Below are 252773 nucleotides of genomic sequence, written 5' to 3'. Positions count from 1 at the left end.
GGGAGAGTGCTGTTCCATGTATATTCCTCAGTTTCCATGTATGTTGTTATATTTTACTCTGCTGCCACCCAATGGCCTTTTTCTGTATGGCAGCTTGTTTTTCATGTATTTCTTGTGGGCATGTCTTACATCCGGTTCAGGGGTCAAATCTCTTCCTCTGGCAGCCATTTCCAGTTTACTTTCTGTTGTGAGAGGACGTGCTTTTGAACTGGGCTTAGGAAGGCATCAGTCTTTCGACCACTCTCTCATGCTGCTCACACTTGCAGACACATTTGGTGCTACATCTTACTGTACCCTGTCTACCCTGCATTTCTGGAGAAGTTCTGTATTACCAGTTATACGCTGTATGTCCAGATCTACAAAATAAACAAGTCTGGATTACAAAATCCCTGGAGTGCATCATCTCTCTGGACGCTGAGCAGCATTGGTCCTGTCTGCCTCATATCGAGGAAATACGAAGGTACGATTATCTCTCTCACAACTCTTATTAGTCTGCGACACCTTCATTCGCCTCATGTGGGGACAGAACATTCCCTATTATTACATACCCTCTCATCCCTTGGCATCACAGACTTGGCCCTATCCTGGATCTCGTCATACCTAACAGACCGGACATTCAGCGTCTCCCACTCACACCACCACCTCCTCACCTCGCCCCCTATCTGTCGGAGTCCCACAAGGTTCAGTCCTAGGGCCCCTGCTCTTCTCCATTTCTCACCTTTGGCCTGGGACAGCTCATAGAATCTTACGGCTTTCAGTATCATCTCTATGCTGACGACACACAGATCTACATCTCTGGACCGGATATCACCACCCTACTAACCAGAATCCCTCAATGTCTGTCCACTATTTCATCCTTCTTCTCTGCTAGATTTCTAAAACTTAACATGGACAAAACAGAATTCATTATCTTCCCCCCATCTCACGCGACCTCCCCAATGAACCTATCCATTACAGTAAATGGTTGCCCACTCTCCCCTGTCCCACAAGCTCGCTGTCTCGGGGTAATCCTTGACGCTGATCTCTCCTTCAAACCACATATCCAAGCCCTTTCCACTTCCTGCCGACTTCAACTAAAAAATATTTCACGAATCCGTTCATTCCTCAACCAAGAATCTGCAAAAACCCAAGTCCATGCCCTCATCATCTCCCGCCTCGACTACTGCAACCTCCTGCTCTGCGGCCTCCCCTCTAACACTCTCGCACCCCTCCAATCTATTCTAAACTCTGCTGCCCGACTAATCCACCTGTCCCCCCACTATTCCCCAGCTTCTCCGCTCTGCAGAGGCGTAGCTAGAGCTTTTGCCGCCCGGGGCTGTTCCCGAGTTTGGTGCCCCCCCCCCCGGCTCAATACACACAAAGGTTACCAAAAATGGTTTTCCTGTTTTGTCGAACTTAAACTGGGCCTAATGGTGTCACCCCCACATGCCACACCTGTGACTTAATACCACCACACCATGACCAGGCCACATAGTGACCGAATAATACTACATACAAGGGACAAATACCACCGCACCATTTCCAGACCACATATTACCACCACATAGTGACTGAATACTACAATACTGATCAGTAATAAAAAAAACCCCACAATACTATCACCATAAGTGCCAGTATTCACAGGAGATCTGTACTTAGTATGCAGTGTCTGTGTAGAGGTAATACAGAGATCACTGGTGACATTATACACAGGACCTCTATATAGTATACAGTGTATAGTGTCAGTGTATAGGTAACACTGAATCACCAGTGACGTCTCTAGGTGAAGTCCTTCATCTTTCATCCAGCACAGACCGCCATCATTCCTTCCAGCCAGGACTCGTTTCTGCAGGAAATAACACAGTTATCTCGAGCTCCGCTTGCAGAACACATTACTTAATTTTTCACAACTTCTACATTACATCACATGAAGAAAAAAAGGTGATATAGTGTCACTCTGCACAGTAACAGGACCGCCCCCCATTTAAAACAGTATACTCAAAAAATAAAATAAATACATCACTGCAGTAATAATATCCCTTAATTATCCCCTATGGTAACACTATTCCCCACCCTGGCCCCGTTTATCTCATTCCTGGCTCCAGCCATATGTTCTCGCATCCTGCCCTCATGAGTATCCATTCTACCCCATATGATCTCCCCATCCTGCCCCACCAGCCTCCATCATATCCGTCCTGCCCCATGATCCAATCCTGCCCCGTGTCTCCAATCATGCCCCGTATCTACATTCTGCCCATGCCTCAAGTCCTGCCCCCAGTGTGTCCAGCATATTACCCCCATGTTGTCCAGCAATCTGCCCCAGTGTGTCCAGCATATTACCCCCATGTTGTCCAGCAATCTGCCCCAGTGTGTCCAGCATATTACCCCCAGTGTGTCCAGCAATCTGCCCCAGTATGTCCAGCACATCCCCCAGTGTGTCCAGCAATCTGCCCCAGTGTCCAGCCTTTCCCCAGTGTGTCCAGCAGTCTGCCCCAGTGTGTCCAGCATATTACCCCCAGTGTCCAGCATTGCCCCAGTGTGTCCAGCATATTACCCCCAGTGTGTCCAGCAATCTGCCCCAGTGTCCAGAAGTCTGCCCCAGGGTCTCCAGCATTGCCTCAATGTGTCCAGAAATCTGCCCCAGGGTCTCCAGTATTGCCCCAGTGTGTCCAGCAATCTGCCCCATGGTCTCCTGTATTGCCCCAGTGTGTCCAGCATTCTGCCCCATGGTCTCCAGTATTGCCCCGGTGTGTCCAGCAATCTGCCCCATGGTCTCCTGTATTGCCCCAGTGTGTCCAGCATTCTGCCCCATGGTCTCCAGTATTTCCCCGGTGTGTCCAGCAATCTGCCCCATGGTCTCCAGTATTGCCCCGGTGTGTCCAGCAATCTGCCCCATGGTCTCCAGTATTGCCCCAGTATGTCCAGAAGTCTGCCCCAGGGTCTCCAGCATTGCCTCAATGTGTCCTGAAATCTGCCCCATGGTCTCCAGTATTCAGTGTGTCCAGCAATCTGCCCCATAGTCTCCTGTATTGCCCCAGTGTGTCCAGCATTCTGCCCCATGGTCTCCAGTATTGCCCCAGTGTGTCCAGCATTCTGCCCCATGGTCTCCAGTATTGCCCCAGTGTGTCCAGCAATCTGCCCCATGGTCTCCAGTATTGCCCCAGTATGTCCAGAAGTCTGCCCCAGGGTCTCCAGCATTGCCTCAATGTGTCCTAAAAATCTGCCCCATGGTCTCCAGTATTCAGTGTGTCCAGCAATCTGCCCCATGGTCTCCTGTATTGCCCCAGTGTGTCCAGCAATCTACCCCATGGTCTCCTGTATTGCCCCAGTGTGTCCAGCATTCTGCCACATGGTCTCCTGTATTGCCCCAGTGTGTCCAGCATTCTGCCCCATGGTCTCCAGTATTGCCCCAGTGTGTCCAGCAATCTGCCCCATAGTCTCCTGTATTGCCCCAGTGTGTCCAGCAATCTGCCCCATGGTCTCCTGTATTGCCCCAGTGTGTCCATCAATCTGCCCCATAGTCTCCTGTACTGCCCCAGTGTGTCCAGCATTCTGCCCCATGGTCTCCAGTACTGCCCCAGTGTGTCCAGCAATCTGCCCCATGGTCTCCAGTATTGCCCCAGTGTGTCCAGCATTGCCCCAGCCCCAGACAGTCAGACATAAAGAAAAAAAAAAAAAGTAAAATCCTCACCTCTCCCGTTCCTAGCGCAGGTCCGGTGCAGCCAGTCAGCGTCTCTCCGGCTCTGCGACGCTCAGGACAGAGAGGCAGAGCGGCGCGCACAGTAGTGACGTCATCGCGCCCTCTGCTCTGAGACGTCGCAGAGTCAGAGGACGCTGAAGCCGCAGGAACCAGAAGAGGTGAGTATTAGGCCGGCGTCACACTTGCGAGTTTTACGGACGTAAGAGCGCAGAAACTACGTCCGTAAAACTCGCAAAAAATACGGCACAATTACTCTCTATGCCCCTGCTCCTATCTGCCGTATTAAACTGATCAGTATTATACGGCTTTCTATGGCCGTAGAAAATCGCAGCATGCTGCGTTTGTCACCGTATTGCGCAAATAAAACGCCAATGAAAGTCTATGGAAGCCCCAAAAATACGGATTACACACGGACCAGCAGTGTGACTTGCGAGGAATACGCAGCGGTGTTAGAGAGAAAAGCCGGCAATTCAGTGCGGTGTACAGTAAAATCACACTGACAGCTGACATTAGAATAGGTAGAATAAATATGTACACATAGAATAGGTATATATATATATATATATATATATATATGTAAGTGAGACACATATATGTATATATATTCTTACTTCATACAGCCGCGATATAGCAAAAAGCCGATAATTCAATTACCGGCTTTTTCTTTCTCCTTCCTAAAACCCGACATGATTTGAGACATGGTTTACATACAGTAAACCATGTCTTTTCTCCTTTTTTTTGCAGATTCCACACTACTAATGTCAGTAGTGTGTATCTGCAAAATTTGGCCATTCTAGCTCTTAAAATAAAGGGTTAAATGGCGGAAAAAATTGGCGTGGGCTCCCGCGCAATTTTCTCCGCCAGAGTAGTAAAGCCAGTGACTGAGGGCAGATATTAATAGCCTGGAGAGGGTCCATGGTTATTGGCCCCCCCCTGGCTAAAAATATCTGCCCCCAGCCACCCCAGAAAAGGCACATCTGGAAGATGCGCCTATTCTGGCACTTGGCCACTCTCTTCCCATTCCCGTGTAGCGGTGGGATATGGGGTAATGAAGGGTTAATGCCACCTTGCTATTGTAAGGTGACATTAAGCCAGATTAATAATGGAGAGGCGTCAATTATGACACCTATCCATTATTAATCCAATAGTAGTAAAGGGTTAAATAAAACACAAACACATTATTTAAAATTATTTTAATGAAATAAAAACAAAGGTTGTTGGAGTATTTTATTCTACGCCCAATCCAGTCACTGAAGACCCTCGTTCTGTTACAAAAAAAACATAATAAACCAACAATATCCTTACCCTCCGCAGATCTGTAACGTCCAACGATGTAAATCCTTCTGAAGGGGTTAAAACATTTTGCAGCAAGGAGTTCCGCTAATGCAGGCTGCTCCTTGCTGCAAAACCCCGGGGAATGAGGCTAAATATAGATCAATGAGCTATATTTAGCTTCATTTGCGGTGAGGCGCCCTCTGCTGGCTGTTCATAGATCGTGGGAACTTTCCTAGAAAGCCTGGGAGCTTTATAGGTAAGTTCCCACGATCTATGAACAGCCAGCAGAGGGCGCCTCACCGCAAATGAAGCTAAATATAGATCATTGATCTATATTTAGCCTCATTCCCCGGGGTTTTGCAGCAAGGAGCAGCCTGCATTAGCGGAACTCCTTGCTGCAAAATGTTTTAACCCCTTCAGAAGGATTTACATCGTTGGACGTTACAGATCTGCGGAGGGTAAGGATATTGTTGGTTTATTATGTTTTTTTTGTAACAGAACGAGGGTCTTCAGTGACTGGATTGGGCGTAGAATAAAATACTCCAACAACCTTTGTTTTTATTTCATTAAAATAATTTTAAATAATGTGTTTGTGTTTTATTTAACCCTTTACTACTATTGGATTAATAATGGATAGGTGTCATAATTGACGCCTCTCCATTATTAATCTGGCTTAATGTCACCTTACAATAGCAAGGTGGCATTAACCCTTCATTACCCCATATCCCACCGCTACACGGGAATGGGAAGAGAGTGGCCAAGTGCCAGAATAGGCGCATCTTCCAGATGTGCCTTTTCTGGGGTGGCTGGGGGCAGATGTTTTTAGCCAGGGGGGGGGGGCCAATAACCGTGGACCCTCTCCAGGCTATTAATATCTGCCCTCAGTCACTGGCTTTACTACTCTGGCGGAGAAAATTGCGCGGGAGCCCACGCCAATTTTTTCCGCCATTTAACCCTTTATTTTAAGAGCTAGAACGGCCAAATTTTGCAGATACACACTACTGACATTAGTAGTGTGGAACCTGCAAAAAAAAGGGAGAGAAGACATGGTTTACTGTATGTAAACCATGTCTCAAATCATGTCGGGTTTTAGGAAGGAGAAAGAAAAAGCCGGTAATTGAATTACCGGCTTTCAAGCTGTATAGCGCTGGAAAAAATATTAATATATATACATATATGTGTCTACTGACATATATATATATATATACAGTATATATATATATTTTTTTCTTTTTGGGACACATGAATCACTTCTATAGCGGTATGTTGGTTTTGCAAGCCTGCGAGAAAACCACGCAGTACGGATGCCATACGGATTACATACGGAGGATGCCATGCGCAAAAAACGCTGACACACCCTGCCTACGGAGGAGCTACGGACCATTATTTTCGGGACTTTTCAGCGTATTACGGCCGTAATATACGGGCCGTATTGTTTTACGCTGTGTGTGACGCCGGCCTTAGAGCGGGGGGCGGGGGCGGGGCCCGGTGGTGGGGGGAGCTGACCCTGGTCGTGGCGGCGGACGGCGCTGCCCGAAGATTTAAAGGGGCGTCTTTTTTTTTTTTTTTTCTTCTTCTCCTGCAGCGCCGGCCGCCCCCCGCATTGTGCCGCCCGGGGCGGACCGCCCCCCCCCCCGCACCCCCCTTCCTACGCCACTGCCCCTCTGTCAATCCCTTCACTGGCACCCCATTACCCAGAGACTCCACTACAAAAGCCTAACCATGACATACAAAGCCATCCACAACATGTCTCCTCCATACATCTGTGACCTAATCTCCCGGTACTTTCCTGCACGCAACCTCCGATCCTCACAAGATCTCCTTCTCCCCTCTTATCTCATCTTCCCACAATCGCATACAAGATTTCTCTCGCGCATCACCCCTACTCTGGAACTCTCTACCACAACACATCAGACTCTCGCCTACCATCGAAACCTTCAAAAAGAACCTGAAGACCTACCTCTTCCGACAAGCCTACAACCTGCAGTAACCACCGATCGACCAAACCGCTGCATGACCAGCTCTACCCTCACCTACTGTATCCTCACCCATCCCTTGTAGATTGTGAGCCCTCGCGGGCAGGGTCCTCTCTCCTCCTGTACCAGTTATGACTTGTATTGTTTAAGATTATTGTCCCTGTTTTTATTATGTATACCCCTCCTCACATGTAAAGCGCCATGGAATAAATGGCGCTATGACAATAAAAAATAATAATAATAATAATAATAATGCAGTTCTACAAGCAACTACACGATGGTGCAAAAAAGGCATGTCAGTCTTACTGTGGCCACATGAGAGTGCTAAGAAAAAATATAGCATGCCATTCTGCATTTGGCCATAAGACGATGATAAAGGATAATATATAGAATATAATTCTCCATATTAAGGCTATGTGCACACGTCAGGATTTTTTCCTGGCAAAATCCTGAGAATTCTGCCAGAAATCTGCGTGCTTTTTTCGCGCGGATTTCTCACGGAATTTGCGCGTTTTTTTGCGCGTTTTTTGCGCTGATTTTTTGCGTTTTTTATTTTTTTATTTTCCGGAATGTCCTTTTTGATAGGAAATCCTCAGAAAATCCGGAAAAAGATAGAGCATGTCCGGATTTTTTGCGGGATGCGTTTTTTTTGCGGAAAAAAACGCTAACATCTGCACAAAAAATGCGGAATGCATTCTAAATGATAGGATGCATAATGTTAGCGTTTTTTTTACCGGATTTATAGCGTTTTTATGGCGAAATTCCGCAAAAAAACCGCTAAAAATCCTGACGTGTGCACATGCCCTTAGGGCGGTAGAAAATAAATAAGCATGTTATTCCAAATGCGGCCACAAGAGGTCATGAAACACTATTGTGTTATTAATAGTGTGTTATTGTACACGTGCCCACAAGGTGGAGCTAAACAATAAGTAAAAAATATGTATATAGCATGTCATTCTAAATCTGGCCACAAGAGAGTAGTAGAAATATAAAATAGTATTTCATTCTAATTTCAGCCACACGAGGACGCTACAAAAATAAATACAGCATGTCATTCTAATTGCAGCCACTCGATGGCGCTAGAAAAAAATGTAGCCTTTCATTTTATATGCGATCTCACAAGATCACTAAAATAATATATTTTGTCATTCTACACATGGCCACCCGATGGCTCTAAAATAATATAGTTTGTAATTTTTTTAAAGGGAACCTGTCACTCCCAAAATCGAAGGTGAGCTAAGCCCACTGGCATCAGGGGCTTATCTACAGCATTCTGGAATGATGTAGATAAGCCCCCAATGTATCCTGAAAGATGAGAAAAAGAGGTTAGATTATACTCACCTGGGCGGGCGATCCGATCCGGGGTCTCCCATCTTCTTACGATGACGTCCTCTTCTTGTCTTCACGCTGCGGCTCCGGCTCTGGTGTACTTCTATTTCCTGTTGAGGGCAGAGCAAAGTACTGCAGTGCGCAGGTGCCAGGAAAGGTCAGAGAGGCCCAGCGCCTGCGCACTGCAGTACTTTGCTCTGCCCTCAACAGGAAATAGAAGTACACCAGAGCCGGAGCCGCAGCGTGAAGACAAGAAGAGAACGTCATCGTAAGAAGATGGGAGACCCCGGATCGGACCGCCCGCCCAGGTGAATATAATCTAACCTCTTTTTCTCATCTTTCAGGGTATGTCCACACGTCCGGATTTCTTGCAGAAATTTCCTGAAGAAAACCGGAAATTTTCTGCAAGAAATCCGCATTTTTTTTTGGCGTTTTTTTCCCGTTTTTTTTTGCGTTTTTTTTTTAGCATTTTGCAAGCGAAATTAGCTTGCAGAATGCTAAAGTTTTCCAAGCGATCTGTAGCATCGCTTGGAAAACTGACTGACAGGTTGGTCACACTTGTCAAACATAGTGTTTGACAAGTGTGACCAACTTTTTACTATAGATGCTGCCTATGCAGTATCTATAGTAAAAGATAGAATGTTTAAAAATAATAAAAAAAATTAAAAAAATGGTTATACTTACCTGCAGACAGCCGATCTCCTCAGCGGCGTCCGTTCCTATAGATGGTGTGTGTGCAGGACCTTCCATGACGTCGCGGTCACGTGAGCGGTCACGTGACCAATCACAGGATTGCGACGTCATCGCAGGTCTTTCACACACCATCTACAGGAACGAAAGCGGCAGCATGCACCGCTGAGAGGCAGGAAGACATCGAAGGTGAGTATATCACTGTTTTTTATTTTCATTCTTTTTTTTTTACCAATTATATGGTGCCCAGTCCGTGGAGGAGAGTCTCCTCTCCTCCACCCTGGGTACCAACCGCACATAATCTGCTTACTTCCCGCATGGTGTGCACAGCCCCATGCGGAAAGTAAGCAGATCAATGCATTCCTAGGTGTGCGGAATCCCTGCAATTCCGCAAATTTAATGAACATGTTACTTTTTTTTTCCGCAATGCGATTTTTTCGCGGAAAAAAAAGCAACATTTGCACAAGAAATGCGGAATAGACTGTAAATAATAGGAGGCATATGTAAGCGGTTTTTTCCCGTTTTTATCACGTTTTTATAGCGAAAAAAACGAGAAAAATACTGAACGTGTGCACATGGCCTCAGGATACAGCGGGGCTTATGTACAGCATTACAGAATGCTGTAGATAAGCCCCTGATGCTGGTGGGCTTAGCTCACCTTCGATTTTGGGGGTGACAGGTTCCCTTTAAGTAGCTACTCGAGGTCGCTAAAAACATATAGTATGTCCTTCCACATGTAGCCACAAGAAGCCGCATTAATAATTTAGCTTGTCATTCTACATTTCAGCCACACGATGGCGATAGAAAACAAAAAATAAACGCTTCATAGAAATGAGGCTGAGGAGCACCCGTAGTGATGTGCGCATGTGCGGTAGTGTATGGAAGCTGTGGCTCGGCAACATCTGGGGAAGAAGTGGCTGATCTGAGGGCAGCATGAAGAGTAGATTTAGTACTATAGATATCCGGGCGGTGATCTCAGAGCTCAGCGACAGGTGACTGAGGCGGAGGGGGCAGACTTCTTAAAGTGACAGTACCCTTGTGTGTGGCTGTGCCTTATATTCCTGTCTGTTCTTTCCTAGCCTGCTGGGGATGAGAGTGTACAATGTGTATGATGTGGATACCAAGACCTATCTCATCCGCCTGCAGAAGTAAGTGGACAGGACACCATGTCGGCAAACAGAAGTACAATAAAGTTTATTGAAACAAGTGCAGATCCGCTGAGATGAAGGCTGCGCAGGCTGGCGCTGCGAACGTCAGATTACTAATCCGCAATATGGCCGCACTTGTGCCAAATCTGTGTTTGAGGCTGTTTAACCCTTTCAGGATGGGGAAATGTCAGTTTTTGCACTTTTGTTTGTTCCTCCCTTTTTCCGCTTGCCATTACTGTTCCTTCTTCCTTTCTGCAGCTGAGCGGCCTGTGTTATCCGCACCGAGCTGGTGTTGTGGTTCATGGCACTATGGGCACTTACATTGTGTTGATTGCTTGTTATTGCATGTTTAATAAAGGTGCGGCGACCAAAAATGGCGCTTCTGGCCGCGGCATTGGAGGGACTTCTGTGTCACCACAGTAATGCTCCATGTACAGATTGCAGGGAGCTGATGGATTGTTAGTAGCAATGCGCGAGCCTGCCCGGGTGCTAACCGAGTGTCTTTGGCTCCAATAATGTCCAGTCCCCGCTGCTGCTTGTCTCGTGGCTGTTCAACAACCGCAACACATGGAGGGAGGGATTGCTTTTTTGTTAGGCAATCCCAGTATTTGTAGTGACTGTTGAACAGCCGTGAGACATACAGCCGCAGGGACTGGAACATATTATTCGAGCATGCTGAAGTCACTCGGTTAGGACTCGAGCATGCTCAGCTAACACCTTATCCCAGCACGCGCGCTCATCACTAATGGTTATGGCAGCCAGGGCTCTAACAGTGCACAGATATCCAATAGACCTGGCCAAAGTCTCCACGTCTTCTCTACATGTCAAGGAGAAAGTCGTCATTCACTGACAGCAAGCAGAGATCTGTAAAAATGATTACTTGGAACAAAAAGTAACAATGAGATAGAACATTGTTTACCTAAAATGGAAAATCCCTGTAAGTTGATGTTTTCTCCGCAGGCCGGACTGTAAGGCTGTGCTCCTCGTGGAGTCCGGTATCAGAATCCACACCACGGAGTTCGAGTGGCCCAAGAACATGATGCCGTCCGGGTTTGCAATGAAGGTTTGATCCTGTAGAGTAATTTCCTTCTCTCTTTTTCAGGGACGTCTCCCCAATCTGAGCACTTTTCTGTTCCCCAACTTGGTTCTTTATGTGCTTGGATAAAAACCCTTTTGTCGGATATAATGTGTCACCGACACTCAGGATGCGGCTATTTCATTCTGCTAAAACACAAGCTGCTGTGAGGAATATTAGTCCCTGTAGGAGTCCTTATCCCCACAGAAGGCCCCTCCGCCCCGACAGCTCTGCTTCAGGAGATATTTGCATGTAGCATTTAATTACAATTTTGGACCATTTTTTCTTAGATCTCTGCTTTGTGTTTCTCCTCTGTTTTTCCCCGTGTTCTCAGTGAGCCGCCTGGTGCCGTGGTGGCATCGTTGGTGCCTATCTCCCAGTTACATAGTGACTGTGGCAGTGTTCACCCCCCTCTGTCCGCACACTGACACCTTGTCCTCGGCCTCTTTATCATCCAGTGCAGGAAACATCTCAGATCCCGGAGACTGGTCGGCATTACGCAGCTCGGTGTGGACAGGATCGTGGACTTGCAGTTTGGCTCAGACAATGCGGCTTATCATCTTATTGTTGAGCTCTACGACCGGGTGAGATCCATCCCTCTCTCAATCGCTTTCTAATTTAGTTTTTAGCACTCTGGTCCGGCGCTCATATCAGTAGTCTATGGCCCCTGGACGGGACCCAGTAGACCGGCTCTTACTTGTCCGTATCCTCGCCTCCTCTTCAGATGATTAGCCCCTGGAGTGACTTCATCAAGGTGTCACCCCCAACACGGACATTGCACTGGCATAAAAATCCGAAGAGGTGGTGGGAATGATGGAAGGTAGGAGCTTCACAGGATCCTGATCCAGTGGCCATGGACTACTGTTGTGAGCACCGGGCCAAGGTCCTGCGAATATATGGGCTCATGTCGCTCTCCAGCTCGATCTCCATTTCTTCAGCACGATCTCTCCGTCTATATATGTTTAGATATTAATTCACATAAATATTGTGAATTTCTTGAATTTAGGGCGCTTTACCAATCTGAACACTTTGTCGTATTCCATATTTAGCAGAACTACAGCTCCTTGCATGTCCTGACAGAATGTGCATGTTATTCATGCTGTGAGTTGTAGTTTTGAAACAGATGGAAGGCCGCAGGTTGGGGTCACTGATCGGGAGACTGTAAAGCCCCATGGAATCATCATGGCGTTGCCTCAATCCTTATCTAATCTCGAGTCTGTTGCTTCGCTTTTTGTTGGGTTGCCCTTTATTGAAAAAATTATTTTTGCTCAGGCTCGGCCTCATTACCACCATTTTGCTATGAATTGCTTTGTATGTGTATTATACACGCGGTAGGAATCATACATAATCGACAAGTCATCCTTCATGACTCGCTGATAGACCTGAGCTGCAATACCAGCCACTACCTGTGGACAAGAGAGGTGCTGTTTTTTTAAATTAAAGCAAATCTTCTATCTACTTTTGCACAATCCCTTTAATTATTTATTATTATTATACAATTGTATAGCGCCATTTATTGCATGGCACTTTACATGTGAAAAGGGGCAAATATAGACAAGCACAAATGTATTTATTTATTTTCTCTCCCAGGGGAACATCGTCCTCACAGACCACGAGTACCTCATCCTGAACATCCTTAGGTTTCGAACGGATGAGGCCGACGATGTAAAGTTTGCAGTGCGAGAGCGTTACCCTGTGGACAATGCCAAAGCCCGCGAGCCTCTGCTCACTATGGAGAGGTGATACATGGATTGTGTGATATTCCTGCTCTCTGTCGTACAGCCGAGGATTTCCGCTTTAAAATCTCTGACAATCGGGTGGACAGGAATCTGACCTAAAAAAGAACAATGGCCCCATGATGCATCTCCCCGACGTGATAATTTGTCCTATGTCAGGTCCGTGTGTATGGAGCAGTTTCAGGAGCTGAGCCCGCACAATGCCTGCCTGTAACAACAGCGTCCAGAGCTAGCGCCGATTGCTGCTGCTTTTTCACTATTTAATTGCTGCTGTCGAACTTAAAGAGTCTGGTAAACAAGAAAAAAAAAATCAAAACACCAGAATTGTATTTTTGGTTTCCACACCATACTTAAAAAAAAAAAAAAAAATGATCAAAACGTTATATGTACCACAAATTTGTATGACTAAAAATGTCATCTCGCCACGCAAAAAACAAGTCCTCGCACAGCTGCATCTGTGGAACAATGTAAACGTTACGGGGCTCAAAATAACAACATATATCAATTTTCTGGTTTTTTTCTTGCAAAATTTCAAAATTTATTTTCCTCACTTAAATAAAAAAAATAAACAAATTTGGCAGCAGGTTACTTTTATACTACAATAAACACAAAAAAACACTGGCAGAATTGCGTTTTGAATTTTTTTTCCCACCATTTTTACCCAACTTTCACAGTTCTACTGCATTATGTGGTAGAATGGTGTCATTCTACAACTCGCCCCGCAGGACACAAAGGGTTACTACGGGAGCCCCTGCTGCGCTCCTGCTGCTTTGTGACATTTCACATATCTTTACAATTAATCTTCTACTTTCTAATTCTTAAAGGAGCCATCTCTTTATTGACTTTTTTACATCATAAAACTTTTTTTTTTTTCTCTTTTCTGATCAGATTGAAAGAAATTTTAGAAAATTCTCAAAAGAGCGATCAGCTGAAGAAGATCCTCAATCCCCATTTACGTAAGTAGGTCCGAGCCGCTGCTGATGGACAATCCTAGAACCTGACTGTAATGTTTGACTTCTTTTCGGGACAGCATATGGCGCCACCCTCATCGAGCATTGCCTGCTGGAGTCGGGATTGTCCAGCAATGTGAAGGTCGAGCAGCTGACGGCGGACGCAGGTCAGTGACTGATTATAGGTGTGACATTTATCCGACATTATGGCTATGAAATGACAGAGCGCACACTAGTTCTGTATCTAAATGGGAGATATTGAAGGGGTTGTCCAGGATAAAAAAAAAATATGGCTACCTTATTCCAAAAGCTGCACCACTCGTGTCCACAGGTTGTGTCTGGCATTGCAGTTCCGCTCCATTGAAGTGAATGGTGCAGAGCTGCAGCACCACACCCGACCCGGTAGAGAGGTGGCACTGTTTTTAGATGATACACGCCATGAACACGCCATGAACAATCGTTTTAGGCCTGCATGGTAGTCTCTCTCATTTATGTGGCCACTTCTGCATTATATGGAGGTTGATGCTGTCATTTAGGCTCCTTGATACTGAGGATTATGTGGAGTGTTGTTACCTGCACATTTTGGAAATCCGTGCACAGGGCACCACCCAGTATGAGGCCGTGCCCCCCCCCCCCACACCCTAACGCTGCATCTCTGCACTATTTTATGGTTATTTGCAGACTTTATGGGACTTAAATGATAAACTCTATCACCATTGATCGTGTGCTGCTCATTTCTAGATTTGGAGAAGGTGCATTCAGCTTTGAGGAGGGCAGAGGAATACATGGAGGACACATTGCATTTCACAGGAAAGGTAAGACGTCTTATCTCACTCAGTTGCAGGCTGGAGGCGCAGAGGCCGAGCTTTTCTTCCAGGATTGATTTTGTATTATTCATCTAGATGACCTCACATAAGTGTTATAAGATCCCACAAAGTCCATTTCATTTATTGAGAATGATGGGGGGAGTTGTTGAATAGCGATGACCTGCGATTCCACAGTGACTTTGTATTTTCTATATAACACAGGGCTACATTATCCAGAAGAGAGAGAAGAAGCCGAGCCTGGAGCCGCACAACCCCTCCGAGGACATCCTCACGTGAGCGTTCACCGATCATCGCCAATAGTCTGGGCCGCGGCTCATCCCTGATGGGGAAAATACAATTCCCAGCATATTCCGGAGTTGTAGTTTTACTGCAGCTGTAAATACTATAAACCTAACCACTGTCTCCTTATGTGCGAGTAATGGGGGAATATGTATCCCTCATCGTCAAGGTGCTTAAAACGAGTGTCACTCATAGCAAATAGTCAAATTATACGGGGGTATACTATATTAGGTGCAGGGGCTGCAGCCTAAGGGCCTAAAAGGTCCCTGTGGCCCATTTTCAGAAGACCAATACTACTAAAGACCCCCGGAAAGTGAGGGCTCCTATACTAGACTATAGTTACGCCAATGCTCTTATTCTAATATAACACAGAAAATTAAAGTTGCTTTCTGATTGGTTGTTTGGGCGTCTCTACTCCTTTTCTCCTTCGCCTCATTGGGGGACACAGACCATGGGTGTATGCTGCTGCCACCAGGAGGCTGACACTAAGTAATACAAAGAAAAAGTTAGCTCCTCCCCTGCAGTATACACCCTCCTGCTGGCTCCCAGCTAACCAGTTCTTGCTTAGTGTCCGTAGGAGGCACACGGACGGGTCTGCTATTCAGACCCAAAGAACTCTTTTTTTACTGTTTTTTACTTTTTCTACGGTCGAATGGGGCGACGGATTCTTTCATGTTCCGATCTCCTCGAACCATCAACAGGCGAGCACGGGAGTTTTACCTCTCCGTATCCTCTCCTGCGACGTGGGAAGCCACTGCCTGAGCTGATTTTAGGGGCGACGGGCCCCTTCAAGGGCACCGATCTCCCCCCTCCCTTATCAGACGAGCACTGGAGTTTCACCTTCAGTATCCTCTTCTGCAGCCAGGCCTATTGCCGGACATTCAGCCCTGTCCACCAGGTTTTACCCTCGGCTGTACAGAGGCACCTTCCAGCGTGGCGTCCGAGCAGCCCCCACTGCATCACCACTGAAAAAGCGGATGATGGAAGGAGGCTGTTAAGTCCTTCTCAGTCCCTGGCTTACTAGAGGTAGGGATCCTAAGTAAATGACACGCAAACAAGGTATTGTGTGATCATATACAAGGGAAGCCCAGGAGCACATCTCTCTCTCTGGGCTTTGCCCTCCCTTTATATAGAAAAGAATTATTCTTTTACAGACATGCGCACAAGCGCTCATATTTCACTATCTCTTACATAAACAATCTATACCAGTCTTTATCAGTAGAAAGTTACATCATCTGGAAGGTGAATGAAAGGCTGCTATTGAAAGAAGGAATGCACACATGATTACTTCCATAAAAGGAAATGTCAAGTCAGCAGAAATGTATCTTGTTGTAAGCGAGATTTCTCAGGAAGAAGACAAGACGGATTCCTTTAGTTCAGTCTGATCTCCACAATTCCCCCCTTTGACATTTTCTTTTATTTATTTTATTACCACAGGGCCAAAGACAAAGCCTTTATTTGGTATTACACATGTACATGCTTGTATTCAATAAGAGAATCAAATCTAGTATTAATTCTTCCGTTTAACTCTCGCAACCTTTTCTTTGTTTTGCAATAAGTACAGATATTACAAAGGGATAGCAAAATAAGCGCAATAATCAGTATTAGCAAAGGATAACATAAGAGAAGAAGGAAAAAAACTTTATACTCTTGCATCTATTACACAAAGTTTATCTGTGCATACTGAGATACTCTTGAGCACAATCTGGAATAGTACGTATATGACTACAATAATCATAACTATATGTATTATGCTCTGCATAATCCCAGCAACCCACCCACCGATTCCTCTGAACCAGTTGGCTGGGTTAAGAAAAGAAAAGGTATCTGACCACCAGCTATCCTTATTCTGGTCATTGTCTTTGTCATACTGATCTCTGAGTCGTTGTACGTCCTTTAATTTAAATGTCATACTCATAGTACTATTCGGGTCTATATAATGACAGCAGGTGGGTCCGATGATTTGACACATACCCCCTTGTGAGGCAGTTAGGTAATCCAATACCAGGGTATGTTGGTTAGTGACTATTATAAGCTGATTCTGTACAGCTACACTAGTGTTTAGTATATCTAATATATCCCAGATCTGATCATCTAGATAATCCGTGGCTCTAACTAATTTATCCCACATCTGTGTTAACATAGGATAAATAAAAATGGTACTAGCAATTTTGTTAGGAATTCCCATTTGTACTATATGTGGCCTCCCCGAGGGACGTGGTGAGTTATCTGCAGCTCTTTTATACAGTGTGTGCTTGGGCACGGCTTGCATATTCACTTGTTTATTTGAAATTATGAATGTAGCCGGGGTTAGGCGTCCTAATGTACAAGTACCCTTTATAACTACGGGAAGCCATTTATATGCTCCTTCTCCGCATATCCAAAATGTACCTTCAGGCAGATCCCATAGAGCTGAGTGCTGCAATACCAATCTGTGAGCCAAGTCCACAAATCTAGATACATTCTGAAGCATACACCAAGAGGGTTTTTGTCCCAAGGGGCTACAGTACCCGGCTGCGGGATTCCCACATACAGGCATTCCTTTGATATACTCATCGGATTCATTACAAACCAGGTTCCCCGGCTTACTTGTACAACTGTTTGCATCACCTTGGGGGAACAATTTAGAATGTTTCCATTTTCTATTATGTATGTATCTTTCCAATACTACAGGTTTGAAAGCATCAGAGGGGGGGACGGTTGTACTGAAACTAAGCTGTAGATTTTCTGTGGGGACCTGTCCTAAATTAGTTAATCCAGTCTTATTTCTAGGTACCCATTTTCCTCCCCTAAATGCTAAATATTGTAGATGTGTGTTACTCCCTGAGAGATTACCCTGCCACCAAGGAAATTCTACCCATCCCACAATTGGTATGGCGATTGTAGTATTCCACAGCCTAGCATTACCAATTTGGTTGTTGGCCAGGTTGTCTGAACAATTAGGCCAAGCGAATATTTCTTCTGCTAATACGGGAACTGCTAGAAAAGGTATACTTGTGGCTTATACCGGCGAATGGGTACAGATCCAACAATCTGTCAGGGTTTGTGTATTGTTTAACAAGTCATGCACTAATTTTCTATGATGTTGTACGAATCTATTGTTCAAAGGGGCTAGAGAATTCAGTCTATCCCACGCCTCCGTTGAGGTTATCATTATTAACATCAATATCATGAGTTTATACTGCTTTTCTTGCAATGGCTTGCATGTATCCATGATGCCTTTCCTTCAAGCTTGACTGATGTAGGTGTTGTCAACAGGACTTGGAAGGGTCCGTCAAACCTTGGTTCTAGAGCCTTTCTGGTGTGTCTTTTTACATAGACTTGATCACCTGGTTCCAACTTGTGACTTCCTTCTGTGTTGTCAGGATCTGGAAGGGAAGCAAAAACTTGTGCATGCACCTTAGTTAATTGTTTCTGAAGATTTTGCACATAAGAAGTCAATGACTCAATATTTAACACAAGTTGCTGTGGAAAATAACATCCTAAATTGGCAGTCCTGCCAAACAAAATTTCATATGGAGACAGTTTAGTCTTACCCCTTGGGGTATTGCGTATTGAGTAAAGGGCCAGTGAAAGGCATTCTGTCCAAGGCTTTCCTGTTTCAGCCATGGCTTTCTGTATTTTTAATTTTAAAGTTCCATTCATGCGTTCTACCTTACCAGAACTTTGAGGATGATACGGAGTGTGTAACTGACTTTCAACACCCAACATTTTCAGTACATTTTGAAATATTTCTCCAGTGAAATGAGTACCCCTATCTGACTCGATCACTTCAGGGAGACCGTAACGGGGTATCAGTTCGGCAACTAGCTTTACAGCAGTGTTTTTAGCTGAAGCCTTCCGAACTGGATAGGCCTCTGGCCACCCCGAGAACATGTCCACACATACCAACACATACTCATACCCATTACTTTTTGGCAGCTGGATAAAGTCTATTTGTAATCGCTGAAACGGGTAGAGAGGTCGGACGTGGTGCTTCATAGGGGTCTTTGCTGTCTGTCCGGGATTATGTGTCAGGCATATAGCGCATGCAGCACAATAGTCTCTTGCATAGTTGCCAAAACCTGGAGCCAACCAGACTTGCTTTGCCAGTAGTGTCATTGCATTTGCAGACACATGAGTAGGGTGGTGCAGTCCACCAACTACAATCGGATACCAGGCTCTAGGTAGACATATTAGTCCATCTTTCTTCCAAATTCCCGCTTGTTCTTCTGCCCCTTCCTTTTTCCACCTGTCCCTCTCCTCTTCTCCTGCATCTTCCTGTGCTTGTCTCAGTCTATCTTCAGTATTTTCTGTGGGGTTTACAGTATGAACCTGTTGTAAGGGTTTGACAGCTGCTGCTTTGGCTGCTTTATCAGCCCTATCATTTCCCCTAGATTCCCTAGTGTCGAGTCTCACATGTGCAGCTACCTTGATTACTGCTACTTCTTTTGTTTCTTGTGCAGCCTCTAAGATCTGTTTGATCAGAGAAGCATGTTTTACAGGTTGTCCTGACGCTGTCATGTAACCTCTAGCTCTCCAGATTACTCCAAAATCAAACACAATACCATGTGCATACCTAGAATCAGTGTATATATTAGCTGTCTGGTTCTCAGCTATTTTAAGAGCTTCAATCAATGCTGTTAGTTCTGCTTCTTGTGCAGACTGTTTCGGTGGAAGTGGTTCTGCTTTGAGAGTTTCAGATTCTGACACAACTGCATACCCTGTATGGAAGTTACCTGTGTCATCTGCAAACCTACTACCATCTATAAACAGCTCTAAATCTGGATTTTGAAGTGGTGTTTCGGATACATTGGGTAAGCCTACCGTTTCTTGTAAAATGAGCTCTGTACAATCATGTGTGTCTGTAGGGAAAAAATTTGCGTGTGGATCAGTGTCCTTATTCCCCCCTTCAGACTCGAGAGGTAGCAGTGTAGCTATATTGAGAGTCTGAAGCCTAGCAAATGTGATAGTAGAGGGGAGCAACAAAGAACACTGCAGCCGCAAATGTCTGGCCATGGAAATGTGTTTTGGTTGGACCTGGTTTAATATCCCATAAACATCATGTGTAGTTTGAACTGTGAGTGGATACTCTAGGACAATTTCTGATACTTTGTCCAACAATAGTGAGACAGCAACAACTACACGTACACAGGTTGGCGCTGCTCTAGCTACGGGATCTAACCTTGCTGAAAGATATGCAATTGGTCTTTGTTTCCCTGCATGCTTCTGGGTAAGAACTCCTGTAGCATGGGAATCAACTTCTGCAGCCATAAGCTGAAACGGTTTGGTGTAGTCTGGTAGCCCTAACGCTGGAGCTGAAACAAGGGCATCTTTTAATTGTTGGAACGAAATCTGACCTTCTTTTGTCAACAAATAAGGTTCACTTTTTACACAGTCATACAGTGGTTGCATTAGTTGACTGGCATGTATAATCCATTGTCTACAATGAGACACTATTCCTAAAAATGCTCGTAGCTGTTTATGATTTCTAGGCTCATTCATCTGTCTTATTGCTTCAGTTCTTTGTGGTGTAAGATGCTTTTTACCTTGAGAAATGCAATGACCTAGAAAGACCACTTTGGTCTGACAAACTTGTAGCTTTTGTCTATTCACTTTACACCCTTCTTTTTCTAAAAAACATAGTAAACTCACAGTGGACCTTTCTGCAGTTTCTAGATCTGGGCAGCAAAGTAGTAGGTCATCCACATACTGCAAAATTACTACCTGTGGTTCGGGTTCAAACCTCTGAAGGACTGTTTGTAGGGCATTTGAATAAAGAGTAGGGGAGTGTATCATTCCCTGTGGAAGGCGTGTCCACGCCAACTGTTTGCCCTTAAATGTAAATGCAAACAAATGCCAACTATCTTGGTGTAAAGGAACCGAGAAAAATGCATTTGAAAGATCTATTACAGTAAATACTTGAGAACTGGCTGGTATCTGTGATAGTAACGTATTAGGATTGGGTACAACTGGGGTGATTGGATCTAGAACTTTGTTTATTTCTCTTAAATCATGTACCATACGATATTTGGGCATAGAACTCTTATCAAGAGTTCTCTTTTTGACTGGATACAGAGGAGTGTTAGCAGGTGATTGTATCTCTACCAAAACTCCTTTCTCTTTATATCCCTCTATCTGTTTTGTAATCGCTAGTTCCTGCTGGGCCCTCACAGGGTATTGTCTGAGCTGTGGGAGAACAGTTCCTGGTTGCACAGATAGTTTTACAGGAGAGATATGCAATAGTCCCACATCGGTGTCACCCTGTGCCCACAGTGTTTCTGGGACCATTGAGAGGTCTAGATCTGTGGTGTACTCTTTTTCTTCAGCATAATCCTCAAAAGCCTGAATTCTAACATATTGTTCTAATGTTTCTGCATCATCAGGGATAGTCAGTATAACTGTGCCATCTTCCCTAAAATTGATGTTAGCTTCTAATTTCTTTAGGACATCAGTTCCTAACAAACATGTTGGGGCACCTCTGGCATACAAAAATCTGGATGCAAAACATTTAGGTCCTAATGAGACCTCTAGGGGCACAGTATATGGCAGTGTTCGAATTACCCCATCATAACCCTCAGCAAAAGTTGTTTGTTCTGAAATATCTTCCGGATTCGGAAGAAAATCTTGATTCAAAATTGAGGAAGTTGCACCTGTATCTATCAAAAATGGAATCTCTCTCCCCCCCACATTCACCTGTATCATAGGTCTTCTAGCTGGTAGGGAAGTTTGTAACACATCGAGTCAATCTGAATCTGGTATGGGACCATCTATGATGGTAGATTTCTGCTGGTTGTCCGTTTGGGGAGGGTTATTTCTGGGAACAAATTTGCCTGACTTTATATCTGCCAACTTCTTCCTGCACTCTCTTTGGAAATGACCTGGCTTTTTACAGTAGTGGCAAGGAAAGTTGTGTCTCACTCTTCCTCCTGTATTAGCTTGTGCTATTCTAACAGGCTTACGATTCTCTCTCATATCCATGACTATTCCTAAACATCGTTGTTTCACAATATTTGGTTGTTCAATTGTTCTCCAATCTGGAGTAGAGGATTTAAATTTTTCTCTGATTTTCGGATCTAGCCCCTCTATTAATTATTTTGTAAAAAGTCTCCTTACTGAAGCATCAGTCAAATCCAATCCTTCATCCCTAAAGCTATTTTCTAATTCTTGACTATATTCTTCAATACTTTGCCCAAATTTCTGCATAATCACACCCGTAGATCCCCTTTCCCTCTGTTTTTCTCTCATGAAAATTATTAATGCCTCTGTGAACTGGGTACCTGATGCTTCTGTCTGTAAGGCACCCCCTTCTGCCACTGGTCTATTGGGCTGTAGGTGTGTCAATAATTCCTGAAAAAGTCCGGGGGACATTTTCATTCTACATAATTCTTCCCCGTCCGCCCAGACCCCAGCATGAGTCTGCATGATTTGTTGTATGTATTGTGCAAATCGGATGGGATATTGAGTGGGATCAGGCGCATTATGCAGGAGGGACATACCTTCAGCAGGGGACCAAGGAAAATACTGTCGGGTCTGGTGATATCTAGTTCCCATTACCCCGTCAGCACCAGGTTCCCTAAAGGGTCTTGGTACTACCCTAACAGGGGCAAGTACAGCGCCATGTCTAGGTGTACCACAGACTAGGCAATCATTTCTCCAATCTGGATTTTGTTGTCCACAGTGTGAACATACCCATCCTCCTACCCCACCAAGATTGGGATACAAGGCTGGAAATTGTTTTCCTCCTTCTGCTCCTCCAGATGGTACAAATGATTGGGCTTTTGGATCTAGGTAAGGTGGTGGGATTATGTCACAACTTTTTCCCTTCCCCATAATCCATTTGAAAGTGTCTGGATCATACTTCCAATTCTCCTCTTTAGCTGTTTTTGAGACCTCTATCATACAGTGTATGATTTCTTCCCACCCATTGTCTTTGATAATTCCACCTCGTTCTTTACTCAGTCTTTCCCATTCAGTGCTAAACATAAGTGCTTCTGAAATTCCCAATTTTTCTCTTACCCTTCTAATCTGACTTCTGACTGTCTTCCCACATCTTTCCTGTATGATATCTGCTGCTTCCACTTGTCCTAAGACGGTTTTTGTCTGTTTATTTCCCATTTTTCTTTTTTTTTTTTCAATATTAGCTATTTCTACCCCAGGTGACGTTTGGACAATCACTTATCCTAGGTGATGTCTCGTTGCCTTCTCTCCTAGGGAGCTAAAATATTGAAGGGCTGATCTGCTCCATTCTTTCTAATGTGCAGAATGTACTTAAGTGCTATTATGCACGCAAACAGACCCAGCAACACCATACAGATCACAAAACTTTCTGTGTCAGTTAGCATACTTGTCCCAGGCTCATGGACCCGCGTCCTGGGCTCATTCTATCAAACCTTATCCAGAAATGAAGGAGGTTAAGCACTTAAATGAGAGTCAAGCATGGGCGGAGGTCTCCCCGAAAGGACGCAACCACATGACCCAGTTAGGCTGACTTCCGTGTATAAGGCTTATACCCCAACTATTTCGGCTTATTTTTCTACGCACTTTTGCTCTTCTTTCACAACATACCACAACCTTCACTCTGTTCACACACTGCCAGGGACAGGACTCATAAATCTATACAATATAGTAACCCGAGTTTTATAGGTTATGCAAAAAATATAAGCAAAAATATATACATCTGCACTGCTAGATGAGTTGGACCCTGGTGCTTTCCTTACGCTGTGAACATATACCGCATAGAACCTAAAGGAGCCAGATTCTACCACCCGGGGTGCCGCTGTTGCCACAGTTCAATGAAAGTCCAAATAATAGAAAAAAGAAAAAAAGAACAGCGCACTCACCGGTGATGCTTTGGTAGCTTTATTCAGACATCATAACAAACGTTGCAGGGAGGGTAGTGAAACACTACCCTCCCTGCAACGTTTGTTATGATGTCTGAATAAAGCTACCAAAGCATCACCGGTGAGTGCGCTGTTCTTTTTTTCTTTTTTCTATTATTCGAGTTTTATAGGTATCTACTCACTACTAGACTAACCCAGCGTGACACGGCTCATAGAGATCTTTCGGATAATACAAGGCAGATAAAAGAGAACTAATAATGTCTCTTACCTGGCCAGGTTTTTCAGTTCATTTGCCGTCCATTATCCCAGATCTCCATTGTCCGTATCCGCAGGTGAATCTCGAGCAAATACTCTCATCTCGGGTCCCTGTTCGGTGCGCCAAAGAAATGTTAAGTCCTTCTCAGTCCCTGGCTTACTAGAGGTAGGGATCCTAAGTAAATGACACGCAAACAAGGTATTGTGTGATCATATACAGGGGAAGCCCAGGAGCACATCTCTCTCTCTGGGCTTTGCCCTCCCTTTATATAGAAAAGAATTATTCTTTTACAGACATGCGCACAAGCGCTCATATTTCACTATCTCTTACATAAACAATCTATACCAGTCTTTATCAGTAGAAAGTTACATCATCTGGAAGGTGAATGAAAGGCTGCTATTGAAAGAAGGAATGCACACATGATTACTTCCATAAAAGGAAATGTCAAGTCAGCAGAAATGTATCTTGTTGTAAGCGAGATTTCTCAGGAAGAAGACAAGACGGATTCCTTTAGTTCAGTCTGATCTCCACAGAGGCAGACGGTTCCTCTCCACCCCTCTTCTGCAGGGATGGTGGATGGAGGCTCCCCAACCCTGCACCGTCCTATCTACCCGGGCTCAGCTCCTACCTGCAGCATCTGCCACCCCCTCCATATTGGGGTAAGTGCTCCGTGAGATTTGGGTTTTCCGGCGGTCAGAGGAGGGCTCCATAGCGACTGGGTCCCCACAGAGCTTCGCGGCACTTTTCCCCTCAGTCTGCGGGTGCGCGCCGGCCGAAGCCATAAATTTAGTCCCCGGCTTCTGCCCTGTTTAGGCCGCATCCCGGGAAGCCCCGCCCACCGCTTGCTCCCTTCTAGCGGCTCCGCCCCCCTATTCAGGCGCTTCTCGTTCCAGACGAGATCTCGGCGGCCATCTTCTTCCTCCTCCATTGCGGTCACTATTTCTTCTGGAGGGGGCTGCGGCCGGCGGTTTTTCAGCGCTGAAGTCAGCGCTATTCCAGACGGGGGACTCAGAACCTGAGTAAGGTGAATCGCCCCAATATCTCCCCCCCCCCCCCCCCCCCCGGCACGCATCCCGGCAGCATTAAGGGACTAGCTTTCCCTGTTTTTTATATACTTAAGGCTGCAATCTCTGGTGCCCCTGCACACTACAGAATGTATAGTACAGTGTGCAGGCTTGCAAACAGAGAGCTGTGAGTTCCCAGCAATGAAGCTCTCATGACTCGTTCCCTGGTGACTCGTTCCCTGGTGACTCGTTCCCTGGTGACTCGTTCCCTGGTGACTCATTCCCTGGTGACTCGTTCCCTGGTGACTCATTCCCTGGTATTTAATACTCTGCCCGGTAGTCGCTGGGCCCATAGGTGCATCCCCAGCTTTCCATGCCTTTTTATTAAACCCAGGACCAGCATTCCCTGGTCTTAAGGGTCCCCTAGTTTTAAAAGGGTCACATCCCCAGCATTCTCTGCTCTGCCAGAGGCCGGTCTCCTTTTCCTTAGTACTTAATCAGGCCAGTATGCCCTGGTCTTAAAGGCACAGGGCCAGTAGGCACTGGTCTTAAAGGCACATGGCAAGTATGCCCTCGTCTTAAAGGCACATGACCAGCATCCCTGGTCTTAAAGGAGCATGACCAGCATTCTTGTTCTTAAAGGCACATTACCAGCTTTGCTGGTCTTTAAGGCACTTGTTCCAACATTCCTTTCATGACCAGTATTCCTGGTCTTAAAGGCACGTGACCAGCATGCCCTGGTCTTATAGACTCGTGACCAGTATCCCCTGGTCTTAAAGACACGTGTCCAGTATACCCTGGTCTTAAAGGCACATGACCAGTATGCCCTTGTCTTAAAGGCACGTGACCAGTATTTCCTGGTCTTAAAGGCACATGACCAGTATGCCCTGGTCTTAAAGGCACGTGACCAGTATCCCCTGGTCTTAAACACTATAACCAGTAGGCCCTGGTCTTAAAGGCACATGACTAGTACGTCCTGGTTTTTCAAAGCCATGACCAGTATGCCCTGGTCTTAAAGGCACGTGACCAGTATCCCCTGGTCTTAAAAGCAATAACCAGTATGCCCTGGTCTTAAAGGCACATGACTAGTACGTCCTGGTTTTCAAGGCACATGACCAGTATGCCCTGGTCTTAAAGGCACGTGACCAGTATCCCCTGGTCTTAAAAGCAATAACCAGTATGCCCTGGTCTTAAAGGCACATGACTAGTACGTCCTGGTTTTCAAGGCACATGACCAGTATGCCCTGGTCTTAAAGGCTCATGTCCAGTATGCCCTGCCTTTTAAAGGCACACGACCAGTATGCCCTGGTCTTTAAGGCACGTGACCATTATGCCCTGGACTTAAAGGCTCAGGACCAGTACGCCCTGGTCCTAAACGCAAATGACCAGCATACCCTGGTTTTAAGGGCACATGACCATTATCTCCTGGATTTCAGCATGCCCTGCTTTTAAAGGCACATGAACAGTATGTCATCTTACAAAAGGCACAAGACCAGTATTCCCTGGTCTTAAAGGCTCATGGCCAGTAACCCCTAGCATTAAAGGCGCATGACCAGTATTTACTGGTCTTAAGGGCACATCATCTATCCTAAGCTGGTCACCCTAACTGAGCTCTAGAGCACTCACATGCTCCCTCTCCTACAATGGGAGCCGTCGGCTAGCAGGGGCCGCAAGTATTCTAGAAAAACGTACAGGTTCTAGAAAATCTCCATCAACATTTGACGGTGATGCACTGGAAGACCTCTAAGTAGGATACCATACCTGGTCGGAATTTTATGGGCGACGGGTCCCTTAAAGGGCTCCGATTTCCCCCCACACCTTCAACAGACGAGCACACGGAGTGTCGCCTCCATGTATCTTCTTCTGCATCCAGGTCTATCGCCACAACCTGCCCTGTCCACTCGGAAACCTCAATTCTGGGGATGTGGCGTCCACATTTGTGGCGTCCCAACAAGGAGGTTTTCCCCCCTTTGTATCAGATGCAAGAAAGTGGACGATTCCTCTCCACTTCCCTGTTAAGAAGATGGTGGATCGAGGTTTTTCCTTATTTTCTTCTCTGCACGACGATGGCAGAGACCTGCTGGTTACAGTCCCGCATTCTGTCACTTGGCAGACTCGCCGGGCAGAATTTCTTGCGGTATTCCTACCAGTATCCTGGCAGGTGTATCATCAATTAAGATTCCACAGATGGTCGGATAGCAAATCTAGTTCGTTCCGTCTTGTGGTTTCGGGTTCAGCGCTCTACCCTTCCTTAGCCGCCACATGGGTTGCTTGACCAAAGGGAGAGAATGAAAGTCTCCGGGTCCCAGACCTTATCTACTTCGTTCCACAGTATAGCTGGCCAATCAAATCTTCTGAGCGGGAGACTAGCAAGGGATCGTATCTCTTTTTCAGGCTCAACCAGCAGTGGAAGCATTGGCCAGGACAGTCTAGATCTAAGGGATCTTGGTTCCAAAATGGAGGGAATGAAAAGTATCTCCATTCCTGGACCCCAAACTTCTAACAACCTTTGACAGGGCCCTTTCTTTTTTCGGATGGAGTTCCTCCGCTCAGCCACTTCTTCAACAGAGAAACGTGGTTGTTTTCTGGCATCCATCGTCATTCGGGATTCTTACCCTCACATACCTATTTCTCCTCTCTACTATAATCTCTTCGCCTTTCCATTCGCGAACAGTATTTTCACGACCTGGCCCTTCTGCCTGGCTACCACACCAGAGTGGTCGCAAGGGTCATGACGGTTGTCATGTTCTTCTTGCACCTTAGAAGCATGGTCCTCCTGCCCTATTTGGTCGACTTTGTAGCTGCTCTCCTAGGACTACGCTGAGTCGTCCATATCACTTGCAATTACCTCTCTATTGGGCTAGCAGCTAAACTTAGACAAGTTTTTTTTTTTTTTTTCCTCATTCTCAGCCCAGCAGATCCTCTTTGAGGATGATCCTGCCCAAGAAGGATGGTTATTCTCTCTCGGGTCTAGGTCGTGGCCCTTCTACAGGGAGCTTGCGCACTCGATCTCTCATTCCCTCGGTTCTTTCAATTCGCTAGGAGGGTTCTGAGGGAAAGGACGTCTACGGAAGCAGTTTCCTTCGCTGCGCTCGTTTTCTGCAAGTCTATCAGGCTCTCAAAGGGTAGTCTCTGAGCTCCTTTCTCTTCCAGAGCCTTCTCCTGGCCCAAAGGCTATTGGGAGATACCATTGCCAGTTTTCTTCTCCCGATCATCTCTCTGTAGATCCGAACGGTACGGCTATTCCTTCAGCAGGCCCTCTGCCTTCTGGCGGGTCTTCAGTTGGATAATGCCTCGGCTGTGCCCCAAGTTAGCCATCTAGCAAGTACCCTCAGTCAAGCGCCATGGCTAAGGTACCTCGCACTCTCTGATGGGCCGAGTTCTATCTTCGGTGATCTCAACAGTACATTCCCTGGAGTAGAACACTGGGCGGCAGACATATTCAGCCGTCCGGGTTTTTCCTCAAGTGAGTGGGAACTTCACTCGGAAATCTTCCATCGGACCTGCCTTCACTGGAGTACTCCAGAGGTAGTTCGGATGGCGTCCAAACTGAACGCCAATGTACTCCAGTTCATGGTTTGGCCTCGCGATCCAAGACCATTGCAGTGCATGATCTATTCTTCCATGGTACCAATTTCCATAACCCCTCTTCCACTGCGTCTGAAACCTTTTCAGAAGCGGGTAGGGCCCCAGTGATCCCGGGAGACCCGCACTGACCATGTCGGGTTTTTTTCTCGCTTGCGGTACTAGTATTTTTCCGGCTTATTGTCTCAAGCTGGAAATATGGTCTTTCTTGCAGGCCTCAACCTGTAGTTCTTCCCTACCGCGTACCGTTAAATCCGTGGGACCTTAATGGTCCTGGGCATCTTACAGTGGACTCTTTTTCTGATCCGGATAAACTTTTCTATCAGGGAGGGTCTCTCCCCTTCTTTCTCTGCACTCTTGTCCTCCTGATGAGTCTTCAGATCTCGACGCTCTGTTCTTTATCTTTTTTCCTTATTACCTTCAAGGCAAGGTTGCCCTCTAGCCATCTCCTTCCCTCGTTGCCAAGGGGTATTATATCTCCACTGTTGCAGGGGCATCGTCCTCTCATCTCCTTCGGCTCTAGTCCACAAAGCGGAATGGGTTCTCCATAATCTGGAAGAAGCGAGTGCTCCGAGTGGGTACGTATCGAGGACGACGTCCTTCCAAAGGTTGGACATTTTACTCGGGTTTTTCGATGGTAAGTAGGCTTCCTGACTGTCATAGGAAGGGTTTAGCCGTTTTTCTTCGGCCACGTTAGCCTGGTGGATTCTTTTCTCCATCCAGGAGTCCTTTCGCGCTAGATGCCAGCCTATCTCCCTGTCTGAGGGCTCTAGGCGCCAGACGTCGGCAAGCACGACCGCAGGCTTGCGAATTCCTCCAGGCCGCATGCATTCTTGAAGCACTATAATTCACTCACTTCCACAGATGTGAGTCTGGGCAGGTGGACTTTGCAGGCCGCGGTGGCGCACTTGTAAGTAGCGGCTACACGGCCTGAAGTGATGTTGTCCCCACCCAGGGACTGCTTTGGGACGTCCCATGGTCTGTGTCCCCCAATGAGGCGAAGGAGAAATAGGGATTTTTGTGTACTCACCGTAAAATCCTTTTCTCCGAGCCATTCATTGGGGGACACAGCTCCCACCCTGTTATTAGCTTATGCTTTGTTTTTATCTTTTGATATGTTATACTCTTATATATAATGTGACATGCTTTACGCTTATATGTCGTTATTGATCTCCTACTGCTTTTGCACCGAACTGGTTAGCTGGGAGCCAGCAGGAGGGTGTATACTGCAGGGGAGGAGCTAACTTTTTCTTTGTATTACTTAGTGTCAGCCTCCTGGTGGCAGCAGCATACACCCATGGTCTGTGTCCCCCAATGAATGGCTCGGAGAAAAGGATTTTACGGTGAGTACACAAAAATCCCTATTTTCCATGGGCAACATTTTGTAAATCGCTTTTATTGCACAGTGTGGAAAGTTATTGGTGGTTTTCTTTTTTACTTAGGTATGAAGAATTTCACCCATTCCTCTTCACGCAGCACAGAAACTGCCCTTATGTGGAATTTGACACATTTGATAAGGTTTGTCCACAGTCTGCAGACCACAGCTTCATGTAGTAAGGGGTAGGTGGGCACCTCAGCACATGCATTGGATTGGATTTTGGATAGTGGCACAGCACAGGTTGGCCTCCGCTACTTTAGCTTTGGATGGTGAAACCCCCACATACAGAGGCGTAACTATAGTGGGTGGAGGGTTTGCAGTTGCCCCTGACTCTGGAGTGTGCTATATGGCGGGGCACTAGAAGTCCCTTTGGCCCTTATGAAAAGAACAATATTAATAAAGACTTGTGATCGTTCTGTTGGACATTTTTGCTTTGGGGCCCATGAGCTTGGAGTTACGCCTTTGTCCTCAGAGATGCCCTTTCTACAGTCACTGCAGCATGATCATACAAAGGAGTGGGCAATCAAGCCAAAGAGAAGGGGCACAAAGATGCACACATCTTGCTGCTATAGAAGAACACCGTGGTGCATTAATGACATTTTGTGATTTGCACTGGATCTGTCTTCTCTAGATTGATCCCAATTTCAGCAGGGACTGTCTACAGTATTTCACGGACTTATTGCATATATACATGTGCCTCAATTATACATCCGTTTGATTTAAGGCGCAGTCAGACGGACGAATAAATTGGCCTGATATTGGACCGCAGTGCACGGACAGGCCGGCAGCTCTCCCTACCTGAGTGTGACAGCTTCATGTATTTCTATGCAGCTGTCAATCTCGGGTGGGAAAAGCTGCCAGCCTGTCCATGCACTGCGGGCTGATCTTGCTCCAATGTATACGGTCGTCTGACTGCCTCTTTTAAGTGCTATTCCGACATTTGGTGACGTCCCACGTACTGATACCACACGATGGCATACACTATTTACAGATATCATGCTCAGTATAGTCGGCTGCCCTGTTCTAATGAAGACACAAATCAGAAGGTATAAGTAGATGTGAAGTTGTCTGCCTCACTAGTCTCCTGATGTGGGAGTGAGTGGAGCCAGAATATCCCTTTAAGAGATAGTCTATCATTTAAAAAAAGGTATTTTTTTCCTTTTTGTCCTTAAAGGCAGTTGATGAATTTTACTCCAAGCTAGAAGGTCAGAAGATTGATTTGAAAGCTTTACAACAGGTATACATCATTTTTGATTATTTTTTATTCTTACGTGTTGTAAAATGTGTTTACTTGAGAATCTCCAGGCATAGGACTGCACAAGTCTAGTTTTGCTCTTTTGACTTTTCTTCCTCAGGAGAAACAAGCACTAAAAAAATTGGACAACGTCCGTAAAGACCACGAGCAGCGGCTGGAATCTCTGCACTTTGCCCAGGTACGTGTTCCTCCACGTTGCCGGCACGTGGCCACGAGGCATAATGTCTCATCATCATGTCGTTCGTGAACTTGTAGGAAACTGACAAAGCCAAAGGAGAGCTCATCGAAATGAACCTGAACATCGTGGATCGCGCAGTGCAAATTGTACGCAGCGCCTTAGCCAATCAGATCGACTGGACAGAGATTGGGGTCATCGTGAAGGAGGCGCAGGCTCAGGGAGACCCCGTTGCCCTCGCCATCAAGGAGCTAAAGCTGAAGACAAATCACATCACCATGCTGTTGAAGTAAGAAAGCATGCTCCTGTAACTAGAGGGGTCCAAAGGTGGGACTGCCTTCTATGCTGGGTCATTATGTCCTCTTCTATAAGGGACTAGATGGTGGCCCGATTCTAACGCATCGGGTATTTTAGAATATGCATGTCCACGTAGTATATTGCACAGCCCACGTAGGATATTGGCCAGCCACGTATTATATTGCCCAGCCACGTAGTATTCAGCACAGAGCCACGTAGTATTCAGCACAGAGCCACGTAGTATATTGCCCAGTCACGTAGTATATTGCCCAGCCACGTAGTATATTGCCCAGTCACGTAGTATATTGCCCAGTCACGTAGTATATTGCCCAGCCACGTAGTATATTGCCCAGCCACGTAGTATATTGCCCAGCCACGTAGTATATTGCCCAGCCACGTAGTATATTGCCCAGCCACGTAGTATATTGCCCAGCCACGTAGGTATATAACACAGCCCACGCAGTATTTAGCAGTGTGTGCACCATATCCCTGTTAAAAAAAAAAAAAAAAAAAAAAAAGTAATTAAAATAAAAAATAGTTATATACTCACCCCTGGGGCGAAGCTGTGTGATGCGGCCGCCATCTTCCGTTCCCAAGATGCATTGCGAATTTACCCAGATGACTTAGCGGTCTCGCTTCTGGGTAAGTTCGCAATCCATCTCTGGGAACGGAAGATGGCGGCCGGCGCAAGCGGCTCAGCGGACAACGGAGGGTGAGTATAGCAGGTTTTTTGTTTTTTTATTATTTTTAACATTACATCTTTTTACTATTGATGCTGCCTATGCAGCATCAATAGTAAAAACTTGGTCACACAGGGTTAATAGCGTCGGATACTGAGTGCGTTACCGGCGGCATAACGCGGTCCGTTACCGCTGGCATTAACCCTGTGAGCGGTCACTGGAGGGGAGTATGGAGCGGGTACTGACTGCGGGGAGTATGGAGCGGGTGTCGGGGACACTGACTGCGGAGAGTATGGAGTGGAGCGCCGGGGACACTGACTGCAGGAAGTATGGAGCGGAGGAGCGCCGGGGACACTGACTGCAAGGAGCGGGGAGTATGGAGCGGAGCGCCGGGGACACTGACTGCGGGGAGTATGGAGCAGGCGGCGGGCACTGTGACTGTAAGGGAGGGACTAATCGGACTGTACCCGTCGCTGATTGGTCGCGGCAGCCATGACAGGCAGCTGCCTAGACCAATCAGCGACGCGGGGGATTTCCGTTACGGAAGTTGAGGACAAAAAGACGAAAGTACCCCTTAGACAATATATATATATATATATATATATATCCTATAGGTCTAGTGTAAGGCAGAAAATATAGTCGAATGGCCATGCTGATGGTGTTATTGATGCTACTGACCAATATCTATCACCAGGGACTTGTGTATGGCTACAAGGTCAATAAAAAATATATGCTTATAACTTAGTTCTTTTTGCTATATGTAGAAATCCATACACGCTGTCTGAAGAAGAGGATGCGGAGGAAGACGAGAAACAGGAAATCGATGAGCCAAAAGGAAAGAAAAAAAAGGGCAAAAACAAACAGCAACCAAAGAAAACGCAGAAGAACAAACCCACGCTGGTGGATGTGGACCTCAGCTTGTCCGCCTATGCCAACGCCAAAAAGTAAGTCTGACACCCATCCAATAAGAAGGCTGGTGTGCCATACTGCCCCTAGAGGCCACATGTATGGAGCCGGCAGATGTTCCTCTCATGTATGTATCTGCAGGTATTATGATCACAAGCGACACGCAGCCAAGAAAACTCAGAAAACGGTGGAAGCGGCAGAAAAGGTGAAATCTATTAGATTGTAACTGCTCAAGGCTGCAGCATAAGTTAGGATTGAAAAGCTCAAAACCTTCCTCTTTACGTCACAGGCATTCAAGTCGGCAGAAAAGAAAACCAAACAGACACTGAAAGAAGTGCAGACTGTCAGCACCATTCAGAAAGCCCGGAAAGTGTACTGGTAAGACCACCACAAATCAATGTATAGGATTGGGGGTGGTCGTACTGTGGCCAATGTGACTATCCAGCCCCAATGCTAAGGGTATGTGCACACGTTGCAGATTTAGCCCTGGGGATCCGCAGCAGTTTTCCATGCAGTTTACAGTACCATGTAAACCTATGGAAAAACAAATCCGCAGTGCACATGCTGCGGAAAATTCTGCGCAGAAACGTATCGGTTTATTTTCCGCAGCATGTCAATTATTTGTGCAGAATCTGCAGCGTTTTTACACCTATTTCATTGTAGGAATCCACAGGTTTTAAAATTCAGGCGAAATCTGCACAAAATTCCCAGGGAATCTGCAGGTAAAACGCAGGTCATTTTACCTGTGGATTTTGCAAAATCCGCGCAGAAAAATCCACAATGGAATCTGCAACATGTGCACATACCCTAACTGTGCTCCGAGACTTAGGTTGGACTTGATTCCTGGCACTGTCACAGCATGTAAATTAGGATAGGATTGTGGGGGACACAATGGGGGGCACCGTAGTATATGCGCTGTTTGCAATGTTCGTACCTTCAGTTCTTGTTATATTATAGTTATTTGTTCATCATCAGGTTTGAGAAATTCCTCTGGTTTATCAGCTCTGAAAATTACCTGGTCATAGCAGGAAGAGACCAGCAGCAGAATGAGATGATTGTGAAGAGATACCTGCGGCCTGGTGAGCAGCCTCTCTATTCTTCAGCATTGGATTATATGTCTGCTATATACTGTGTGTATATGCAGAATAAGTCCTAACTATGTCTGGGTCACACGAACACTGTGATCACCTTATTGTCTGTTTCCAAATTGTGTATCGCAGAGATTTACATGCACACGAGAAAAACTACTGGTGATTGCCAACACCGTTACGAGGAGAAAATCTGTTTTATTTCCGGGAAGACACATTCTTATATAAGTTATCACTTGCCACACTGATTGTTAGTAAATCCCCCCCAACTTCTCCTCCATCAGGAGGACTTTAATCAATATTCATTAGCTTTTATGATTCTGTTTTCCTCCTAAGCTTTCCTTCATTCTTTATTAATATAAAGTGGACATTCTATCATATCAAAGTCCACATAAGTGTTCTAAAACTACTGACAGGTATGATTTCTAGCACGTAGACACATAATCAGTCTCTTTGATTCATAATGTTCATATAAGCATCCATTTTGTATGTATACATGGATTTTGGATCTCTTCAATCCATTACATATCCTTAACAGCCCTTCAGTGGAGATATCCAAATCAAAACCCTATTCTTGTTGAGCCTATCGATCTGTCATAGTGCATTAATGGTTGTTTCACCACTTACAAGACGACCCATCTTTAGTAGATAGACCCCCTCTTAACGGACTTGTGCAGAAGGAAGTCAGATCCCACTCTTTCCTTCATCAGCATGTCTCAGGCAGGCATATTCTATGGGAGGTGGATATGGCTTTCCTCTCATGGTTTCACAACAGCATCTTTCATCGATAGGATCCTCGAAGTCGGCGTGCATGGGCATCACTGTGGTTTCCATAGTTTTCATCATCATTTTCTTAATGCATGGAGCTACATAACATAGAATTAAGGCTCATACAATCAAAACAGAATAGCTACTCCAAATTTCTCCCTCGCCTCATTGGCAGACACAGATCGTGGGTGTATGCTGCTGCCACTAGGAGGCTGACACTAAGTACTACAAAGAAAGTTAGCTCCTCCCCTGCAGTATACACCCTCCTGCTGGCTCTCAGCTAACCAGTTCTTGCTTAGTGTCCGTAGGAGGCACACGGACGGGTCTGCTATTAATAAAACTCTTTATTTGATTTTTACCTTTTACATTTTTGATTTTACTTTCTACAACGAAGGGGCAACTGATCCTTTCAAGGTTCCGATCTCCCCGAACCATCAACAGGCGAGCACGGAGAGTGTCGCCTCTCCGTATCCTCTCCTGCGACGTGGGATGCCACGCCTGGGCTGATTCTTAGGGGCGATGGGTCCCTTCAAGGATACCGATCTTACCGCAACCTGAACGGACGAGCACATGGAGTGTCGCCTCCACGTACCCTCTTCCCCAGCCAGGCCTAATGTCGGACAACTGGCGCTGTCCACCCGGGGGCTGAACTCCGTGGATGTACAGAGGCCCCTCTGTATGGCATCCGAGCAGCCCCCACTGTCCCACCACTGTTAACCCCTTTCTGACATCGGACGTACTATCCTGTCGAGGTGGGGTGGGCCCCCATGACCACGGACGGGATAGTACGTCCAGCGCGATCGGCGGTGCTCACGGGGGGAGCGCGGCCGATCGCGGCCGGGTGTCAGCTGCCTATCGCAGCTGACATCCGGCACTATGTGCCAGGAGCGGTCACGGACCGCTCCCGGCACATTAACCCCTGGCACACCGCGATCAAAGATGATCGCGATTTGCCGGCGGTGCAGGGAAGCATTGCGCAGGGAGGGGGCTCCCTGCGGGCTTCCCTGAGCCCCCCGCAGCAACGCGATGTGATCGCGTTGCTGCGAGGGTCTTACCTCCCTCCCTGCTTGTTCCAGGCCCGGATCCAAGATGGCCGCGGATCCGGGTCCTGCAGGGAGGGAGGTGGCTTCACAGAGCCTGCTCAGAGCAGGCACTGTGAAGCAGCCTGCACTGCTCTCAGATCTGTGATCTGACAGAGTGCTGTGCACACTGTCAGATCACTGATCTGTGATGTCCCCCCCTGGGACAATGTAAAAAAGTTAAAAAAAATTTTACAAAATGTGTAAAAAAAAAAAAAATAAAAAAAATATTCCTAAATAATGAAAAAAAAAAAAAAATATTATTCCCCTAAATACATTTCTTTATCTAAATTAAAAAAACAAACCAATAAAAGTACACATATTTAGTATCGCCGCATCCGTAACGGCCCGACCTATAAAACTGGCCCACTAGTTAACCCCTTCAGTAAACACCGTAAGAAAAAAAAAAACGAGGCAAAAAACAACGCTTTATTATCATACCGCCGAACAAAAAGTGGAATAACACGCGATCAAAAAGACAGATATAAATAACCATGATACCGCTGAAAGCGTCATCTTGTCCCGCAAAAAACGAGCCGCCATACAGCATCATCAGCAAAAAAAAAAAAAGTTATAGTCCTGAGAATAAAGCGATGCAAAAATAATTATTTTTGCTATAAAATAGTTTTTATCGTATAAAAGCGCCAAAACATAAAAAAATGATATAAATGAGGTGTCGCTGTAATCGTACTGACCCGAAGAATAAAACTGATTTATCAATTTTACCAAACGCGGAACGGTATAAACGCCTCCCCCAAAAGAAATTCATGAATAGCTGGTTTTTGGTCATTCTGCCTCACAAAAATCGGAATAAAAAGCGATCAAAAAATGTAACGTGCCCGAAAATGTTACCAATAAAAACGTCACCTCGTCCTGCAAAAAACAAGACCTCACATGACTCTGTGAACCAAAATATGGAAAAATTATAGCTCTCAAAATGTGGCAACGCAAAAAATATTTTTTGCAATAAAAAGCGTCTTTCAGTGTGTGACGGCTGCCAATCATAAAAATCCGCTAAAAAACCCGCTATAAAAGTAAATCAAACCCCCCTTCATCACCCCCTTAGTTAAGGAAAAATTAAAAAAATGTATTTATTTCCATTAGGGCTAGGGTTAGGGCTACAGTTAGGGTTGGGGCTAAAGTTAGGGTTAGGGTTTGGATTACATTTGCGGTTGGGAATAGGGTTGGGATTAGGGTTAGGGGTGTGTCAGGGTTAGAGGTGTGGTTAGGGTTACTGTTGGGATTAGGGTTAGGGGTGTGTTTGGATTAGGGTTTCAGTTATAATTGGGGGGTTTCCACTGTTTAGGCACATCAGGGGCTCTCCAAACGCGACATGGCGTCCGATCTCAATTCCAGCCAATTCTGCGTTGAAAAAGTAAAACAGTGCTCCTTCCCTTCCGAGCTCTCCCGTGTGCCCAAACAGGGGTTTACCCCAACATATGGGGTATCAGTGTACTCAGGACAAATAGGACAACAACTTTTGGGGTCCAATTTCTCCTGTTACCCTCGGGAAAATACAAAACTGGGGGCTAAAAAATAATTTTGGGGGGAAAGATTTTTGTTTTTAATTTTCACGGCTCTGCGTTACAAACTGTAGTGAAACACTTGGGGGTTCAAAGCTCTCACAACACATCTAGATGAGTTCCTTAGGGCGTCTAGTTTCCAAAATGGTGTCACTTATGGGGGGTTTCTACTGTTTAGGTACATTAGGGGCTCTGCAAACGCAATGTGACACCTGCAGACCATTCCATCTAAGTCTGCATTCAAATGGCACTCCTTCCCTTCCGAACCCTCCCATGCGCCCAAACAGTGGTTCCCCCCACATATGGTGTGTCATCGCACTCAGGACAAATTGGGCAACAAATTTTGGGGTCCACTTTCTCCTGTTACCCTCGGGAAAATACAAAACTGGGGGCTAAAAAAAATAATTTTTGTGGGAAAAATTTTTTGTTTTATTTTTACGGCTCTGCATTATAAACTTCTGTGAAGCACTTGGTGGGTCAAAGTGCTCACCACACCTCTAGATAAGTTCCTTAGGGGGTCTACTTTCCAAAATGGTGTCACATGTGGGGGTTTCAATGTTTAGGCACATCAGGGGCTCTCCAAACGCAACATGGCGTCCCATCTCAATTCCTGTCAATTTTGCATTGAAAAGTCAAACGGCGCTCCTTCCCTTCCAAGCTCTCCCATCCGCCCAAACAGTGGTTTACCCCCACATATCGGGTATCATCGCACTCAGGACAAATTGTACAACAACTTTTGGGGTCCAATTTCTTCTCTTACCCTTGGGACAATAAAAAATTGGGGGCGAAAAGATAATTTTTGTGAAAAAATATGATTTTTTATTTTTACGGTTCTACATTATAAACATCTGTGAAGCACTTGGTGGGTCAAAGTGCTCACCACACCTCTAGATAAGTTCCTTAGGGGTCTACTTTCCAAAATGGTGTCACTTGTGGGGGGTTTCAATGTTTAGGCACATCAGGGGCTCTCCAAACGAAACATGGCGTCCCATCTCAATTCCAGTCAATTTTGCATTGAAAAGTCAAATGGCGCTCCTTCGCTTCCGAGCTCTGCCATGCGCCCAAACAGTGGTTTACCCCCACATGTGGGGTATTGTCGTACTCAGGACAAATTGTACAACAATGTTTGGAGTCCATTTTCTCCTGTTACCCTTGGTAAAATAAAACAAATTGGAGCTGAATTAAATTTTTTGTGAAAAAAAGTTAAATGTTCATTTTTATTTAAACATTCAAAAAATTCCTGTGAAGGACCAGAAGGGTTAATAAACTTCTTGAATATGGTTTTGAGCACCTTGAGTGGTGTCACACTTGGGTATTTTCTATCATATAGACCCCTCAAAATGACTTCAAATGAGATGTGGTCCCTAAAAAAAAATGGTGTTGTAGAATTGAGAAATTGCTGGTCAACTTTTAACCCTTATAACTCCCTAACAAAAAAAATTTGGGTTCCAAAATTGTGCTGATGTAAAGTAGACATGTGGGAAATGTTACTTATTAAGTATTTTGTGTGACATATCTCTGTGATTTAATTGCATAAAAATTCAAAGTTAGAAAATTGCGAAATTTCCGTTTTTTTCACAAATAAACGCAGGTACTATCAAAGAATTTTTACCATTGTCATGAAGTACAATATGTCACGAGAAAACAATGTCAGAATCACTGGGATCCGTTGAAGCGTTCCAGAGTTATAACCTCACAAAGGGACAGTGGTCAGAATTGTAAAAATTGGCCCAGTCATTAACGTGCAAACCACCCTTGGGGGTAAAGGGGTTAAAGTGGATGGCACAAGAAGGCGGATGGTTCCTCTCCACCTCCCTAACAAAGGGACAGTGGATTGAGGGTTATCCCTCTTTCTTTATCGCCTCTCATTGGGGGACACAGGAACCATGGGTGTATGCTGCTGCCACTAGGAGGCTGACACTATGCAAATAAAAAAGTTAGCTCCTCCTCTGCAGTGTACACCCCACCAACTGGCATTATACTCTTCAGTTTAGCTTAGTGTCAGTAGGAGGTGGACACGGGTCTTTCATTAGACCCTTATCTACCTCAATGTGCGTCGTTCCTTTTCAGGTTTTTCCGGAGGGATACAGGGTGAACTGTCACACCTGTACTCCCACAATACGGACTATGAGTACGGTGTGTACTGCCATCCCGTATCCTCATAGATCCCTCACCAGGACCAAGACCCTAGCACACAAGCGTGCTTAGAAGTTCGGTCCTGGCTCTGTCCCCCACCCACTCGCCCACCAGAGCCTGTCGGTTGAGGAGACGAGGACGTCCATCAGCTCCCTGGACGTCTCAACCCTTTTCAAGGTTAGTACCAGCGTGGGATGTTTTAGGTGAGTATATTCTCCCTTCCCATCCCAGATCTTTGATAGGGGGGGTTCTTGTTAGGGGCTCCCTGTCGACTCTTACCCGGTCATCGCCTGTATCCTTCAGCGGCGCGGCCGGTATTTCTCGGTATCATCCACATTTCTTCTCCCCTTTTCTGCTGCTCTCCAGCGCGGGGCCCCTTTTAGGCCGCCGCACTCTTATCCTCTGTGGCCAGCACTTTCTTCCACGACAGCTCTATGGCTGCCGTATGCTCCTTTCCGCGGCGCATTACCGGCACTGCGGTTTTACTCTGGGCACATTCTCAGCGCGGCAGCCCTGCAGGCTGTCGCGCCGCTTCTCGCTGCGGCGCATTGCTCTGGCGCCGCAGGAGGTGGTTATCTGCGGCGCCCTTCAGCGACGCAGGCTGCGGCGCCTGCGCCGCCAGCCTCCCTTTGCGGCGCACCGTTCCGGCGCTCTATACCGGCGCCGCGGCTCTTTTTCCCGGCCGCCGGTTCCTAATTTAGGCCCCGGCTTAGGCCGGGGCCTACTTCCGGTTTTTCGGATACCCACTTCCGCTTCTGCGGGCGGGCTTTTTTCCCGCCCGACATGCTATGTCCTGCCCACCGGCGCCTCTGCGTCTGGCTCCGCCCCTTCCTCGTGAGACACTTGTCTGGTGTGCGCACCGCTTCACACCTACAGCAGCAGCCCTCGCAGCTCCTCACGCAGCGCGCCACGCTCCTTCGCCCGCACCTTCTGTGGGCTCAGCATTGCTGAATACAGGACCTCAGGGGAGTTCTCCACCGAGGACTAGTGGGACATCTTCCAGGACCGGGTCCGTGAGTAGCTGCTCTGCAGACTGACACCTCCCTCTGCCCCACTGTCCCCTAACCCACTGGCATCTTCAGGGTTCTCTCAAAATGTCTACCTCTAAAGGGGGCCACTCTCGCCCCCCTACTTCTTCTTCATCTACTGCCTTAGTCACGTACTTTGCATGTTCGTCCTGTAACAGCAAACTTCCCTCAGGTTAGTCCTCCCCGCTGTGTCAGTCCTGCAGCAACCCGATTGTTCCCACCGCCCAGGATCCCCCGGCTGTTCCGCCCGAGAGTGATCCCCCCCATCCCAGGCTGGGCCGCCTCTCTGTCACAATCGGTGGCCGATTTAACACGGGTGTCTCAAACCCTGGTGTCCACGCTGGATCGGTTACCCCTGCAGACCCCTGCCGTGGGCTGCGGGTCGCAGGAACCGCCGCCCGAGCCCTCCTTGATAAGCCACAAAAGGTCCAGACAGGAACGTCCGTCTGAGTCCTCTTCGCGCTCCATCTCGCCACACGGCCCTCCCCTGCGGTCGGCGTCCCCTCGACCCTCCTCCCCTGAGTCAGGCGAGGCATTCTCTGATGCTCCCTCGGAGGATATTTCGGAGCTGGATTCTAACCAAATCGCCACCATGAGGGAGATGGTCCAGAATCTCATTGGGGCAGTAAACCAATCCTGTGGCATAAAAGATCCCTCTACGGAACCCGCAGATCAGGCGGTTTCGTTTAGACGGGCCAAACCACCTTCCAAATTTTTTGCTCCTCATCCTGAATTTGAGGAAATCATGTCCAGAGAGAGAGAGAATCCCACTAGGCGTTTTCAGAGGGGAAAACGCCTGGGTGTGTTATATCCCTTTTCTCCAGAACTTACCGCCAATTGGACGGTCTCTCCCTCAGTGGATCCCCCTGTTTGCAGGCTGTCCACCAACACGGTGCTTTCTCTGTCCGGCGGAGCATCTCTGAAGGACTCTAATGATAGGGCTATAGAATGCTTTGCGAAGTCAGCTTTTGAAGCGGCTGCAGCGGCTATATGCCCAGCTTTTGCTTCCACTTGGGTTTCTAAATCCATCTCCAAATGGGCCAAAGAGCTCCGTCGAGGTATCCTGGACGGGGCGCCTCCCGTGCAACTAGCGGAGCTTGCCAACCAGATTTCCCACGCCGGTGAATACCTGGTCTCTGCCTCCCTGGATGTCGCTTCTTGTGCGGCTCAGGCTTCCAGCAATGCCGTTGCCATCCGCCGCACCGTTTGGCTCAAGGCCTGGCAGGCGGACTTATCTTCTAAAAAGTCCCTCACTAGTCTGCCCTTCCAGGGCTCTCGTCTCTTTGGTTCCCAGTTGGATCAAATCATTAAGGACGCCACCGGGGGTACAAGTTCTCTTCTCCCCCAGGCTAAGTCTCGTCGCCCTCCTCCTAGACGGCAATTTCGCTCTTTTCGGCCTTTTCGTCGCTTCGCTACGTCAAACTCCTTTTCCCAGCAGCAACAGAGGCCACAGGCACGTCAAGAGAAGAAGGCGGTGTCCTTTAGGCCCACTCCGTCCTGGCGTCCTCGCTATTCCCAGGGTAGATCCTCCAGGCCCAGGACTGGAAGATCCACCTCGGCATGACTCTCGGCACGACTCCATCCCAACTCCCAGGTTGGGCGGCCATCTTCTCCTTTTCAGGGACGTCTGGATTTCCGCAGTAGAGGACGCATGGGTCAGGGAAGTTGTATCCTCGGGATACAAAATAGAGTTCGCCTCCCGACCCAGGGATCGTTTCTTCCAATCCCGTCCTCCAAGAGATCCCGCTCTAGTTCCGGGCTTCTTCGCAGCCATCGCTTCTCTGCTCAAATCCGGGGTAATCGTTCCCGTCCCAGAGAAAGAACGGTTCACGGGTTTCTACTCGAACCTTTTTGTGGTACCGAAAAAAAAGACGGCAAGGTTCGTCCCATCCTGGACCTCAAATTGCTGAACAGGAGAGTTCGCCTGAGACACTTCAGGATGGAATCCCTTCGTTCAGTAATTGCTTCCATGGAGGCCCAGGAATTTCTATGCTCCATAAACATCCAGGATGCCTACCTCCATGTCCCGATATTTCCCGGACATCACCGTTTCCTGCGCTTCGCAGTGCAACGGGAACACTTTCAATTCGTCGCCCTGCCGTTCGGTCTCGCAACCGCTCCAAGGGTGTTCACGAAGATCATGGCAGCGCTGATGGCCATCTTGAGAGTCAGAGGCCTGGTCCTATTTCCATATCTCGACGACATCCTCATCAAGGCACCGTCCTTTTCTCAGGCTCACGAAAGCCTGTCCATTGTTCTCGACACTTTAGCCCGTTTCGGGTGGCTGGTCAACTGGAAGTAGTCCTGCCTTATTCCTTCTCAGTGCATCATCTTTCTGGGCATGCTTTTCGACACTCGTCAGACCAGAGTCTTCCTTCCCAAGGACAAGAGATCCACTCTTTGTCGGGACATACGCTTGCTCCAGGGTCCTCGGTCTCCCTCCCTTCGATCGGCCATGAAGGTTCTGGGAAGGATGGTAGCTACCTTGGAAGCGATTCCCTTCGCCCAATTCCATTCACGACCCCTTCAGCAAGCCATTCTGTCTCAGTGGGACAGGTCTGTCTTCTCCCTGGATCGGCCGCTCAGACTCTCTTCTCGGGTCAAGAGGTCTCTCAACTGGTGGCTGTCGTCACCTCTCATCTCCCAGGGCAGGTCCTTCCTTCCAGTTCACTGGCAGGTGGTGACAACGGACGCCAGCCTGCTCGGCTGGGGTGCGGTTTTCCGTCACCTGACGGTTCAGGGCCGTTGGTCGTCGCAGGAGTCAGCTCTGCCTATCAATGTCCTCGAAATTCGGACCATCTTTCTGTCTCTCCGCCACTGGGAAAGGATTCTCAGGGGCCTGCCAACCCGGATTCAGACGGACAACGTCACGGCTGTGGCACATTTCAACCATCGGGGGGGACCCGGAGCTCCTTGGCCCTTGCCGAGGTATCCAAGATCCTCCTTTGGGCAGAGGCAACGGTGCATATCCCCGGCGTGGACAACTGGGCCGCCGACTTCCTCAGCCGCGAAGGCCTCGCGGCAGGGGAATGGTCCTTGCATCCGGAGGTCTTCCATCAGATTTGTCTTCGATGGGGGACTCCGGACGTGGATCTCACGGCGTCCCGAATGAACAGGAAGGTTCCGCAGTTCGTCTCCAGGTCTTGCGATCCTCTCGCAGTGGGCGTCGATGCTCTGGCCATTCCTTGGTCACAGTTCGGGCTGCCCTACCTGTTCCCACCCCTTCCTTTACTTCCCAAACTGTTGAAAAAGATCAAAGCGGAAGGGGTGCCGGTCATCCTGATCGCCCCGGATTGGCCCAGGAGAGCTTGGTTCGCGGAGCTCGTCAACCTTCTCGCGGACGTTCCCTGACGCCTTCCAGACAGGCCCGATCTGCTATCTCAGGGTCCGATCTGCCACCTGAATTCTCGGTCGCTCAGTTTAACGGCGTGGCTGTTGAAACCGCGGTTCTAAGAGCGTCCGGCCTTTCGGACCGGGTAATTCACACCATGATTCAGGCTCGGAAGCCTTCGTCTTCCAGGATCTACTACCATACCTGGAAGGCTTACTTCCGTTGGTGCGAGTCCAACCGCGTTCCATCCATGTCTTTTTCCCTGCCTTCTCTTTTGGCCTTCCTTCAGGCAGGACTGGATTCGGGCCTAGCACTTAGCTCCCTGAAGGGCCAGGTATCTGCGCTTTCCATCCTCTTTCAGAAGACCTTAGCTTCTCGGCCACAGGTTAAGACCTTCCTTCAAGGAGTAGCCCACGCTGTTCCGCCGTACAGGGCCTCTGTGGACGCATGGGACTTAAACCTGGTACTGGACGTTCTGAGGGTTTCTCCCTTTGAGCCTCTTAGGGAGATTCCTCTATCAGTTCTATCTTGGAAGGTGACCTTTCTTGTAGCCATCACTTCTATTCGCCGCGTTTCTGAGTTGGCCCTGTCTTGCCGTCCTCCGTTTTTGGTCATTCACCAGGACAAGGTGGTCTTCCGGCCCCCACCTTCCTTTCTTCCTAAGGTGGTTTCCACCTTCCACCTCAACGAGGACATCGTTCTACCTTCCTTTTGTCCAGCTCCGACTCATCCTCTGGAGCGATCGTTGAACAAGCTAGACCTCGTCAGGGCAGTGAGGATCTATCTGGATAGAACGTCCTCTTTCCTCTTTCCGGAAGACGGATTCCTTTTTCGTCATTCCTGATGGCACGCGCAGAGGCCAACCGGCTTCTAAAGCGACTATTGCTCGATGGATCAGAATGGCAATTTTGGAGGCTTACCGGGTCAAGAACAGAGTGCCCCCTCCTGGGATTAAGGCAGTCGGCGCCTCCTGGGCGGTGCACCACAGGGCTTCCGCCCTACAGCTTTGCAAAGCGGCAACTTGGTCTTCCATCCACACGTTCGCCAAATTTTACAAGGTCCATACCTACGGAAACACACATTCGCCAGAAGACTCGCTACACTCATCAGGAGGGCGTTAAACTAGAAGAAGAGGGGACGGGAAGAAAAACATTAGACTTGAACAAAGAAGATCCAGGAAAACATGCTCAGAAGGGAGGTAAGAACATTTCTAAAACAATCCACAACGAGGAGATTGGAACAAAACAAAATCCTCTAAACTGCATGCTCGCAAACGCCAGAAGCCTGACAAACAAGATGGAAGAACTAGAAGCAGAAATATCTACAGGTAACTTTGACATAGTGGGAATAACCGAGACATGGTTAGATGAAAGCTATGACTGGGCAGTTAACTTACAGGGTTACAGTCTGTTTAGAAAGGATCGTAAAAATCGGAGAGGAGGAGGTGTTTGTCTCTATGTAAAGTCTTGTCTAAAGTCCACTTTAAGGGAGGATATTAGCGAAGGAAATGAAGATGTCGAGTCCATATGGGTCGAAATTCATGGAGGGAAAAATGGTAACAAAATTCTCATTGGGGTCTGTTACAAACCCCCAAATATAACAGAAACCATGGAAAGTCTACTTCTAAAGCAGATAGATGAAGCTGCAACCCATAATGAGGTCCTGGTTATGGGGGACTTTAACTACCCGGATATTAACTGGGAAACAGAAACCTGTGAAACCCATAAAGGCAACAGGTTTCTGCTAATAACCAAGAAAAATTATCTTTCACAATTGGTGCAGAATCCAACCAGAGGAGCAGCACTTTTAGACCTAATACTATCTAATAGACCTGACAGAATAACAAATCTGCAGGTGGTCGGGCATCTAGGAAATAGCGACCACAATATTGTACAGTTTCACCTGTCTTTCACTAGGGGGACTTGTCAGGGAGTCACAAAAACACTGAACTTTAGGAAGGCAAAGTTTGACCAGCTTAGAGATGCCCTTAATCTGGTAGACTGGGACAATATCCTCAGAAATAAGAATACAGATAATAAATGGGAAATGTTTAAGAACATCCTAAATAGGCAGTGTAAGCGGTTTATACCTTGTGGGAATAAAAGGACTAGAAATAGGAAAAACCCAATGTGGCTAAACAAAGAAGTAAGACAGGCAATTAACAGTAAAAAGAAAGCATTTGCACTACTAAAGCAGGATGGCACCATTGAAGCTCTTAAAAACTATAGAGAGAAAAATACTTTATCTAAAAAACTAATTAAAGCTGCCAAAAAGGAAACAGAGAAGCACATTGCTAAGGAGAGTAAAACTAATCCCAAACTGTTCTTCAACTATATCAATAGTAAAAGAATAAAAACTGAAAATGTAGGCCCCTTAAAAAATAGTGAGGAAAGAATGGTTGTAGATGACGAGGAAAAAGCTAACATATTAAACACCTTCTTCTCCACGGTATTCACGGTGGAAAATGAAATGCTAGGTGAAATCCCAAGAAACAATGAGAACCCTATATTAAGGGTCACCAATCTAACCCAAGAAGAGGTGCGAAACCGGCTAAATAAGATTAAAATAGATAAATCTCCGGGTCCGGATGGCATACACCCACGAGTACTAAGAGAACTAAGTAATGTAATAGATAAACCATTATTTCTTATTTTTAGGGACTCTATAGCGACAGGGTCTGTTCCGCAGGATTGGCGCATAGCAAATGTGGTGCCAATATTCAAAAAGGGCTCTAAAAGTGAACCTGGAAATTATAGGCCAGTAAGTCTAACTTCTATTGTTGGCAAAATATTTGAAGTGTTTCTGAGGGATGTTATTCTGGATTATCTCAATGAGAATAACTGTTTAACTCCATATCAGCATGGGTTTATGAGAAATCGCTCCTGTCAAACCAATCTAATCAGTTTTTATGAAGAGGTAAGCTATAGGCTGGACCACGGTGAGTCATTGGACGTGGTATATCTCGATTTTTCCAAAGCATTTGATACCGTGCCGCACAAGAGGTTGGTACACAAAATGAGAATGCTTGGTCTGGGGGAAAATGTGTGTAAATGGGTTAGTAACTGGCTTAGTGATAGAAAGCAGAGGGTGGTTATAAATGGTATAGTCTCTAACTGGGTCGCTGTGACCAATGGGGTACCGCAGGCAGGGCTGCCACTAGGAATTTCAGGGCCCCATACTGGCAAAATTTTCAGGGCCCCCTTGAGACTCCGCCCAGGCTCCACCCCAGCCCCGCCTCCACCCCTCGAACTGTCCACAGCCCCACCGCTGCCTTTTGGCAAAACTCCACTTCTCACAAATCACACATTAACAGTTCCCATCACCAGATCAAACACATAGCCAGCAGCTTTTGTTTTGGCCAAAAGGTTTTTTTTAATCTGAGATGACAACAAGGTAGACTCTTTTGGCCGGGCCCTACTCTACTCTAACCTATTAAACATTTGTTAAAATATGCAATACAATTTAGATGTATTTTTATTTATTTTTCAATTGGACAAATACCACAACACCATGACCAGACACCATATTATCACCACATAGTGACCTATAATACTATCTACAAGGAACAAATACCGCCACACCATGTGCAGACCACATATTACCACCACAGTGACTGAACAATACCACATACAAGGTACAAATACCACCTCAGCATGTCCAGACCACATATTACCATCACATGGTGACCAGCTACATACAAGGAACAAATACCAACACAACATGAACAGACCACATATTACCACCACACAGTGACCGAATAATAGCACATACAAGGAACAAATACCGCTACACCATGGCTGGACAACATATTACCACCACATTGTGACTGAATAGTACAATACTGATCGTTAATTTAAAAAAAAAAATACTATCACCATAAGTGCCATTATACACAGGAGATCTGTACTTAGTATGCAGTGTGTGTACAGGTAATACAGTGGTCACCGATGCCATTATACACAGGAGCTCTTTATATAGTGTCAGTGTACAGGTAATATAGGGATCACCAGTGACATTATACACAGGAGCTCTGTATATAGTGTATAGTGTACAGATAATATAGTGATCACCAGTGACATTATACACAGGAGCTCTGTATACAGTATACAGTGTATGGTGTCAGTGTACAGGTAACATACTCACCAGTGACGTCTCTAGCTAAAGTCCTTCATCTTTGCGTTTCTTTTTAATCCAGCGCAGACCGCTATCACTTCTTTCTGCCAGGACTCGTCTCTGCATAAAATAACACAGTTATCTAGAGCACCGCTTCCAGAGCACATTCCCCATTTTTTCCCTTTCTTCTACTCTACACATCTGACTACAGACGTTCACCCACCATTAATATATAATTGGTTATTATGCAACCCACCATTCCAAATATAAATTATAATCCACCACTGTGCCCCCACTATCTGTATATAGCCACTTTCCCCATTTAATACATATAAATTAATTAGCACCTGTATTCTTTCTCCCAATTTATAACCAGTCACTTTATCCTCAACGACCCCCACTATTTACCTCCCGCTCTAACACTTACCCCAATTCATTACAGTTACATGACCCTTCTGCCTCAATTCATTGCCATGTCTTCCCTCTCTCCCACCCTCTATTCATTATCAATTGCTCTTCCCCACCCTCAAAATTCATTATTTGCTCTCCCCACCTTCAATACATCATTTGCTCTTCCCACCCCCACCTTCAATTCAATTGCTGTCCACGTCCCTCACACTCACTTCATGTGCAGTCCCCATCACCCCCACTTCCTCATTTAGTCCCCTATCATCATTTAGTCCCCTATCCCCCGTCACTTCATCTGCAGTCCCCCTTACTTCATCATTTGCAGCCCCCTATCATTTCATCATGTGCAGAACCCCCTCAAACACACTTCATCATCTGCAGTCCCTATCACTCCCACATAATTTCCTGTCCCCATCACCCCCACATCATCATTTGCAGTCCCCATCACCCCCACATCATCATTTGCAGTCCCCATCACCCCCACATCATCATTTGCAGTCCCCATCACCCCCACATCATTTGCAGTCCCCATCACCCCCACATCATTTGCAGTCCCCATCACCCCACATCATCATTTGCAGTCCCCCACATCATTTGCAGTCCCCATCACCCCCACATCATCATTTGCAGTCCCCATCACCCCCACATCATTTGCAGTCCCCATCACCCCCACATCATTTGCAGTCCCCATCACCCCCACATCATCATTTGCAGTCCCCCCACATCATTTGCAGTCCCCATCACCCCCACATCATTTGCAGTCCCCATCACCCCCACATCATTTGCAGTCCCCATCACCCCCACATCATTTGCAGTCCCCATCACCCCAACATCATTTGCAGTCCCCATCATCCCCACATCATTTGCAGTCCCCATCACCCCCACATCATTTGCAGTCCCCATCACCCCCACATCATCATTTGCAGTCCCCCCACATCATTTGCAGTCCCCATCACCCCCACATCATCATTTGCAGTCCCCATCACCCCCACATCATTTGCAGTCCCCATCACCCCCACATCATTTGCAGTCCCCATCACCCCAACATCATCATTTGCAGTCCCCATCATCCCCACATCATTTGCAGTCCCCATCACCCCCACATCATTTGCAGTCCCCATCACCCCCACATCATTTGCAGTCCCTCCACATCATTTGCAGTCCCCATCACCCCCACATCATCATTTGCAGTCCCCATCACCCCCACATCATTTGCAGTCCCCATCACCCCCACATCATCATTTGCAGTCCCCATCACCCCCACATCATTTACAGTCCCCATCACCCCCACATCATTTGCAGTCCCCATCACCCCCACATCATCATTTGCAGTCCCCATCACCCCCACATCATCATTTGCATTCCCCATCACCCCCACATCATTTACAGTCCCCATCACCCCCACATCATTTGCAGTCCCCATCACCCCCACATCATTTGCAGTCCCCATCACCCCCACATCATTTGCAGTCCCCATCACCCCCACATCATTTGCAGTCCCCATCACCCCCACATCATTTGCAGTCCCCCGACATCATTTGCAGTCCCATCACCCCCACATCATTTGCAGTCCCCATCACCCCCACATCATTTGCAGTCCCCATCACCCCCACATCATTTGCAGTCCCCATCACCCCCACATCATTTGCAGTTCCCATCACCCCCGCATCATCATTTGCAGTCCCCTATCATTTCATGTGCAGTACCCCCTCAAATACATTTCATCATTTGCAGCCCCCTATTATTTCATCATGTGCAGTACTCCCTAAAACACACTTCATCATCTGCAGTCTCACTCCCCCCCACCTCAACTCACCTATTCAAAAAAAACAAAAATGTTTTTTATACTTACCTGAGTCGTTCCTGGGGCGTCTAGTGTTGTCAGCAGTGAAGCAGCAGCTAGAATGTATGGGCTGCTGAGAGGACCTGAAAGGAGCCCATACATTCTAGCACATTCACTACTGAGACGGCTAGAATGTATGGGTTGTAGTCAGGACCTGCAGGGAGCCCCTACATTCTAGCTACAGCCGAGCAGGAGCTGCGCAGCCGACTAGGTGAGACGCCGTGCACAGCTGCAAAACGGCTCCCGGGCCACAGCGCCGACATGTGCGCCGCAGTGCACAGTATTTTAGTGCATGATGGGGCCCGATCAGTAGAAGCACAACAGTGGGGCCCTGGATCTGCGGGCCCCTCTGTGTACTGCTGCTGACCGGGCCCCATACAGCAGTAACGGCTGTAATGCCCTGATGGCGGCCCTGACCGCAGGGGTCAGTATTGGGACCTGTTCTCTTCAACATATTCATTAATGATCTGGTAGAAGGTTTACACAGTAAAATATCGATATTTGCAGATGATACAAAACTATGTAAAGCAGTTAATACAAGAGAAGATAGTATTCTGCTACAGATGGATCTGGATAAGTTGGAAACTTGGGCTGAAAGGTGGCAGATGAGGTTTAACAATGATAAATGTAAGGTTATACACATGGGAAGAAGGAATCAATATCACCATTACACACTGAACGGGAAACCACTGGGTAAATCTGACAGGGAGAAGGACTTGGGGATCCTAGTTAATGATAAACTTACCTGGAGCAGCCAGTGCCAGGCAGCAGCTGCCAAGGCAAACAGGATCATGGGGTGCATTAAAAGAGGTCTGGATACACATGATGAGAGCATTATACTGCCTCTGTACAAATCCCTAGTTAGACCGCACATGGAGTACTGTGTCCAGTTTTGGGCACCGGTGCTCAGGAAGGATATAATGGAACTAGAGAGAGTACAAAGGAGGGCAACAAAATTAATAAAGGGGATGGGAGAACTACAATACCCAGATAGATTAGCGAAATTAGGATTATTTAGTCTAGAAAAAAGACGACTGAGGGGTGATCTAATAACCATGTATAAGTATATAAGGGGACAATACAAATATCTCGCTGAGGATCTGTTTATACCAAGGAAGGTGACGGGCACAAGGGGGCATTCTTTGCGTCTGGAGGAGAGAAGGTTTTTCCACCAACATAGAAGAGGATTCTTTACTGTTAGGGCAGTGAGAATCTGGAATTGCTTGCCTGAGGAGGTGGTGATGGCGAACTCAGTCGAGGGGTTCAAGAGAGGCCTGGATGTCTTCCTGGAGCAGAACAATATTGTATCATACCATTAGGTTCTGTAGAAGGACGTAGATCTGGGGATTTATTATGATGGAATATAGGCTGAACTGGATGGACAAATGTCTATTTTCGGCCTTACTAACTATGTTACTATGTTACGCATCGGAGGATGCCAGCCTAGGCAGAAGGATCTTGCAGGTGGCAGTGGTGAGTCCTCTGACCTGATGGAAGTCTGGTTTACCCGCCCGTCGGCTTCCAAGGCGACTATTGCTCGCTGGATCAGAACTGCAATTTTGGAGGCTTACCGGGTCAAGAACCGAGTGCCCCCTCCTTGGAAAAAGGCTCACTCTACCTGGGCAGTCGGCGCTTCCTGGGCGGTACCAAAGGGCTTCCGCCCTACAGCTTTGCAAAGCGGCAACCTGGTCTTCCATCCACACGTTCGCCAAATTTTACAAGGTCCATACCTACGCTTCGGCGGACGCCAGCCTAAGCAGAAGGATCTTGCAGGCGGCAGTGGTGAGTTCTGACCTGATGGAAGTATGTTTTTCCCACTCCAGGGACTGCTTTGGGACGTCCCATGGTTCCTGTGTCCCCCAATGAGAGGCGATTAAAGAAAACAGGATTTTTGGTTGCTTACCCTAAAATCTGTTTCTTGGAGCCTCCATTGGGGGACACAGCTCCCTCCCACTGTTTCTGTTGTTATATGTTCTATGACTGTTCTCACGTTTACAGTTCTCAAGTTTGTGGTTATGGTTTTCAACCTTGTTATTTTTCTCCTACTGCTTTCTCACTAACTGAAGAGTATAATGCCAGTCGGTGGGGTGTACACTGCAGAGGAGGAGCTAACTTTTTTATTTGCATAGTGTCAGCCTCCTAGTGGCAGCAGCATACACCCATGGTTCCTGTGTCCCCCAATGGAGGCTCCAAGAAACAGATTTTACGGTAAGCAACCAAAAATCCTGTTATCCCTGCACCTGCAGCAGAACAGCGCTGAAACCCAGTCATCGCAGCGGCTCCATGCCGGGACGCACACCGATGGTGAGTGGATCCAGTCAGCGGTTTGCCTCTGCAGTGGGATATTCACATGCTGACAGGCAGCCTCAGCTTCCCTGTGGCTCACCTCCCTGAGGTAACACTCTGGCCGGCTGCGAAAATTTAGCCCCCGGCTTCGGCCGATGTGTGGGCCGCATCCCAAAAGCCGTGCGCGCTAAGGTGGCCCCTCACCCATCCTTTCTGGCGTTTTCTGTCTGGCATGGGAGCATACCCCTGGTATTGCTCTCGCCGGCTGCAGAAATTTAGCCCCCCGGCTTCGGCCGATGTGTAGGCCGCATCCCAGAAGCCACGCCCGCACTTTGGCGCGCTAAGGTGGCTTTGCAAACCTTTTCTGGCGCTTCTTCCCTGGCACGGGAGCGATCGCTTCTCTCGGCAACGTCCCTCTATTCTACCCCTGGTATTGCTGCAGAAATTTAGGCCCTGGTTCGGGCCTATTTATGGAAGTCACTAGGCCCACATCACGTCTGTGGCTCCGCCCCCCAAATTGGCGCCTCTCACTCTCTGCGAGACTTTACCACCTCTACAACTCCCGGTGGCCATTTTGGTCCACCCTGCTGGCTCACACACACACGGGCTATGGTTTTGCATTAAAGGAGCACAACGACTCTGCAACTGGGTAAGGAAGTACTGCTCTCTTGCCCTGCATCTTCCCCCTGTGCTAAAAGACCAGTATCTCCGGCCTGGTCTTAAAGGTACACGACCAGTATTCCCTGGTCTTGAAGGCACATGACCCATATTCCCTGGTCTTAAAGGCACATGACCAGTATCTCCTGCCTGGTCTTAAAGGTACACAACCAGTATTCCCTGGTCTTAAAGGCACATGACCCGTATTCCCTGGTCTTAAAGGCACAGGACCAGTAAGCCTGGTCTTAGGACGCATGACCAGTATTCCCTGGTCTTAAAGGCACAGGACCAGCATTCCCTGGTCTTAAGGGCACATAACCAGTATTACCTAGTCTTAAAGGCACAGAATCAGTATCCCCTGGTCTTAAAGACTCATGATCAATATTCCCTTGTCTGAAAGGCATATGACCAGTCCGAAGCCGGTCAACCTAAATGAGCTCAGGAGCCCTCCGCCGCCGATCCCAACTCATCCCAGAGTACCTAGTTCCCTGAGTGGGCTTCGTCACTGCCACAACCCATGGATTCTCTGACCAAGAGATTGAATCCCTCCGTGAACCCTCTGTGGCTCGGAGTGCTCGCAGGACCGTTATACATGGTCCCTCTCCTACATGGGAGCCGTCGGCTAGCAGGCGGCAAGTTTTCTAGAAACGTACAGGCGTCTAGAAATGTACACGCGCCAAGAAAATGAAAGTTTCATTTCTTGATCCCTCACCAATGATTTGCTGAGAACAAGTCTCTGAATATGGATCAGATATTGCCTTGGTTCTGGACTCCAGAACTTCAGAAAAGGATGAATTCGCCTATTGATATCATCAACCAATCTCTGTAGATTGACGAGGACTATGGTTCTACTCTAGATCACGCAGTGTCCCTCATGAGGAAACTAAACTTCCTAGCAGAGCCTTTGCCATTCACCCGGACAGGGAGCGTCCGGATAACCGATCACCTGGATAGAAACCTCTGCAAGCGCTGTATCCTTTTTCAGCCAATATGCAAACACGTGGAGTGTCCCCTCCACGTATACCCACCTAAGACGTGAGATGCCATGCCTGGTCTGACTCTCAGGGGCGACGGGTCCTTTTAAAGGGCACCGATCTCCCGACACCATCAATAGACGAGCACATGGAGTGTCGCCTCCATGTATCCTCTTCTGTAGCCAGGCCTAACGCCAGACAACCAGCCCTGTGCACCCGGGGATCTGAACTCCGTGGATGTACAGAGGCACCCTTTTTGGCGTCCGAATATCCCCCTCTGCATCTCCACTATTTAGCAGATGATGCAAGAAGGCAGACGATCCCTCTCCACTTCCCTGTTAAGAAGATGGTGGATCGAGGGTTCATAATTTTAACTCCGCACCATCAAAAGAGAGCGGCGACAGCAAGAGACGGCTTTTTCTGACTTTCTGCATGCAGCTGCGCATTCTGCCACTTGGCATATTAACCGGGTAGAATATCCTGTGGTATACCTACCAGTATCCCTGCCCGATGGGTCATCAACTAAAAATACAACGGACTGTCAGATAGCAAATCTGGTTTGTTCCGTCTTGTGACCCCCGTTTCAGTGCTCTACTCTTCCTTAGCTGCCGCATGTGTTGCTAGAGCAATGGTCTCTTGGTCAGAGACCTTAACTAAGTTGATTTCCAACAGTAACCTTCTCTCGAAGATGGTACAGCAACAAATGCCATTACACTCAGAAGGACATTATAGCTCAGAGAATGGAAGCGTACTCTGCGTTCAAAAGGCCTCTGACTTCACTCCCTTACCAGAGTGATCGGTTATTCGGTGAGAAGTTGGGAGAGTTCCCCACGCAGGAACAAAGGATCGCATGTTTCCTATAGACCCAACCAGTAGTGGATCAGTTGTCCAGGACGGTCTAGATCTAAGGGATCTTGGTTCCAAAAAGGGGACTGAAAAGTAAGACCGTCCCTGAACCTCAAACTTCTACCAAGCTTGACAAGGTCCCCCTTCTTCGGATAGAGTTCCTCCGCTCAGCCATTACTTCAATGAAAAAAGGTGGAGTTTGTGGCATGCACAGACATTCGGGATGCTTACCTTCACATTCCTATGTTTTCCCCTCTACAAAAATTCCTTCGCTTTCCCTTTCGCAAACAGCATTTTCAAATCACGACCTTGTCCTTCGGCCTTGCTACCGCACCCAGAGGGTTATGGCGGCTGTCATGTTCCTCTTGCACCCTAGAGGCGTGGTAGTCCTTCCCTATCTGGTCGACTTTCTAGCCGCTCTTCCAGCCCTGCGCTGAGTCGTCGATATCTCTTGCGATACCCTCTCTCTCCTGGACTGGCAGCTAAACTTAGACAAGTTTTTCCTCATTTCCAGCCCAGCAGATATCCTTTTTGAGGATGATCCTGGAATCTTCCAGAAGGTTGGTGAGTCTCCCTTGAGACAAGGCCGTGGCCCTTCAACAGGGAGCTCGGGCACTTGTTCACTCATCCCCCTCATTCCATTCGATTTGGTAGGAGGGTTCTGAGGAAATTTGGTGACGACAATGGAAGTGGTTTCCTTCGCTCCTCTCATTTTCTGCAGGTCAAACAGGCTTTCAAAGGGTAGTCTCTGAGCTCCTTCCTCATCCAGGAGAGATCCTTTCACCCGGTTCATTGGTTATTAATGACTACCGATGCCAGTCCTCTTCTCCTGAACACTATTCTGGGGATCCGAACGGTACGGCTAGTTCTACAGCAGGTCCACTGCCTTCTGGCGGGTCACCCCATCCGATTCAATCGGACAATCCTACATCTTTGTCATACGTCAGTCACCAAGCAGGTATCCACGGTCAGGCGTCATGGCCGAGGTACCTCACATTCTCTGTTGGGCCACCATCATTCTGTGATCTCGGCACTACACACCTCAGGAGTAGAACTCTGGGAGTTAGACGCCGTCAGGGTCCCGCCTCATGTGAGTGGGAACTTCACCCGGAAGTCCTCCATCAAATCTGTCTTCTCTTGAGCACTCCAGATGTAGGTCAGATGGTGTCCAGACTGAACGCCAATGTACTCTACGTTCATGGTTCGGCCTCCAGATCCAAATGCCATCGCAGTGCATGCTCTGGTTCTTCCATGGTACCAGTTTCCATAACCCCTCTTCCACTACTTCCGAGATCTTTTTGGAAGCAGGAAGGGCCCCAGTGATCCTGGGAGATCCGCACTGACCATGTCAGGTTTTCTCGTTTGCGGAACTAGTATTTTTCCGTCTTATTGCAACAAAACTGCAAATATGGACTTCCTCACAGGGAGTCTTCATATGTGGTTTTTCCCTATCGCATACCGTTAGATCTTTGGGACCTTAGTGGTCCTGGGAGTCTTACAGTAGACTCCTTTTGATCCGGACAGACTTTACTATCAGGGAAGGTCGCCCTTTTTTCTCTGCGATCTCTTCATCCTGACTAGTTTTCGGAGCTAGCCGCTCCATTCTTTCAGACTTTTTTTCCCTTATTACCATCAAGGCAAGGTTGCCCTCAGGCTACCCCCATCCCTTGTTACCAAGGTGTTATTGTATTCCCACAGTTATGAGGGCATCGTTCTTGCCTCATTTTCTTTCGGCACAAGTCAACAAAACGTAATGGGTTCCCCATATTCTGGACGAGGTGAGTGCTCTGAGTAGGTACGTCTCGAGTATGGCATCCTTCAGAAGGCTGGACACTTTATTTGGACTACCTCAAGGTAAGAGGATGGCTTCCTGAAGGTTACAGGAAGGGTTTCGCCGTTTCATCGGCCATGCTAGCCTGGTTGATTCGTTACACCATCCAGGAGTCCTTCCGTGTTAGATGTCCGCCTATCTCCCTGTCTTTCGAGGTTTCTTGGGTTCTAGGCACCAGGCGTCGGCAAAGCACGCCTGCAAGCTTGCGGGTTCTTCCAGTCCGCATGCATTCTTGAAGCACTATAATTCCCAGACCTTCACAGATGTGAGTCTAGGCAGGCGGACTCTGCAGGCCGCGGTGGCGCACTTGTAAGTAGCAGTTTCACAAGGCCTGATCTGATGTTGTCCCCACCCAAGGACTGCTTTGGGACGTCCCACGGTCTGTGTCTCCCAATGAGGCGAAGGAGAAATAGGGATTTTTGTGTACTCACTGTAAAATCCTTTTCTCTGAGCCATTCAATGGGGGGGACAGCTCCCACCCTATTATTAGCTTGTGCTTGTTTTAGAATTTGACATGCTATACTCTCATATATAATGTAACATGCTATACGCTCATATATTGATATTGATCTCCTACTGCTTTTGCACCGAACTGGTTAGCTGAGAGCCAGCAGGAGGGTGTATACTGCAGGGGAGGAGCTAACTTTCTTTGTATCACTTAGTGTCAGTCTCCTAGTGGCAGCAGCATACACCCACGGTCTGTGTCCTGCAATGAATGGCTCAGAGAAAAGGATTTTACGATGAATACACAAAAATCCCTATTTTGTGAGAGCTCTTTGCCTTTCATCCCACCACCCAAACCAGGGGTCTCATTGATCCTTTACCCCCTGAGTTTTAGGCTAGTTCTTCTGATAAGTCAATAAGGCTTTGAACGCCTAGTTGTTGGGTATGTAAGTACAACAGCTAGTGCCTGTCCTCTTGTAGACTCCCCTTTTTTCTTCCAGGATCATATCAAGTGTCATCAGCAAGTTCCTTTATAGCTTTTCTAGTGAAAATCACAACCCATTGTTGATTATAGTATACCACCTTACTTTTTTGTTCTCCCCTATCATGGGGATGATCCAGATGCTACCTCATTTCTGGCCTTGAATTCATCATGTACTCTCTGTGGGACCCCTAGGGCATCTATGTAGACATGGGGGTCAAAGGAACCTTGTAATTCCCTTTTCACTTTTTGTGGTAGTTGGTCATTCAGGAGTACTTGGTCCCAACTGGGCAGATCAAATATATGGAAGGGCATAAGGGCTTTTTACCATGGTGTATTGTCCTTTCCAGGGTGCGTAAAGTCTAATTTTCATGTCACCACAGTAGCCAGTACACATCAGATAATTGGTAAATCTGGGCAACCAACAAGGAGTCATTGAATGGGCTTCCTGCCTGGATGACATGATTGCAATAGTCAGATGGTAAATTATCTACATACACCCCAGGAGCATCACGTTTAAAGCAGGTGTAATTCCCTTGATAGGGGGTGATCCCATGGCCAATTGGTTCCTTATGTTGGTAAGGTGGGTATAGGTGGGATACAGCTTGGAATCTTTGTGAGTTACCTGGGTGGTTGATCATGTATAGATGTAAATCCCTCCTCGTCTATCCTTGGATCTATTGGGAAGGGTACTGTGCCTAAATGAGGTTGGGCAGTGGAACAGGCTATGCATGAAGAGCGATTTGCACTGCTGGCAGTGTATCTTATCCAGTCTAGCCAGATGTTGGAGTCAGAAAATCATGTTTCTATGGCCAGTTTATCTTCAGAGGTCAGAGGTGATAGCAATTTGGCTCCTGGAATTGATGATTATTGTCGGTCGACATTCATGATAATTATTACAGCATTTGTAAGATTTTTTTTTTATGGTTGCTATCGTTAATACTTTTTATGTTAAAAAATGAAAAAAAAACAATGGTGTCAGCCTCCTAGCGACAGCAACATGCACCCATGGTTACCTGTGTGCCCCAATGAAGTGATAAAGAAATCACCATAGATAGCCATAAATTATGTTGTGTGATATATATACATACATACATACATACATACATACATACATACATACATATACTAGATGGTGGCCCGGTTCTAACGCATCGGGTATTCTAGAATATGTATTTATGTATGTATATAGCAGCCACATAGTATATAGCACAGGCCACGTAGTATATAAGAGCCATGTGCGCAGTGGTTAGCACAGCAGCCTTGCAGCACTGGGGTCCTGGGTTCTAATCCCACCTTGGACAACATCTGCAAAGAGTTTGTATGTTCTCTCCGTGTTTGCGTGGGTTTCCTCCGGGCACTCCGGTTTCCTCCCACATTCCAAAGACATACTGATAGGGAATTTAGATTGTGAGCCCCATCGGGGACAGCGATGATAATGTGTGCAAACTGTAAAGCGCTGCGTAATATGTTAGCGCTATATAAAAAAAAAATAAAGATTATTATGTATATAGCAGACAAATACTACGTAGCCTGTGCTATATACTATGTGGCTGCTATATACATACATACATATTGTAGAATACCTGATGCGTTAATACAGGCCACGCAATATATAACAGCGGCCACGCAGTATATAACACAGCCCAAATAGTATATAACAGCCCATGCAGTATGTAGCAGCCACGCAGTATATAACACAGGCGACGTAGTATATAACACAGGCCATGCAGTATATAACAGTGGCCACTGTTACGATAGGCAATTCAGTAACACAATGTACATAGCGATCAGAGCACATACAGTGATCTGACAATAACCCAAAATAATAGAACGAGCTCCGAGACGTGGAAACTCTGTAGACCGCAATTCCTGATCCTCTCCAAACACAACTAGAGGCAGCTGTGGATTGCGCCTAACGCTCCCTATGCAACTCGGCACAGCCTGAGAAACTAACTAGCCTGAAGATAGAAAAATAAGCTTACCTTGCCTCAGAGAAATACCCCAAAGGAAAAGGCAGCCCCCCACATATAATGACTGTGAGTAAGATGAAAAGACAAACGTAGGGATGAAATAGATTCAGCAAAGTGAGGCCCGATATTCTAGACAGAACGAGGATAGGAAAGATAACTTTGCGGTCTACACAAAACCCTAAAGAAAACCACGCAAAGGGGGCAAAAAGACCCCCCGTACCGAACTAACGGCACGGAGGTACACCCTTTGCGTCCCAGAGCTTCCAGCAAAACAAATAGACAAGCTGGACAGAAAAAATAGCAACAAATAGCAAAGAAGCACTTAGCTATGCAGAGCAGCAGGCCACAGGAATGATCCAGAGAAACACAAGTCCAACACTGGAACATTGACAGGAAGCATGGATCAAAGCATCAGGTGGAGTTAAGTAGAGAAGCAGCTAACGACCTCACCAGATCACCTGAGGGAGGAAACTCAGAAGCTGCAGTACCACTTTCCTCCACAAACGGAAGCTCCCAGAGAGAATCAGCCGAAGTACCACTTGTGACCACAGGAGTGAACTCTGCCACAGAATTCACAACAGTACCCCCCCCTTGAGGAGGGGTCACCGAACCCTCACCAGAGCCCCCAGGCCGACCAGGATGAGCCACATGAAAGGCACGAACAAGATCGGGAGCATGGACATCAGAGGCAAAAACCCAGGAATTATCTTCCTGAGCATAACCCTTCCATTTAACCAGATACTGGAGTTTCCGTCTTGAAACACAAGAATCCAAAATCTTCTCCACAATATACTCCAATTCCCCCTCCACCAAAACCGGGGCAGGAGGCTCAACAGATGGGACCATAGGTGCCACGTATCTCCGCAACAATGACCTATGGAATACGTTATGTATGGAAAAAGAATCTGGAAGGGTCAGACGAAAAGACACAGGATTAAGAACCTCAGAAATCCTATATGGACCAATAAAACGAGGTTTAAACTTAGGAGAGGAAACCTTCATAGGAATATGACGAGAAGATAACCAAACCAGATCCCCAACACGAAGTCGGGGACCCACACGGCGTCTGCGATTAGCGAAAAGTTGAGCCTTCTCCTGGGACAAGGTCAAATTGTCCACTACCTGAGTCCAAATCTGCTGCAACCTGTCCACCACAGTATCCACACCAGGACAGTCCGAAGACTCAACCTGTCTTGAAGAGAAACGAGGATGGAACCCAGAATTGCAGAAAAATGGCGAAACCAAGGTAGCCGAGCTGGCCCGATTATTAAGGGCGAACTCAGCCAAAGGCAAAAAGGACACCCAGTCATCCTGATCAGCAGAAACAAAGCATCTCAGATATGTTTCCAAGGTCTGATTGGTTCGTTCGGTCTGGCCATTAGTCTGAGGATGGAAAGCCGAGGAAAAAGACAAGTCAATGCCCATCCTACCACAAAAGGCTCGACAAAACCTCGAAACAAACTGGGAACCTCTGTCAGAAACAATATTCTCTGGAATGCCATGCAAACAAACCACATGCTGGAAGAACAAAGGCACCAAATCAGAGGAGGAAGGCAATTTAGACAAGGGTACCAGATGGACCATCTTAGAAAAGCGATCACAGACCACCCAAATGACTGACATCTTTTGAGAAACGGGAAGGTCAGAAATAAAATCCATAGAGATATGTGTCCAAGGCCTCTTCGGGACCGGCAAGGGCAAAAGCAACCCACTGGCACGAGAACAGCAGGGCTTAGCCCGAGCACAAATCCCACAGGACTGCACAAAAGTACGCACATCCCGCGACAGAGAGGGCCACCAAAAGGATCTAGCCACTAACTCTCTGGTACCAAAGATTCCAGGATGACCAGCCAACACCGTACAATGAAGTTCAGAGATAACTCTATTCGTCCACCTATCAGGGACAAACAGTTTCTCCGCTGGGCAACGATCAGGTTTATTAGCCTGAAATTTTTGCAGCACCCGCCGCAAATCAGGGGAGATGGCAGACACAATTACTCCTTCCTTGAGGATACCCGCCGGCTCAGATAAACCCGGAGAGTCGGGCACAAAACTCCTAGACAGAGCATCCGCCTTCACATTTTTAGAGCCCGAAAGGTACGAAATCACAAAGTCAAAACGGGCAAAAAACAACGACCAACGAGCTTGTCTAGGATTCAAGCGCTTGGCAGACTCGAGATAAGTCAAATTCTTATGATCAGTCAATACCACCACGCGATGCTTAGCTCCTTCAAGCCAATGACGCCACTCCTCGAATGCCCACTTCATGGCCAGCAACTCTCGGTTGCCCACATCATAATTTCGCTCAGCAGGCGAAAACTTCCTGGAAAAGAAAGCGCATGGTTTCATCACTGAGCAGCCAGAACCTCTCTGTGACAAAACAGCCCCTGCTCCAATCTCAGAAGCATCAACCTCGACCTGGAACGGAAGAGAAACATCTGGTTGACACAACACAGGGGCAGAAGAAAATCGACGCTTCAACTCTTGAAAAGCTTCCACAGCAGCAGAAGACCAATTGACCAAATCAGCACCCTTCTTGGTCAAATCGGTCAATGGTTTGGCAACACTAGAAAAATTGCAGATGAAGCGACGATAAAAATTAGCAAAGCCCAGGAACTTTTGCAGACTTTTCAGAGATGTCGGCTGAGTCCAATCATGGATGGCTTGGACCTTAACCGGATCCATCTCGATAGTAGAAGGGGAAAAGATGAACCCCAAAAATTAAACCTTCTGCACACCAAAGAGACACTTTGATCCCTTCACAAACAAAGAATTAGCACGCAGGACCTGAAAAACCGTTCTGACCTGCTTCACATGAGACTCCCAATCATCCGAGAAGATCAAAATGTCATCCAAGTACACAATCAGGAATTTATCCAGGTACTCACGGAAGATGTCATGCATAAAGGATTGAAACACTGATGGAGCATTGGCAAGTCCGAACGGCATCACTAGATACTCAAAATGACCTTCGGGCGTATTAAATGCAGTTTTCCATTCATCGCCTTGCCTGATTCTCACCAGATTATACGCACCACGAAGATCTATCTTAGTGAACCAACTAGCCCCCTTAATCCGAGCAAACAAATCAGATAACAATGGCAAGGGGTACTGAAATTTAACAGTGATCTTATTAAGAAGGCGGTAATCTATACACGGTCTCAGCGAACCATCCTTCTTGGCTACAAAAAAGAACCCTGCTCCTAATGGCGACGATGACGGGCGAATATGCCCCTTCTCCAGGGATTCCTTCACATAACTGCGCATAGCGGTGTGCTCAGGCACGGATAAATTAAACAGTCGACCTTTTGGGAATTTACTACCAGGAATCAAATTGATAGCACAATCACAATCCCTATGCGGAGGCAGGGCATCGGACTTGGGCTCATCAAATACATCCCGGTAATCAGACAAGAACTCTGGAACCTCAGAAGGGGTGGATGACGAAATTGACAGAAATGGGACATCACCATGTACCCCCTGACAACCCCAGCTGGACACCAACATGGAATTCCAATCCAATACTGGATTATGGGCTTGTAGCCATGGCAACCCCAACACGACCACATCATGCAGATTATGCAACACCAGAAAGCGAATAACCTCCTGATGTGCAGGAGCCATGCACATGGTCAGCTGGGTCCAGTATTGAGGCATATTCTTGGCCAAAGGTGTAGCATCAATTCCTCTCAATGGAATAGGACACTGCAAGGGCTCCAATAAAAACCCACAACGTTTAGCATAATCCAAGTCCATCAAATTCAGGGCAGCGCCTGAATCCACAAACGCCATGACAGAATACGACGACAAGGAGCTTATCAAGGTAACGGACAGAAGAAATTTTGACTGTACAGTACCAATGGCGGCAGACCTAGCGAACCGCTTAGTGCGCTTAGGACAATCAGAGATGGCATGAGTGGAATCACCACAGTAGAAACACAGCCCATTCAGACGTCTGTGTTCTTGCCGTTCAACTCTGGTCATAGTCCTATCGCACTGCATAGGTTCAGGTTTAATCTCAGGTAATACCGCCAAATGGTACACAGATTTACGCTCACGCAAGCGTCGACCGATCTGAATGGCCAAAGACATAGACTCATTCAAACCAGCGGGCATAGGAAATCCCACCATGACATCCTTAATGGCTTCAGAGAGACCCTTTCTGAAAATGGCTGCAAGCGCAGATTCATTCCATTGAGTGAGCACGGACCATTTTCTAAATTTCTGGCAATATAGCTCTATCTCATCCTGAGCCTGACAAAGAGCCAGCAAATTTTTTTCTGCCTGATCTACTGAATTAGGCTCATCGTACAGCAATCCAAGCGCCAGGAAAAACGCATCGATATCACTCAATGCAGGATCTCCTGACGCAAGAGAAAATGCCCAGTCCTGAGGGTCGCCACGCAAAAAAGAAATGACGATCCTAACCTGTTGCGCTGGGTCACCAGAGGAGCGAGGTTTCAAAGCCAGAAACAGTTTACAATTATTCTTGAAACTCAAAAATTTAGTTCTATCTCCAAAAAACAAATCTGGAATAGGAATCCTCGGTTCTAACAAAGAATTCTGAACCACAAAATTTTGAATATCTTGAACTCTTGCCGTGAGCTGATCTACACATGAAGACAGACCTTTAATGTCCATTGTAACACCTGTGTCCTGAACCACCCAAATGTCTAGGGGAAAAAAAAGACAAATCACAGTGCAAAGGAAAAAAAATGGTCTCAGAACTTCTTTTTTCCCTCTATTGAGAATCATTAGTACTTTTGGCTTCCTGTACTGTTATGATAGGCAATTCAGTAACACAGTGTACATAGCGATCAGAGCACATACAGTGATCTGACAATAACCCAAAATAATAGAACGAGCTCTGAGACGTGGAAACTCTGTAGACCGCAATTCCTGATCCTCTCCAAACACAACTAGAGGCAGCTGTGGATTGCGCCTAACGCTCCCTATGCAACTCGGCACAGCCTGAGAAACTAACTAGCCTGAAGATAGAAAAATAAGCCTACCTTGCCTCAGAGAAATACCCCAAAGGAAAAGGCAGCCCCCCACATATAATGACTGTGAGTAAGATGAAAAGACAAACGTAGGGATGAAATAGATTCAGCAAAGTGAGGCCCGATATTCTAGACAGAACGAGGATAGGAAAGATAACTTTGCGGTCTACACAAAACCCTAAAGAAAACCACGCAAAGGGGGCAAAAAGACCCTCCGTACCGAACTAACGGCACGGAGGTACACCCTTTGCGTCCCAGAGCTTCCAGCAAAACAAATAGACAAGCTGGACAGAAAAAATAGCAACAAATAGCAAAGAAGCACTTAGCTATGCAGAGCAGCAGGCCACAGGAATGATCCAGAGAAACACAAGTCCAACACTGGAACATTGACAGGAAGCATGGATCAAAGCATCAGGTGGAGTTAAGTAGAGAAGCAGCTAACGACCTCACCAGATCACCTGAGGGAGGAAACTCAGAAGCTGCAGTACCACTTTCCTCCACAAACGGAAGCTCCCAGAGAGAATCAGCCGAAGTACCACTTGTGACCACAGGAGTGAACTCTGCCACAGAATTCACAACAGGCCACGTAATATTGTAGAATACCCGATGCGTTAATACAGGCCACACAATATATAACAGTGGCCACGCAGTATATAACACAGCCACGTACTATATAACACAGCCCACGCAGTATATGGCAGCCACGCGGTATATAACACAGGCGACGTAGTATATAACACAGGCCACACAGTATATAACACTGGCCACGTAATATATAGCACAGCTCACGCAGTATATAGCAGCCACGTAGTATATAACACTGTCCATGCAGTATATAGCAGCCACGTAGTATATAACACTGCCCACGCAGTATATAACAGTGGCCACGTAGTATATAGCACAGCCACGTAGTATATAACACTGCCCACATAGTATATAACACTGCCTATGTAGTATATAGCAGCCACGCGGTATCTAACACAGCCCACGTAGTATACAGCAGTGTGGGCACATATCCCTGTTAAAAAAAATAATTAAAATAAAGAATAGTTATATACTCACCCCTAGGATCCACCGAAGCTCCGGCGATACACGCGTGGCTGCCGCCATCTTCCGTTCCCAGGATGCATTGCGAAATTACCCAGATGACTTAGCGGTCTCACGAGACCGCTAAGTCTTCTGGGTAATTTTGCAATGCATCGCCGGGAACGGAAGATGGCGGCAGGCGCGAGCGGTTCGGCGGACTACGGAGGGTGAGAATAGCAGGTTTTTTATTATTTAACATAGTAACATAGTAACATAATAACATAGTTAGTAAGGCCGAAAAAATACATTTGTCCATCCAGTTCAGCCTATATTCCATCATAATAAATCCCCCGATCTACGTCCTTCTACAGACTGAGTTCGCCATCACCACCTCCTCAGGCAAGCAATTCCAGATTCTCACTGCCCTAACAGTAAAGAATCCTCTTCTATGTTGGTGGAAAAACCTTCTCTCCTCCAGACGCAAAGAATGCCCCCTTGTGCTCGTCACCTTCCTTGGTATAAACAGATCCTCAGCAAGATATTTGTATTGTCCCCTTATATACTTATACATGGTTATTAGATCGCCCCTCAGTCGTCTTTTTTTCTAGACTAAATAATCCTAATTTCGCTAATCTATCTGGGTATTGTAGTTCTCCCATCCCCTTTTTTAATTTTGTTGCCCTCCTTTGTACTCTCTCTAGTTCCATTATATCCTTCCTGAGCACCGCTGCCCAAAACTAATTTTTAACATTACATTTTTTTTACTATTGATGCCGCATAGGCAACATCAATAGTAAAAAGTTGGGGACACACAGGATTAATAGCAGCGGTTACGGAGTGCGTTGCCCGCGGCATAACGCGGTCCGTTACCGCTGGCATTAACCCTGTGTGAGCGGTGACTGGAGGGGAGTATGCGGGCGCCGGGCACTGACTGCGGGGAGTCGTGGCTGTTTTGCCGCGACTAATCAGCGACTTGGATTTCCATGACAGACAGAGGCCGCGACCAATGAATGTCCGTGACAGAAAGAAGATGAATATATGTATATATGTATATGTACAGTGTCTGCAAAAAATTTCTTTACACTTGCGCAGCAAAAAAAAACTTTACATATAAAATCCACATCATAATTTCACTTTTTAAAAGTGTACACAATGGGGGAGATAAAAAACTGTCTAATATTAAAGCTGGCTTTATTGCAAATATCAACCAATTAACGCTCAGTTTTCACTTCATTGGTAAAGCGAAAGCTGCACTCTGATTGGTTGTTATATGCAGCTCAGCCAGTTTTGCTATTAGGCAGTCTATTATTATCTCCCTCAGTTTTTTATTATCTCCTACAATGGGTCGAAAGAAGCTTAAAATGGAAGAGAAATCCCGTGCCTTGACTCTGCTCGAGAAGGGGTATTCGGTGATTGCTGTAGTTAGAGATCTGGGAGTGTCAAGAGAAGCAATTTATCAACTAAGTTGATAATTTGTTGATAAGTTGTTAATAATTAACAGTTGAAAAAATTTCTTCTCTTGACACTCCCAGATCTCTAGCTACAGTAATCACCGATCAACTTTTTACTATTGATGATGCGTATGCGGCATCAATAGTAAAAAGATCTAATGTTACAAATAATAATAATAAAAAAAGGTTATTCTCACCCTCCGCCGTTGTCCTCTCCTCGGCAGTGCAAGCGGCAGGTTCCGGGGCCAAGGATGGTATGCAAGAAGGACCTTCCATGACGTCACCGTCATGTGACCGCGACATCATCACAGGTCCTGCGCTCATCCAACCCTGGGACCGGAAGCTGCCACGTGCACCGCACACAGGCGCCAGGACTACAAGGGCTCCCTCGGAAGGTGAGTATATGTTTATTTTTTATTTTAACTCTTTTTTTAACCTGTTACATACGTGTCTGGGCAATATACTACGTGACTGGGCAGTATACTACGTGGCTCTGTGCTGTATACTACGTGGCTCTGTGCTGTATACTACTTTGCTCTGCAATATACTACGTCGCTGGGCAATATACAACGTGACTGTAATATACTACGTGGCTGGGCAATATACTACGTGGCTCTGTGCTGTATACTACGTGACTGGGCAATATACTACGTGACTGGGCAATATACTATGTGTCCTCATGTGAGCCAATTTCTTTGTAGCGCTTGATGGTTTTTGCCACTGCACTTGGGGACACTTTCAAAGTTTGCCCAATTTTTCGGACTGACTGACCTTAATTTCTTAAAGTAATGATGGCCACTCGTTTTTCTTTATTTAGCTGTTTTTTTCTTGCCATAATACAAATTCTAACAGTCTATTCAGTAGGACTATCAGCTGTGTATCCACCAGACTTCTGCACAACACAACTGATGGTCCCAACCCCATTTATAAGGCAAGAAATCCCACTTATTAAACCTGACCGGGCACACCTGTGAATTGAAAACCATTCCCGTTGACTACCTCTTGAAGCTCATCAAGAGAATGTCAAGAGTGTGCAAAGCAGTCATCAAAGCAAAAGGTGGCTACTTTGAAGAACCTAGAATATAAGACATAATTTCAATTGCTTCACACTTTTTTGTTAAGTATATAATTCCACATATGTTAATTCATATTTTTGATGCCTTCTGTGCGAATGTACAATTTTAAAACAATTTTCATAGTTATGAAAATACAGAAAAATCTTTAAATGAGGTGTGTCCAGACTTTTGGTCTGTACTGTGTATGTATATGTGTGTGTGTGTGTATATATATATATATACACACACACACACACACACACACACACACACACACACACACTACCGTTCCAAAGTTTAGGGTCACTTAGAAATTTCCTCATTTTTGAAAGAAAATCACAGTTTTTTCCAATGAAGCTAACATTAAATGATTCAGAAATACACTCTATACATTGTTAATGTGGTAATGACTATTCTAGCTGCAAACGTCTGGTTTGTAAAGCAATATCTTCATAGGTATATGGAGGCCCATTTCCAACAACCATCACTCCTGTGTTCTTATGGTACTTTGTGTTTGCTAACTATGTAAGAAGGCTAATGGATGGTTAGAATACCCTTGAAAACCCTTGTTCAAGTATGTTAGCACAGCTGAAAACAGTTTGGCTGATTAGAGAACCTATAATAATAATTTTTGTTTATATAGCGCCAACATATTCCGCAGCGCATTACAAATTATAGAGGGGACTTGTACAGACAATAGACATTACAGCATAACAGAAATACAGTTCAAAACAGATACCAGGAGGAATGAGGGCCCTGCTCGCAAGCTTACAAACTATGAGGAAAAGGGGAGACACGAGAGGTGGATGTTAACAATTGCTTTAGTTATTCGGACCAGCCATAGTGTAAGGCTCGGGTGTTCATGTAAAGCTGCATGAACCAGTTAACTGCCTAAGTATGTAGCAGTACAGACACAGAGGGCTATTAATGCATAAAGTGAATGAGAACATAATGCGAGGAACCTGATTTTTTTTTTTTTTTTTAAATAGGCCACACCGGGATCGTTAGGTTAATGCATTGAGGCGGTAGGCCAGTCTGAACAAATGAGTTTTTAGGGTACGCTTAAAACTGTGGGGATTGGGGATTAATCGTATTAACCTAGGTAGTGCATTCCAAAGAATCGGCGCAGCACGTGTAAAGTCTTGGAGACGGGAGTGGGAGGTTCTGATTATTGAGGATGCTAACCTGAGGTCATTAGCGGAGAGGAGGGCACGGGTAGGGTGGTAGACTGAGACCAGAGAGGAGATGTAGGGTGGTGCAGAGCCATGGAGTGCTTTGTGGATGAGGGTAGTAGTTTTGTACTGGATTCTGGAGTGGATGGGTAGCCAGTGTAATGACTGGCACAAGGTAGAGGCATCGGTGTAACGGTTGGTGAGGAATATGATCCTGGCAGCAGCATTCAGGACAGATTGGAGCGGGGAAAGTTTGGTAAGAGGGAGGCCGATTAGTAGAGAGTTGCAATAGTCCAGACGAGAATGAATAAGTGAAACAGTAAAAGTTTTTGCAAAGTCAAAAGTAAGAAAAGGGCGAATTCTAGAAATGTTTTTGAGATGCAGGTAAGAAGAGCGAGCCAGTGATCGGATGTGGGGGATGAATGAAAGGTCAGAATCAAGGATGACCCCAAGGCAGCGGGCATGTGGCTTTGGAGTAATGGTGTAACCGCACACGGAGATGGCAGTGTCAGGCAAAGGTAGGTTAGTAGAGGGAGAGAACATGAGGAGTTCAGTTTTTGACAGGTTTAGTTTCAGATAGAGGGAGGACATGATGTTAGAGACAGCGGTAAACCTGACCTTCCTGGAAGCATTTTATAGGTCATCAGTTGAGCCAGCTGATATTATTTGTCAAGAAGTGGCAGGGTTACTTTCTAATTACTGATAGAGTTGAGGTGGTGTCGTGACATTCCATGGCTTTTTGCACTTCTCCTTCTTCGTGTGTTAAATATTTTTTCCTGTGTCATTATTACACATATCTTAATCTATGAACATATATGGTTTGATTTATTTGCCTGTAAGGATTGGATGGGTTGCTACCAACATCTGGTGAGAATTTCATGTCAATAGCATCTTTACAAATATATTTCCTTAGAACATTGGTGACGTGAAATACTTATTTAACACACTGTATATGTGACCTTTTCTGTGGGGCTCTGTAGTGTGGGATAAATGTGCTGCAGTTCTGGAAACAAGTAACAGACTATATGAACTTTCAGGCTGAATCTATATTTGTACTAGATATGTGTAACATTGGCTGTTTCTATGTCTAGGCGACCTCTACGTGCACGCTGATCTGCATGGGGCCACCAGTTGCGTCATTAAGAATACCACAGGTACCAAACTACCCAGAGATTTCATCCTTTATGACCAGTTATTATAGATGATCTATATTCATATTCCTTACGTTGTAGTGTTTAGGACAGATTAGGGGTCCCCACACATCATCTGTCCCCATATTCACTTCCTCAGTGTGTAGTGTAGAGCATTAGTGGGTGTCCTCCACTTATTTGGACATTTGGCAGCTTTCTAGCATAAGATTTCACCGCCTCAAGCCTATGATTGACTTGAATTCAGACTTTCAGATTCATGATGTAATGTCGTGTTACATGAAGCCAGAAGCGAGTATAGAAATAGACGGCAACACAACGAAAAAAGACCAACTCCCTTCAATCTGTTCCTTATTGCGTTTTCTCCTAGGTGAGCCGGTGCCACCCCGAACCCTAACTGAAGCGGGTACTATGGCTGTGTGCTATAGTGCTGCATGGGATGCCCGGGTTATTACCAGTGCCTGGTGGGTCCATCACAATCAGGTATTGTACTTCTGTTCTCTTGTGTAAACCTAATCAGCTTTTGTCTCTATAGGTAGCCCTGTCCATTTTCCCTCATATGGTATATAGAAATCATAAAGGGTCCAGTGGCCACATTAGTAGTCTGTGGTCAGTGAACTGCCGACATCACCAACACCTGCTCTGATTAGCCGGCCTGGCCCCACGTTACACTGCAATGATGAATTTCCTGTTGGCCAGCTTATCAGAAGTGCAGCCGGGGATACAGATAGGTAGAGGGTGGTTTCACAGGACACGGACTACCGATGTGACCGCTGTACCAGGGGTCTGATAATGCATTCACTTACAGTATCTCTACTCTGTTCAAACCAGCTCGAGTCCTGATGACCATTTCCCAGAATGGCCGCCATGTCCTTTTCCCATGGGGAGATCACCTGGCTGTACCCCCACAAAATCAACTCTTTTTGCGGGGGGTGCAGAGAATGAGATCTAAGCATCAAATTCTGAAAAGGATGACGAGACGACACATCATCTATCCAATTACATTTTTATACTGTCCCTTTCAGGTGTCAAAAACAGCTCCAACAGGAGAGTACCTGACCACCGGAAGCTTCATGATCCGAGGTGAGCACGTCGCCTTCATGCTTTAGTCATTAAATCCGTGATTGCTGCAGCAATTTGTGACACTGGAACCTTTATTTTAGGAAAAAAGAATTTCCTTCCACCCTCTTACTTGATGATGGGATTTGGGTTTCTTTTCAAGGTTTGTACAGCAGAGATTCATTTACATCACAGTCTAATTTGTCTTCTCGTTCCTTTTGTTGTGTACCTCCCGGGTCTATGACATTGCTGTCTGGCCAGCAGAGGGTTAAATGTAACTAGTTCATAGGTTTAGATTTGGGCTATTTTGTGATAATGCTGCTACTTGCGGACATAATTCTTTCTTTTAGGTGGATGAGGCTTGTGTTTGGAGACACAAAGGAGAGCGCAAAGTGAAAGTACAGGATGAGGATCTAGAAAGTGTGACGAGCAGCAATACAGAACTGGCGGCAGAAGAGAATGAGCTGCTGGGTGAGGCGGTCATTAAATAAAAACAAATATAATGAATGGATTGTGTGCCGCCATCTAGTGCTGATAGATGGTATTACACTTTACCTCTGTCATAACCTAATATTAGAAACTAGATGGTGGCCCGATTCTAACGCATCGGGTATTCTAGAATATGTATGTATGTATATAGCAGCCATATAGTATATAGCACAGGCCACGTAGTGTATAGGAGCCATGTAGTATATAGCAGACAAATACTACGTGGCCTGTGCTATATACTATGTGGCTGCTATATATACCGTATATACTCGAGTATAAGCTGACATGAGTATAAGCCGACCCCCCCCCCCTAATTTTGCCACAAAAAACTGGGAAAACTTAATGACTCGAGTATAAGCCTAGTGTGGGAAATGCAGCAGCTCCCGGTAAATGTCAAAAGTAAAAATAGATACCAATAAAAGTAAAATTAATTGAGACATCAGTAGGTTAAGTGTTTTTGAATATCCATATTGAATCAGGAGCCCCATATCATGCTCCATACAGTTTATGATGGGCTCTATAAGATGCTCCATATTAAAATATGCCCCATATAATCCTGCATAAAGGTTAATAATGGCCCCATAAGATGCTCCATAGACATATTTGCCCAATATAATGCACAAATGCTGATTATGGCCCCATAAGATATTCCATAAAGACATTTGTCCCATATAGTGCTGCACAAACCTTGATTATGGCCCTATAAGATGCTCCACACAGACACTTGCTCCATATACCGTAATGCTCCACAAACGTTAATTATCGCCCCATACAGACACTTGCCCCATATAGTGCTGCACAAATGTTATGGCCCCATATAGTGCTGCACAAACGTTATGGCCCCATATAGTGCTGCACAAATGTTATGGCTCCATATAGTGCTGCACAAACGTTATGGCCCCTTATAGTGTTGCACAAATGTTATGGCCCCATATAGTGCTGCACAAATGTTATGGCCCCATATAGTGCTGCACAAATGTTATGGCCCCATATAGTGCTGCACAAATGTTATGGCCCCATATAGTGCTGCACAAATGTTATGGCCCCATATAGTGCTGCACAAATGTTATGGCCCCATATAGTGCTGCACAAATGTTATGGCCCCATATAGTGCTGCACAAATGTTATGGCCCCATATAGTGCTGCACAAATGTTATGGCCCCATATAGTGCTGCACAAATGTTATGGCCCCATATAGTGCTGCACAAATGTTATGGCCCCATATAGTGCTGCACAAACGTTATGGCCCCATAGATGCTCCATACAGACACTTGCCCCATTTGCTGTTGCTGCGATAAAAAATAAATAAATCACATACTCACCTCTCCGTCGCTCAGGCCCCCGGCACTTTCAATAGTTACCTGCTCCTTGTTCCGGGCGTCGCTCTGTCTTCAGGACTGACGTTCATCAGAGGGCGCGCACTAACTATGTCACCGCGCCCTCTGACCTGAGCGTCACTGCTGAAGACAGAGCGACGCCTGGAACGAGGAAAGGTGACTATCGCGCAGCGCTCCCCTCCCCGTATACTCACCTGCTCCTGGCGCTGTGCAGTCCCTACTTCCCCGACGCCACAGCTTCATCCTGTACTGAGCGGTCACCGTTACCGCTCATTACAGTAATGAATATACGGCTCCACCTTTATGGGAGGTGGAGCCGCATATTCATTGCTATAATGAGCGGTATCATGTGACCGCTCAGTACAGGAAGAATCTGCTGCTGACGGCGCCGGGGAAGCCAGGGACCTGCAGGGACCGCACCAGGAGTAGGTAAGTATAATTTCACAGCCCCCGCTCCCCCTCCCCTGCCGACCCCTGCGTATGACTCGAGTATAAGCCGAGAGGGGGACTTTCAGCCCCAAAAATTGGGCTGAAAATCTCGGCTTATACTCGAGTATATACGGTACATACATACATATTGTAGAATACCCGATGCGTTAATACAGGCCACGCAATATATAACAGTGGCCACGCAGTATATAACACAGCCCAAATAGTATATAACACAGCCCATGCAGTATATAGCAGCCACGCAGTATATAACACAGGCGACGTAGTATATAACACAGGCCATGCAGTATATAACGGTGGCAACGTAATATATAGCACAGGCCACGCAGTACATAACACAGCCCACATAGTATCTAACACTGGCCACGTAGTAATATAGCAGCCACGCGGTATATAACACTGCCCACATAGTATATATCACTGGACACGTAGTATATAACGCAGCCCACGCGCTATATAACACTGCACACGTAGTATATAGCAGTGTGGGCACATATCCGTGTTAAAAAAAGATAATTAAAATAAAAAATAGTTATATACTCACCTGCCGGGATCCAGCGAAGCTGTCCCTATGCGTGCGGCTGCCGCCATCTTCCGTTCCCAGGATGCATTGTGAAATTACCCAGATGACTTAGAGGTCTCGCGAGACCGCTAAGTCTTCTGGGTAATTTCGCAAAGCATCTCTGGGAACGGAAGCTAGCGGCCGCCGCGAGCGCATTGTCCGACTACGGAAGGTGAGCATAGCAGGTTTTTTGTTTTTTTATTATTTTTAACATTACATCTTTTTACTATTGATGCTGCATAGGCAGCATCAATAGTAAAAATTTGGGGACACACAGGGTTAATAGCAGCGTCAACGGAGTGCAATACCCGCGGCTCGTTACCACTGGCATTAACCCTGTGTGAGTGGAGGGGAGTATGCGGGCGCCGGGCACTGACTGCAGGGAAGTAGGGACTAATCGGACTGTGCCCGTCAGCGACGCGGGATTTCCGTGACGGAAGTTGCCGACAGAAAGACAGACAGACAGACAGACGGAAGTACCCCTTAGACCATTATATATATAGATTTGGTCTATAAAACCATCCACCTATTAAGAAACTCACCACTGAACAGTCACGAGTGCAGAATCTCACAATTGTGCTTCGACTTACAGACCCTCCTGAAGAAGACACTGACAGCAGCAGTGAAGATGAAGACGAGGCTCACAACAACAAGGATGGTGATGAGCCTAAGTCTGAGAACATCGTTGATCTCCATAATCAAGGACATGCCTCAGAGGAGCGGAGCTCGGATGAAGAAAGTGACACTGGGAGCTCACATTCTACAGAAAATAACACCACAGTCAAAGAACAGGAGGAAGTGGCCTACCCTGATACTGCAATAGACTTGTCCCATCTTCAGGCAAAGAGGTAGCTTCTTATAGGGTCTCATCAACACCCACAGGACATGTGACCCCCTCTAATCCCAGGTCTAACTATTGTAATTCTTTGTAGGACACAGAACAAAGTGGCTGTAGCCCACGATGGAGATGCAGAGGAGGGGGTGAGATCTGATTATTGGTGTATCTGCCTATTCAACAATTAATCAGTTTTTGTTTCACTAATTTTAACTCTTGCCTCCCCCTATTAGAATGACAAGTCTGTTGGTCGGAAACATTTATCAGCTAAAGAAAGACGGTAAGGGATACCTGTGCTGTCAAGATCAATGTGTATATAACAGGCCGGGAAGCATTGGTTGGTGGGCTTATCTTCTCTTCCCTCATGGGTACCATCTTTGTCAGAATAGATATAAGGCAGTATACCATTGCTTGTTCTTATCCTGTCCATCAGTATGGCCAAATAAAAAAGTTGGATAAAGGGAGAGGACACCCCTTCTGAACTGTATCATGGACTTACAAGATTTCAGATTTCCAGATTTTGAGGCTATTTTACTATATTGTTGTTACTAGTAGAGATGGGCGATCCCGAACAGTAAAGTTCGGCGTCCGTACCAAACACCTACTGTTTGGGCACGGACACTGAACATGGACTTCATCAGGAAGTCTGTGTTACTGTTCGGGTTCGGCTACACATCAGGTGTTTGTCAGGTGTTTGTCACGCTGTCATGTGCATGACAGCATGGCAAACACCGCTTCTGATCAGCGGTGAAATCATCCCTGCCGTTGAGAGAGCAGCGGTTCCCACACTGTCAAAAGACAAGCGTGCACCTGCAGCTGTATGAAGTTTACCTCTGGTTACTGGTGTCAGCGGATGGGACTACAGCTCCCATCATCTAACACCTGCTGCTGCTAATAACAGCGAGAGCAGAAGCGGATGATGAGTCTATTCATTAGCAGGCTCCTGTGCTGTAAATAAATAATTAAAAAAAAACCGGTGTGGGTTCTCCTGTATCTTTAATTATCAGCCAGGCAAAACTTGCAGCTGGGGGCTGCATCCCTCAACTGTCAGCTTCGACAAGGCTGGTTATCAAGAATAGAGGGGCCGCCACGGCAGATTTTTAAATTATTTAAATAAATAATTTGAAAAAGCGGCATGGGGTCCCCCCTATTTTTGACAACCAGCCTTGCTAAAGCTGGGAGCTGGTATTCTCAGGCTGGTAAGGGGCCATGGATATTGGCCCCCCAGCCTAAAAAAAGCAGCCCGCAGCCACTCAGAAAAGGCACATCTATTAGATTCGCCAGTTCTGGCGTTATGCCCGACTCTTCCCACTTGCGCTGTAGCGGTGGCAAGTGGGTTTCATATTTGTGGGGTTGATGTTACCTTTGTATTGTCAGGTGACATCAAGCCCACGGCTTAGTAATGGAGAAGCGTCTATAAGACACCTATCCATTACTAATCCTGTAGTTATATGGTAAATACACAGCCAGAATAAAGTCCTTTATTATAGATAAAACAAAACACACATTTTTTATTTAAAAATAACAAACACAGTAAGGCCATGTTCACACGTTCCTGATTTCCCTGCTGTTTTTTCTGCACTAAAAACCGCAGCTCTTGGCAGAAAACGCAGGTGCGTTTTTTGGTGCGTTTTTTGATGCGTTTTTTATGCAGTTTTCTCTGCAGAGTCTGTGTGTTTTCTAGGGTTAGTTCTAACTGTAGTGGGGGAAAAAAAAAATAAATAAATTCTTTATTTTATTATTGTTACTACCTATGGGGGTGATAAAGGGGGGGGGGGGGGGTCATTTACCTTTTTTTTATTTTGATCACTGTGAGGTTATCACAGTGATCAAAATGTGCCTGGAACGAATCTGCCGGCCGGCAGATTCGGCGGGCGCACTGCGCATGCGCCCGCCATTTTGGAAGATGGCGGCGCCCAGGGAGAAGACGGCCGGACGGACACCGGGAGGCCCGGTAAGTATAAGAGGGGGAGACGAGGGCACGGGAGGGGGGCGTCGGAGCACGGGGGGTGGCATCGGAGCATGGGGGGGTGGGATTGGGGCACGGGGGGACAGCCACAATCCGCCCACGCACTTCCTGCTGCAGCGGTTCTGCACCAGAAACCGCAGAAAACCCGCAGATATTTCTCCTTCGCCTCATTGGGGGACACAGACCGTGGGTGTATGCTGCTGCCAATAGGAGGCTGACACTAAGTGATACAAAAAAAGTTAGCTCCTCCCCTGCAGTATACACCCCCCTGCTGGCTCTCAGCTAACCAGTTCTTGCTTAGTGTCTGTAGGAGGCACATGGGTCTGTTTCAGACCCCAACGTTTTTATTTTATTGTTTACTTTTCTGTAAATTTTTATTTTTTAATTAACGGAGTGAAGGGGGCGACGGTTCCTTTCAAGGTTCCGATCTCCCCCGAACCATCAACAGGCGAGCACGGCGAGTATACCTCCCCGTATCCTCTCCTGCGACGTGGGAAGCCATGCCTGAGCTCACTTCAGGGGCGACGGTTCCTTTCACGGTCCCGATCTCCCCACACCAGCAGCAGGCGACCACATGGAGTGTCGCCTCCATGTATCCTCTCCTGGAGCCAGGCCTAATGCCGGACAACTGGCCCTGTCCACCCGGACTGAATTCCGTGGATGTACAGAGGCCCCTCTCTATGGCGTCCGAGCAGCCCCCACTGTCCCACCACTGTGAAAGCGGATGGCACAAGGAGGCGGACGGTTCCTCTCCATTTCCCTAGTAAACGGATGATGGATTGAGGCTTATCCCTGCACCGTCCACGCTGCACAGAACAGCGCTGAAACCCACATCCGCGGCGGCTCCATGCCGGGACGCGCACCATTGGTGAGTGGATCCATCTTCAGTGGGATATTCACATGCTGACAGGCAGCCTCAGCCACTTCCCTGTGGCCCACCTCTCTGAGGTAACGCTCTGGATGGCTGCAAAAATTTAGTCCCCGGCTTCGGCCGATTTGTAGGCCGTATCCTGGAAGTCTTGTCTGGAACGACCCACTGGTGACTTCCGCCGGCTAAAGAAATTTAGGCCCCGGCTTGGGCCTATTCAACATCGTGTCTGTGGCTCCGCCCCCCAAATTGGCGCTTCTCGCTCTCTACGAGATTTTATCAACTCTGCAGCTCCCGGTGGCCATCTTGGTCCACCCGGCCAGCTCACACTGGGGTGACAGTATTTTTTTTTTTTTCTTCTCTGGTCTTAAAGGTGCATGACCAGTATTCTCTGGTCTTAAAGGTGCATGACCAGTATTCTCTGGTCTTAAAGGTGCACGACCAGTATTCTCTGGTCTTAAAGGTGCACGACCAGTATTCTCTGGTCTTAAAGGTGCACGACCAGTATTCTCTGGTCTTAAAGGTGCACGACCAGTATTCTCTGGTATTAAAGGTGCACGACCAGTATTCTCTGGTCTTAAAGGTGCACGACCAGTATTCTCTGGTCTTAAAGGTGCACGACCAGTATTCTCTGGTCTTAAAGGTGCACGACCAGTATTCTCTGGTCTTAAAGGTGCACGACCAGTATTCTCTGGTCTTAAAGGTGCACGACCAGTATTCTCTGGTCTTAAAGGTGCATGACCAGTATTCTCTGGTCTTAAAGGTGCATGACCAGTATTCCCTGGTCTTAAAGGTGCATGACCAGTATTCTCTGGTCTTAAAGGTGCATGACCAGTATTCCCTGGTCTTAAAGGTGCAGGACCAGTATTCCCTGGTCTTAAAGGCGCATGACCAGTATTCTCTGGTCTTAAAGGCGCATGACCAGTATTCTCTGGTCTTAAAGGTGCATGACCAGTATTCTCTGGTCTCAAAGGCGCATGACCAGTATTCCCCAGTCTTAAAGGCGCATGACCAGTATTCCCTGGTCTTAAAGGCGTATGACCAGTATTTCCTGGTCTTAAAGGCGCTTGATCAGTCCGAGGAGCCCTCCGCTGCCGACCCCAGCTTTATCCTCCAGTTCCCCTCAGTGGACTTCTTCACTGACCAATCCATGGTTCTCTGACCAAGAGATTGAATCCCTCTGTGTACCCTCTGTGTTTGGAGTGCTCGCAGGACCAATATACAGGGTCCCTATCCTACATGGGAGCCGTCGGCTAGCAGGGGCCGCAAGTATTCTAGAAACGTGCAGGCATCTAGAAACATACAGGTATCTAGAAACATACAGGTATCTAGAAAACGGAAGTTTTTCGTTTCCTGCTCCCTCACCAATGATTTGATGACAAGGCTCTGACTATGGATTGGATATTGCCTGAGCTTGCCAGAGCTTCAGAGACTAAACTCCCTCGAGAGCATTTGCCATTCAATTCGGATAAGTGATTCACTGGACAGAAGCCTCTACGTGGGATGCCATGCCTGGCCTGTTTTTTAAGGGCGACGGGTCCTTTAAAGGGCACCGATCTCCCCACACCATCAACAGACGAGCACACGGAGTGTCGTCTCCATGTTTCCTCTTCTGCATCCAGGCCTAACGCCAGACAACCTGTCCTGTCCACCTGGAGACCTGAACTCTGTGGACATATAGAGGCACCCTTTTTGGCATATGAGCTCCCCCCTCTGCATCACCACTATTTAGTGGATGATGCAAGAAGGCGGACAATTCCTGTCCACTTCCCTGTTAAGAGGTTGATGGATCGAGGGTTCCTAATTTTCATCTCTGCACCGTGAAAAGAGGAGATGGCAAGAGACTATGACCTGCTGGATGCAGCCGCACATTCTGCCATGGGGCAGATTAACCGGGTAGAATCTCCTGTGGTATACCTACCAGTATCCCTACCTGATGGGTCATCAATTAAAAATACCACGGACTGTCAGATAGCAAATCTGGTTCGTTCCGTCTTGCGGCTTCGGGTCCAGCGCTCTATCCTCCCTAGCGGCCGCATGGATTGCTAGAGTAATGGTCTCCTGGCTGGAGACCTTAACTACCCTGATTCACACCAGCAACAACTGGCCAATCAAATCCTTTGAGCGGGAGACTGACTAAGGATTGTCCAGCACAGTCTAGATCTAAGGGATCTTGGTTCCAAACAGGGGAACGAAAAGTAAGATCGACCCTGGACCTCAAACTTCTAACAACCTTTGACATGGTCCTCCTTCTTTGGATGGAGTTCCTCCGCTCAGCCATTACTTCAACAGAAAAAGGTGCAGTTTCCAGCATCCATCGACATTCGGGTTGCTTGCCCTCTGCAAAAATTCCTTCGCCTTTCCATTCGTCAGTAGCATTTTCAAGTCACAACCTTGTCCTTCGGCCTTGCTTCCTCACCCAGAATGTTTGCACGGGTCATGGTAGATGTCATGTTTCTCTTGCACTCTAGAGGCGTGCTCGTCCTGCCCTGTTTGGTCTGTCTAGCCGCCCTTCCAGGACTACGCTGAGTCGTCTATATCTCTTGCGATACCTTCTCTCCTGGGCTGGCAGCTACACTTGGACAAGTTCTCCTCATTTCCAGCCCAGCAGATATCCTTTTTGAGGATGATCCTGCACACTTCTAGAAGGATGGTAATTCTTCCTTGAGACAAGGTCATGGCCCTTCAACAGGGAGCTCGCGCAAGGAGAGTTCTGAGGACTTGATTACTCACCCCCTCATTTCATTCGATTTGCTAAGAGAGTTCTGAGGAAAAATGGTGACGACAATGGAAGCGGTTTCCTTCGCTCCGCTCGTTTTCAGCAAGTCAAACAGACTTTCAGACAATAGTCTCTGAGCTCCTTCTTCATCCAGGGCCTTTCTCCCGGTTCAATGGTTATTAGTAACTACCAATGCCAGTCTTCTTCTCCCCATCATTGTTCTGGAGATCCGAACGGTAGTTTTTACAGCAGGTCCACTGCCTTCTGGCGGGTCACCCTATCCGAATTCAATTGGATAATGCCACGGCGGTGCCTTACGTCAGTCATCTAGCAGGTACCCACGGTCAGGCGCCATAACCGAGGTACCTCACTTTCTCTGATGGGCCGAAGTCTATTATTCAGTGATCTCGGCAGTATATATCCCAGAAGTAGAACTCTGAACGGCAAACAAATTCAGCCGTCAGGGTTCCGCCTCAAGTCAGTGGGAACTTCACCCCGAAGTCTTCCATCAGATCTGTCCTTACTGGAGCTCTCCAGTTGTAGGTGGGATGACATCCAGACTGAAGGCGAATGTACTCAAGTTCGTGGTTCGGCCTCGAGATCCAAGAGCCATCGCTCTCCATGCTCTGGTTCTGCCGTGGTACCAGTTTCCATAACTCCCCTTCCACTGCTTCCAAAAGCCTTTCGGAAGCAGAAAGGGGCCCCAGTGATCCTCAGAGATCCGCACTGACCATGTCCGTTTTTTGTTTGCGGAGCTAGTATCTTCTCGCCTAATCGCAGCACAACTGCAAGTAGGGACTTTCTCACAGGGAGTTTTCACACGTAGTTCTTCCCTATCGCATACCGTTAGATCATTGGGACCTTATTATTCCTAGGAGCCTTACAGTAGGCTCCTTTTTCATCCGGGCAGACTTTACTATCAGGGAAAGTCGTCCCGTTCTCCTCTGCGATATTCTCACTCTGACGAGTCTTCGGAGCTAGCTTCTCTGCTCTTTCAGACTTTTTTCCCTTATTACCTTCGACGCAAGATTGTCCTCAGGCCATCTCCATCCCTTGTTACCAAGGTGGTACTGTATTACCACTGTTATGAGGGCTTAGTTCTTCCCTCATCTCCTTTGGCTCCAGTCCACAAAATGGAATAAGATCCCCCATATTCTGGACGAAGTGAGTGCTCTGAGTAGGTACGTCTTGAGGACGGCGTCCTTCTGAAGGTTGGACGTTTTATTTGGGCTTCCTGACAGTAGAGGAAGGCTTCCTGACATTTTCAGGAAGGGTTTAGCCGTTTCATCGACCATGATAACATGGTGAATTCTTTTCACCATCCAGGAGTCCTTCCGTGCTAGATTTCAGCGTATCTCCCTGTCTATCAAGTGTCCTAGGCACCAGGCGTCTGCAAGGCACGCCTGCAAGCCTGCGGATTCGTCCAGTCCGCATGCATTCTTGAAGCACTATAATTCCCACACTTCCACAGATGTGAGTCTGGGCAGGCGTACTCTGCAGGCCGCGGTGGCACACTTGTAAGTAGCGGTTACACAGGGCCTGATCTATTGTTGTCCCCACCCAGGGACTGCTTTGGGACGTCCCACGGTCTGTGTCCCCCAATGAGGCGAAGGAGAAATAGGGATTTTTGTGTACTCACCGTAAAATCCTTTTCTCCGAGCCATTCATTGGGGGACACAGATCCCACCCTGTTATTAGCTTATGCTTGTTTTTTTAGAATATGACATGCTATACGCTCATATATTGTTATTGATCTCCTACTGCTTTTGCACCGAACTGGTTAGCTGAGAGCCAGCAGGGGGGTGTATACTGCAGGGGAGGAGCTAACTTTTTTTGTATCACTTAGTGTCAGCCTCCTATTGGCAGCAGCATACACCCACGGTCTGTGTCCCCCAATGAATGGCTCGGAGAAAAGGATTTTACTGTGAGTACACAAAAATCCCTATTTTTCTCCTTCGCCTCATTGGGGGACACAGACCATGGGTGTATGCTGCTGCCACCAGGAGGCTGACACTAAGTAATACAAAGAAAGTTAGCTCCTCCCCTGCAGTATACACCCTCCTGCTGGCCCCCAGCTAACCAGTTCTTGCTTAGTGTCCGTAGGAGGCACACGGACGGGTCTGCCATTCAGACCCAAAGAACTCTTTTTACTTTATCCTTTTACAACGGACGAAGGGGGCGACTGATTCTTTCATGTTCCGATCTCCCCCGAACCAACAACAGGCGAGCACGGGAGTTTCACCTCTCCGTATCCTCTCCTGCGACGTGTGAAGCCACTGCCTGAGCTGATTTTAGGGGCGACGGGCCCCTTCAAGGGCACCGATCTCCCCCCTCCCTTATCAGACGAGCACTGGAGTTTCACCTTCAGTATCCTCTTCTGCAGCCAGGCCTATTGCCGGACATGCAGCCCTACCCGCCAGGTTTTACCCTCGGCTGTACAGAGGCACTTTTCAGCGTGGCGTCCGAGCAGCCCCCACTGCACCACCACTATTAAGAGCGGATGGTACTCGGAGGCGGACGGTTCCTCTCCACCTCCCTGCTAAAGGAACGATGGATTGAGGACTTTTCTTATCCCTGCACCGTCCAAACCGCAGCAACAGCACAGGATCTTTTCTCTACCTCTGACCTGCTGAACAAAGCTGCATACTGGGGTAAGTGCTGGGACTCGAGCGGTTGGAGGGCTCTGCGCATCTGGCGGTTTATTCCCTCGTTCGCCGCCAACTGGCTTCAAAAATTTAGCCCCCGGCTTCGGGTTTGTGTAGGCCGCAACCCGGAACTCTTCAGGCTCCGCCCCCCTATTCAGGCGCCTCTCATTCAGGATGAGAGCTCTATTCTCGGCGGCCATCTTCATCCTCCTGCCATCTTCATCCTCCTGCCATTTCCGGACACGAGTTCATCCGGAAGTGGCTGCTGCATCGCACCGGCGGTACTCAGCGCTGAACACAGCGCTATTCCAGACGGGGGGCTCAGAATCTCGGTGAGGAGAATCCTCCCTCTGCACCCCTCCCCCGCACGCACCCTGGCAGCATAAAGGGACTAGCGTTCCCTCTTTTTTAATACTTAACACCTGCAATCTCTGGTTGTCCAGCAGCCTCTGGTCTTAAAGGCACAGGTCTTAAGGGTACATGACCGCATTCCCTAGCCTTAAAGACACATGCCCCTTATAGGTACATGTCCAGCTTTCCCTGGCTTTAACACATGACCAGCATCCCCTGGTTATTCCCTAGTTTTTAAAAAGGGGCACATTACCAGCATTCTCTGCTCTTCTTTAAGTCATGACCAGCCAGGAGCCGGTCACCTTCCACAGAGTACTTAGTTCAAATGAGCTCAGGAGCCCTCCGCCGCCGCCGATCCCGGTTCTTCCCAGAGTACCTGGTTCCCCTCAAGGGGCTTCACCTCTGTCATAATCTTTGAAAAATGCCCCGGTCTTAAAGGCACATGACCAGTATTCCTGGTCTTAAAGGCGCATGACCAGTATTCCTGGTCTTAAAGGCACGTGACCAGTATTCCCTGGTCTTAAAGGCGCATGACCAGTATTCCTTGGTCTTAAGGGCACATGTCCAGTATTACCTGGTCTTAAAGGCACATGACCAGTATGTCCTGGTCTCAAAGGCACGTGACCAGTAGGCCCTGGTCTTAAAGGCACATGACCAGTATGCCCTGGTTTTAAAGGAACATGACCAGTATGCCCTGGTCTTAAAGGCACATGACCAGTATGCCCTGGTTTTAAAGGAACATGACCAGTATGCCCTGGTCTTAACCCCTTAAGCCCCGAGGGTGGTTTGCACGTTAATGACCGGGCCAATTTTTACAATTCTGACCACTGTCCCTTTATGAGGTTATAACTCTGGAACGCTTCAACGGATCTTGGCGATTCTGACATTGTTTTCTCGTGACATATTGTACTTCATTTTAGTAGTAACATTTATTCGATATAACTTGCGTTTATTTGTGAAAAAAACGGAAATTTGGCGAAAATTTTGAAAATTTCGCAGTTTTCCAACTTTAAATTTTTATGCCCTTAAATCACAGAGATATGTCACGCAAAATACTTAATAAGTAACATTTCCCACATGTCTCCTTTACATCAGCACAATTTTGGAACCAAAATTTTTTTTTGTTAGGGAGTTATAAGGGTTCAAAGTTGACCAGCAATTTCTCATTTTTACAACACCATTTTTTTTTAGGGACCACATCTCATTTGATGTCATTTTGAGGGGTCTATATGATAGAAAATACCCAAGTGTGACACCATTCTAAAAACTGCACCCCTCAAGGTGCTCAAAACCACATTCAAGAAGTTTATTAACCCTTCAGGGGTTTCACAGGAATTTTTGGAATGTTTAAATAAAAATGAATATTTAACTTTTTTTCACACAAAATTTATTTCAGCTCCAATTTGTTTTATTTTACCAAGGGTAACAGGATAAAATGGATGCCAAACATTGTTGTACAATCTGTACTGAGTACGCTGATACCCCATATGTGGGGGTAAACCACTGTTTGGGCGCATGGCAGAGCTCGGAAGGGAAGGAGCGCCATTTGACTTTTAAATGCAAAATTGACAGGAATTGAGATGGGACACCATGTTGCGTTTGGAGAGCCACTGATGTGCCTAAACATTGAAACCCCCCACAAGTGACACCATTTTGGAAAGTAGACACCCTAAGGAACTTATCTAGATGTGTGGTGACCACTTTGACCCACCAATTGCTTCACAGAAGTTTATAATGCAGAGCCGTAAAAATAAAAAATCATATTTTTTCACAAAAATGATCTTTTCGCCCCCAATTTTTTATTTTCCCAAGAGTAAGAGAAGAAATTGAACCTCAAAAATTGTTGGCCAATTTGTCCTGAGTACGCTGATACCCCGTATATGGGTGTAAACCATTGTTTGGGCGTATGGCAGAGCTCGGAAGGGAAGGAGCGCCATTTTACTTTTCAATGCAAAATTGACTGGAATTGAGATGGGATGCCATGTTGCGTTTGGAGAGCCCCTGATGTGCCTAAACATTGAAATCCCCACAAGTGACACCATTTTGGAAAGTAGACCCCTTAAGGAACTTATCTAGAGGTGTGGTGAGCACTTTGACCCAACAAGTGCTTCACAGAAGTTTATAATGCAGAGCCGTAAAAATAAAAAATCATATATTTTCACAAAAATAATCTTTTCGCCACCAATTTTTTATTTTCCCAAGGGTAAGAGAAGAAATTAGACCACAAAAGTTGTTGTGCAATTTGTCCTGAGTGCGACGATACCCCATATGTGGGGGTAAACCACTGTTTGGGCGCATGGCAGAGCTCGGAAGGAAAGGAGCGCCATTTGACTTTTCAATGCAAAATTGACTGGAATTGAGATGGGACGCCATGTTGCGTTTGGAGAGCCCCTGATGTGCCTAAACATTGGAACCCCTCACAAGTGACACCATTTTGAAAAGTAGACCCCTTAAGGAACTTATCTAGATGTGTGGTGAGCACTTTGACCCAACAAGTGCTTCACAGAAGTTTATAATGCAGAGCCGTAAAAATAAAAAATCTTATTTTTTCACAAAAATGATCTTTTCGCCCCCAATTTTTTATTTTCCCAAGGGTAAGAGAAGAAATTAGACCACAAAAGTTGTTGTGCAATTTGTCCTGAGTGCGACGATACCCCATATGTGGGGGTAAACCACTTTTTGGGTGCATAGCAGAGCTCGGAAGGGAAGGAGCGCCATTTGACTTTTCAATGCAAAATTGACTGGAATTAAGATGGGACGCCATGTTGGTTTGGAGAGCCCCTGATGTGCCTAAACATTAAAAACCCCCACAAGTGACACCATTTTGGAAACTAGACCCTCTAAGGAACTTATCTAGATGTGTTTTGAGAGCTTTGAACCCCCAAGTGTTTCACTACAGTTTATAACGCAGAGCCGTTAAAATAAATTTATTTTTTTTTCGCAAAAATTTTTTAGCCCCCAGTTTTGTATTTTCACAAGGGTAACATAATAAATTGGACCCCAAAAGTTGTTGTCCAATTTGTCCTGAGTACGCTGATACCCCATATGTGGGGGGGAACCACTGTTTGGGCGCATGGCAGAGCTCGGAAGGGAAGGAGCGCCATTTGGAATGCAGACTTAGATGGATTGGTCTGCAGGAGTCACGTTGCATTTGCAGAGCCCCTGATGTACCCAAACAGTACAAACCCCCCACAAGTGACCCCATATTAGAAACTAGACCTCCCATGGAACTTATCTAGATGTGTTGTGAGAACTTTGAACCCCTAAGTGTTTCACTACAGTTTATAACGCAGACCCGTGAAAATAAAAATTCTTTTTTTTTTCACAAAAATGATTTTTTAGCCCCCAGCTTTGTATTTTTACAAGGGTAACAGAATAAATTGGACCCCAAAAGTTGTTGTTCAATTTGTCCTGAGTACGCTGATACCCCATATGTGGGGGGGAACCACTGTTTGGGCTCATGGCAGAGCTCGGAAGGGAAGGAGCGCCATTTGGAATGCAGACTTAGATGGATTGGTCTGCAGGCGTCACGTTGCATTTGCAGAGCCCCTGATGTACCCAAACAGTAGAAACCACCCACAAGTGACCCCATATTGGAAACTAGACCTCCCATGGAACTTATCTAGATGTGTTGTGAAAACTTTGAACCCCCAAGTGTTTCACTACAGTTTACAACGCAGAGCCGTGAAAATAAAAATCCTTTTTTTTCCCACAAAAATGATTTTTAGCCCCCCAAATTTTTATTTTCCCAAGGATAACAAGAGAACTTGGACCCAAAAAGTTGTTGTCCAATTTGTCTCGAGTACGCTGATACCCCATATGTTGGGGTAAACCCCTGTTTGGGCGCACGGGAGAGCTCGGAAGTGAAGGAGCACTGTTTTACTTTTTCAATGCAGAATTGGCTGGAATTGAGATCGGACGCCATGTCGCGTTTGGAGAGCCCCTGATGTGTCTAAACAGTGGAAACCCCCCAATTATAAATGAAACCCTAATCCAAACGCACCACTAACCCTAATCCCAACTGTAACCCTAACCACACACCTAACCCAGACACACCCCTAATTCTAATCCCAACCCAACCGTAAATGTAATCCAAACCCTAACCCTAGCCCCAACCCTAGCCCTAACCCTAACCCTAACCGGAAAATGGAAATAAATACATTTTTTTTAATTTTATTATTTTTCCCTAAGGCTAGGTTCACATTGCGTTAGGGAAATCCGTTTAGCACTAGCGGATTGCGCTAACACAATGTCTTTTTAGGTGTCGTGTTTAGTGGTCGCGTTAACGTCCCCGCTCTGGAAGATCGGGGATCGGACCTCGGGCGCGCCGCGGACGCTGCAAGCAGCGTCTGAGGCGCGCCACAAAAGAATGGCACCTTGCTAGCGCGAGCCGAAAATGGCACGCTCTAGCGATGCGCTACACCTGAAAATCACATTGCTGTCAATGGTTGTGCTAACGGACCCGTTGCACGGCGTTAATTGTGACATTTTCGCCGTGCAACGCTGTCCGTTAGCGTTAACCCATTAACGCAATGTGAACCTAGCCTAACTAAGGGGGTGATGAAGGGGGGTTTGATTTACTTTTATAGCGAGTTTTTTAGCGGATTTTTATGATTGGCAGCCGTCACACACTAAAAGACGCTTTTTATAGCAAAAAAGTTTTTGCGTCTCCACATTTTGAGACCTATAATTTTTCCATATTTTGGTCCACAGAGTCATGTGAGGTCTTGTTTTTTGCGGGACGAGTTGACGTTTTTATCGGTTACATTTTCGGACACGTGACAGTTTTTGATCGCTTTTTATTCCGATTTTTTTGTGAGGCAGAATGACCAAAAACCAGCTATTCATGAATTTCTTTTGGGGGAGGCGTTTATACCGTTCCGCGTTTGGTAAAATTGATGAAGCAGTTTTATTCTTCGGGTCAGTACGATTACAGCGACACCTCATTTATATCATTTTTTTTATGTTTTGGCGCTTTTATACGATAAAAGCTATTTTATAGAAAAAATAATTATTTTGGCATCGCTTTATTCAGAGGACTATAACTTTTTTATTTTTTTGGTTATGATGCTATATGGCGGCTCGTTTTTTGCGGGACAAGATGACGTTTTCAGAGGTAACATGGTTATTTATATCCGTCTTTTTGATCGCGTGTTATTCCACTCTTTGTTCAGCGTTATGATAATAAAGCGTTGTTTTTTGGCTCGTTTTTTTTTTTTTTTTCTTACGGTGTTCACTGAAGGGGTTAACTAGTGGGCCAGTTTTATAGGTCGGGTCGTTACGGACGCGGCGATACTAAATATGTGTACTTTTATTGTTTTTTTGTTTTTTTTTTATGTAAAGAAATGTATTTATGGGAATAATATTTTTTTTTTCTGCTTTATTTAGGAATTTTTTTTTTATTTTTTTTTTTACAAGTGTGGAAATTTTTTTTTTTACTTTTTCACTTTGTCCCGGGGGGGACATCACAGATCACCGATCTGACAGTGTGCACAGCACTCTATCAGATCGGTGATCTGACATACAGCCGGGCAGGATTAGAGCTGCAGCTGCAGCCTGATCCTGACCCGGAAGTGCTCCCTGCAGGACCCGGATGCAGCCCGGCGGCCATTTTGGATCCGGGGACTGCAGGGAGAAGACGCTCGGTACACGGTGAGCACATCACCGTGTACCGATCGTCTCAGGGAAGCCCGCAGGGAGCCCCCTCCCTGCGCGATGCTTCCCTGCACCGCCGGCACACCGCGATCATCTTTGATCGCGGTGTGCCGGGGGTTAATGTGCCGGGAGCGGTCCGTGACCGCTCCTGGCACATAGTGCCGGATGTCAGCTGCGATAGGCAGCTGACACCCGGCCGCGATCGGCCGCGCTCCCCCCGTGAGCGCGGCCGATCGCATATGACGTACTATCCCGTCCATGGGAATTAAGTCCCAGGTCACCTGGACGGGATAGTACGTCATATGGGATTAAGGGGTTAAAGGCACGTGACCAATATCACCTGGTCTTAAGGGCACATGACCAGTATGCCCTGGTCGTAAAAGCACATGACCAGTATGGCCTGGTCTTAAATGCACATGACCAGTATGCCCTGGTCTTAAAGGCACATGACCAGTATGCCCCGGTCTTAAAGGCACATGACCAGTATGCCCTGGCTTTAAAGGCACATGACCAGTATGTCCTCGATTTAAAGGTACATGACAAGTATGTCTTGGTTCTTAAAGGCACATGACCAGTAGGCCCTGGTTCTTAAAGGCACATGACCAGTATTCCCTGGTCTTAAAGGCACACGACCAGTATTCCCTAGTCTTAAAGGCGCATGACCAGTATTTACTGGTCTCAAGAGCACATCATCAATCCGAGGCTGGTCACCCTAACTGAGCTCTGGAGCCTTCCGCCGCTCATCCCCTAACCACAACCCATGGTTTCTCTGACAAGAGATGGAATCCCTCTGTGAACCCTCTGTGGCTCGGAGTGCTCGCAGGACCGATATACATGGTCCCTCTCCTACATGGGAGCCGTCGGCTAGCAGGGGCCGCAAGTGTTCTAGGAAATCGTACAGGCGTCTAGAAAACGGAAGTTTTCACTTCCTGATCTCTCCCCTATGATTTGTTGAGAACAACGCTGAATATGGATCGCATATTGCCTTGGATTGCCAGAGCTTCAGCAAAAGAGGGACTCTCCTATTTATACCATCAACAAATTGACGAGTGATTCACTGGACAGAAGCCTCTAAGTAGGTTGCCATACCTGGTCTGTTTTTTTATGGGCGACGGGTCCTTTAAAAGGCACCGATTTCCCCCCCCCCACATCTTCAACACACGAACACATGCAGTGTCGCCTCCATGTATCCTCTTCTGCATCCTGGCCTAGCGCCAGACAACCTGCCCTGTCCACCCGGGGACCTCAACTCTGGGGATGTACAGAGGCACATATTTTTGGCGTCCGAGCACCCCCCTTTGTATCACCACTATTTAGCGGATGATGCAAGAAAGCGGACGATCCCTCTCCACGTCCCTGTTAAGAGGATGATGGATCGAGGGTTCCTAATTTTCTACTCTGCACGACGATGGCAAGAGACCTGCTGGTTGCAGCCCCGCTTTTTGCCACTTGGCAGACTAATCGGGTAGAATTTCTTGTGGTATACCTACCAGTATCTCCGCCCTATGTATCATCAATTAAAATACCACAGACGGTCGGATAGCAAATCTGGTGCGTTCCGTCTTGTGGTTTCGGGTTCAGCGCTCTCCACCACATGAGTTGCCTGACCAATAGTCTCCTGGTCAGAGACCTTAACTACTTCGATTCAAATCAAATCTTCTGAGCGGGAGACTAACAAGGGATCGTGTCTTTTCTACAGACCCATCCAGCAGTGGAAGCGTTGTCCAGGACAGTCTAGATCTAAGGAATCTTGGGTTCAAAAAGGAGGCAACGAAAAGTAAGATCATTCCTGGACCTCAAACTTCTAACAACCTTTCTCAGGGTCCTCCTTTTTCAGATGGAGTTCCTCCGCTCAGCCATCGACATTCGGGATGCTTACCCTCACATGCCTATTTTTTCCCCCCTACAATAATCTCTTCACCTTTCCATTCGCGAACAGCATTTTCAAGTCACGATCTTGCCCTTCGGCCTGGCTACCGCACCAGAGTGGTCGCAAGAGTCATAGCGGTGGTCATGTGCTTCTTGCATCCTAGAAGCATGGTCGTCCTGCCCTACTTGGTCGACTTTCTAGCCGCTCTTCAAGGACTACGCTGAGTCGTCTATATCACTTGCAATACCCTCTCACTTGGGCTAGCAGCTAAACTTAGACAAGTTTTTTCCTCATTCCCAGCCCAGCAGATCCTCTTTGAGGATGATCCTGCACAAGAAGGATGTTGATTCTCTCTCGAGTCAAGGTCGTGGCCCTTCAACAGGGAGCTTGTGCACTTGATCACTCATTCCCTCTGTTCATTCAATTCGCTAGGAGGGTTCTGAGGAAAAAGTCGACAATGGAAGAAGTATCTTTCGCTCCTCTCGTTTTCAGCAAATGAATCAGGCTTTCAAACTTAGTCTCTAAGCTCCATCCTCATCCAGAGCCTTCTCCTGGTCCAATGGTTATTAGGGAATACCGATGCCAGTCTTCTTCTCCCGATCATTCCCTGGACATCCGAACGGTACGGCTAATCCTATAGCAGGTCCACTGTCTTTAGATGGATCATCCATCGGTCTTCAATTGGATAATGCCACGGCTGTACCATACGTCAATCATCTAGCAGGTACCCACAGTCAAGCGCCATGGCCGAGGTACCTCGCACTCTCTGATGGGCCGAGATCTATCATTCGGTGATCTCAACAGTACATATCCCTGGAGTAGAACACTGGGCGGCTGACATATTCAGCCGTCAGGGTTTCTCCTCAAGTGAGTGGGAACTTCACTCGGCAGTCTTCCTTCAGATCTGCCTTCACTGGAGTACTCCAGTTGTAGGTCGGATGGCGTCCAAGCTGAACGCCAATGTACTCCAGTTCATGGGTTGACCTCGAGATCAGAGACCATCGCAGTGCATGCTCGGTTCTTCCATGGTACCAATTTCCATAACCCCTCTTCACTACGTCTAAGGTCCTTTTGGAAGCATAAAGGGCCCCAGTGATCCCGGGAGACCCGCACTGACCTGTCAGGTTTTCTCACTTGCGGTGCTAGTATTTTTCCGTCTTAGTTCGACAAAACTGGAAATATGGTCTTTCTCGCAGGGAGCCTTCACCTGTAGTTCTTCCCTACCGCGTACCTTTAGATCTGTGGGACCTTAATGGTCCTGGAGATCTTACAGTAGACTCCTTTTTCGATCCAGAAAGACTTTAATATCAGGGAAGGTCACTCCCCTTTTTCTCTGCGTTCTTGTCATCCGGATGGGTCTTCAGAGCTCGCCGCTCTGTTTTCTTTCAGTCTCTTTTTCTTATTACCATCAAAGCAAGGTTGCCCTCAAGCAATCCCCTTCCCTCGTTGCCAAGGTGGTTTTGTATTCCCACTGTTGCAGGAGCATCGTCCTCTCATCTCCTTCGGCTTCAGTCCACAAGACGGAAGGGGTTCTCCATAATCTGGAAGAAGTCAGTGCTCCGAGCGGGTACGTATCGAGGACTGCGTCCTTCCGAAGGTTGGACACTTTACTTGGGCTTCTCGATGGTAAGTAGGCTTCCTGACGGTCACAGGAAGTGTTTAACCGTTTCATCGGTCTTGTTAGCCTGGTGGATTCTTTTCACCATCCAGGAGTCCTTCCGTGCTAGATGTCAGCCTATCTCCCTGTCTGAGGGCTCTAGGCTCCAGACGTCGGAAGCACGACCGCAAGTTTACGAATTCCTCCAGTCCGCAGGCATTCTTGCAGCACTATAATTCACACACTTCCACAGATGTGTGTCTGGGCATGTGGACTTTGCAGGCCGCGGTGGCGCACTTGTCAGTAGCGGTTACACGGCCTGATCTGATGTTGTCCCCACCCAGGGACTGCTTTGGGACGTCCCATGGTCTGTGTCCCCCAATGAGGCGAAGGAGAAATAGGGATTTTTGTGTACTCACCGTAAAATCCTTTTCTCCGAGCCATTCATTGGGGGACACAGCTCCCTCCCTATTATTAGTTTGTACTTGTTTTTATCATTTGATATGTTATACTCTCCTATACGCTTATATGTTCTAATTGATCTCCTACTGCTTTTGCACCGAACTGGTTAGCTGGGGGCCAGCAGGAGGGTGTATACTGCAGGGGAGGAGCTAACTTTCTTTGTATTACTTAGTGTCAGCCTCCTGGTGGCAGCAGCATACACCCATGGTCTGTGTCCCCCAATGAATGGCTCGGAGAAAAGGATTTTACGGTGAGTACACAAAAATCCCTATTTTTCGTCTGCGGGTTTTACTGCGGGTTTGACCCTCACAATGGAGGTCTATGTGTGCAGAACCGCTGCAGTTCTGCACAAAGAAGTGACATGGTACTTCTTTTTTACCGCAGCTATTCAGCGCGGCTTTTTTAGTGCATTTCCGCAATGTGGGCACAGTGGTTCCTGTTTTCCATAGGGTACATTGTACTGTACCCTGCATGGAAAACAGCTGCGGACCCGCAGCGGCAAAATCGCGGCGGTTCCGCAGTTAAAAACGCACTGTGTGAACATGGCCTTATACTCACCAAACGCCTATTCCACCAAAGCCCTCGTTCTCCTGTAAGAAAACAAAAAACAACGATATCCTTCACCTCTCCATTGTTCTGTCCCACTCCATAATCTATGTCTGGGGGATAAATAGTTTTCAACCTGGACGGTGCCAAAATGCGACCGTCCTGGCTGAGGAGCAGTGGTGACTGAACTGCTGCGAGCGCGGACTCAGTGACCGGCGGTGACGTCATCGAGGTTACCTCTGGTCGCTGATACACAAAATTACCGTATATACTCGAGTATAAGCCGTCCTGAGTATAAGCCGACCCCCCCTAATTTTGCCACAAAAAACTGGGAAAACTTAATGACTCGAGTATAAGCCTAGGGTGGGAAATGCAGTAGCTACCGGTAAATGTCAAAAGTAAAAATAGATACCAATAAAAGTAAAATTAATTGAGACATCAGTAGGTTAAGTGTTTTTTGAATATCCATATTGAATCAGGAACCCCATATAATGCTCCACACAGTTTATGATGGGCTCCATAAGATGCTCCATATTAAAATACTTGATGGTGGCCCGATTCTAACGCATCGGGTATTCTAGAATATGCATGTCCACGGAGTATATAGCACAGTCACGTAGTATATTGCCCAGCCACGTAGTATATTGCCCAGCCCACGTAGTATATTGCACAGCCGCATAGGCAGCATCAATAGTAAAACGTTGGTCACACAGGGTTAATAGCAGCGTTAACCGAGTGCGTTACACCGCGGCATAGCGCGGTCTTTCCAAGGGTCCTCCTTAAGCCAGAACTCACCTCCGTCGGCTGCGACGGAATCTGGCGACGGTGCCGGGGCGTCCAACCACAGGGGGCGTACCGTTCTATGACTCTCGAGGTGCCAGAAAAAGAATCCTTCCCTCCCCTCCTGTTTATGCTCGAGCTTCAGCATCTGTGAGCTCATCTTCTCGCTCCACCTCCCCTGAGTGTCGCAGCGTACATGACTCAGTATACGAGTCGGAGGAATCTTTAACCCAAAACTCCTCTATCGGTGAGGAGACACTTGACTCCCTTATTGAGGCAGTCAACAAAACACTAATGGTGGATGACGAATCTGTTTCCTCTCAGGAACATGTTGTATCTTTTAAAAAGACTAAACGCGTCCAAAAGATATTTGCTAATCACCCTGAGTTTTAGGACATTATCCAAAAACACAGGGAACACCCGGAGAAGCGTTTTACGGCTCAAAAAGCCACGGAAGCGAAATATCCTTTCTCCAAGGATCTGGTGAAGGAGTGGCTTCTCTCTCCTTCTGTGGATCCTGCCGTATCGCGACTCTCATCCAAAATAGTCTTATCCCTGTCCGACAGTTCATCAGTCAAAAATCCTTCTGACCGTCAAATTGATTATCTGGCTCGCTCAGTCTTTGAGGCCTCAGGAGCAGTTCTCCTTCCATCATTTGCAGCTACCTGGGTGGCTAAGGCAATGGTGGCCTGGGCAGAGGTGTTAACCTCTACCGTCCATGGCAGTAATCTTCCCCCAGAGGCGGCCAGACTAGCTAACCAGATAGCTCAGGCCGGAGATTTCATAGTTAACGCTTCCATTTATGCGGCTAATTGCGCAGCGCAAGCGGCTGCAAACGCAATTTCCATCAGGAGGGCCTTATGGCTGCGCGATTGGCAAGCAGATTCTGCTTCCAAAAAGTCGCTGACTTCTCTGCCTTACCAAGCGGGCCGTTTATTTGGGGAGAAACTAGACCAAATCATTTCTCACGCTACCGGAGGGAAGAGTAAATTTCTACCCCAGCAAAAACCTGCCCGGCCTTTTCGGAATCAGCAGCAGTTTCGATTCCAGTCCTTTCGTAACAACTCCAGTTGGTCCTCCTCTTCCCTTGGTTTGGGACGATGGGAAAACAAATCCCCAGGTCTCATACAGACCAAACCGTTCCTGGAAACCCAGACCGAGACCTTCTGCCCCTAAGCCATTCGCATCCCTTAAACCTTCTACACAATGACTCGTCGACGTGTCTGGCGGACACCGACAAAGTAGGCTGACACCTTCTTTCGTTCCGTCAAAATTGGCTCTCTGTCGTTCATGACGAGTGGGTCAGAGAGCTCGTGTTTTCCGGATGCAAAATCGAGTTCTCTTCCATCCCCCCCCCCCCTCCACGCTTCTTCCAGTCTTCTCCCCCCAAAGGGTGCTTCAAAGGGATGGTGTCATCACTCCGGTCCCTCGAGATCAAAGGTTCAAGGGGTTTTACTCCAACCTTTTTGTGGTCCCAAAGAAGGACGGGGCTCTACGGCCCATACTGGACCTCAAACTGCTGAACAAGTTCGTACGGGTCTGACATTTCAGGATGGACTCCCTCCGTTCCGTTGTCGCGTCCCTGGAAAAAGGAGAGTTCCTTGCATCCATAGACATCAAAGATGCTTATCTACATATTCCAATTTTTCCCTCTCATCAGCAGTTCCTGCGCTTCACAGTCCAAGAAGAACACTTCCAGTTTGTGGCGTTGCCCTTCGGACTTGCCACCACCCCCAGAGTCTTCACGAAGGTCATGGCGGCTGTCATGCTCGGGAAGTGGTAGTTCTGCCCTATCTGGATAACCTATTAATCAAGGGTCTGTCCCAGTCTGCCTGCGAGGAGTCTGTAAGTATCATCGTGGATTCTCTTTCTCGCCTTGGTTGGAAGATCAACTTCGAGAAATCCTCTCCAGTGCCGGCTCAGCAAATCTGCTTCCTGGGCATGATTTTGAGCTCTTCCCGCGGGTTAGTCTTTCTCCCTCCAGAGAAGGTCTTATCCTTACAACAGGGAGCGCGCAAGCTCTCCCGCCCAGTCCCTCACTCGCTTCGCAGTGCGCATCCTCGGGAAAATGGTGGCGGCGATGGAAGCCGTTCCGTTTGCACAGTTCCATCTCCGTCCCCTGCAACAGGCGCTTCTGTTAGCCTGGGACAGGAGCCCGGTTTCCCTCGACCGTCGTTTTCGCCTGCCCCCACAGGTTAGGCAGACCCTCAGGTAGTGGATGCTACAGTCCTCCCTGAACCAAGGGAAGTCCTTTCTCCCAGTGCGCTGGTTAGTGGTGACCACCGATGCCAGCCCTTTTGGGCTGGGGCGCAGTTTTCAATCACCACACGGCTCAGGGTCGTTGGTCCACAAGAGAGTCACGTCTCCCAATCAATATCTTGGAGATTCGAGCGATCACTCTTGCCTTACGCAACTTTCACCACCTTCTCGCAGGCCATCCCATCAGGATCCAATCCGACAACGCCACTGCCGTGGCATATATCAACTGGCAAGGGAGAACCCGCAGCAGGGTAGCCATGCTCGAAGTCTCCCACATCCTGCGCTGGGCCGAGACCAATCACTCGCTCATCTCGGCGATCCACATACCGGGTATGGAAAATTGGGAAGCGGACTTCCTCAGTCGCTAAGGTCTTGTCTCGGGCGAGTGGTCCCTCCATCCGGAAGTCTTCCAGCAGATTTGCCCTCGCTGGGGGACCCGGATGTTGATCTCATGGCCTCGAGGTTCAGCAATCAGGTTCCCCAGTTCATTGCGCGGTCCCGAGATCCTTGCGCCATCGGGGCAGATGCTCTGGTCCTGTCGTGGCATTGGTTCCAGCTGCCATACATATTTCCACCTCTTCCTCTGCTCCCGAGAGACATCAAGAAGATTAGGGCAGAGGGGAGACCGTTGATCTTAGTTGCGCCAGACTGGCCACGCCGAGCATGGTACGCGGAACTCGTCCAAATGGTCGCCGACGTTCCCTGGCGGCTTCCAGATCGCACGGATCTTCTCTCACAGGGCCCTATTTGCCACTAGAACTCCAGGGCCCTGTCTTTGACGGCGTGGCCGTTGAATCCTGGATTTTAGTCCAAGCCGGATTCTCTCCAGGGGTTTCTTCTACCATGATTCGCGCTAGGAAACCCGTATCCATGCGCATTTATCATCGCACCTGGCACATCTTCTTTTCATGGTGCAGTACCCATGGACGTTCTCCTTTTGGTTTTTTCCATTCCGTCCATTCTGGAGTTTCTCCAATCAGGTTTAGAGTCAGGCCTTGCCCTATGCTCGCTCAAGTGACAAGTGTCCGCATTGTCTGTTCTATTCCGTACTTTACACAGCCCCCTCTCTAACCTGAAGCTGGATCCATTGCAGGAGCAGGGGGCTGGGAGGGCTCCTGCTACAGCGCTCCTCCTGGCGCTCCCATGCGCACACCTCTCCCCCTGTATGATCCGGCAGGTCCGTGTTGGCGGGCGCCGGAGATTCAGCTTTCTGCGGGCCTTCCCCGGCTTTTGCTCGTACTAGGCTGCGCCTCCGGAGCGCGTCTACTTCCGATTCCAGCCCTAGGAGCACTCCCACTGGCTGAGCACTCTTTTTTTGAAGATAGGGAGCGTCTGCATCTTAGAGGATCTGCCTTTCCACGTTGTTCCGCAGGATCCAGGGACACAGGACTGGGGTAAGTGTTACTCCCTCCAGTCTGGCAGCTTCTCTCTTTCTCCCTCTCTATTGCTGCATCTAATCCAGATTGGGGATCCTTTCGGCAGCAGGTCCACCATGTCTAGAAGGACCAAGACCCATACGGTTATATATACCTCATGTCTTACTGTTCTGTCTGCTTTTCCGCATGCCCAAAGCAATCGGTTCTGTGAGGCCTGCGATTCCGAACACGCTCAGGAGCCCTCCCCTGCGACTGAGCTCAGTGTGTGCCGGAATGGGCCCTGTCTCTGTCGCAATCTATGGTGTCCCTAACTAGAGCAATCGAGTCCTTTCAGGCCCCAGATAGGAAAACCACTGCCCCTACCCGTCTTGGAAGAATCCTCCATCTCACAGGAACCTCCGGCCTGCAGGAGCTGCTCTCTCTCTCAGCAGACGCTGGGGAAACGAACCCACACAGAGTCCTCTGGTCCGTCTGGTGCCTCGGCATCCATGAGTTCCGTCTCCCACTCTCCCTCTGCAGGAGAGGTTAGTGAGCAAAATTTGGGTTACGATTCCGAAGGGTCCCTCAATTTAGAGGCTCCTAATTACCAGGAGACAATCGACAGCCTCATTGAGGCCATCAACCAAACCCTGAGTATAGACGATGAATCCACCTTGACCTCGGGTCACAAGGTGTCATTTAAACTGATAAAACGGTCTCATAGAGTATTTTGCACTCACCCAGAGTTTGAGGCTATAGTGCAACGTCACAGGGAGCGGCCAGACAAGCGGTTCTCTGGTCAGAGGGCCCTGAACACAAGATATCCTTTCGTTCCTGAACTCAAGTTCAACTTAAGAAATGGGCAGAATTTCTTTCAGTGGATCCTCCCGTGTCACGATTGGCTTCTAAAGCTTTGTTATCCCTCTCTAATGGTTCTTCTATTAAGGATCCAACTGATCGGCTCATTGAGAGCCTGGCTCGCTCAGTGTTTGAAGCTTCAGGTTCAGCCTTTTTTTGCGGCGACTTGGGCAGATATGGCCATGATATCCTGGTCAGAGTCATTGTATAGGGCCCTGCAGGATAGGGACCTGCCATCCGAGGTAGTCAAAATCTCTATAATCAGATCGCTCTAGCGGGAGACTATTTGATTAATGCATCTTTGGATGCGGCGAACTGCGGAGCACTGGCTGGCGCAAACGCGATCTCCGTTAGGAGGGCTCTATGGTTGAGGACATGGCGGGAAGTCTCAACTTCCAAAAAAGTCCCTTACTTCTTTGCCCTTTCAGAGTGGCAGATTATTCGGCAAAAAATTATATCCGCTAATTTCTGACGCCACAGGGGGGAAAAGCAACTTCCTCCCACAGCAAAGGATTCAGCAGCCTTTTCGTCGCTGGTTCCAGACACTGTTTAGGTCTTTTCGAAATCCGGGGTGGACCGCGGCGGCCGATCCCATCAGTTCAGGTCGACCTAATCAGAACAGGGATCGTCAGATCTCATACAGAACCAACCCGTTGGGCAGGATGCGGTCCCACCAGCCAAGATCTAGAGAATCTAGGCCCTCCAGACTTTCATCCAAATGACTGGAGGCAGTCTTCGGTCGTCGCCAGCAAAGTGGCCGGCCGCCTACTCTGGTTTCGTCAAGTCTGGCTCGCCTTCATACACGACAGATGGGTAAGAGAGCTGGTGTCCTCAGGGCACAAGATAGAATTTATCAGCTTCCCCCCAGTCGATTCATTTTCCTCTGTCGCCACATTGGGGGACACAGGACCATGGTGTTATGCTGCTGTCACTAGGAGGCTGACACTAAGCTGAGACAAAAAAAGGTTAGCTCCTCCCCTGCAGTATACACCCTCATGCTGGCTTCCGGAGACCCAGTTCAAGCTTAGTGTCCGTAGGAGGCACACTGGATTTAACTCCCTCTTTTTTACTGGATGAAGGGGTGACGGATCCTTTCAAGGCTCCGATCTCCCCGAACCAACAACAGGCGAGCACGGGAGTTCACCTCTGTATCCTCTCCTGCGACGTGGGATGCCACTGCCTGAGCTGATTTTTGGGGGCAACGGGCCTTTTCTAGGGACCGATCTCCCCCACCCCCCTTACAGACGCGCACATGGAGTGTCCTCCACGTATCCTCCTCTGCAGCCAGGTCTTTTTTGCCGGACATCTGCCACCAGGTTTACCCTTGGCTGCTCAGTCACCTTACTTTGTGGCGTCCGTGCAGCCCCCACTGCATCACCACTGATTTTGCGGTTGATGGAAGGAGGCGGACGGTTCCTCTCCACCCCCCTTCTCAGGGGATGGTGGATGGAGGCTCCCCAATCCCTGCACCGTCCTTTTCTACAGACTCCTGGGCACAGCTCACCTATGTGCAGCAGGAGTCGGCGTTCCCCCTCTTTTTGGGGTAAGTGCCTCAGGGAGGGGGTGGGCAGGGGGGTCGGCTTGCTCTGCGGTCCGGAGGGCTCCCTTTTTACCAGCGGCAACGTTTTTTCTGGGCTCCTTAGCCTCCGGTGCTTAGCGGCTGCGCACCGGGCCAAAGCCGAAAATTTAGTCCCTGGCTTCAGCCTAGCACAGGCCGCATCCCGATAGGCTCCGCCCCCCGTTTCGCGTCATTCTTCGGCGCCGCCCCCTGGTCCTGGCGCTTCTCGCTCTCTGCGAGATCTCCTCTCCCCATTCTCGGCGGCCATCTTGGATTTTTTCCTCTGCACGCTGCAGCTCCAGCTCTCCAGCCGCTGCTTCCCACACGTGCAGTGTTTTCATCGCCAACTGTCGCCAGCACCACCGCCGCCTCTCCTCTCTCTCTGCGGGACACAGGACCACGGGTAAGGAGACCACGTCAGGTTCTCCCCTGCAGCGCCGCCCTCGCTTCCTTAGATTTAGACCCTGGTCTATCTTACATTAGGGTGCACCATGTCCCAGTCAAAGTCTAAAAAGTCCTCTAAGGTGCATACTACCTTCTTTTCTGCGTGTACCACCTGCCAGGCTCCACTTCCTCGGCCTCAGAGTTCCCCCCTCTGCTCATCCTGCGATGCCCCAAGTGCCCAGGAGCCCTCCACCGCCACCGACCCCGGGGTAGCTAGTCCCCCTGCGTGGGTCGCTTCTCTGTCTCAGTCCGTGGATTTTTTAGCCAATGCCATCAAATCCATTCAGAACCACCCTGGGGAGCGGGGCAATCCTTTTCTTCGGTTAAGAGATCCCTCCATAACAGGGGAATCGTCGGCCAGCAGGGGCCGCTCTCTCCGAAAAGAGGCACGGTCATCCAGAAAACGGATCCGCACTACCTCTCCTGAACGTTCATCACACCAGTCAGCCTCGGGCAGCTCCACCTCTCGCTCACCCTCTTTAGGGGCTCGTAGCGTTCACGACTCTGAATATGAGTCTGAAGTATCCTTAGACCCCGATGCTCCGGAGTTTAGATCTACAGTGGACTCCCTCATTGAGGCAGTCAATCACGCCCTCAAGGTGGACGATGACCCTAATTCGGCTCCGGACCACTCAGTCTCCTTTACTAGAGCCAAACGTTCTCATAAGACGTTCGCCTCTCACCCAGATTTCCTGGGTATAGTCAGGCGACACAGGGAGCGTCCGGATAAGTGTTTCACGGGCAAAAAGGCCCTGGAATCTAAGTATCCCTTTTCCGCAGATCTCGTTAAAGACTGGACGGAGTCCCCTTTGGTAGATCCTCCAGTTTCGCGCCTTGCTTCCAAAACTCTCTTTATCTGTTCCAGATGGCGCTTCAATTAAGAACCCCACAGAACGCCAGCTAGATTCCCTAGCTCGCTCAGTGTACGAAGCCTCAGGTTCTTCCCTATCTCCCTCCTTCGCCGCGGCTTGGGTGGCCAAGGCGATGGTTTCCTGGGCAGATGCCCTAGCAAAATCGATTGAGGAGCAGGATCTCCCATCAGAGGTGGCGGACATTGCCAAACAGATTGCCATGGCTGGTGATTACGTGATGTACGCGTCCCTCGATGCAGTGAACTGTGCAGCAACGGCGGCTTCAAACCATCACCATCAGAAGAGCCATTTGGCTCAGAGAGTGGCGCGCAGATTCCTCCTCTAAAAAGTCTCTGATTTCCTTTTCAGAGCGGGCATCTTTTTGGAGAAAAGCTAGACCAGCTTATTTCTGACGCTACAGGGGGAAAGAGCAAGTTCCTTCCCCAACAGAGGCCCAAGGCTGCCTTCCAGCGCCAACCATATTTTCGCTTTCGGCCCTTTCGTAGCAGTCCAGCCTGGTCCAATCCTGCCACCTCTTCCAGATCGGACCGATCCGCTCGCTCAGACAGAGACGTTCGTCCCTCTTTCAGGCCGAATCAGTCCTGGCGAGGAAAGCCTAGGCAACCCAGAACCAGTGGGTCCAGGCCTGCTAGATTCCCTTCGCAATGACTCGGGAACTGTTCCAGTCGATACCACCAAAGTAGGCAGACGTCTACTTCTTTTTCAGCAAGTCTGTCTCCGTCATTCACGACGAATGGGTCAGGGATCTGGTGTCGTCTGGCTACAAAATAGAGTTCTCTGCCTCCCCTCCAGCTCGTTTTTTTCCCTCTCGTCTCCCCAATTCGGGGGGCTCAGTCTCGCGCCCTTTTTTGCGCCATTCGTTCCCTCCGCCAGAGCGGGGTCATTGTTCCGGTCCCGAAACACGAGAGGTTCAGAGGTTTTTACTCAAACCTCTTCGTCATGCCCAAAAAGGATGGGAAAGTGCGCCCCATTTTGGACCTGAAGCTCCTGAACAAGTGCGTAAAAGTTCGGCACTTCAGGATGGAATCGCTCCGGTCGGTCATCTCCTCATTGGAGAGAGGGGAATACCTGGCATCGATAGACATCAAGGATGCCTATCTTCACATTCCAATATTCCCAACACATCAAAAGTTCCTCCGCTTTGCCATCCTAGAGGACCATTTCCAATTCACGGCCTTGCCCTTCGGTCTTGCCACGGCGCCCAGGGTATTCACGAAAGTCATGGCGGCGGTCATGGCCATTCTTCACTCTCGAGGAGTGGTCGTGTTACCTTACTTAGACAACCTCCTCATAAAGGGTCCGTCTTTTCAGGCCTGCGAGGCAAGCGTCCGCATTACCTTGGAATCTCTTTCGCGCCTGGGCTGGTTGATCAACTTGGACAAGTCCTCCCCCGTTCCTGCCCGTCGGATCTCCTTTCTGGGAATGATCCTGGACACCTCAAGGGGTCTGGTCTTGCTTCCTCGGTCCAAGGCCCAAGAGCTTCAGCAAGGAGCCCGGACGCTCTGTCATCCTCGCCCGCGACCCATTCTGTTCGCCATGAAGATCCTGGTCAAAATGGTAGCCGCAATAGAAGCGGTCCCCTTTGCTCAACTTCATCTCCGCCCCCTACAACAGGCTCTGCTGGACAACTGGGACAGGAGTCCCTTCTCCCTCGATCGTCCTTGCCCTTTGTCCCCGCGGATCAGACAATCCCTTGTCTGGTGGACCCTGGGTCCATCTCTCCTCCAGGGGAAGTCTTTTCTCCCGATCCGCTGGTTAGTGGTAACTACCGACGCCAGTCTCCTCGGCTGGGGTGCGGTGTTTCTTCACCACTCTGCTCAGGGTCGTTGGACAGTGCGGGAGTCGAGGCTCCATATAAACATCCTGGAGATTTGTGCGATCAGACTCGCCCTGAGACGCTTTCACTCCCTGCTCGCGGGTCACCCAATCTGAGTCCAATCGGACAATGTCACAGTGGTGGCATACTTAAACCACCAAGGGGGTACCCGCAGCAGGGCGGCAATGCAGGAAGTCTCCCACATTCTTCGCTGGGCCGAAGCCAACCATTCCATCATTTCCGCAGTTCACATTCCGGGCGTCGAAAACTGGGCGGCGGACTTTCTGAGCCGTCAGGGCCTTGCCTCGGGGGAGTGGGAACTCCAGCCAGAGGTTTTTCGGCAGATCTGCCTTCGCTGGGGGACCCCGGACGTGGATCTGATGGCGTCCAGATTGAACGCCAAGGTTCACAATTTCATTGCACGTTCTCGGGATCCCCAGGCTATCGGAGTGGACGCGCTGATATCCCCGTGGCATCAGTTCCAACTCCCATACGTGTTTCCTCCGCTTCCCTTACTGCCGAAGGTGATCCGGAAAATCAGGACAGAGGGGGTTCCGGTCATTCTGGTCGCTCCGGATTGGCCTCGTCGCGCTTGGTACGCGGAGCTCGTTCAGCTCGTAGCCGACGTCCACTGGCGGTTACCAGACCGCCCAGATCTGCTTCGCCAAGGGCCGATCTGCCACCAGAGCTCAGGGGGCCCTACGTTTAACGGCGTGCCTGTTGAAACCTGGATTCTAACTCGAGCTGGTTTCTCTCAGCAGGTCATTCCCACCATGATAAGCGCGCGCAAGGCGTCTTCCGTTTCTATCTACCACCGCACCTGGAAAACCTTCTTCTCGTGGTGCAGACTCCGTGGTCGCCCTCCGCTCGTTTTCTCTATCCCTTGCATTTTGGATTTCCTTCAGTCCGGTTTGGATTCCGGCTTGGCGCTGAGTTCCCTCAAAGGTCAGATCTCAGCTTTATCCGTGTTATTCCAACGTAGGATCGCTGCCAACCTTCAAGTCAAGACTTTCATTCAGGGGGTCTCCCATGTGGTACCCCCCTGCAGAATGCCATTGGAGACCTGGGATCTCAATTTGGTCCTGGGGGTTCTTCAGGAACCTCCGTTTGAGCCTCTTCAGGACGTTCCACTTTCTGTCCTTCTCCTGGAAGGTTGCCTTCCTTGTAGCTGTGACGTCCATCAGACGGGTATCAGAATTGGCCGCTTTATCCTGCCGGGCCCCTTTTCTTGCCTTCCACCAGGACAAGGTGGTCCTTTGCCCATCTCCGGCCTTTCTTCCTAAGGTGGTCTCAACTTTTCACCTTAACGAGGACATCATTCTCCCTTCTTTTTGCCCGCAGCCAAAACACAGGTTTGAAAGAGCCCTTCACACCCTGGACGTGGTATGGGCCCTTAGGAGGTACATTTCCAGAACGGCTCCTTTCAGGAAATCGGATTCCCTCTTTGTTTTCCCGGAGGGTCACAGAAAGGGTTTGGCTGCGTCTAAAGCCACGATAGCCAGATGGATTCGATCTGCTATCCAGGAATCCTGTCGAGTCAGGGGCAGACGTATCCCGGCGGGGATTAGAGCACACTCCACTCGGTCGATGGGTGCTTCCTGGGCCATCCGGCACCAGGCAACAGCGGAGCAGGTTTGCAAGGCCGCAACGTGGTCCAGCCTGCATACTTTCACAAAGCACTACAATGTCCACATTCACTCCTCGGCGGACGCGGCCCTTGGCAGACGTATTCTGCAAGCGGCCGTTGCGCATTTGTAGTCAGATGGTACACGGAGTTATTTGGTTGTATTGTTTCCCTCCCAGGGACTGCTTTTGGATGTCCCATGGTCCTGTGTCCCCCAATTTGGCGAAGGAGAAATAGGGATTTTTGTGTGTACTCACCGTAAAATCCTTTTCTCCGAGCCACTCATTGGGGGACACAGCACCCTCCCTGTTAGCCTGTTCGGCTTGTTACCTTTTTCAGTTTTTGACTGTTTTTTTGGACATGTTATACTCTAATGTTACTTACTATTTTTGGTATTATTCTCCTACTGCTTTTGCACTGAACTGGGTCTCTGGAAGCCAGCATGAGGGTGTATACTGCAGGGGAGGAGCTAACCTTTTTTTGTCTCAGCTTAGTGTCAGCCTCCTAGTGACAGCAGCATAACACCATGGTCCTGTGTCCCCCAATGAGTGGCTCGGAGAAAAGGATTTTACGGTGAGTACACACAAAAATCCCTATTTTTTCTCTCATCTCCCAGTTCAGAATTCCAGGCACGGGCCTTATTCAAGGCTGTCGAGTCTCTTCAGCTCAGCGGAGTTATCATCCCCGTACCGGAAAACAAGAAGTTTAAAGGGATGATCTTTGACACCTCCCGGGGGCTCACAATACTCCCCCGGGACAAGGTCCTAGCACTCCGGCAGGAAGTGCTTGTCCTTCGCAAGCCGTTCCCTCATACAATCCAGTTTTGCATGGGAGTCTTAGGAAGGATGGTGGCAGCGATAGAGGCAGTTCCATTTGCATAGCTCCATCTTCGTCCCCTACAGCATGCCCTCTTGGCAGTTCGGGACAGGAACCCATTCTCTCTCAATCTCCGGTGCTGTCTGTGCACTCAGGTCAGACAGGCGCTTACGTGGTGGACAATGAGTTCCTCCCTTTAGCGGGGGAAACTTTTTCCCCCAGTCCATTGGCTGGTGCTCACGACCGATGCCAGTCTCCTCGAATGGGGAGCGGTGTTTCGCCAACATACAGCCCAGGGTCGCTGGTCTTCGTGGGAGTCAGCCCTCCTCAACCTTCTGGAGATTTGGGCTATTCGGCTAGCTCTACAGCACTTTCATTATCTCCTGGCAGGACGCCCCGTCCGGGTCCAATCGGAAAATGCCACGGACGTGGCGTACATAAATCATCAAGGGGGTACCCGCATCAAGGCGGTTATGCACGAGGTAAAACAGATCCTCTGCTGGGCCGAGAAGTACCACTCTGTGATCTCGGCAGTCCACATTCCGGGCGAAGAGAACTGGGCGGCGGATTTCCTCAGCTGACAGGGTCTGGCGTCCAGGGAGTGGTCGCTTCACCCCGATGTTTTTCAACAGATTTTCCAACGCTGGGGACCCCGGACGTGGACCTGGTGGCCAACAAGGTAAACACCAAAGTGCCCAGGTTTGTCGCCCGATACCGGGATCCACAGGCAATCACCGTAGATCCGTTAGTCCTACCTTGGAACCAGTTTCACCTCCCATACCTGTTTCCTCCGCTACCACTGCTCCCAAGGGTCATCAAAAAGATCAAGATAGAGCGGATTCCAGCAATTCTGGTCGCTCCAGATTGGCATCGGCGGTCTTGGTCCGCAGACGTAGTACAGCTGCTCACCGAGACTCCCTGGTGGTTGTCAGAGCGCACGGACCTTCTTTCCCAGAGCCCGATCTACCACCAGAGCTCAGGGGCCCTGTGTTTAAGAGCCTGGCCGTTGAATCTTGGATTCTAACCCAGGCCGGGTTCTCCCAGAAGGTGGCCGCTACTATGATTAACACTCGGAAGCCCGCCTCAGCACATATCTACCATCACACCTGGAAGATCTTTGCATGGTGCAGAGAGCGCGGTTTTTCCCCGCTTCGTTTCTCTATCCCCCAACATTTTAGCGTTCCTCCAAGCCGGCCTGGATTCGGGTCTAGCTCCAAGTACCCTCAAAAGACAAATATCGGCCTTGTCTGTCCTTTTTCAGCGCAGGATCGCTACCAATTTACAGGTGAAGACCTTCAAACAAGGCGTACTCACATGGTACCGACTTACAAGGCCCCCTGGACTCTTGGGATCTTAACCTGGTCCTAGGGGTCCTGCAGCAATCTCCATTCGAACCTCTTCAGAACATTTCCTTGACATACCTTTCCTGGAAGGTAGTGTTTCTCGTGGCCATAACTTCCATCAGGCGGGTCTCGGAGCTGGAGGCTCTATCCTGCCGAGCTCCGTTTTTGATTTTTCATCACGATAAGGTGGTGCTTTGGCCAGCACCCCCTTTTTTGCCAAATGTTGTTTCCTCATTCCACATGAACGAGGACATTGTCTTGCCTTCGTTTTGCATGGCACCAACGCACCGTGTGGAAAGGGCTCTCCATACGATAGATCTAGTGAGAGCTGTCAGGAGATATGTGTCTCGGATGGCATCCTTCCCGAGGGTCGCAGGAAGGGACTCACGGCCTCAAAATCGACGATAGCCAGGTGGATACGTTTGACTATCCAGGAGTCCTACCACATCAGAGGCACAGTCGTTCCGTTTGGGATCAGGGCACATTCCACTCGGGCAGTCGGCGCTTCCTGGGCTCTTCGGCACAAGGCATCAGCGGAACAGGTTTGCTGGGCAGCAACCTGGTCCAGTCTACACACCTTCTCTAAACACTAATATCCATACTCGGGCTTCAGCGAAGGCAAGTCTGGGTACGAGAATCCTCCAGGCAGCAGTAGCACATCTATAGGTAATAGGTGCTTAGGGCTTATACCGTGGAGTCGGTTTCCCACCCAGGGACTGCTTTAGGACGTCCCACAGTCCTGTGTCCCCCAATGAGACGAAGGAGAAATAAGGCTAGGTTCACACGGCATTAATGGGTGTCCGCTGACGGAATCCGTTGCATAGCAGCACTAAGGCTATGTAACGGATCCGTTAGCGCACCCATTGACCGCAATTATGTAGTGCATCGCTAACACATGCCATTATTGGCATGCGTTAGTGATGTGCCGTTATTTTGTGACGGACCCTCGAACGCTGTCTGCAGCGTTTTTGGGTCCGTTCCCGCTAGCGCAGATAGAGCATCTGCGCTAGCACGATCGCATAACGTGATCCCTTTTCGGCAATTGTGTTAACACAGTCCGTTAGCGTATGTGCTACATGGACTGCACTAACGCAATGTGAACCTAGCCTAAGGATTTTTGTGTTACTCACCGTAAAATCCTTTTCTCCGAGATGCTCATTGGGGGACACAGCACCCACCCTATTAGCCAGATGGCTTCTTTTTTATTATTCGGTGTTTTTGTTTCTAGACATGTTGCAACTGTGTTAGGCTACGTTCAGACTAGCGTTGCGCGCTGCTGCGTCGGCGACGCAACGCACGACGCACACAAAAACGCGGCAAAACGCACGCAAAAACGCTGCGTTTTGCGACGCGTGCGTCGTTTTTTGCCGCAAATTGGACGCAAGAAAAATGCAACTTGTTGCGTTTTCTTGGTCCGACGCTAGCGGCAAAAAAGACGCAAGTGTTGCAAAACGCAACACACAAAAACGCATGCGTCCCCCATGTTAAACATAGGGGCGCATGACGAGTGCGTCGCCGCTGCGTCGCCCGACGCTAAGGCGACGCACACTAGCAGAACGCTAGTGTGAACGTAGCCTTAAAGCTGATTTTTTTTTTTTTTTTTTCTCCTACTGCTTTTCTGCACCAAACTGGATTAGCCTGCGGCCAGTGTCAGGGTGTATACGGCGGAGGAGGAGCTAACTTTTTTTTATGTTTACTTCGTGTCAGCCTCCTGGCGGCAGTAGCATACACACACAGGCCTGTGTCCACCAATGAGCGTCTCAGAGAAAAGGAGTTTACAGTGAGTAACACAAAAATCAATATTTTCGAAAAAATTCTTGCACTCCTTTTTTATAGATGTATCTATGTTTATTAAGGTAGAACAATCCCAATATTTTTTTTTTTTTTATGTTACGGTCTTTATCTCAAACCTTCCTCAGATGGATTGTTATAAGATATAAGATATAGGACCCAAGAGAGCAGTGGTATGAGCTGTGGTAGAGATGCTACCTGTGGGAAGTCCACATAGATGAATCTATAAAAAAGGAGTGCCAGAATTTTTTTTCGAAAACCTCCTGTCACTGAGGCTGCGTTCCCGGCTGGGCTGAACTGTCGTGACCGTGGTGAGATCCCTGCTAGCACCGTGAGAGTTTTTCCCATCCGCTGAAACCAGTGACCGGAGGTAAACTTTATACCTCCAATCACAGCTGAGCACTCACGCTATCTTCTGACAGCGTGGGAACCGCGGTTCTCTGACCAGTGGGGATGATTTCACTGTCATGCACATGACCGCGTGGCAAACACTGGATGTTCAGGGCCCCCATTCAAGTCAATAGGGTTCGGGTACTGTTCTGGTACCCGACCTTTTTGTAACTGTTCGGCTGAACCCGCCGAACCCGAACATTCAGGTGTCCGCCCATCTCTAGTTACTAGTACACAGGTAAATGTAGTGGCATCTAGTTTCACTCCAGTACATATATGGTTAAATATCTAAATTAAAAATCCTTGCATAGCATTAGGTAAAAGGGTTTAGGTATAAAATAATAAAATCATGAAATAATTTACAATAAAGTAATATAATTGCCGATTGGTAAAGATGAGCAAAACATTTGGAGAACTCTCGTCCGGCATCAACGTTGACACTGTGTCCATCAGACCAGAGTCCAGCAAACTTCCTCAGCTGTCACTAAAGTGACATCATGGCATTCGTGTGACAGCCAAGGACGTGCCTAGGACGCTGATTTGGCAGCCAGAAAGTACCGATGTGGACGTTGGGTGCTGTAAATCGTTTTGCTCATCTTTCCCAATATAGAATATTTATTTTATGCATCTCACAAAAAAAATAACTGGAAAAAACAGGTGCATGCAATAACAAAAAAGCAAATTTCATCCATCGATTCTTTGTTCCTCTGCTGTAAATTGGAAGGTAATAATTGAGAGTCGCAGAGCATGTACATTAAAGAAACACTCCTCCGATCAAAATCTTTATCTTCTTAATATATGGCAGACACCATATTATGTATTACTGTGTAATTACAATTGCTCATTTTGCCTTTCTACCCAGCTAATTCTTCTCTTTCTCCTTCGCCTCATTGGGTTACCCAGGACCATGGGTTTATGATGCTGCCACTAGGAGACTGACACTAAGTAGACACAAAAAGATTAGCTCCTCCTCTTCAGTATAAACCACACACACTGGCTCCAGCCAAACCAGTTCAAGCTTAGTGTCAGTAGGAGGCACATGGGTCTGATCTTCAGACCACATCTATAGCTTTTTATTTGTTATCTTCATGAATTACAGGGAACGATGGATCCCTTAAGGGCTCCGCTCTTCCCAAACATGCAACAGGCGGGAACGTGGAGTGTCGCCTACACGTACCCCCTCCTGCAACGTTTTTTCTTCGCCATGCCTGAGGTGATTTTAGGGGCGACTGGGTCTCTTCAGGGCACCGCTCTCCCCACACCTTCAACAGATGGGAACATGGAGTGTCGCCTCCATGTACACCCCCCTGCATCCAGGCTTAGATAGCCAGACCAACAGCCCTGCTCCATCTTGGGGGATTTAACCCCTTGGATGTACAGAGGCTTTTATGGTGTCTGTGCGTCCCCCCTCTGCATCGCCACTGGCTGAACAGCGGCGACAGAAGGAAGGCGGACGGTCCCTCTTCACCTCCCTGTCAAAAGGATGGTGGATTGAGGGTTCCCTGTACAGTCCATGATGCAGCTGACCTTTACTGCAGGATTGCTTCGCAGACCGGGTCCTGCACTGCGGCGGTCTCCAGACCAGGACGCATACTGCCGGTAAGTGTGGGCCAGGGACGTAGTGCGGCGGCACTGGCGGAGGGCTCCGACAATAGCGCGTTAAGCGCTAGTATCCACGGCCTCCTCTCTCCCCTGGGCGTGCTTCGGCTGGCATAAAAAATTTAGGCCCTGGCTTTGGGCCTCTCCTAGAGAAGCTCTGCCCCCTTTTCATGACGTTGCAGCGGATTGCCGCCCATTTCACGAGGTAGCTGCAGCGGCTCCGCCCTCCTCTTTCCGCGTCTCGTTCCTTGCGAGACTTCACTTCAAGTCTCGACTGCTATCTTTTCCTGCTGGCCGCATCTATCGGGTAGCGGTGCTAGCAACGCCCTTCTGTTACCACGTCTCGCACACGGCGAGACTGCTTTGTACAATTCTCGGCAGTCATCTTTTCCCGCCGGCAAATTACTATATGTGCAGCCTGGCACACATGCTGACACTCCCCACGGCTCCTCTGCAAATTTGATGCATGCAGCAGACCCTTTCAACAGGCCGGCTCCCCCACTTGTTCAGCCTGCCTGCACCTCTCCAGGAGGACCACTCACTCTGGGCCATAGGACCAGGGTAAAATCGGGGCTGCGCCATATAAATTAGCCCTTCTCTGCAACTATCCTCCCTATTAGAGCATATCAGCAGCAGTAGGGACATTCTGGGGGTATACCTTGTCACTACCTAAGACATCTGAAAAAGCTAACAAAACAGTGTATTTCTCTTCTTGTACCTCCTGCCATTCTGCGTTACCACTGGGACAGAGTACGCCACCCTGTGATGGCCTGTGATGCCGATTGCACTCAGGAGCCCTCTGCAGCCACTGAACCCAGTGTACCTAGTCCCCCTGAATGGGCGTTGTCACTGTCTGAGTCAATGGCTTCTCTGACTAAAGCAACTGAGTCCCTCCAAGATCCCGCCACGGGTCGGGGCATTTGTCTGCCTGTCTTAAAAGGTTCCTCTATCTCACAGGAGCTGCCTGTCAGCAGGGGCCGTTCTCAGTCAAAAACTCCATGGACATTTAGGAAACTGATCCATAGCATGTCTCCTGGGCCCTCTTGCGCCTCGGCATCTGTGAGCTCCATTTCTTGCTCCCCCTCTCCCGGGGTTTGTAGTAACCAGGACTCTGAGTCCAATACCGATATGCCGCTTGATCTGGATTCTCTAGATTATCAGGCAACTGGATAGTCTCATCGAGGCCGTCAACTAGACTTTGATGATTTACGAGGACTCTAATTCCGTCCCGGATCATGCGGTGTCCTTCAAGAGGGCCAAACTCTCTCCGGACAAACGTTTCGCAGATCAGAAACCACTTGAAGCGAGAACCATTTTCTTCGGATCTACGGAAGGAATGAGCTGAATCTCCTCCGGTTGATCCACCGGTATCACGTCTGTCCACCAAAACCCTTCTAGCCTTGCCAGATGGTTCTTCCATTAAAGGGGTTGTCCACTACTTTCAATTAACCCCCCGGGGCCCCTAATGAATTTTGTAAATACTTGATGTTGGCGTTTTAGCCTGTGATCACCGCCAAACTCTAATGAATAAATTTATAAAACTTTAATCTTTATTATATAAATAGTTAGAAAATGTAAATACAACGAGTGAATATAACCCAACACTAATACATAAAGCATAAAAATCTATAGAGGCACCCAGGGAAGGTGCCTGACCCTATATACAGCCTTTCTCACCCTGCCTGACAGCGGAGGTTGGCACCCTATATCCTGCGCACTGGCGCCCCCACTCGTCGGCAGCTCTCCCTATCTGCCCTGAATGTCTCTATCAATGGCCGGGGAGTGAAAAATATGTAAAATAAGGGTGGAAAGAAAGATAATAAAGGATTAAGATATTTTTACAATCTATATTTAATCAGAGTATAGGGGATTCTAGTGGCTAATTGCTATATAGATGCCTAAATCTGTAACTAGATCTGCAAGAATATATGCTAAAATCTGGGTATAGAGGATTCTAGTGGCTAATTACTATATAGATGCCTAAATCTGTAACTAGGTCTGCAAGGATATGTCCTAAAAAGTTATAGCAAGATATTTATACAGAGATAAATACTAATGATCCACTGCTATCTTCAGAAAATATAGACGTATGGACTAAGATGGGAAAATACTTTTTTATATATGTATTAGGATCAGATTGAGGAAAGGAGCAGAGAATACTAGAGATTATTTTAACTTGATGTTGTAAATTACATCAGTTTCTGCACAACAGATGGATGGATAAGATACATTCTGTGATAGATGTGACACCAACTCTCTATTATAGAGGTGTATCTCAAAAATTAAGAGACCACCCTATATTGTCCTGTCTATGAAGTGCACATAGTACATCACCCAACTTTCCACACAGACTTTCCTCTGCTCCTAGCATTCACATGGTATGCCTTTCAGCTAACCCCAGCTTACCCCAGTGTTATTTATGACGTTGTTTACTCAATGCTTGATTGTATGCATCTGGTCCACCCTTAATTCTCTGACCAAGATGAGCAGAGACCACTCCTCTCTGCTTCACACCTGAATGCACTTAGTTGTACATATATTGCATAGCACAAGTCTGCAATGACTTTAGTCTGCTGTGTGCTTCCTATAAGTGTGTCCTGGAAGTGTGAAGATTAATTTAGAATTAAACCAGAATTGAACCAGAAGGGAACTGAAGGTAACTGGCAAGTCACTGTAAACAATGTTTCTGTTTGTTTTCACTTTCACTTTCTGCAAACTCCCCTAATCCCTACTCCTAGTAAAGAACTGTTCATCTCCTCTTCAACCTCCCCATCCATCTCACCTCCTCCTCAGAACTGTTCCTTAACATACAATCCTCTGTCTCCAAGCACAGACAGCCACCTCATGCCCTCTCCTGCTCCCACCTGCTAACACTTTCTCTGCTCCTTCTCACTGCTGGTGATATCTCTCCAAATCCTGTTCCTTCTTACCACATCCCCACAGTCAGTTCTACCTCCCATCCACGCTCCATCACAAATTTCCGTAACCTCTCTAACCTTATACCCATTTGCCCAGCCCCCACTTCCCCAGTCCCACTAACAGGAGCTCTGTGGAACGCTCGCTCTGTCTGCAACAAGCTTTCCTACATCCACTATCTTTTTGTTACTACCAAACTTTCCTTCTTCGCCATCACTGAAACCTGGCTCACCCCTTCTGACACAGCCTCTCCTGCTGCACTTTCCTATGGTGGCTTCCACCTTTCTCACACACCCCGCCCCAGCAGCAAGCATGGCGGAGGAGTTGGTTTTCTCCTGTCAGGTACCTGCCCCTTCACCCCAACCCGACTGCCACCCTCTGTTACCCTCCTCTCCTTTGAGGTGCACTCTGTGCGCATCTATGCCCCCACCAACTTCCAACTGGCTGTCATTTACCGCCCCTCAGGGCCAGCCACCATCTTCTTTGACCACTTCACCACCTGGCTACTTCATTTCCTTTCTGCGGACATCCCCACTATCATCATGGGCGACTTCAACATACCCATTGACACTTCCCTCTCAGCTGCCACTAAACTTCTATCTCTCAATTTCTCCTTCGGCCTCACTCAATGGTCTTCTCCAGCCACTCACAAAGATGGTCACACATTGGACCTCATCTTCACCCGCCTCTGCTCCCTATCTAACCTCTCTAACTCACCTCTTCCTCTTTCTGACCACAATCTTCTCACATTCTCTAACCTCTCCACTCCTTGTCTACAATCCCCACCCCACAAACTTGAACACTCTGAATCCCTCCTCGCTCTCACAGACATAAGTTCCCTACACAATGCGGATGACACTGCCGCTCTATATAACACCACAATAGCTGCAGCTTTGGAATCTCTTGCCCTTCTCACACATACCAAAGTTCGCAAAATCAACAGGCAGCCCTGGCACACCAGCCTGACCAAAGAACTGAGGCGAGCTTCCAGGGCTGCAGAGCGGAGATGGAAATATCCCACTCCAACGAGCACTTTATCGCATTCAAACATTCCCTCACTACTTTCAAGACCACACTCGCCACAGCTAAACAAACCTACTTCTCATCTCTCATATCCTCCCTGTCTCACAACCCTAAACAGTTATTCAACACCTTCAACTCTCTCCTCCGTCCCCCAGCACCTCCTCCCTCCCCACTCATCTCAGCTGAAGACTTTGCCTCATTTTGCAAGCAGAAGATTGAGAACATCAGAGACAGTATTAGTCGACAACCCCCAGAGCCCTTCCTCCCAACTACCCAGCCCTCCACCTCGAAAACCAACTTCTCCACCATTACAGAAGATCGACTCTCCACTCTACTCTCAAGATCGCATCTCACCACCTGTGCACTTGACCCGATCCCTTCCCACTTCATCCCAAACCTCGCCACAGTCTTCATCCCAACTCTAACCCATCTCTTCAACCTATCACTAACAACTGGTGTTTCCCCCTTAAGCTTTAAACATGCCTCAGTCACACCTATCCTCAAAAGGTCCTCTCTTGACCCATCCTCTGTATCTAGCTATCGCCCTATATCACTTCTCCCCTATGCCTCAAAACTACTGCACCAACACGTCCATCTTGAACTGTCCTCCCATCTATCTTCCTGCTCCCTTTTCGACCGCTTACAATCAGGCTTCCGGTCACACCACTCCACTGAAACTGCCCTAACTAAGGTCACCAATGACCTATTAACCGCCAAGAGCAAGCGACACTACTCTATCCTCCTCCTCCTGGACCTGTCCTCTGCCTTTGACACAGTGGACCATTCCCTATTATTACAGACCCTCTCATCCCTTGGCATCACAGACTTGGCCCTATCCTGGATCTCGTCATACCTAACTGACCGAACATTCAGCGTCTCCCATTCACACACCACCTCCTCACCTCGCCCCCTATCTGACAGAGTCCCGCAAGGTTCAGTTCTAGGGCCCCTGCTCTTCTCCATTTACACTTTTGGCCTGGGACAGCTCATATAATCTCACAGTTTTCAGTATCATCTCTATGCTGATGACACCCAGATCTACATCTCTGGACCAGATATCACCACCCTACTAACCAGAATCCCTCAATGTCTGTCCGCTATTTCATCCTTCTTCTCCACTAGATTTCTAAAACTTAACATGGACAAAACAGAATTCTTTGTCTTTCCCCCATCTCACGCGACCCCCCCCCAACGAATCTATCCATTACAGTAAATGGCTGCCCACTCTCCCCAGTTCCACAAGCTCGCTGTCTTGGGGTAATCCTTGACACTGATCTCTCCTTCAAACAGCATATCCAAGCCCTTTCCACCTCCTGCCACCTTCAACTCAAAAATATTTCACGGATCCATACATTCCTAAACCAAGAATCTGCAAAAACCCTAGTCCATGCCCTCATCATCTCCCGCCTCGACTACTGTAACCTCCTGCTCTGTGGCCTCCCCTCTAACACTCTCGCACCCCTCCAATCTATTCTAAACTCTGCTGCCCGACTAATCCACCTGTCCCCCCACTATTCCCGGCCTCTCCCCTCTGTCAATCCCTTCACTGGCTCCCCATTACCCAGAGACTCCAGTACAAAAGCCTACCTCTTTCGGCAAGCCTACAACCTGCAGTAACCACCGATCGACCAAACCACTGCACGACCAGCTCTATCCTCACCTACTGTATCCTCACCCATCCCTTGTAGATTGTGAGCCCTCGCGGGCAGGGTCCTCTCTCCTCCTGTACCAGTTGTGACTTGTATTGTTCAAGATTATTGTACCTGTTTTTATTATGTATACCCCTCCTCACATGTAAAACGCCATGGAATAAATGGCGCTATAATAATAAATAATAATAATTATCCAGGAAATACCTAAGCCATATAGCACTTTCAACACAATAAATGCTCCAAAACCGCAGCCCTTATAATAAGGGTGGTTGCAATTCAAGAAAAAAATTAATATATTCCCCAATTCAAGAAAATGACATATATCATATATCATCATATATCCATAGTCCACATACTATTGATAATGGCAGATGATATATCATGTCATATACTCGAATGTTCACACACTCAACGCGTTTCCCCTTCACTGAGGTTCATCAGGAGTAGATTAATAAATCATAACCAGGAGTACTTAGCTGATGTTTTCCCTTAATGGATATGGCACAGGCATGATGGCCGGAGCTCCTGAGACAGTCCTCATTCACATATGATGCATGGTGTTTTTCAGCCACCCCCTCCTCCTTACATACGCAATTTAACTAGGAAAGTACCTCCATGTGGTTTCTGGTACACGGAGATTCCATTCATAGCTCCCAACCGGAACATGACTGAGCGCCATATTGACGCCAAAGGATTCGTCTGCGCATGGCCGGATATGCCATGCGGTTCATTACATCCCAGGACAGAATTCACCAAGATTACACAACTGCGCATGTCCGGAAATGTCAAACAAAATGGCGCATTAAAACCTATATTTTGTGTTCCAGGACCTGGCATCAATGTTATACAACTGCGCATGACCGGAAATGCCGTGCGCAGCGGCAATGTGTATGAACTAATAAGCCTCATATTTCTCTGCATATTCAGACAATTGCGCATGTCTAGGCGCGCAATACCGTTGGCCATATCCCAACAATATACAGGCAGGTATATGGTTAGTGACATATAGAGAAACCAGCGCATATATTGTAAGATATTAAACAGACGGTACTGCAGTATCGATATTTTACATTGTAATAGAAGCTATTGGCCATTGTGGCATGCATAAAATAACAAAATAACATAAGATATTATAAATAAAAATTAAAATAAGATATTATAGAGGGGTAGGTTGTTTAAAAATTAGATATTATTATGTCCCCTGGATACGAGGGCATATATTATTATTGATGTATGACCCTATATAGGGATAAAATACATATGTCACACGGACCTATTCTGGTCTGATATGTGTGATCAGATTTTCATTATTGCGGACCAAAGAGGGAATTATGGGGAGGGATGTCAAAGGAAACAACTAAATTGTATTTACTCATTGAGGCCATCTGGAGAAGTAGATTTCAACCAGTAGATCCATTTTTGTTCTTTCTGTAATATTGCCTTATTCCAGTCACCCATTCTAGCTGATGGAGTAATTACCTCAATCACGCTAAAGGTGAACGAATCCAGGCTCCCCTGATGTACTTCCCTGACATGCCTTGATACCGGGGTGTCCCTCGCATGCCGGATATCGCCCAAATGATCTCCAATGCGTCTCCTGAGCTCTCTCTTAGTTTTCCCGACAGTTCAGGGGCAGGAGCACTTGAATAAATATATCACACCCACTGTTTTGCAGTTAGCAAAATGTCTGTTTTGATAGATTTTTCCAGTGGAGGTGCTACTAAATTGTCTACATACAGCAATGTATCTACGAAAAGAGCAGTCCCCACATCTGAAGGTGCCCATTTCTCTTCTATCTATTCACGTGTTTTTCTTTGGTATTGGTGTGTAAAAACTATGGACCAATTGGTCACCAATAGATCTACCCCTTCTAAATGTAATTGCTGGGGTCTCAGGCAAAAAGTCACAGATTTCTTTATCAGCTCTCAAAATGTCCCAATTCTTCAAAATGATGCGTCTCACTTCCAAAGAACATTTATCAAAATTACCTATAATTCGTACTATATTATCATCAGCCTTTTTTTTTTAGAATGTAAAAGACTAGATCTGGTACATGTCTGAGCCTCCTTAAAGGCTTCTTGAAGTATCTTTTTTTTGGATAACCCCTATCTAAGAATCTATCTCTTAGATCCCTGGCTTGGGCATAAAAGGTAGATGGATTAGAGCAGTTTCGCTTTACTCGGAAATATTGTCCTTTGGGGATGCCTTTGCGGAGATTTTGGGGGTGATGGCTAATGCAACTTAGGAGGCTATTGGTGGAAGTAGGCTTCCTACATACAGTTGTGGCCAAAAGTATAGACACCCCTGCAATTCTGTCAGATAATACTCATTTTCTTCCTGAAAATGATTGCAAACACAAATTCTTTGTTATTATTATCTTCATTTAATTTGTCTTAAATGAAAAAACAAAATAATTGTCCTAAAGCCAAATTGGATATAATTCCACACCAAACATAAAAAAGGGGGTGGACAAAAGTATTGGCACTGTTCGAAAAATCATGTGATGCTTCTCTAATTTGTGTAATTAACAGCACATGTAACTTACCTGTGGCACCTAACAGGTGTTGGCAATAACTAAATCACACTTGCAGCCAGTTGCATTGATTAAAGTTGACTCAACCTCTGTCCTGTGTCCTTGTGTGTACCACATTGAGCATGGAGAAAAGAAAGAAGACCAAAGAACTGTCTGAGGACTTGAGAAACCAAACTGTGAAGGAAGCATGAGCAAGCTCAAGGCTACACGTCCATCTCCAAAGACCTGAATGTTCCTGTGTCTACCGTGCGCAGTGTCATCAATAAGTTTAAAGCCCATGGCACTGTGGCTAACCTCCCTAGATGTGGATGGAAAAGAAAAATTGACAAGAGATTTCAACGCAAGATTGTGCAGATGTTGGATAAAGAACCTCGACTAACATCCAAACAAGTTCAAGCTGCCCTGCGGTCTGAGGATACAACAGTGTCAACCCGTACTATCCGTTGGCGTCTGAATGAAAAGGGACTGTATGGTAGGAGACCCAGGAAGACCCCACTTCTTACCCCGAGACATAAAAAAGCCAGGCTGGAGTTTGCCAAAACTTACCTGAAAAAGCCTAAAACGTTTTGGAAGAATGTTCTCTGGTCAGATGAGACAAAAGTAGAGCTTTTTGGGCAAAGGCATCAACATAGAGTTTACAGGAGAAAAAAAAAGGCATTCAAAGAAAAGAACACGGTCCCTACAGTCAAACATGGCGGAGGTTCCCTTATGTTTTGGGGTTGCTTTGCTGCCTCTGGCACTGGACTGTTTGACCGTGTGCATCGATTAGGCTCGGTTCCCATTGCGTTAATGGGAAAGCGCTAACGGACAGCGTTGCACGGCGAAATTAACGCCGTGCAACGCGTCCGTTAGCGCGCCCATTCACGGCAATGGGAACGCGCAGCACTAGCGCGTGCCATGTTCGGCACGCGCTAGCGACGCGCCGGTGTTTCCTGGCGCGCCGCGGACGCTGCTTGCAGCGTCCGAGGCGCTCCCGCGGTCCGTTCCCCGCTCTCGCAGATCGGGGATCTGCGAGAGCGGGGACGTTACCGCGACCCCGGGACGCGGCCCCATTAAAAACATTGCGTTAGCGCAACCCGCTAGCGCTAAACGGATTGCACTAACGCAATGTGACCCTAGCCTAAGTAGTCTGAAGACTACGAACAAATTATGCAGCATAATGTAGGGCCCAGTGTGAGAAAGCTGGATCTCCCTCAGAGGTCATGCGTCTTCCAGCGGACAATGACCCAAAACATACTTCAAAAAGCACTAGAAAATGGTTTGAGAGAAAGCACTGGAGACTTCTAAGGTGGCCAGCAATGAGTCCAGACCTGAATCCCATAGAACACCTGTGGAGAGATCTAAAAATGGCAGTTTGGAGAAGGCACCCTTCAAATATCAGGGACCTGGAGCAGTTTGCCGAAGAAGAATGGTCTAAAATTCCAGCAGAACATTGTAAGAAACTCATTGATGGTTACCGGAAGTGGTTGGTCGCAGTTATTTTGGCTAAAGGTTGTGCAACCAAGTATTAGGCTGAGGGTGCCAATACTTTTGTCTGGCCAATTTTTGGAGTTTTGTGTGAAATGATCAATGTTTTGCTTCATTCTCTTTTGTGTTTTTTCATTTAAGACAAATTAAATGAAGATAATAATACCAAAGAATTTGTGTTTGCAATCATTTTCAGGAAGAAACTGAGTATTGCAGGGGTGTCAATACTTTATTATATAAATAGTTAAAAAATGTAAAGATTAAAGTTTTATAAATTTATTCATTAGAGTTCGGTGGTGATTACTTATATATAAAATACCTCTAAAAATATATCCCAATAAACTGTGACACGTTTTAGCCTGTAAGCGGCGCTATGCCAGCGGCTGAGCCCGGATCTTGTGACCCCCAGGCTGAAGCCTCTGCCAATTTCCGCCGACGTCACGTCAATTTCCAGACTCTGGAAATTGACGTGACGTCATCAGCAGGTGTGACCCAGCCTCCACAGACAGCGGTCACTCATCAAGAGTAACTGAGCTGTGGGCGGTGCTGGGATCTGCGGGCGGGGCGGTTTGCAGGCTGTGACGGGATATGCGGCCGGTGCTACGATCTGCGTACGGGGGGGGGGGGGGGGGGGGGGCGGGGTAGTGGGTCTGCGGACGGTGCTGGGATCTGCTGGCGGCGCTGGGGCGGGCGGGGGGGGGTCTGTGTGGTGGGTCTGCTTTGGGGGGGATCGGGGGGGGTCATTGGTGTGTGTGTGTGCGTGCAGGCATTGTCCCATCTGGCTATGCCTGTTACAGTGACAGTGAGCGACACATTTGCCAATGATGGGACAGTACTAGTCCCATCATCCGGTTAATGTGTTGAATGTAAAAAAAAATAACACATACACATATACAGTACATAGATACAACATACATTACACACATACAGTACATACAACATACATATAGACGTACAACACACATACAACTTACGACATGCAACATGCCACATACAGTACATACAACATACAGGCATACAACATACATACTACATTACACATACAGTACATACAACATACATTACACACATACAGTACATACAACATACATATAGACATGCCACATGCAACATGCCACATTAAGTACATACATACAGTACATACAACATACATATAGACATACAACATACACACAACATACATTACACACATACAGTACATACAACATACAGGGGTTTGACAAAATAATGGAAACACCTGGAAACATCAACAAAAGTTAGTTTAATATGGTGTAGGTCCACCTTTTGCGGCGATTACAGCCTCAATTCTCCAAGGTATGGATTCATACAAGATGTGAATTGTTTCCAAAGGAATTTTAGCCCATTCTGCAGTTAAAACACCCTCCAGTTCTTTGAGCGACGATGGTGGCGGAAATTGGCGTCTAACTTGAATCTCTAAAATCCACCATAAATGCTCAATAATGTTGAGGTCTGGGGATTGTGGGGGCCAGATGAGATGCTCAACTTCATTAGAATGTTCCTTGTGCCATGCTTTAACGATTCTAGCTGTATGACTTGGTGCATTATCATCCTGAAAGATGGCGTTCCCATCCGGGAACAGTGCTTGAACCATTGGATGCACTTGGTCGCCCAAAATGCCTAAATAATCTCGGCTGTTAATTCTTCCATGAAGGGATATCATTGGCCAGGCGGATCTCTACACAATAGCACCCCAGATCACCACAGAACCTCCACCATGTTTTACGGTTGGGAGAACGTACACTCGGCCGGAGGTCGGAAATAGGGTAAACAATGATTCGTCTGAGAATATCACATGTTTCCACTGCTCGAGGGACCAATTCTGGAGGTTTCTACACCACACTAAACGCTTGGAAACCTTTGTCATTGAGAGCCTCGGTTATCTAATTGCAGCTCTTCCGTGGAATCCAGATTTGTGCAGCTCCCGACGAACAGTTTTCGTGGAAACTGGGTTGTGTAGGTGTTCATTGAGCTCAGCAGTGATTTGCGGAGCCGTGGTCTTGCGATCCTCTCTCACAATTCGCTTTAGAGTCCGACGGTCTATCTCAGTCAACTTTGACTTTTGGCCGGACCTGTGCTTTGCTGCAGACATTTTTCCTTCTCTTTCAAACACACTCATTACTTTGGAGACAGTACCTCTTGACACGCCAAGCATTCGGGCACTTTCTGTTACACTAGCACCTGCCATACGAGCACCAACAATTTGGCCTCTTTGAAAATCCAAGAGGTCTGCCATTGTTATCAGGTTCTCATCAATGTTCTTACAATTATGCAAAACAAACAGTTAATTTACATACCCATATCACATAACACAAATCAACTATAAAACATTACCATATGTCACGGTTTGTATGTTTATCACATGTTCGAAGATTATGATGCCAAAACGTTGGGTGTTTCCATTATTTTGTCCAACCCCTGTACATTACACACATACAGTACATACAACATACATATAGACATACAACACACATGTGACATGCACCATGCGACATACAACATGCACCATACAACATGCACCATGCGACATACAACATGCGACATACAGTACATACATACTGTACATACATACAGTACATACATATAGACATACAATACATAAAACATTGAGTACATAATCACCATCACCTCGATCCCCGAAGCCAGTGTCGCCTGTAAAAAGTATTAAAATAATAAACACTATACTCCCTGATCCACAGAAATCCAATTAAAACGAGTGTCCAACGACGATCTTCCGTGGAGAGCAGCAGCATCAGCTGATGCGACCACTCTCCAGGGGCTCCAGGAATACAATGACAGAAGGTATCCTTCCGCACTGTATTCCTCCGCCCCTGTGAAAAATAGTCCCTAGTCTCACTTGTGGCACTGCTGTGTGGGATAATTCTCACGCACCTTTACCATAAAGTGAGACCCTGAACTCAGGTAACCTCTTCAGTGATGCACTGCAGGAGCCATTGTCTCCTGTTAGTGTGTCACTGAAGGTCTATAGAGCAGTGACATCACCCAATGTCAATGTTCTATAGGGGAGATCGCCGTGGGACACTCATTATTAATTGGACTGCGTTGGACAGGGAGTATACGGTTTATTATTTAACATTTTTTTTTGCAGGCGATCGAGTATGGTAAGTATGGTGAAATTAAGATATTAAAATACTTTTTCTGGCTGTGTCTTTAATTTTTTTTTAAACCTTTCACTACTATAGGATTAATAATGCATAGTTATCTTATTGACGCCTCTCAATTATTAACTGGGCTTAATGTCACCTTACAATAGCAAACCCCTTTCAACCCCATATCCCACCGCTCCAGGGGAGCGGGAAGAGATGGGCTAAGTGCATTTCTGGGGCAGCTGCGGGCTGGTATTTGTAGCCAGGGGGGCTAATATCCATGGCCCCTCTCTAGGCTACGAATATCAGCACGCAGCTGTCTGCGTAGCATTTCTGGCTATAAAATATAGGGGGACCCCACGTCATTTTTTTTTTTTTGGGGGGGGGGGGGGGGGGATCGCCCTATTTTAATAGCCAGTAAAGGCTACGCAGACAGCTGCGGGCTGATATTCATGGCCCGGGAGGGGCCATGGGTATTACCCGCTTCCCAGGCTACAAATATTGGCCCCCGGCCATCGGCTTTCCCCCTCTGGCGCAGAAAATTGCGCGGGAGCCCACGCCATTTTTTTTTTCTTAACTGAAACATATTGTTCATTAACCCCTTTCTGCCAGCTGACGGAATAGTACGTCAGCTGGCAGTATCCCCCGCTTTGTGGTGGACTCCGGTGGTGAGCCCACTTCAAAGCCGCAACATGTCAGCTGTTTTCAACTAAAAAAAAAAAAATTACATGATCGCTAAATGGCGTAGCGAGAAAAAAAAATCAAAAGTCAAAATTGTTTTTCTGGTCGCCGCGACATTGCATTAAAATGCAATAACAGCGATCAAAAGAACGTATCTGCACAAAAGTGGTATAATTAAAAACGTCAGCTCGGCGCGCAAAAAATTATCCCTCACCCAACCCCATATCTCAGAATATATAGATGCTACGGGTATCGGAAAATGGCGCAATTTTTTTTTTCTTTTTTTTTAGCAAAATTTGGAATTTTTTTTCACCACTTAGATAAAAAATAACCTAGACATGTTTGGTGTCTATGAACTCATAATGACCTGGAGAATCATAATGGCAGGTCAGTTTTAGGCTGTGTGCACACGTTGCAGATTTGGGTGCAGAATTTTCTGCACAAAATCTGCAGTTCCTGGCAGAAAACGTAGCTGCGTTTTTTATGCGTTTTTAATGCAGTTTTTGGTCCGTTTTTTTGCGCAGATTTGATGAGTTTTTTTGGTCTGGTTTTGATGCAGTTTTTGCACGGATTTGATTCAGTTTTTGGTGCAGTTTTGATGTGTTTTTGGTCCGGTTTTTGCACGTTTTTGATTCAGTTTTTGGTGCAGTTTTGATGCAATTTTTGATGCGTGTTGATCCAGTTTTGGTGCGTTTTTTGCGCAGTTTTGATGCAGTTTTGGTGTGGTTTTGATGCAGATTTGGTGCGGTTTTTATGCGTTTTTGTGCATTTTTTAATGCGTTTTTGAAACCTGAATAAAGATGTATTATTGAACAAGAAGAGATTTGTGATGTCATTGTCTAACCTCCTCTGTTACATTTGTCCAACCCACACTCCATTACACACACAGATAGCTAGACAGACAGATGATAGATGAGATTGATAGATAGATCTATTGATAGATGTATGGATAGTGTAGGGTGCGTGTCCACTGTCTGGATTACATCCGGATTAGCTGCAGATTGGATGCCGTGTACTTGTAGTCCCATCGGATGATGCCTGCACACACACAACCCCCAAAGACCCCCCCCGCAGAGACCTGCACACACCCTGACAGTCCTGCACACATCTGAACAGCCCACAGACCCCGCCCGCACACATCCGAACAGCCCGCAGACCCCGCCCACACACGAACACAGTCACCGCCCACACACGCACACCGTCACCGCCCACATTCCGCCCACACACTTCCCTCCTCCCGAACTGCAGCGTTTCTCGGACCCACATCCGCAGCAAAACTGCAGATCATTTTTACATCTGCGGTTTTGCTGAGGATGTACCCGACTCAATGCACGTATATGGGTGCAGAAACGCTGCAGTTCCGCACAAAAGAAGTGATGTGCATGTGCACAACAAGTCTGCGGCTCCCATAGACTTACATTGGTTGTGCACTACACGGCGGATTTGATGCAATTCCGTGCTGCAAAAAACGCTGCGGATCTGCAATCAAATCTGCAACGTGTGCACACAGCCTTAGCATTACGTGAATCTAGCAAAAAAGCCTAGCAAAAAAGCCAAGCAAAAAACAAGTGTGGGATTGCACTTTGAATTTTTTTCACATTTTCTGTTACACGACATGGTAAAACCAAAGGTTCAAAAATAGAACTTGTCCCGCAAAAGATAAGCCCTCAAATGGCCATATTGACGGAAAAATTATGGCTCTGGAAAGAAGGGGAGCGATAAACGAAAGTGAAAAAGCTCCAGGGGTGAATGGGTTTAGAAACATGGATATGGACATATCTATGGAAATAGATACATACAGAGCTATATTTATATATCTATCTATCCATCCCATATCTATCTGTCTATCTATCTATATGTGTGTGATGGAGTGTGGGTTTGACAAATGTAAAAGAGGAGGTTGGACAGAAATGACATCACAAATCTTTTTGAAGATAGAGGAGGGAGGGGTTTGGGTGTGTTTTGGAGTGGGTGTGCTAGGTTCGGCCTTGGAGGCCAGTGCAATGCATCATGCAGCTTGTAGTATTAGAGCACAATAAGTCAGGAGAAAGGAAGTTGTCGATTAACCCAATGAGAGCTGGACCCAGCACTGAAGATGTGCTGCTACAGCATGATAAAAGGTAATATTGCTAAAATAAACACAGTGGATGTTTTCAGTGGCACATAATAGCAAGATTTATGGAAAAAAAAAGTTATAGTAGTGGACAACTTCTTTAAAGACCCCACGAACCGTTAGAAAATCTTGCCCGTTCAGTTTTTGAAGCGTCAGGCTCGGCTCTTTCTCCCTCTTTCGCCGCAGCGTGGGTAGCTAAGGCTATGGTCTCTTGGGCAGATAGTCTGACCAGAACCATTCAGGATACTAACCTTCCCCTGGAGGCAGCGAATGTGGCAAACCAGATCTCTTTAGCTGGGGACTATTTGGTGCACGCTTCCCTGGACTCAGGTAACTGTGCCGCTGCAAACGCCATCTCCATTAGACGAGCATTGATCTCCATTAGACGAGCATTGTGGCTCGGAATGGCGAGGTTACCCTCTCTGCCTTATCATAGCGGTGGTTTGTTTGGAGAGAAGCTGGATCAGCTTATCTCGGACGCCACAGGAGGGAAAAGTAAATTCCTTCCACAACAGAGAACTAAATGACCATTTCGTCGGCAACAGAAGACATGTTTCCGATCCTTTCGCAACACTCCAGTTTGGTCCAATACAGCTATCTCTTCTGGCTCAGGGCGCTACTCCCGTGGTGACAGGGCCCCCAAGTTTCATATAAGTCCAACCAGTCCTGGAAGAAACGCCCCAACCAATCCAGGTCTAAGGGAGCCAGGTCCCATAGATTCTCAGCTCAATGACTCGTGGCATTACTCGGTCGACAACAACAGAGTAGGCAGCCGTCTACTCCTAGTTCGCCATACCTGGCTCTCTGTCGTTCATGACGAATAGGTCAGGGACCTGGTGTCTCCTGGTTACAAGATAGAATTTTCCTCTGTCCCTCCAGCACGGTTCTTCCCTTCTCGTCCCCCCAAAACAGAGACACAGGCACGGTCCTTCAACGAGCCATTGATTCCTTACACTAAAGCGGAGTCATTATTCTGGTCCCAGAAAATGAAAGGTTCGAGGGGTTCTACTCAAACTTATTTGTAGTTCTGAAGAAAGATGGGACGGTGCGGCCCATTCTGGACCTGAAGATCCTAAACAAGTTTGTTAAGGTCTGGCATTTCAGGATGGAGTCCCTCCGTTCTTTCATCTTTTCACTGGAAAAGGGGGAGTTCCTAGCATCCATCGACATCCGGGATGCTTACCTGCATATCCCCATTTTACCCCCTCACCAAAGGTTCCTGCGCTTTGCCGTCTGCGCGGAACATTTCCAGTTTACAGTTTTGCCCTTCGGCCTTGCCACTGCTCCAAGAGTGTTCACGATGGTCATGGCGGCCGTAATACTTTGGACACGCTTTCTCGCCTGGGCTGGCTGATAGACAAATCTTCCCCTGTCCTAGCTCAGCAAATTTCCTTCTTAGGAATGACCCTGGACTCTTCCCGAGGGTTGGTGATTCTCCCTCAAGACAAAGTCCTAGCCCTTCAACAGGGAGCCCGGGCACTTTGTCGCTCACGTCCTCACTCCATCTGGTTCGGCATAGGGGTCCTGGGCAGGATGGTAGCAGCAATGGAAGCGGTTCCTTTCACCCAGTTACACCTTCGGCCTCTACAGCTTGCGTTTCTAGCAGCCCGGGACAAGAACCCATTCTCACTTGACCGGCTGTGTCATTTGTCTCCGTGGGTCAAGCAGGCGCTCAGGTGGTGAACGTTGCGATTGTCCCTCACCCAGAGATCTTTCCTTCCTGTCCAATGGCTCATAGTCACCACCAACTCCAGTCTTCTGCGCTGGGGGGCTGCCTTTCGACTTCATACTGCCCAGGAACGCTGGTTTCCCCGGGAGGCGCTTCTCCTGATCAACATTCTGGAAATCTGTGCGATTCGATTGACCCTGCGATGGTTCGATCATCTCCTAGCGGGTCGCCCCATCTGAATACAATCGGACAACGCGCAGCTGTGGCATACATCAACCATCAGGGGGGCACCCTCAGCAGGGCGGCAATGTGCAAGTTGAAGCACATTCTCCGTTGGGCCAAGAGGAACCACTCTATCATCTCAGTGGTTCACATCTCAGGTGTGGAAAACTGGGCGGCAGACTTCCTCATCCGCCAGGGTCTTGCTTCGGGGGAGTGGTCACTGCATCCGGAGATCTTCCAGATTTGTCATCGCTGGGGATCTCCGGACGTCGATGTGATGGCATCAAGATTAAACACCAACGTGCCAGAGTTCATGGTCCTGGGATCCAGAGGCCATCGAGGTGGATGCTCTAGTCCTTCCGTGGCGTCACTTCCATCTTCCATATGTGTTTTCCCCCGCTCCCAAGGGTCATCAGGAAGATCAAGACGGAAGGGATCCTAGTGGCCCCGGATTAGCCACGCCAGACGTGGTACGCAGAGTTTCGCTGATGTTCCCTGACGACTACCGGATTGCCCAGATTTGCTCTCTCAGGGCCCGATTTACCACCAGAACTCAGGGGCAATGTGTTTAATGGCATGACCGTTGAATCCTGGGTCCTAACCCAAGCCGGGTTCTCCCAAGAAGTGGTATCCACCATGAGTAACGCTCAGAAACCTGCTTCCGTGTGCATCATCACTGTACCTGGAAATCATTTTTCGCAGGGTGCGTGGTCGTTCTCTCGTTTTCTCTATTCTGGCCATTCTGGAGTTTCTTCAGACTGGTCTGGATTCAGGCCTAGCGTTTAGTTCCCTCAAAGGTCAGATTTATGCCTTATCTGTCTTGTTTCAGTGCAGGATTGCTTCAAAACTGCAGGTGAAGACTTTCAGAGGGTTTCCCATTTGGTAACCCCCTATAGAATGCCCTTGGATCCCTGGGACCTTAACCTTGTCTTGGATGTTCTACAGGGGCCTCCCTTCGAACTGCTGCAGGACGTCTCGCTCATCTACCTTTCTTGGAAGGTCGCCTTTCTTGTCACGGTGACGTCAATCAGGTGGGTATCGGAGTTGGCCGCCCTGTCCTGTCTAGCTCCTATCCTAATTTTTCACCAGGACAAGGTCGTTCTCAGGTCGTCTTTATCTTTCTTGCTCAAGGTGGTCTCTTCCTTCCACCTTAACGAGAACATTGTCCTGCCCTCGTTTTGCCCGTCTCCAATAGACCGTTTTGAGAGGACTCTTCACACTCTGGATCTGGTCAGGGCTCTCGGAAGGTACGTCTCAAGGACGACACCCATCCATAAGACCGACGCCTTATTCTTTTTTCCTGAGGGTCATTCGCCGCTTCTAAGTCCACAATAGCCAGGTGGATCCGCTTGGCTATTCAAGAGTCCTACCGTGTCAGAAACAGGCCTATCCGAGCGGAGATTAAGGCACACTCCACTCGTTCCGTGGGGGCCTCCTGGGCCATTCGACACCAGGCGTCGGCAGAACAGGTTTGCAAGGCTGTGACTTGGTCCAGTCTACAGACCCTCTCAAAGCACTACAACATTCACACTCGGGCCTCAGCAGATGTGAGCCTTGGAAGACTAATCTTACAGGTGGCGGTAACGCATCTCTAGGGGGCTGGTGTGTGAGGTTTGGTCTGTCCTGTCGGTTTCCTACCCAGGGACTGCTTTAGGACGTCCCATGGTCCTGTGTCCCCCAATGAGGCGAAGGAAAAACTGATTTTTGTGTACTCACTGTAAAATCCTTTTCTTTGAGCCACTCATTGGGGGAAATAGCACCCACCCTGTTGGCCTAACGGCTTGGTTATGTTCCTTGGTTTGACATTTGTATACTCTAATATAGTGTTCTTGCTTTCCTACTGCTTTGTTACAGAACTGGTTCGGCTGGAGCCAGTGTGCTTGTGGTTTATGTGCAGAGGAAGAGCTAATCTTTTTGTGTCTAGTGTCTGCCTCCTAGTGGCAACAGCATAAGCCCATGGTCCTGTGTCCCTCAATGAGTGGCTCGGAGAAAAGGATTTACGGTGAGTACACAAAAATCCCTGTTTTCTCTGCTCTATATAATCATACAAGGAAGGATAACCTTTTTATACATAGAGCTTAGAAGAATTCAGGTAGTCTGTTATTGATCACATGATGTTATTGATCTAATGGAAAAGAGAAGAATTAGCTGTGTAGAAAGGCAAAATGAGCAATTGTAATTACACAGTACTATATAATATGAGGACTGCAATATATCAAGAGGATAAAAAGTTTAATGGGAGGAGGAGTTCATTTTTTAATTTACCTTCTTTTCAGTGAAATGAAGAAAAAAAAGAATCCAGATGATTCAGAAGAAACTAAATCATTGGAAAGTGCAGAGAAAGCAGAAGCGTCAGTACCCCAGAATACACCACAAGGGGACGCAGCACAGCAGCCACTGAAAAGAGGGCAAAAGGTATTTATTATCTTTTACTTACAAAGCTGATAATCTACATGTCTTATTCATCCATAGTGATAATAATAATAATAATCTTATATAGCGCCAACATATTCCGCAGAGCTTTACAGTTTAACAGTTTCAAACACAAAAGTCATAAGTAACAACGTTAACAATACAATAATTAAAGCAAAATAAGACGACCCTGCTCGTGAGAGCTTACAATCTACAATGAGGTGGGGGAGATGCAAAGTACAGGTGTGTATTTACAATGATGTATTTACAATCATGGTCCAGCCATCTTCAGGGGTTGGGGAATAGATGGGGATAGTGAATGGGCTACACACACATACAAACATAAAATGACTTTGATTAGTGAACGTGATAGGCCGCTCTGAACAAATGTGTTTTGAGCGAGCGCCTAAAACTATGCAAATTATGGATGGTCCTAATATCTTGGGGTAGAGCATTCCAGAGGATTGGCGCAGCACGGGAGAAGTCTTGGAGTCGGGAGTGGGAGGTACGGATTAGTGCAGAGGTTAATCGAAAGTCATTTGCAGAGCGCAGTGGTCTCTTAGGCTGATAGACAGAAACGAGGGAGGAGATGTAAGGGGGTGCCGCACTGTGGAGAGCTTTGTGGGTGAGGACAAGTACTTTGAATTGTATCCTGTAATGAATGGGTAGCCAGTGTAACGACTGGCGAAGAGCGGACGCGTCCGAGTAACGATTAGCCAGATGGACGACCCTGGCTGCTGCATTAAGGATGGACTGGAGAGGGGAAAGTCGAGTGAGGGGGAGGCCAATTAATAGGGCGTTACAGTAGTCCAGGCGGGAGTGGATCAGGGCGACAGTGAGGGTTTTAGCTGTCTCCATGGTGAGAAAAGGGCGGATTCTAGAGATGTTCTTTAGGTGTAAGCGGCACGAGCCGCTGGCATGACCAGGCTGCTCAGAAATAACCACCACTATGAGACACTGGGGGTCTTCAGCCGCCATAGATTTGACTTGGAAAAAAACAACAAGATGTAGAGGGCCTAGATTGGGGTTATACCAACAGAAAACAAAAACCCATAAAATATAACTTGGCATACAGCAACATCCAATAGCATATATCTTACAAGGCGAGTTTGGTAGTCCAGGTCAAATATTCAATTATTTAATACTCAGAAAAAATTCTAAGGGAGACAGAAACTTTGCCTCAGTATTCCTTCCTACCAGCAGAGGTTGGCACCCTAGGGGATTTGTTATGGCGCCCCTGCTCCACGTATGTGCCTACCTGACCCTAGAAGGGTTTCCCTCACCAAATGCTGATACCACCACCCAAATAAAGTGCTTATGTGCATTACAATGTCCACATCTGGCCAGAAGGCAGTGGACCTGCTGTAGGAGCAGTGGTACCGTTTGGATCCCCAGAAAACTGATCGGGAGACTGGATTCCCGAGATGACCAGCGACCTTGAGCAGTGTGCTGACGCTCCTCAGCCCAGAAGACTGGTAATGGAAGTCACTAGTAACCATTGAACCGGGAGAGAGGATCTCCCCCCAGAAGAGAAAGAAGCTCAGAGACTACCTTCTGGAACCTGTTTGACCTGCAGAAAAACAAGCGGAGCGAAGGTAGCTGCTTCCATTGTCACCATTTATCCTCAGGACCCTCATAGCAAATCAGATGGAATGAGGGCAGGTACGGACTGGGGCTAAAATTCAGCCCTGTGTTGAGAACCCGATTCTTTTAACGATGTAGCAGACAAGGCAGCCCACGACCAGACATGCCCTTCTGGCGTTTGCCAGATGGCCAGTCCGGCCCTGAATGAGAGGATGAGTGACCGAGTGCGGGGGCTCCTTGTTAAAGGGCCACGGCCTTGTCTTAAGGGGGGGATTACCAACCCTCTGGAGGTGTCCAGGATCATCCTTAAAAGGATATTTGCTGGGCTGGAAATGAGGAAGAAATGTCTAAGTCTACCCGCCAGCCCAGGTGAGGAAGTGTATAGCAAAGAATATATAGACGGACTCAGCGCAGTCCTGGAAGAACGGCTGGAAAGTCGACCAGATAGGGCAGGATGGCCATGCACCCAAAGTGTGAGAGGGACATGACAGCCGCCGTGATAATGGTGAATACTGTGGGAGCGGTAGTAAGGCCGAAGGGCAAGGTCGTGACCTGAAAATGCTGTTTGCGAATGGAAAAGCGAAGGAATTTTTGAAGAGAGGAAATTAGGAATGTGAAGGTAAGCATCCCGAATGTCGATGGATGCCAGAAAACTCCACCTTTTTTCCATTGAAGTAATGGTCGAGAGGAGCTTGTTAGAAGTTTGAGGTCCAGGATCGGTCTTACTTTAGGGTCCCTTTTTTTTTTTTTTTTTGGAACCAAGATCCCTTAGATCTAGACTGTCCTGGACAACCCTTCCACTGCTGGTTGGGTCTATAGGACACCTGCGATCCTTTGTTGCTGCGTGGGGAACACCTCCAACTTCTCAGCGATGTGACCACTCTGTAAGGGAGTGAAATTGAGAGGTTTTTGAAAGCGGAGTATGCTTCCGTTCTCTGAGCCATAAAACCCTTCTGAATAAAATGACATTTACTGCTGACATCGCCGCGCAACTAGCCACATTCAAAGAGGCGTGAACCACATAGTCTCCCGCTCAAGAGATGTGATTGGCCAGCTGTACTGTCTCCGGGAAAAGGTTACTGTTCTGAATCAAAGTAGCTAAGGTCTCCGACCCGGAGACCATTGCTCTAGCAACCCGTGCAGCGGTTAAGGAAAGGTAGCGCTGAACTCGAGGCTGCAAGACGGAACAAGTCAGATTGTATGACAGACCGTGGTATTTTTTTTTTTTAAATGATCCATCGGGTAGGGATACTGGTAGGTATACCACAGGAGTTAAGCTTCCAGATGACAAGGTGCGCAGCTGCATCCAGCAGGAAAGGAAAAAAACCTATCTGTTGAGTCAGTGCTGTCTTTGAACGGTGCAGAAATACCTCGATCAACCATCCTCGTAACAGGGAAGTGGAGAGGGATCGTCCGCCTCCTTGCATCATACGCTAGATAGTGGCGATGCAGAGGGGGGCTGCTCGGACGTCAAAAGGAGGGCATCTGTACATCCACGGAGATCAAGTCCCCGGGTGTACCGGGTTGGCATTAGGTCCGACTGTAGAAGAGTATACATGGAGGCGACACTCCATGTGCTCGTTTGATGATGGTGTGAGGAGATCGGTGTCATTTGAAGGACCTGTCGCCTTTAAAAAAAAAAAAAAAATCAGACCAGACATGGCATCTCATGTCGCAGTGTTTGCATATTGCTGAAAAAGGGTACCGCGCTTGAAGAGGCTTCTGCTTCTAGAGCAAGCCCATTTGCAAATGCTCATGGTGGGACTGGAACCCTGGACTCCCATGCTGCAAAACACCAGTGCTTTCCACTGTGCTGCCATGGTGCTCGCCAGTGAATCGCTTATCCGGACGCTCGATGTTCAGGAAAATGGCAAATGCACTACTAGGGAGTTTTAGTCTCCGTTTTGAGGGTCCCTGTGTGATCGAGAGCTGAACCGTAGTCCTTGTCAATCTACAGAGATTGGTTGATGGCCTAAATAGGTGAATCCATCTTGTTCTGAGGCTCTGGCAAGTCCAGACCCAAGGCAACCTCCGATTCATATGCCGAGTCTTGTTCCTTTTCTAGAATACTTGTGGCCCCTGCTAGCCGACGGCTCCCATGTAGGGGAGGATCCATCTATATTGGTCCTGCGAGCACTTGAAACCACAGAGGGTTCACATAGGGATTCAATCTCTTGGTCAAAGAAGCCATGGATTGCGTCAGTGACGAAGCCCCTTCAGGGGAACTAGGTACTCTGGGAAGAAAACAACTGGGATCGGCGGCATCCTCCTGAGTTCATTTGAACTTGGTACTCTGGGAAAGGTGACCAGCTTCGGGCTGGTCATGTGCCTTTAAAGGGCCATTGTCACCCCCCTGCAGCCGTTATAAACTAAAAGAGCCACCTTGTGCAGCAGTAATGCTGCATTCTAACAAGGTGGCTCTTTTAGTTTTGTGTTCAGGTATTATTAAAATAAAGCGTTTTGAAACTCTGCAGAAATACCTGTCTTTGTCCACGGAGGCGGGTCTGAAGCCTCCTCTGTGAAGTGCCCAACAGCCGTCACTCACATCTTCTGGGGCGATGGTTGCCGCCCCCTGCGCGCTGTTTTCTTTTCAAATCCAACTCTCACCCACGTCCCCCGCCCCCCGCCTTCCAGCTAGCTAGCAGGCAAGTTTCGTAGGTTGTTTCTTTCCCGGCGATTGCTATGAGCAGAAGGAGGAGGCGGCAGGATGAGCTCAGCTGAATAGCCAGAGGCTGGAAGGCGGGGACGTGGGTGAGAGTCTGAGACATGCAGTGCGCATTCCCAGGAATCCTAGCCCCGCACTGTGCATAATGCATAACACATTGCGGGGCAGGGATTCCCGAGGTGGGTGGCCGCACTGCCAGCACAGGCGCAGTCTGCAAGCCTGGCTGTGACGTCAGACAGCCAGAGATTACTGCGCCTGCCCCACAAATATTTACATAGCGCCGGCGTTGGATTTGAAAAGAAAACAGCGTGCAGGGGGCGGCGACCATCGCCCCAGAAGATGTGAGTGACGGCTGTTGGGCACTTCACAGAGGAGGCTTCAGACCCGCCTCCGTGGACAAAGACAGGTATTTCTGCAGAGTTTCAAAACGCTTTATTTTAATAATACCTGAACACAAAACTAAAAGAGCCACCTTGTTGGAATGCAGCATTACTGCTGCACAAGGTGGCTCTTTTAGTTTATAACGGCTGCAGGGGGGTGACAGTGGCCCTTTAAGACCAGTGAATGCTGGTCATGTACCTTTAATGCTTGCTGGTCATAGCCTTTATGCTGCCGGAGGAGCGGGGGGAGGAGTACAGGGGGAGGGATGGAGCAGTGTCTCCCTACTCGGACCTGAGTCCCCCGTCAGCGTTGAATACCGCCGTTTTAATGCAGCAGCCGCTTCTGGATGTTTACAGCTCGTGTCCGGAAGCGGCAGGAGGATGAAGATGGCCTCCGAGAATATGCTGCAAGAGTTCTCCTCCTGAAGGAGAAGTGCCTGAATAGGGAGGGCGGAGCCATGAAGCGTGGCCTAGCATGGGCAGAGGCTCCGGGTTGCGGCCTACACAAACCTGAAGCCGGGGGCTAAATTTTTGAAGCCGGCGCAGAGCGGGAAAAAGGAAAAACCGACCCGCCACTGTAAAAAAAGGGTGGAATCCGCCAATTGCGCACAGCCCTCCAGCCGCCGAGTTCCGGTACTTACCAAGGAAGCTGCCAGAAGGCAGAATATGCAGCTCTGTTCAGCAGGTCAGAGAAGTGGAAGAGATCCTCTGCTGTCGCTGCTGTTTGGACGGTGCAGGGATAAAGAGAAGCCCTCAATCCATCATCCCTTTGCTAGGGAGGTGGAGAAGAACCGTCCGCCTCCTTATACCATCCGCTTTCAACAGTGGTGGTGCAGTGGGGGCTGCTCGGATGCCACGAGGTGGGCCTCTGTACATCCAAAGGGTTATCACCTAGTAAGGGACAGGGCTGAATGTCCGGCAATAGGCCTGGTTGGGGAAGAGGGTACATGGAGGCGACACTCCATGTGCTCGTCCGTACAGGTTGAGGGGAGATCGGTGCCCTTGAAGGGACCCGTCGCCCCTAGAATCAGCTCTGGCGTGGCATCCCCCGTTGCAGGAGAGGATACGGAGAGGCGACACTCTCCGTGCTCGCCTGTTCAGGGAGATCGGAGCCTTGAAAGGATCCGTCGCCCCTTCGTCCGTTGTAAAAAGTAAAATCAAAAAATGTAAAAGGTAAAAATAAAATAATAAAGAGTTTTGGGTCTGAATAGCAAACCCGTCCGTGTGCCTCCTACGGACACTAAGCAAGAACTGGTTAGCTGAGAGCCAGCAGGAGGGTGTATACTGCAGGGGAGGAGCTAACTTTCTTTGTATCAGTGTCAGCCTCCTAGTGGCAGCAGCATACACCCACGGTTTGTGTCCCCCCAATGAGGCGAAGGACAAATAGACAGCCATACAATTCTCATTGAATGCTTATAGTAGCTTCTCCAGATGTGGACATTGTAACGCACAAAAGCACTTTATTGGGTGGTGATGTCTGCTTTTGGCCAGGGAAGCCCTTCTAGGGTCAGGTATGGACAGCCTACGTGGAGCAGGGGCGCTATAACTAATCTCCTAGGGTGCCAACCCTTCGCTGGTAGGAAGGGATTCAAAGGCAACGTTTCTGTCTCCCTTAGAATTTTTTCCAAGTATTACTTTAGTATTAACCCCTTTCTGCCATTAGACGTACTATTCCGTCTATGTAAGGTGGGCTTTACTTCCCAAGGACGGAATAGTACGTCATAGGCGATCGGCCGCGCTCACGGGGGTAGCGCGGCCGGGTGTCAGCTGCTTATCGCAGCTGACATCCGGCACTATGTGCCAGGAGCGGTCACGGACCGCCCCCGGCACATTAACCCCCGGCACACCGCGATCAAACATGATCACGATGTGCCAGCGGTGCAGGGAAGCATCGCGCAGGGAGGGGCTCCCTGCGGGCTTCCCTGAGACCCCCGGAGCAGCAAATCCCGGATCCAAGATGGCCGCGGATCCGGGTCCTGCAGGGAGGGAGGTGGCTCTGCTCAGAGCAGGCACTTGGTAACGCTGTACTGCTCTGAGACAGATCAGTGATCTGCCAGAGTGCTATGCAAACTGTCAGATCACCGATCTGTATTGTCCCCCCCGGGACAAAGTAAAAAAGTAAAAAAAATTTTTTACAAGTGTGTAAAAAAAAATCGAAAAAAAAAAAAAATCCTAAATAATGAAAAAAAAAAATTATTATTCCCATAAATACATTTCTTTATCTAAATAAAAAAACAAAACAATAAAAGTACACATATTTAGTATCGCCGCGTCCGTAACGACCCGACCTATAAAACTGTCCCACTAGTTAACCCCTTCAGTAAACACCGTAAGAAGAAAAAAAATAGGCAAAAAACAACGCTTTATTATCATACCGCCGAACAAAAAGTGGAATAACACGCGATCAAAAAGACGGATATAAATAACCATGGTACCGCTGAAAGTGTCATCTTGTCCCACAAAAAACGAGCCGCCATACAGCAACATCTGCAAAAAAATAAAAAAGTTATAGTCCTCAGAATAAAGCGATGCAAAAATAATTATTTTTTCTATAAAATAGTTTTTATCTTATAAAAGCGCCAAAACATTAAAAAAAATGATATAAATGAGGTATCGCTGTAATCGTACTGACCCGAAGAATAAAACTGCTTCATCAATTTTACCAAACCCGGAACGGTATAAACGCCTCCCCCAAAAGAAATTCATGAATAGCTGGTTTTTGGTCATTCTGCCTCACAAAAATCGGAATAAAAAGCGATCAAAAAATGTCACGTGCCCGAAAATGTAACCAATAAAAACGTCAACTCGTCCCGCAAAAAACAAGACCTCACATGACTCTGTGGACTCAAATATGGAAAAATTATAGCTCTCAAAATGTGGTAACGCAAAAAATATTTTTTGCAATAAAAAGCGTCTTTCAGTGTGTGACGGCTGCCAATCATAAAAATCCGCTAAAAAACCAGCTATAAAAGTAAATCAAACCCCCCTTCATCACCCCTTTAGTTAGGGAAAAATAAAAAAATTAAAAAAATGTATTTATTTCCATTTTCCCATTAGGGTTAGGGCTAGGGTTACGGCTAGGGCTAGGGTTGGGGCTAGGGTTGGGGCTAGGGTTATGGTTAGGGTTAAGGCTACAGTTAGGGTTAAATATACAGTTAGGGTTGGGGCTAAAGTTAGGGTTAGGGTTTGGATTACATTTGCGGTTGGGATTAGGATTAGGGGTGTGTCTGGGTTAGAGATGTGGTTAGGGTTACCGTTGGATTTGGGGTTAGGGGTGTGTTTGGATTAGGGTTTCAGTTATAATTGGGGGGTTTCCACTGTTTAGACACATCAGGGGCTCTCCAAACGCGACATGGCGTCCGATCTCAATTCCAGCCAATTCTGCGTTGAAAAAGTAAAACAGTGCTCCTTCCCTTCCGAGCTCTCCCGTGTGCCCAAACAGGAGTTTACCCCAACATATGGGGTATCAGCGTACTCAGGACAAATTGGACAACAACTTTTGGGGTCCAACTTCTCCTGTTACCCTTGGGAAAATACAAAATTGGGGGCTAAAAAATAATTTTTGTGGGAAAAAAAAGATTTTTTATTTTCACGGCTCTGCGTTATAAACTAGTGAAACACTTGGGGGCTCAAAGTTCTCACAACACATCTAGATAAGTTCCTTGGGGGGTCTAGTTTCCAATATGGGGTCACTTGTGGGGGGTTTCTACTGTTTAGGTACATTAGGGGCTCTGCAAACGCAATGTGACGCCTGCAGACCATTCCATCTAAGTCTGTATTCCAAATGGCGCTCCTTCCCTTCCGAGCCCTCCCATGCGCCCAAACGGTGGTTCCCCCCCACATATGGGGTATCCGCGCACTCAGGACAAATTGCACAACAACTTTTGGGGTCCAATTTCTCCTGTTACCCTCGGGAAAATACAAAATTGGGGGCTAAAAAATAATTTTTGTGGGAAAAAATTTTTGTTTTATTTTTACAGCTCTGCATTATAAACTTCTGTGAAGCTCTTGGTGGATCAAAGTGCTCACCACACATCTAGATAAGTTCCTTAGGGGGTCTACTTTCCAAAATGGTGTCACTTGTGGGGGGTTTCAATGTTTAGGCACATCAGTGGCTCTCCAAACGCAACATGGCGTCCCATCTCAATTCCTGTCATTTTTGCATTGAAAGGTCAAACGGCGCTCCTTCCCTTCCGAGCTCTCCCATGTGCCCAAACAGTGGTTTACCCCCACATATGGGGTATCAGAGTACTCAGGACAAATTGTGCAACAACTTTTTGGTTCCAATTTCTTCTCTTACCATTGGGAAAATAAAAAATTGGGGGCGAAAACATTTTTGTGAAAAAAAATGATTTTTTTTTTTTTACGGTTCTGCATTATTAACTTCTGTGAAGCACTTGGTGGGTCAAAGTGCTCACCACACCTCTAAATAAGTTCCTTAGGGGGTCTACTTTCAAAAATGGTGTCACTTGTGGGGGGTTTCAATGTTTAGGCACATCAGTGGCTCTCCAAACGCAACATGGCGTCCCATCTCAATTCCAGTCAATTTTGCATTGAAAAGTCAAATGGCACTCCTTCGCTTCAAAGCTCTGTCATGAGCCCAAACAGTGGTTTACCTCCACATATGGGGTATCGGCGTACTCAAGACAAATTGTACAACAAGGTTTGGGGTCCATTTTCTCCTGTAACCCTTGGTAAAATAAAACAAATTGGAGCTGAAGTAAATTTTTTGTGAAAAAAAGTTAAATGTTAATTTTTATTTAAACATTCCAAAAATTCCTGTGAAACGCCTGAAGGGTTAATAAACTTCGTGAATGTGGTTTTGAGAACCTTGAGGGGTGCAGTTTTTAGAATGGTGTCACACTTGGGTATTTTCTATCATATAGACCCCTCAAAATGACTTCAAATGAGATGTGGTCCCTAAAATAAAATGGTGTTGTAAAAATGAGAAATTGCTGGTCAACTTTTAACCCTTATAACTCCCTAACAAAAAAAAATTTTGGTTCCAAAACGGTGCTGATGTAAAGTAGACATGTGGGAAATGTTACTTATTAAGTATTTTGTGTGACATATCTCTGTGATTTAATTGCATAAAAATTCAAAGTTGGAAAATTGCGAAATTTTCTAAATTTTCGCCATATTTTCGTTTTTTTCACAAATAAACGCAGGTAATATCAAAGAAATTTTACCACTATCATGAAGTACAATATGTCACGAGAAAACAATGTCAGAATCAGTGGGATCCGTTGAAGCGTTCCAGAGTTATAACCTCATAAAGGGACAGTGGTCAGAATTGTAAAAATTGGCCCGGTCCATAACGTGCAAACCACCCTTGGGGGTAAAGGGGTTAAATACTTGAATATTTGACCTGGACTACCTAACTCGCCTTTTAAGATCTATGCTACTGAATGTTGCTTTATGCGAACAATTAAAAGTGATATTTTATATATTTGACCTGCTAATATATTTGCAATACTCCTTCCCCCTGTAGTGGCCATCAGCTGATTGGCAGGAACCAGATGCTCTGTGATCAATGATCAACCAGGCGGCTTTCTGAGAAAATAGATTGTGCTTGAGACCCGCATTGTGCCAACATGGTGGTCTGTGCAGTTTGGTCGTTATTGATGTGTAAAGTGCACTTTGCCACCAGGCCATTAAACTACTTTTAGGTCCAATTAATTTGGTTAGTCTGCCTGCACACTTTCACCTTAGGAGCTGATGTTTCCCAAAGCAGCTCTTTGGGTTGGCGATTGAATTTCCTTTGCCCATTCTGACTGTGGATGATGCCATTTTTACACATCATCGGTGTCTTACTGCTTCCTATCCCTCTATTATACCATCAGAGTAAAATGAAGAAGATGAAGGAAAAGTACAAGGATCAGGACGATGAAGATCGGGAACTTATCATGCAGTTGCTTGGGGTAAGAACCGGCTTGGGACACGGCCCTGTATTGGGGTCTCGTTCCTAAGATGGAAGTCTTAGCATCACTGCTTTGTAGTCTGCAGGGTCCAACAAGGAAGAGAAGGGCAAGAAAGGAAACAAAGGAAAAACAAAGGAAGAACCAGTAAAGAAGCAACCACAGAAGGGGAAAGGTGGCCCAGGGAAGAAGTCGGGGCCTGGATCTGCTGAGGTCTTCTTAACTCAAGACTTACAAGAAGTGACCTTAGAAGAACAGGATGACAAGGTGTGGGCAGTCCTGTCACTAAGGCGGTGGTCACACTGCTGTCCGAGCCTGTCACATGTGACTCGAAGTATAGAAGTGGGATAATCTGACGCCATCTGTGTCTGTTGTGTCATGGATGCAGCTCTGAATTACAATATAGTAGTGTGAACAGTGCCTCACGTGTTCAGAGTTCCTCAGTTTTCCACCATAAGAATATATCCCGCATAATATACTCCCCAGTGTAATGGGAATCATTGCCTTTGTAGTAGATGGAGCGTTCCCATAATCACCCTCATTTGTTTGTTTTTTTTCTCTCCATCAGAGGAACATTATTGAATATTATTTTTATAAAGTCTCATTCTTTATTTTTAGGATGATGTAGATCCAGATGCTCCAGACTCCGAGGTATGTGTCTGCGGACTGCCTAAGTGCATGCAATACACTCGCTGTCACGATTTCCCTGTATTCCCGCATGTCGGTGATTTTTCTAATGGAGTTGTACAGGATCATTCATCACTATGTCTTGTCTTAGGAAGCAGAAAATCTTTTGGATTCCTTGACTGGGCAGCCAGACCAAGAAGACGTCCTGTTATTCTCTGTGCCAGTCTGCGCCCCGTACACTGCCATGACCAGTTATAAGTAAGATCAGTAATCTTTTAGGCGACTCTACCATGACTTTCCATCGGCATCAGACTTGTCTTGTGTGTAAATAATCCTAAATGTAGTTTTAACCCGTAATTGTCAAATTATGCAGCTATCTCACTAACCATGGAAGGAAATGTTTCTTTACATGAAGGTGTTGTCTCATCAGTGACAATCCCTTTCCAAGTGTGACTGCTCACTCCTGGCACAAAGATGGTTTTCCTAAGGAAAGCTGCAACTACCCAAGTATCTTATCACATTTACAGTGTAAATTGTCTCCCAGCCCAACTTTGTATTTTCTTTCTTCAGGTACAAAGTTAAATTAACTCCAGGAACACAAAAGAAAGGAAAAGGTAAAATCTAATTAACTTGTGGCAGTGATGCAGAATGGCAATAGTTATGAAATTAAATATGGATGCAGAGTAAGGGGCATTTACAACAGGCTGTGGTCACAAAACTGCAACTATTGGGACACGTGCCCTTTAGATATCAGAAAGGGGTACCGTGTGATCGCCAGCTCCGCTCAATGGCTGATGCTAAGGGGAGTGGAGATGGCATAGCCCTTTAAGTTGTGCAGTTTCAGTATAGGAGCACGAGACTTTATCAGTCACCGGCAGTTATATCTCGTGATGTTGCTTTCGCTCCATCTTTTAATAACGAGTTATAAAAAGCAATAAGTGCAGCGTTATTATAGAATATAAATACTTGGACTTTTCTGCAGATGTTTTCGCCGTTTTCGGTGGCAAAGGCTTTGACATGTTATGTATTCCACAGCTGCTAAAACCGCCCTGAACAGTTTCATGCATTCCAAGGAAACCTCCAGCCGAGAGAAGGATTTACTGCGAAGTGTTAAGGTATAAACCTACAATGTAGCATCTGTGGCTCCTTTATAGACTTACACGTCCTCCGACAACCAACGCACCACACACATCACTATCCACATATAATAAGCCACGCACTATGTAGTTATTAATGAATCCCCAAAGCATCAGAAGGAGGACATATTTTATCTCTACATAGCAGTAAGATATTACAGATCTACATTCGTAGGAGACCTTTCAGATCTGATAACGATCATGAGAAATGGAGCATAGATGTCACATGCAAATCAAGCAGGAGGTGCACTTGGAAGAAAGTCTTCCGTGCACCCCCAGCCTGATCCACATGTGGCTTCTATGCTAAAGGGTTTCCACCAACATTGGGAGTTAATGATCGTTGGGTTTTTACATTACTCGAACCCTCGTTCTGATCTGGGAGCTTCAGTGATAAATCACCAGCGGGTCTGTGGTCAGTTGCAGTCCCAGCCCAACCCCTTTAAGGTTGAATGTTAAATCAGAAAATGGGCCCAATAACAGGATGGACATTTGGTTACAAAGGCATTTACCGTATATACTCGGGTATAAGCCGACCCCCCTAATTTTGCCACAAGAAACTGGGAAAACTTAATGACTCGAGTATAAGCCTAGGGTGGGAAATGCAGCAGTAAATGTCAAAAGTAAAAATAGATACTAATAAAAGTAAAATTAATTGAGACATCAGTAGGTTGTGTTTTTGAATATCCATATTGAATCAGGAGCCCCATATAATGCTCCATACAGTTTATGATGGGCCCCATAAGATGCTCCATATTAAAATATGCCCCATATAATTCTGCATAAAGGTTAATAATGGCCCCATAAGATGCTCCATAGACACATTTGCCCAATATAATGCTGCACAAATGCTGATTATGGCCCTATAAAGACACTTGCCCCATATAATGCTGCACAAACGTTATGGCCCCATACAGACACTTGCCCCATTTGCTGTTGCTGCGATTAAAAAAAAAAAAAAAAAAATCACATACTCACCTCTCCGGCGCTGAGGCCCCGGAACTTTCAATATTCACCTGACTTCGTTCCGGCGCCGCTCCATCTTCAGCACTGACGTTCAGGCAGAGGGTGCGCACTAACCACGTCACCGTACCCTCTGACCTGAGCGTCACTGCTGAAGACAGAGTGGTGGCGTCTGGAACGAGGAACAGGTGAATATCGTGCAACGCAGCGCTCTCCATTATACTCACCTGCTCCTGGCGCTGTGCAGGCACAGCTTCCTGTAGCGAGCGGTCACCGTTACCACTCATTACAATAATGGCCATGTGACCACTCAGTACAGGAGGAAGCTGCCGGGGAAAAGACGTGCAGGGACCGTGCCAGGAGCAGGTTAGTATAATTAGACAGCTCCCGCTCTCCCTCCCCTGCCGACCCCTGGGTATGCCTCAAGAGAGCAGAGAGGGGGACTTTCAGCCCCAAAAATGGGCTGAAAATCTCGGCTTATACTCGAGTATGTATGGTAATTAAATAGGATATATAAACTTTCATAGTCTTCTGAAAGTGGATTAGTGAGGCACAGCCCCTGGAGACTGTTAATGGTAATAAATACACTATGAATGCATTTTAATAAATATAAAGGGCCAGAAAAATTTTGTGTGTGAAAATGCAGATTACAGCAGCTCACCTGGCTACAGCCTGCACCAGAGAATGCAGTCCAGCTTCATTCACATCTATGGAAATAAGCTGCACTACTAGACAAGACCTGAGGGCAGAAGTGGCGTTCGTTCTGGGTCGAGTTAGTAAATATACCTAAACACTATCAGGACTGGTGTTATGTACAACACTCTGGAGGACTTTTAATAACACAGGTCTGCAAAAAAATAATTTTTTTCAAGAGCTGTTTTGGTTATTCCACATAATTTTTATGTTTTTAAATGCGCTGAATCAGAAAACGACCTCACGTTTTCTGACAATTTAAGTAACTATGTTAAATAAGATAATACCTCAAAATAAATGAAGACTCATAACATTAATTTTTTATTACAAATGTTTCAACTGCAATGAGCTCACTAACACACACGAAAATCAATTCTTCTTCCCTGTGAGGCTTCTCTTGGTACATTGAGTAGCATCTGGAATGTCTCTCTGAAGTGTCCAACAGTAGTCAGCCATCATTGTAATGTTCCATTTTCCCTGGTATCTTCTTTCCATCTCTTTAATGTCCTGGTGGAATCGTTCACCTTGCTCTTCACTCACAGCTCCCAGATTTTCAGGAAAGTTGTCAAGGTGGGAATGGAGGAAATGCACTTTCAAACTCATCAGGCAACCTAAAGCTTGAAATGCTTTCAGCCTTCGTCCGATTTTTTTGTAGTCAGGGTCTTTGTTATTGCCTAAAAATTTCTCTACAACCTCTTTAAATGCAAACCACCCTTCTTTTTGAGGATATTCACCACAAATGTAACAAACTGTCAGGCGAATTAATACACTTTTGCTGAGCCATAATGTTAATTTTGGGAAACACGGTTGAATATGACGAGCTAACACGAACTGAGATGAAAAAGTGTGAACAGGCGAGAACCAAGATAAAACATTTGAATCAAGCCCGGGCATGTCAAAGCCTGCTCGTTCAGCTTGCAACATGTTGAGGCTGGTTTCATTAGCTCACCCTGAAAGTTCTTTTCTTTGAAAGTTATATTTTTTTGGCATTGTATATCTTCAATGCATTGATGTGAATTAGTTACGGCAATAGTAATTTTGACTTTCAAAACCTAAGATAAAAATACCAAAAATTGAGAAAAATATACTAAATTTGAAGACAATTTTGCATTTTGTGGCAAATCCTGACGTCCAGGATTTTTTTCAATATTTTTTTTCGTTTTCAGCACACCAAAATACATGGAATTTAGATGAAAATAATCAAACAGCTTTTTAGTCGCAGACCTGTTTAATCTTTCAGGCTGTGTGCCTGAAACAGAACTCCAGTCATAAGCCGGAGTATACCGATGCTAGAATTTCTACCACTTATGGCTTAACTTATAGTAAAGCTGGCAGACTGACACCATCCGTCCCACTAGTACGCAAGTTGCTGTATTTTGTTTCCTGGCATAAAGTAATATAGAACATTGTGAGCCCCACAGCCACTGGCCAATTTTGCAGCAAGAAAATTGTCCATGTCTGTAGATGCTGTATGATGGCCATATCCACCTTTTTACCATGCAATTGTTTCCATAGGACACCGACCTATCGAGAAACATGCCGGGGAAAGTGAAAGTGTCTGCACCAAATCTGATACATGCAAAGAAGAAATAATCATTTCTACATACTTGTAAATGTGGAGCTATAGATGATTTCCAACCCCACCCAAAATCAATAGGTGCAAATGTTGACTATTTGGGGGTCAGATTCTCAGCAGTCCACGTTTCCACGATGAAGCAAATCCTCAAAAATGTGGCTTGTTGTTGAATTGGGAGATAAAACAAGAGCATTGGTCCAAAACAATGTGCAAAACCTTGGTCTTCGGTAACGGGAATAATCTGTGCCTGTAGGCTGGGATCCGTGAGAACTGCCCATTACTTGACAACATACTTGGCTCTTCTAGTGATTAGCTGATCTCGTCTGATGTTGTGTGTGTCCTGCCGTAATGATAATGTCATGCAAGCTGACGAGTGAAAAGAGCAGCCAATGTTGTCTGGTATGAGACTGTATGGCTCCCGTCCTACAGCCACAGATTACTGCTGTGGCCAGTGGACCAGGTTGTGCTCATCATTTTGCATAACAGCTAGAGTCTTGTACGTCGCTGCTCTCTCAAATTATACCCCAGTTGCCAGCTGAATTCATGATGGCCACATCTGATGCCATTAGTTCAGGATATGAGACCTGTGTTATTGTAAGGTATTGTGGATGTCAGTCACTCATGGTTCGGCTGCGAGGCTCCCGATCCCAACACAAGAGCCTCAGATAGATCTATTGTCTTAAGTTCTGTCTAGTTTGGACGCTGCTGCCCATGAATGTCAGGATATGGAAGAGAAAATCCCACCCCAACATTGTCACATCCATCTGCCTGTAAACAATTTTTGCTTGAAAAGTATTCTAATGTAATTACAATGTAATGTTTCTGTAATTTTAAATGTTGGAAACCTATTCCTGCTTGCAAATTATTTGGCTAGAAATAAAACTGACATTTTAACTCGATGGTTCTTTATTTCCAATAACAGAAGTGGCTCATTTTAATTGGAGTCCAAAATTAAAAAGGGGCAAATTATACATTACAGTAGTAGTGAATGGCGCCCCCTTAAGGCTGCAGGAAATGGAGCAAAAATAACAGCTCCCACATAATGAACAAGAATGTGAATTCTCCACAAGTATTAAACATATTTACACTAAAATAAGATATAACAGGGGAAAAAAAAATTCCTAAAACACAAAACCACTTATAAACAGCGGGGTCTGCTCTTCAGGACCCACATGTGTTCACACTTGCAAACCTTTGATGCACGTAGTGGAGTAAGTGCTTAGGGAGACAATCCAGTGAGTCCGACAAGATGTCTTTAAGAGAAATCACAGTCTCTAGGGAAAGTCTGAGGAAGGAAAGTAGATATGAAGTTAATAGACTACTCCTAGAAGAATACACAAGTCCAAACATAGACCATAAAGGCTGTGGGGTCTCCCACCCCGACCCGACTTCTCTGCCAAGAAGGATCTTAGATTGAGGTTGTCCTGGGAATTGTGTCATTTTTCACAGAAACATAAGTCAGCATTAGCAATGTTCCATTACTTGGCCACTCGCATGTTGCATTTCTCAGCGGTCCTGACCATGCTCAACCTCCACAGGACATGGATGTGCCGAGCACGTGGGGATCCTGTAGGTTGGACTCGCAGTGAGTGCTAAGCAGTTTTTTTTGGGGAGATGTGTTGTAATTTTCAATGCTACCATTTAAATTACCGTGCTCTATATCAGCAAGCATACTCTGCTGCCCAACGTGAGATCAGGCATGGAGACCAACCATTGCAGTGTGGACCGGACAAATACCCAGGAGTACTGTGCCCTGGACTGTTCATGGCCTTGGCACCTATCTCCTCCATGCCAAGTGTCAGATTAGACCGGTCGCCCCATAAACCGCACAGGGACTTACCGAAGTAGAGACCGTGGTTGCACAGAGAACACTAGAACGGCGTTACTATGAGCCTGTAACAGGAGAAAAAAGTTTGATATGATGAGCTCTGAATCCTGGAAAGTTGCAACACACAACGCCACTGGTGCTGTCCTGTATACAGAGTCACATTCTGAGACCACCATAGAGCATCTAATCCAATCGCTTCCCAAATGTTGTGGCTCCCCTCTTAATGTATACCTTCCATTCAAATCAAGAATGTATTATTCAAACACCGCATTATTTTGTCCATCAAGAGAGATTTGCTAATCAGTGTTTGGCTATGGATTTTCTGACTTGGAAAAAATGTTACCATCATACATGACTGCACCACAAGAGAGGGGATCCGCCCTTCAAGGACAGGAAATCTTCAAGATAAAAGGGGCAGCTCCTCTGTCCACATCAGTTGGGTTTTTGTCCTTGATGGGGAACCCTCAAGATGAAGACTTCTGAAGAACAGAAGAAGATGCCTGGGTCGGAAGGGTTGGGGCAGGCGCTAGTCTGCTGCTTCCGTCGCCAGGTACCAGTAGTCGCCTCGGGGGCCATGTATTCCATGTCCCCCCTGAGCGACGCATGGCCACAACCCGTGAGGCAATGCCCGGGTAGAAATTAAGCCTTGGGGAAGCATGTAGCGTTCCCCCTGTTGCCATAAAATCCTGCTGTCCACAGGGGTCACTATTATGGTGCCCCCCTGTTGAAATAAGGTGGCCATGCAGCCCGTAAGGCACATTGGTGCCCAGGCTGGGCAAGTCTCCCCGGAGGTTTGGGGCCTCCCTGTCGAGCATAAAAATGCAGGTTCTCCCCCTCTCCCTGGTCGGTACCTGAGCGCAAGGGAGAAGTATGGGGCGGCCACTTGGTCCTCTCAGTCTACATTTTTTAAACATTATAGGTTAGACCTATCTGCTACCTCTGATCTCACATTTGGGCGAAGAATGTTACAAGCAGTGATCCCTCCCTAAAGAGAATACAAATCTCTGTAACCCTCTCGTGGTGCCGTCATGTATGATGGAAAAACACAGGTATTACATACCTGGTAATGTGTTTTTTCATGAGACATGACAGCACCCTTGTATTCCCACCCTGTTGATCATGTCATTAGTTTGGTGCATTATTAGCGTTATACAATCCCTTGGGTGTTGGTGATTAGAATCATATAGGAAGTATTATTTATGTGTACACTAACCGGCGGAGTTCCTCTCGTACTCTGTAAAACAACTGATGCGGAGAGAGGAGTCACCCCTTTTATCTTGATGGTTTGCTGTCCTTGAAGGGCAGATCCCCTCTCTCGTGGTGCCGTCATGTCTCATGAAAAAAACACATTACCAAGGTATGTATTACCTGTGTTTGGTTATGGCCAGCTTGACTGGATCTAACCCGATCTCATACCCAACCGGACCCAAAATACATGTTTAAGGATTGAGAGAAATTTGAAGGACATAAACTTCCATGATTAATTTTTCAGGATTAACCTACAATTCAGCCAATTTGGAACAGGACCAAAACATGCATCAAGTCCACTCCCCCATGCATCTGACAGACATCTCCTCCTCTAAGGCCTCTCTTACATAAAGCTTTGGGGGGTCCTGTATAATCTGTGCACCCTCGCCTCCATAGAAAGGTTTCCCACATCTTTCTCCCATCTATCGTTAACCGAGGCTATGGCGGTCTCCCAGAACTTTAGCGAGATCAATCCTTTAATAGATTTGGCACAAAATCTAGTACCCCATTAGTAGAGAACAGAGAGTTTCCCCGAGTTCTCATAACATGCCTTAGATGGAAATATTTAAAAAAAACAAAAACTCAGAATTACACAGATTGTTTCAAAGGAACAGCAATCCCCATCTGTACATAATTGGTACATATTTTAGACCTGGTCTTTTCCAGTTCCCAAACCCCCTCCAAGTGACGAAGTTCCTTCAGACAACTGTTATCCCAGATAGGGGTTTATTGGAAAAGTTTGCTAGGAATGAAAACTTGCTCTAAGTCTACCAAATGTTATGTATAAGGACTAGAGTAGGAAGCCATTCCCAACTACCTTTACATTTATGAGCTTCCGAAAGCTGTTACAGGTGCTCGCTTCCCCCCCAGGTATTTCACCACTGATCTCCCTTCTGCGCCCCCAAGGATCATCCTCTGAAGTGTGGGAATTGGGAGAGGCCGAATAATTAATAGTATCATAAAACATCATTTATGCTATAGTAAAGGGCCTCTGTACGAACATGAAGCAGTAACACTTCTGTGCTAAAATTCACCTAAGAAATTAACAGAGGAGTGAGCTGTCAGCAATGGAAGGTTATCTTTGTAACACGCAATTACAGACTTTTTAAAAGCGACATTTCATCAAAGGCCATCAGCTAAAATAGATTTTCCCATTACACCCTCTGGAAAGATGATGGGGGATGCAGAGACCCCCACAATCCTAATCAACATATACCTGTGTGAATGGCGCTGTAGTGAGCATGTCTGGCCACTAGTGCCAGCAACTCATTACCCCTAGTCACACTGGGGACATTCAAAAAAAAAAAAAATAGTCTATCCCATTAAGGAAAAAAAATTCTAAGAAAACCGATCATCTCCTTCAAACCTGGGAATGAATCGAGAATAAAAACATGAATAGTTACCGCTTTGTGATGGGCGAGTAGATTGTTGGCACATCCTCCGAAGACAAATATCTCCCCCTCTTTACTAGCACAGGCCGTATGCCACAACCTGCAAGCATCACACAGGATATTACCAGACAGCTATGGCACGTGCTATATGTCATCGGTGCGGGATTCACCTCCGGAGACCCATGCCCATCACTCATCCATCTCTGTGCAACTCTGGCTATACATTTAACCTGTTCAGGGCCGGGCCACTTACCCCCATGACTAAGCAGCACATTTTGGGGGATTTTTCATACATGTGGTTTAAATATTTCTCATTCAATATTCAAATAAATCTAGCATTTCTTTTTAGCTACGTCGAGCTTCCAGATTTCTTTTTATGACTATTAAAATGCACTTTAAAATGTGAACCCCTGCTGTAAGGATTATATCTATATATTAGACAGTTTTTACCCAACAGTGGGTTGGTAATGATTTGGATTGGCAGAGGCTTTTTTTTTTTAATAACTTATTTTACACAGTGTGGCCTCCATGTCCTAAGACATTAAGGGGGCATTTCAATATTTAAAGGGAACCAGTCACCTTGGAAAGCTCCATTTAGCTACAGATATGGGTTAATCTACAGGAAAATAGCTGTACAATGATGCCCAGGCGCCTGGCAGCGCAGCTACAGGGAGAAAATGAACTACTTTCCTCCTGTAAATCACCAACTTCAGTCATGTGCAGTTCGGTCAGGCCAATTCTAGATCTCAAACAAAATGAACCATTTCAATAGGGTCTGGAGATTTCACACAATATTCTGCAGTCGGTGCTGTCTACAAAGACAAATTTCTGTCATATGTCCACAATCCCATCAGCAATTCCTTAGATTTGATGCAGATTCTTTTCAACTCCAGATTGTCTCCCTACTCCTTGGACTCACATCACAGGGTCTTCTTCAAGGTCCTGGTGCTGCATATTCTCAAAATATCACATACCAGGATGAACTTCTGATGAGAACCTGAACAAGGAGCATGACCTATCCAGCCTTCATATAACCCTAAATTCCCTGGAATATTTCGGATGGATCATTTCATCTCATCACATGGACTTTCTGGGGATGATATTCAACACTTGGGTTAAGGCTAGGTTCACATTGCCTTAGCGTATCCGCTAAACGGATTGCGCTAACGCAATGTCCAAAAAGGGATTGCGTTCAGCAATCCCGCTAGCGCAGATGCCTGATCTGCGCTAGCGAGGAACGGACCCTGAACGCTGCAAGCAGCATTCGATGTCCGTCCGACAAAAATGGCATACGTTTGCGATGCGTTAGGCATCTGTTAGCACATTGCAGTCAATGCAATGCAGTCAGCCAGTTTGTGGGGTATCTCTGGCCCAAACTCCCAGTTTCCTAATGGCCACACCACCCTTTGTTATGCTCCATGTTGGGTCTTACAAGAGGACTGGGCTTCCTCAGTGACATACTTTCACAAGGACAGCCTGTCATATCTGATAGTATGGGTGTGGCCAATAGGCTGTAAGCGGGCATGGTGCACGACATGCATCAGTGTGACTACCACCTTACACAAGTCTTATTAGAGGTCCTGCATAAAGAGTAAAACACTTTCCTATCCACTATAACTACATGTCCTTTGCTCTGCTTCTCACCTTGGTTTACCAGCATGGCAGCTATGGAAGGGTATCCACTCGTTCCTTTTAATACTGTAAATCCAGGTGTCACCTGAAAACAGATCCACATAATACACATCAGATCCACAGCTACCCACAGAGAGACCATTACTGGTGAGGATGGAAGGGTTAGCTGGCAGAGTCTATGCCCACAGCAAAAGCACTCTTGTTGATGATGCTGTCATGCTTCTCAAGGGTTAACTTTTGTAACACTTTATAAGTGTTAGATCAGAATGACCAAAGCAGGAGCTGTGAACTTGTGCAAAAACAGGATTTTTGGTTGCTTACCGTAAAATCTGTTTCTCGGAGCCTCCATTGGGGGACACAGGAACCATGGGTGTATGCTGCTGCCACTAGGAGGCTGACACTATGCACAAAAAAGTTAGCTCCTCCCCTGCAGTGTACACCCCACCGACTGGCGTTATGCACTTCAGTTAGTGAGAAAGCAGTAAAAGAAAAATAAGGGTATGTTTCCACGTTCAGGAAACGCTGCGTTTTTTACGCTGCGTTTTTCCGCAGAGTCAAAAACGCAACGTCCAGATGTTACAGCATAGCGGAGGGGATTTATTGAAATCCTGTCTCCACTATGCAGGAAAAAACGCATGCGTTTTTGCCGCGAAAAACGCACATGCGGCGCATTTTTTCAGAAAGCAGCATGTTACAATGAGCAAAACACGCAAAAACACAGCAGGTGACCTGCCAGTGACCTCAGGTGCAGATTTGGTCAGGATTTTACCTGCATAAAATCCTGAACAAATCCTGAAGCAAGCCTGAACGTGGACACATACCCTAAGGTTGAAACATAACCACAAACATGAGAACTGTAAACGTGAGAACAGTCAGAACAGAAACTGAAAAACATGGGATGGTGCTGTGTCCCCCAATGGAGGCTCCGAGAAACAGATTTTACGGTAAGCAACCAAAAATCCTGTTTTCTCTATCGCCTCTCATTGGGGGACACAGGAACCATGGGACATCCCAAAACAGTCCCTGGAGTGGGAAAAACATACTTCCATCAGGTCAGAACTCACCACTGCCGCCTGCAAGATCCTTCTGCTTAGGCTGGCGTCCGCCGAAGCGTAGGTATGGACCTTGTAAAATTTGGCGAACGTGTGGATGGAAGACCAGGTTGCCGCTTTGCAAAGCTGTAGGGCGGAAGCCCTTTGGTACCGCCCAGGAAGCGCCGACTGCCCAGGTAGAGTGAGCCTTTTTCCAAGGAGGGGGCACTCTGTTCTTGACCCGGTAAGCCTCCAAAATTGCAGTTCTGATCCAGCGAGCAATAGTCGCCTTGGAAGCCGGCAGGCCTCTAAGCGTGCCATCAGGAATGACGAAAAGAGAATCAGTCTTCCGGAAAGCAGCCGTTCTAGCCAGGTAGATCCTCACTGCCCTGACGAGGTCCAGCTTGTTCAACGATCACTCCAGAGGATGAGTTGGAGCTGGACAAAAGGAAGGTAGAACAATATCTTCGTTGAGGTGGAAGGTGGAAACCACCTTTGGAAGGAAGTCGGAGGCCTGAGGACCACCTTGTCCTGGTGGATAACCAAGAAAGGAGGTCGGCAAGAAAGGGCCGCCAACTCGGAAACGCGGCGGATAGAAGTTAAGGCCACAAGAAAGGCCACCTTTCAAGATAGAACCGACAGGGAAACCTCCCTGAGAGGCTCAAAGGGGAACCCCTCAGAGCGTCCAGCACAAAGTTTAAATCCCATGAATCCACAGGGGCCCCGTACGGAGGGACAGCATAAGCTACTCCTTGAAAGAAGGTTTTAACCTGTGGCCGAGAAGATAACGTCTTCTGAAAAAGGATAGAGAGTGCAGAAACCTAGCCCTTTAAGGAATTAAGAGCAAGGCCCAAATCCAGTCCTGCCTTAAGGAAGGCCAAAATGGAAGGCAGGGAAAAGGACAGGTGAAACGTGGTTGGACTCTAATCAAAGGAAGTAAGCCTTCCAGGTCTGATAGTTGATCCTGGAAGACGAAGGCTTCCTAGCCTGGATCATGGTGTGAATCACCCAGTCCGAAAGGCCGGACGCTCTTAGAACTGCGGTCTCAACAGCCACGCCGTTAAACTGAGCGACCGAGAATTCGGGTGGCAAATCGGACCCTGAGACAGCAGGTCAAGCCTGTCTGGAAGGCGCCAGGGGGTGTCTGCAAGAAGATTGACGATCTCCGCAAACCAAGCTCTCCTGGGCCAATCCGGGGTGATCAGAATGACCGCCACCCCTTCCGCTTTGATCTTTTTCAACAGCTTGGGAAGCAAGGGAAGGAGTGGGAACAAATAGGGCAGCACGAACTGCGACCAACGAATGGCCAGAGCGTCAACGCCCACTGCAAGAGGGTCACGAGACCTGGAGACGAACCAAGGAACCTTCCTGTTCATTCGGGACGCCGTGAGGTCCACGTTCGGAGTCCCCCATCGAAGACAAATCTGATGGAAGACCTCCTGATGCAAGGACCATTCCCCTGCCGTGAGACCCTTGTGGCTGAGGAAGTCGGTGGCCCAATTGTCCACGCCGGAGATATGCACAGCGGATATCACCGGAACCGTTGCCTCTGCCTAGAGGAGGATCTTGGATACCTCGGCCAAGGAGCTCCGAGTACCCCCCTGATGGTTGACATATGCCACCGACGTGGCATTGTCCATCTGGATTCGGATAGGTAGACCCGAGAATCCTTTCCCAGTGACGAAGGGAGAGAAAGATGGCCTGAATCTCAAGGACGTTGATTGGCAGAGAAGACTCCTGCGCCGACCAACGACCCTGAACAGTCAGGTGACGAAACACCGCACCCCAGCCGAGCAGGCTGGTGTCCGTCGTCACCACTTGCCAGTGAACTGGAAGGAAGGACCTGCCCTGGGAGAGGAGAGGTGACGTCAGCCACCAGTTGAGTGACCGTTTGACCCAGGGAGAGAGTCGGATCGGACGATCCAGGGAGAAGACAGGCCTGTCCCACTGTGACAGGATGACCTGCTGAAGAGGTCGAGAGGGAAATTGGGCGAAGGGAATCGCCTCTAATGTTGCTACCATCCTCCCCAGAACCTTGATGGACGATCGGAAGGAGGGAAGCAGAGGACCCTGGAGCAAGCGTATGTCCCTTTGAAGGATGGATCTCTTGTCTTCGGGAAGGAAGACTTTGGTCTGACGAGTGTCGAAGAGCATGCCCAGAAAAACGAGGCGCTGAGAAGGAGTAATGCTACGTTCACATTTGCGTTGTAGGGAGCAGCGTCGTCGACGGATACCGACGCATGCGTCATACGCCCCTATCTTTAACATGGGGGGGGGGCGCATGGACATGCGCCGGTATGCGTTGTCAAGCGTTGTATGACGCATGCGTCATTTAGGCGCACCAGACAGGGCACGCCTGACGCTACATATAGCGTTTTCCCTGCACCACATTTCCTGTACTTTCCTATTTTAGGACAACGCATGCGTCAAAACGCTGCGTTGTGTATATGCGTTTTGGGTTGCGTCGACGACGCTGCGCCCAACAGCGCAAATGTGAACGTAGCATAAGGCAGAACTTCTTCCGGTTGACCAGCCACCCGAAATGGGCTAGGGTGTCGAGGACGATGGACAGACTTTCGTGAGCCTGAGAAGAGGACGGAGCCTTGATGAGGATGTCGTCGAGGTACGGAAACAGAACCAGGCATCTGACCCTCAAGATGGCTATCAGCGCCGCCATGATCTTCGTGAAAACCCTGGGAGCGGTTGCGAGACCGAATGGCAGGGCGACGAACTGAAATTGGTCCTGGAGCACCGCAAAGCGTAGGAATCTGTGAAGTCCCGGGAATATCGGGACGTGGAGGTAGGCGTCCTGAATATCTATGGAACACAGAAATTCCTGACCCTCCACGGAAGCAATTACTGAACGAAGGGATTCCATCCTGAAGTGACTCAGACGAACTCTCTTGTTCAGCAATTTGAGATCCAGAATGGGATGAACCTTGCCGTCTTTTCGGTACCACAAAAAGATTTGAATAGATACCTGTGAACCGTTCTTCTGGGACGGGAACGATTACCCCGGCTTTGAGAGAAGCGATGGCTGCAAAGAAACCGGGAACTAGAGCGGGGTCTCTTGGAGGTCGGGATTCGAAGAAACAAACTATTTTGTAACCTGAGGATACAACTTCCCTGACCCATGCGTCCTCTACTGAGGAGATCCAGATGTCCCTGAAGAAGAGGAGACGGCCGCCCAGCCTGGGAAGTGGGCTGGGGTCTTGCCGAGAGTCATGCCGAGGTGGATCCTCCAGTCCTGGACTTGGAGGATCTACCCTGGGAGTAGCGAGAACACCTGGAAGGAGTGGGTCTAAAGGATACCGTCTTCTCTTGACATGCCTGTGGCCTCTGTTGCTGCTGGGAAAAGGAGTTTGACGCCGCGAAGCGCCGAAAATGCCGTCTAGGAGGAGGGCGACGAGGTTTAGCCTGGGGAAGAAGAGAACTTGTGCCCCCGGTGGCGTCATTAATGATTTGGTCCAGCTTAGAACCAAAGAGATGTGAACCTTGAAAAGGCAGGCTGGTAAGAGATTTTTTAGAAGACAAATCTGCCTGCCAGGCCTTGAGCCAAACGGTCCGGCGGATGGCAACAGCATTGCTGGATGCCTGAGCCGCACAAGACGCGGCATTCCAGGGGGCGGATACCAGGTATTCACCAGTGTGAGAAATCTGGTTGGCAAGCTCCGCCAGCTGTCCGGGTGGAGCCCCGTCCAGGATGCACCGACGGAGTTGTTTGGCCCATTTGGATATGGATTTTGAAACCCAAGTGGAAGCAAAAGCCAGGAATAGAGTAGCTGCAGCCCCTTCAAAGGCTGTCTTTGCAAAGGATTCTATGACTATCGTTAGAATCTTTCAGAGATGCTCTGCCGGACAGTGGAAGGACCGTGTTGGTGGACAGCCTGGAAACTGGGGGATCCACCGAGGGAGAAACCGTCCAATTGGCGGTAAATTCTGGAGAAAAAAAAAAGGATATAAACCGCCAAGGAGTTTTCCCCTCTGAAAACTTCTGGTCGGATTCTCTCTCTCTGTTCATGATCTCCTTGAATTCAGGATGAGGAGCGAAGAACTTGTAAGGTGGTTTAGACAGTCTAAACGAAACCGCCTGATCTGCGGGTTCCGTAGAGTTATGCTTGATGCCACAGGTTTGATTTATCGCTCCAATGAGATTATGAACCATATCCTTCATTCTAGCGGTTTGGTTAAAATCCAGCTACGAAATATCCTCCGAGGGTGCATCAGAGAACGCCTCGCCTGACTCAGGGGAGGAAGCCGACCGCAGAGAAGGACCATGTGGCGAGATGGAGCGAGAAGAGGACTCAGACCGGCGTTCCTGTCTGGACCTTTTGCGGCTTAAAATGGAGGGCTCGGACGGAGGCTCCTGCGACCCGCTGGCAACTGCGGGAGCCTGCAGGGGAAAGAAAAAAAAAAAAAAAAATATCGATCAAGCACGGAAACCAGAGTTTGAGACACCAGAGTTAGATCCGCTACCGATTGTGACAGAGGAAGCCCAGCCTGGAGTGGGGGGTATCACTTAAGAAGAGCAGCCGGGGGATCCTGGGCGGTGGGCACAATCGGGTTGCTGCAGGCCTGACTGAGTGGAGAGGACTGACCTGAGGGAAGTTTGCAGTTACAAGACGAACATGCAAAGTATTTGACTAAGGCAGAAGAAGAAGAGGAAGAAGTAGGAGGAGGACGAGAGCGGTATCCCTTAGAGGAAGACATTTTGAAGGGGTCCCTGAAGAAAATGCCAGATGGTTAGGGGACAGGGGGGCAGAGGGGAGTCTCAGTCTGCAGTACAGAGCTACTCATGGCAGGCGAAAACGGATTCCAGGTGGAGGAAGCTGTCCGAAAAGTGGGAAACGCAGATTGACCGCTGAGAGGGACGCCAGAATGCGCGCTCTGGGAGGGGCGGAGCAGCGATGTGTTGAGTCAAGCGGCGGTTGTGGAGTTGGATGTGCGCTCAGGAGCACAAGATGACGCCGGTGGGCAGAGACAGGGAGAGAGATTGTAAGATTGCAAGACGGAAGTGGGCAGAGTCACAGCACCCAAAGTAGGCCCGGGCAGAAGCAGAGGCCTAAATTAGAGGCCGGTGACGAAAAATCGCGGCGCCGGAGCAGTGCGCCGCAGGTAAGAAGCGGCGCGGCAGCCACAGATGGCATCGCAGCCGCTGAGAGCGGCCGGAGCAGTGCGGCCGCAGGGGCAAGAAGCAGGCTGCAGACAGGAAGAAGCGCGGCCGCCGCGCGTCAAAGCGATCCCGACCCGTGCGGCTGCCCGCATGTAACGGGCAACCAGGTATCCCGAGATCCCCTGAATAAAACAAAAAATTTTGAGCCGCGCAGCTCCAGAGGGACCCCTTAATGTAAAGGCAGATCCCCTCAATAAAACCCACTGAAAAAGGCCCCCCTTTGAAGATCTGGGATGGGATAGGATGGGGGAAAATACTCACCTCAAACATCCCACGCAGTTACTAACCTGAGGAGGAATGAGACGTCCAGGGAGCTGTGATGGACGTCCTCGTCTCCACAACCGACAGGCTCTAGTGGGCGAGTGGGTGGGGGACGGAGCCAAGACCGAACTTCTGAGCACGCTTGTGCGCTAGGATCTTGGTCCTGCTGAGGGATCTATGAGGATACGGAGTGGCAGTATACGCCGTACTCATAGTCCGTATTGTGGGAATTACAGGTGTGACTGTTCACCCTGTATCCCTCCGGAAAACGACGCACATTGAGGTAGATAAGGGTCTAATGAAGGACCCGTGTCCACCTCCTACTGACACCAAGCTAAACTGAAGTGCATAATGCCAGTCGGTGGGGTGTACACTGCAGAGGAGGAGCTAACTTTTTGTGCATAGTCTCAGCCTCCTAGTGGCAGCAGCATACACCCATGGATCCTGTGTCCCCCAATGAGAGGCGATAGAGAAATCTCTTAAATACAAGTCTGGTGTTTAAAGGGGTAAATAAATTGTAATTTACCGCTTATTAAAAATCACGGTCTAAGTTACTGTTAACCTCTGTAGGCAAGGAGCTTGGTGCTTACAAGCCCTGTGTTATGGAGCTTGTAAGGGCTGTTGTGAAGATGCACTGATAGCTGGATCCGGGCAGCCCAATGTTCCTTCAATGATAGAGGCAAAGCTGTTATTGCTGCAGCATCAGACAGCAAGGTTTTAGCCACCAGCCGAATCAGGAGCACCCGGACCCCGGTTAGTAAGAAGCCAGAAGGAAGGGGAGAGGTGCACTCTACAACAGTGATGTGAATAACCCTTTAGAGGGAGATAAGTATTTTTTAACGGGGGTGAGTGCAATGATTTCAAAGACTTACTCAATGGTTGTTTGTCAGTGGTAAATCCACCAAAGAGAAACAGAGTGTCTTGGGAGGCTCCTGTTAATGAATGCCAGGATCTGCCCAACGGAATTACCCCCTGAGGAATTCTGCAATCAAGGAATGAAAGGAATTAGATTAAAATTAAACACATCTGTTTAGTTATGCCTATTCTGATAATGGAAATGAGTGAAGGCGGGAAAGCAGCATGGCAGCTGGGGATGGAGGTGGCTAGGCTTCTGTGGACTCCATTTTTTTTTTTTGCATCCGAGTCATTATGTGAAAATTGGTACAAAATCTAACTGTGTGCGGCGGAGCCATTCCTCTGAATTTGCACAGGGCCCGGTGTACTCACACCCAGAGACCATCCGGATTCAGCAGACACCCGTGTGACACTTTGAGCTTGCTGTCAGTCCGGTTTCTGGAGAAGCATGTATGGCCGGCTTCAATGTGCCCCTCGTAATTACAGTCCACATATACTGTAACTACAAGGCCACAGTATTTTTTTTTTTATTGAGAAACATCCGGACTTTTTTTTTTTGCCATTTGTACTACTGGTAGAGTTGACGTATTCCCATACCGTGCTGTTATTAAAGGGCAGCATTGTATGACAGATCAGGAAAGGGCAGATATATACTGCATTACTTACACTTCATGCCATTCCCAGGTGTCAAAATTCAGATAATAAAGATCATTCATTCTGGAGTCCTAGAAAATAAAAGGAAAATGGTTCCCAGGTAACTCTTCTAATAACACAAAGGCCATGTGAGATTCTCCGCTGTATAAAGTGGCACTCACCCTGTATCTACCACCAAACACATAGCCTCTGTTCCCAACACTGGCGCAGGCATGCGCTGCTCGAGGAGAGGGACTTTTACCCTGTAGAGAAGATTGGCGATTGCGCAGTTTTTTTTTTTTGTACGGTTCATACAATTATTTCCTCCTATAGAAGTTGTGGACATAAGTAATTATTACCGTGGTCACAATGCGATGCCAGGTGAAGCTGTCTAGATGAAAAGCGTGGACGTGATTGTTCCAACCTCGGGGAAGTCCTATATTCTGGAGATTACCAGACACAGACTAATTACGGGATCAGTGATGGATTAGTATACAAATCATACAGAGAAGTACATGACTCCTTGTCCACATTGTATTCCATTGTCAAAGAAAAACATCTCATGTGCCAGCAGGAAAGCTGTGGGTGGTCTCACCTCTGCAGGTGCATCACATCCTAATGTTGCTTCATAGGGGTATTCCAAGGACATTTATGGCATATCCTCAGAGCTAAGGGGGATGTATGCTGATGGTCTACCCTTAAACTAATTTATCAATATCGGATTGGTGGAGAGGCCATCCTCATGACCCGAAGAATTTTTTTAGGCTATATGTGCCCCATTCGGCTTATACTCGAGTCATTGTCCCAGGGGGTTGGCAGGGGAAGGGGAGCGGCAGCTGTCACATACTCACCTGGTCCTGCCGCGCTCCCTGCATCTCTGATGGTCTCCGGCAGCTTGTTCCTGTGCTCAGCGGTCACGTGGTACCACTCATTAAAGTAATGAATATGGACTCGACTCCACTCCCATAGGCATGGAGTGCATATTCATTACTGTAATGAGCGGTACCAGTGACCGCTGAACACAGGAACAAGCTGCCGACGCCGAGACCATCTGTGAGTGAGAAGCAGGGACCGTGCCGGGAGCAGGTGAGTATAACGGGGGAGGGCAAGCATTCACCTGTCCCCGTTTCACCGCTGGGCTCGGCCTTCCGCATCCCCTGGCTGTGACCTTCAGGTCAGAGGGCGCGATGACGTGGTTAGTGCACGCCCTCTGCCTGAACAGGCGGTGGAACGGGCACAGGTGAATATCGCAAGTGTTGGGGGCCTGAGCGATGAGAGGTATGTTTTTTTTTTTTTTTTATATCGCAGCAACAGCATATGGGGCTTATTACTCTATGGAGAATCTTATGGGGCATATACAGTTAGGTCCATATATATTTGGACAGAGACAGCATTTTTCTAATTTTGGTTATAGACATTACCACAATGAATTTTAAACAAAACAATTCAGATGCAGTTGAAGTTCAGACTTTCAGCTTTCATTTGAGGGTATCCACATAAAAATTGGATGAAGGGTTTAGGAGTTTCAGCTCCTTAACATGTGCCACCCTGTTTTTAAAGGCACCAAAAGTAATTGGACAGATTCAATAATTTTAAATAAAATGTTCATTTTTAGTACTTGGTTGAAAACCCTTTGTTGGCAATGATTGCCTGAAGTCTTGAACTCATGGACATCACCAGACGCTGGGTTTCCTCCTTTTTGATGCTCTGCCAGGCCTTCACTGCGGTGGTTTTCAGTTGCTGTTTGTTTGTGGGCCTTTCTGTCTGAAGTTTAGTCTTTAACAAGTGAAATGCATGCTCAATTGGGTTGAGATCAGGTGACTGACATGGCCATTCAAGAATATTCCACTTTTTTGCTTTAATAAATTCTGGGTTGCTTTGGCTTTATGTTTTGGGTCATTGTCCATCTGTAGTATGAAACGACGACCAATCAATTTGGCTGCATTTGGCTGGATCTGAGCACACAGTATGTCTCTGAATACCTCAGAATTCATTCGGCTGCTTTTGTCCTGTGTCACTTCATCAATAAACACTAGTGACCCAGTGCCACTGGCAGCCATGCATGCCCATGCCATCACACTGCCTCTGCCGTGTTTTACAGATGATGTGGTATGCTTTGGATCATGAGCTGTACCACGCCTTTGCCATACTTTTCTCTTTCCATCATTCTGGTAGAGGTTGATCTTGGTTTCATCTGTCCAAAGAATGTTCTTCCAGAACTGTGCTGCTTTTTTAGATTTTTTTTAGCAAAGTCCAGTCTAGCCTTTTTATTCTTGATGCTTATGAGTGGCTTGCACCGTGCAGTGAACCCTCTGTATTTACTTTCATGCAGTCTTCTCTTTATGGTAGATTTGGATATTGATACGCCGACCTCCTGAGTGTTGGTCACTTGGTTGGCTGTTGTGAAGGGGTTTCTCTTCACCATGGAGATTATTCTGCGATCATCCACCACTGTTGTCTTCTGTGGGCGCCCAGGTCTTTTTGTATTGATGAGTTCATCAGTGCTTTCTTTCTTTTTCATGATGTACCAAACTGTAGATTTTGCCACTCCTAATATTGTAGCAATTTCTCGGATGGGTTTTTTCTGTTTTCGCAGCTTAAGGATGGCTTGTTTCAATTGTATGGAGAGCTCCTTTGACCGCATGTTTACTTCACAGCAAAAACTTCCAAATGCAAGCACCACACCTCAAATCAACTCCAGGCCTTTTATCTGCTTATTTGAGAATGACATAACGAAGGGATTGCCCACACCTGTCCATGAAATAGCCTTGGAGTCAATTGTCCAATTATTTTTGGTCCCTTTAAAAACAGAGTGGCACATGTTAAGGAGCTGAAACTCCTAAACCCTTCATCCAATTTTAATGTGGATACCCTCAAATGAAAGCTGAAAGTCTGAACTTCAACTGCATCTGAATTGTTTTGTTTAAAATTCATTGTGGTAATGTCTATAACCGAAATTAGAAAAATGTTGTCTGTCCAAATATATATGGACCTAACTGTATATATTTATTTATTCAAGATTCAAAGAAGCTTTATTGGCAGGACCAAATACACATCAGTTTTGCCAAAGCAAGTGTATGAAGGCAATAGGGATAGGGACTGTGGGGATGTTGTGTAGGAGCTGTAGGGAAGGTGGATGGGGGCAGATCCAGGGTGGGGGCTATAGTCTATGGCATAGGGGAGGTGGATGGGGGCAGATCCAGGGTAGGGGCTATAGTCCATGGCATAGGGGAGGTGAATGGGGGCAGGTCCATTGTGGTGGCTATAGTCCATGGCATAGGGGAGGTGGATGGGGGCAGATCCAGGGTGGGGGCTATAGTCCATGGCATAGGGAAGGTGGATGGGGGCAGATCCAGGGTGGGGGGCTATAGTCCATGGCATCATAGTTCTCTTCCTCGCAGTCTATGACATTCGCTCACATACCGTGCTGCTATCTCCACTGCTCTCTCTTCTTCTCCCAGCAGGATAAATGTTTTCTCTTCCTCCTTCATGGTGATGAAGTCCGGGAAGAGATGTGAGTCTCCTGAGGTGAGTGTCCCTCACTGCTGAGTATTTGGAGCAGTGTAGCAGGAAGTGGGTTTCGTCCTCTATGGCCTCCTGATCACAGTGTTGGCACAGTCTTTCCTCCCTGGGCTTGTAGTTCTGCCTGTGTCGGCCACATTCGATGGCCAGACTGTGGCACTGAGTCTATATCGGCTCAGGATCTTGCAATCTCTGGGGTCCGGGAGTTTCTCCAGATATGGGGCCAGTCTGTAGTCTCTCTGTAGACTCCGGTATATGATCAGTTTTTGTGAGTTGATATTCTTCCAGTCACTGACATACGTCTCCTGGCCTTCGTCTGCCATCTTCCCGATTCCGGCTTTTGTCAGGTTGTTGTGATTGGTGTTCTGGTCCGGTTGGTTTTGGCTGGGCTGTTCTGAGGGTTCTGGATTTTCTGTTTCACCTACATGTATCAGGGCTTTAGGCTATGTTCACACATAGCATCCTGTCCCTGCGGGTTCTCCCGCAGCGGGTTTGATAAATCTGCAGGGCAAACCCGCTGCGGTTAGCCCTGCAGGTTTATCGCGGTTTGCCCTGCGGGTTCCGCTGCGGGATTTTACCCCTACTATTGATGCTGCATATGCAGCATCAATAGTAATGTTAAAAATAATAAAATCATGATATACTCACCCTCTGACGTCCCGATCTCCTCGGCGCTGCAGACGGTGGTCCGGTTCCAAAGATGCTGTGCGAGAAGGACCTTCGTGACGTCACGGTCATGTGACCGAGACGTCACCGCAGGTCCTGGTCGCATAGCAAACCTGAGACCGGACGGCCGCGTGCAGCGCTGAGACTTCAGAGGTGAGTATATCATGATTTTTTTATTTTAATTTTTATTTTTTTACTCAAATATGGTTCCCGGGGCCTGGAGGAGAGTCTCCTCTCCTCCACCCCGGGTACCACCCGCACATTATCCGCATGGTGTGCACAGCCCCATGCGGGAAGTAAGCGCATCAATGCATTTCTATGGGTGCAGAATCGCTGCGATTCTGCACAAAAAAGTGACATGCTGCGGGTTGTAAACCGCTGCGTTCCCGCGCGGTTTTTCCCGAAGCATGTGCACAGCGGTTTGCGGTTTCCATAGGGTTTACATGTTACTGTAAACACTATGGAAACTGCTGCGGACCCGCAGCTGCAAAATCACCGCGTTTCCGCGGTAAAAACCGCAATGTGTGAACATAGCCTTATGGTGATGGGAGCTTGGATTGCTCCTATGCAGGTGACCCCCGAAATGACAGCGCCCTCTTTAGAACTGTTAGGTGTAGAGGGAATCTGCCCAGCTCGGCCCGACAAGCACTGTTGGAGGTGCTCCGATGGACCTGGAGAAGGCGCTTGCAGAATTCCAGGTGGAATATTTCTGTTGGACTGGAATCCCACCTTGACCAGTCTGGGTAGGTGTGAGGACCCCAGACTTCACTGCCATACAGGAGGATTGGGGCGATGATGGAGTCGAAGATTTCTAGCCAGACCCTCCCTGGTGGCTTCAGATGGTAGAGTTTCCTTCCGATGGCATAGAAGGTTTTGCAGGCCTTGTCTTTCAGGGTCTCTACGGCTTGTTTGAAGCTCCCTGACCGGTGAATCTCTAGGCACAGGTAGGTATATTTGTCCGTTCCTGTGAGGTCGCAGTTGTTGAGGACAAATGATGGGTGCTGGTCTGATCTTCTCTTTTTCCTCTGGAACACCATGGTGTTGGTTTTCTTTAGGTTGACCGGCAGAGCCCTGGTGGAGCTGAATTTCTCTAGGATTTTCAGGTTGTCCTGGAGGCCTTTCTCGGTTGGTGACAGCAGCAGCAGGTCATCTGCATACAGCAGGAATTTCACCTGAGCGTCGTGGAGGGTGAGACCTGGTGCTGAGGAGGATTCCAGGGCGGTAGCCAGTTCGTTGATGTAGATGTTGAAGAGCGTTGGACTTAGGCTGCAGCCTTGTCTGACTCCGCGGCTCTGCTGGAAATAAGCCGTTCTTCTGCCATTCACACTCACGCTGCAGCGGTTCTCGGTGTAGGAGCTTTGGATGACATCGTAGGTCTTTCCTCCTATTCCACTCTCCAACATTTTTGGGAATAAGCCCAGGTGCCACACTGAATCAAAGGCCTTTTTAAAGTCCACAAAGCAGGCATATATCTTCCCATTCTTTGTATTGTAAACGTGTCTCTGAATGAGGCTGTGCAGAGTATAGATGTGGTCAGTGGTGCGGTGGTTCGGCATGAACCCTGCTTGGCTCTTGCTGAGGACGTTGTGCTCGGTGAGGAAGGTGAGGATCCTCTTGTTCAGGATACTGTTGAACAGTTTTCCCAGGTTGCTGCCGACACATATGCCTCTAGTTGGCTGGGTCATACCTGTCCCCAGTCTTGTGGATGGGTGTGATGAGGCCTTGGTTCCAGGTACGAGGGAAGTAGCTGGCACTCAGCACAATATTGAAGAGTTTAACCATTGCAGCCTGTATTTCTGGTGGGCTGAACTTCAGCATTTCTGGTAGGATTCCATCCAGGCCACCGGCTTTTCTACATCTTATGGAGGAGAGTCTCTCGGCTACTTCCTGTAGTGTTATAGGTGTATCCACCGGGTTTTGGAAGTTTTTGATTTTTTCCTCCATTGCTTTTAGTTTCGCCATTATGTTTTCCTGTTCTTGGCTTAGTCCTTCCTTTGGAATGTCTTTATAGAGATCTCTGAAGTATTGGAGCCAGAGGTTGCCATTTTGGATATGGTTGTTTTTCTTGTCTTTGGTGCCCATGTGGTTCCATAGTTCCCAGAAGGAGTTGTCTTGGAGGGCGTCTTGGAGTTGGTAAAGCTTGGTAGAGATGTAACTCTGCTTCTTCCTCCTGAGGATGGTTTTGTACTGCTTTTGTATGTCATAGGCTTCCCTCAGACCCAGGTGGTTGGGGTCTCTGAGTTTCTTGTTGGAGGCTGTTCTCAGGGTCTTCCGTACAGCTTTACATTCTCTGTCAAACCAGCCATTGACCTATGTTTATTTTGGTCTCTTGTAGTCGACTTTAAGGTCGGACAGTCTGGCCATTGCGTAGAATATATTGTTGAGGTCCTTTGCGGCTTGGCTCACTCCCTCTGGGTTTGGCATGTACTCGAGGTTGTGGAAGTGGTGGAGCATCCGCTGTATTTCAGGTCTGCTGGAAGCTTCTTTATACTTTAGTGCCGACATTTTGGACCATTTATAGGATGGAGGCCGGGTGAAGAGGCCGCTCTGCTGTGGCTTCTGAGTGGATGGTTTCTCTGTAGATTTCATGTACAGAAGAAGTTGGCTGTGGTCTGACAGGTGCATTTGTGGGGTGACTATGAAGGCGCGGACATCTGCCAGGTTCAGATCTGTAATGACGTAATCTACTACACTCCTCACTACATGGGAGTTTAGTGTATACCTTCCTAAGGAGTCGCCCTTGCTTCGTCCATTAAGGATATGAAGTCCTAAACTTTTACATACATAGATATATAGATATATCTATATCTATACCGACCTCCCTAATTTTGCCACAAAAACTTAATGACTTGAGTATAAGCCTAGGGTGGGAAATGCTGCAGCTACCGGTAAATGTCAAAAGTAAAAATAGATACCAGTAAAATTAATTGAGACATCAGTAGGTTAAGGCTATGTGCACACGTTCAGGTTTTTTTCGCGGTAAAAAACGCTATAAAATCTCCTTTAAAAACGCATACATTATGCAGCCTATCATTTAGAATGCATTCTGCATGTTTTGTTCACATGATGCATTTTTTTTTCAGCAAAAAAAAAAAAAAAAAGCATTGCGGTAAAAAAAGCTTCGGATTTTCGGCGTTTTTCCTGCTATTCTATGCATCTGGGAAAAACGCACCAAACACGTCAAACACGCATGAAAAAACGCGAAAAAAAACCGCATGCGGATTTCTGGCAGAAATATCCTTTTTTTGTCAGGAAAGAAATCCTGACGTGTGCACATACCCTCAGTGTTTTTGAATATCCATATTGAATCAGGAGCCCTATATGATGCCCCCATATGATGCTCCATATTAAAATATGCCCCATATAATCCTGCATAAAGGTTAATAATGGCCCCATAAAATGCTCCATAAAGATATTTGCCCCATATAGTGCTGCACAAATGCTGATTATGGCCCCATAGATGCTCCATACAGACACATGCCCCTGTTGCCATGTGTGTGGACGGACTCTCCTGCTTTTCCTCCCCCGAGCAGGCGGCCAGTTCTCCACATCATAAGCCAAATTCAAAAACAGGATTAATATCCAATATAATATACGTACTCCAAAAGAGGTTTCATCATATTCAAATGTCCCAATTGGATCATCTTCATAATAACCGTATCCGCCAAAGTAGATAAGCCTGGAAGAAAGAAGAGCCATGATAGCTGCAGCCTCTTCACATAAGAGGACACTGGGAAAAGATAAGGCTGCATTCACTGGTCCTTGTGACGGCCATTTATTTGTCACACAGCACAAGGACCCAGAGAGTTTCACTAAAAATGGATTTGTGTATCCAGTCCATGAGACTCAGAGCAGGTCCGATCCTCAACCTTTTCCTGCATCAGAGTCGGCCATTAAAGTCAATTGGGATCCATGTAAAACAGAAGACAGTGTATTTCACTTTTCCATCGGTTTCATGTTATTAACCCCTTAGTGACAGAGCCAATTTTATACTTCATGACCAAGCTAATTTTTACAATTCTGACCACTGTCATTTTATGAGGTAATAACCCTGGAATGCTTCAACCTATTGTACTTCATGTGGTAAAATTTCTTCGTTATGACTTGCGTTTATTTATGGAAAAAAAATAAAGGAAATTAGGCGAAAATTTTGCAATTTTCCAACTTTAAATTTTTATGCCCATAAATCAAATCTACTATATAATTGTCTAAGGGCCACTTCAGTCTGTCTGTCTGTCCTTCTGTCACGGATATTCATTGGTCGCGGCCTCTGTGTCATGGAATCCAAGTCGCTGATTGGTCTCGCCAGCTGCCTGTCATGGCTGCCGCAACCAATCAGCGACGGCCACAGTCCGATTAGTCCCTCCCTACTCCCCTGCAGTGAGTGCCCGGCGGCCGCTCCATTCTCCCCGCAGTCACCGCTCACACAGGGTTAATGCCAAAGGTAACGGACCGCGTTATGCCGCGGGTAACTCATTCAGTTACCGCCATTATTAGCCCTGTGTGACCAAGTTTTCACTATTGATGCTGCCTATGCAGCGTCAATAATAAAAAGATCTAATGTTAAAAATAATTTAAAAAAAAATAAATAAAAAAAAAAAAATCATTATAAACTCACCTTTCGCGATGCTCCGGTGACCGCTCCATGCAAGCGGCAGGTTCTGGTGCTAAGGATGGTATGCGACAAGGACCTGCCATGACGTCACGGTCATGTGACCGCAACGTCATCACAGGTCCTGTGCACCTGCGCAAGAAGGACCTGCCATGACGTCACGGTCATGTGACCGCGACGTCATCACACCCTGGGACCGGAAGCTGCCGCGTGCACAGGCGACAGAACTACAGGGGGCCCTCGGATCGGAAGGAGAGTATGTGTTTATTTTTTAATTTTTAACCTGTGACATACGTGGCTGGGCAATATACTACGTGGCTCTGTGCTGTATACTACGTCGCTGTGCAATATACTACATGGCTCTGTGCTGTATACTACATCACTGGGCAATATACTACGTCACTGGGCAATATACTACGCAACTGGGCAATATACTACGTGGCTCTGTGCAATATACTACGTGGACATGCATATTCTAGGATACCCGATGCGTTAGAATCGGGCCACCATCTAGTAGGTAATAAACAACATTTCCCGCATGTCTACTTTACATCAGCACAATTTTGCAACCATTTTTTTTTGTTAGGCCATCATAAATGGTTAAAAGTTGACCAGCAATTTCTTATTTTTCCATCAAAATTAAAAAAATTTTATTTTTTATTTTTTAGGGACCACCTCACATTTGAACGGAGTTTTTTTTCTTTTTTTTTTTTTTTGGGGGGGGGGGGGGGGGGTGTCAATATGACAGAAAATACCCAAAAGTGACACCATTCTAAGAACTGCACCCCTCAAGGTGCACAAAACCACATTCAAGAAGTTTAACCCTTCACGTGCTTCATGAGAACTAAAGCAATGTGGAAGGAAAAAAATGAACGAACATTACTTTTTTCACAAAAAATTTACTTTGGAACCAATTTTTTTTTACTTTCACAATGTTATCAGGAGAAAAACGGACCACAAAATTTGTTATGCAATTTCTCCCGAGTACACAGATACCCACTATTTGGGTGCATGGCGAGCTCAGAAGGGAGGGACCACCGTTTGACTTTTTCAATGCAAAAATCAAATGTGGCGCCATGTCGCGTTTGGAGACCCCCTGATGTACCTAAACAGAGGAAACACCCCAATTCTAACTCCAACCCCATCACAGCCCTACTCATGACCCTAACCTTCAACCCCAGCCCATAAAATAGGGATTTTTGTGTACTCACCGTAAAATCCTTTGGGGGACACAGAACCGTGGGTGTATGCTGCTGCCACTAGGAGGCTGACACTAAAGTAAATACAAAAAGGGTTAGCTCCTCCTCTGCAGTATACACCGCCCACTGGCTCCGGATAATACCAGTTTGTAGCCAAGCAGTAGGAGATTAACAAGATTTAACCGTAGGAACAACAAGTCAGAGACTATAACACTTCTCATAGGCAACAAGCCAAAAAAGGGTGGGTGCTGTGTCCCCGAATGAGTGGCTCGGAGAAAAAGATTTTACGGTGAGTACACAAAAATCCCTATTTCTCCATCGCCACATTGGGGGACACAGGACCGTGGGACATCAAAAAGCCAACAGTGTAAACTTATGGCACCTGATGTCTACAGGTGCGCTACCGCTGCCTGCAGAATACGCCTACCCAGGCTTACATCTGAAGATGCCCGAGTATGGACATTGTAATGCTTTGAAAAGGTGTGCAGGCTAGACCAGGTTGCAGCTTTGCAAACCTGCTCTGCAGACACTTGATTCCGAATGGCCCAGGAAGCACCCACCGACCGAGTGGAGTGTGCCCTGAGGCCCGCAGGGATAGGCTTGCCTATGATGCGGTAAGCCTCTTGAATAGTCGACCGAACTCAACTGGCGATTGTCGACTTAGAAGCGGCCAGTCCCTTCCGGTGCCCCGCCGGGAGCATGAACAGAGCATCAGTCTGTCGAAAAGATGCCGTCCTGGACACGTACTTCCTGAGAGCTCTAACAAGATCCAAGGAGTGAAGAGCCTTCTCCACGCGGTGCGTTGGAGTAGGGCAAAGAGACGGAATTACGATATCCTCATTGAGGTGGAAGGAAGACACCACCTTCGGGAGGAAAGTAGGGGACGGTCTGAGGACCACCTTGTCCCGGTGGAACGTAAGGAACGGCACCCGACAGGAAAGGGCAGCCAACTCCGAGACTTGTCTGATCGAGGTAATGGCGACGAGAAAGGTCACCTTCCATGAAAGAAGAGATAGAGAGATGTCCTGCAACAGCTCAAAGGGAGATTGCTGTAGGACACCTAGGACCAGATTAAGGTCCCAAGCCTCTAGAGGCGCTTTGTAAGGAGGCACCACGTGAGAGACTCCCTGAAAGAACGTTCTGACCTGTGGTTTGGAAGCAATTTTTCGTTGACATAGGACTGACATGGCCGAGACCTGCCTCTTAAGGAACTCGGCGAAAGCCCCAAGACCAGACCAGATTGGAGGAAATCCAGGATGGTAGGGATGTTGAAAACCATCAGAGGGCGACCTCTGCTTCTGCACCATTCAAAGAAAATCCTCCAGGTCCGATGGTAGATGTGTGATGACAACGGCTTTTGGGCACTGATCAAGGTGGAAGCTACCTCACGGGAAAAACCCGCTTGAGTCAGAACCCAGGATTCAACGGCCATGCTGTCAAACACAGGACCCCTGAGTTCTGGTGGTAGTTCGGGCCCTGAGAAAGTAGATCTGGACGATCTGGTAGGCGCCAAGGAACGTTTGCGATGAGCTGGACCAGCTCTGCATACCACGCCCGGCGAGGCCAATCCGGGGCGATGAGAATTACCGGGACACCCTCTGCCCTGATCTTACTGATGACTCTGGGAAGCAGGGGGGGGTGGAACAGGTAAGGGAGGCGAAACCGACTCCAAGGAAGAACTAGCGCGTCCGCCCAGATTGCTCTGGGATCCCAGGACCAGACCACAAACTGAGGTACCTTGGCATTGAACCAGGAAGCCATCAAGTCTACGTCCGGAGTACCCCAACGAAGGCAGATTTGTTGGAATAAGTCCTGATGGAGAGACCACTCTCATGAGGCAAGGCCTTGCCGGCCGAGGAAATCCGCGGCCCAATTCTCAACTCCTGGAATGTGAACGGCCGATATGACCGAGTGGTTGTGTTCGGCCCAGTGAAGGATGTGCTCTACCTTGTGCATTGCAGCTCGGCTGCGGGTGCCCCCCTGATGATTTATATAAGCCACAGCCATGGCATTGTCCGACTGGATACGGATGGGGCGGCCTGCTAGGAGATGGTGCAACCGGTTTAGGGACAGCCGAATCGTATCTCCAGGATATTGATTGGAAGATTAAACTCGTGAGGAGTCCAGGTTCCCTGCGCAGTGTGATGGCGAAAGACCGCTCCCCAGTCTAGGAGGCTGGCGTCGGTAGTGACTACCAGCCAATGTACTGGGAGGAAGGACCTCCCTTGGAGAAGAGAGGATCGGAGCATCCACCATTGGAGTGTCTGCTTGACCCGATGAGAGAGAGAGGACACAGTTGGTCGAGGGAAAATGGGCTCCCGTCCCATGCGTCCAGCAGAGCGTGCTGGTGGGGACGGAGGTGTAGTTGCGCAAATGAAATCGCCTCCATTGCGGCCACCATCTTCCTGAGAATCCTCATGCTGAAACGGATGGAACAGGGGGATGGCTGAAGAAGCTTCTAGACCCCCTGTTGAAGAGCCAGGACCTTGTCCCGAGGACGAAGCACCAACCCTAGGGAGGTTTCCAGGGCCCTGCCCAGGAAGGAGATCCGTTGAGCTTGAACAAGAGATGACTTTTTTAAATTGATCAACCAGCCCAGCCGAGAAAGAGTATCCAAGGAAATGCGGACGCACTCCTCGCAGGCTCGGAAAGATGGGCCTTTGACCAGTAAGTCATCTTGGTAGGGAAGCATGACTAGACCCCGAGAATTCACAATGGCCATGACAGCCGCCATGACCTTTGTGAAAACTCTTTTGGCTGTAGCGAGGCCGAAAGGCAAGGCCGTGAACTGAAAATGGTCCTGTCCGACGGCGAAGCAAAGAAACCATTGATGGAGGTGGGAAGATTGGCATGTGGAGGTACGCATCCCGGATATCGATGGATGCTAAGAATTTGCCGTGTTCCATCGAGGCAATGACGGAATGGAGAGATTCCATCCTGAAATGATGGACTTTGACAAATTTGTTCAAGAGTTTTAGGTCCAGGATGGGCCTTATTGTTCCATCCTTTTTGGGGACCATAAACAGATTTGACTAAAAGCCGCAGAACCTTTAGTCCTCTGGGACAGGGACAATCACTTCGTCCTGTAGGAGCAACTGGATGGCCTGGGAAAAAGCCCAAGCGAAAAACCGGGTTGGAGGAGGGAGGAAAAAAAATCGATTTTGTAACCGGAGGACACCAGATCCCTGACCCACTCGTTGTGAACAACTGCGAGCCAGGCATGACAAAACAAGAGAAGGCTTCTGCCTACTTTGCTGGTGTCGTCCGAACAAGATTGCGAGTCATTTAGAAGAAGATGGTTGGGGTCTGGATCCCCTAGACCTAGACTGTGTGGAGCAGCCCCTCCATGAATGGTTGGGCCTGTATGAAGCCTGAGGGCTTTTGTCTCTGCCGGCGCTGCACCCCGAACCAGGGGAACTGGCTGAGAAATGCCATGCGCAAGTTCCACTTAAGGGCCGAAAACGAGCCTGTGGCTGTCGGAACGTTTGCCTGAATCTCTGCTGGGGAAGGGAAGTACTTTTTTTCCCCCGTAGCGTCTGAAATCAGTTTGTCCAGCTTTTCACCAAACAGATGGCCACTGAGATATGGCAGAGATGTGAGGGACTTTTTAGATACGGAGTCCGCTCACCAGTTCCTCAGGCATAGCGCTCTACTAATCGCCACAGCGTGTGAAGCCGTAAGTGCAGAGCAGTTCGCCGCATCCAGGGAAGCGTTTACTAAGTAATTGCCAGCCAAGGAAATTTGATTTGCTAGCTCCGCTATGTCAGGAGGAAGGTCACTGTTTTGTAAGGCCTTATGCAGAGAGTCTGCCCAACAAGTCACGGCTTTGGCTACCCAGGTAGCAGCGAAGGAAGGAAAGAGTACCGAGCCTGAAGCCTCAAAAGCTGAATGGGCGAGACTCAACTAGGCGATCTGTGGGATCTTTCATAGAAGATCCATCCGGCATGGATAGGATAGTTTTAGAGGACAAACATGAGACAGGAGGATCCACAGGAGGGGATTCTGTCCATTGTTTGCGGAGATCAGGAGAAAAAGGATATTTGGACTCCAGAGATCTCTGACCCTGAAAGCGTTTGTCTGGACGCTCCCTATGTCGCTGGACTATGTCCTGGAACTCCGGGTGATTAGCAAACACCCTGTGAGTACGTTTGGTCCTTTTGAAAGACACCGAATTATCCATACTTGAGGTCGCCGGTTCCTCATCAACCTGAAGGGACTGGTTGACGGCCTCAATGAGACTATCTATAGTGCTCCGATAACCTGGCGACTCCAGATCTAGAGGCCCATCAGACTCAGGTTCAGAGTCCTGGTCGGAAGAGGTGCCTGGGGAGCGAGAGCGGGAAGCGAAGCTAACGGACGCCGAGGCACCAGAGAGCCTGGGAGACGAGCTACGGACACGCTTCCTAGATGGCTGCTTGTGCTTAGAGTGAGAGCGGCCCCTGCAGGCTGAAGATTCTGCAGCCATAGGGGGAGGTTCCTGAACAGGCGGATTAGTGGTCCTGCTCCTGGTTGGATCCTAGCTTTAGTCAAAGAAGCCATAGATTGCGAAAGTGACAAAGCCCACTCAGGGGGACTGGTCACCATGGGCTTGTTTGCGGCGAGGGAACGCGAGTGCATTTAGAGTCACAAGCATTACAGAGCGGAGCAGTATGCCCGCTTGGTAGCGCAGCCTGACAGGAGGTGCAATAAGTGAAGAACACTGTTTTTGCAGACTTTTTGGGTTTAGGCAGAGACATGTCAGTTAACCTCCGTGCAGGGCTGTGGGGCACCTGTGCAGCTAGAAGGTGGAGCACTGTGTGCAGGTGTATGGGGGCCTGTGTCAGGGTGTAGCGCATCCACCCAGGTCCTGTCTTAGTGCTGTGATCGAGAAGGTGCAGCCGGCGTTCAGAAGGTTTCCTCGCATCAAAAATGGCCGCCGAGAGTTTGTAGGGCGCTTCTCGCAGTGTGCAAGAAGCGCTGAAGCGGTGGGCAGGCCATCGCGCCTGAAGCGCGCTGTGGGCGGAACGCGGCCTAGCTGAGGCCGAAGCTGGGGACTAAATTAGCGGTGCCCGAACCGCAAAATGCGGCCGAGCCTGCGGTACGCTCGGGAGCCCCCCCACCCCTGCCAGACTCACCGCTTGTGGTCCTCTTCAGGCGAGGTATGAGGGGGGGGGGATGCAGTCAACCTCGATCCGCCACCCTCTTGATGAGGGGGTGGAGAGGGACTGGGAAGCTCCTTGCAGCACCGCCGTTCTTTAGTGGTGGTGCAGAGGGAGGGTGGCCGGACTGTACCCATGGAAAGTGTCTCTGTGTATCCTAAGGGTTCGCTCCCATAGGATTTCATAAGGCTAGTCACGGCCGAACATCCCACGTCGCAGGAGAGGGTACAGGGAGTAAACTGTCCGTGCTCGCCTGTTGATGTTTCAGGGGAGACCGACCCCCTTAAAAGGGCCCGTCGCCCCCTTCATCCTCTTGCGCAAAGTTAAAAATAAGAACGTCTGGAAAAAAACAGAAGCAGTGTGCCTCCTAGCAAGAACTGGTATTATCTGGAGCCAGTGGGCGGTGTATACTGCAGGAGGAGCTAACCCTTTTTGTATTTACTTAGTGTCAGCCTCCTAGTGGCAGCAGTATACACCCACGGTCCTGTGTCCCCCAATGTGGCGATGGAGAAAAGGCTTATCAGCGGTCATTAAGTGGTTAAAGGGAACTTGTCAGTAAGATTGTGTAGGTTACTGTGCACACAGTGTCAGGTCAGCACCATTCTACTGATTACAATGACACCTGGTGATGAAATTCATGTTGTGGTTGTTGTGTAATCTTTATTTTCAGTTTTTAGTTAATGATATTCTCGTGCACCGGGGCGGCCTTTGGGGAGAAAGGGGGGGGTGGGTCTTCATGTGGTGCTCTGATTAGGTATTCATAATGTAGACTGCTGACAGGTATCTGATCCCTCACTGACCTGCCCCCCTAGTTTAATTGAATATTATATGTACATATTGAAAAAACCTTTTGCAGGCAGGTGGCAGCTGTGGCCCCTGCGTTGCAGCATAATCACAATGTGAATTAACTTTTCCTGAGATTTAAAAAAATAAATATCCATTTGAAAATGTAGTAGCAGCGATCAGTGTATATAAAGGTGATCTGATAGCTGCAACTGTGCAAGGCACGGGCGATGCCATCTTGGAGTAGGATTTTTTTTTTCTCTAGCAAGATGGCAGGGCCTGTGCAACAGCAGCTATAGGATCATCTCTGTGTACACCGATAGCTGCTACTGCACAGGCAAGCGCCATTTTCAAATGGATTTATTTTTTTCTTTTTTGTCAGGATAACCTCAAGCACAATAATTATAAACACAGTAATCATACAATTATGCTGCAGAGCAGGTGCCACGGCCAGCACCGGCTTGCAGAAGGTTTTTTTTTTCCAGTACATACATATATTCATTATGTAAACTAGAGGGAAGGTCGGTGAGAAATCAGATACCTGTCAGCAGTCTGCATTATGAATACCTATAAAACCTACGAAAGAAAAAAAGTGAGCAAAAACCCTGCTGTAACTAAGTAAAAAAGTTTTTTTTTCCTTTATTATCAAGACCCTCCACAGGCCTCCCTGAAGCCTGAGTAATCTTTATTTTCAGTTTTGAGTTAATGATATACCCAACAACCACAAGATAGATTTCATCACCAGGTATCACTGTAATCAGTATAACTGTGCCGACCTGTCTGTGGGTTACTGTGCACAATCCTGCTGACAGGTTCCCATTAAATGATCCATTGCTAAGAGTCAATGAATAAAAAAAAGCCCCAGACAATTTATACTTGCTCCAGTGAATAAAACAGAGGAGAAAAATGGATGTAGCTAGGAAAACAGTCCATTCCTCTAGGATGGCAACACTAACATGTGTGAATGCAAGCCAAGATAGACGAAAAATACCCAAACATTCTAGTTATACGTCTTGTATGGAGAAGGTAAGCCTATGCTAAAAATAAGAGAAAAGAATTCACATACAAAAGGAAAAAAAAAAAAAAAAAAAAAAATAATGATATTTAAAGCAATGCAGACACTCACTTGTACTGATACACCCACACCCCAAGTTTATCCTTGGGAGATGGCGGAGGTCCTTTATACTCTATCATTTCCCAGAAGAGATCACCGTCTCTAGAGTTCAAATTTAACATGAAAAGCTGGAAAAAATAAAAATAAATAAATAATAATAATAATACACAATCATAATCAAGTAAGCTATCCCACAATGGTTTGCAGCACTCCTGACCCGGGTTAAGCACTCACCATGTTGGTGTTCCCATGGGCATGGTGACCTCCGAACAGGTACAGCACACCATCCACGCATGTGGCACAGCTTCCAGACATGGATGGGGGGACTGTTCCCTTGGTTTTCCTTCTTTGCCTGTAATATCATGGCACATTATAGAAGAACTACAGATAAATATAAATTTCATTCAGGTAAAAAAAAAAAAAAAAATTAAAAATGCAGACATTAAGTACAACACTGACTTGTTCCTGCAGGATGAGGTGTCATTTTGAACTGCACCATTAATTTTACAATATAATCTACAGAAAAACGGGTAGAGGGTGGGGAGATTGCAGTGCGATAAAATAGTGACACAAAACACCAAAACTCTGCCTCTGATTTTTACAGGAATTTGTGTTTAAGTTAATAAAGACCTGGTAATAAGATCCAACAGGTCCATACGATTAAGGAAATATCAAATTTTGATCTGTGTAAGAAAAAAGAAAAATAGAATTAGACTCACCGGTAATTCGGTTTCTAGAAACCTTCCACGACAGCATAGGAGATTGTGCTTCCTGTCCCCATTAGGGTGTGGAGACAAAGAGGTTAAAAGCCCCTCCCACCTCCTACTCGCCAGTGACTTATAACGAACACCATAGCGCTGGTTACCTTTAAGCTCCCCGGAATACACCAAGGAACATTGGAAGGGAATTAGTGCTGATGTGGAAGGTTCCTAGAAACAGAATTACCGGGGGGGGGGGGGGGGACCATGGCCTGGAGTACTTTCTGGCCAAAGACTAGATTCCTATTGGACAATAAGTCCAATCTATAGTGTTTTGTGAAGGTATGTAGTGAAGACCAAGTTGCAGCCCTGCAGATCTGCTCGGCGGAAACGCCTGTTCTTTCTGCCCAGAAGACCAATGTGGACCTTGTAGAGTGGGCCTTGACCCCAGCCAGGGGTGTCATGCCCTGAGCCAGGTACTGTAGAAAATCCAACACCAGCGGGATATTTGGATGGAATGGATCAGACAGATTCTGGAGACAGAAGGATGAAAACTTCTTCCATACCTTACTATATATAGCATTCGGAATTGGCTTCCTAGATCTCTGTAGGGTAGTAATTACTGTGTCTGAAAGCCCTCTAGCTTTTAGCACTTGGGCCTCAGTAGCCAGGCAGCTAGATTCAATATCTGAGGTTCTGGATGAAGAAGGGGTCCTTGTAGAAGGTCGGCTTCCACCGGTAGGCGAACTGGGCTGTCTATATGCAACTCGACAATGAGGTTGAACTAACTTCTCTCCTTGGCCACACTGAGGCCACCAGGATGGTTGGGACCAGATCCTCCCAGATCTTCCGTAGAGTCTTCAACATTGGGATTGGCGGAAAGGCGTAGGCCAACCAAAAGTTCCATAGAATTAAAACCAGAATTGAACCAGAAGGGAACTGAAGGTAACTGGACAGTCACTGTAAACAATGTTTGTTTTCACTTTCACCCCTATAATCCTTCACTTTCTGCTAACTCCCCTAATCCCTACACCTAGTAAGGAACTGTTCATCTCTTCTTTAAACATCCTCATCCATCTCACCTCCTCCTCAGAACTTTTCCTCAACATACAATCCTCTATCTCCAAGCACAGACAGCCACCTCATGTCCTCTCCTGCTCCCACCTGCTAACACTTTCTCTGCTCCTTCTCACTGCTGGTGATATCTCTCCAAATCCTGGTCCTCCTCACCACATCCCCACAGTAAGTTCTACCTCCTATCCACGCTCCATCACAAATTTCCGTAACCTCTCTAACCTTATACCTGTCCGCCCAGCCCCTACTTCCCCAGTCCCACTAACAGGAGCTCTGTGGAACGCTCGCTCTGTCCGCAACAAGCTTTCCTTCCTCGCCATCACCGAAACCTGGCTCACCCACTCTGACACAGCCTCTCCTGCTGCACTTTCGTATGGTGGCTTTCACCTTTCTCACACACCCCGCCCCAGCAGCAAGCATGGCGGAGGAGTTATTTTTCTCCGGTCAGATAACTGCTCCTTCACCCCAATCCCACTGCCACCCTCTGTTACCCTCCCTTCTTTTGAAGTGCACTCTGTGCGCATCTACTCCCCTTCCAACAGGCTGTTATTTACCGCCCCCCAGGGCCAGCTATCACCTTCTTTGACCACTTCACCACCTGACTACTTCATTTCCTTTCTGCGGACATCCCCACTATCATCATGGGAGACTTCAACATCCCCATTGATACTTCCCTCTCAGCTGCCACTAAACTTCTATCTCTCACTTTCTCCTTCGGCCTCACTCAATGGTCTTCTCCAGCCACTCACAAAGATGGCCACACACTGGACCTCATCTTCACCCACCTCGGCTCCCTATCTAACCTCTCTAACTTACCTCTTCCTCACCACAATCTACTTACATTCTTCTTCCCTCTCCACTCTGTCTACAATCCCCACCCCACAAACTTGCACACCCTCGCAGAAATCTTAACCACCTTGATCTACATTCACTCTCTGAATCCCTCCTCCCTCTCACAGACATTAGTTCTCTACATAATGCGGATAATGCTGCCGCTCTATATAACATCACAATAGCTGTAGCTCTGGAATCTCTTGCCCCTCTCACACATACCAAAACTCGCAAAATCAACAGACAGCCCTGGCCCACCAGCCTGACCAAAGAACTGAGGCGAGCTTCCAGGGCTGCTGAGCGAGCGCAGATGGAAAAGATCCCACTCCAACTAGCACTTCATCGCATTCAAACAGTCCGTCACTACTTTAAAGACCACACTTGCCACAGTGAAACAAACCTACTTCTCATCTCGCATATCCTCCGTCTCACAACCCTAAGCAGTTATTCAACACCTTCAATTCTCCCCTTAGTCCCCCAGCACCTCCTCCCTCCCCACTTATCTCAGCTGAAGATTGATAACATCAGAGACAGTTTTAGTCAACAACCCCCAAAGCCCTTCCTCCCAGCTGCCCAGCCCTCCACCTCCAAAACCAACTTCTCCACCATTACAGAAGATCGACTCTCCACTCTACTCTCAAGGATCGCATCTCACCACATGTGCACTTGACCCGATCCCATCCCACTTCATCCCAAACCTCGCCACAGTCTTCATCCCAATCCTGGATCTCGTCTTACCTAACAGACCGGACATTCAGCGTCTCCCACACCACCTCCTCACCTCGCCCCCCTATCTGTCGGAGTCCCGCAAGGTTCAGTTCTAGGGCCCCTACTCTTCTCCATTTACACCTTTGGCCTGGGACATCTCATAGAATCTCACGCTTTTCAGTATCATCTCTATGCTGATGACACACAGATCTACATATCTGGACCAGATATCACCTCCCTACTAACCAGAATCCCTCAATGTCTGTCCACCATTTCATCCTTCTCCGCTAGATTTCTAAAAGTTAACATGGACAAAACAGAATTCATTGTCTTTCCCCCATCTCACGCGACCCCCCAACAAACCTATCCATTACAGTAAGCGGCTGCCCACTCTCCCCAGTCCCACAAGCTCGCTATCTCAGGGTAATCCTTGACACTGATCTCTCCTTCAAACCACATATCCAAGCCTTTTCCACCTCCTGCCGCCTTCAACTCAAAAATATTTCATGGTTCCGTATATTCCTAAACCAAGAATCTGAAAAAACCCTAGTCCATGCCCTCATCTCCCGCCTAGACTACTGTAACCTCCTGCTCTGTGGCCTCCCATCGAACACTCTCGCACCCCTCCAATCTATTCTAAACTCTGCTGCCCGACTAATCCACCTGTCCCCCTGCTATTTTTCGGCCTCTCCCCTCTGTCAATCCCTTCACTGGCTCCCCATTACCCAGAGACTCCAGTACAAAAGCCTAACCATGACATACAAAGTCATCCACAACCTGTCTCCTCCATACATCTGTGACCTAGTCTCCTGCACACAACCTCCGATCCTCACAAGATCTCCTTCTCTACTCCCCTCTTATCTCCTCTTCCCACAATCACATACAAGATTTCTCTCGCGCATCACCCCTACTCTGGAACGCTCTACCACAACATATCAGACTCTCAACCATCATCGAAACCTTCAAAAAGAACCTGAAGACCCACCTCTTCCGACAAGCCTACAACCTGCAGTAACCACCGATCGACCAAACCACTGCACGACCAGCTCTACCCTCGCCTACTAGATCCTCACCCATCCCTTGTAGATTGTGAGCCCTCGCGGGCAGGGTCCTCTCTCCTCCTGTACCAGTTGTGACCTGTATTGTTTAAGATTATTATACTTGTTTTTATTATGTATACCCCTCACATGTAAAGCGCCATGGAATAAATGGCGCTATAATAGTAAATAATAATTTCTGAGCAAAGGCATCCACTGCCCTAGTGTTGTCCCTGGGATTCAGGGAGAAAAAAAAGCCTCAACCTGGGTGTTTTGACCTGAAGCAAGTCAATTTCGGGTAGGCCCCACTTGTTTACCAACATCACGTTCAGGCTCCATTCCCCTGGTTGTATGTCCTGCCGGATCAGGAAATCTGCCTGAACATTGGAGGATCCCTTCAGATGGACCGCTGTCAGGGAGAGAAGGTGTTTTTCGGCCCAACAGAATATTTGGCCTGAAATGCCCCTTGAGCTGTTGAACCTTGAGTGGGCTACTGTAGTCATGTTGTCTGAATAAATTTTGACATGACATCCGGAGACTAGATTGCTTGCAGCCAGGAGAGCCTCCTCCACTGCTTTCAATTCTCTGAAGATGGAGGATTTACTGCTTATTCTCTGATCCCAGAGACCCTGGAAAGGAGTGCGAGCTACTATGGCACCCCAGCCTCGCTCGCATCAGATGTTATTGTATCTAGGGGGGAATGTGTCGAATTCAAACCCCTGCAAAGGTTTCTGGGGCTCAACCACCACGCTAGAGATGCTCTTACATGTCCAGGAGCGTGAACTCTCTTGTTTAGAGATCTCTGATTCCCATTCCACGTCTTGAGGATGTGGGCTTGGAGAACTCTGAGTGCGCCTGTGCCCAAGATACAGACTGAATGCAGGCCGTCATGGAGGCTAGTACTGATATGGCTTCCTGAAGAATAGGGGATTTTTGTTTCCTGAAACTTGTGATTTTTGCCATTATAGTCAGGCGATGGTCCTCTGGAAGAAACAACATCTGCTTCCCAGAGTCTAAAGGTACCGTTACACTAAACGATTTACCAACGATCACGACCAGCGATACGACCTGGCCGTGATCGTTGGCAAGTCGTTTGTGTGACAGCTCCCCAGCGACCACACAGACAGCTCTTTCCAGCGACCAACGATCCGGGGAAAGACTTCGGCATCGCTGAAACTGTCTTCAACGATGCTGAAGTCCCCGGGTAACCAGGGTAAACATCGGGTTACTAAGTGCAGGGCCGCGCTTAGTAACCCGATATTTACCCTGGTTACCATTGTAAAAGTAAAAAAAAAAAACACACAACATACTCACATTCCGATGTCTGTCACGTCCCCCGCCGTCAGCTTCCCGCACTGACTGTGCCAGTGCCGGCCGTAAAGCAGAGCACAGCTGTGAAGTCACCGCTGTGCTCTGCTTTACGGCCGGCACTGACAGAGCGGGAAGCTGACGGCGGGGGACGTGACAGACATCGGAATGTGAGTATGTACAGTCATGGCCAAAATGTTTGAGAATGACACCAAAATTATATTTTCACATGATCTGCTGCCCTCTGGTTTTTATTAGTGTTTGTCTGATGTTTATATCACATACAGAAATATAATTGCAATCATATTATGAGTACCAATAGGTTATATTGGCAGTTAGAATGAGTTAATGCAGCAAGTCAATATTTGCAGTGTTGACCCTTCTTCTTCAAGACCTCTGCAATTCTCCCTGGCATGCTCTCACTGGAGCAAATCCTGACTGATAGCAGTCCATTCTTGCATAATTAATGCTTGCATTTTGCCAGAATTTGTTGGTTATTGTTTGTCCACCCGTCTCTTGATGATTGACCACAAGTTCTCAATGGGATTAAGATCTGGGGAGTTTCCAGGCCATGGACCCAAAATCTCTATGTTTTGTTCCATGAGCCATTTAGTTATCACCTTTGCTTTATGGCAAGGTGCTCCATCATGCTGGAAAAGGCATTGTTGGGCGCCAAACTGCTCTTGGACGGTTGGGAGAAGTTGCTCTTGGAGGACATTCTGGTACCATTCTTTATTCATGGCTGTGTTTTTAGGCAAGACTGAGTGAGCCGATTCCCTTGGCTGAGAAGCAACCCCACACATGAATGGTTTCAGGATGCTTTACAGTTTTCATGAGACAAGACTGGTGGTAGCGCTCACCTCTTCTTCTCCGAATAAGCAGTTTTCCAGATGTCCCAAACAATCGACAAGGGGATTCATCAGAGAAAATGACTGTCCCAGTCCTCAGCAGTCCACTCCCTGTACCTTTTGCAGAATATCAGTCGGTCCCTGGTGTTTTATCTGGAGAGAAGTGGCTTCTTTGCTGCCCTCCTTGAAACCAGGCCTTGCTCAAAGAGTCTCCGCCTCACAGTGCGTGCAGAAGCACTCACACCAGCCTGCTGCCATTCCTGAGCAAGCTCGGCACTGCTGGTAGTTCGATCCCGCAGCTGAAACAGTTTTAAGATACGGTCCTGGCGCTTGCTGGTCTTTCTTGGGTGCCCTGGAGCCTTTTTGACAACAATGTAAGCTCTCTCCTTGAAGTTCTCGATGATGCGATAGATTGTTGACTGAGGTGCAATCTTTGTAGCTGAGATACTCTTCCCTGTTAGGCCATTTTTGTGCAGTGCAATGATGGCTGCACGTGTTTCTTTAGAGATAACCATGGTTATAACTGAAGAGAAACAATGATACCAAGCACCAGCCTCCTTTTAAAGGAACACTGTCACCTGAATTTGGAGGGAACAATCTTCAGCCATGGAGGCGGGGTTTTTGGGCGTTTGATTCACCCTTTCCTTACCCGCTGGCTGCAATATTGGATTGAAGTTCATTCTCTGTCCTCCGTAGTACACGCCTGCACCAGGCAATCTTGCCTTGCGCAGGCGTGTACTATGGAGGACAGAGAATGAACTTCAATCCAATATTGCAGCCAGCATGCAGCCAGCGGGTAAGGAAAGGGTGAATTAAACACCCAAAAACCCCGCCTCCATTGCTGAAGATTATTCCCTCCAAATTCAGGTGACATTGTCCCTTTAAAGTGTCCAGTGATGTCATTCTTACTTAATCATGACTAATTGATCGCCAGCCCTGTCCTCATCAACACCCACACCTGTGTTAATGGATCAATCACTAAAATTATGTTAGCTGCTCCTTTTAAGGACTTTGCAAGTACAGTAATTGTTGTTAAGCTGATCACTCTGACATTCAGGAGTATATGCAAATTGCCATTAGAAAAAAATGAAGCAGTAGACTTTGGAAAAATTACGGTAATATTTGTCTCATTCTCAAAATTTATGTCCATGACTGTAGTGTTTTTTTTTTTACTTTTACAATGGTAACCAGGGTAAATATCAGGTTACTAAGCGCGGCCCTGCACTTAGTAACCCGATGTTTACCCTGGTTACTGGTGAACACATCGCTAGATCGGCGTCACACACGCCGATCTAGCGATGACAGCGGGGTGATCAGCGACCAAAAAAAAAAAAAAAGGTCCTGATCATTCCCCACGACCAACGATCTCCCAGCAGGGGCCTGATCGTTGGTCGCTGTCACACAAAGATATCGTTAGCGGGATCGTTGCTACGTCACAAAAAGCGTGACGTTGCAACGATATCCTTAAGGATATCGTTATGTGTGAAGGTACCTTAACCGGACCCCCAGAAACTTCCGTGTTTTAGAGGGCTGAAGCTGGGATATCTAGGGTAAATGGCCATTCATATGAAGTTATAATGGTTCATATACGATCACATTCAGAAGTTAATCAGCAATAACCAACTTATTAAATCATTAAGTGTGGAAAATAACATACCTCTAGAGGAAATCTCCCAATAGACCAAGTGGTGCAGAGTGCTTACCAAAGTGTCCTCCCTCGTGCGCCCCGACGCGCGTTTCGCCCAGAGCTTCTTCCTCACGCCCCCGGAAGAAGCTCTGGGCGAAACGTGCGTCGGGGCGCACGAGGGAGGACACTTTGGTAAGCACTCTGCACCACTCGGTCTATTGGGAGATTTCCTCTAGAGGTATGTTATTTTTCACACTTAATGATTTAATAAGTTGGTTATTGCTGATTAACTTCTGAATGTGATCGTATATGAACCATTATAACTTCATATGAATGGCCATTTACCCTAGATATATAACTGGGTGGAATTAAACAATAGTGTGGTCCCACTAGCAAGCCTTTTTGGAGGGCTGCGTTATTTGATAGGCGTTATCATGTTTTGTATATTAATATAGAGTAACTGATATGCCTGGCTGAACATCTACAGCTAATGATCTGATTTTATGTTGGATTATACTGCCCTACTAGGTTATAGACATGATGTGGAATTTTTTGTAGAGTTAGCACCAAGTTGTTCCCCTGTAACACTCTGTTCTTTTTGATATCGGTGTCCTTGGTGATTTTTTACTTGAAATAAAGATTTATATAAATAATTCATCATCATATGGTTCTCTTCTTGCGGCTAAGTGAATTTAAGTCCGCCTTTGGTTTATATAGTTATAAACCCTGCCCCCAGTGCGTTTGATCTTTCTCCCGCTGGGTCCAGGAGCAGGATTCAGCGAACTTTCACGTGCTCGGCACGTCGTTTGGGATACCCGGAAGTGTATGCGCTCCAGCGTGGAACGCAAGGCCCGGAAGTAATGTGTCCATAATGACGTCACTTCCAGGACGCCGAACAGCGCGCAAAGGAGGAAGAAAGGACCGGAGAGTTCAGGGAGGCCTCCAGTAGAAGATCACCAGCCCGCTTTACCCCCATGTGGGGATGCAGGTGGGCTGGGAAGGTCCAGAGGCCGCAGCTGGCGACGGGAGCAGAACAGAGGAAGAGGGCCAAACCCATGACCACCACTGACCGGTTTAAGTAAAAGAAGGTACGCTGCAGTCACCGGCCCTACAGCATACGACCTAACCTCTCCATGCCCCATGGGGGACAGGAAAGACACTGGCGAGTAGGAGGTGAGAGGGGCTTTTAACCACTTTGTGCTTCCTGTCCCCCATTAGGGTGTGGAGACAACCTCCTATGCTGTCGTGGAAGGGGACTAGAGAAAAATATGTATATGAGGTTTATGTCGACATTTTCCGAGAATTTTAATCTTTATCTTACGTGGTGATTGCTTTGGTATTTTTGGGAGGTACGTTACCTTAAAATCTTAAGTTATGGCATTTAGATTTCTTCTTTATGGCACTTACCATAAGGATTACATAATGTTATCAGACTTTTATAGATGTGGAAATATAAATGTGCTTTTACTTTTTTTTTTTTTTAATTTGTTTTTGGTTGAAGAGACTGCGGTTTGGGCCTTTTTTCTTTTTAACTAACATTTCATCTGAGCCTAATCGTGTATTGCATGCTGAATATGGTGAAAATCACGGTCTTCTGTTGCTTTCATGGCTCAGGTTCTGAAGTGCCCAGGTACTATGGTAATCCATCGGTACCCATCAACAACCCCTTGGTGGGGAGCCGATGGTACAGGAAATTAAATGCACTATTAAAAACTACACAACAAAACAAGCCTCCGGCAGGTATGTCATTGGGTTGTATGATCATCAGGTATTGTGCACAAATCTCAGCAGGTATATAGGGTCCTAACGGCCTCACTCCGCCCTATACACGAATATACCTAAAGATATACGGCAGCTAAAGGGTTGGTTAAGATGTAAGAGCAATATGCGTAGGAAGTCATTAGTTAGTCCTTAGATTAGTTAAATCCGATACGTGGTAACCCCGTGATTGACTTGATTACAGAGTATAACTGTACTCGGGAACTGCAACTCAGCGCCCATTAAAGTTAATGGCATCTAGGCTGCAGTCTTGAAGAACGGCCATGACACTGTGTACGGAGCGGAGCTTGCTGACTTCCTGCAATATGTATAGGAGGATTTTGCAGCTGCTGTAGGGATGGAGTTAGAGAATTAAGGCCCCCATGCACATTAGATAAAAGTTATCCAAACCCATCTGGAGCAGATGAGGTCGGAGGAGAGAAAGATCCGTTCTGTTGAACTTTATCATCCAATGCCAGGAGGAGTCTGATAGTGGCTCTCCAATAGAGACAAGCGCTCCTGTGTATGGGGAAAGTCAGGAAAAAACGGTCGGCTGCTACAAAGTGTATGACCAGCTTACGAGTCGTGGGACAGAGTAATCAAGTCACAAAATAACTATTTTAGAGGCTATAACTGTTGTGAATTCCGCTCTTGGTCTCCCTCCGGTGGTTGTAAGTGGTATGGCTGCTCCTTGGATTTAGCAGTCTGCTGCTGCTTCCACCGATTGTCTTTCTGCTCGGCTATTTATGCCTGGCTCTTCCCTTCAGCCAGTGCCACTTGTCTATGGTTCCTGGTTGGATTCACATCTCTCTTGGATTTCCCTGATATCCTGACCAGTTCAGCAAAGTTAAGTCCTTGCTTTGCTCTTTTCTATCCACATGTTGTGGACTTATTCGTTCTGTGCATTCTATGTTTTGTCCAGCTTGTCAGTATGGATTAATTCAGTTAAGCTGGAAGCTCTGGGAAGCAGATTTACCCTCCACACCTTTAGTCAGGTGTGGAGATTTTTGTAAACTCTGTGTGGATTTTTGTAGTTTTTTTTTTTTTTTTTTTTTTTATACTGACCGCACAGTATTCTATCCTGTCCTATCTATTTAGCTAGACTGGCCTCCTGTGCTACATTCTGGTTTCATTCTACGTATGTCTTTTCCCTCTCCACTCACAGTCATTACTTGTGGGGGGCTATCTATCCTTTGGGGATTTTCTCTGAGGCAAGATAGTTTTCCTGTTTCTATCTTTAGGGGTAGTTAGTTCTCAGGCTGTGACGAGGTGCCTAGGGAGTGACAGGAGCATCCCACGGCTACTTCTAGTGTTGTGTTGAGCTTAGGGACTGCGGTCAGTACAAGTACCACCTCCTTCAGAGCTCGTCCCATGTTGCTCCTAAACCACCAGTTCATAACATATAACTGACAATGCCAATTTAATTCATGGTCCCAATTTATACTCACCAGGTTACTCCATTTACCATGTCGTAAATCCAGATTTCATCCCGCGGCAAGTAGAAATCATAAAAGCCTCGAACAGGAGCATTCTGTAACAAATAAATGTGAATGAATTATGGATACAGAATAAATGTCTACGTTCTTTACATAAACCATGATGTTTGAATCATTTATGCCAGTACAGAGGCATGTGACACAGGGCTGAGATCGGAGAAACGTAGCAGAATTTATTCATTTGGCACACTGGGTTTATTAAAAAAGGAGAATATGAAACCTTTTATTGCATCTTCTACAGATTACACTAACTCCCTATTCAGATTTAGAAGCAAGGATTCATACAGAAATATTGAGGTCACAACATTATGTATACCTGTATACTACACAAATTAAATACTCACTGTGAAGGATGAGGGGGATTTAATGGCAGTTTACAATCCTCTTTAAAACGTGTAGCTGTAACAGGACACTTGGCTCGGCAGGTGACCCAGCCTTCAAATAAGAAATTCACACTCCCACCAACTTGGCTAGTATCCAAACCATGTGGTGCAACTGATTTGTTCATACAGCTAGGATTACATAAGGAGAATATGGACTTATCGTACGTCCTGGCCACAAACTGGTTGCATTTTCAAGATCTCTGGAAGGGGCCGAACACCTTCCAGGGTCTTTATGTGGAATGACTAGTAGGAGCCAAGTAGCAAAGATCTGTTTTGGTCTCAATTCATAGTGGGGGTCCGGCCGGATTCGATAGCACCAAAAACACTTCACTAGAACTGTCCATTAACAAGGTTTGACCCATCTTGGATTTTAGAGTTTTTAGCTGCTAGATGCAAGGGGAGGAGATTTAAGTGCAGACCAAGGAACAGGAGGGGAGTGACCCAAAGGGGTTATATGCTCCTGTAAAGCACGTCCTATTGCTTTTTCTCTCGGGAAGCAGTGACGACATATTGTGTGGGGAGAAGTCAATGAACAGTGGGGACCACCAGCTTCCCATGTGGCAGACCCTCCGAGGCAAGCCAGGCCTTTCATCTGACTTGTAACTGATGCTTTTATTCTGCGTACTTTATCCTACCATTATTTTATGAGCATATCTGACTATTGCATATGTGTAACCATTGTGTAGTGTCTAGTGTGCCCTTAAAGCGATTAAATATATTATTTAACCTTGGGAAGGCGCTCATCTCTATCCACGAATCTACATGTCTGTTTCTCGGCTTAACTTTCCATGCTACCAGGGCTGGTTTCTGGCCTGATATAATCCTGGTCTGATAACGGGATTATATCCAATGAAGAACTGGTGACAATCCTACTGTGCTAGCAGCGCACTGTTTCGCTGGTGCTTGTGAAAGGAGCCTCTCAGGGGTGTGAACGAGTGTGGTGCCATGTCAGTGGTTATGTGGGCCACCAACCCTCCCTCACTCACTATGCCTCCCTGGGCCCATGTGGATAGCGGGGTGTGTTTACAACTGTACCAATCTGACCTTACATGTCACCAGGGGGTACGGAACATCACGTTAGTGCAAGTGAAGAGAGAGTAGCACATGATCCCTCCAAACATAATAGTGACGTCAGGCGAGGTGCAGCTTCTTCACCATCTCTCTGGTGCCATCCTTCACACTCCTCCTTGGCTAATCATAATTCCTAGGAGGAGTACTTATATGCTGCTGTAAAATATGTAATAAGACCTCAGGTCAAGCAGACCACCATAGGACCCTTGTGACGTCCTCAGATGTCATAGTAAAGCATTGCAACCAACGACTGGGCATCTGGATTGTGCAGCTCCCAGCAACGCAAACGTCTACTAAAGAACTGCCATAAGGAGACAACACTAGGAAGGGACATACGGGTAATTCTGCTGGTCAAGAAGAAGGCACTATAGAATAAAAATGGCGGGCGTAAAAGTATGGCAATTTATGGCGGCTTTTTGTAAAGGTGTCAGTAGGAGAGTCTCAAGATCAGCTGCAAATTAATAAGCAGCAAATAGTAGAAGAGCTTGTTTCTACAGCCTGTGACTACATTAATCTATGAAGACGGGAACATTTCAGTAACTTTCCAGAAATTCGATGCAGCGCAGGAGAAAGTAGGGCGGGGCGCGGAGTGGGACAGGCACGGGGAAGGAACAGGACCGATCATTTCTTTAGGTTTCTTGTAACCCTTTCCTGGCTCCAAAAATCAATCTTATTCAATTAGAATGGAGCCTGTCACTTCCAGGGTCCGCACACAGTAATAATACACTTATCGTCATTAATATCAGACAAGAGCCGGATAGAAGCGGAGCCACTGGGATACTGCTGGCAGTCACACTACAGGCCTCGCTTATATCTAGGACATCAGTTGCCCATGGCAACCAATCAGATCGCTTCTTTCGGTTTTCAACTTGCCTTCAAAACACGAGAGCAGAAATCTGATTGGTCGCTATTGACAACAGCCTGGGCTTTTGCCTGTGCGTCAGTAATACGGTCTCTGCAGCTGTCACCTTGTATCCTCCCCACACAAACATGCGGATTCCATCGGTGACAGCCACGTGCCCGCTCCGCTCTGCCGGCAAACTGCTATCCACGCCGGCCCCCGCCTCCTCCTCCATCTCGTCCTCTTCCTCATCAGCCACGTCGATCTCTTCTTCTGCTACTTCAGCAGGGGCATCTTCATTGCCGTCCGCCATACTCGTCACAGCTTCAAGTCGCGGATGTTAGGCGTAGGAGTCGCATATAAATAAGAGCACTCAGGGCGCCATCTTTAATAAGGGCAGAGCAAAAAGCCTAGAGCCCCCTGGCGGCAGCCGCTGTTACTGTACATCAGAGGTCTTTACGTAACGCTGGTTACCGTTACGAAAAATGTACAGAGCCTCCTGGCGGCAGCCGCTGTTACTGCTACGTAGAGGTCCAGAGCCCCCTAGTGGCAGCCACTGTTACTGCTACGTAAGAGGTCCAGAGACACCTGGCGGCAGCCGCTGTTACTGCTACGTAGAGGTGCAGATCTACCTGGCGGCAGCCGCTGTTACTGCTACGTCACAGGTCCTTACGTAAAACTGTTACCGCTTCGAAAAATGTCCAAAACCCCCTGGCGGCAGCCGCTGTTACTGCTACGTAAGAGGTCCAAAACCCCCTGGCGGCAGCCGCTGTTACTGCTACGTAAGAGGTCCAGAGCCCCCTAGTGGCAGCCGCTGTTACTACTATGTAAGAGGTCCAGAGACACCTGGTGGTAGCCGCTATTACTGCTACGTAAGAGGTCCAGAGACACCTGGTGGCAGCCGCTGTTACTACTATGTAAGAGGTCCAGAGACACCTGGTGGTAGCCGCTGTTACTGCTATGTAAGAGGTCCAGAGACACCTGGTGGCAGCCGCTGTTACTGCTATGTAAGAGGTCCAGAGACACCTGGTGGCAGCCGCTGTTACTGCTATGTAAGAGGTCCAGAGACACCTGGTGGCAGCCGCTGTTACTGCTATGTAAGAGGTCCAGAGACACCTGGTGGCAGCCGCTGTTACTACTATGTAAGAGGTCCAGAGACACCTGGTGGCAGCTGCTGTTACTGCTATGTAAGAGGTCCAGAGACACCTGGTGGCAGCCGCTGTTACTGCTATGTAAGAGGTCCAGAGACACCTGGTGGCAGCCGCTGTTACTACTATGTAAGAGGTCCAGAGACACCTGGTGGCAGCCGCTGTTACTGCTATGTAAGAGGTCCAGAGACACGTGGTGGCAGCCGCTGTTACTGCTATGTAAGAGGTCCAGAGACACCTGGTGGCAGCCGCTGTTACTGCTATGTAAGAGGTCCAGAGACACCTGGTGGTAGCCGCTGTTACTGCTATGTAAGAGGTCCAGAGACACCTGGTGGCAGCCGCTGTTACTGCTATGTAAGAGGTCCAGAGACACCTGGTGGCAGCTGCTGTTACGGTACGTTCACATTAGCGTCATGCGACGCTGCGTCATGCGACGCTGCGTCGCCGACGCAACGCACGACGCATCGGAAACGCACGCAAAAACGCAACTTTTATGACGCAAGCGTCTGACGGATGCGTCGTAAAACGCAGCGTTTTCGGTGCGTTTTTGGTGCGTTTTACCAAAAAACGCAGCGTTTTACGACGCATGCGTTGGCAAACACTGATTGGATCTTGAGCCACAATTTAGTGTCTAGACACTAGATAACACCACCAATGAATAGAAGAGGGTGGGTCTAGTGTCTAGACAATCGATAATGTCACCAATGGGTAGATGGGGGTGGGTATTAATGTCATAGTGGTATATATACCCCCGCATACCTTATTTCCAACCATACAGCATCAAGATGGATCGTTCCATGGAGAGTATCTACCTCACTTTTGAGCTGGAATTAGCCCTTGCTATAGCTTATGCTTTTGCCTGTCATGAACAGAGGAGAAGAGACAAACTACGGAGGAGTCGGCGGCGTTTTTGGCTTCACCCTATAGTGGAAGTCCGAGAGAGTCGTGGATAGGGTTGAGCGAAACGGGTCGAACATTTTCAAAAGTCGCCGACTTTTGGCTAAGTCGGGGTTTCATGAAACCCGATCCGACCCCTGTGCGGGGTCGGCCATGCGGTACGCGACTTTCGCGCCAAAGTCGCGTTTCAATGACGCGAAAAGCGCCATTTCACAGCCAATGAAGGTAAACGCAGAGTGTGGGCAGCGTGATGACATAGGTCCTGGTCCCCACCATCTTAGAGAAGGGCATTGCAGTGATTGGCTTGCTGTCTGCGACGTCACAGGGGCTATAAAGAGGCGTTCCCGCCGACCGCCATCTTACTGCTGCTGATCTGAGCTTAGGGAGAGGTTGCTGCCGCTTCGTCAGAAGCAGGGATAGCGTTAGGCAGGGTCCATTAACCACAAAACCGCTTGTGCTGCAGCGATTTGCACTGTCCAACACCACCCTCGGTGTGCAGGGACAGTGGAAGTTTTTTTTTTTTTTTTCCCCTCAGCGCTGTAGCTCATTGGGCTGCCCTAGAAGGCTCCCTGATAGCTGCATTGCTGTGTGTACGCCGCTGTGCAAACCAACTGCTTTTTTCAAAGCACAAATCCTCTTGTTCCTTCCTTTCTGCACAGCTATCTTTTTTGTTTGTCCACACTTTTTATTTCATTTGTGCATCAGTCCACTCCTTATTGCTGCCTGCCATACCTGGCTGAGATTACTGCAGGCAGGGAGATAGTAGCTGCCTGCCATACCTGGCTGAGATTACTGCAGGCAGGGAGATAGTAATTGTAGGACATTCCCTGTTTTTTTTTTTTTTGGTGGGAGATTAAGATTGGCAATTTGGCATTTCTGCTAGAGTGCCATCCCTGTGTGTGCCATCTCTCTCACATAGTGGGCCATAGAAAGCCTTTTCATTTTTCTGTATTTTTTTTTGTGGGGTGTATAAATTCTCCCTGATAAAAATACAGTGGGAGATTAATATTGGCCTTTGGGCTTGTGTGCCAGTCCTGAGTGTGCCATCTCTCTCACAAATAGTGGGCCATAGAAAGCCTATTTTATTTTTTTTTGGGTTTTATAAATTCTCCCTGAAAAAAAGGGAGATTAATATTGGCCTCTGGGCTTGTGTGCCAGTCCTGAGCGTGCCATCTGTGCCAGCCCTGAGCGTGCCATCTCTCTCACAAATAGTGGGCCATAGAAAGCCTATTTATTTTTTTTTTTGGTTTTATAAATTCTCCCTGAAAAAAAGGGAGATTAATATTGGCCTCTGGGCTTGTGTGCCAGTCCTGAGCGTGCCATCTGTGCCAGCCCTGAGCGTGCCATCTCTCTCACAAATAGTGGGCCATAGAAAGCCTATTTAATTTTTTTTTTGTTTTATAAATTTTCCCTGAAAAAAGGGAGATTAATATTGGCCTCTGGGCTTGTGTGCCAGTTGTGAGCGTGCCATCTGTGCCAGTCCTGAGCGTGCCATCTCTCTCACAAATAGTGGGCCATAGAAAGCCTATTTAATTTTTTTTTTGGTTTTATAAATTTTCCCTGAAAAAAGGGAGATTAATATTGGCCTCTGGGCTTGTGTGCCAGTTGTGAGCGTGCCATCTGTGCCAGTCCTGAGCGTGCCATCTCTCTCACAAATAGTGGGCCATAGAAAGCCTATTTAAATATTTTTTTGGTTTTATAAATTCTCCCAGAAAAAAAGGGAGATTAATATTGGCCTCTGGGCTTCTGTGCCAGTCCTGAGCGTGCCATCTGTGCCAGTCCTGAGCGTCCCATCTCTCTCACAAATAGTGGGCCATAGAAAGCCTATTTTTTTTTTTTTTTGGGTTTTAGAAATTCTCCCTGGAAAAAAAAAGGGAGATTAATATTGCCCTTTGGGCTTGTGTGCCAGTACTAAGCGTTCCATCTCTCTCTCTCTCTCAGTCAGTGGGCCATAGAACGCCTATTTTTGGTTTTATTTGTTTTCTAAATTCTCCCTGAAAAAATCATTTTATTTTATTTGGTTTCTAAATTCTTCCTGATAAAATCATATTTTTTTTATTATTTTTTTTTCTAAAGTCTCCCTGAAAAAAAAAAAAAAAAACAGTGGGAGATTAATATTGGCCTTTCTGCTTGTGTGCCAGTCTTGACTCCTGGGTGCGTCATCTCTCAGTCAGTGGGCCATAGAACGCCTATTTTTGGTTTTATTTGTTTTCTAAATTCTCCCTGAAAAAATCATTTTATTTTATTTGGTTTCTAAATTCTTCCTGATAAAATCATATTTTTTTTATTTTTTTTTTTTCTAAAGTCTCCCTGAAAAAAAAAAAAAAAAAACAACCAAAAAAAACAGTGGGAGATTAATATTGGCCTTTCTGCTTGTGTGCCAGTCTTGACTCCTGGGTGTGCCATCTATCTCTCTCTCTCTCTCTCTCTCTCTCTCTCTCTCTCTCTCTCTCCAATTGTGGTCCATAGAAAGCCTATATTTTTTTTCCTTGATTTGGGTTCTAAAATCTACCAGAGAAAATAACTACATCAATCATTGGTAGAAAAATATTGGCCTCTGGGTTTGTGTGCCACTCCTGACTCCTGTGTGCGTCATCTCTCAGTCAGTGGGCCATAGAACGCCTATTTTTGTTTTTATTTGTTTTATAAATTCTCCCTGAAAAAATCATTTTATTTTATTTGGTTTCTAAATTCTTCCTGATAAAATCATATTTTTTTTATTATTTTTTTTTCTAAAGTCTCCCTGAAAAAAAAAAAAAAACAAACAAACAAAAAAAACAGTGGGAGATTAATATTGGCCTTTCTGCTTGTGTGCCAGTCTTGACTCCTGGGTGTGCCATCTCTCTCTCTCTCTCTCTCTCTCTCCAATTGTGGTCCATAGAAAGCCTATATTTTTTTTCCTTGATTTGGGTTCCAAAATCTACCAGAGAAAATAACTACATCAATCATTGGTAGAAAAATATTGGCCTCTGGGCTTGTGTGCCACTCCTGACTCCTGTGTGCGTCATCTCTCAGTCAGTGGACCATAGAACGCCTATTTTTGTTTTTATTTGTTTTATAAATTCTCCCTGGAAAAATCATTTTATTTTATTTGGTTTCTAAATTCTTCCTGATAAAATCATATTTTTTTTATTATTTTTTTTTCTAAAGTCTCCCTGAAAAAAAAAAAAAAAAAACAAACAAAAAAAACAGTGGGAGATTAATATTGGCCTTTCTGCTTGTGTGCCAGTCTTGACTCCTGGGTGTGCCATCTCTCTCTCTCTCTCTCTCTCTCTCCAATTGTGGTCCATAGAAAGCCTATATTTTTTTTCCTTGATTTGGGTTCCAAAATCTACCAGAGAAAATAACTACATCAATCATTGGTAGAAAAATATTGGCCTCTGGGCTTGTGTGCCACTCCTGACTCCTGTGTGCGTCATCTCTCAGTCAGTGGGCCATAGAACGCCTATTTTTGTTTTTATTTGTTTTATAAATTCTCCCTGGAAAAATCATTTTATTTTATTTGGTTTCTAAATTCTTCCTGATAAAATCATATTTTTTTTATTATTTTTTTTTCTAAAGTCTCCCTGAAAAAAAAAAAAAACAAAAAAAAAAAAAAAAAACCCCAAAAAAATGGGAGATTAATATTGGCCTTTCTGCTTGTGTGCCAGTCTTGACTCCTGGGTGTGCCATCTCTCTCTCTCTCTCTCTCTCTCTCCAATTGTGGTCCATAGAAAGCCTACATTTTTTTTCCTTGATTTGGGTTCCAAAATCTACCAGAGAAAATAACTACATCAATCATTGGTAGAAAAATATTGGCCTCTGGGCTTGTGTGCCACTCCTGACTCCTGTGTGCGTCATCTCTCAGTCAGTGGGCCATAGAACGCCTATTTTTGTTTTTATTTGTTTTATAAATTCTCCCTGGAAAAATCATTTTATTTTATTTGGTTTCTAAATTCTTCCTGATAAAATCATATTTTTTTTATTATTTTTTTTTCTAAAGTCTCCCTGAAAAAAAAAAAAAAACAAAAAAAAAAAAAAAAACCCCAAAAAAAATGGGAGATTAATATTGGCCTTTCTGCTTGTGTGCCAGTCTTGACTCCTGGGTGTGCCATCTCTCTCTCTCTCTCTCTCTCTCTCCAATTGTGGTCCATAGAAAGCCTACATTTTTTTTCCTTGATTTGGGTTCCAAAATCTACCAGAGAAAATAACTCCATCAATCATTGGTAGAAAAATATTGGCCTCTGGGCTTGTGTGCCACTCCTGATTCCTGTGTGCGTCATCTCTCACTCAGTGGCCCATAGAAAGCATATAGTTTGTTACATTTGTTTTCTAAATTCTCCCTGCAAAAATCTATTTTTTTTTTTTGGGGGGGTTTCTAAAGTGTTCCTGAAAAAAATAAAAATAAAATAATAGTGTGACATTAATATTAACATTTGTGCTTCAGTGACAGTCCTGCGTGTGGGGCATCTCTCTAATTTGCAGCTACCAAAAAAAGAGTGTGTAACATTGGGCCTGATTTTCGCTGTGGTCTCACCAACCTGTAAAGGGGTAGCTAAATCATACTGAAGTTATAGCTCACCGTGTAAGTTGTGTGACTGCAACAAATAACGTTAGTTTGGTTACGTTTTTAAAACAATGAGGAAGTCTAGTGGAAGAGGTCGTGGCCGGGGGCGTTCATTGTCAGCTGGTAATGAGGGTAGTGGTAGTGGTGGAGCATCAGGTGGTCGTGGGGAAAAAAATATTGCACCTAAATCTGGAGCTGTGGAGCCAGGTTCGTCGTCCGGCTACACAAGGCCTCGAACGCTCCCTTTTCTGGGATTAGGAAAACCGCTTTTAAAGCCGGAGCAGCAAGAGCAAGTTTTGGCTTATCTTGCTGACTCAGCCTCTAGCTCTTTTGCCTCATCTCGTGAAACTGGTAAAAGTAAAAGCAGCGCGTCGTTAGTGGATGTTCACGGTCAGGGACAAGTCACTTCCTTGTCCTCTTCAGCAAAAACAACAACAGAGAAGAATGCAGCAGGCGACACAACGGGTTACTCCATGGAGCTCTTTACACATACCGTCCCTGGCTTAGAAAGTGAAGCAGTTAACAGTCCATGCCCATTACAAATTGAATCTGACATGGAGTGCACTGACGCACAGCCACAGCCAGACTACTATGCTGGTCCTTTGACTCAGACCACAACATTGCCCTCGCAGGGTGCTGATCAAGAATCAGACCCTGATGAGACTATGTTGCCCCATCACGAACGCTATACCACCGAACGACACGGTGACACAGACGAAGTTGCGCAGGAGGTACAAGAAGAGTTATTAGATGACCCAGTTCTTGACCCCGATTGGCAGCCATTGGGGGAACAGGGTGCAGGCGGCAGCAGTTCTGAAGCAGAGGAGGAGGAGGGGCCGCAGCAGGCATCAACATCGCCACAGGTTCCATCTGCCGGGCCCGTATCTTGCCCAAAACGCGTGGCAAAGCCAAAACCTGGTGGAGGACAGCGTGGCCATCCGGTTAAAGCTCAGTCTGCAATGCCTGAAAAGGTATCCGATGCTAGAAAGAGTGCAGTCTGGCATTTTTTTAAACAACATCCAATTGATCAGCGCAAAGTCATCTGTCAAAAATGTTCTACTTCCTTAAGCAGAGGTCAGAATCTGAAAAGTCTCAATACTAGTTGCATGCATAGACATTTAACCACCATGCATTTGAAAGCTTGGACTAACTACCAAACGTCCCTTAAGGTTGTTGCACCCTCGGCCAATGAAGCTAGTCATCAACGCAACATCCCTTCCGGCAGTGTAGGACCACCATTTAGCGCACCACCTGCTGTATCTGTGCAGGTATCTTTGCCAGGCCAAAGCAGTCAGGGTCAGGGAATCACCAGTTTCGTAGTAGGAAACACTGCATCTAGGGCACCGGCGGCAACAATACCATCTCCCACCGTCTCTCAGTCTGCCATGTCCACCGGCACCCCCGCTAGTTCCACGATCTCCAGCTCTCCAGTCCAGCTCACCCTACATGAGACTATGGTTAGAAAAAGGAAATACTTAGCCTCGCATCCGCGTACACAGGGTTTGAACGCCCACATAGCTAGACTAATCTCGTTAGAGATGATGCCCTACCGGTTAGTTGAAAGCGAAGCTTTCAAAGACCTGATGGACTACGCTGTACCACGCTACGAGCTACCCAGTCGACACTTTTTTTCCAGAAAAGCCATCCCAGCCCTCCACCAGCATGTTAAAGAGCGCATCGTCCATGCACTCAGGCAATCTGTGAGCACAAAGGTGCACCTGACAACAGATGCATGGACCAGTAGGCATGGCCAGGGACGTTACGTGTCCATCACGGCACACTGGGTAAATGTGGTGGATTCAGGGTCCACAGGGGACAGCAAGTTTGGGACAGTTCTGCCTAGCCCACGGTCTAGTAAACAGTTGTCTGTAGCCGTTCGCACCCCCTCCTCCTCCTCCTCCTCCTCGTCCTCCTGCAGAAGCAAGAGCTCGTCCACAGACCGCAGTCGCACAAACACTCCATCCGCACCTGCCACTGTTGCACACCAGGTCTCCCATTATGGGGCAGCTACTGGCATACGTCAGCAGGCTGTATTGGCTATGAAGTGTTTGGGCGACAATAGACACACCGCGGAAGTTCTGTCCGAGTTCTTGCAGCAAGAAACGCAGTCGTGGCTGGGCACTGTAGATCTTGAGGCAGGCAAGGTAGTGAGTGATAACGGAAGGAATTTCATGGCTGCCATCTCCCTTTCCCAACTGAAACACATTCCTTGCCTGGCTCACACCTTAAACCTGGTGGTGCAGTGCTTCCTGAAAAGTTATCCGGGGTTATCCGACCTGCTCCTCAAAGTGCGTGGACTTTGCGCACATATCCGCCGTTCGCCTGTACACTCCAGCCGTATGCAGACCTATCAGCGTTCTTTGAACCTTCCCCAGCATCGCCTAATCATAGACGTTGCAACAAGGTGGAACTCAACACTGCACATGCTTCAGAGACTGTGCGAACAGAGGCGGGCTGTTATGTTTTTGTGGGAGGATACACATACATGGGCAGGCAGTAGGATGGCAGACATGGAGTTGTCAGGTGTGCAGTGGTCGAAGATTCAAGACATGTGTCAAGTCCTTCAGTGTTTTGAGGAATGCACACGGCTGGTTAGTGCAGACAACGCCATAATAAGCATGAGCATCCCCCTAATGCGTCTGCTGATGCAAAGTTTGACGCACATAAAGGATCAGGCGTCTGCACCAGAGGAAGAGGAAAGCCTTGATGACAGTCAGCGATTGTCTGGTCAGGGCAGTGTACATGACGAGGTACCGGGCGAAGAGGAGGTGGAGGATGAGGAGGATGATGGGGATGAGTATATTTTTAATGAGGAAGCTTTCCCGGGGGCACGGGAAATTGGTGGCGTGGCAAGGCCGGGTTCTGGTTTTTTGAGGGACACAAGTGACGTAGATTTGCCTGCAACTGCCCCTCAACCAAGCACAACCGCAGATTTGACAACGGGAACTTTGGCCCACATGGCGGATTATGCCTTGCGTATCCTCAAAAGGGACACACGCATTACAAAAATGATGAACGATGACGATTACTGGTTGGCTTGCCTCCTTGATCCTCGCTATAAAGGCAAATTGCAAAATATTATGCCACATGAGAACTTGGAACTAATATTAGCAACAAAACAATCAACTCTTGTTGACCGTTTGCTTCTGGCATTCCCTGCACACAGCGCCCGTGATCGTTCTCACACGAGCTCCAGGGGCCAGCAGACCAGAGGTGTTAGAGGGGCAGAAATCAGAAGTGGCGTTGGCCAGAGGGGTTTTCTGACCAGGTTGTGGAGTGATTTTTCTATGACCGCAGACAGGACAGGTACTGCAGCATCAATTCAAAGTGACAGGAGACAACATTTGTCCAGTATGGTTACAAACTATTTTTCATCCCTTATCGACGTTCTCCCTCAACCGTCATTCCCATTTGATTACTGGGCATCCAAATTAGACACCTGGCCAGAATTGGCAGAATATGCATTGCAGGAGCTTGCTTGCCCGGCAGCTAGTGTCCTATCAGAAAGAGTATTCAGTGCTGCAGGTTCAATACTAACAGAAAAAAGGACTCGTCTGGCTACCCAAAATGTAGATGATCTAACCTTCATTAAAATGAACCACAACTGGATTTCAAAATCTTTTGCCCCACCCTGCCCGGCTGACACCTAGCTTTCCTATGAAAAGGTCTTGCCTGTGGACTATTCTGAATGACTTTTCCAATCTCGTAATTTTCTTCACCTGATTGTCCAGCATACGACATGTTTCCACCTCACGAAATGGCCAAACTCCCCACACGGGGCCGTGCTATCGCCACTTTGCGCTTGGACCCTTGAGAGTGCTGTTTGTCTGAAGAGGTGGGTGTGGCCGCTTTTGGTCGACGGCACTGCCACTGGGTCCCTCATAGTACAATAAAGTGTCTCTGGCGGTGGTGGTGCGCACCCAACGTCAGACACACCGTTGTAATATGAGGGGCCCTGTGCCTGTACCGCCGGCCACAAGCCAGTTCCCCCCCCCAGCTCAAACAGTGCTCTACCACTAGCAAAATTATCTCTCACAGCTTCACCAATGTGTAGTCTAGGCGCTGACATCCTTCAATGCCTGGCACTGACAATACCATTGTTTTGACATTTTTGTTATGTTAGGCCTTCGAAGCCTGTCTGCGGTCCCTTCTTTCTACAACTACTACACTGACCAGGCCACTGCTGGCCGTGTTACCCTGGAACCAATTTAAAAGTGCCTACAGTCAGCCCAATTTTGTTATGTTAGGCCTTCGAAGACTGTCTGCCGTCACTCCTTCCACTAGACTTCCACTGACCATACACTGCTGCCCATGTACCCCTGGAACCAATTTAAAGTGCCTACAGCCAGCCCAATTTTGTTATGTTAGGCCTTGGAAGCCTGTCTGCGGTCACTCCTTCCACTAGACTTCCACTGACCAGACCACTGCTGCCCATGTACCCCTGGAACCAATTTAAAAGTGCCTACAGCCAGCCCAAGTTTGTTATGTTAGGCCTTCGAAGCCTGTCTGCGGTCACTCCTTCCACTAGGCTTCCACTGACCAGACCACTGCTGCCCGTGTACCCCTGGAACCAATTTAAAAGTGCCTACAGCCAGCCCAAGTTTGTTATGTTAGGCCTTGGAAGCCTGTCTGCGGTCACTCCTTCCACTAGACTTCCACTGACCAGACCACTGCTGCCCATGTACCCCTGGAACCAATTTAAAAGTGCCTACAGCCAGCCCAAGTTTGTTATGTTAGGCCTTCGAAGCCTGTCTGCGGTCACTCCTTCCACTAGACTTCCACTGACCAGACCACTGCTGCCCGTGTACCCCTGGAACCAATTTAAAAGTGCCTACAGCCAGCCCAAGTTTGTTATGTTAGGCCTTGGAAGCCTGTCTGCGGTCACTCCTTCCACTAGACTTCCACTGACCAGACCACTGCTGCCCGTGTACCCCTGGAACCAATTTAAAAGTGCCTACAGCCAGCCCAAGTTTGTTATGTTAGGCCTTGGAAGCCTGTCTGCGGTCACTCCTTCCACTAGACTTCCACTGACCATACACTGCTGCCCATGTACCCCTGGAACCAATTTAAAAGTGCCTACAGCCAGCCCAAGTTTGTTATGTTAGGCCTTGGAAGCCTGTCTGCGGTCACTCCTTCCACTAGACTTCCACTGACCAGACCACTGCTGCCCGTGTACCCCTGGAACCAATTTAAAAGTGCCTACAGCCAGCCCAAGTTTGTTATGTTAGGCCTTCGAAGCCTGTCTGCGGTCACTCCTTCCACTAGACTTCCACTGACCAGACCACTGCTGCCCGTGTACCCCTGGAACCAATTTAAAATTGCCTACAGCCATGTTTTATTATTTTAGGCCTTCGATGCCTGTCTGCGGTCACTCCTTCCACTAGGCCTCCACTGACCACACCACTGCTGCCCGTGTACCCCTGGAACCAATTTAAAATTGCCTACAGCCATGTGTGATTATTTTAGGCCTTCGATGCCTGTCTGCGGTCACTCCTTCCACTAGGCCTCCACTGACCACACCACTGCTGCCCGTGTACCCCTGGAACCAATTTAAAAGTGCCTACAGCCAGCCCAAGTTTGTTATGTTAGGCCTTGGAAGCCTGTCTGCGGTCACTCCTTCCACTAGACTTCCACTGACCAGACCACTGCTGCCCATGTACCCCTGGAACCAATTTAAAAGTGCCTACAGCCAGCCCAAGTTTGTTATGTTAGGCCTTGGAAGCCTGTCTGCGGTCACTCCTTCCACTAGACTTCCACTGACCATACACTGCTGCCCATGTACCCCTGGAACCAATTTAAAAGTGCCTACAGCCAGCCCAAGTTTGTTATGTTAGGCCTTCGAAGCCTGTCTGCGGTCACTCCTTCCACTAGACTTCCACTGACCAGACCACTGCTGCACGTGTACCCCTGGAACCAATTTAAAAGTGCCTACAGCCAGCCCAAGTTTGTTATGTTAGGCCTTGGAAGCCTGTCTGCGGTCACTCCTTCCACTAGACTTCCACTGACCACACCACTGCTGCCCGTGTACCCCTGGAACCAATTTAAAAGTGCCTACAGCCAGCCCAAGTTTGTTATGTTAGGCCTTGGAAGCCTGTCTGCGGTCACTCCTTCCACTAGACTTCCACTGACCATACACTGCTGCCCATGTACCCCTGGAACCAATTTAAAAGTGCCTACAGCCAGCCCAAGTTTGTTATGTTAGGCCTTCGAAGCCTGTCTGCGGTCACTCCTTCCACTAGACTTCCACTGACCAGACCACTGCTGCCCGTGTACCCCTGGAACCAATTTAAAATTGCCTACAGCCATGTTTTATTATTTTAGGCCTTCGATGCCTGTCTGCGGTCACTCCTTCCACTAGGCCTCCACTGACCACACCACTGCTGCCCGTGTACCCCTGGAACCAATTTAAAATTGCCTACAGCCAGCCCAATTTTTTTATTTTAGGCCTTCGATGCCTGTCTGCGGTCCATTCTTTCAACTACTACTACACTGACCAGGGCACTGCTGCCCAAGTACCCCTGGAACCAATTTAAAATTGACTACAGCCATGTGTTAATATTTTAGGCCTTCGATGCCTGTCTGCGGTCACTCCTTCCACTAGGCCTCCACTGACCACACCACTGCTGCCCGTGTACCCCTGGAACCAATTTAAAATTGCCTACAGCCATGTGTTATTATTTTAGGCCTTCGATGCCTGTCTGCGGTCACTCCTTCCACTAGGCCTCCACTGACCACACCACTGCTGCCCGTGTACCCCTGGAACCAATTTAAAATTGCCTACAGCCATGTGTGATTATTTTAGGCCTTCGATGCCTGTCTGCGGTCACTCCTTCCACTAGGCCTCCACTGACCACACCACTGCTGCCCGTGTACCCCTGGAACCAATTTAAAATTGCCTACAGCCAGCCCAATTTTTTTATTTTAGGCCTTCGATGCCTGTCTGCGGTCCATTCTTTCAACTACTACTACACTGACCAGGGCACTGCTGCCCAAGTACCCCTGGAACCAATTTAAAATTGACTACAGCCATGTGTTAATATTTTAGGCCTTCGATGCCTGTCTGTGGTCACTCCTTCCACTAGGCCTCCACTGACCACACCACTGCTGCCCGTGTACCCCTGGAACCAATTTAAAATTGCCTACAGCCATGTGTGATTATTTTAGGCCTTCGATGCCTGTCTGCGGTCACTCCTTCCACTAGGCCTCCACTGACCACACCACTGCTGCCCGTGTAACCCTGGAACCAATTTAAAATTGCCTACAGCCATGTGTTATTATTTTAGGCCTTCGATGCCTGTCTGCGGTCACTCCTTCCACTAGGCCTCCACTGACCACACCACTGCTGCCCGTGTACCCCTGGAACCAATTTAAAATTGCCTACAGCCAGCCCAATTTTTTTTATTTTAGGCCTTCGATGCCTGTCTGCGGTCCATTCTTTCAACTACTATTACACTGACCAGGGCACTGCTGCCCGTGTACCCCTGGAACCAATTTAAAATTGCCTACAGCCATGTGTTATTATTTTAGGCCTTCGATGCCTGTCTGCGGTCACTCCTTCCACTAGGCCTCCACTGACCACACCACTGCTGCCCGTGTACCCCTGGAACCAATTTAAAATTGCCTACAGCCATGTGTTATTATTTTAGGCCTTCGATGCCTGTCTGCGGTCACTCCTTCCACTAGGCCTCCACTGACCACACCACTGCTGCCCGTGTACCCCTGGAACCAATTTAAAATTGCCTACAGCCATGTGTGATTATTTTAGGCCTTCGATGCCTGTCTGCGGTCACTCCTTCCACTAGGCCTCCACTGACCACACCACTGCTGCCCGTGTACCCCTGGAACCAATTTAAAATTGCCTACAGCCATGTGTGATTATTTTAGGCCTTCGATGCCTGTCTGCGGTCACTCCTTCCACTAGGCCTCCACTGACCACACCACTGCTGCCCGTGTACCCCTGGAACCAATTTAAAATTGCCTACAGCCAGCCCAATTTTTTTATTTTAGGCCTTCGATGCCTGTCTGCGGTCCATTCTTTCAACTACTACTACACTGACCAGGGCACTGCTGCCCAAGTACCCCTGGAACCAATTTAAAATTGACTACAGCCATGTGTTAATATTTTAGGCCTTCGATGCCTGTCTGTGGTCACTCCTTCCACTAGGCCTCCACTGACCACACCACTGCTGCCCGTGTACCCCTGGAACCAATTTAAAATTGCCTACAGCCATGTGTGATTATTTTAGGCCTTCGATGCCTGTCTGCGGTCACTCCTTCCACTAGGCCTCCACTGACCACACCACTGCTGCCCGTGTAACCCTGGAACCAATTTAAAATTGCCTACAGCCATGTGTTATTATTTTAGGCCTTCGATGCCTGTCTGCGGTCACTCCTTCCACTAGGCCTCCACTGACCACACCACTGCTGCCCGTGTACCCCTGGAACCAATTTAAAATTGCCTACAGCCATGTGTGATTATTTTAGGCCTTCGATGCCTGTCTGCGGTCACTCCTTCCACTAGGCCTCCACTGACCACACCACTGCTGCCCGTGTACCCCTGGAACCAATTTAAAATTGCCTACAGCCAGCCCAATTTTTTTATTTTAGGCCTTCGATGCCTGTCTGCGGTCCATTCTTTCAACTACTACTACACTGACCAGGGCACTGCTGCCCAAGTACCCCTGGAACCAATTTAAAATTGACTACAGCCATGTGTTAATATTTTAGGCCTTCGATGCCTTTCTGCGGTCACTCCTTCCACTAGGCCTCCACTGACCACACCACTGCTGCCCGTGTACCCCTGGAACCAATTTAAAATTGCCTACAGCCAGCCCAATTTTTTTATTTTAGGCCTTCGATGCCTGTCTGCGGTCCATTCTTTCAACTACTACTACACTGACCAGGGCACTGCTGCCCGTGTACCCCTGGAACCAATTTAAAATTGCCTACAGCCATGTGTTATTATTTTAGGCCTTCGATGCCTGTCTGTGGTCCCTCCTTCCACTAGGCCTCCACTGACCTGTCTACTGCGGCCTGTGTACCCCTTGAACCAACCTAATAAAATATTTAAAAAATTAATTTGATTATAAAAAATAAGATCGTGTTGAGATCTCAAATGCAGACATTTTAACAATCAAAACAAACACACAACAAATATCTGGAACTGTACTACAAAGGTCCAACAGCTACAATTTCTTTCTCCTGCAAGAAGTTAACTGAAAGTTTTTTGGAGTTGTTAACACAGATATGGCATCCACCGAGTGTTGTCCTGTCGCGTCTCCTTTAAATTATTTCCAATAAGATGTTAAACTATTAATTTAATAAAATCAATAATTAAAAAAATAATTGAGTAAGTCAAAAGCACATTGCAAATAAACATTAATTACAAATCAAGAAGCATGGCGCGTCCGAGGGTGAGTAGATACCGAATAAGAATATAATCACCCTCGGACGCGCAATGCTTATTTACAACAGCCTTCCTTCCTAAGAATCAGCCCTTCCGTGGTGTAGAGAGAGGTTGTGTTACACTCCAAGGTGTTCCCCAGGTTGCCTTTCCTGAGCTTCGATCTTCCGGCTCTCGTTTAGTAGCTGTTGGAAACTACGCTGCATTAGGCCTACTAATTGTGTGTGGGGTGTAGAGACAGGTTGTGTTACACTCCAAGGTTTTCACCAGGTTGCCTTTCCTGAGCTTCGATCTTCATGCTCTCGTTTAGTAGGTGTCGGAAAGTAGGCTGCATTAGGCCTACAAATTGGGTATGGGGTGGAGAGAGATGGTGTGTTACACTCCAAGGTGTTCCCCAGGTTTCCTTGCCATTGCTTCGGTCTTCCGACTCTCGTTTAGTAGTTGTAGAAAAGTACACAGCATTAGGCCTACAAAATGGGTATGGGGTGGAGAGAGATGGTGTGTTACACTCCAAGGTGTTCCCCAGGTTGCCTTTCCTGAGCTTCGATCTTCATGCTCTCGTTTAGTAGGTGTCGGAAAGTAGGCTGCATTAGGCCTAAAAAATGGGGAATGGGGTGGAGAGAGATGGTGTGTTACACTCCAAGGTGTTCCCCAGGTTTCCTTGCCATTGCTTCGGTCTTCCGACTCTCGTTTAGTAGTTGTAGAAAAGTACACAGCATTAGGCCTACAAAATGGGTATGGGGTGGAGAGAGATGGTGTGTTACACTCCAAGGTGTTCCCCAGGTTGCCTTTCCTGAGCTTCGATCTTCATGCTCTCGTTTAGTAGGTGTCGGAAAGTAGGCTGCATTAGGCCTAAAAAATGGGGAATGGGGTGGAGAGAGATGGTGTGTTACACTCCAAGGTGTTCCCCAGGTTTCCTTGCCATTGCTTCGGTCTTCCGACTCTCGTTTAGTAGTTGTAGAAAAGTACACTGCATTAGGCCTAAAAAATGGGTATGGGGTGGAGAGAGATGGTGTGTTACACTCCAAGGTGTTCCCCAGGTTGCCTTTCCTGAGCTTCGATCTTCATGCTCTCGTTTAGTAGGTGTCGGAAAGTAGGCTGCATTAGGCCTACAAATTGGGTATGGGGTGGAGAGAGATGGTGTGTTACACTCCAAGGTGTTCCCCAGGTTTCCTTGCCATTGCTTCGGTCTTCCGACTCTCGTTTAGTAGTTGTAGAAAAGTACACAGCATTAGGCCTACAAAATGGGTATGGGGTGGAGAGAGATGGTGTGTTACACTCCAAGGTGTTCCCCAGGTTGCCTTTCCTGAGCTTCTATCTTCAGGCTCTCATTAAATTGTGGTTAAATGGAACAACTGCATTTGGCGTACTAGTTGGTTTGGGGCCTACTATCGGTGTCTGCCACTCCTTGCTGTTCTCCTGGTTTCCTGTCCTGAAATTCCATTTTCAGCCTCTCGTTAAGTAGTTGTTAATGTTAGACTGCATTTGGCCTACTAGTTGGGTTGGGGCCTACTATCGGTGTCTGCCACTCCTTGCTGTTCTCCTCCACTGAACAAAGCTGTGCCGCCTGTTTACTACGGTTGCCAATTTTGAACTGCATTTCGACTACTTACTGATTTGGCCCTACTCTCTGTGTCAGCCTCTCATTCCAGTTGTCCTCCACTGCAATGCCCCCTGGTTATTCCTGTGTTACCAATTTTGAACTGCATTTAGCCCACTTTCTTCTTTGGGCCTATATCTGTGTTTCCACTTCATCGTGCCCATTGCCCAGCCAGTGATAGATGAGTCTGCTGGTACATTGACCCATAACGCAACATTCCCCGTGCACGCTACACAACAACATTGTGACCCTGCTGAAAGTCAGGTTGCTCTTCCCGCATACCATACCACCTTACACGGGGACAAAGAGGAAGGTGCAGATGAAAGTGCAGGTTCCTTCATCAGGTGGGGGGAGGAATACTAGTTGGCGACGTCACTGGCACAGGGCCTCTCATAGTACGCTAAAGTGTTGCTGCCGGTGGGAGGCGCCCCCGCCGTGCAAACACACCGCTGTACTTTGAGGGGCCCTGTGCCAGTGCCAATGCCAACGAGTGGGCCCCCCCTGCTTGCTCAGGTTCACAGCACTTGCAAAGTTGAAATACTTACCTCTCCCTGCTCCACTGCCGTGACGTGGTCCAGATTTCCTGGGCCCACTAATTACTTGAACCAGCCCTACCCCCCACAACTTTAGCCAAATGACCCCCAATTTCAAATGCCTTCCAATTATTATAAGGTAAATTACGCTTGACAAGCTTCATTAAGAAGAATGGATGGTTTTGACATTAAAATGGGCACTCTAGGTGTTTTCCTGGCCCCCACTCACTGCCGACTATGCTGCCCCATTGACTTGCATTGGGTTTCGTGTTTCGGTCGATCCCGACTTTACGTCATAATCGGCCGATTTCACTCGACCCGACTTTGGACATAGTCGGGTTTCGCAAAACCCGGCTCGACTCTAAAAAGGTCAAGGTCGCTCAACTCTAGTCGTGGAGCGTACCATTGTCTTTTTGGCGAATTAAATGAGAACCAGGACAAATACTTAGAATACACCAGGATGACAAAAGACAGCTTTCGATATCTGCTGCGTCTGGTGGAAGGAACCATTTCCAGGCAGGACACGCAGCTCCGTAAATCGATTTCCCCTGAGGAGCGTCTGCTGGTGACTCTACGGTACGTAATGGAATGTGAAGGATTTATATGTTCTAGCCATTTTTTAAATTAACATGTTTTTGTTTTGCGGGGTGGGGGATTGTAATTAAAAATGGAAAATTCATTCATAACAATTAAATTAATTATATTTATTTATTTTTCTTCTTGTCAGTTTCCTGGCTACCGGAGAGACATTGAGATCACTGCATTTCCAGTTTCGGATTGGAGTCTCAACACTGTCGGGTATTATTGCAGACACATGCCGCGCATTGTGGGACAACCTCCGGGAGGAATTTTTGCCCATCCCTACACAAGAAATATGGCATGCCAACGCCCAAAAATTCCACAAAGTTTGTTCTTTCCCTAACTGTATCGGAGCTGTGGATGGGAAGCACATTAGGATTACCAAGCCGTCAAGAAGTGGATCTCTTTTTTATAATTATAAAAAATACTTTTCCACTGTGCTGATGGCAATTGCTGGTGCGGACTGCAGGTTTCTCGCTGTGGACATTGGAGCCTTTGGTCGTGCAAATGATTCACGGACATTTAAGGAGTCTGATATGGGCCAAAGATTGTACAATAACAATTTTAATTTCCCCCATCCACGACCTCTTCCCAACACTGACGGCCCGGACCTGCCATTTGTTGTTGTTGGTGATGAGGCTTTTCAAATGAGTGGCAACCTACTGAAACCGTACTCCAGTCGTGGGTTGGACCGTACCAAAACTATATTTAATTATAGACTGTCCAGGGCCAGAAGAACTGTGGAGTGCGCCTTTGGCATCCTGGTCTCCAAATGGCGTATATTAGGATCCGCTATAAATTTGAAAATTGAGACAGTGGATGAGGTGGTGAAGGCGTGTGTGGTTCTCCACAATTTTATTATTGATAAAGAGAGAGTCAACGTGGAACTCGATGAACACATACAAAATCCATTGCCTGATTATCAAGATCATCCTCTGCGGACAACTGTGGAGATTGCTCATATGAGGGACCAATTTGCTGCATACTTTGTTTCCGATGTTGGCCGTGTTTCATGGCAAGATGAAATGGTCTAATTCTGTATGTTTTATTATGATGTCATGTAAACACTGTTGTGTTCATCATTTAACCATCCTATGTATGGTGATTCTATGGTTATTGTTTTAATGTTCCCTGGATGTATAATGTGTTGTGTTTTCAAATACACTTCTTGAGCCTTTCAGTTTTTAAAAAAAAAAATTTCATACGTTTATACATATTAATAAAATTTAAAAAATCCAAATTTATTGAAATTTATTGAATTTATTGAAAGTACTAATGTGTGTGCCACAAAATTTGTGTGTTTCATAGTATTGAGGCATAACATAATCGGCTCCCACCTTGTCAACCATTTTTAATCCTGCAGACTATTTGCATATGGAACAAGGCTTGACAAGGAGGGAGACGATCATGTTTGCTAAACTCTACAGAGTGAACACTATTGTACTCAGGATGCTATAATACGTCCAGAGTCAAATAGTGGTGACACTGTCAACATTGCTTCCATCTCACCTGAACAATATTCTTAAGGTACATTTAATAAAACTATTATCCACCGATACCGACCAGTGATACGACTGGACCGAGATCGTTGTTTAGTTGTCGCATGGTTGCTGGAGAGCTGTCACACATACAGCTCCCCAGCAACAAAAAAAGAGCAATCTGTGTAATGCCACACTCACGATATTTACTATTGTTAATGTAATGTTAATTACAAAAAAAACCTTAAGGCCCCTTCACATTTAGCGACGCTGCAGCGATACAGACAACGATTCGGATCGCTGCAGCGTCGCTGTTTGGTCGCTGGAGAGCTGTCACACAGACCGCTCTCCAGCGACCAACGATGCCGGTAACCAGGGTAAACATCGGGTAACTAAGCGCAGGGCCGCGCTTAGTAACCCGATGTTTACCCTGGTTACCATGCTAAAAGTAAAAAAAAACAAACACTACATACTTACCTACAGCCGTCTGTCCTCCAGCGCTGCGCTCTGCTTCTCTGCTCTCCTCCTGTACTGTCTGTGAGCTGGAAATCAGAGCGGTGACGTCACCGCTCTGCTTTCCGGCTCACAGACAGTACAGGAGGAGTGCAGAGCACAGCGCTGGAGGACAGACAGCGTTAGGTAAGTATGTAGTGTTTGTTTTTTTTACTTTTAGCATGGTAACCAGGGTAAACATCGGGTTACTAAGCGCGGCCCTGCGCTTAGTTACCCGATGTTTACCCTGGTTACCAGTGAAGACATCGCTGGATCGGTGTCACACACGCCGATCCAGCGATGTCTCCAGGGAGTCCATCGACGAAATAAAGTTCTGGACTTTATTCAGCGACCAACGATCTCCCAGCAGGGGCCTGATCGTTGGTCGCTGTCACACATAACGATTTAATTAACTATATCGTTGCTACGTCACAAATAGCAACGATATCGTTAACAATATCGTTATGTGTGAAGGTACCTTTACACTACGGTGTGTGAAACGTCCATCGCCGTCAGCTTCCCGTACTGTGCCAGCCCTAAAGCACAGCACAGCGTTTAAGGCAACGGTGTGCTCAGCTTTACGGGCGGGAATCACAGTGTCAGTGCGGAAAGATGACGGCGAGGGACTTGGTAGACACCTTTTTATATTAGTGGGGTATTGTAAACTTTTTATTTCAGTGATTAAAACAGTGCACTACCCAATTTTCCCTTGTTTAAAACAAAGACATCGCTGGATTGGTGTGAACTCACCAATCCAACAATGACAGCTTCTGATAAGTTTTCCCAAAAAATATTCCAAATCATTTGCTGATAACCAAAAAATCACAGCAGGGGCTCAATCGTTTTACGATTTCAGAAAAGACAAAGTTAAAACAACTATATCCATACTGAAATCGTTGTGTGATGGTACTTTGTAAACGTGACATATTGAGCAATGCTGTTTGTGTTTGTAACATCTGAGTACAATGAACGACAGCCATATAAGAAAATGTTAAAAAAAATAGAGATAATATTGTCACACATTGCACATCTGGTGTTACAAAGACACGATTTGTGTGTACGGCGCAAGGTGTGATTTGGTGCAAACTTTATTTGAGACAATAAAAACCAAAATTTTTTTTTTTTAAAAATATAACAAATTTATTTTGTGTTACAAAAAAAATAAAAAAAGGGAACCCGGTTTTAAGGGGTGCCAATGTCCGCAACCAAAGGGGATTCATATCCCCCAGTTTTTTGTGATGAGGAGACCGAGGAGGAGGAAGAGGGGGAGGAAGCAGCATACTCTATGACACTAGACGGGATGCCGACATCAGTCCAGCCAGTGGATGGTGGTGGCGAGACTGCAACAGAAGCAGGTGAGAGAGGAGGAGGGACGACCAGTGTCCTTGGCTGGCTACTCCGGCTCTGGGTCGACCCAGGCTGTGTAGATGGTGTACTCCTGGTTGACCCAGGCTGGGTAGTGGGTGTACTCCGTGTAGACCCAGCCTGGGTACTTGGTGTGCTCCGGGTCGACCCAGGCTGTGTTCTGGTGGTACTTTGGGGAGCAGCCATAGCCAAGGACGTAGTGCTTGTGGTCGTCATGGTCTTCTTCTTCTTCTTTTTCCTCCTCTCTCCCTCTGGGTGGGGGTCGGCTTCCCGTCTGTGCCCCCTTGAAGGCCTGTCAGGCTCGGAACTTTGGGGCTCAGTTCTGTGGTGGCGGTGGCGGCGGCGGTGGCCCTCGGCACGCGGACCTCTGTGGTGGTGCTCTGCAGCAGGAGTCGGAGTCATGGCAGCCAGCGATGGTACTGCGGGCATATTTGTCGCTGACTGCATGACCCGAGCCTGCTGCAGAGCACTGACATATAAATTGTTGCAGCCCTGCATGAACGAAATCTGGAGTTCCGGCGTAAGATGTTCCACCATGCCGTTGTGAATGGCACTAAAGAAATGTTTTGCCGGCCTCGAGAGATCCGTTTCGATGTTTTCAAGACGCCGTTCGATATTGCACATTTTATCGCACAGCGCCTTGAAACCATTCTGAAATACGGTACTCAGATGTAAAAATTCGGACATGGGCGCCCTGTCCGAGGCCCGCTGACGCTGTCGGGAAGACCCAAAGGACGGAGCAACAGAGGCCTCGGCCAGAGGAACATCTGATGGACCGGCTGCCGGTTCGCCAGATTGTGTTGTTGCAGACCTGCTCTCGCTGTGGGATGGCCGCGACAGTTCAGATGGCGCTTCACAAAGGACCGCTCTTGAGGGTCGTCTTGAGGATTGGACAGTCTCGCGGGTGCTGCTGTGTGTTCTGTGAAAACATAAGGAAACCATTAGTATAAAAAATATCACATTTCACATGCGTCAGAACATTTTACCGCCAGGTATCCATTACCGCCATTAATATTACACTATTTTTAATATTGACACTGCATATGCACCATCAATATTAAACAAACGGTATTTATTTAATTCTAAAGAGTCACCCATGTTTTTAGTTTGCAACGCCAGACAATTATGCTTAGGTTGGAACTGCCATGACGTCACGGTCATGTGAACGAGACGTCATCACAGGTCCTGCGAGCTGAGCAACCATGGGAACCTAACCAGCTTTGCAGTGGAATGTATGCCGTATCTATTATATTTAACTTTATTATGTATAAAAAATCGTAGATACACCTGGCAAGTGTGAGAAGATAAGAAATGAATAAAAAATTCAAGGTCAACGAGTGGTGAAAAGTTTAAAAAAAAAAATTTTTTAACTTCAATCAAAAGCAGAGGATGAAACATCTGCACAATACAATAAAAAAACTATCTACGCGTTTCAGGTCTGATGTTCCCTGTCACCTGAAACACGTAGATAGAGTCTATTGTATTGTGCTGATGTTTGATCCTCTGCTTATGATTCAAGAGGAGAAAAGTATGTATTTTTGCACAACTCTGTGAACTAGCCTTTTTTTACTTCATTTATATACTTGGTACTTGGCAAAATAAATGGCTGGGCAATAAGCAACGTGACTGGAATGTAGTATGTGAATATGCATGTTGTGAAAACTAGGTGTGTGAATAGGTACTATACTTACTCTCTGCTTTCAAGGACCGGTCGCAAGAACTGCAGTATACGGTTATGCTTGTACACCGAGGTCCTTGAAGCGCCAGCACCACTACGAGCCTGTCCCTCCTTTTTCAGGCCCCTCTTGAAACGGTCCTTCATGGAGCGCCATCTGGTCCTCAATTGTTTAACTGTGTATTAAAAAAAAAAAAAAAAAAAGGTTTTAGATAATATATCGAAAAAGATTACGCAACCGTGTGCAATCCCAATCAAAGACATCACAGACGGTTGTGTAATCCTGGCATGATGGGTCACAGCACTATTTTTTAAATACTTACGGAAACTGGCTTTGGCCTTGGCGTTAGCGCTGTCGAAGCCATCCCACAGCGTTTGTGCCACCTCCAACCACAGACGCCGCAATATGCCCTGGTCCGCGTGCTGGGGGTCACGGCTGTCCCACAACGGGCCCCGTGCTTCTATTGATGCCACCATTAGGTCAATGTTAAGTGGCTCATCCAGGGCCCGTTGTGAAACCTAGAAAAGAATGGAAAATATGAAGGTTTGAAAGAGAAAAAAATTGTCCCTATCTCCTCCACCGACACCTACTACACACAACACCACACCCTACCACCACCCCCCCAATACCCGCAAAAAAAAAAACAAAAAAAAACTAAAGGTTTGAAATAAATACTTACGCTCCGTCCTGCAACCACAGCTTGGCCCCGTGGTCCCTGCTGCTGCTCCCTCTCTTCCTCCTGGTTCTCCTCCTCACTTGAAGAAGCCTGCAAAATAGTTTAACAAAAAGTTGAGTGACCCATCTACAAATGACAGCGAAAATATAGCAAGCAATAGTAGATCATGTACTCACCGGACTCCTCAGCGGTGGGGTGCCGGAATCACTGCCGCTGGCCATGACTAATTAAAGCAGTTCTGAAATTAACAAAAAAATAACATTGACTATGCTCCTATGCACTATCATGCAATAAATAATATTAAAAAAAAAAAGGCATTTAAACCACAAATAACATTGCACTCCAACTGAACTAACGATGAGCAAACTACACTGCCACATTGATTAGATTAAAGAAACAATGGCAGAGACAACCCAATGCCAGAGTACAAAAGGCTAAAGATAAGAAAATTAACAAGTACACAATGTAGTAATCCCAAAAGATTTTTTTAAAAAAGAAAAATTACAGTATGCACGGATCAACACAAAAAACACAATATGTGGTTGTAATAAAAAATATTTCAACACGAAAAAAAATAAGGGCAGAAACATAAATACTTTACAATGAAACCAACAGTGCCGGAGAAAATAGAAGGGGATACAACGCCATACATCGCAACCAGAAACATACAACTATGTATTTACACAACCACAGTGCTGAAAATAATACACAAATTGCAATAAAAATGTAATAAAAGGCCTCAAAATCATTCTATACTACCATACTTTACAAAACAACCGACAGGGCCAGAGACAATGAAACGCCATCATATAATGGAAGAATAAAACAGCACAACTGAATACAAAAACAACACCAAACCAAAAAATGGAAACTCAAAATCAATCTTGGAAAGAACACTAATCAAGGCCGCAGACAATGAAACGCCATCCTATACACAATGCCGTACATCAAAACCAGACCAAAAAGACCACAATATCTTTAGCCACAGTGCAGAATATAAAACACTACTTGCAAAAAAAATTGTAAAAACATGTAGAAAATGCACATAATCATTCTATACTTACATCTCTGGACAGCGGATGAGAAGACAGTTGCTCTGATGTGTCTGGTCTGATGTTGCCTAATAATTCTTTACACAACCACAGTGCTGAAAATAATACACAAATTGCAATAAAAATGTAATAAAAGGCCGCAAAATCATTCTATACTACCATACTTTACAAAACAACCGACAGGGCCAGAGACAATGAAACGCCATCATATAACGGAAGAATAAAACAGCACAACTGAATACAAAAACAACACCAAACCAAAAAATGGAAACTCAAAATCAATCTTGGAAAGAACACTAATCAAGGCCGCAGACAATGAAACGCCATCCTATACACAATGCCGTACATCAAAACCAGACCAAAAAGACCACAATATCTTTAGCCACAGTGTAGAATATAAAACACTACTTGCAAAAAAAATTGTAAAAACATGTAGAAAATGCACATAATCATTCTATACTTACATCTCTGGACAGCGGATGAGAAGACAGTTGCTCTGATGTGTCTGGTCTGATGTTGCCTAATAATTCTTTACACAACCACAGTGCTGAAAATAATACACAAATTGCAATAAAAATGTAATAAAAGGCCGCAAAATCATTCTATACTACCATACTTTACAAAACAACCGACAGGGCCAGAGACAATGAAACGCCATCATATAACGGAAGAATAAAACAGCACAACTGAATACAAAAACAACACCAAACCAAAAAATGGAAACTCAAAATCAATCTTGGAAAGAACACTAATCAAGGCCGCAGACAATGAAACGCCATCCTATACACAATGCCGTACATCAAAACCAGACCAAAAAGACCACAATATCTTTAGCCACAGTGCAGAATATAAAACACTACTTGCAAAAAAAATTGTAAAAACATGTAGAAAATGCACATAATCATTCTATACTTACATCTCTGGACAGCGGATGAGAAGACAGTTGCTCTGATGTGTCTGGTCTGATGTTGCCTAATAATTCTTTACACAACCACAGTGCTGAAAATAATACACAAATTGCAATAAAAATGTAATAAAAGGCCGCAAAATCATTCTATACTACCATACTTTACAAAACAACCGACAGGGCCAGAGACAATGAAACGCCATCATATAACGGAAGAATAAAACAGCACAACTGAATACAAAAACAACACCAAACCAAAAAATGGAAACTCAAAATCAATCTTGGAAAGAACACTAATCAAGGCCGCAGACAATGAAACGCCATCCTATACACAATGCCGTACATCAAAACCAGACCAAAAAGACCACAATATCTTTAGCCACAGTGCAGAATATAAAACACTACTTGCAAAAAAAATTGTAAAAACATGTAGAAAATGCACATAATCATTCTATACTTACATCTCTGGACAGCGGATGAGAAGACAGTTGCTCTGATGTGTCTGGTCTGATGTTGCCTAATAATTCTTTACACAACCACAGTGCTGAAAATAATACACAAATTGCAATAAAAATGTAATAAAAGGCCGCAAAATCATTCTATACTACCATACTTTACAAAACAACCGACAGGGCCAGAGACAATGAAACGCCATCATATAACGGAAGAATAAAACAGCACAACTGAATACAAAAACAACACCAAACCAAAAAATGGAAACTCAAAATCAATCTTGGAAAGAACACTAATCAAGGCCGCAGACAATGAAACGCCATCCTATACACAATGCCGTACATCAAAACCAGACCAAAAAGACCACAATATCTTTAGCCACAGTGCAGAATATAAAACACTACTTGCAAAAAAAATTGTAAAAACATGTAGAAAATGCACATAATCATTCTATACTTACATCTCTGGACAGCGGATGAGAAGACAGTTGCTCTGATGTGTCTGGTCTGATGTTGCCTAATAATTCTTTACACAACCACAGTGCTGAAAATAATACACAAATTGCAATAAAAATGTAATAAAAGGCCGCAAAATCATTCTATACTACCATACTTTACAAAACAACCGACAGGGCCAGAGACAATGAAACGCCATCATATAACGGAAGAATAAAACAGCACAACTGAATACAAAAACAACACCAAACCATAAAATGGAAACTCAAAATCAATCTTGGAAAGAACACTAATCAAGGCCGCAGACAATGAAACGCCATCCTATACACAATGCCGTACATCAAAACCAGACCAAAAAGACCACAATATCTTTAGCCACAGTGCAGAATATAAAACACTACTTGCAAAAAAAATTGTAAAAACATGTAGAAAATGCACATAATCATTCTATACTTACATCTCTGGACAGCGGATGAGAAGACAGTTGCTCTGATGTGTCTGGTCTGATGTTGCCTGTTGTGTAGCCGGCAGCAGAAGTGACAAACAATCCTACATTTTCTTTATATATGGGGGATGTTTTTCTCACTGTTTGCACTGTCTAGACACTGTCTAGACACTTTTTTGTTTCATTTTATGTTACGACGCATGCGTCGCACAACGCATGCACGACGCACACCCGCGACGCAAGTGCGTCGTCAATACGTTTCAATGGGAAATTGTAACGCATTGACGACGCACGAGCGACGCGCGCGTTTTTTTGGCGCTCCGAAAATGCAACATGTAGCGTCTCCGACGCCACCCAGGTGCGGTGTTACGACGCATGCGTCGTGCGTTTTACTGAAAACGCACGACAACGCAACGCATGCGTCCCCAATGATAAAGATAGGGGCGCATGACGCATGCGTTGTCGTGCGTCGGCGACGCAGCGTCGCATGACGCTAATGTGAACGTACCCTTACTGCTATGTAAGAGGTCCAGAGCCCCCTAGTGGCAGCCGCTGTTACTACTATGTAAGAGGTCCAGAGACACCTGGTGGTAGCCGCTACTACTGCTACGTAAGAGGTCCAGAGACACCTGGTGGCAGCCGCTGTTACTACTATGTAAGAGGTCCAGAGACACCTGGTGGTAGCCGCTGTTACTGCTATGTAAGAGGTCCAGAGACACCTGGTGGCAGCCGCTGTTACTGCTATGTAAGAGGTCCAGAGACACCTGGTGGCAGCCGCTGTTACTGCTATGTAAGAGGTCCAGAGACACCTGGTGGCAGCCGCTGTTACTGCTACGTAAGAGGTCCAGAGACACCTGGTGGCAGCCGCTGTTACTGCTACGTAAGAGGTCCAGAGACACCTGGCGGCAGCCGCTGTTACTGCTACGTAAGAGGTCCAGAGACACCTGGTGGCAGCCGCTGTTACTGCTACGTAAGAGGTCCAGAGACACCTGGTGGTAGCCGCTGTTACTGCTACGTAAGAGGTCCAGAGACACCTGGTGGCAGCCGCTGTTACTACTATGTAAGAGGTCCAGAGACACCTGGTGGTAGCCGCTGTTACTGCTACGTAAGAGGTCCAGAGACACCTGGTGGCAGCCGCTGTTACTGCTATGTAAGAGGTCCAGAGACACCTGGTGGCAGCCGCTGTTACTGCTACGTAAGAGGTCCAGAGACACCTGGTGGCAGCCGCTGTTACTGCTATGTAAGAGGTCCAGAGACACCTGGTGGCAGCCGCTGTTACTGCTACGTAAGAGGTCCAGAGACACCTGGCGGCAGCCGCTGTTACTGCTATGTAAGAGGTCCAGAGACACCTGGTGGCAGCCGCTGTTACTGCTACGTAAGAGGTCCAGAGACACCTGGTGGCAGCCGCTGTTACTACTATGTAAGAGGTCCAGAGACACCTGGTGGTAGCCGCTGTTACTGCTACGTAAGAGGTCCAGAGACACCTGGTGGTAGCCGCTGTTACTGCTACGTAAGAGGTCCAGAGACACCTGGTGGCAGCCGCTGTTACTGCTATGTAAGAGGTCCAGAGACACCTGGTGGCAGCCGCTGTTACTGCTACGTAAGAGGTCCAGAGACACCTGGTGGCAGCCGCTGTTACTGCTATGTAAGAGGTCCAGAGACACCTGGTGGCAGCCGCTGTTACTGCTATGTAAGAGGTCCAGAGACACCTGGTGGCAGCCGCTGTTACTGCTACGTAAGAGGTCCAGAGACACCTGGCGGCAGCCGCTGTTACTGCTATGTAAGAGGTCCAGAGACACCTGGTGGCAGCCGCTGTTACTGCTACGTAAGAGGTCCAGAGCCCCCTAGTGGCAGCCGCTGTTACTACTATGTAAGAGGTCCAGAGACACCTGGTGGTAGCCGCTGTTACTGCTACGTAAGAGGTCCAGAGACACCTGGTGGCAGCCGCTGTTACTGCTATGTAAGAGGTCCAGAGACACCTGGTGGCAGCCACTGTTACTGCTGCGTAAGAGGTCCAGAGACACCTGGTGGCAGCCGCTGTTACTGCTATGTAAGAGGTCCAGAGACACCTGGTGGCAGCCGCTGTTACTGCTATGTAAGAGGTCCAGAGACACCTGGTGGCAGCCGCTGTTACTGCTACGTAAGAGGTCCAGAGCCCCCTAGTGGCAGCCGCTGTTACTACTATGTAAGAGGTCCAGAGACACCTGGTGGTAGCCGCTGTTACTGCTACGTAAGAGGTCCAGAGCCCCCTAGTGGCAGCCGCTGTTACTACTATGTAAGAGGTCCAGAGACACCTGGTGGTAGCCGCTGTTACTGCTATGTAAGAGGTCCAGAGACACCTGGTGGCAGCCGCTGTTACTACTATGTAAGAGGTCCAGAGACACCTGGTGGTAGCCGCTGTTACTGCTATGTAAGAGGTCCAGAGACACCTGGTGGCAGCCGCTGTTACTGCTATGTAAGAGGTCCAGAGACACCTGGTGGCAGCCGCTGTTACTGCTACGTAAGAGGTCCAGAGACACCTGGTGGCAGCCGCTGTTACTGCTATGTAAGAGGTCCAGAGACACCTGGTGGCAGCCGCTGTTACTGCTATGTAAGAGGTCCAGAGACACCTGGTGGCAGCCGCTGTTACTGCTACGTAAGAGGTCCAGAGACACCTGGCGGCAGCCGCTGTTACTGCTATGTAAGAGGTCCAGAGACACCTGGTGGCAGCCGCTGTTACTGCTACGTAAGAGGTCCAGAGCCCCCTAGTGGCAGCCGCTGTTACTGCTACGTAAGAGGTCCAGAGCCCCCTAGTGGCAGCCGCTGTTACTGCTACGTAAGAGGTCCAGAGACACCTGGTGGCAGCCGCTGTTACTGCTACGTAAGAGGTCCAGAGACACCTGGCGGCAGCCGCTGTTACTGCTACGTAAGAGGTCCAGAGCGTAAGAGGTCCAGAGACACCTGGTGGCAGCCACTGTTACTGCTACGTAAGAGGTCCAGAGGCACCTGGTGGCAGCCGCTGTTACTGCTACGTAAGAGGTCCAGAGACACCTGGCGGCAGCCGCTGTTACTGCTACGTAAGAGGTCCAGAGACACCTGGTGGCAGCCGCTGTTACTGCTATGTAAGAGGTCCAGAGCCTCCTAGTGGCAGCCGCTGTTACAGCTATGTAAGAGGTCCAGAGACACCTGGTGGCAGCCGCTGTTACTGCTACGTAAGAGGTCCAGAGACACCTAGCGGCAGCCGCTGTTACTGCTACGTAAGAGGTCCAGAGCCCCCTAGTGGCAGCCGCTGTTACTGCTATGTAAGAGGTCCAGAGACACTTGGTGGCAGCCGCTGTTACTGCTAGGTCCAGAGACACCTGGTGGCAGCCGCTGTTACTGCTACGTAAGAGGTCCAGAGACACCTGGTGGTAGCCGCTGTTACTGCTACGTAAGAGGTCCAGAGACACCTGGTGGCAGCCGCTGTTACTGCTATGTAAGAGGTCCAGAGCCTCCTAGTGGCAGCCGCTGTTACAGCTATGTAAGAGGTCCAGAGACACCTGGTGGCAGCCGCTGTTACTGCTACGTAAGAGGTCCAGAGACACCTAGCGGCAGCCGCTGTTACTGCTACGTAAGAGGTCCAGAGCCCCCTAGTGGCAGCCGCTGTTACTGCTATGTAAGAGGTCCAGAGACACTTGGTGGCAGCCGCTGTTACTGCTAGGTCCAGAGACACCTGGTGGCAGCCGCTGTTACTGCTACGTAAGAGGTCCAGAGACACCTGGTGGTAGCCGCTGTTACTGCTACGTAAGAGGTCCAGAGACACCTGGTGGCAGCCGCTGTTACTGCTATGTAAGAGGTCCAGAGCCCCCTAGTGGCAGCCGCTGTTACTACTATGTAAGAGGTCCAGAGACACCTGGTGGCAGCCGCTGTTACTGCTATGTAAGAGGTCCAGAGACACCTGGTGGCAGCCGCTGTTACTACTATGTAAGAGGTCCAGAGACACCTGGTGGTAGCCGCTGTTACTGCTATGTAAGAGGTCCAGAGACACCTGGTGGCAGCCGCTGTTACTGCTATGTAAGAGGTCCAGAGACACCTGGTGGCAGCCGCTGTTACTGCTACGTAAGAGGTCCAGAGACACCTGGCGGCAGCCGCTGTTACTGCTATGTAAGAGGTCCAGAGACACCTGGTGGCAGCTGCTGTTACTGCTACGTAAGAGGTCCAGAGCCCCCTAGTGGCAGCCGCTGTTACTGCTACGTAAGAGGTCCAGAGCCCCCTAGTGGCAGCCGCTGTTACTGCTACGTAAGAGGTCCAGAGACACCTGGTGGCAGCCGCTGTTACTGCTACGTAAGAGGTCCAGAGACACCTGGCGGCAGCCGCTGATACTGCTACGTAAGAGGTCCAGAGACACCTGGCGGCAGCCGCTGTTACTGCTACGTAAGAGGTCCAGAGACACCTGGTGGCAGCCGCTGTTACTGCTACGTAAGAGGTCCAGAGACACCTGGTGGCAGCCACTGTTACTGCTACGTAAGAGGTCCAGAGACACCTGGTGGCAGCCGCTGTTACTGCTACGTAAGAGGTCCAGAGACACCTGGCGGCAGCCGCTGTTACTGCTACGTAAGAGGTCCAGAGACACCTGGTGGCAGCCGCTGTTACTGCTATGTAAGAGGTCCAGAGCCTCCTAGTGGCAGCCGCTGTTACAGCTATGTAAGAGGTCCAGAGACACCTGGTGGCAGCCGCTGTTACTGCTACGTAAGAGGCCCAGAGACACCTGGTGGCAGCCGCTGTTACTGCTACGTAAGAGGAACAGAGCCCCCTAGTGGCAGCCACTGTTACTGCTACGTAAGAGGTCCAGAGCCCCCTAGTGGCAGCCGCTGTTACTGCTACGTAAGAGGTCCAGAGACACCTGGTGGCAGCCGCTGTTACTGCTACGTAAGAGGTCCAGAGACACCTGGCGGCAGCCGCTGTTACTGCTACGTAAGAGGTCCAGAGACACCTGGCGGCAGCCGCTGTTACTGCTACGTAAGAGGTCCAGAGACACCTGGTGGCAGCCGCTGTTACTGCTACGTAAGAGGTCCAGAGACACCTGGTGGCAGCCGCTGTTACTGCTACGTAAGAGGTCCAGAGACACCTGGCGGCAGCCGCTGTTACTGCTACGTAAGAGGTCCAGAGACACCTGGCGGCAGCCGCTGTTACTGCTACGTAAGAGGTCCAGAGACACCTGGTGGCAGCCGCTGTTACTGCTACGTAAGAGGTCCAGAGACACCTGGCGGCAGCCGCTGTTACTGCTACGTAAGAGGTCCAGAGCCCCCTAGTGGCAGCCGCTGTTACTGCTACGTAAGAGGTCCAGAGACAACTGGTGGCAGCCACTGTTACTGCTACGTAAGAGGTCCAGAGCCCCCTAGTGGCAGCCGCTGTTACTGCTACGTAAGGGGTCCAGAGACACCTGGTGGCAGCCACTGTTACTGCTACGTAAGAGGTCCAGAGCCCCCTAGTGGCAGCCGCTGTTACTGCTACGTAAGGGGTCCAGAGACACCTGGTGTCAGCCGCTGTTACTGCTACGTAAGAGGTCCAAAAACCCCTGGCGGCAGCCGCTGTTACTGCTACGTAAGAGGTCCAGAGACACCTGGTGGCAGCCGCTGTTACTGCTACGTAAGAGGTCCAGAGACACCTGGCGGCAGCCGCTGTTAATGCTACGTAAGAGGTCCAGAGACACCTGGTGGCAGCCGCTGTTACTGCTATGTAAGAGGTCCAGAGACACCTGGTGGCAGCCGCTGTTACTGCTATGTAAGAGGTCCAGAGACACCTGGTGGCAGCCACTGTTACTGCTACGTAAGAGGTCCAGAGCCCCCTAGTGGCAGCCGCTGTTACTGCTACGTAAGAGGTCCAGAGACACCTGGTGGCAGCCGCTGTTACTGCTACGTAAGAGGTCCAGAGACACCTGGCGGCGGCCGCTGTTACTGCTACGTAAGAGGTCCAGAGACACCTGGCGGCAGCCGCTGTTACTGCTACGTAAGAGGTCCAGAGACACCTGGTGGCAGCTGCTGTTACTGCTACGTAAGAGGTCCAGAGACACCTGGTGGCAGCCGCTGTTACTGCTACGTAAGAGGTCCAGAGACACCTGGTGGCAGCCGCTGTTACTGCTACGTAAGAGGTCCAGAGACACCTGGCGGCAGCCGCTGTTACTGCTACGTAAGAGGTCCAGAGACACCTGGTGGCAGCCGCTGTTACTGCTATGTAAGAGGTCCAGAGCCTCCTAGTGGCAGCCGCTGTTACAGCTACGTAAGAGGTCCAGAGACACCTGGTGGCAGCCGCTGTTACTGCTACGTAAGAGGTCCAGAGACACCTGGCGGCAGCCGCTGTTACTGCTACGTAAGAGGTCCAGAGACACCTGGCGGCAGCCGCTGTTACTGCTACGTAAGAGGTCCAGAGCCCCCTAGTGGCAGCCGCTGTTACTGCTACGTAAGAGGTCCAGAGACACCTGGCGGCAGCCGCTGTTACTGCTACGTAAGAGGTCCAGAGACACCTGGTGGCAGCCACTGTTACTGCTACGTAAGAGGTCCAGAGCCCCCTAGTGGCAGCCGCTGTTACTGCTACGTAAGAGGTCCAGAGACACCTGGTGGCAGCCGCTGTTACTGCTACGTAAGAGGTCCAGAGACACCTGGCGGCAGCCGCTGTTACTGCTACGTAAGAGGTCCAGAGCCCTCTAGTGGCAGCCGCTGTTACTGCTACGTAAGAGGTCCAGAGACACCTGGTGGCAGCCGCTGTTACTGCTACGTAAGAGGTCCAGAGACACCTGGTGGCAGCCGCTGTTACTGCTATGTAAGAGGTCCAGAGACACCTGGTGGCAGCCGCTGTTACTGCTACGTAAGAGGTCCAGAGACACCTGGTGGCAGCCGCTGTTACTGCTACGTAAGAGGTCCAGAGCCCCCTAGTGGCAGCCGCTGTTACTACTATGTAAGAGGTCCAGAGACACCTGGTGGTAGCCGCTGTTACTGCTACGTAAGAGGTCCAGAGCCCCCTAGTGGCAGCCGCTGTTACTACTATGTAAGAGGTCCAGAGACACCTGGTGGTAGCCGCTGTTACTGCTATGTAAGAGGTCCAGAGACACCTGGTGGCAGCCGCTGTTACTACTATGTAAGAGGTCCAGAGACACCTGGTGGTAGCCGCTGTTACTGCTATGTAAGAGGTCCAGAGACACCTGGTGGCAGCCGCTGTTACTGCTATGTAAGAGGTCCAGAGACACCTGGTGGCAGCCGCTGTTACTGCTACGTAAGAGGTCCAGGGACACCTGGTGGCAGCCGCTGTTACTGCTATGTAAGAGGTCCAGAGACACCTGGTGGCAGCCGCTGTTACTGCTATGTAAGAGGTCCAGAGACACCTGGTGGCAGCCGCTGTTACTGCTACGTAAGAGGTCCAGAGACACCTGGCGGCAGCCGCTGTTACTGCTATGTAAGAGGTCCAGAGACACCTGGTGGCAGCCGCTGTTACTGCTACGTAAGAGGTCCAGAGCCCCCTAGTGGCAGCCGCTGTTACTGCTACGTAAGAGGTCCAGAGCCCCCTAGTGGCAGCCGCTGTTACTGCTACGTAAGAGGTCCAGAGACACCTGGTGGCAGCCGCTGTTACTTCTACGTAAGAGGTCCAGAGACACCTGGCGGCAGCCGCTGTTACTGCTACGTAAGAGGTCCAGAGCATAAGAGGTCCAGAGACACCTGGTGGCAGCCACTGTTACTGCTACGTAAGAGGTCCAGAGGCACCTGGTGGCAGCCGCTGTTACTGCTACGTAAGAGGTCCAGAGACACCTGGCGGCAGCCGCTGTTACTGCTACGTAAGAGGTCCAGAGACACCTGGTGGCAGCCGCTGTTACTGCTACGTAAGAGGTCCAGAGACACCTGGTGGCAGCCGCTGTTACTGCTATGTAAGAGGTCCAGAGACACCTGGTGGCAGCCGCTGTTACTGCTATGTAAGAGGTCCAGAGACACCTGGTGGCAGCCGCTGTTACTGCTACGTAAGAGGTCCAGAGACACCTGGCGGCAGCCGCTGTTACTGCTATGTAAGAGGTCCAGAGACACCTGGTGGCAGCCGCTGTTACTGCTACGTAAGAGGTCCAGAGCCCCCTAGTGGCAGCCGCTGTTACTGCTACGTAAGAGGTCCAGAGCCCCCTAGTGGCAGCCGCTGTTACTGCTACGTAAGAGGTCCAGAGACACCTGGTGGCAGCCGCTGTTACTGCTACGTAAGAGGTCCAGAGACACCTGGCGGCAGCCGCTGTTACTGCTACGTAAGAGGTCCAGAGCGTAAGAGGTCCAGAGACACCTGGTGGCAGCCACTGTTACTGCTACGTAAGAGGTCCAGAGGCACCTGGTGGCAGCCGCTGTTACTGCTACGTAAGAGGTCCAGAGACACCTGGCGGCAGCCGCTGTTACTGCTACGTAAGAGGTCCAGAGACACCTGGTGGCAGCCGCTGTTACTGCTATGTAAGAGGTCCAGAGCCTCCTAGTGGCAGCCGCTGTTACAGCTATGTAAGAGGTCCAGAGACACCTGGTGGCAGCCGCTGTTACTGCTACGTAAGAGGTCCAGAGACACCTGGCGGCAGCCGCTGTTACTGCTACGTAAGAGGTCCAGAGCCCCCTAGTGGCAGCCGCTGTTACTGCTATGTAAGAGGTCCAGAGACACTTGGTGGCAGCCGCTGTTACTGCTAGGTCCAGAGACACCTGGTGGCAGCCGCTGTTACTGCTACGTAAGAGGTCCAGAGACACCTGGTGGTAGCCGCTGTTACTGCTACGTAAGAGGTCCAGAGACACCTGGTGGCAGCCGCTGTTACTGCTACGTAAGAGGTCCAGAGCCCCCTAGTGGCAGCCGCTGTTACTACTATGTAAGAGGTCCAGAGACACCTGGTGGTAGCCGCTGTTACTGCTATGTAAGAGGTCCAGAGACACCTGGTGGCAGCCGCTGTTACTAGTATGTAAGAGGTCCAGAGACACCTGGTGGTAGCCGCTGTTACTGCTATGTAAGAGGTCCAGAGACACCTGGTGGCAGCCGCTGTTACTGCTATGTAAGAGGTCCAGAGAAACCTGGTGGCAGCCGCTGTTACTGCTATGTAAGAGGTCCAGAGACACCTGGTGGCAGCCGCTGTTACTGCTACGTAAGAGGTCCAGAGACACCTGGTGGCAGCCGCTGTTACTGCTACGTAAGAGGTCCAGAGACACCTGGTGGCAGCCGCTGTTACTGCTATGTAAGAGGTCCAGAGACACCTGGTGGCAGCCGCTGTTACTGCTACGTAAGAGGTCCAGAGACACCTGGTGGCAGCCGCTGTTACTGCTACGTAAGAGGTCCAGAGACACCTGGCGGCAGCCGCTGTTACTGCTACGTAAGAGGTCCAGAGACACCTGGTGGCAGCTGCTGTTACTGCTACGTAAGAGGTCCAGAGCCCCCTAGTGGCAGCCGCTGTTACTGCTACGTAAGAGGTCCAGAGCCCCCTAGTGGCAGCCGCTGTTACTGCTACGTAAGAGGTCCAGAGACACCTGGTGGCAGCCGCTGTTACTGCTACGTAAGAGGTCCAGAGACACCTGGCGGCAGCCGCTGTTACTGCTACGTAAGAGGCCCAGAGACACCTGGTGGCAGCCGCTGTTACTGCTACGTAAGAGGAACAGAGCCCCCTAGTGGCAGCCACTGTTACTGCTACGTGAGAGGTCCAGAGCCCCCTAGTGGCAGCCGCTGTTACTGCTACGTAAGAGGTCCAGAGACACCTGGTGGCAGCCGCTGTTACTGCTACGTAAGAGGTCCAGAGACACCTGGCGGCAGCCGCTGTTACTGCTACGTAAGAGGTCCAGAGACACCTGGCGGCAGCCGCTGTTACTGCTACGTAAGAGGTCCAGAGACACCTGGCGGCAGCCGCTGTTACTGCTACGTAAGAGGTCCAGAGACACCTGGTGGCAGCCGCTGTTACTGCTACGTAAGAGGTCCAGAGACACCTGGCGGCAGCCGCTGTTACTGCTACGTAAGAGGTCCAGAGACACCTGGCGGCAGCCGCTGTTACTGCTACGTAAGAGGTCCAGAGACACCTGGTGGCAGCCGCTGTTACTGCTACGTAAGAGGTCCAGAGACACCTGGCGGCAGCCGCTGTTACTGCTACGTAAGAGGTCCAGAGCCCCCTAGTGGCAGCCGCTGTTACTGCTACGTAAGAGGTCCAGAGACACCTGGTGGCAGCCACTGTTACTGCTACGTAAGAGGTCCAGAGCCCCCTAGTGGCAGCCGCTGTTACTGCTACGTAAGGGGTCCAGAGACACCTGGTGGCAGCCACTGTTACTGCTACGTAAGAGGTCCAGAGCCCCCTAGTGGCAGCCGCTGTTACTGCTACGTAAGGGGTCCAGAGACACCTGGTGGCAGCCGCTGTTACTGCTACGTAAGAGGTCCAAAACCCCCTGGCGGCAGCCGCTGTTACTGCTACGTAAGAGGTCCAGAGACACCTGGTGGCAGCCGCTGTTACTGCTACGTAAGAGGTCCAGAGACACCTGGCGGCAGCCGCTGTTAATGCTACGTAAGAGGTCCAGAGACACCTGGTGGCAGCCGCTGTTACTGCTATGTAAGAGGTCCAGAGACACCTGGTGGCAGCCGCTGTTACTGCTATGTAAGAGGTCCAGAGACACCTGGTGGCAGCCACTGTTACTGCTACGTAAGAGGTCCAGAGCCCTCTAGTGGCAGCCGCTGTTACTGCTACGTAAGAGGTCCAGAGACACCTGGTGGCAGCCGCTGTTACTGCTACATAAGAGGTCCAGAGACACCTGGCGGCAGCCGCTGTTACTGCTACGTAAGAGGTCCAGAGACACCTGGCGGCAGCCGCTGTTACTGCTACGTAAGAGGTCCAGAGACACCTGGTGGCAGCCGCTGTTACTGCTACGTAAGAGGTCCAGAGACACCTGGTGGCAGCCGCTGTTACTGCTACGTAAGAGGTCCAGAGACACCTGGTGGCAGCCGCTGTTACTGCTACGTAAGAGGTCCAGAGACACCTGGCGGCAGCCGCTGTTACTGCTACGTAAGAGGTCCAGAGACACCTGGTGGCAGCCGCTGTTACTGCTATGTAAGAGGTCCAGAGCCTCCTAGTGGCAGCCGCTGTTACAGCTACGTAAGAGGTCCAGAGACACCTGGTGGCAGCCGCTGTTACTGCTACGTAAGAGGTCCAGAGACACCTGGCGGCAGCCGCTGTTACTGCTACGTAAGAGGTCCAGAGACACCTGGCGGCAGCCGCTGTTACTGCTACGTAAGAGGTCCAGAGCCCCCTAGTGGCAGCCGCTGTTACTGCTACGTAAGAGGTCCAGAGACACCTGGCGGCAGCCGCTGTTACTGCTACGTAAGAGGTCCAGAGACACCTGGTGGCAGCTACTGTTACTGCTACGTAAGAGGTCCAGAGCCCCCTAGTGGCAGCCGCTGTTACTGCTACGTAAGAGGTCCAGAGACACCTGGTGGCAGCCGCTGTTACTGCTACATAAGAGGTCCAGAGACACCTGGCGGCAGCCGCTGTTACTGCTACGTAAGAGGTCCAGAGCCCCCTAGTGGCAGCCGCTGTTACTGCTACGTAAGAGGTCCAGAGACACCTGGTGGCAGCCACTGTTACTGCTACGTAAGAGGTCCAGAGCCCCCTAGTGGCAGCCGCTGTTACTGCTACGTATGAGGTCCAGAGACACCTGGTGGCAGCCGCTGTTACTGCTACGTAAGAGGCCCAGAGACACCTGGTGGCAGCCGCTGTTACTGCTACGTAAGAGGTCCAAAACCCCCTGGCGGCAGCCACTGTTACTGCTACGTAAGAGGTCCAGTGACACCTGGTGGCAGCCGCTGTTACTGCTACGTAAGAGGTCCAGAGACATCTGGCGGCAGCCGCTGTTACTGCTACGTAAGAGGTCCAGAGACACCTGGTGGCAGCCGCTGTTACTGCTACGTAAGAGGTCCAGAGACACCTGGTGGCAGCCGCTGTTACTGCTACGTAAGAGGTCCAGAGACACCTGGTGGCAGCCGCTGTTACTGCTATGTAAGAGGTCCAAAACCCCCTGGTGGCAGCCGCTGTTACTGCTACGTAAGAGGTCCAGATCCCCCTAGTGGCAGCCGCTGTTACTGCTATGTAAGAGGTCCAGAGACACCTGGTGGCAGCCGCTGTTACTGCTACGTAAGAGGTCCAGAGACACCTGGTGGCAGCCGCTGTTACTGCTACGTAAGAGGTCCAGAGACACCTGGTGGCAGCCGCTGTTACTGCTACGTAAGAGGTCCAGAGACACCTGGTGGCAGCCGCTGTTACTGCTACGTAAGAGGTCCAGAGACACCTGGTGGCAGCCGCTGTTACTGCTACGTAAGAGGTCCAGAGACACCTGGCGGCAGCCGCTGTTAATGCTACGTAAGAGGTCCAGAGACACCTGGTGGCAGCCGCTGTTACTGCTACGTAAGAGGTCCAGAGACACCTGGTGGCAGCCGCTGTTACTGCTATGTAAGAGGTCCAGAGACACCTGGTGGCAGCCACTGTTACTGCTATGTAAGAGGTCCAGAGCCCCCTAGTGGCAGCCGCTGTTACTGCTACGTAAGAGGTCCAGAGACACCTGGTGGCAGCCGCTGTTACTGCTACGTAAGAGGTCCAGAGACACCTGGCGGCAGCCGCTGTTACTGCTACGTAAGAGGTCCAGAGACACCTGGCGGCAGCCGCTGTTACTGCTACGTAAGAGGTCCAGAGACACCTGGCGGCAGCCGCTGTTACTGCTACGTAAGAGGTCCAGAGACACCTGGTGGCAGCCGCTGTTACTGCTACGTAAGAGGTCCAGAGACACCTGGTGGCAGCCGCTGTTACTGCTACGTAAGAGGTCCAGAGACACCTGGCGGCAGCCGCTGTTACTGCTACGTAAGAGGTCCAGAGACACCTGGTGGCAGCCGCTGTTACTGCTATGTAAGAGGTCCAGAGCCTCCTAGTGGCAGCCGCTGTTACAGCTACGTAAGAGGTCCAGAGACACCTGGTGGCAGCCGCTGTTACTGCTACGTAAGAGGTCCAGAGACACCTGGCGGCAGCCGCTGTTACTGCTACGTAAGAGGTCCAGAGACACCTGGCGGCAGCCGCTGTTACTGCTACGTAAGAGGTCCAGAGCCCCCTAGTGGCAGCCGCTGTTACTGCTACGTAAGAGGTCCAGAGACACCTGGCGGCAGCCGCTGTTACTGCTACGTAAGAGGTCCAGAGACACCTGGTGGCAGCCACTGTTACTGCTACGTAAGAGGTCCAGAGCCCCCTAGTGGCAGCCGCTGTTACTGCTACGTAAGAGGTCCAGAGACACCTGGTGGCAGCCGCTGTTACTGCTACGTAAGAGGTCCAGAGACACCTGGCGGCAGCCGCTGTTACTGCTACGTAAGAGGTCCAGAGCCCCCTAGTGGCAGCCGCTGTTACTGCTACGTAAGAGGTCCAGAGACACCTGGTGGCAGCCACTGTTACTGCTACGTAAGAGGTTCAGAGCCCCCTAGTGGCAGCCGCTGTTACTGCTACGTAAGAGGTCCAGAGACACCTGGTGGCAGCCGCTGTTACTGCTACGTAAGAGGCCCAGAGACACCTGGTGGCAGCCGCTGTTACTGCTACGTAAGAGGTCCAAAACCCCCTGGCGGCAGCCACTGTTACTGCTACGTAAGAGGTCCAGTGACACCTGGTGGCAGCCGCTGTTACTGCTACGTAAGAGGTCCAGAGACATCTGGCGGCAGCCGCTGTTACTGCTACGTAAGAGGTCCAGAGACACCTGGTGGCAGCCGCTGTTACTGCTACGTAAGAGGTCCAGAGACACCTGGTGGCAGCCGCTGTTACTGCTATGTAAGAGGTCCAGAGACACCTGGTGGCAGCCGCTGTTACTGCTATGTAAGAGGTCCAAAACCCCCTGGTGGCAGCCGCTGTTACTGCTACGTAAGAGGTCCAGATCCCCCTAGTGGCAGCCGCTGTTACTGCTATGTAAGAGGTCCAGAGACACCTGGTGGCAGCCGCTGTTACTGCTACGTAAGAGGTCCAGAGACACCTGGTGGCAGCCGCTGTTACTGCTACGTAAGAGGTCCAGAGACACCTGGTGGCAGCCGCTGTTACTGCTACGTAAGAGGTCCAGAGACACCTGGTGGCAGCCGCTGTTACTGCTACGTAAGAATTCCAGAGACACCTGGTGGCAGCCGCTGTTACTGCTACGTAAGAGGTCCAGAGACACCTGGTGGCAGCCGCTGTTACTGCTACGTAAGAGGTCCAGAGACACCTGGTGGCAGCCGCTGTTACTGCTACGTAAGAGGCCCAGAGACACCTGGTGGCAGCCGCTGTTACTGCTACGTAAGAGGCCCAGAGACACCTGGTGGCAGCCGCTGTTACTGCTACGTAAGAGGTCCAGAGACACCTGGTGGCAGCCGCTGTTACTGCTACGTAAGAGGTCCAGAGACACCTGGTGGCAGCCGCTGTTACTGCTACGTAAGAGGTCAAGAGCCCCCTGGTGGCAGCCGCTGTTACTACTATGTAAGAGGTCCAGAGACACCTGGTGGCAGCCGCTGTTACTGCTAGGTCCAGAGACACCTGGTGGCAGCCGCTGTTACTGCTACGTAAGAGGTCCAGAGCTCCCTAGTGGCAGCCGCTGTTACTGCTATGTAAGAGGTCCAGAGACACCTGGTGGCAGCCACTGTTACTGCTACGTAAGAGGTCCAGAGCCCCCTAGTGGTAGCCGCTGTTACTGCTATGTAAGAGGTCCAGAGACACCTGGTGGCAGCCGCTGTTACTGCTACGTAAGAGGTCCAGAGACACCTGGCGGCAGCTGCTGTTACTGCTACGTAAGAGGCCCAGAGACACCTGGTGGCAGCCGCTGTTACTGCTACGTAAGAGGTCCAAAACCCCCTGGCGGCAGCCGCTGTTACTGCTACGTAAGAGGTCCAGAGACACCTGGTCGCAGCCGCTGTTACTGCTACGTAAGAGGTCTAGAGACACCTGGCGGCAGCCGCTGTTACTGCTACGTAAAAGGTCCAGAGCCCCCTAGTGGCAGCCGCTGTTACAGCTATGTAAGAGGTCAAGAGACACCTGGTGGTAGCCGCTGTTACTGCTATGTAAGAGGTCCAGAGACACCTGGTGGCAGCCGCTGTTACTACTATGTAAGAGGTCCAGAGACACCTGGTGGTAGCCGCTGTTACTGCTATGTAAGAGGTCCAGAGACACCTGGTGGCAGCCGCTGTTACTGCTAAGTAAGAGGTCCAGAGACACCTGGTGGCAGCCGCTGTTACTGCTACCTAAGAGGTCCAGAGACACCTGGTGGCAGCCGCTGTTACTGCTACGTAAGAGGTCCAGAGACACCTGGTGGCAGCCGCTGTTACTGCTATGTAAGAGGTCCAGAGACACCTGGTGGCAGCCGCTGTTACTGCTATGTAAGAGGTCCAGAGACACCTGGTGGCAGCCGCTGTTACTGCTACGTAAGAGGTCCAGAGCCCCCTAGTGGCAGCCGCTGTTACTGCTACGTAAGAGGTCCAGAGCCCCCTAGTGGCAGCCGCTGTTACTGCTACGTAAGAGGTCCAGAGACACCTGGTGGCAGCCGCTGTTACTTCTACGTAAGAGGTCCAGAGACACCTGGCGGCAGCCGCTGTTACTGCTACGTAAGAGGTCCAGAGCATAAGAGGTCCAGAGACACCTGGTGGCAGCCACTGTTACTGCTACGTAAGAGGTCCAGAGGCACCTGGTGGCAGCCGCTGTTACTGCTACGTAAGAGGTCCAGAGACACCTGGCGGCAGCCGCTGTTACTGCTACGTAAGAGGTCCAGAGACACCTGGTGGCAGCCGCTGTTACTGCTACGTAAGAGGTCCAGAGACACCTGGTGGCAGCCGCTGTTACTGCTATGTAAGAGGTCCAGAGACACCTGGTGGCAGCCGCTGTTACTGCTATGTAAGAGGTCCAGAGACACCTGGTGGCAGCCGCTGTTACTGCTACGTAAGAGGTCCAGAGACACCTGGCGGCAGCCGCTGTTACTGCTATGTAAGAGGTCCAGAGACACCTGGTGGCAGCCGCTGTTACTGCTACGTAAGAGGTCCAGAGCCCCCTAGTGGCAGCCGCTGTTACTGCTACGTAAGAGGTCCAGAGCCCCCTAGTGGCAGCCGCTGTTACTGCTACGTAAGAGGTCCAGAGACACCTGGTGGCAGCTGCTGTTACTGCTACGTAAGAGGTCCAGAGACACCTGGCGGCAGCCGCTGTTACTGCTACGTAAGAGGTCCAGAGCGTAAGAGGTCCAGAGACACCTGGTGGCAGCCACTGTTACTGCTACGTAAGAGGTCCAGAGACACCTGGTGGCAGCCGCTGTTACTGCTATGTAAGAGGTCCAGAGACACCTGGTGGCAGCCACTGTTACTGCTATGTAAGAGGTCCAGAGCCCCCTAGTGGCAGCCGCTGTTACTGCTACGTAAGAGGTCCAGAGACACCTGGTGGCAGCCGCTGTTACTGCTACGTAAGAGGTCCAGAGACACCTGGCGGCAGCCGCTGTTACTGCTACGTAAGAGGTCCAGAGGCACCTGGCGGCAGCCGCTGTTACTGCTACGTAAGAGGTCCAGAGACACCTGGCGGCAGCCGCTGTTACTGCTACGTAAGAGGTCCAGAGACACCTGGTGGCAGCCGCTGTTACTGCTACGTAAGAGGTCCAGAGACACCTGGTGGCAGCCGCTGTTACTGCTACGTAAGAGGTCCAGAGACACCTGGCGGCAGCCGCTGTTACTGCTACGTAAGAGGTCCAGAGACACCTGGTGGCAGCCGCTGTTACTGCTATGTAAGAGGTCCAGAGCCTCCTAGTGGCAGCCGCTGTTACAGCTACGTAAGAGGTCCAGAGACACCTGGTGGCAGCCGCTGTTACTGCTACGTAAGAGGTCCAGAGACACCTGGCGGCAGCCGCTGTTACTGCTACGTAAGAGGTCCAGAGACACCTGGCGGCAGCCGCTGTTACTGCTACGTAAGAGGTCCAGAGCCCCCTAGTGGCAGCCGCTGTTACTGCTACGTAAGAGGTCCAGAGACACCTGGCGGCAGCCGCTGTTACTGCTACGTAAGAGGTCCAGAGACACCTGGTGGCAGCCACTGTTACTGCTACGTAAGAGGTCCAGAGCCCCCTAGTGGCAGCCGCTGTTACTGCTACGTAAGAGGTCCAGAGACACCTGGTGGCAGCCGCTGTTACTGCTACGTAAGAGGTCCAGAGACACCTGGCGGCAGCCGCTGTTACTGCTACGTAAGAGGTCCAGAGACACCTGGTGGCAGCCGCTGTTACTGCTACGTAAGAGGCCCAGAGACACCTGGTGGCAGCCGCTGTTACTGCTACGTAAGAGGTCCAAAACCCCCTGGCGGCAGCCACTGTTACTGCTACGTAAGAGGTCCAGTGACACCTGGTGGCAGCCGCTGTTACTGCTACGTAAGAGGTCCAGAGACATCTGGCGGCAGCCGCTGTTACTGCTACGTAAGAGGTCCAGAGACACCTGGTGGCAGCCGCTGTTACTGCTACGTAAGAGGTCCAGAGACACCTGGTGGCAGCCGCTGTTACTGCTATGTAAGAGGTCCAGAGACACCTGGTGGCAGCCGCTGTTACTGCTATGTAAGAGGTCCAAAACCCCCTGGTGGCAGCCGCTGTTACTGCTACGTAAGAGGTCCAGATCCCCCTAGTGGCAGCCGCTGTTACTGCTATGTAAGAGGTCCAGAGACACCTGGTGGCAGCCGCTGTTACTGCTACGTAAGAGGTCCAGAGACACCTGGTGGCAGCCGCTGTTACTGCTACGTAAGAGGTCCAGAGACACCTGGTGGCAGCCGCTGTTACTGCTACGTAAGAGGTCCAGAGACACCTGGTGGCAGCCGCTGTTACTGCTACGTAAGAATTCCAGAGACACCTGGTGGCAGCCGCTGTTACTGCTACGTAAGAGGTCCAGAGACACCTGGTGGCAGCCGCTGTTACTGCTACGTAAGAGGTCCAGAGACACCTGGTGGCAGCCGCTGTTACTGCTACGTAAGAGGCCCAGAGACACCTGGTGGCAGCCGCTGTTACTGCTACGTAAGAGGCCCAGAGACACCTGGTGGCAGCCGCTGTTACTGCTACGTAAGAGGTCCAGAGACACCTGGTGGCAGCCGCTGTTACTGCTACGTAAGAGGTCCAGAGACACCTGGTGGCAGCCGCTGTTACTGCTACGTAAGAGGTCCAGAGCCCCCTGGTGGCAGCCGCTGTTACTACTATGTAAGAGGTCCAGAGACACCTGGTGGCAGCCGCTGTTACTGCTAGGTCCAGAGACACCTGGTGGCAGCCGCTGTTACTGCTACGTAAGAGGTCCAGAGCTCCCTAGTGGCAGCCGCTGTTACTGCTATGTAAGAGGTCCAGAGACACCTGGTGGCAGCCACTGTTACTGCTACGTAAGAGGTCCAGAGCCCCCTAGTGGTAGCCGCTGTTACTGCTATGTAAGAGGTCCAGAGACACCTGGTGGCAGCCGCTGTTACTGCTACGTAAGAGGTCCAGAGACACCTGGCGGCAGCTGCTGTTACTGCTACGTAAGAGGCCCAGAGACACCTGGTGGCAGCCGCTGTTACTGCTACGTAAGAGGTCCAAAACCCCCTGGCGGCAGCCGCTGTTACTGCTACGTAAGAGGTCCAGAGACACCTGGTCGCAGCCGCTGTTACTGCTACGTAAGAGGTCTAGAGACACCTGGCGGCAGCCGCTGTTACTGCTACGTAAAAGGTCCAGAGCCCCCTAGTGGCAGCCGCTGTTACAGCTATGTAAGAGGTCAAGAGACACCTGGTGGTAGCCGCTGTTACTGCTATGTAAGAGGTCCAGAGACACCTGGTGGCAGCCGCTGTTACTACTATGTAAGAGGTCCAGAGACACCTGGTGGTAGCCGCTGTTACTGCTATGTAAGAGGTCCAGAGACACCTGGTGGCAGCCGCTGTTACTGCTAAGTAAGAGGTCCAGAGACACCTGGTGGCAGCCGCTGTTACTGCTACCTAAGAGGTCCAGAGACACCTGGTGGCAGCCGCTGTTACTGCTACGTAAGAGGTCCAGAGACACCTGGTGGCAGCCGCTGTTACTGCTATGTAAGAGGTCCAGAGACACCTGGTGGCAGCCGCTGTTACTGCTATGTAAGAGGTCCAGAGACACCTGGTGGCAGCCGCTGTTACTGCTACGTAAGAGGTCCAGAGCCCCCTAGTGGCAGCCGCTGTTACTGCTACGTAAGAGGTCCAGAGCCCCCTAGTGGCAGCCGCTGTTACTGCTACGTAAGAGGTCCAGAGACACCTGGTGGCAGCCGCTGTTACTTCTACGTAAGAGGTCCAGAGACACCTGGCGGCAGCCGCTGTTACTGCTACGTAAGAGGTCCAGAGCATAAGAGGTCCAGAGACACCTGGTGGCAGCCACTGTTACTGCTACGTAAGAGGTCCAGAGGCACCTGGTGGCAGCCGCTGTTACTGCTACGTAAGAGGTCCAGAGACACCTGGCGGCAGCCGCTGTTACTGCTACGTAAGAGGTCCAGAGACACCTGGTGGCAGCCGCTGTTACTGCTACGTAAGAGGTCCAGAGACACCTGGTGGCAGCCGCTGTTACTGCTATGTAAGAGGTCCAGAGACACCTGGTGGCAGCCGCTGTTACTGCTATGTAAGAGGTCCAGAGACACCTGGTGGCAGCCGCTGTTACTGCTACGTAAGAGGTCCAGAGACACCTGGCGGCAGCCGCTGTTACTGCTATGTAAGAGGTCCAGAGACACCTGGTGGCAGCCGCTGTTACTGCTACGTAAGAGGTCCAGAGCCCCCTAGTGGCAGCCGCTGTTACTGCTACGTAAGAGGTCCAGAGCCCCCTAGTGGCAGCCGCTGTTACTGCTACGTAAGAGGTCCAGAGACACCTGGTGGCAGCTGCTGTTACTGCTACGTAAGAGGTCCAGAGACACCTGGCGGCAGCCGCTGTTACTGCTACGTAAGAGGTCCAGAGCGTAAGAGGTCCAGAGACACCTGGTGGCAGCCACTGTTACTGCTACGTAAGAGGTCCAGAGACACCTGGTGGCAGCCGCTGTTACTGCTATGTAAGAGGTCCAGAGACACCTGGTGGCAGCCACTGTTACTGCTATGTAAGAGGTCCAGAGCCCCCTAGTGGCAGCCGCTGTTACTGCTACGTAAGAGGTCCAGAGACACCTGGTGGCAGCCGCTGTTACTGCTACGTAAGAGGTCCAGAGACACCTGGCGGCAGCCGCTGTTACTGCTACGTAAGAGGTCCAGAGGCACCTGGCGGCAGCCGCTGTTACTGCTACGTAAGAGGTCCAGAGACACCTGGCGGCAGCCGCTGTTACTGCTACGTAAGAGGTCCAGAGACACCTGGTGGCAGCCGCTGTTACTGCTACGTAAGAGGTCCAGAGACACCTGGTGGCAGCCGCTGTTACTGCTACGTAAGAGGTCCAGAGACACCTGGCGGCAGCCGCTGTTACTGCTACGTAAGAGGTCCAGAGACACCTGGTGGCAGCCGCTGTTACTGCTATGTAAGAGGTCCAGAGCCTCCTAGTGGCAGCCGCTGTTACAGCTACGTAAGAGGTCCAGAGACACCTGGTGGCAGCCGCTGTTACTGCTACGTAAGAGGTCCAGAGACACCTGGCGGCAGCCGCTGTTACTGCTACGTAAGAGGTCCAGAGACACCTGGCGGCAGCCGCTGTTACTGCTACGTAAGAGGTCCAGAGCCCCCTAGTGGCAGCCGCTGTTACTGCTACGTAAGAGGTCCAGAGACACCTGGCGGCAGCCGCTGTTACTGCTACGTAAGAGGTCCAGAGACACCTGGTGGCAGCCACTGTTACTGCTACGTAAGAGGTCCAGAGCCCCCTAGTGGCAGCCGCTGTTACTGCTACGTAAGAGGTCCAGAGACACCTGGTGGCAGCCGCTGTTACTGCTACGTAAGAGGTCCAGAGACACCTGGCGGCAGCCGCTGTTACTGCTACGTAAGAGGTCCAGAGACACCTGGTGGCAGCCGCTGTTACTGCTACGTAAGAGGCCCAGAGACACCTGGTGGCAGCCGCTGTTACTGCTACGTAAGAGGTCCAAAACCCCCTGGCGGCAGCCACTGTTACTGCTACGTAAGAGGTCCAGTGACACCTGGTGGCAGCCGCTGTTACTGCTACGTAAGAGGTCCAGAGACATCTGGCGGCAGCCGCTGTTACTGCTACGTAAGAGGTCCAGAGACACCTGGTGGCAGCCGCTGTTACTGCTACGTAAGAGGTCCAGAGACACCTGGTGGCAGCCGCTGTTACTGCTATGTAAGAGGTCCAGAGACACCTGGTGGCAGCCGCTGTTACTGCTATGTAAGAGGTCCAAAACCCCCTGGTGGCAGCCGCTGTTACTGCTACGTAAGAGGTCCAGATCCCCCTAGTGGCAGCCGCTGTTACTGCTATGTAAGAGGTCCAGAGACACCTGGTGGCAGCCGCTGTTACTGCTACGTAAGAGGTCCAGAGACACCTGGTGGCAGCCGCTGTTACTGCTACGTAAGAGGTCCAGAGACACCTGGTGGCAGCCGCTGTTACTGCTACGTAAGAGGTCCAGAGACACCTGGTGGCAGCCGCTGTTACTGCTACGTAAGAATTCCAGAGACACCTGGTGGCAGCCGCTGTTACTGCTACGTAAGAGGTCCAGAGACACCTGGTGGCAGCCGCTGTTACTGCTACGTAAGAGGTCCAGAGACACCTGGTGGCAGCCGCTGTTACTGCTACGTAAGAGGCCCAGAGACACCTGGTGGCAGCCGCTGTTACTGCTACGTAAGAGGCCCAGAGACACCTGGTGGCAGCCGCTGTTACTGCTACGTAAGAGGTCCAGAGACACCTGGTGGCAGCCGCTGTTACTGCTACGTAAGAGGTCCAGAGACACCTGGTGGCAGCCGCTGTTACTGCTACGTAAGAGGTCCAGAGCCCCCTGGTGGCAGCCGCTGTTACTACTATGTAAGAGGTCCAGAGACACCTGGTGGCAGCCGCTGTTACTGCTAGGTCCAGAGACACCTGGTGGCAGCCGCTGTTACTGCTACGTAAGAGGTCCAGAGCTCCCTAGTGGCAGCCGCTGTTACTGCTATGTAAGAGGTCCAGAGACACCTGGTGGCAGCCACTGTTACTGCTACGTAAGAGGTCCAGAGCCCCCTAGTGGTAGCCGCTGTTACTGCTATGTAAGAGGTCCAGAGACACCTGGTGGCAGCCGCTGTTACTGCTACGTAAGAGGTCCAGAGACACCTGGCGGCAGCTGCTGTTACTGCTACGTAAGAGGCCCAGAGACACCTGGTGGCAGCCGCTGTTACTGCTACGTAAGAGGTCCAAAACCCCCTGGCGGCAGCCGCTGTTACTGCTACGTAAGAGGTCCAGAGACACCTGGTCGCAGCCGCTGTTACTGCTACGTAAGAGGTCTAGAGACACCTGGCGGCAGCCGCTGTTACTGCTACGTAAAAGGTCCAGAGCCCCCTAGTGGCAGCCGCTGTTACAGCTATGTAAGAGGTCAAGAGACACCTGGTGGTAGCCGCTGTTACTGCTATGTAAGAGGTCCAGAGACACCTGGTGGCAGCCGCTGTTACTACTATGTAAGAGGTCCAGAGACACCTGGTGGTAGCCGCTGTTACTGCTATGTAAGAGGTCCAGAGACACCTGGTGGCAGCCGCTGTTACTGCTAAGTAAGAGGTCCAGAGACACCTGGTGGCAGCCGCTGTTACTGCTACCTAAGAGGTCCAGAGACACCTGGTGGCAGCCGCTGTTACTGCTACGTAAGAGGTCCAGAGACACCTGGTGGCAGCCGCTGTTACTGCTATGTAAGAGGTCCAGAGACACCTGGTGGCAGCCGCTGTTACTGCTATGTAAGAGGTCCAGAGACACCTGGTGGCAGCCGCTGTTACTGCTACGTAAGAGGTCCAGAGCCCCCTAGTGGCAGCCGCTGTTACTGCTACGTAAGAGGTCCAGAGCCCCCTAGTGGCAGCCGCTGTTACTGCTACGTAAGAGGTCCAGAGACACCTGGTGGCAGCCGCTGTTACTTCTACGTAAGAGGTCCAGAGACACCTGGCGGCAGCCGCTGTTACTGCTACGTAAGAGGTCCAGAGCATAAGAGGTCCAGAGACACCTGGTGGCAGCCACTGTTACTGCTACGTAAGAGGTCCAGAGGCACCTGGTGGCAGCCGCTGTTACTGCTACGTAAGAGGTCCAGAGACACCTGGCGGCAGCCGCTGTTACTGCTACGTAAGAGGTCCAGAGACACCTGGTGGCAGCCGCTGTTACTGCTACGTAAGAGGTCCAGAGACACCTGGTGGCAGCCGCTGTTACTGCTATGTAAGAGGTCCAGAGACACCTGGTGGCAGCCGCTGTTACTGCTATGTAAGAGGTCCAGAGACACCTGGTGGCAGCCGCTGTTACTGCTACGTAAGAGGTCCAGAGACACCTGGCGGCAGCCGCTGTTACTGCTATGTAAGAGGTCCAGAGACACCTGGTGGCAGTCGCTGTTACTGCTACGTAAGAGGTCCAGAGCCCCCTAGTGGCAGCCGCTGTTACTGCTACGTAAGAGGTCCAGAGCCCCCTAGTGGCAGCCGCTGTTACTGCTACGTAAGAGGTCCAGAGACACCTGGTGGCAGCTGCTGTTACTGCTACGTAAGAGGTCCAGAGACACCTGGCGGCAGCCGCTGTTACTGCTACGTAAGAGGTCCAGAGCGTAAGAGGTCCAGAGACACCTGGTGGCAGCCACTGTTACTGCTACGTAAGAGGTCCAGAGACACCTGGTGGCAGCCGCTGTTACTGCTACGTAAGAGGTCCAGAGACACCTGGTGGCAGCCGCTGTTACTGCTACGTAAGAGGTCCAGAGACACCTGGTGGCAGCCGCTGTTACTGCTACGTAAGAGGTCCAGAGACACCTGGTGGCAGCCGCTGTTACTGCTACGTAAGAGGTCCAGAGACACCTGGTGGCAGCCGCTGTTACTGCTACGTAAGAGGTCCAGAGCCCCCTGGTGGCAGCCGCTGTTACTACTATGTAAGAGGTCCAGAGACACCTGGTGGCAGCTGCTGTTACTGCTAGGTCCAGAGACACCTGGTGGCAGCCGCTGTTACTGCTACGTAAGAGGTCCAGAGCTCCCTAGTGGCAGCCGCTGTTACTGCTATGTAAGAGGTCCAGAGACACCTGGTGGCAGCCACTGTTACTGCTACGTAAGAGGTCCAGAGCCCCCTAGTGGCAGCCGCTGTTACTGCTATGTAAGAGGTCCAGAGACACCTGGTGGCAGCCGCTGTTACTGCTACGTAAGAGGTCCAGAGACACCTGGCGGCAGCCGCTGTTACTGCTACGTAAGAGGCCCAGAGACACCTGGTGGCAGCCGCTGTTACTGCTACGTAAGAGGTCCAGAGACACCTGATGGTAGCCGCTGTTACTGCTACGTAAGAGGTCCAAAACCCCCTGGCGGCAGCTGCTGTTACTGCTACGTAAGAGGTCCAGAGACACCTGGTCGCAGCCGCTGTTACTGCTACGTAAGAGTTCCAGAGACACCTGGCGGCAGCCGCTGTTACTGCTACGTAAGAGGTCCAGAGACACCTGGTGGCAGCCGCTGTTACTGCTATGTAAGAGGTCCAGAGACACCTGGTGGCAGCCGCTGTTACTGCTATGTAAGAGGTCCAGAGACACCTGGTGGCAGCCGCTGTTACTGCTATGTAAGAGGTCCAAAACCCCCTGGCGGCAGCCGCTGTTACTGCTACGTAAGAGGTCCAGAGACACCTGGTGGCAGCCGCTGTTACTGCTACGTAAGAGGCCCAGAGACACCTGGTGGCAGCCGCTGTTACTGCTACGTAAGAGGTTCAGAGACACCTGGTGGCAGCCGCTGTTACTGCTACGTAAGAGGTCCAGAGCCCCCTAGTGGCAGCCGCTGTTACTGCTATGTAAGAGGTCCAGAGCCCCCTAGTGGCAGCCGCTGTTACAGCTATGTAAGAGGTCCAGAGACACCTGGTGGCAGCCGCTGTTACTGCTATGTAAGAGGTCCAGAGACACCTGGTGGCAGCCGCTGTTACTGCTATGTAAGAGGTCCAGAGCCCCCTAGTGGCAGCCGCTGTTACAGCTATGTAAGAGGTCCAGAGACACCTGGTGGTAGCCGCTGTTACTGCTATGTAAGAGGTCCAGAGACACCTGGTGGCAGCCGCTGTTACTGCTATGTAAGAGGTCCAGAGACACCTGGTGGCAGCCGCTGTTACTGCTATGTAAGAGGTCCAGAGCCCCCTAGTGGCAGCCACTGTTACAGCTATGTAAGAGGTCCAGAGACACCTGGTAGCAGTAACAGCGGCTACCATGTAAGAGGTCCAGAGACACCTGGTGGCAGCCGCTGTTACTGCTATGTAAGAGGTCCAGAGACACCTGGTGGCAGCTGCTGTTACTGCTACGCAAGAGGTCCAGAGACACCTGGTGGCAGCCGCTGTTACTGCTATGTAAGAGGTCCAGAGACACCTGGTGGCAGCCGCTGTTACTGCTACGTAAGAGGTCCAGAGACACCTGGTGGCAGCCGCTGTTACTGCTACGTAAGAGGCCCAGAGACTCCTGGTGGCAGCCGCTATTACTGCTACGTAAGGGTATGGGTCCACGTTCAGGATTGCATCAGGAATTGATCAGGAATTAACGCTTTTTTCATGCGTTTTTTTTACACGTTTTTTCATGCGGAATTGTCTGTGTTTTTGTAATCTCAATAAAGATATACCAAAATAAAAGTGTGATGTCATTTCTTGTCCAACCTCTTAATTTACATACTCCATTGAAGAATAATGTTTGCACACACAGACAGATAGATGATAGATAACAGATCGATAGATAATAGATGATAGATATGGGATAGATGATAGATAGATATGATAGATCTATTATCTACCTATCGTATCTATTATCTATCTATAAATATATCTATCGATAGATATATCTATAGATAGCTAGATGGATATATCGATAGATAGATGATAGATAGATAATACGAAGCCCGATGTTTAGTATATCTATGTATCTATAGATATATCTATCTATAAATATATCTATAGATTATCCATCTATCTATATAATCATCTAAGGGGTACTTCCGTCTGTTTGTCTGTCTGTAGCGGAAATCCAGAGTCGCTGATTGGTCGCGGCCGGCAGTCCGGTTGCGAATTGGCCCCTCCCTACTCCCCATCCCGGACCAACTTTTTTACTATTGATGCTGGCTATGCAGCATCAATAGGAAAAAGATATAATGGTAAAAGTAATTAAAAAAATAAAAAATCATGCTATTCTGACCTTCCGTCATCCACCGAAGCTGTCCCGCACCTCCCGATGCTCTCGGCAGCTTTGGATCCCAGAGATGCATTGTGAAATTACAGATGACTTAGCGGTCTCTGACAAAGACCGCTAAGTTATCTGGGTAATTTTGCAATGCATCTCTCGGAACGGAAGCTGCCGGCCGCATCACGAGGAGCGGGACAGCTTCGGTGGACGACGGAAGGTGAGTATATAACTATTTTTTATTTTCATTCTTTTTGTGGGCTGTGTTATTTACTACGTGGCTGCGCTACCTACTGCGTTGGCTGTGCTATATACCACGTGGCTGTGCAATATACTACGTGGGCTGTGCTATATACTACGTGGCTGTGCTATGTACTGCGTGGACTGTGCTATATACTACGTGGGCTGTGCTATCTACTGCGTGGGCTGTTATATACTACATGGGCTGTGCTATATGCTAAGTGGCTGTGCTATCTACTGCGTGGGCTGTGCTATATACTACATGGCTGTGCTATATACTACGTGGCTGTGCTATCTACTGCGTGGGCTGTTATATACTACAAGGGCTGTGCTATATGCTAAGTGGCTGTGCTATCTACTGCGTGGGCTGTGCTATATACTACATGGCTGTGCTATATACTGCGTGGGCTGTTATATACTATGTGGGCTGTTATATACTACATCGCTGTGCTATATACTACGTGGCTGCACTATCTACTGTGTTGGCTGTGCTATATACTATGTGGCTGTGTTATATACTATGTGGGCTGTGCTATACAGTCATGGACAAAAATTTTGAGAATGAGACAAATATTAATTTTTCCAAAGTCTACTGCTTAATTTTTTCTAATGGCAATTTGCATATACTCCTGAATGTCAGAGTGATCAGCTTAACAGCAATTACTGTACTTGCAAAGTCAATATTTGCCCAGAAAATGAACTTTAACCCCCAAAACACATTTCAACATCATTGCCCCTGACGAAGCCAACGCGAAACGCGCGTTGGGGCTGTGCTGTGTGACCATCTGCTGCCTGCTATATGGGTAAGGAAGAGTACCAGGAATTACGCTACATTTGATGTTAGATAGACAATAATATTTGGTCCTGGGGGTCTTTTTCTTGTCCCATTAAAAATGATAGTAGCACTAAGCACTTTATTTATGTTAGGGCAGTGAGTGGCTGATCACACAGGTCTGGTACCGTTGTTGCTTTCAACTGCTGAGCATGTAATGTTAGATATATGGTATTTTATTATGATTGTTATTAATATTGAAGATTAATAAAATTGATGTATTTTTATATACTAAATTGGACTTGAACTCCGTTTGTGTATATGGTTAAATGCTCTGAGTATGGAGTGTCCTATCGTGACTTTGTGGCCGTGTTCATGGTTCATCTATGGTAAGATGAACGAACATAGGAGCAGGATTGTATCCATTATGGGATTTAGTTATGCTGCCTTAAAAGGAGCAGCTAACATCGTTTTAGTGATTGATCCATTAACACAGGTGTGGGTGTTGATGAGGACAGGGCTGGCGATCAATCAGTCATGATTAAGTAAGAATGACATCACTGGACACTTTAAAAGGAGGCTGGTGCATGGTATCATTGTTTCTCTTCAGTTAACCATGGTTATCTCTAAAGAAACACGTGCAGCCATCATTGCACTGCACAAAAATGGCCTAACAGGGAAGAGTATCGCAGCTACAAAGATTGCACCTCAGTCAACAATCTATCGCATCATCAAGAACTTCAAGGAGAGAGCTTCCATTGTTGTGAAAAAGGCTCCAGGGCGCCCAAGAAAGACCAGCAAGCGCCAGGACCGTATCTTACAACTGTTTCAGCTGCTGGATCGGACTACCAGCAGTGCCGAGCTTGCTCAGGAATGGCAGCAGGCTGGTGTGAGTGCTTCTGCACGCACTGTGAGGCGGAGACTCTTTGAGCAAGGCCTGGTTTCAAGGAGGGCAGCAAAGAAGCCACTTCTCTCCAGAAAAAACATCAGGGACCGACTGATATTCTGCAAAAGGTACAGGGAGAGGACTGCTGAGGACTGGGGCAAAGTCATTTTCTCTGATGAATCCCCTTTTCGATTGTTTGGGACATCTGGAAAACAGCTTATTCGGAGAAGAAGAGATGATCGATACCACCAGTCTTGTCTCATGCCAACTGTAAAGCATCCTGAAACCATTCATGTGTGGGGTTGCTTCTCAGCCAATTGAATCGGCTCACTCACAGTCTTGCCTAAAAACACAGCCATGAATAAAGAATGGTACCAGAATGTCCTCCAAGAGCAAGTTCTCCCAACCGTCCAAGAGCAGTTTGGCGCCCAACAATGCCTTTTCCAGCATGATGGATGGAGCACCTTGCCATAAAGCAAAGGTGATAACTAAATGGCTCATGGAACAAAACAGAGAGATTTTGGGTCCATGGCCTGGAAACTCCCCAGATCTTAATCCCATTGAGAACTTGTGGTCAATCATCAAGAGACGGGTGGACAAACAAAAACCAACAAATTCTGGCAAAATGCAAGCATTGATTATGCAAGAATGGACTGCTATCAGTCTGGATTTGGTCCAGAAATTGATTGAGAGCATGCCATGGAGAATTGCAGAGGTCTTGAAGAAGAAGGGTCAACACTGCAAATATTTACTTGCTGCATTAACTCATTCTAATTGTCAATATAACCTATTGGTACTCATAATATGATTGCAATTATATTTCTGTATGTGATATAAGCATTAGACAAACACTAATAAAAACCAGAGGGCAGCAGATCATGTGAAAGTATAATTTTGGTGTCATTCTCAAAATTTTTGGCCATGACTGTATACTACATCGCTGTGCTATATACTACGTGGCTGTGCTATATACTACGCGGCCGGCCGCGAACAATCAGCGATATTGGCGCGGAATTTAACCCCCACTCACAGCGCGACGTACATACATATATACATATTCTAGAATACCCAATGCATTAGAATCGAGCCACCACCTATATATATATTTATATATTTATATATTACACAGTACAGACCAAAAGTTTGGACCCAGCTTCTCATTTAAAGATTTTTCTGTATTTTCATGACTATGAAATTTGTAAATTCACAAATTGCCAAGAGTGTACAAAGCAGTTATCACAGCAAAAGGTGGCTACTTTGAAGAACCTAGAATATAAGACAAAACAAAAAAGTGTGAAAACTGAAATTATGTCTTATATTCTAGGTTCTTCAAAGTAGCCACCTTTTGCTGTGATAACTGCTTTGTACACTCTTGGCAATTTGTGAATTTACAAATTTCAGTCATGAAAATACAGAAAAATCTTTAAATGAGAAGGTGTGTCCAAACTTTTGGTCTGTACTGTGTATATATATATATATATATATATATATATATATATATATATATATATATATATATATAATCGTCTAAGGTTCTGTTTGTCTGTAACGGAAATCCTGCGTCGCTGATTGGTCGCACCAGCCGCCTGCAACCAATCAGCGACAGGTGCAGTCCGGCCGTGAATTGGCGCGGGATTTAAACCACGCTTCGCTGATTGCTCGTGCCCGGCCGGCCGCGCCCAATCAGCGATATTGCAGCGGGATTTAAACACCACTTCGTAAATAAACTACATACATATTCTAGAATACCCGATGCGTTAGAATCGGGCCACCATCTAGTAGATATGTAATAGAAAGGCCGTTGTTTATGAATGAACGTTTAATAAAAAAAAATATATATATATATATATATGGGATAAAAATGGCGTGGGCTCCCGCACAATTTTCTGCTCCAGAGGGGAAAAGCAGACGGCCAATATTTGTAGCCTGGGAAGGGGGTAATACCCATGGCCCTTCTCCAGGCTATGAATATCAGCCCGCAGCTGTCTGCGTAGCCTTTACTGGCTAAAAAGATAGGGGAACCCCCCAAAAATGTCCCCCTATATTTTATAGCCAGAAAGGCTACGCAGACAGCTGCGGGCTGATATTCATAGCCTAGAGAGGGGCCATGGTTATGACAACCCTCCCCCCCCCTCTGCTACAAATACCAGCCCCCAGCCGCCCCAGAAATGGCGCATCTGTAAGATGCGCCAAATCCGGCACTTAGCCCCTCTCTTCCCACTCCTGTGCAGCGGTGGGAAATGGGGTAATAAGGGGTTAATGTCACCTTGCTATTGTAAGGTGACATTAAGCCGGGTTAATAATGAAGAGGCGTCAATAAGACACCTATCCATTATTAATCCTAGAGTAGTGACTGAGTTAAAAACAAAATAAAGACACAGCTTGAAAAAAGTATTTTAATATTCTTAATTTAAGCATACTTACCATATTCGACCTGCAAAACATTAAAAATAATAAACCGTATACTCCCTGTCCGACGCAGTCCAATTAATAACGAGTGTCCCACGACGATCTCCCCTATAGAACAGTGACATCGGGTAATATAGGGCTCTCAGTGACACACTGACAGGAGACAATGGCTCCTGCTGTGTATCACTGAGGTTACCTCAGTTCAGGGTCTCACTTTATGGCATTGCTGCGTGGGAACTTTCTCACACAGCAGTGTCACAAGTGAGACTAGGGACTATTTTTTACAGTGGCGGAGGAATACAGTGCGGAAGGATACCTTCCTTCATCGTATTCCTGGAGCCCCTGGAGAGTGGTCGCATCAGCTGATGCTGCTCTCCACGGGAGATCGTCGTGGGACATTCGTTTTAATTGGATTTCTGCGGATCAACCAGTATAGTGTTTGTTTATTATTTTAATATTTTTTACAGGTGACACTGGCTTCGGGGATCAAAGTGACAAGTGATGGTGAGTATGTAATCTATGTTGTATGTACTGTATGTCTATATGTATGTACTGTATGTATGTGTTGTATGGTGTATGTCGCATGTTATCGCATGTCGTCACATGTCGCATGTCGCATGATGTCGCACGTTGTCACATATTGCATGTCGTCGCATGTCACATGTTGTCGCATGTCATCGCATGTTACATGTCGCATGTTGTTGCATGGTGTATGTTGTATGGTGTGTGTTGTATGTGCACAGTGTAGACGAGTCCGGCTCTGTAGCAGAGCCTGTAGATGATCGCCAGAGATAACTCCCCAGCGATCACCTACACTACAGCGTTCTCACAAACAGCTGATCAGCTGTTTGCGAGAACCAGACTAGTAACCCGAGATAACTCCCGATCATGTGCACGGCAGTTCTGGCGATAACATAAGTTATCGTGAGAACTGCAGTGGACGAGGGACTTCCGGCGGGGGGACAGGTGAGTTGGCAGACATGCGTAGTAAGCTGCGTGTACACAATTTCTACGCATGTGACTAATCATTAGATGCGATAAAATCGCATCTAATGATAGTCTATGGTAAATTTACAGCGCGGCGACGTGCAGACATGCTGCGTTCTGAAAAGACGCGCCGCATGTCCGTTTACGCGGGTCTGCCGCCTGCGTGTTTTACCACATAGTGGAGACGGAATTTCATGAAATCCCCTCCACTATGCTGCAACATCTGGACGCTGCGTGTTTGACGCTGCGGCTCTACGCAGCGTCAAACACGCAGAGTTTCCTGAACGTGGAAACATACCCTAAGAGGTCCAGACACCTGGTGGCAGCCGCTATTACTGCTATGTAAGAGGTCCAGAGCCCTCTGGCAGCAGGCACTGTAACTGCTATGTAAAAATTACCCGATAAAACACTTCTACATGTCAGCAGTATAAGGCTATGTGATAACGTTACAAATTCGTGTGCAGATTTTCCTGCATCGTTTTTGAAAAATCTGCAGGTAACGCACTGCATTTTACCTGCGGATTTACCACGGTTTTTCTGCGGATTGCGCCTGCAGTTTTACACCTGCGGATTCCTATTGAAGAGCAGGTGTAAAACGCTGTGGAATCCGCACAAAGAATTAACATGCTGCATAAAAGTTTCCGCGCGGTATTTTCCGCAGCATGTGCACTGCAGATTTGGTTTTCCATAGGTTTACATGGTACTGTAAACATGATGGAAAACTGCTGCGAATCGGCAGCGGCCAATCCGTAACGTGTGCACATAGCCTTAGGGTAAGTTCACACAGGGCGTTTTTGCTGCTTTTTTTATTTGCAGAAAAACCTGATCTTCTTGGCAGGAAACAAAGAGGAAAAAAATGCACCAAAAACGCACCTAAACCTGCGTTTTTGGTGCATTTTTTTCCTCTTTGTCCATGCTAATGTCCTTGAATTTTCAGCAGCAAATAATACCTGTGTTCAAGTCAATGAGTGAAAAACGCTGAAAAAACGCTGCAAATACACTGAAAAAAAAGTGACATGCTCAATGTCCAAAAAACACAGCAAAACACAAAATACTGATCACACAAAAAACCAATGTGTGTGCATGAGATTTCTGGTGGTGTGCTGGTACTGTAAAAAGCAGCTGAAAATGAGCATAAAAAACGCAGCAAAAACACCCTTTGTGAACTTACCCTAAGGTTATGTTCACATGTTGCATTTTTGCAGCATAACCTGCTCTTTTGGCAGTAAGAAACTTGCTGCAAAAAAACAGGTTTTGCTTAGTTTTTGTTAGGATACATTTGTCTCTTATACATGCTGATAAAGTTTAGTGCAAAAAAAAAAATCTGATTCCACTTCATCAGTGTTTGTTTTTTTAGTTTTTTTTCACCACCCACTGCCTTCAATGCATAAAAAACACTGAAATATGTGACATGCTGCATTCTGCAAAACCTCAATACTTGCCCAGATGTAGTACTTTGCATTTTTCCTTGTTAAAATAGGAAAAATGCAAAGTACTACATCTGGGCAATAAAAATGAAAAAAGCATTTACAGAATGGGAGGAATAGGGCAAAGCAACAGCACATGTGAAAA

The 252773-nt window shown here is 48.0% G+C and overlaps 4 protein-coding genes across 6 annotated transcripts; 2 read left to right on the top strand and 2 right to left on the bottom strand.

The window, feature by feature from the left end:
- The first annotated feature begins 9806 nt into the window (after positions 1 to 9806).
- On the top strand, positions 9807 to 148148 carry NEMF (nuclear export mediator factor). The gene is made up of 33 exons (XM_069735209.1): positions 9807 to 9941; positions 10029 to 10097; positions 11058 to 11160; positions 11631 to 11756; positions 12763 to 12911; positions 13797 to 13864; positions 13939 to 14025; positions 14600 to 14673; positions 14887 to 14957; positions 30074 to 30149; positions 31184 to 31246; positions 31365 to 31442; positions 31520 to 31728; positions 33181 to 33360; positions 33464 to 33527; positions 33612 to 33700; positions 34298 to 34401; positions 70927 to 70989; positions 71354 to 71466; positions 72009 to 72066; positions 72147 to 72205; positions 72393 to 72513; positions 75473 to 75728; positions 75813 to 75861; positions 75949 to 75995; positions 131580 to 131718; positions 142188 to 142265; positions 142344 to 142529; positions 142881 to 142913; positions 143041 to 143147; positions 143460 to 143503; positions 143925 to 144004; positions 147194 to 148148. The coding sequence occupies exons 1-33, from the start codon at positions 9883 to 9885 to the stop codon at positions 147269 to 147271; spliced, it is 3180 nt and encodes a 1059-aa protein (XP_069591310.1). The 5' UTR covers positions 9807 to 9882; the 3' UTR covers positions 147272 to 148148.
- KLHDC2 (kelch domain containing 2) lies at positions 148143 to 192418 on the bottom strand. The gene is made up of 13 exons (XM_069735221.1): positions 192148 to 192418; positions 189678 to 189760; positions 178575 to 178692; positions 178353 to 178468; positions 169095 to 169173; positions 161666 to 161749; positions 161489 to 161569; positions 161340 to 161398; positions 160691 to 160800; positions 153366 to 153438; positions 151734 to 151821; positions 149095 to 149147; positions 148143 to 148539 (listed from the first exon to the last, which is right to left on the bottom strand). The coding sequence occupies exons 1-13, from the start codon at positions 192331 to 192333 to the stop codon at positions 148416 to 148418; spliced, it is 1254 nt and encodes a 417-aa protein (XP_069591322.1). The 5' UTR covers positions 192334 to 192418; the 3' UTR covers positions 148143 to 148415.
- An 18127-nt stretch (positions 192419 to 210545) lies between these two features.
- On the top strand, positions 210546 to 211969 carry LOC138645710 (uncharacterized). Its single transcript, XM_069735194.1, has 2 exons — positions 210546 to 210723; positions 210875 to 211969. Exons 1-2 carry the CDS (start codon positions 210608 to 210610, stop codon positions 211758 to 211760), a joined length of 1002 nt encoding a protein of 333 aa, XP_069591295.1. The 5' UTR covers positions 210546 to 210607; the 3' UTR covers positions 211761 to 211969.
- A 1879-nt stretch (positions 211970 to 213848) lies between these two features.
- LOC138645693 (pneumococcal serine-rich repeat protein-like) lies at positions 213849 to 220235 on the bottom strand. Of its 3 annotated transcripts, XM_069735174.1 has the most exons (7): positions 217930 to 220235; positions 217478 to 217560; positions 216590 to 216651; positions 216417 to 216503; positions 216060 to 216255; positions 215753 to 215912; positions 213849 to 214980 (listed from the first exon to the last, which is right to left on the bottom strand). In XM_069735174.1, the coding sequence occupies exons 3-7, from the start codon at positions 216632 to 216634 to the stop codon at positions 213879 to 213881; spliced, it is 1590 nt and encodes a 529-aa protein (XP_069591275.1). In that variant the 5' UTR covers positions 216635 to 216651; positions 217478 to 217560; positions 217930 to 220235; the 3' UTR covers positions 213849 to 213878. The 3 variants fall into 3 exon arrangements, with proteins under 3 accessions (XP_069591275.1, XP_069591269.1, XP_069591283.1); XM_069735168.1 differs by lacking the exon at positions 217930 to 220235 and having other exon boundaries at positions 217478 to 217837; XM_069735182.1 differs by lacking the exons at positions 217478 to 217560; positions 217930 to 220235 and having other exon boundaries at positions 216590 to 217154.
- Between the last annotated feature and the right edge of the window lie 32538 nt (positions 220236 to 252773).

The sequence above is a fragment of the Ranitomeya imitator genome, chromosome 1 (assembly GCF_032444005.1).
Source record: "Ranitomeya imitator isolate aRanImi1 chromosome 1, aRanImi1.pri, whole genome shotgun sequence".
In the NCBI taxonomy this organism is placed as follows: Eukaryota; Metazoa; Chordata; class Amphibia; order Anura; family Dendrobatidae; genus Ranitomeya; species Ranitomeya imitator.
The sequence above is the reverse complement of the archived record's forward strand: the minus strand, read 5'-3'. Positions and strand labels throughout refer to the sequence as shown.

Bases quoted from the DNA above. Each gene is read 5' to 3' on its own strand.
- KLHDC2 (XM_069735221.1), bottom strand. From the start codon at position 192,333: ATGGCGGACGGCAATGAAGATGCCCCTGCTGAAGTAGCAGAAGAAGAG. The intron at 189,761-192,147 runs GTGACAGCTGCA...TATTTGTTACAG, and splicing joins TTGTGTGGGGAGGATACAAG to AATGCTCCTGTTCGAGGCTT. The intron at 161,399-161,488 runs GTGAGTGCCACT...TTTATTTTCTAG, and splicing joins TGTTTGGTGGTAGATACAGG to GACTCCAGAATGAATGATCT.
- LOC138645693 (XM_069735174.1), bottom strand. From the start codon at position 216,634: ATGGCCAGCGGCAGTGATTCCGGCACCCCACCGCTGAGGAGTCCG. The intron at 216,504-216,589 runs GTGAGTACATGA...ACTATTTTGCAG, and splicing joins CCCCACCGCTGAGGAGTCCG to GCTTCTTCAAGTGAGGAGGA. The intron at 215,913-216,059 runs GTAAGTATTTAA...TTTAATACACAG, and splicing joins CAAGGCCAAAGCCAGTTTCC to TTAAACAATTGAGGACCAGA.
- LOC138645710 (XM_069735194.1), top strand. From the start codon at position 210,608: ATGACAAAAGACAGCTTTCGATATCTGCTGCGTCTGGTGGAAGGAACC. The intron at 210,724-210,874 runs GTACGTAATGGA...TCTTCTTGTCAG, and splicing joins CGTCTGCTGGTGACTCTACG to TTTCCTGGCTACCGGAGAGA.
- NEMF (XM_069735209.1), top strand. From the start codon at position 9,883: ATGAAGAGTAGATTTAGTACTATAGATATCCGGGCGGTGATCTCAGAG. The intron at 131,719-142,187 runs GTATTTATTATC...TTATACCATCAG, and splicing joins CACTGAAAAGAGGGCAAAAG to AGTAAAATGAAGAAGATGAA. The intron at 142,914-143,040 runs GTATGTGTCTGC...GTCTTGTCTTAG, and splicing joins CAGATGCTCCAGACTCCGAG to GAAGCAGAAAATCTTTTGGA.